Raw genomic sequence first — 288,358 nt, 5'->3', positions numbered from 1 at the left:
AAGGATATGGCCTGCCTCCGCTCCTCAGAGAATGTGCTGTGATTTTCGCCCTTCACTATTCCTGAACATACGTTGTAATTTCACCACTGCCAGCCACAATGATTAACCTCGGAACGTACAGTCGTAATCGCTGCAACACCGCTCTAAGAGGTAGAATAGGACAGCCCGCCTTTCAACATGATGTATGATAATGACGTAGTGACAAAATCTTGATCAAATCTGGTGAAAATTGAGTCATGGATAGGATTTCAATAACAATATGTTTTAGCAGTGAGTGATAACACTACATTTGTCATTGTTATATCTGACATCCTTGGTGTTGTCTTTCCCCAATCATTTTGCCTTCATCCTTCCTGTTTTCTGCTTTTTGTTGACATTAGTACTCTATGCACTTTACCACTGCTAAGAGTGCTGCAGTGTTTTTGCTCTCTCCCTAAAACCTATTGGTGAACCAACAGAAGACTGGGTACTACCTGCAGCAGATCCGCACAAGGATAATTGCTGGTTGGCTTAACTTAAAGATGGCTTCCGCTACGCTCTTCTCCACAGCAGTAAATTCTGTTCAGTGGGACCTCTCAGCAACAGTTTCCAGTTTCATGGAGCCCTCTTCAGGTACACCCTTCAGCCTTATCCAGCAGGAGGTTTTAGACTTTCAAAACATCCATGCCCAAAGGTAAAAATCTTCCCTGGGATTGACTGCGACCAGCTCCCTATCGCCCCGCATTTCCTTAGATCCTATTTACAAGGCCCTGAAAAGCCACGCAAAGCTACTTTAGTAGATATGGGTGTGCGCTATGCACTGCTGGTCACAAAAAGTGATGCAACAGTGGCACACAGGTCTTGTAAATATGCTCCTGAGAATTTTGGAGACATTTACAAGATACATACTTTTTATTCACCCCCAATGTGCAACACTTTACATTTTCATTATCAAGTGATGCCTGATCAGTACACAGTGCAAAACATTGTAAACCACATATTGATTGTTGGATCTGCCTATAGTGAATGTTTGAACAAATTACAAACACTTTAAGGGGCATATTTCTGAAAAGGTATGCACAACTGCGCTAGGGCAGTTGTGCGTCATTTCTATTAACGCGAGCAAGCGACATTCCTTAGCGCCATCCCAGCTCCATATTTATGAAATGACATAAGATGGCGTTAAGGAATGGATATCATAGAAAGACGCTAACAGCTGTGCAATGCCCTAAGGAAAAATGACTTTAATGCTGAAAAAGTGGCGCTGCACAATTTTGCGGCATGTAAACATGTTGCAAAAGGTTTAGCACCATTTTTACACCACATTAACGCCAAAATAAAATCAGGAAAGAGTGCAATTGCAAGAGAAGATGGAATCATCAGGCCAGGAGAGACCCCAGGAAGACCCCAAACACCCAAGTAAAAGCCAGGAGGGTTGAGAAAAGTCACAGCAGAAAGAGAAGAGACAGCACAAGTGTTGCTTTAGCAAGGAGGAGCATGACATCCTGGTCAGAGAGGTGACAGGGCTCCAACATCAGCTCTTCATCACCTCCAAATTGCCAACTGGTAGGAGAGATGCAATATGGCAGCAAATAGTAGACAAAATAAACAGTGTCGCTGAGGTGAAGAGTACTGTCACTGATGTCAAGAAGCACTGCCAGAAACCAATACTGCAGACTGGAGGTGGAAGTCCTGCACCACAGGAGGACGTAGATGAGCTGGAGGAGATGACTGCAGTGGTCACCCCGGAGGTGCTGGTCACTGCAATTGCAAGACAGCTCAATTAACCAGGATTCACCACAAATGCAGGGTAAGTTGCAGGGGGGAATAGTTGGAACTCCAATAATGGCAGAAGGGGGAGGCACATAGGACACACTCAATGCATTCTAAAGGGTTGCATCAGGACACATAGGCCCTGAAAAAAGAAGCACCATCCTCACCCAAGCCACACATGTAATGAGCTTTGGTTGTGTAATGCACACCAACATATACACAACATCAGCATAGGCCATTCATTGCGGCTATACTCCACCATGTAAATAAGCACCACATTGCCTGGTAGGCACTTGCACATAGTGTGGCTGTGCACTTACAATAACCATTGCACATAATCAAAGCCCCTGAACCAACACAACGTAGACATCGGAGACTAGGGCGGAAGTCAATACCGCCCCAGCGGTGGTGTCACAGTGGTGTCTGTGGCTGCAAAAATAGCTTGTACATGTGCTGGAAGGTACACCTCCCTGCACATAAACAAATCATCACTTCAAGGCAGCCACCCCATCATCCTGCTGCAACAATGCCTGTGTTGGTGCAAGGAGCACCAATCTGGCACATCATTTTGTATCTAAACTGATGCAGTGTACTGCAACACATCTTACAGCTGCCCTGAGCCATGCCAAATGAGAAAACAAATCTGCCCTAAAGCTTGCAGCCTGTGAACACAACCCATACAGGGTGAACCCACAACAACTCATAGACAATCATAGGGGTCATATGGGTATGGCAACAAAATAAAATGCAATCAACACATTGTGCATGTATGTGAACAACATGTGTGCAGCTGAAAAAGTGGCTGCAATCTGACCATTTGTCAAGTTAGAGGGCTATATCAAACAGAAAATCATGGTGCGTGCTGCTGTGCAAAATTAGGTAGCATCACGCACTGCCATTTAAAAAATGCAAGGATGCACCATATACATAATACACCGCATCCCTGTGTACCTGCGCAAGTGGAAATCAGATGCTGTGCGCCAATACAGCCACCCTTTCACCATAGTGAAAGGATGGCTGTGTTAAGGAGAAGAATGTTTATGTGCAGGAAGGAACACCGTCCTGCACAATAACAAACAAAGTGCAATTTGCTCTTACTCTGTGTGCAGTAGAATGCAGCACACATAGTAAAAGCAAGAAATACTATACAAATGTAAGCATGACTACATTGCATTTTGACGCTGTGTAGGAGGCTGGACTGGCTTGTAGTGAGTACCAAGGGGTACTTGCACCTTGCACCAGGCCCAGTTATCCCTTATTAGTGTATAGGGTGTCTAGCAGCTTAGGCTGATAGATAATGGTAGCTTAGCAGAGCAGCTTAGGCTGAACTAGGAGACGTGTGAAGCTACTACAGTACCACTTAGTGTCATATGCACAATATCATAAGAAAACACAATACACAGTTATACTAAAAATAAAGGTACTTTATTTTTATGACAATATGCCAAAGTATCTTAGAGTGTACCCTCAGTGAGAGGATAGAAAATATACACAAGATATATATACACAATAGCAAAAATATGCAGTATAGTCTTAGAAAACAGTGCAAACAATGTATAGTTACAATAGGATGCAATGGGGAAACATAGGGATAGGGGCAACACAAACCATATACTCCAAAAGTGGAATGCGAACCACGAATGGACCCCAAACCTATGTGACCTTGTAGAGGGTCGCTGGGACTATTAGAAAATAGTGAGAGTTAGAAAAATAACCCTCCCCAAGACCCTGAAAAGTGAGTGCAAAGTGCACTAAAGTTCCCCTAAGGACAAAGTAGTCGTGTTAGAGGAATAATGCAGGAAAGACACAAACCAGCAATGCAACAACTGTGGATTTCCAATCTAGGGTACCTGTGGAACAAGGGGACCAAGTCCAAAAGTCACAAGCAAGTCGGAGATGGGCAAATGCCCAGGAAATGCCAGCTGCGGGTGCAAAGAAGCTTCTACTGGACAGAAGAAGCTGAGGTTTCTGCAGGAACGAAAAGGGCTAGTGACTTTCCCTTTGGTGGACGGATCCCTCTCGCCGTGGAGAGTTGTGCAAAAGTGTTTTCCTGCCGAAAGAACGCCAACAAGCCTTGCTAGCTGCAAATCGTGCGGTCAGCGTTTTTGGACGCTGCTGAGGCCCAGGAGGGACCAGGAGGTCGCAAATTGGACCAGCAGAGAGATGGGACGTCGAGCAAGACAAGGAGCCCTCACTGAAGCAGGTAGCACCCGGAGAAGTGCCAGAAACAGGCACTACGAGGATGCGTGAAACGGTGCTCGCCGAAGTTACACAAAGGAGTCCCACGTCGCCGGAGACCAACTTAGAAAGTCGTGCAATGCAGGTTAGAGTGGCGTGGACCCAGGCTTGGCTGTGCACAAAGGATTTCCGCCGGAAGTGCACAGGGGCCGGAGAAGTTGCAAAAGTCGCGGTTACCAACAATGCAGTCTGGAGTGGGGAGGCAAGGACTTACCTCCACCAAACTCGGACTGAAGAGTCACTGGACTGTGGCAGTCTTTTGGACAGAGTTGCTGGAATCAAGGGACCTCGCTTGTTGTGCTGAGAGGAGACCCAAGGGACCGGTAATGCAGCTTTTTGGTGCCTGCGGTTGCAGGGGGAAGATTCCGTCGACCCACGGGAGATTTCTTCGGAGCTTCTGGTGCAGAGAGGAGGCAGACTACCCCCACAGCATGCACAAGCAGGAAAACAGTTGAGAAGGCGGCAGGATCAGCGTTACAGAGTTGCAGTAGTCGTCTTTGCTACTATGTTGCAGGTTTGCAAGCTTCCAGCGCGGTCAGCAGTCGATTCCTTATCAGAAGGTGAAGAGAGAGATTCAGAGGAACTCGGATGAGCTCTTGCATTCGTTATCTGAAGTTTCCCCAGAGACAGAGACCCTAAATAGCCAGAAAAGAGGGTTTGGCTACCTAGGAGAGAGGATAGGCTACTAACACCTGAAAGAGCCTATCAGCAGGAGTCTCTGACGTCACCTGGTGGCACTGGCCACTCAGAGCAGTCCAGTGTGCCAGCAGCACCTCTGTTTCCAAGATGGCAGAGGTCTGGAGCACACTGGAGGAGCTCTGGACACCTCCCAGGGGAGGTGCAGGTCAGGGGAGTGGTCACTCCCCTTTCCTTTGTCCAGTTTCGCGCCAGAGCAGGGGCTAAGGGGTCCCTGAACCGGTGTAGACTGGCTTATGCAGAATTGGGCACCTCTGTGCCCAACAAAGCATTTCCAGAGGCTGGGGGAGGCTACTCCTCCCCTGCCTTCACACCATTTTCCAAAGGGAGAGGGTGTCACACCCTCTCTCAGAGGAAGTTCTTTGTTCTGCCATCCTGGGCCATGCCTGGCTGGACCCCAGGAGGGCAGATGCCTGTCTGAGGGGTTGGCAGCAGCAGCAGCTGCAGTGAAACCCCAGAAAGGGCAGTTTGGCAGTACCAGGGTCTGTGCTACAGACCACTGGGATCATGGAATTGTGCCAACAATGCCAGGATGGCATAGAGGGGGCAATTCCATGATCTTAGACATGTTACATGGCCATATTCGGAGTTACCATTGTGAAGCTACATATAGGTAGTGACCTATATGTAGTGCACGCGTGTAATGGTGTCCCCGCACTCACAAAGTTCAGGGAATTGGCTCTGAACAATGTGGGGGCACCTTGGCTAGTGCCAGGGTGCCCTCACACTAAGTAACTTTGCACCTAACCTTTACCAGGTAAAGGTTAGACATATAGGTGACTTATAAGTTACTTAAGTGCAGTGTAAAATGGCTGTGAAATAACGTGGACGTTATTTCACTCAGGCTGCAGTGGCAGGCCTGTGAAAGAATTGTCAGAGCTCCCTATGGGTGGCAAAAGAAATGCTGCAGCCCATAGGGATCTCCTGGAACCCCAATACCCTGGGTACCTCAGTACCATATACTAGGGAATTATAAGGGTGTTCCAGTAAGCCAATGTAAATGGGTAAAATTGGTCACTAGCCTGTTAGTGACAATTTGAATGAAATGAGAGAGCATAACCACTGAGGTTCTGGTTAGCAGAGCCTCAGTGAGACAGTTAGGCACCACACAGGGAACACATACATATAGGCCACCAACTTATGAGCACTGGGGTCCTGACTAGCAGGGTCCCGGTGACACATAACAAACATACTGAAAACATAGGGTTTTCACTATGAGCACTGGGCCCTGGCTGGCAGGATCCCAGTGAGACAGTGAAAACACCCTGACATACACTCACAAACAGGCCAAAAGTGGGGGTAACAAGGCTAGAAAGAGGCTACTTTCTCACACAACCCCCCCCCAAACGAAGGACAATAAGGCTAACCTTGGCCAGTTGAGACTTTATTGTCTAAGTGGTGATAAGTAGAGAGTAGCTCTGCAATAGACTGGTTACTCCCTTTATCATCCACTATATGGTTACTTCCCTGTGGGGATGTAAACCACCCTGTTTGAAGTTTTTTAGCTAAGCAACAATGTGAAGATGTATTTTCAGAGTTTCTATCAGTAAGTTTTATTTTAGAGCAGTGGGAATTGTCCACTGAACCTATTTGTACTGATGGAAATGCCAGACAGGGATGCTGTCTCAGAAAAGCCATGGCTGGGCAAAAACTTTGTCCATATGGCTGGAAGAGAGAACAGGGATGCTGTTTCTCTTGAGTTGGAGCAGGGCAGGGATGCTGTCCTATGAGCTCCACACTAGGGCAGGGATGCTGTCCTAAGTGTTGTGAGGCAGTGCAGGGTTTCTGCACTAAAGTTTCTCTGGGAGGGTTGGAGGGATGCTCCATGTTAACTAAAATGGTGCTCTTTTTGTCACCAATGTTAGTTATCCCACAGAGAGGTACTTCTACCTCAGGGAGTCCAGCTTTGCCAGCTGATGATTCCCTTGGAACAGGTGCCACCCCAGGAGAGGTTTCTCCCACCACAGGAATGGTATCCTGAATGGCAGGGTGGTTAGGGGATACTGTGATACCCTTTTTACCTGTTGATGGAGAGGGATCCTGAGTTTTCAGGCCTTCTCTCCTTTGCTTTTTCATTTCAGTAGAAATGAGAGGGAACAATTCCTCAGGGATGCCCAGCATGGCTGCATGGGCATAAAACTCTACATCAGCCCAATCTGAGGCCTCTAGGTCATTACCTAAGAGACAGTCTACAGGTAAGCTAGGTGATACCACCACCTGCTTAGGGCCAGTAACTCCACCCCAACTAAACTGAATTATAGCTAAGGGAAGAAACTTAGTGGAGTTATGGACATCAATAATCTTATACTGTTGTCCAATGATGTGTTGATCAGGGTGCACTAGGATTTCAGTCACCAAAGTGATACTGGCACCTGTGTCCCTGTAGGCCAAGGACTCAACACCACTTATTGAAACTGTCTGCCTGTACTTATCCATTGTAAGGGGACGAGCAGCCAGTGTGGCAAGGCCAATGCCACTAGGTGTGACAGAAACTGTCTTGGGACTGACTACCCCAGTTTCTATGATGGACCCATAAGTGAACCCAACTACACCCTTAACTTGAATGTTGCCAGCAGTCCCACCACTAGTACCACTACTGCTAGGGGCACTAGAGCTTGATGTATTAGTGGTGGTAGGCTCAGGGGGTTTACCTGTGGACAGGACTTATCCCCTGGCCTATGGCCTCTGTTTTTACACACAAAGCACCAAGGCTTTTTAATGTGTGCAGGTTGGGAAGAAGAGGAAGAATTTGTTTTATCCCCACCCTCTGAAGAGTGTTTAAGATTTGAAGTGGGATCTTTGGTTTTACCCTTATCCCCATGCTTATCTTGAGATTTTTCACCATCTTTCTTCTTATTGCCATCTTTGTCACCCCCTGTATGAACTTTTCTGTTCACCCTTGTTCTGACCCATTTGTTTGCCTTCTTTCCCAATTCTTGGGGAGAGGTCAGATCAGAGTCTACCAGGTACTGGTGCAACAAATCAGACACACAATTATTAAGAATATGCTCTCTCAGGATCAAGTTATACAGGCTGTCATAATCAGTAACTTTACTGCCATGTAACCACCCCTCCAAGGCCTTCACTGAATGGTCAATGAAATCAACCCAGTCTTGTGAAGACTCCTTTTTGGTCTCTCTGAATTTTATCCTGTATTGTTCAGTGGTTAAGCCATAACCATCCAGGAGTGCATTCTTAAGAACTGTAAAATTATTGGCATCACTTTCTTTCACAGTAAGGAGCCTATCCCTACCTTTTCCACTAAATGATAGCCATAGGATAGCAGCCCACTGCCTTTGAGGGACATCCTGTACAACACAGGCCCTCTCAAGTGCAGCAAACCACTTGTTAATGTCATCCCCCTCCTTATAAGGGGGAACTATCTTGTGCAGATTCCTTGAATCATGCTCTCTTGCAGGATGACTATGGGGAATACTGCTGCTGCCACCATGGGTTTCTAAACCCAGTTTCTGTCTCTCCTTCTCTACTTCTAAAGTCTGTCTATCCAAATCCAGCTGTTGCTTCTTGAGCTTCAGTCTGGTTTGTTCCACTCTCAATCTATTGAGCTCCCTTTCTAACAATCTGTCATCAGGGTGGGTGGGAGGGACATGCTTTGAAACAGAAGTATGGTGAGGATGGACAGAAGGAGACCTGTCTCTTACAGAAGCCACCCTAACAGCTTGGCTAACAGAAACATCACTACCAGTATGGTGAGAATAAATGCTTTTGCTATGATGTGAGACAACACTATTTATATGGTGTGGCTCATCATCATTACCAACTATGCTAGACTGTCTAGTAATGGGCAGGCTAGGAAGTTTCTTTCCTGAATCTTTTCCTGCGGGAGTCCCTGGATCAGATTGAGAACCATTAGCTACTTTTTCAACAGATTGGGCACTTATGGCCTTATCCTGTACTCTAAGCATGTTAATTAACAGTTCTAAGGAAGGATTCTTCCCTACACTCGAACCTCTCTCTATGCAGAGACTCCTTGCTCCTTTCCAGCTAAGGTGATCATATGCAAGTTTGGACAGATCAACATTTTGGCCTGTGCCAGACATTTTTAGAGAGAGTTAAAGTGATAGTAAAAGATAAAAAGTTTGTCAGAGCTTTTAGAAAGACAGAGAAAAAAACTTTTAAAACTTTTTAGAACTTTTTAGAAAGTTAGAAGTACTTTTCAGCACTTAGAAAAGAGTGAAAAGAGGAAATGCAAAACTTTTTGGCTATGTGTATATACACTGACCTTGTTTTGTATATTTTTCTCTTATGAAAAGTACAATGACAAGAGTGGTAAGTAGTCTCAAAGCACTTATCCCACCGCTGCACAACCAATGTAGGAGGCTGGACTGGCTTGTAGTGAGTACCAAGGGGTACTTGCACCTTGCACCAGGCCCAGTTATCCCTTATTAGTGTATAGGGTGTCTAGCAGCTTAGGCTGATAGATAATGGTAGCTTAGCAGAGCAGCTTAGGCTGAACTAGGAGACGTGTGAAGCTACTACAGTACCACTTAGTGTCATATGCACAATATCATAAGAAAACACAATACACAGTTATACTAAAAATAAAGGTACTTTATTTTTTTGACAATATGCCAAAGTATCTTAGAGTGTACCCTCAGTGAGAGGATAGGAAATATACACAAGATATATATATACACAATAGCAAAAATATGCAGTATAGTCTTAGAAAACAGTGCAAACAATGTATAGTTACAATAGGATGCAATGGGGAAACATAGGGATAGGGGCAACACAAACCATATACTCCAAAAGTGGAATGCGAACCACGAATGGACCCCAAACCTATGTGACCTTGTAGAGGGTCGCTGGGACTATTAGAAAATAGTGAGAGTTAGAAAAATAACCCTCCCCAAGACCCTGAAAAGTGAGTGCAAAGTGCACTAAAGTTCCCCTAAGGACAAAGTAGTCGTGTTAGAGGAATAATGCAGGAAAGACACAAACCAGCAATGCAACAACTGTGGATTTCCAATCTAGGGTACCTGTGGAACAAGGGGACCAAGTCCAAAAGTCACAAGCAAGTCGGAGATGGGCAAATGCCCAGGAAATGCCAGCTGCGGGTGCAAAGAAGCTTCTACTGGACAGAAGAAGCTGAGGTTTCTGCAGGAACGAAAAGGGCTAGAGACTTCCCCTTTGGTGGACGGATCCCTCTTGCCGTGGAGAGTTGTGCAGAAGTGTTTTCCCGCCGAAAGAACGCCAACAAGCCTTGCTAGCTGCAAATCATGCGGTTAGCGTTTTTGGACGCTGCTGAGGCCCAGGAGGGACCAGGAGGTCGCAAATTGGACCAGCAGAGAGAGGGCACATCGAGCAAGACAAGGAGCCCTCATTGAAGCAGGTAGCACCCGGAGAAGTGCCAGAAACAGGCACTACAAGGATGCGTGAAACGGTGCTCGCCGAAGTTGCACAAAGGAGTCCCACGTCGCCGGAGACCAACTTAGAAAGTCGTGCAATGCAGGTTAGAGTGCCGTGGACCCAGGCTTGGCTGTGCACAAAGGATTTCCGCCGGAAGTGCACAGGGGCCGGAGAAGTTGCAAAAGTCGCGGTTACCAACAATGCAGTCTGGAGTGGGGAGGCAAGGACTTACCTCCACCAAACTCGGACTGAAGAGTCACTGGACTGTGGCAGTCTCTTGGACAGAGTTGCTGGAATCAAGGGACCTCGCTCGTTGTGCTGAGAGGAGACCCAATGGACCGGTAATGCAGCTTTTTGGTGCCTGTGGTTGCAGGGGGAAGATTCCGTCGACCCACGGGAGATTTCTTCAGAGCTTCTGGTGCAGAGAGGAGGCAGACTACCCCCACAGCATGCACAAGCAGGAAAACAGTCGAGAAGGCGGCAGGATCAGCGTTACAGAGTTGCAGTAGTCGTCTTTGCTACTATGTTGCAGGTTTGCAGGCTTCCAGCGCGGTCAGCAGTCGATTCCTTATCAGAAGGTGAAGAGAGAGATGTAGAGGAACTCAGATGAGCTCTTGCATTCGTTATCTGAAGTTTCCCCAGAGACAGAGACCCTAAATAGCCAGAAAAGAGGGTTTGGCTACCTAGGAGAGAGGATAGGCTACTAACACCTGAAGGAGCCTATCAGCAGGAGTCTCTGACGTCACCTGGTGGCACTGGCCACTCAGAGCAGTCCAGTGTGCCAGCAGCACCTCTGTTTCCAAGATGGCAGAGGTCTGGAGCACACTGGAGGAGCTCTGGACACCTCTCAGGGGAGGTGCAGGTCAGGGGAGTGGTCACTCCCCTTTCCTTTGTCCAGTTTCGCGCCAGAGCAGGGGCTAAGGGGTCCCTGAACCGGTGTAGACTGGCTTATGCAGAATTGGGCACCTCTGTGCCCAACAAAGCATTTCCAGAGGCTGGGGGAGGCTACTCCTCCCCTGCCTTCACACCATTTTCCAAAGGGAGAGGGTGTCACACCCTCTCTCAGAGGAAGTTCTTTGTTCTGCCATCCTGGGCCAGGCCTGGCTGGACCCCAGGAGGGCAGATGCCTGTCTGAGGGGTTGGCAGCAGCAGCAGCTGCAGTGAAACCCCAGGAAGGGCAGTTTGGCAGTACCAGGGTCTGTGCTACAGACCACTGGGATCATGGAATTGTGCCAACAATGCCAGGATGGCATAGATGGGGCAATTCCATGATCTTAGACATGTTACATGGCCATATTCGGAGTTACCATTGTGAAGCTACATATAGGTAGTGACCTATATGTAGTGCACGCGTGTAATGGTGTCCCCGCACTCACAAAGTTCAGGGAATTGGCTCTGAACAATGTGGGGGCACCTTGGCTAGTGCCAGGGTGCCCTCACACTAAGTAACTTTGCACCTAACCTTTACCAGGTAAAGGTTAAACATATAGGTGACTTATAAGTTACTTAAGTGCAGTGTAAAATGGCTGTGAAATAACGTGGACGTTATTTCACTCAGGCTGCAGTGGCAGGCCTGTGTAAGAATTGTCAGAGCTCCCTATGGGTGGCAAAAGAAATGCTGCAGCCCATAGGGATCTCCTGGAACCCCAATACCCTGGGTACCTCAGTACCATATACTAGGGAATTATAAGGGTGTTCCAGTAAGCCAATGTAAATTGGTAAAATTGGTCACTAGCCTGTTAGTGACAATTTGAATGAAATGAGAGAGCATAACCACTGAGGTTCTGGTTAGCAGAGCCTCAGTGAGACAGTTAGGCACCACACAGGGAACACATACATATAGGCCACCAACTTATGAGCACTGGGGTCCTGACTAGCAGGGTCCCGGTGACACATAACAAACATACTGAAAACATAGGGTTTTCACTATGAGCACTGGGCCCTGGCTGGCAGGATCCCAGTGAGACAGTGAAAACACCCTGACATACACTCACAAACAGGCCAAAAGTGGGGGTAACAAGGCTAGAAAGAGGCTACTTTCTCACACGCTGCCTCAGATTTACGAGTATTAGTAAACTTGAGGCAGCGCCAAAATCTAACGTCACCCCAGTGGTGGTGTTAGCAAGGTACTTTTATTCCACCTAATTTTTTCTTTTTCTGCAGCACACATAGAAAGAGCAAAATGGCAGACATGATTGTCAGTGTGTGGGAAGGTGTCCATTCCTGCAAATAAAACATTATTTGAAAAATATGCTTTGACACAACTGTGTGCTGCATCCCACACCACACACAGATGAGCCAAATCGCCATGAGTGACTGTGTCCGGAACGGACACCTTCAACGCAGACATCCTTGTACGATGGTGCAAGGATGCCTGCGTTGGCGCTAAGCACCTCTATTTAGTGGCAGCGCAGGGGAGAACACAGTGGTGCGCCATATGCTAATGAATACGACACATCCGTGTGTTGTGAAAATGACGCAGTGGGGTGCTGCTACTTATAGAGCAGCGTTGCGCTCCATCATTGTCCATTACTAGTGAGCTTGACCCCTGTGTGATACACAATGCTACTCATAAGTATAACTACAACCTTGGGTCAGTGACATGTCACTGAGCTTCCAGTGGCAAATGCATGATGTCCCATGGGAACAGTCAATGCAACTGAATATTGATTTTACACTATCTCGTTGCAGAGGATGATGGCTTACCTCCTGCCGATCTGCCTGTCCTGGATTTTCCTGATGACATTAATGACCAGCTGCCAGCCCTCAATGAACAGACTCTCCAGGATGTACTAGGATCACTCCATACACCACCTCCAGTCACAGGGAGGACACACAGCATTGCAGGGTCTCCACATGAACAACCCAGCCACCATCACACGCTACCAGCCAGTACTCACACAGCTCTGGACTCTGAGGACCCAGAGATCAGCTTTCAAAGGACAGGGGTAGGAGTCCAGCGGGAGCTGGCAAAGCAGGTTCAGGTGGGGATGGAGCCCATGGCAGGTAGCCTAGAGGGAGTGCAGACGTGCCTCCGTCCAAATAGGGACAACTCAGCTGCCATCAGAGGCACCCACTACGTTGACTCCAGCAGTCCCTGGTGAACATAGCTGCTGTCATGAAGCAGAGGCTATAACAAATGCCCTCCTAAAATGCCAGCTGCATGCAGAATACCATTGGAGTCCATACAGTGGGAAGTGGTGTCCCTCAGGGAAAACATGGCTGCCTACCACCATGATGTTGCTGCGGTGTTGAAATATTAGCAGTTGCTCCTTGCAGCAGTGATTCCTTATGTGTTGCCACAAATAGCAGCGGCTGGGACCTTTGACTCCACATGTCTATCCCCTGAAGTGTGTGTTGCTCCTCTACCTCTACAACACCATCAGCCATTGCACAGGAGGCAACATAACACTAAAGAAGGGGTGAGAGGAAATGCTTCCCTGTCCGCCCTCCCACTATATCAATCACTAACACTACAAGACAGGAAATTACCAGTGTAAATGCCCCAGAGACGGTAATCACCAGTATAAAAAAACTGCCTTCACCCACAAATTGTGGCATGCTTCATCATCGGGCTACTGCTAACACACTCCTTCATAATCTCAAGTCGGAGTGGAGTAGAAAGGGCGGGGAAACATAAAGGCACACAACATACAACCAACTTGAAAAACGGGGACCAAGGACGAACAACAGAATCATAAAACTGTCTCAGAATAGTCACTATCTAAATTTTATCACAGTGCCGCCTGGACAGGATTAAGGATTCACCACTGGTGGTGATCTCAGGGTATAATTACCTGTTCACCCCAGTTTCTGTAATAAGTCAACATGTTTTGGCCGTTCTTTGACTGCCCCTTTGGGTCACTCAGCCTTCATCAGGACCTTCGTACTGCCCTGCCGGGTCTACACATGGAGCTGGGCGGCAATGAGAGAGGCAGCACTGGTCCCTTCACAAATGTGTGACTACAGGGTGGTGCTCCCGCCCGGCGCTGGTAAATACGAGTTCCATTGAAAACTCAATAACCGACAGTGTGTATACAGATAGAGAAATTCTCTCAGGTACACGTATGATGAGAACCCTGATCAAAGGACAGGTAGGGGAATAATTACAATGGGGCAGTACGAAGGTCCTGATGAAGGCCGAGTGACCCAAAAGGGCAGTCAAAGAACGGCCGAAAAATGTTGACTTATTACAGAAACTGGGGTGAACAGGTAATTATACCGTGAGATCACCACCAGTGGTGAATTTTTAATCCTGCCCAGGCGGCACTGTAATAAAATTTAGATAGTGACTGTTCTGAGACAGTTTTATGATTCTGTTCTTCGTCCTTGGTCCCCGTTTTTCATGTTGTTTGTATGTTGTGTGCCTTTATGTTTCCCCACCCCTTCTGCTCCACTCCAACTTGGGATTATGAAGGAATGTGTTAGCAGTAGCTTGATGATGAAGCAAGCCACAATTTGTGGGTGAGGGCAAGTTTTTTTATGCTGGTGATTATCCTCTCTGGGGCATTTACACTGGTAATTTCCTGTCTTGTAGTGTTAGAGACGGCACAGGAGGCACCACACACAGAGGATGAAGATGTGGAAGGAATAACATTCACAAGGAAAAGCACCAATCTGTGCCACATGGACTGTTTCTCCTTAAAATCATGCCAGTGTTGTGACAGTAGGAAATGTGCCCTTTTCACCTAACCACTGCTGAATTGTCTGCTATGCGCTGTCCTTGTCTCTTCCATGCCAATTGGCAATTTTATGCACTCCTCACTAATGCACACTACTCCTAACCATGTCTCATCACATGTCCCTCAACCCTGGACTCCGATTGTACTACATATGGCAAACGTTCACTCATGTGGTCTGTGAAATGGCTATTTTATAGAAGTCACAATTACAATTGCACCTGTAAATAAAGCACCTTGTACACATTTAGCATGTCTACGTTTACTGTGATCCATCTACGCAGCCAAAAGATAGAATTGTATCAATCCATGTCAATGTGTACAGAATATCAGTACATGAGTGCATGACTGTCAGACACTAAGCCACAGACTAGGATCCGAACAAGAGAAAGCAGAATGATGGTGTAGTCAGCTACAACCAACTTACTGTGTATACCAAATGATTTTGAACCCATTTCCTTTTAAGTAGGCATACGACATGTATGGCTCTGAACCCAATCAATGGTAATTTATCCAGATGGGAGTACCAATACAACTTAAATGTGTGGAACAGGAAAAGCTAACCTTACCAGTGATGGCAACCTGTCTGTGTTGGAGGATACAGTTCCAAATTTGACTGTTGTCAGATGTATTACACTTGCCACCACTTAAATAGCAGGACCCCACCAATGACAGGCGAAGTACCATATTTACACGTATAAAAAAAAGAATACATCCACATTGTGAATGGCTGGAACACTGGATGGCAAATGTATGCACTAGTGAACAGTAGGTAGCAGCCATTCTGACAGCTCCTTGGTCATAGGGGATGCATATGGGAAACCAAGACAGTAAGCATACCCTAGGCCATTCACCCAACTTGGCCAGTGTGCTCATGAGAAGCCCCAGACACTCAATCAAATTACAAAACCTATTAGGCTAAGATGAACAGGATTTATCTCAAATCATATGCCAAGACAATACTTAAAACCTACCCTATGCTAAACTAACCACAATAACTATACTTAAATAACATCTACTCCTATCTAACCTATTCTAAACTTATCTTACACATGTAACACTACATTTTAAACATTGGCCCTCCAACCCCCTTAAGAGACAAGATACAAGTAGGACAACATACACTATGACTACACATATACTAACATAACCTATGGCCTAAACAAATATATATATATATATTGTATTTACTTTCATTTTTTGAATTATTATTTTTTTGTATACACATATACCCCAACATGACCCCCCACCAACCCTCAACAATAAAATAGTGTAGAAATGCCCAGCCCCGCTTTACTTAACCTAACCTATGCCTACCCTTTACTAACCTAAAACTAAACATCTAAAACCCAATATAAAACTATGTTAAACAGTAAAAGGGAGGGGAAGGAACTAGGAGGTTGCACAATACTAAAAGGTTCACTACCTGCATTTCTTAATCATCTTCTTGATGTATCACAACATCCTCTGGGTCCCTGCTGATTCCTCCTCCAATTTTTTCAGTCTGGCTAAAATCTTTCCAATGTCCCTACTCATGTCCTGTTCAAACTGGCTCGGAACTATTGCTGAAGGTAGCTGAACTGGTGGCTGTGTGATGAATGGTGCAGCTGATGTGGAGGGCCTTGGTCCAGCTGTGGCCCCCTGCACCCCTGATGAATTAGTTCCTGTGTCCTTGTGTGGCTGCAGTGGAGGTCCACGATAGTCAAATGCACACCATTGCCCTGATACTTTTTCACTCTTGATACTCCTGCCCATTCGGCGGTATCCGGCCTCAACATCCAATATGTGGCAGTAGTGTTTGGCCCTCTTGTGGAATGCCCGCCTCAGTTCTTGTGTCACGTTGCCAGCTGAAATATGAGGAGAAGCAAGTATCAGCATTGGGTGGAGGTTGCACAGACATATAGGCCCTCATTCCAACCCTGGCGGTCATAGACCGCCAGGGCCGGGGACGACGGAAGCACCGCCAACAGGCTGGCGGTGCTTCCTGGGCCATTCTGACCGCGGCGGTAAAGCCGCGGTCAGAAAACCGGGTCCGGCGGTTTCCCGCCAGATTTCCCCCGGTTGCCCAAATCCGCCATGGCGGCGCTGCAAGCAGCGCCGCCATGGGGATTCTGACCCCCTTCCCGCCAGCCTGTTTCTGGCGGTTTTTACCGCCAGGAACAGGATGGCGGGGACGGGTGTCCTGGGGCTCCTGGGGGCCCCTGCACTGCCCATGCCACTGGCATGGGCAGTGCAAGGGCCCCCTAACAGGGCCCCAGCCTGCTTTTTACTGTCTGCTATGCAGACAGTGAAAAGCGCGACGGGTGAAACTGCACCCGTCGCACACCTGCAACACCGCCGGCTCCATTCGGAGCCGGCTTCTGTGTTGCAGGCCCCTTTCCTGCTGGGCCGGCGGGCGCTACCTTAGGTAGCGCCCGCCGGCCCAGCGGGAAAGTTAGAATGGCCCCAGCGGTCTTTTGACCGCGGGGCGGCCGAATGGCGGTTCCCGCCTGGCGGGCGGCAACCGCCGCCCGCTGGGTTCAGAATGACCCCCATAATGTACACCGCAACTGCAGATAACACAAAGTTCAACACACATTCCTCAACAATTACTTACTGCTCATCTATGACTGTTTCCTACCAGCCATCAACAGTATAAGTACACATCACTGGGATCACGGCAATCCATTATTAACCAACAGGGCCCAGAGCTGATTGGACAAATTTGCCCATGATCAACATTTGTGTCTTCTAACTTGCGAGGATCACATGCCCTAACAAGTCTAGATTTCCTGTGTCACTGTGCATAAGGGGGGCTTGTGCATGCAATCCATCACCTCAACACCCCTGGTGAAACATCAAGGCTTGCCCAGTCATCATGGAAGCAAGGTGTGGGCCATATGATAGGGGGTCTGGAAACTTCTCACCTGCTATTCTAAGATTTGGTAAATCAACATTAATGTGTCCTGGTGTAAGACCTGGCCTGACCATACGTTACCAGGGGGCACACCATTGCCCATGAGGTGTCCACATGTACCACTGATGAAATGTCCCGAGAAAGTTTGGCTAAAGCCGGAGCTGCACATCAAAGTTGTCAACACATAACAGAACTGATGCCCCCTACCCTGTGATATGTAGTGCTACAGGTGTTAAACGGCACACACATGGTGGCTGTATGGGTGCCCTTAGGCTCACAGTTAGTTTGGCACTGCACTGGGTGCTGCAACAGTATCCAGAAACATTTTACATTATTTGCACATGAATGTCAGACATCATCAAAGTACCAGATACGCAAATCATATGCATATGTGATGTGACCTACATCACTCGCAAATATCATGGTGGCAGGACCATGCTGTGAAAGCTGCTGAGATCTGGTGTGAGAAGAATCATAGACTTTTCACACAACCATCTGGAGCTTAGTTGTAAACTAATTGTGTACACTACTGACTGTAGTGCAGCACAATATGGCTCCTTGCAGTACTATAGACTCATTGTATCTGAAAGGCACTGAGGTATTGTTTGTTGTATGTGTCTCCTACATAAGCCCCCTAGAGACCTCTGCAGATATAACCCACATCGGTACCATCTTGTCAGTAAGTGTAAGTTATGTGTGGCACACAGTGCTGACAATGGTGCTGTGACAAGGTGGTTGTTAACAGCAATGCTATGTACATACATTGCTGCCCTGAAACTTATCATGGTAGACATCAATGAATAAGTGGCCAGCCATTACAATTCCTATTTCACACAATTCCATGCCAGCACATGTTGCACCTTGAACTACAAGTAAGCCATTTTCATTGCACAACATTCATACACACCTGATATCACCATCCATTCTCCAATGACGTCATATCATTAGTCAGGCAAAACCATCTTTCACAGCATTCCACACTTCAGACTGACTCACACCAAAACCGGGATTAGCACACATGACACACAAGATTACACTTACTGGATGCATCTGGATCTTCAAATCGGGCAACCTTTCCTACGTTGTAGGGAGCAGGTCCACCTGCAAGACATGATTGGAAAACATTGCTTAGTGTAATTTGTACATATCAGTTAATGGACGACATTGTTCACTGTTAACTTGTTAGAATGAGTGAGCAAGTAAACCTAGTGGTAGATCAGAGCAACTGACAAACATCTATGATCAGTCAATCATACATAGTCTCAGATAATGTAGACCCACACACCAACAAACCATCACTGACCCTGACACTCCTGTGGTTCGTCTCACTGCACCATTTATACATGGCATTGTCATGCAGGTGTTTGTTAGCTCTACACCTTCATGACCATATGGGACTGTTTAACACTGTATATTGCATCTGAGGGGCACGCGATGGTTGTGGCAGTGGCTTTTCCATTGTGACACCCATAGCATTTGAGCCTGCCTCAGATGTTGTAGACTGACAAACTACTGCCCATGGGTTGTGTGGGTTTTCCAAGTGAAGATAGTTGTACCTACCTGCACATTGATTGATTGAAATCATGGATGTATTGCCAATAGTGTGTGGACAGCAATTTTTGCCATGGTATACCATTATTTGTCTAGGGAGAGATAAGAACATGGGCATGGAAATATGCCTCAACACAGAAACACTTGCTCTGTGGTCCAAGGATGCATTTGTTGGTGCAGGTTACTGAGTGATGTGCTAGTGCTGGAGCAGATGCAGGGCAGCTCCATACTCTCAGTGAGAAGAGGCAGGCCTGTGGAACTGACTCTGCACATGTGTGGTAATAGACATAGGCCCTCATTCTGACCTTGGCGGGCGGCGGAGGCCGCCCGCCAAAGTCCCGCCGTCAGGTTACCGTTCCGCGGTCGAAAGACCGCGGCGGTAATTCTGACTTTCCCGCTGGGCTGGCGGGCGGTCTCCTTCAGACCGCCAGCCAGCCCAGCGGGAAAGAGGCTTCCACGATGAAGCCGGCTCAGAATCGAGCCGGCGGAGTGGAAGCTGTGCGACGGGTGCAGTTGCACCCGTCGCGTATTTCACTGTCTGCGCAGCAGACAGTGAAATACATGTAGGGGCCCTCTTATGGGGGCCCCTGCAATGCCCATGCCAGTGGCATGGGCACTGCAGGGGCCCCCAGGGGCCCCGCGACCCCCCCTACCGCCATCCGGATCTCGGCGGTCCGACCGCCGGGATCTGGATGGCGGTAGGGGGGGTCAGAATCCCCGCGGCGGTGCAGCAAGCTGCGCCGCCGCGGAGGATTCAATGGGGCCGCGGTACACTGGCGGGACCCCGCCAGTGGTGCCGGTCCGACCGCGGCTTTACCGCCGCGGTCGGAATCCCCATTGGAGCACCGCCGGCTTGTCGGCGGTGCTCCCGCGGTCCTCCGCCCTGGCGGTCAAAGACCGCCAGGGTCAGAATGAGGGCCATAGTATAGGGTGTATGTGAGACACAATGAACTGGAACAGGGAAGTGCTAATAGTCTGGCCCAGTGCATGGTCAAGCTCCCCTACATACCCTTGGCCAATGACACAAAGGGGCTGATAGAACAACAGGGTGCAGCAACAATTGCATCTACACAGTCTTTGTGGCCCTCAGTGCAACACTTACCTGTGAGCCTAATGAGAATTAAGGCACAGCATGATGCAGGTACGGTCCAACTGCATCTAGTTCTGTGTAGGTAAATGATGTACTGAGCAGGAGTTGCAACAGATCACAACTTCTGCTGAGTACATGGGGCCGATCTCATACATTTTTATGCCCCCCTATATCACACCTGCTCTCACCAGCTGTTCAGAGTGCATGAAATATTGAAATAAGGAATTTCTCATTTTACTCAGTGGCGTATACATTTGCCTCCCAAACAGGTTTTGAGCCCCTCTTCCATACATGATGCATGGCACAGGCTTCATTTGGTGCTGCTCATTAATGAGTTTCCCTATGCATGCATCACAACACTTTGTAATGGTTGTGCAGGGAAAATCGTATCTCTGCCCAGAATTGGCTTCATTTTTGTACATTTGAATTGCAGACCTAAGGTGAAGCTGGGACACTTCATACAGGTAGCATGAGGCATGTCCAGATCCACAACCATTACATGCAGCACTCAACCGTATCTGCAACTGTCATGCACATGCAAAAGAAATGACTTTGTATGGAAATGGGAGACTTACCAACTGCCCCACCAATCTCTATGCCCAAATGTTCCAGCGGATCCTGCACCCTGGTCACGTGATCGGCCCTGCGATGCTTGAGTTGGTGGTCGTTCCTTCCTGTCCCAAAGATCCATGTAAGGTGGTGGAGTACCTTCCCTACCGCAGCCGCTTTGCCTGTGGGGGGTAGCCAGGAATCACACAGCCAGCCAGTTGCAGCATCATGGGGAGGTAGTGCTGAACAAGCTAGATGAACCCCCACGCCCAGCTCATCGGCTGACATCTGCACCATCCTCCCTTTCCCAGTCATACTGGACTGCAAATGCAGTTGACCCAAAACAGTAAAAAATATATACCGAACACCTAACCCAACTACCCCAACAACTATACTACCCCAGACAAACACCCCACAATACAGAGACAAAAACAGTACACCTACAACACAAAAAACAAGTTTAAAGACAATACACAACATCTACAGGACACAGCACAATAAACACTACAAACAGTCCAGATACTCCACAACCTCTACAGCACAAGCTCCACACACCCTCACACAGTCACAAACAAAAAGACTGAAGTGAAAGTGAACTCACTGTACCATGTTTGCAAGCAGGATGTCCTGTTTCATCACTTCCTGTGTGTGTGTGAGAAAGTAGACTCTTTCTAGCCTTGTTACCCCCACTTTTGGCCTGTTTGTGAGTATATGTCAGGGTGTTTTCACTGTCTCACTGGGATCCTGCTAGCCAGGGCCCAGTGCTCATAGTGAAAACCCTATGTTTTCAGTATGTTTGTTATGTGTCACTGGGACCCTGCTAGCCAGGACCACAGTGCTCATAAGTTTGTGGCCTATATGTATGTGTTCCCTGTGTGATGCCTAACTGTCTCGCTGAGGCTCTGCTAACCAGAACCTCAGTGGTTATGCTCTCTCTTTACAAATTGTCACTAACAGGCTAGTGACCAATTTCACCAATTCACATTGGCATACTGGAACACCCTTATAATTCCCTAGTATATGGTACTGAGGTACCCAGGGTATTGGGGCTCCAGGAGATCCCTATGGGCTGCAGCATTTCTTTTGCCACCCATAGGGAGCTCTGACAATTCTTACACAGGCCTGCCACTGCAGCCTGAATGAAATAACGTCCACGTTATTTCACAGCCATTTACCACTGCACTTAAGTAACTTATAAGTCACCTATATGTCTAACCTTTACCTGGTAAAGGTTGGGTGCTAAGTTACTTAGTGTGTGGGCACCCTGGCAATAGCCAAGGTGCCCCCACATCATTCAGGGCAAATTCCCCGGACTTTGTGAGTGCGGGGACACCATTACACGCGTGCACTGTACATAGGTCACCACCTATGTACAGCGTCACAATGGTAACTCCGAACATGGCCATGTAACATGTCTAAGATCATGGAATTGTCACCCCAATGACATTCTGGCATTGGGGAGACAATTCCATGATCCCCCGAGTCTCTAGCACAGACCCTGGTACTGCCAAACTACCTTTCCCGGGGTTTCACTGCAGCTGCTGCTGCCAACCCCTCCGACAGGTTTCTGCCCTCCTGGGGTCCAGCCAGGCTTGGCCCAGGAAGGCAGAACAAAGGACTTCCTCAGAGAGAGGGTGTTACACCCTCTCCCTTTGGAAAAAGGTGTCAGGGCTGGGGAGGAGTAGCCTCCCCCAGCCTCTGGAAATGCTTTGATGGGCACAGATGGTGCCCATCTCTGCATAAGCCAGTCTACACCAGTTCAGGGATCCCCCAGCCCTGCTCTGGCGCGAAACTGGACAAAGGAAAGGGGAGTGACCACTCCCCTGACCTGCACCTCCCAGGGGAGGTGCCCAGAGCTCCTCCAGTGTGCTCCAGACCTCTGCCATCTTGGAAACAAAGGTGCTGCTGGCACACTTGACTGCTCTGAGTGGCCAGTGCCAGCAGGTGACGTCAGAGACTCCTTCTGATAGGCTCTTACCTGTGTCGCTAGCCTATCCTCCTTCCTAGGTAGCCAAACCTTGCTATTACTGCATATTTTTGGTATTGTGTACGTATATCTTGTGTATATTTGGCATCCTCATACTGAGGGTACTCACTGAGCTACTTTTGGCATATTGTCATAAAACTAAAGTACCTTTATTTTTAGTATATCTGTGTATTGTGTTTTCTTATGATATTGTGCATATGACACCAGTGGTATAGTAGGAGCTTTGCATGTCTCCTAGTTCAGCCTAAGCTGCTCTGCTATAGCTACCTTCTATCAGCCTAAGCTGCTAGAAACACCTCTTCTACACTAATAAGGGATAACTGGACCCGGTACAGAGTGTAAGTATCCCCTGGTACCCACTACAAGCCAGGCCAGCCTCCTACAGTCTGTGTGTCACATTTCCAGTCATGTGTTTTTTTTTTTTTTACGCATGATGGTCATGCGTAGTTTTTCTCACCTTTAGCGTGAAATTGCCTGTGGACGTGTGATAGACGTTTAGGGGCTAGGCGTCTTTTAGCTCAGGGGAATTGTATGGTATATGCGTTTGCGTGAAAAAAATTGATGCATGACAGTCATGTGTCGATTTCTTACCATGGTGCATTTAGAGGCATGTGAACGTGTAATTGCTGCTCAGGGCCCAGGTGTCATTTTACTTACATTGCAGTGTGGGGTTGATGCGTTTGCATCATTTCTTTTTGTACGCATGATGGAACTGCATGGATATTTGGATTGTAGGCCTTGCGTGCCCCAAAGATTCACTTAACATGTCACATGGGCTGTGCTACAATGTTGTATATGTGGTTTGGCTGCATGTGCGTGACTCTCCAGTTATATCATCACGGTGACATTGGTATGTTGAACCTACAAGTTTGATTATGAGTCCGCTGCATGCGATTACTCATACCTTGTGCATATGTGCATGTGTAGCTACCCTGTGTCCACATGCTTGTCTGGGGCCTGGCCTGGGCAAGGCAGGATTTCACAAACAAGAGAGATTTTCCTTTGAAGCAAGCCTCCTTCAAAGGCCAAAATTGGTATAAGAAGAGAAACCAAAACCACAGACTTTAGATCACTTCTGAACATCAAGAGGAACCTCTGCCTAGAGAAGAGCTGAGGAGAAGTGCTGCCCTGCCTGTGACTGTGCTTTGTGGAGCTATCCTGCATTTGCTGCTTCTGCCCCGTGAAAGGGGACAAAGACTGGACTTTGTTGTGCATTCCTGTTTGTGAACAAATCTACAATGGCTTGTCCTGAGCATGCCTCCTGTTGTTGAAGTCTCAGGGCCATCAAAGACTTCCCCTGCCAGCACCTGCACTCTCTGCTGAGACCCCTGCCAAGTGGTGCACTATCCAGTTCCTGGGGCCTAGACAGGTGAAGCTAGCAGAAAAAGATTGAAAATCCATGCACAGACCGCTGTGCGGGGAAATTTCCGACGCAACCTCTGAGACGCGGCTGAAGAAACGACGCGCCACCCACTCTGCAGCTGAAATTGATGCACCCGCCTGCAGCGCAGCTGGAAGATCGACGCACCTGGTTTCCCACCGCTAACGGAGGCTGGTAACATCGCAACCCACACAGCACAGTTTTGCTGATACCATGCAGCAGGATTTTCAATGCAAACCCTGTTGGGCGCAGAAAAACGGCGCAACACCTGCCCAGAACGGAGTGCTGCCCGGATTGATGCATCACTCTCCTGCGGAGAGGAAAACCGACGCATGCCGACCCGACCAGAGAAGGAGAAACAACGCATGATCTCGCTTGCGGGTGAGAAATCAACGCACTGCTTACCTTTTTCGATGCGCACTCGCCCGTGCATGTTATTTTAACGCTATGCAGGTACTTTTCAACACTAACAGTGTTTTACCTGTTTACAAAAGGATTTAAGACTCTTTTACTTTTAAAATTAATAACTTGACTTGTGTATGTTGGATAGTTGTTGTTTTGGTCTTGTTTTGTTTAGATCAATATTTCCTATTTTTCTAAACCTGTGTTGTCATTTTGTAGTTTTTTCATTAAGTTACTGTGTGTTTGTACAAATACTTTATACCTAGAACTCTGAAGTTAAGCCTGCCTGCACGTGCCAAGCTATCAAGGGGGTGAGCGGGGGTTAGCTGAGGGTGATTCTCCTTTACCCTGACTAGAGTGAGGGTCCTTGCTTGGACAGGGGGTAACCTGACTGCCAACCAAAGACCCCATTTTTAACAGATGGACTGTCTGGAGAGAGACATTGGATGATTTCATGGATGTGGTAGATGAAACAGATAACAAAAAGATGATCAAATACCTCAAGAATCTTGCTTGTGACGGTGTAAAAGAAGTCAAAGAAAATGTTGCAAACTGCTGTAGTTACATACTGCCAAATTTAAGAAGCCTTGAGTCTTAAGTTCAATCCAGTGCCGAATGTAGATTACAAAAGGTACATTTTTCAGTCAAGAATGACAAAGAGTTGGTGAAAGCATAGATGAATTTGTTGAGAGACTGGATACACTCATAAAACACTGCAGACTCAATGAGTTCAATGACAGAGAAGCAATAGGTCTCAGCGTTATGGACAGATGCTTGTCAGATTCATTCAGATGATGAATGCTGAGAGAAACTGTTAGTATAGATTAGTTCTCATGGCTGCCCGAGCTGAACAGCGTGCTGATTGACAAGCTGCTGACATGAAGACCAGAGGTGCCCAAAGTGAGTCAGTCGTGAACAAGAAAAGTAAACAGAAACACAAAGCTGAGGGACACAAGGTGATGTCTCCATGGAAAAAGAAGTTATGTTTCAGATGTGGATTGCTGTTTCCACATGAAGGTAAATATCCCACCATAGGACAGATGTGCAAATGCTATGGAAAAGAGAACCAGTTTGTGATGATTTGCAAGGTGAAAGAAAAAGTAAGTGTGTCACAGCAAGAAAACAAAATAGCTGATCGAACATTCCAGAAGCGATGTTAGACGTGCACACTCAAGGCCAAGGAGCAACATCAGTTGAGACAAACTGACACCCAATGAAGTCGGTCATCAGCTAAATCATCATCAAAAAGCTTGTCAGTGTCAGTATCGAACGAACGTGAAGATGATTGTGCAATGTCAATGTTTACCTCAGAGAAATGTGCACACATTGGACTGGCATCATGTGACGAGAAGTACCAGTCAAAGAAAATTCAACATGAGAAAGCACCCAAGTCATTCAAACACTGTTCAAAGATTACACTGAACATAAATGGTTGTGCAATACCTTTTATCATCAACAGCAGTGTGTTGCTAAATATTATGCCTGAGGAGAAATATAATGAACTATCTTCCACTTTCACGACTGACACCACCAAAAACAAAAGTGTACACTTGGGCTGCACTGACACCTTTGAAAAGTAAGGGTTAATTTGTAGCTACTATGAAGCACAAGAAAACAAAAGTGCAAACACCCATTCATGTACTTCAAGGTACAGCATTAAGTGCCTGTCTACTCAGTTGCAGCCCAGCTGCTGATATGGGACTGCTATCAGTGAATTACAATATGAATGCTCATCACAAAATAGTAGTCAGTTCTCTTCATTATTTCATGGGTTAGGAAAACTTAATACTATGTGTAAGGAAATGCCTCCTTGGCATGGTTACCCCCTGACTTTTTGCATTTGCTGATGCTAAGTTTTGATTTGAAAGTGTGCTGAGGCCTGCTAACCAGGCCCCAGCACCAGTGTTCTTTTCCTAACCTGTACTTTTGCTTTCACAATTGGCACACCCTGGCATCCAGTTAAGTCCCTTGTAACTGGTACCCCTGGTACCAAGGGCCCTGATGCCAGGGAAGGTCTCTAAGGGCTGCAGCATATCTTATGCCACCCTGGGGACCCCTCACTCAGCACAGACACACTGCTTGCCAGCTTGTGTGTGCTGGTGAGGACAAAACAAGTAAGTCGGCATGGCACTCCCCTCAGGATGCCATGCCAACCTCACACTGCCTATGCAGTATATATAAGTCACCCCTCTAGCAGGCCTTACAGCCCTAAGGCAGGGTGCACTATACCATAGGTGAGGGCACCAGTGCATGAGCACTGCGCCCCTACAGTGTCAAAGCAAAACCTTAGACATTGTAAGTGCAGGGTAGCCATAAGAGTATATGGTCTGGGAGTCTGTCCTACACGAACTCCACAGCACCATAATGGCTACACTGAAAACTGAGAAGTTTGGTATCAAACTTCTCAGCACAATAAATGCACAGTGATGCCAGTGTACATTTTATTGTAAAATACACCCCAGAGGGCACCTTAGAGGTGCCCCCTGAAACCTTAACCAACTACCCGTGTAGGCTGACTGGTTTTAGCAGCCTGCCACACTAGAGACATGTTGCTGGCCACATGGGGAGAGTGCCTTTGTCACTCTGTGGCTAGTAACAAAGCCTGCACTGGGTGGAGATGCTTATCACCTCCCCCTTGCAGGAGCTGTAACACCTGGTGGTGAGCCTCAAAGGCTCACCCCCTTTGTTACAGCACCACAGGGCATTCCATCTAGTGGAGTTGCCCGCTCCCTCCGGCCACGGCCCCACTTTTGGCGGCAAGGCCGGAGGAGATAATGAGAAAAACAAGGAGGAGTCATTGGCCAGTCAGGACAGCCCCTAAGGCAACCTGAGCTGAAGTGACTCTGACTTTTAGGAATCCTCCATCTTGCAGATGGAGGATCCCCCCAATAGGGATAGGAATGTGACCCCATCCCCTTGGGAGTAGGCACAAAGAGGGTGTAGCCACCCTCAGGGCTACTAGCCATTGGCTACTGCCCTCCCTGACCTAAACACACCCCTAAATTCTGTATTTAGGGGCTCCCCTGAACCTAGGAACTCAGATTCCTGCAACCTAAGAAGAAGAGGACTGCTAAGCTGAAAAACCCTGCAGAGAAGACGGAGACACCAACTGCTTTGGCCCCAGCTCTATCGGCCTGTCTCCCCACTTCTAAAGACACTGCTCCAGCGACGCTTTCCCCAGGGACCAGCGACCTCTGAATCCTCAGAGGACTGCCCTGCTCTAGAAGGACCAAGAACTCCTGAGGACAGCGGCTCTGTTCACCCAAGACTGCAAATTTGTAACGAAGGAGCAACGTTAAAACAACTTGCGTTTCCCGCCGGAAGCGTGAGACTTGCTACTCTGCACCCGACGCCCTCGGCTCGACTTGTGGAGAACAATCACTTCAGGGAGGACTCCCCGGCGACTGCAAGACCGTGAGTAGCCAGAGTTGCCCCCCCCTGATCCCCCACAGCGACGCCTGCAGAGGGAATCCCGAGGCTCCCCCTGACCGCAACTGCCTGTTCCTCAGATCCCGACGCCTAGTAAAGACTCTGCACCCGCAGCCCCCAGGACCTGAAGGATCCGAACTCCAGTGCAGGAGTGACCCCCAGGAGGCCCTCTCCCTGCCCAGGTGGTGGCTACCCCGAGGAGCCCCCCCCCTTGCCTGCTTGCATCCCTGAAGAGACCCCTTGGTCTCCCATTGATTTCCATTGGAAACCCGATGTATGTTTGCACACTGCACCCGGCCGCCCCCGTGCTACTGAGGGTGTACTTTCTGTGCTAACTTGTGTCCCACCCGGTGCCCTACAAAAAAAAACCCTGGTCTGCCCTCCGAAGACGCGGGTACTTACCTGCTGGCAGCCTGGAACCGGGGCACCCCCTTTTCCATTGAAGCCTATGCGTTTTGGGCACCACTTTGAACTCTGCACCTGACCGGCCCTGAGCTGCTGGTGTGGTAACTTTGGGGTTGCTCTGAACCCCCAACGGTGGGCTACCTTGGACCCAAACTTGAACCCTGTAGGTGGTTTACTTACCTGCAAGAACTAACAAACTCTTACTCCCCTAGGAACTGTGAAAATTGCACTGTGTCTAGTTTTAAAATAGCTATATGTGATTTATTTGAAAAGTATATATGCTATTGTGATTATTCAAAATTCCTAAAGTACTTACCTGCAATACCTTTCATTTGAAGTATTACATGTAAAATTTGAACCTGTGGTTCTTAAAATAAACTAAGAAAATATATTTTTCTATACAAAAACCTATTGGCCTGGAATTGTCTTTGAGTGTGTGTTCCTCATTTATTGCTTGTGCATGTACAACAAATGCTTAACACTACTCCTTTGATAAGCCTACTGCTCGACCACACTACCACAAAATAGAGCATTAGTATTATCTCTTTTTGCCACTATCTTACCTCTAAGGGGAACCCTTGGACTCTGTGCATACTATTCCTTACTTTGAAATAGTGCATACAGAGCCAACTTCCTACATTGGTGGATCAGCAGTGGGGTACAAGACTTTGCATTTGCTGGACTACTCAGCCAATACCTGATCACACAACAAATTCCCAAAAATTTCATTAGAAATTGATTTTTGCAATTTGAACTATTTTTCTAAATTCTTAAAAGTCCTGCTAGGGCCTTGTGTTAGTCCCTGTTAGCATTTCTTTTAGAGTTTAAAAGTTTTGTGAAAGTTTGAATTAGGTTCTAGAACTAGTTTTAGATTCTTAAAAAGTATTCCAACTTTTAGAAACATAGGGGGTCATTCTGACCCTGGCGGTCAGTGTAAAAGCGGCGACCAACCCGCCAACAGGCTGGCGGCCTAAAAATATGAATTCTGACCCTGGCGGGAACCGCCAACACAGGCCGCCGCTTTAACACTCCGACCGCCACGGCGGTACAAACAAACAGCGCGGCGGTCACTGCCAACAGGCAGGCGGCAGACAATGTACCGCCCACCCTATCACGACCCACCAATCCGCCACCTTTTCCGGGGCGGGAGCCCCGCCGATAAAAACACGGCGGAAACAGACATCTCCAATGGAAAACGCTTACCTCGACACACTCCACGCGGAATCGGAACAGCATGGAACCCGAACTCCACATCCTCCCAGCCATTGCCTTCCTGCTCTTCTTCCAGGATCACGAACCTCGCCGCAGACGACAACGGTGAGTACTGCACCTACGACACAGGGGAGGGGGGAGGAGGAAAGGTTACGGGCACACACATACGCCACACACCCACCCCCACCCTCACCCCCACCGAAATACCTACACACCTATGCAGATAAAAAAGTCAGAGTGACACCTCCAACCCCCCCCCCAAAAAACAAAGACAAAAGGCAATGAATGTAAAAGTAGAACCATATTATTGCAACAATAAAGTATAGCGACCTTAGCAATATATGAAGAATGAATACACATCTAGAACTCTATCCATACAAGTAGCAAAAGTCCGGCCCAGTCATTCAAAGTCCAAATGTCCGTGGGCCAATGTGCAGCAACACATGGGCAAAGCCCACACACGAGATCGAGTCCATTGGAGAGAACACTGCTGGGGCATCACTAAAATAAAAAGACAGGCACCTCAGGGGGAAGGGAAGGGGGGGCACCTCAGCCACATGAGTCCACGACGCCAGATCCACGAAGGGCCTCCATGCCCACTGTGCCATCCTGGGGAGTGCAAAGCCACAGTCTCACAAGTCTCTACAGTGGGTGGATTGCCCACTGTGCCATCCTGGGGAGTGCAAAGCCACAGTCTCACAAGTCTCTACAGTGGGTGGATTGCCCACTGTGCCATCCTGGGGAGTGCAAAGCCACAGTCTCACAAGTCTCTACAGTGGGGGGATTGCCCACTGTGGCATCCTGGGGAGTGCAAAGCCACAGTCTCACAAGTCTCTACAGTGGGTGGATTGCCCACTGTTACATCCTGGAGAGTGCAAAGCCACAGTCCATCAGGTGGATTACAGAGACCACTGGTCATGGAGGAGGCATGGTGGGCAGAGTGCGTCGTGAAGGCCTGGCCGACACAGAACCGGGACTGCCAATGGGCCAGCGGTGCTTGAGATGAAGGGCCCAGCGGAGCGGTGCTTGAGATGAAGGGCCCAGCGGAGCGGTGCTTGACAGGAAGGGCCCAGCGGAGCCCTGTTCAGCTGTTCTGGTCACGGTAGGGCCCTGTTCAGCGGTGCTCCTCACGGCGGGGCCCTGTTCAGCGGTGCCTGTCTTGTGTTTCCAGTGAACCACACCTGGCCAATACTTGCTGCTCAGTCTGCATTGGACCTTTCCGTTGCGGGGCCCTCCTGTGATGGAGTCCTGGTGCCCTGGCTCTCCTTCGATACCCCCGGAATGGGGCTGGTGGGGCCCTCATGGCCAGGTCGGCTGCTCCCTGCCTTTTGCTCCTTGCTGCCCTTGCCCTCCTTGGCAGACTGTCCGTGGCCCTTGGCTCCCTTACCCGATGTGGCAGGTGACGGTGCAAGGCTACCCTCCTTGGGGGCAGGCGTATCAGGCCTGTCGCGCCTGCCCTTCAGTTTTTTGGTCCTCTTCCCGGGGGGGGGGCTGGCTGTGCCTTTGCTGCTGGACGATGTCCCAAGCCCAAGGAAAGAGCGGACTCCAAAAACCAGGCACGACGTTCTTTCGAGTTGCTGGGCTGGTGGTGGCTGAGGTGTTTGTGGAACTCTTACGGGATGGAGGGGGTGGGTCAGGTGAGGAAAAGAGGTCCACTTTAGAGAGGAAAATTTTCTTTGGAGCCATGGGAAGGGTGGCTGGAGTGGGTATGGGAGTGGAGGAAGAGGATGTGGTTGTAGGAGAGTCAAGTGTGCTGTCTTTGGGTGCAGGTGCTTGGGCAGGAGGCTGACGTGAGGTGGATGGCTGTTGTTTGGGTGCCTGCCTGCGTTTGTGTGGTTGGGAAGCGGGGGTGACAGACACACTGGGAGAGGACACAGGGGATGTGTACATGGCAGTGGGGGTGGTGACTGCACGTGTGCGGACTGGTCTGGAGGGTGTGCTGGTGATGGGTGCAATGGCTGATGGTGGTGTGCTTGCAGGTGTGTGTGGAGACGTCACAGGGAGGGAGGAGGGAGATGAGGAGGTGGGGGACACAGAGGAGGTAGTGGCTGTTGGCATGTCTGCATCTGGATGTTGCTTGGGTGAATGCTTGTGTGTCCTGTGGTGCTTATGTCTGGATGAGCTGCCCTTGGGTGTTGAGGTGTGTGCAGGCTGGTCTGTAGGTGTGGATGGGATAGGCAGAGGAACAGGGGAGTGGGACTGGGTGGAGGGAGTCAGAAGAGGGAGGCTGGAGACAGGGACAATCGCTGCCGTCAGTGCTGAGGCCAGAGCGTTGAACGATCGTTGATGGGCAGCCTGACCCGAATGAAGGCCCTCCAGGTATGCATTGCTTTGATGCACCTCCCTCTCCACACCCTGGATGGCATTCAAAAGGGTAGACTGCCCAACAATGATGGTCCTCAGGAGGTCAATGACCTCCTCACTGAGGGCAGCAGGGGTGACTGGGGCAGGGCCAGAGGTGCCTGGGGCGAAGGCCGAGGGGCTGCTGGGAGGGCGGAGCTGGTGCGCTGGGTGGCGGCTGTACCTGTAGGATCGGTGGGCACGGATGTTGCCGCCACCGCAAGGGAGCTCCCTTCCGAGGACGTGTCGGTGTAGCTGCCGTCTCCACGGGTCCCCGTGGTGGAGCCCCCCTCTCCCTCCATCTCACTGGTCATGTCGGAGTCCGTTGCATGGCCCTCCGGGGCCATGTGAGATGCAGCTCCCTCTTGCGCCGATGCCACTTCTCCTCCGCCTGATGATGCTAATGCACACATTCACAGAAAAACAAAGAAAATGGGTGGGGGGTGGAAAACATAAAGACAAGTTGAGTGCATGCATTGGGGACACCGTTGGCGGAGAGGACAGACACTTGGGGTGCACTACTCATTCACTGGGACATGCCCTACAAGCCTATGGGCAACAACTGCCCACACAGTATACACTGGTCCATGAATCGCGTTACTAGGCACCCTACAGAGGTGGGGGGCGGGGGCACAGGACCATACCTCACGGACGGGCCTATCCTACAGAAATCGCCTTGGCCTAGGGATACCCACAGCCCTCCTCCCCCACCCAGGCACCTCCACTGCGTGCAAAATAGCTGAATGTGCTGGTACTCACCCCCTTGTGTCTGCTGTGATGTCCTCAAGCGCCCATCTAAATCGGGGTAGGCCACTGCCAGGATCCGGGACATCAGGGGGGTCAAGGTACGACTGGCACCCCTCCTAGGTTGGGAGGCCATCCCCAGCAGAGCCTCCGCGGTCTTCCTGCTCCCGCGGCGGATGTCCTCCCACCTCTTGCGGCAGTGGGTGCCCCTTCTGGTGTGGACCCCCAGGGCCCGGACGTCCTTGGCGATGGCACGCCAAATGTCAATCTTCTGATGGGCGCTTACCTATGTGACATGTACAGGGGGGAAGAGAAACATCATCACTTTTCTGCATGCTCGATGTGAGTGGCCCCCCCTCCCCAACCTTGCCATGTGGCACATGCTCTCATCTGTCGTGCCATGCATTCGTCATTCGCTGCCCTCCCCTCCATCGTACATCCTCCCCACTCAGCCCAGGCATTAGGCACTATGCATTGCCCCCCGTGTACTCACCTGTTGGTCTGGAGGCCCGTAGAGTAGTGCATACTGGTGGAGGACCCCGTCCACGAGCTCCTCGGAACTGAAGGCGGGGGCCCTTTCCCCAGTCGCAGCAGCCATTGTCACTTCCAGACCGAGGTCACAGCAGCACTTGCAGTATAGGTCCTCTCCTGTGGATGCTCAGGTCTCGTGTGATCAAGCAGAGAGAAAATGGTGGTTACGGCCGCCATTGGCTCCTGAAACCCATAGGGTTCAATGTTGTCCAATGCGGCTTTGCGCCGTGGACTGCGACCGCCTACCGCCACGGTGTGCCACGCTTGCGCAATGACCTCACTTCACATTGTCACACTTCACAGGTCAGGCAGCCGCCATTTCAAGGGCCCACATGGCTTCATTCCTACTGCGTCACACATGGCTAGGCCTTGCACCGACAATCATACTAGCCATTCAATCCCGAGAGATTCGTGTACTGGGCATGCTGTGGGCACTTACCTGTGGGTTGCTTGACTCTGTGCTCCATGTTGTCCTTCCTAGGCATCGTCCGCTGGGACTTGCGACGAGACGGAGGAATCTTCCCGTGTAGAGACCGCTGGTGGACCTGTCGACAATGGAAGAAAGACACGTCATACTCACCTACAGACTCAACCGTGCCACTATACAGGAACTGTGTGCCCAGCTGGAGCCAGACCTGATGTCACCCATCCGCCAACCCACAGGGATTCCGCCTCTAGTGCAGGTGCTGTCAGTACTGCATTTTTTGGCAAGTGGATCATTTCAAACTACCGTGGCCATTTCATCTGGGATGTCTCAGCCTATGTTTTCAAAGGTGTTGTCCAGAGTGTTGTCTGCCCTGATGAAATACATGCGGAGCTACATCATTTTCCCTGAGTTGGGTGACTTGCCTACAGTGAAGGGTGATTTCTATGCCCTTGGACACATTCCCAATATCATTGGTGCCATTGATGGTACCCATGTGGCTTTGGTTCCCCCAAAAGACGATGAGCAGGTGTACAGGAACCGAAAAAATTATCATTCGATGAATGTCCAGGTGGTCTGTTTGGCTGACCAGTACATCTCCCATTTAAATGCCAAGTTCCCAGGGTCAGTGCATGACACGTACATAATGCGAAATAGCAGCATCCCTTATGCGATGGAACTGCTACAGAGACACCGTGTGTGGCTAATTGGTGACTCTGGTTACCCAAACCTGCCTTGGCTATTGACCCCAGTGAGGAATCCCAGGACCAGGGCAGAGGAACGGTACAATGAGGCCCATGGGCGTACCAGGAGGGTGATTGAGCGGACCTTCGGCCTCCTGAAGGCCAGGTTTAGGTGCCTGCATATGACTGGTGGATCCCTAATGTACTCACCAAGGAAGATGTGTCATATCATCGTGGCCTGCTGCATGCTTCACAACCTGGCTTTGCGACGCCAGGTGCCTTTCCTGCAGGAGGATGGTCCAGATGGTGGTGTTGTGGCCGCTGTGGAGCCTGCGGAGAGTGAAGAGGAGGAAGACGAAGAGGACGACACAGACAACAGGGACAGAGTGATACTGCAGTATTTCCAGTGACACACAGGTAATAATCTACTCCTGCATTGTATTATATCTGTAACTGTAGTGGCTCTCTACTGTCTGACGTTTCACCCCAATGTATGGTAACTTAGTTGTGTATATCACTTCCTATTTCAGTGATCTGATCCCCACGGAGTGCCCTCTGGTTTTTTTCCCCATGGACTACCGCTGTGTGACACTGGTATGTTGTCATCACAATGTAACTAGAAATGTTTTGTTGGTTATATCGAATACATTTGGTTTAAATAAATAGATAGCAGAATCCAGTTGGTTAATGTGCAATAATTGTGTTTATTGAAGTTTTAAAATAGGTGTATAGTTCAAAAAGGGTGATGGTGGAGGCATGTCCATGGCAGTGTCCAGACTGTCGTTCCTACGGGTCCATTGTCCATATGCCTGTGGAAGGTGGAGCAGGGGCAGTTCAAGGTTGGACAGGGTAAACAAGTGGGACAGTGGGATGACATCCGGGGGTTTCCGTGCATGGCGGGGGTCTTGACATCCTACTCTGTCTTCTTCCTCGATCTCAGGCCTTTCTTGCGGGGTGGTTCTTGTTCTGCAGGGGGTGGGGTCCGGGAGGGCCGTTGCTGTTGTGTCGGGGCCTCCTGACCACTAGCGCCGGCGGAGGTGGTGGGCTGTTCTTCCTCCATGCTAGTGGCAGGGGCCCTTTGGGGGCCACATGGTCCCGCAATGTGGTGACAATCTGGTTGAGTGCCACCACGATTGTACCCATTGCGGAACTGATGCTGCGCAGTTCTTCCCGGAACCCCATGTACTGGCCCTCCTGCATGGCCTGGATCTCCTGGAACCTGGCCAGGACCGTCGCCATCGTCTCTTGGGAGTGGTGGTACGCTCCCATGATGGTGGTGAGGGCCTCTTGGACAGTGGGTTCCCTAGGCCTGTCCTCCCTCTGTCGCACAGCAGCCCTCCCAGTTCCTCTTTGTTCCTGGGCCTCTGTCCCCTGGACGGTGTGCCCACTACCAGTGCCCCCAGGTCCCTGTTGTTGTTGGGGTTGTGGGTTACCCTGGGTGCCCTGTACTGGTAGACACACCGCTGCTTGACCTGTCCTGGAGACAGAAGCATGGGCCCGCTGGGTGGGTGCTGTGCTGGTGTTTCCTGAGGGGGGTAGGTCTGCTGTGGCCTGGGGCTGACTGAGGGTAACCGACTGTCCAGAGGTCCCTGATGGTCCGGGCTGGTCATCAGGTTCTAGGTCGACAGAGCTGCTGTCATCACTGGGGGCCTGTTCTGGGGGTGGGATGGACAAATCTGGACCCTCCTGGCCGGTGTGTTGGAGTTCGGGCCCTGCAGGGGTAAAAGAATATGGTTATTGATTTTGTGTGTGCCGTGGCGTGCGATTTGTGGGTGCCCTTGTCCCCCAGTGCTGGCAGTCCCATGTGGGAGGAGTTGTGAGGGTGGTTTGTAGGGGGGGATGGTTATGTGCAGTGGTCATGATTAGGTGATGGGTGTCCATGGTTTGTGTTGGCATTCAGGGGTTTGGGTTGGGTTGGGTGGGTTGTGCTGGTGAGACATTAACAGGGAGTATGTGTGCTGGGGGGTTAGGGGTGAGGGTGGGGGTGTGGGTTGGCATGCTGGTGGTTGGGGGGGGTGAAGTAGTTGAGATTAGACTTACCAGAGTCCATTCCTCCACCTACTCCAGCGAGGCCCTCAGGATGCAGGATGTTCAAGACCTCTTGCTCCCATGCTGTGAATTCGGGTGGAGTGGGTGGGGGTCCGCCGCCAGTCTTCTGCACAGCGATGTTGTATCTTGACACCATCGACCGCACCTTCCCCCGTAGGTCGTTCCAGCGCTTTCGGATGTCTTCCCGATTTCTGGGATGCTGTCCCACAGCGTTGACCCTGTCGACGATCCTTTGCCATAGCTCCGCCTTCCTGGCTATTGTGGTGTGCTGCACCTGTGTGCCGAAGAGCTGGGGCTCTACCCTGATTATTTCCTCCACCATGACCCTGAGTTCTTGGTCCGTGAACCTGGGGTGTCTTTGGGGTGCCATGGGGTGGTGTGGATGAGGTGTGGGGTGGTGTTTGTGGTGATGAGTGTGGTGGTGTGTGGTGTTTTGTGCGTAGATGTGGTGTGGGTGATGATGTTGGGTTCCTGTGTGTGTTGTGGTTTGCATTCCCTGTGCTCTCTCTCTGTGTATTGCGCCTTGTCTCTGAATTTCGATTTGTGGGGGTTTGTGGGTGATGTGGGTGTGTGTTTTATATGGTGATGGGTGTGTGGGTGTGGTGTGTGTATGTGTATCAGGTGTGTGTATTTCGAATTGTCCAATGTGGCTGTGTTTTGTAAAGGTGTGTGTATTTTGAGCGCGGCGGTGTGTACCGCCAATGGAATACTGCGGTTGAAAGACCGCCGCGTGGATTTGTGGGTCGTAATGGCATGGGCGTGTTTGTGTTGGCGTGACGGTGGAGGTTTGGTCATCTCCAGTTTATCGCTGACCGCTGATGAGGCGGGCTTCAGTGGATGTCGGGTTTTTGGCGGTTTGGCAGTTGTGGGTCAGAATGACCGTGGCGGTTTACCGCGGCCGCGGCGGGATGATGGCGGTCTTCTGACCGGCGGTAAGAGCCTTTTACCGCCAGGGTCAGAATGACCCCCATAATGCCTGGTGCAGATGAGAATGTGGTGGAACTCGACCTCACACCTTACCTCCATCTTAAGATGAGGGAGCTAAGGTCTCTCTGCAAAATAAAGAAAATCCCAGTTGGCTTAAGACCCTCCAAACAACAGCTCCAGGAGCTTCTGGCAGAGTTTGAAAAAGCCAACCCCTCTGAGGATGACAACCCAGAGGATGATGATAGTGAACTGGAGGAGAATTCCCACCTTCCAGTCCTAACTAGGGAACCCAGGGACCCTCAATCCCTGATTCCAACTGTGTTAGTCAGAGATGCTGCTTCCCTCACAGGAGGGGCCAGCACCTCTGAAATCACTGAGGATAGCCTCAGTGAAGATGACCTCCTGTTAGCCAGGATGGCCAAAAGATTGGCTTTGGAGAGACAGCGCCTAGCCATAGAAAGGGAAAGACAAGAGATGGGTTTTGGTCCCATCCATGATGGCAGCAACTTAAATAGGGTCAGAGATTCTCCTGACATGTTGAAAATCCCTAAAGGGATTGTAACTAAATATGAAGATGGTGATGACATCATCAAATGGTTCAAAGCTTTTGAGAGGGCTTGTGCAACCAGAAAAGTAAACAGATCTCACTGGGGTGCTCTCCTTTTGGAAATGTTCACTGGAAAGTGTAGGGATAGACTCCTCACACTCTCTGGAAAAGATGCAGAATCTTATGACCTCATGAAGGGTACCCTGATTGAGGGCTTTGGATTTTCCACTGAGGAGTATAGAATTAGATTCAGGGGGGCTCAAAAAACCTCGAGCCAGACCTGGGTTGATTTTGTGGACTACTCAGTGAAAACACTGGATGGTTGGATTCAAGGCAGTGGTGTAAATGATTATGATGGGCTGTACAATTTATTTGTGAAAGAACACCTATTGAGTAATTGTTCAAATGATAAACTGCATCAGCATCTGGTAGACCTAGGACCAATTTCTCCCCAAGAATTGGGAAAGAAGGTGGAACATTGGGTCAAGACTAGGGTGACCAAGACTTCCACAGGGGGTGACCAAAAGAAATGGGTCACAAAGCCTCCCCAGGGGAAGAGTGTTGAGACATCCAAAAACAAAAATAGTAAAGAGTCTTCTTCAGGCCCCCAAAAACCTGCACAGGAGGGTGGGCCCAGAGCCTCTTCACAAAACAATTTTGGGTACAAGGGTAAAAACTTTGATCCCAAAAAGGCCTGGTGTCGTAGCTGTAATCAGCCTGGACACCAAACTGGAGACAAGGCCTGTCCCAAGAAAAGTACCACTTCTAACTCCACTCCAGCTAACACTGGAATGGCTAGACTCCAAGTGGGATCAACAGTGTGCCCAGAGCAAATCAGGTGTCACACTGAAGCTACATTAGTCTCTGAGGGTGGGGTGGATTTAGCCACACTGGCTGCCTGGCTTCCTAACATGCACAAATACAGGCAGCAGCTCTTAATTAATGGGACAAGTGTAGAAGGCCTGAGGGATACAGGTGCCAGTGTCACCATGGTGACAGAGAAACTGGTTTCCCCTGGTCAATACCTGGCTGGACAAACGTATCCAGTCACCAACGCTGACAATCAGACTAAAGTACATCCCATGGCTATGGTAACTTTAGAGTGGGGAGGGGTCAATGGCCTGAAACAGGTGGTGGTCTCCTCAAATATCCCAGTAGACTGTTTGCTTGGAAATGACCTGGAGTCCTCAGCATGGGCTGAGGTAGAATTGAAAACCCATGCAGCCATGCTGGGTATCCCTGAACTGGTGTGTGTCAAGACAAGGGCACAGTGCAAGGCTCAGGGTGAAAAAGTAGAGCTGGAGCCTGGAAAAAGGGCCCAGCCTACCAAGAGGAAAGGAAAGACAACTGGGAAACCAGCTGCAACACAACAACAAAAAGAGAACCTCTCTTCCCAGGAAGAAGTTCTGCCCTCTGAGGGAACTGAGCATCTAGAGTTAGAACCTTATCAGGTTGAGCACTTAGGCCCAGGGGGACCCTCAAGGGAGCAGTTGTGTAAGGGGCAAGAAACCTGTCCCTCTCTTGAAGGCCTTAGGCAGCAAGCTGCTGAAGAGTCCAATGGCAAGAAAACTGGAACACATAGGGTCTATTGGGAAGATGGACTCCTTTACACTGAGGCAAGAGATCTCAAACCTGGTGCCACTAGGAGAGTGGTAGTGCCTCAGGAGTTTAGATAGTTCATACTGACCTTAGCCCATGATATTCCTCTTGCTGGGCATTTGGGACAAACCAAGACGTGGGAGAGACTAGTCCACCACTTCTACTGGCCCAACATGTCCCAGAAAGTCAAGGAGTTTTGTGTCTCCTGTACCACCTGTCAAGCCAGTGGTAAAACAGGTGGACATCCAAAGGCCCCCCTCATTCCACTTCCAGTGGTGGGGGCCCCCTTTGAAAGAGTGGGTGTGGACATAGTGGGTCCACTTGAACCTCCCACAGCCTCAGGGAACATGTGCATACTAGTAGTAGTGGATCATGCTACTAGATACCCTGAAGCTATTCCCCTTAGGTCGACTACTGCCCCTGCAGTAGCCAAGGCCCTCGTTGGTATTTTTACCAGAGTGGGCTTCCCTAAGGAGGTGGTGTCTGACAGAGGTACCAACTTCATGTCAGCATACCTGAAACACATGTGGAATGAGTGTGGAGTGACTTATAAATTCACTACACCATACCATCCACAAACTAATGGCCTTGTTGAGAGATTCAACAAGACATTAAAAGGCATGAGCATGGGGCTCCCTGAAAAACTCAAAAGGAGATGGGATCTCCTCTTGCCATGTCTGCTTTTCGCTTACAGAGAGGTGCCTCAGAAGGGAGTAGGGCTCTCACCCTTTGAACTTCTGGTTGGCCACCCTGTAAGGGGACCACTAGCTCTTGTGAAAGAAGGCTGGGAGAGACGTCTTCATGAGCCTAAACAAGACATAGTGGGCTATGTACTTGGCCTACGTTCAAGGATGGCAGAGTACATGGAAAAGGCAAGTAAAAACCTTGAGGCCAGCCAACAGCTCCAGAAGTTTTGGTATGACCAAAAGGCTGCAATGGTTGAATTTCAACCAGGGCAGAAAGTCTGGGTTTTGGAGCCTGTGGCTCCCAGGGCACTTCAGGACAAATGGAGTGGCCCTTACCCAGTGCTAGAGAAGAAGAGTCAGGTCACCTACCTGGTGGACCTAGGCACTAGCAGGAGCCCCAAGAGGGTGATCCAGATGAACCGCCTTAAGCTCTTCCATGATAGGGCTGATGTGAACCTGTTGATGGTAACAGATGAGGACCAGGAAGCTGAGAGTGAACCTCTCCCTGATCTCCTCTCATCAAACCCTAAAGATGGTTCAGTAGATGGAGTGATCTATTCAGACACCCTTTCTAGCCAACAGCAATCTGACTGCAGGAAGGTCCTGCAACAGTTTTCTGAGCTCTTTTCCCTAACCCCTGGTCAAACACACCTGTGTACCCATGATGTGGACACAGGAGACAGCATGCCTGTCAAAAACAAAATATTCAGACAGTCTGACCAAGTTAAGGAAAGCATCAAGGTGGAAGTCCACAAGATGCTGGAATTGGGAGTCATTGAGCACTCTGACAGCCCCTGGGCCAGCCCAGTGGTCTTAGTCCCCAAACCTCACACCAAAGATGGAAAGAGATAGATGAGGTTGTGTGTGGACTACAGAGGACTTAATTCTGTCACCAAGACAGATGCCCATCCCATTCCAAGGGCTGATGAACTGATTGATAAATTAGGTGCTGCCAAATTCTTAAGTACCTTTGACTCAACAGCAGGGTACTGGCAAATCAAAATGGCACCTGGAGCAAAAGAAAAGACAGCATTCTCCACACCTGATGGCCATTATCAGTTTACTGTTATGCCCTTTGGTTTAAAGAATGCCCCTGCCACCTTCCAAAGGTTGGTGAATCAAGTCCTTGCTGGTTTGGAGACCTTTAGTGCAGCTTATCTTGACGATATTGCTGTCTTTAGCTCCAGCTGGCAGGATCACCTGGTCCACCTGAAGAAGGTTTTGAAGGCTCTGCAATCAGCAGGCCTCTCTATCAAGGCATCCAAATGCAGGATAGGGCAGGGAACTGTGGTTTACTTGGGACACCTTGTAGGTGGAGGCCAAGTTCAGCCACTCCAGCCTATGATCCAGACTATTCTGGACTGGGCAGCTCCAAAAACCCAGACTCAAGTCAGGGCATTCCTTGGCTTGACTGGGTACTACAGGAGGTTTGTGAAGGGATATGGATGCATAGTCACAGCCCTCACAGAACTTACCTCCAAGAAAATGCCCAAGAAGGTAAACTGGACTGTAGAATGCCAACAGGCCTTTGGCACCCTGAAACAAGCAATGTGCACAGCACCAGTTCTAAAAGCTCCAGATTACTCCAAACAGTTCATTGTACAGGCAGATGCCTCTGAACATGGGATAGGGGCAGTTTTGTCCCAAACAAATGATGATGGCCTTGACCAGCCTGTTGCTTTCATTAGCAGGAGGTTACTCCCCAGGGAGCAGCGTTGGAGTGCCATTGAGAGGGAGGCCTTTGCTGTGGTTTGGTCCCTGAAGAAGCTGAGACCATACCTCTTTGGTACTCTCTTTGTAGTTCAAACTGACCACAGACCTCTCAGATGGCTGATGCAAATGAAAGGTGAAAATCCAAAACTGTTGAGGTGGTCCATCTCCCTACAGGGAATGGACTTTATAGTGGAACACAGACCTGGGACTGCCCATGCCAATGCAGATGGCCTTTCCAGGTTCTTCCACTTAGAAAATGAAGACTCTCTTGGGAAAGGTTAGTCTCATCCTCTTTTGTTTGGGGGGGGGGGTGTAAGGAAATGCCTCCTTGGCATGGTTACCCCCTGACTTTTTGCCTTTGCTGATGCTAAGTTTTGATTTGAAAGTGTGCTGAGGCCTGCTAACCAGGCCCCAGCACCAGTGTTCTTTCCCTAACCTGTACTTTTGTTTTCACAATTGGCACACCCTGGCATCCAGTTAAGTCCCTTGTAACTGGTACCCCTGGTACCAAGAGCCCTGATGCCAGGAAAGGTCTCTAAGGGCTGCAGCATATCTTATGCCACCCTGGGGACCCCTCACTCAGCACAGACACACTGCTTGCCAGCTTGTGTGTGCTGGTGAGGACAAAACGAGTAAGTCGACATGGCACTCCCCTCAGGGTGCCATGCCAACCTCACACTGCCTATGCAGTATAGATAAGTCACCCCTCTAGCAGGCCTTACAGCCCTAAGGCAGGGTGCACTATACCATAGGTGAGGGCACCAGTGCATGAGCACTGTGCCCCTACAGTGTCTAAGCCAAACCTTAGACATTGTAAGTGCAGGGTAGCCATAAGAGTATATGGTCTGGGAGTCTGTCATACACGAACTCCACAGCACCATAATGGCTACACTGAAAACTGGGAAGTTTGGTATCAAACTTCTCAGCACAATAAATACACACTGATGCCAGTGTACATTTTATTGTAACATACACCCCAGAGGGCACCTTAGAGGTGCCCCCTGAAACCTTAACCAACTACCCGTGTAGGCTGACTGATTTTAGCAGCCTGCCACACTAGAGACATGTTGCTGGCCACCTGGGGAGAGTGCCTTTGTCACTCTGTGGCTAGTAACAAAGCCTGCACTGGGTGGAGATGCTTATCACCTCCCCCTTGCAGGAGCTGTAACACCTGGGAGTGAGCCTCAAAGGCTCACCCCCTTTGTTACAGCACCACAGGGCATTCCAGCTAGTGGAGTTGCCCGCACCCTCCGGCCACGGCCCAACTTTTGGCGGCAAGGCCGGAGGAGATAATGAGAAAAACTAGGAGGAGTCACTGGCCAGTCAGGACAGCCCCTAAGGCAACCTGAGCTGAAGTGACTCTGACTTTTAGGAATCCTCCATCTTGCAGATGGAGGATCCCCCCAATAGGGATAGGAATGTGACCCCCTCCCCTTGGGAGGAGGCACAAAGAGGGTGTAGCCACCCTCAGGGCTAGTAGCCATTGGCTACTGCCCTGACTGACCTAAACACCCCCCTAAATTCTGTATTTAGGGGCTCCCCTGAACCTAGGAACTCAGATTCCTGCAACCTAAGAAGAAGAGGACTGCTAAGCTGAAAAACCCTGCAGAGAAGACGGAGACACCAAGGGCCATATTTATACTTTTTGACGCAAAACTGCGCTAACGCAGTTTAGCGTCAAAAAATTTAGCGCCGTCTAACGCCATTCTGAAGCGCCATGCGGGCGCCGTATTTATTGAATGGCGTTAGCCGGCGCTACCAGACCGGCGCTGCCTGGTGTGCGTGGAAAAAAACCACGTACACCAGACAGCGCCGGCGTAGGGGGAAAATGGCGTATGGGCGTCTTAAAATGGGGCAAGTCAGGTTGCGTCGAAAAAATCGTCTTAACCCGACTTGCGCCATTTTTTAACGACGCCCATCCCCCATCAACATGACTCCTATCATTGTAAAGATAGGAGTCATGCCCCCTTGCCCAATGGCCATGCCCAGGGGACTTCTGTCCCCTGGGCATGGTCATTGGGCATAGTGGCATGTAGGGGGGCACAAATCAGGCCCCCCTATGCCACAAAAAAAAAAAAAAAATACTTACCTGAACTTACCTTAATGTCCATGGGATGAGTCCCTCCGTCCTTGGGTGTCCTCCTGGGGTGGGCAAGGGTGGCAGGGGGGGTCCCTGGGGGCAGGGGAGGGCACTCTGGGCTCATTTTGAGCCCACTTGTCCCTTAACGCCATGCCTGACCCAGGCGTTAAAAAGCGGCGCAAATGCGCCGTTTTTGGCCACGCCCACTCCCGGGCGTCATTTTTGCCCGGGAGTATAAATACCACGTAAAGGCCTGGGAGTCATTTTTTAAGACTGGAACGCCTCCCTTGCATATCATTAACGCAAGGAAGGGGTTCACGCTAAAAAATGACGCACACTCCGGGCACTTTGGCGCCCGAAGCGTCTAACGCCATAGTATAAATATGGCGTTAGTTGGTGTTAGTTTAGCGTCGAATTTGCGTCGAAAAAAACGATGCAAATTCGGCGCAACCAGAGTATAAATACGGCCCCAACTGCTTTGGCCCCAGCTCTACCGGCCTGTCTCCCCACTTCTAAAGACACTGCTCCAGCGACGCTTTCCCCAGGGACCAGCGACCTCTGAATCCTCAGAGGACTGCCCTGCTCTAGAAGGACCAAGAACTCCTGAGGACAGCGGCTCTGTTCACCCAAGACTGCAACTTTGTAACGAAGGAGCAAGTTTAAAACAACTTGCGTTTCCCGCCGGAAGCGTGAGACTTGCTACTCTGCACCCGACGCACCCGGCTCGACTTGTGGAGAACAATCACTTCAGGGAGGACTCCCCAGCGACTGCGAGACCGTGAGTAGCCAGAGTTGCCCCCCGTGAAACCCCACAGCGACGCCTGCAGAGGGAATCCCGAGGCTCCCCCTGACCGCGACTGCCTGTTCCTCAGATCCCGACGCCTGGTAAAAACTCTGCACCCGCAGCCCCCAGGACCTGAAGGATCCGAACTCCAGTGCAGGAGTGACCCCCAGGAGGCCCTCTCCCTTGCCCAGGAGGTGGCTACCCTGAGGAGCCACCCCCTTGCCTGCCTGCATCGCTGAAGAGACCCCTGGTCTCCCATTGATTTCCATTGGAAACCCGACGTGTGTTTGCACACTGCACCCGGCCGCCCCCGTGCTGCTGAGGGTGTACTTTCTGTGCTAACTTGTGTCCCCCCCGGTGCCCTACAAAACCCCCCTGGTCTGCCCTCCGAAGACGCGGGTACTTACCTGCTGGCAGACTGGAACCGGGGCACCCCCTTCTCCATTGAAGCCTATGCGTTTTGGGCACCACTTTGAACTCTGCACCTGACCGGCCCTGAGCTGCTGGTGTGGTAACTTTGGGGTTGCTCTCAACCCCCAACGGTGGGCTACCTTGGACCCAAACTTGAACCCCGTAGGTGGTTTACTTACCTGCAAGAACTAACAAACTCTTACTCCCCCTAGGAACTGTGAAAATTGCAGTGTCTAGTTTTAAAATAGCTATATGTGATTTATTTGAAAAGTATATATGCTATTGTGATTATTCAAAGTTCCTAAAGTACTTACCTGCAATACCTTTCATTTGAAGTATTACATGTAAAATGTGAACCTGTGGTTCTTAAAATAAACTAAGAAAAGATATTTTTCTATACAAAAACCTATTGGCCTGGAATTGTCTTTGAGTGTGTGTTCCTCATTTATTGCTTGTGCATGTACAACAAATGCTTAACACTACTCCTTTGATAAGCCTACTGCTCGACCACACTACCACAAAATAGAGGATTAGTATTATCTCTTTTTGCCACTATCTTACCTCTAAGGGGAACCCTTGGACTCTGTGCATACTATTCCTTACTTTGAAATAGTGCATACAGAGCCAACTTCCTACACTATGAAAGTACAGTTCTATATCAATGAGGATGTTTGTCCTGTTGCTGAAAGACACAGGTTTGCATTTCAATTACAAGAAGCTGTTGAAAAGGAACTTGAATCATTACTAAAGTAATGATATCAGTGAGAGTTGTACAGGTCCGACGCCATGGGTTTCTCCCATAATGTTAGTGCCCAAAAAGGACAGTGAAAGAGGTGTACGCATCTGCGTGGCTATGCGCCAAGCAAACAAGGCACGTGAAAGAGAATGACATCTGTGTCCGCACATTGCTGACATGGTAACAACTGAACAATGAAAAAGTCTTCTCTTCATCTTGGTTTAAACTAAGGACATCAGAGTGGAGAAGTGTGGCTCAATGGTTAGAGCAGCAGACCCTGATGCAGAAATCTGGCCCGGGACCAGGGTTCAATTCCCACCTCGGCGGGTCTTGAGCTCAATTTCCTCAGACGTGATAATTCTCACATCGGTGCCTAATCTAATTCATGGGTCCCACTCTGTAACTCTGGGAATAGCTTGCTTAATCTCCACAACGGACCCAACAGCGCTGGGATGCCTGGCTTTACCTTGGAGGTTGCCCAGGAGTGGGCACCTCACAGGGAAAAGCCAGGAGGGGTTCCACAGCGGTATGCGTACAGTGCCTTGAGACCCTAACAGGTGAGTAGTGCGCTACACAAGTACAAAGTTTACAGTTTTACAGAAGTTTTCACCAGTTGGAACTCAAGGAGAACTGCAGGTACATTACAACTTTTTGTTACAAAAGACTAATTTGTGGAGTGTCATCAGCTGTCAAGATTTTTCAAGGCGTTATTAGATGTATCATACAGCCTGTTGTAAATGTTTTCAACTACAGCGATTATGTATTTGTTTTTGGAGCTGCACAGTAGGCATGTGAAAAAGGTTTAAGACAAGTGTGTTGTTTACTAGTTGATGCAAGTTTAATGCTAAATGCTGAGAAATGTAAATTCAATAAGACAAAGCTAAAGTTCTTGGGCCGTATCTTTTCTTTTGGGGGCATGATGCTTGATTCAGCTAAGGTACAAGTGTTGTCAACTGCCAGTCCCCCCCCATAAGATGTATCCATGCTATGTTTATTCCTTGGCATAGCCAGTTACTGTTTCAGATATATACAAGACTTTGCCACACTGAGTGCTCCATTGAGAGAGTTGACAAAAAACAATGTTTTATTTGACTGGTGACATGAAAGCAAGCAAAATTTAAGAGAATTAAACAAGCTATTAAAAATACTACTGAAAAGGCATATTTTGATCCAACACTACATACTGAAGTTGTTGTTGATGATGATGATGATAACCCAGTCAGGTTAAGTGCTATCCTTGCACAACACAGTGAAAAATCAAATGCCTGAAGACATATTATGGTCTATGTAAATGAAATTTTCTCCCAGACTGAAAGTGCTTATTCACAACTAGAAAAGGAAGGTTTAGCAGAGGTGTGGGCTTGTGTACATTTCCATGTTTTGCTGTACGGAAACGTTGGAGTCTACTATTGCAAGAGTACAACTACACCATTGTGCATCATCCACGGAAAAAATCAAAACCCAGCCAACTACTTCTCAAGAGTACCTATAGAATGTCACTGTACCCCATATAAGACTGCTAAAGCTTACACACATTTTATTGTGACATGAATCAGCTGCCATTTCGTTGGAACAAATTGTTACTGCCATGTTTCAAGGTAGTGACATATTAAAATTAAAAGACATTATTACACATCAGTCATGGAGTCAACATACTAGACCTCTTACCAGTGTTAGTGAGCATCAGAAGTACAAAAGTGTCATATGAACTGTCCATGACACAAGAAGGAATTATCTGGAGAGGTTCAAGAAATGTCATCCTGGAGAGTCTGCGTCAGCAAGTGATTGAAGTGGCCCATGAAGGACATTGTGGAATCATTGACACTAAACAAGTTCTGTGAGATCGAGTCAGGTTTCCTCATCTCAATGAATAAGTTAAAAACCTGTCATCTATGTAACTGCCTGTCATCAAAAAATATTGAACAACTCTTGTACATGTCAGAGTTGCCAAACCAGGCCTGGGAAAGGATTGCTGTTGTCTTTTTCGGTCTGTCTGACAAAGTACATCACCTGATGGTGATTGTGGACGAATACTCTTGCTTCCCATTAATTGAATCTCTTGTCTATCACTCAGGGTAAGGTAATTGAGAGATTAGATGGCATCTTTGTTACATGAGGCATTCCTACGATTCTGAAAACGGACAATGGCCCACCTTTTAATAGCAGAGAGTTCACAGACATTCTCAATCTGATCAATGTGAAGCATCAGTAGAGCACACCTCTTTTGCCACAGGCTTCCGGCCTTGTTGAACATTTTGTGAGCAAGTTACAAAAAGCTGTTCAGCATGCTACATTAGAGAAGCTCCACCTCAAGACTGCCTTGAATTCCACTTACCATTCAACTCCTCACTCGACAGCAGCTTAAAGCTCTGGAGCGTTGATGTTCGGGAGAGCCATAATGACAAGTCACCTTAGTAGACCAACACCAGATTAAAAACTGATACTGAGACAAGTACAACAGGCTTGAGTCGTAAACCCAAAACAAACACCTATGCGGGAAATGGGGTGCATGCAAAGTACATTTTCTTCACACAAGGAGATAGAATGCTCGTTCATCATCCACAACAACATAAATCTGATACTCTTTTGGATTCTGAGCCATTTCACATTGTCACCAGCAAAGGGCACATAGTGTTTGCCCGGCATCCAGGAAAATCTATCATGTGAGATCCCTCACACTTCAGACATGTCGCTCAACATTCGGACACTAATGTCAATGCAAAGACTGGCTCAGATAGGACAAATGGAGAATCCCAGACTGCCATTGCTCCTACATCATAGGATCATGGACACTCTGATTACTGGTTCCCAGTTTCCAAAGACATGATCCAGAAGAGTCATCAAAGCAGCAAGAAGGCTCATTGAACAGTTATAATGTGTAAATTTATAAAAAATAATTTAACAGAGGGGGAGATGTTGTGTCTTGTGAGTATGTATGATGGAACCTTTTTGGACCCTAAAAGACTCTGTGGAATGATGACGCACGTTTTAGACTGTAGTGAAGTGAATGCAGGTTTAGAATGTCGAGCTTGCGGTTACATGCTGAAGAATAAAGAACTGTGATACATAGCCCTGTGTGTGGTGCAGTCACACTTCACGTGTGTGGTTTAAATATGCAGGGCAATCAAGATGGCCACAAAGAACATCACCTCTCGCTTGAGCTGTCAAAACTTCACCAGAATATGTGGTGAACTACAAAAGAGAAACCTCCAGATCGCAGCTTCCTTATGACTACATCTCCTCCTGCATTGCCTTATATAGACACCTTGATAAAGAAAACTGCATAGGAATACAAGAATAAGTCACACACCAATAGCAGCCACAGCACCCAGAACAGCTTGTTTGGCCTGCGCAGCATTGCGCTGATGCTATAATGCAGCCATAGCAACTGTGGGACAGTGAAAAGGCCTATGTCCTGCTGCTTTGTGAATAGTACAGAAGAGACAATGATCTCAGTTTCTTTTCACTCTAGTTTTTCTTGCATTCCTAATAACATAATTGATGCACAGCATCTACCAACTGCCCTAAAATCATCTGATATAAATTTCTTTAATTTGCTTAATAGTTTATTTCGAGATACGAGTTATCGAAAGAAACAAAAAAGTCAGGTGCTCAAATGCCTGGAGAAATGCAGCAATCTACAGCTCCCTAACATTTCATGATAACTTTAGGGCCTCAAAGGATTCTTGAATTTCGCAAATGTTCTTGCCACCTTATGCAGAAAGGTAAACCTATACAATATGGAGAATCACATTTTTGTTAGCAATGACGGACGAGGTGCTTCACCCAGCAAAGGGCCTACTACTAGCTGAAGAATCCACCGCATGTGGCCCTATCAAAAAGGTGGGAAAGCTTCACTGCCAACTTAAAAACTTCTTTCTCCACATCAATCATAGCAAAAACCCAACCAACTCCTAGGGGAAACCAATTGGATTCCAACTGCACAGCAGAAACTACTGATGTTTTAGGGCTACAAACAGCTTGCTGAGCAAAGATGCATGCCCAAAGAACTAAAATGGTTTGTCAACAGAACTGGGGAAGGCGATATCTGGGCAAAGCGGTTTATTGACATCAAAGCAAAAAAAATAACATTCGCTTTTGAGGCATGGTAAACAAACTAATGCAACCTTCTCATGGGGGCATAGCATCATAGAACCCAGGCGAGACTTGGATAGGCTTCCTAAGGTCACCCTATAACCAGCAGCCTTCAAATCTGATGAAAGAAGGGGTTCTTCGATTGATTGGTCAAGTAGCAGTGCTCCTGCATCAGCTGGCAATTGCCTGCTAGAACCCTGGCTACCCAACACAATAATAATCAAGCGTCAAATCACCAAAAGTAGGATGGAGGGGGCCCTGGGTCCAAATGGCATTCCGCCAGCCCTCTTCAAACAAGATGCAGAATTCTGGGCAGCGATCGTGGACAATCTTTTTTGAGAAATCATACTATTGGGGAAACTCCCAGCCTCTTCGAAAGGTTCAGTCATCTCCCCAATATACAAAAGCAGAGACAAGTCTTCACCCAAGAACTATTGCAGGGTCGCGCTAATCGACGCTGAGGCAAAATACTTTGGAGGCACGTTGCTCGAAGAACTACACCCTGGGCATCGGCAAATGCAATAATTCCATTCAACCAAATCCGGCTTTCTAAAACCACAGGCACATCAACCAATATTGTGGCTATGACAAGGCTCAGACAACGCAAGGTCCTCTAAGCAGCCTCTCCACCTCTGCTTTATCGATTTCAGGGCTGCATACCCTATCAACCAGGCTAGGCTTTGGAGGAAACTGGAACATCCTGCGGCCACTTCGGGGCATGCTAATATTACTCCACTCAGATACCTGGGTGCAGGTGAAACTGGGTATGGGCATGCATCGGTCAAGGTGAATTACAGCCTCCAAAGGTTTATAATAGGAGTGTGTGCTAGCCCCCATGCTATTCAATCTTTTTATGACCGACTTAATGCAGAAACATGATTCTGCAGTTCACATGCTCCTAGGCTGGGGGGCAGGACACTCTCTTGTACACTGATGAAGTAGCCCTGGCCAGCCACACCCAGGTGGGTCTTCAACCCCTTAATACAATACAGATTTATGCAGTAGAGAATTTCTTGGAAGTAAATCTCAAGAAGACCACAACAATGACCATTAACTGCGGAAGAAAAAAAACTCAGAGTCTAGTATCTAGGCAACACTCAAATCCAGATGGCTGCTAACTACAAGTACCTGGGCATAATTATTGACAAGGGGGTTGGTAATTTGCCACACAAAGAGAAGAGATCAAAGAAAAGGGATGGTGTTGACAGTAACATTTAGAAACTTAAAATCGGAACTGACAGGCTCGAAGTGGGAAGTCTTCTCGGGGTGGTTAAAGCCAAAAAATTCCCAAGAATCACTCAAGGAAGCAAAGCACTGACAGGTAGAAATCTAGAATATTGGACAGCACTCAAATGAATCATGTTCAGCATCCCAAACTATACATCGGCTGCACAAATCCGGCTGGAGATTGGCTTAACCAAGCAGTCTCTGGCCAGGCAAGGAGCTTACATAGTTTGCTGGCATAAGATCAGGAATGCCGCCCCCAGCACTTTGAACCATTCACTCTAGCAGGAGTTGCAGCACAGAGACACATCGCCAGCCAGACGTTTTCTCCAGGTATAGCTTGCAAAACACTGGGCTGCCCCAAGCTTGGAACATCCCCACCAGTCATGCAGTCTTGAAGAAATTGGCCTGGCGGACAACTAAAAGAGTCCCACTGATGGAAGATAAAGCCACATTTGCAGGATGCAGCCAAGCCTGGATGACGATCAACGGCTATCGCACACTTGGTTCTCAAAAATACTTCAGCCAAGATTACTCTAGATACACAAAGGAGATATTTTGGAAATACCGTCTGGGCACATTACTGTCCGTGCTACACCTCGGCAGAGGGAGCAAGCCCCCAACTTGTTGTCGTCTGTGCGGAAACAATTTGAAGGATCTGCCGAAATTGCTCTGCACTTGAGCAGAACTGAAAGTAGTAAGGCGCTGTCTGCTCAAAACACAGTTTATGCCATGACAAATTTGAACACTGAGACAGGCAGTCCTGGCCTGTTTCAAACCTGAGGACCCACAGTAGAACTGCAAGCTGGTAAAATGTTTACGGTTGGTAGAGAAGAAAATGCAAAACGTTTCCCAATCAATATCCCCAGCATCAGCAGTGACGGTAGAGGCACCAGATGTGTGACATTTGAATAGACTCTACAAGCAGGGCACTATTAAACAAGCTTCCTTGATAGGCACACAGCAAGGGATTTCCCTTCTCTTCCATTTTAGTGACACATTGCACTTAGCACTTTCTTAAGCCTATTCTATAAGAAAACATAGCAAATTGGTGCCTCTGGGGAATAATGACACACTGTAGTATCTTGAGCATTGATAGGCCCTCTTGCTGTCTGGTCACAAAACTTGGCTTTTCTTCGCTTCTTTTTAACAAAAATGTCAATGCTGCTTAAACATGCACTATTTTAATCGTGGTTTTATTGTATTTTGTTATTTTCTATGGCGTATTTGTATTGCACTGGTTTTAATTAACTTTGCAAATAAATTACTTACGTACTCTACAATCTGGTGATAATTCCCACCTACTTTGACAGAAGCTGGATGAACAACCACACCAGGATTTTGCATTGTTTGCAAGCTATGTTAGAAGCAAAACATATACAAAAAATACAGCACCTCATATATGGTCAAAATGGTTGTGCCCGCCATCCCAGGATACATATGGTAAAATGAGGGACAGGCGCATAGCTTACATGCTACAGATATTCTGAAGCAGAAAAGAGGTTTGACTCAAAAGAAAAAGTTGACTAGTCTCCAAAACTCCTTAACGACTTATGGAACAAGGGGAAACTGGTTTCACTAATAACCACAATGCAAGCAGTTAATAAAGCAAGCACTCCTAACTTCCAAGTCATCCACCTTCTTTGAGTGAAAGTGGTATCTATGCAAGCATTTTCATACTTAACACTTTCAGTATAATCCTACAATAATGAACCGGGAGTTTCAGCAGAATCATTAAGCAATATCACATGATCCACATCATGTACATACATGAATATTTAAACAAAAATGACAGTGACAGATATGCACTATGCACAGTGGCCATGAAGCAGAAATAATCTGCAGTATGTTCAGCAATATACGGGATCCTCCAAAACAGGAAGTTTCAGGATTTCCAGAGACACACTAAACCGTTTGGCGATTCAATAGTTCAAACAGTGTTACATGTACGATTGAAAGCGCTTCAGAAGTTCGATTCAGTTGTTATTACTTTAATAGTATCAAGAGTCTAGGGCCTGTTCACAAAAGATATTTTGGAATAAGAAAAGTAGTACTCTCTTACCTACTCTTACATGTATTTGTGAAATGGATCCAGTACATCGAAAATGGTAATATTCGCAGAACATTCATACAATTTAGTGCAAATAGAAAGGACTGTTTCTTCTTTGCTCTCCTGCTAATAGGGAGTAGGACGTTTCTGGGATGATTCACAAAGGCATGTTAGAGTACTAAACGTTACTCAAGTAGCAGTAAATCCTGTACTCATATATGGGTATGTGAATCGCTTCCTCTGCCTTTAATGTGAAAGGGTAATTATTGATTTATCACTCTGGCATCTGAATAGGTTGTAATGTTTAAAAGATAATTCAGTCAAGGTTAAACTGATACGGGGATAATTGGCGGCCAAATAGAACACGCTGTTGATGCATGTGCGGCATGCGATGGGAACTATGAGTGATTGTATGCCCTCAAAAGGGAAAGCATCACATTTTTCAATTGTAAAAGGAGCAGTGCAAATCAACAAGTTTGGTGCTGTAACTACTGCAATCCAAGACCAATCCTGACATCAAAATGGCAACAGACGCAACAATTAAATGGGAAGCACTCTCAATTTGTTGCCCCTTCTGGGTATTCCTAGATTTACTTTGCATAGTATGCAGAATATGAGTGTTCCTGAGAGGAGGGATAGATCTATGTCTAAGGGGACAGGCAGAACTGAAGAAGATAACGGTGGCCATCAAGTCATGGCTCCTGACCTAAGTGATACTCCCTGTAACAGTGGTGGTATTATGGGCTATGTCCAAGCACACAGCCAAACTGTCCAAGAGCGTAGAATCTGTCAGCTTATTAAGTCTTTCATCTGCCAGGCCCAAAACTGTGCTTCTTGCTCAAGCAGACAGAACTTCTGAAATTGTAGAATTTTAACATATCGGTACACTTCTAAAAGGCAACCATTATGCATTCTGTTTGCAGTGGATTCTTGCTGCAGATTGTTATTGGTATTGCCAACTAGCAGTGCTTGTGGAGGGAGTCATATTTATGGTGCTTTATAGTTATGAAAGAAATTTGTGTCGTTCATTCAGACAACAGTTGCCACAAAGAGTTTCGCTGATGCGGTCTGCTCTGGTAGCCCAGCTGATGTTCTCACCCATGTTGTTCCCAGAGTAGTTGAGATATCAAAAAGCACAATTGAACAGATCGTGACTCTAAGGATGCTGGGTACAGAATTGTTGTGTCACACTAACCTATATTAGGTGCAAAGGGCCTTAGCCAATCTGCTGTTCAATCACACACTTTCAGCAACGTTATTTGGGATTCAGAAACATATGCCAGATTTCCTTCTCTTAGGAGAGGCAAAGTCAGAGTCTGAACTACATATTGATATGTAGCAGACTGACCAAGAGTAATACAACAGGAAACACAGAAATGCCCACAGGAATTGATCTCCAAAACATGATATTTCTGCTGAGCGACTCTTGAAACCTGGGAATCTAGCACAGATTTCATGAGAAACTGCAGATTGTGCTACCATTCTAACCAAGCATATCAGTAACAAGGATTGTAGGCAATTGTTCCATTACACTGAATCCAGTACTTGATTGCAAGCAGAAACTGCAAATATATATCCGCCTAGCCAAGAGATCCATTTGGCCACCTGTAAGAGTGCCTTTACTGACTCTCTAGTGCTTCCAGTTCAATTCACAGCTGACTCATCCACTCTGAACTGGAAAGAATCAAACCACATCATATCGATCTACAGATTGACAGACTGTTTAAACAGCTTCCATAGTGGCATGACTTAAATGTGGTTCTCGGAGTTGCATAACCTTATAAAGGAACTCAGCATTCGGCCGCGTTCCTCTGTATACTCATGAAACTCCCCAGTGACTTGCAATGTCCTTCTAATATATGGCAGGGGGTACTTTATCCCTTATATAATACATTGGATTCTGCAATCCCTGAATCAACTGCTGTCTCAAAAAAATTTTTTTATAATTGCCGACTTGTGACATATCTAGTCATCAATTACAAGGAGAAGTCATCAGAACTCAACTGCAATAAGTTATTATAATCGAGGTCTGATGTACAATGCCTTCGACCAGAGTCAGCAGTCGAGGTGTAAGCCAACCAGAGAGCAGCTGTTTTATGCAACAATAACAAAACATTGATTTTCTTTCTTCTGCTGTATTTTGTTTGGCTTACAGTGACTAGCAGAATGACCATGTTGATTTTTTTAATTTTTGCATTCCTTAGATGAATATAGAAAAGTAAGAATCTTTCTACACATTCCAAAGTACTGAAGTTTTTTTTTTTTTTTTTTAAACCTGACTTGTATTGAACTTTGAAATATATTTTTTCAACAAATATGTAATAATCAATCAATCAATCAATCATGGTATTTATAAAGCGCGCTATGTACCCGTCAGGGTTTCGAGGCGCTGGGGGGGGGGGGGGGGAGCGCTGCTGGATTAGCGGTCGAAGAGCCAGGTCTTGAGGAGCCTTCTGAATGTGAGGAGGTCCTGGGTCTGGCGAAGAGATGTGGGGAGAGAGTTCCAGGTCTTGGCGGCGAGGAAGGAGAAGGATCTGCCGCCGGATGTCTTGCGCTGGATTCGGGGTACGATGGCGAGGGCGAGGTTGGCGGATCGGAGTTGACGTGTTGGAGTGTAGAAGTTGAGTCTGGTGTTGAGGTAGGAGGGTCCGGTGTTGTGAAGTGCCTTGTGAGCGTGGGTCAGGAGTTTGAAGGTTATCCTCTTGTCTACCGGGAGCCAGTGGAGTTCCTTTAGGTGAGGGGAGATGTGACTTCGGCGAGGTATGTTGAGGATCAGTCGGGCGGAGGCATTTTGGATACGTTGGAGGCGTTTGATGTCTTTGGTTGGTATGCCTGTGTAGAGTGCGTTGCCGTAGTCAAGTCTGCTGCTGACGAGGACCTGGGTCACCGTCTTTCTGGTTTCTGTTGGAATCCACTTGAAGATTCTGCGGAGCATTCGAAGGGTGTTGAAACAGGAGGAGGAGACGGCGCTGACCTGTTTGGACATGGTGAGGGCGGAGTCCAGGATGAAGCCGAGGTTTCTTGCGTGGCTGGCAGGGGTGGGTGGGAGTCCGAGGACGGAGGGCCACCATGAGTCGTTCCAGGCCGAGGGAGTGCGTCCGAGGATGAGGACTTCCGTCTTGTCGGAGTTGAGTTTCAGGCGGCTGTTGTTCATCCAATCGGCGATGGATTTTAGTCCCTCGTGGAGGTTTGTTTTGGCGGTGAGCGGGTCTTTGGTCAGGGAGAGGACGAGCTGGGTATCGTCGGTGTAGGAGATGATGCTGAGGTGGTATTGGCGGGCCAGTTGAGCGAGGGGGGCCATGTAGACGTTGAACAACGTGGGACTGAGGGAGGAACCTTGGGGGACGCCGCAGATGAGGTTGGTGGCTTTGGAGCGGAAAGGGGAGAGACGGACTCTCTGCGTTCTGTCGGAGAGGAAGGATGAGATCCAGTGGAGGGCTTTATCTTGGATGCCGGCTTCTTGGAGGCGGGTCAGTAGGGTGCGGTGGCAGACGGTGTCAAAAGCGGCTGATAGGTCGAGGAGGATGAGGGCTGAGGTTTCGCCGTTGTCCATTTGATGTCTGATGTCATCTGTGGCGGCGAGGAGGGCAGTCTCAGTGCTGTGGTTTCGTCTGAATCCGGATTGTGAGGGGTCCAGGATGGAATTGTCTTCGAGGAAGTGGGTGAGCTGGGTGTTGACGATCTTCTCGATGACTTTCGCTGGAAAAGGGAGGAGAGAGATCGGACGGAAGTTTTTGAGGTCGTTGGGGTCAGCCTTGGGTTTTTTGAGGAGGGGTTGGATTTCTGCGTGTTTCCAGCTGTCCGGGAAGGTGCCAGAAGTGAGGGATAGGTTGATGATCTTGCGGAGTTCGGGGGCGATGGTGGCGTTGGCTGAGTTGAAAACATGGTGGGGGCAGGGGTCCGTGGGGGAGCCTGAGTGGATGGTGTTCATGGTTGCTATGGTTTCTGCCTCGTCCACGTGGGTCCAGGCGGTGAGGCGGCAGTCGCGGGAGGAGACGTCAGGGGTGAGGTCTGGCGGTGGACCGGTGATGAAGCTGTCGTGGATGGTGGTGATTTTCTGGTGGAAGAAGGTGGAGAGATCGTCGCAGAGTTTCTGGGAGGGCGGGATGTCGTTGGAGTTGGCTTTCGGATTGGAGAGTTCCTTCACGATGCCGAAGAGTTCTTTGCAGTCGTGGGCGTTGTTGTTGATGCGTTTGGTGAAGTGGGCGCGCTTGGCGGTGCGGATCCGTTGGTGGTGTTCGCGGTTGGCGTTTTTGAGGGCGGCGAGGTTGTCGGGTGTGCGTTCTTGGATCCATTTCTTTTTGAGCTTCTGGCAGTTGCTTTTGGAGGTGGTGAGATCGTCTGTGAACCAGGCTGGTTTTTTCTTTCCTTGGATGGTGGTGGGTTTCTTGAGAGGGGCAAGGGTGTTGGCGCAGTCGAGGATCCATTGATGGAGGTTGATGGCGGCTGTGCTCGGGTCTATTGCGTCGGGTGGAGGGTTGTTGCTGAGGGTGCTGGTCAGTTGTTCTTGGGTGACTTTGCCCCAGCGGCGGTGGGGAGGTAGCTGGATGCGGTGTTGCTCTGTGGTTTTCTTATAGGTGAAATGGACACAGTGATGGTCAGTCCAGTGGAGTTCGGAGGTGTGGTTGAAGGAAATGTGGTTGCTAGAGGTGAAGAGGGGGTCAAGGGTGTGACCGGCGATGTGGGTAGGCGTGTTGACTAGCTGTCGGAGACCGAGGTTGAGGAGGTTGGAGGTCAGTGACGCGGTGTTGACGTCGTTGGCATTTTCCAGATGGTAGTTCAGATCTCCCAGGAGGATGTAATCCGGGGAAGCGAGGGCGTGGGTGCTTGCAAGGTCGGCGATGGTGTCGTTGAAGGGGGCTCTTGGTCCTGGTGGGCGGTAAATGAGGGTTCCTCTGAGGGTCGTGTTGGGGTCCGTGTGGATCTGGAAATAGATTTTTGGTGTGTTTAATTTTGTACTAGAGTTCTATTTTTATTCTTCAAGTTTGCAAACATGTCTCCTTCAAATGAAAGAGCTACACACCAAGGTTTTTAAGTAGTTTGTTGGAAAGATGATGGTATGACCATGTACTATATCTGATAAAGTAGCTTCTGCTGCACAAGATAAGGATATTGTAAGTCACCTGCAAGTTCCATAACCTTATTAAAGGAGTTCAGCCTTCGGTCTCATTCCTCTATATGGTTATGGAACACCTCTGTGACTTGCAATCTCCTCATAATGTACGGTAGGGGGTACTTCATCCCTCACATAAATAAGCACCAGATCTGCTAGTTGATCACCCTAACCATTCTTGCCTAGTCACACTTACTTCTTAGTGTGAGAATCAGGATGTGGATTTAACCAATTTTCTTTTAGGTCATTCATCTAAAGGATATATATATATCTATATATAGATACATATATTTATATATATATGTGTGTGTCTATATATATATATACATATATGTGTGTGTATCTATATATATTAGGACAAACGTTTCACATTGACAGGGTTTTTTGTTTTGGTAATAACTTTGGCGACATTTGACAACTCTTCACAAGATTTTCAAAAATAGTGTGAAAGTTAATTCAAAGTTAGTGGAAGGTTTAGGGGTGATTCGTCAAGCAGGACCGGAGAAAAAAGGGCTCCAAAAATGCTTGTTCCCCATGCAATGCCTATGGGGATTTTCCATGTTTTAGATATGACTACAGCCTGAACCACTGAATAAAACTACAACAAATTTGGCAGAAAGGTCCGAGTGAAAAGAAAGGCCCTCATTGGATGGCCACAAACTAAGTGAAAAGTTGTGGCCACCATTTTGTTTCTCGGTCGGCCCAGTTGGTGGGGGGTGCAATGAAAAATCACTTAAGGGGTCAGGCTAGAAGTATCCTGACACCATAGGACGTATGGAGGGGTCTCAGAGGGACCCCTCATGGGTAAAAATTGCCAAAATATGTTTTGGGGTAAATCTGCGAATCCACTGTGGGGCTCAGCATGCCAACAAATGGAACTCTACAAAGGATTCACTGATTCGAGGCACAAAGGAAAAAGATACACCCACTCACACACCCAAACCCTTCTGAACACAGCTGCATAACTGTAGAAATTCAGCAGTTATAGTTATATGTATATTTATATTTACCTGAAGAAACTATACCTCATGCCGTTGTTCAACTTCAGGCCACAAGTTATAGTTTAACATAATTATGAGTATAACTAACTCTATAACTGCTGAATTTCTATGGTTTTGTGTGGGTAAAACTTGAACCCAACTATAACATATCTGTATCCTTTGGTTTTTTTCAGTGAATATATATATATATAGAATCATACTCTTACAATGTTGTACTCGTTAAAGAAGAGGGCTCAACAGGGATCCCCTGCAGAAATGTCTGCCCTTACCAGTAATAGTATGAAAAGTGTGTCCAGGAAGATCTAATCATTGTCTGAAATTACATCTCCAGCTCTTAACAATCTTAAAGATGATCTGTAACCTCTCCTACTAATCGGTTCAAATGAGATCACTCGCACAGCTCCAATGAACATTGAAAACACTAAAATCACATAGTACTATGGGTAGTTTGAGAAGAATCAGTATTTTTAGGCCTACATAACCTTACTGTGTGGTGTCATGGTTATTCCATGACAGTACTCCAATCACTGTAACTACATTTCCTATCAAATATTGTTTGAAACTCACTTCTATTGGATGGCGTAAACCCATTCAAATTACAAACATGCAAAATAAATGGACAGTTCAGCATGGTCTTCTTGATGAAGCCCCTATACTTCTTAGTACCTAGTACCTCCTATTGTACCAATTGTTGAAATTTGACTTTTTCGGTATACTGCCATTGTAATATTTTTCTCTTATTTCATGTTGTGATGGGCAGAGGCTTAGCTTGGTCAGTAAGATTTGGGGAGGGAGGGGTGAATTTTTAAATTTTCGAACAATCACATTGGCATATCTTGAGAAAATATATTATATGTGAAGTAGGTAATAAAGGGGGCTTAAGCGGCAGCAACACTATTTTTCAAACTAACCAATATTTATAGACCTTCAAAACAGAGAAGATGGAGCGAGTGTGTGTGTTTCTGACTGGGTGTATGTGAAAATTCCAGGTAAAATCCGACACAGAATTTATTATACCAGACTGAAAGCTCTTGTATCCAACTATTTATCACAAAACACATTTTTTAGGGGGTGTAACACCCAAAAGACCCCTGGTGATGGGTAATGGAACCTATGTTGCCAGAAGTTCTCCTCGCTGTGCAACGCATACTGGTTTTGTTTATCTCCCAAGTACAAATGCCTATTAAATGCCGTGGTATGTAATTCTATCCTGCTTGCTGCAGGACTTCTGAAGTTCCTTTCATACAACACTCGTCGGCTACTGCACTTGGACATATTGAGAAAGTTGATTTTATTTTAAACTCAAAATGATGTCATTAAAATCAGCAGTATTTCTTTTTATGACCTATAATCGGTCGACATCAACCAATTAAGCACATCACATTTGCAACCTGTTTTCAGTATCTTGAATGTTAAAGATACAACCTCAGCATTCAAACATATTGGCAGTGAACTGCTCCATACCTTTTAATGCGATTGCGGTGGCATTTTCGATGTTTTTACTCTTTTAAGGCATATTCCATGTCAATGCATTTCCCAATCCTGGGAGCAGGCACCATTCTAATTACTATACCTCGATTTTGACTTCATCCGATCTGACACAACCCAATCTGACAGCCTCACAGTGATGTTCCGACACTTCCCAGTGTTGCAGGCCGTTACAGTGTGTGTGTCCACAAGCATATGTTTCTGGCAAACTGTCACCAACGGCACTTGACTAAAATAATGAACATCGCAGTGGAATGCACGGTGCTGATGCGGCCTATCCAGTGACAAAACGGGCTGTGCCTCTTTATACTCATTATCTATGTGCATAGTTACGGCTATTCAATGCATAAGTGATCATGTATGGCTCACAAATGCTCCTGTTGCAAACTCATGCTGCCCCACCTTCAGCTGGATTTGCTACTCAAGCGCCGCAGTCAAGACTGATTTCATCCACATCAGACTTACCTCCATGGGTTTTTCATTATCAAGAGCAACTGCTGTCTTTTTTTAGAGTCCAGATCCCAGCCAACATTCCCAACATCATCTCTGGCCTCCTCATCAGTTAGTTGGTCAACTCCTTCATACCGGTACTGTGGACACTTTTGTCAATGGATGGGACATTTCTACTGTGTCTCCTAACTTAAACCCCAGTTAGGACAGATATGTTGTGTAATCCATTGTGTCTAAATTTCATGGCAGCTTTCATACCCGCACTTTATTTTTTTAAGAGAATTTAATCTATGGACATTTGACTTTTCACATATTTCGCTAAACTGCATGCATCTACCATCGCTCACTATTTGGTGCTGTCAAGTGAGCATTGTTTTTTTTTTATCACTTAAGGTATACCTGATTTATGAGCCTCGCTTCTAATCCTAATATCCTTGCACAGTCATATGATGTTGCAGTGCTATAATTAGAGCTTATTAGATGGATTACAACTGTGTCCGCTGTAGATATACAACGCACACATACGGTACAGGTAGTTATTTTTTAGCACTACAACTTTTTTATTATGAGATACATCATACTAATACCATGAGCTACTAGGGCCTACTCTTCCACCACAATACATTTCTTCTAGTGTCTCATCTTTAAATACATTTTTAAAAAAATCCTTTATAGCTCCTTTGAAGCGCATCTACTCCTCAAAACATAGAGTTGGCACTTTCCGACCTGCACATATCGCCAGGCCTCTTCAGGACTTAATACAAGGACTCCCATTCGTCTCTACAAGGCACGTAAACATAAGTCAGTCTTCAAAGCTGTTTCTATATTTACACATCTATCACGGGTTGTCTATGGTGTATACAGCTTATGCATGGCTATAATTATATTCTTTGTGGGTTTATACATTCATGGTGTTGCATAAGGAATTTGTAACTGCATACATCAAGCAATCAAATCATCCAAGTACACAGTAACAAGTAGATAATGTTTTTGCCCTCATCTGGTAGATGCAATCTGTCCAAATTTTAACCAGTCACAATGGTAATCTACCTATGAGTTAGGGACTTTGATAATGTTAATTAAATAGGGGTAGAAATATCTCCTTTGAACCCTAAGGACACTCAATGAAGTGTCCCCATTGTCCAGATGTATTATATGAGACAAGAAGATAAGGTGTCAAATCATCCATCTAAAAAGATCATGTTACCAAATACATATGGGTTTATAGCATGAGTTTAATCATAAAAAAAAGCTTTAAAAAAAAAGTATATTGTCTAATAAAGAAAACGTGATAACTCATCCCAATGTTTATGATATCCAAATAGTCAGAATCAGCACGGACCTTTATGTGACCAAAGTAAGCAAAAAAAGATTGTAAAATACCTTCTCTCTCATTTTTGTATCTCAAACGTGGAATCGGTATAATCATTCCAATATATGATTTTTACGTAGGCATGGTATGGTCAGTACAACACCTTTTGTGTTGCAATTGTCAATTTCTTTCTGCTGCGCCACCATGTCATTCATAACAAATTCTTTGGTGTTCTTAGTGAAGCTGAACAGAGCGCACTACTCACACCTAAAAAGTGACCCACCACAGTTCGTAATCTCACCATTTCTATTGAGATCTTCTTTTGGGGGTTGCAGAGTTGCTCTAACTAGACATTTCATCAAGAGTTTTCCTTTTTTTTTTTAAAGCAGACGGCAGAGTAAGTAACATAAATAGCCCTAGAATTTCCAGGTGTTTTTTGACAAGTCCTTTCATTTAATAAAATAAAGGTCCATTTGTGGTGAATGATGCCTTTCTCGACTTTCGGTCCCAGCAGTTTCTCATGGGAGTAAACCAAGCTCGTTTCAGGGCATTTGTGACGAACTCTTTAAGTCACCCCTTTTCTGAGTTTCTTTGAAAGGTTATTGGCATTCGCCAAGTATTTTTTTTATACAATTTTTTCGACTGCAGAGAAAACGGTATTGGGGCAAAGGCACAGACCATAGCTACACCGTTAATTTGTTGGTAGAAATTGTTTTTATACATGAAAAACTTTTTCAGGGATAAGGATGGCAGGCTATTTTTTTTTTTTTTACACACGTTCTTAAAATTGGAAGGAAAAAATGTAGAGCCAGACAAGGGGCAAAACACTTGTTCTGCTATTCTGTCTTCCCCCAAGTCTCCCGATAAAAATGGTACCACACTTGTATGTGTAGGCGTAACGCCCGCAACAAGAAATGCAACATGGAAACATCACATTTTTACATTGAAAATTGACATGTTTTTTGGAAAGTGCCTAGCTGTGGAATTTGATCTCTAGCTCAGCCGAGGAAACCTACCAAACCTGTGCATTTTTTAAAAACTAGACACCTAGGGGAATCCAAAATGGGGTGACTTGTGGGGCTCTCACCAGGTTCCGTTACCCAGAATCCTTTGCAAACCTCAAAATTTGGCCAAAAAAACCACACATTTTCCTCACATTTCAGTGACAGAAAATTCTGGAATCTGAGAGAAGCCACAAAGTTCCTTCCATCCAGCGTTCCCCAAAGTCTCCCGATAAAAATGGTACCTCACTTGTGTGGTTAGGCCTAGTGCCCACTAAAGGAAATGCCCCAAAACACTTCAAAATTTCAAATACTACACTATCTGTTTTTGCGGGGTGGGTGGGGCACCTGCGTTTTTGGTCCGGGGCTCAGCAGCCATACAGGGAACCTACCAAACTCAGATATTTCTGAAAACTAAACACCCAAGGGAGCCCAGGGAGGAGGGAATTGTGTGGATCCCCCAGTGTTTTCTTACCCAGAATCCTCAGCAAACGTCAAATTTAGCTTTAAAAAAAAAAAAAACATTTTCCCACATTTTTGTGTGGGATCACCACACCAGGATACCCCCCAACATTCCCCTCAGCCTCCCAGTGAAAATGATACCTCACTTGCGTAGGTGGGCCAAATGCCTGTGACAGGGAAGAGCCAAAAACATGTCGAAATTGAGGGGGAACCAAAGCGGGTCCAAAAGGGCAGTTTGAAAAAAAAAACAAAAAAAAAATAGGCTTACAAGTGGGGCAGAATTTTTATCGGTGTAGATGAGACAATGATGGGTGGTAGGAATTTTGTGGATTCCAGCTGATTCCGGAAGGTTCCATCACAAAAATGAGGAAAAAATGTATGATTTGGTGCGGGGTGCATGTGAAGCATACCACCCTGGACTCACCCTGTTTCTTTTTCAGATGTGTCTAGGTCTTGTGTATTTTTCTACATGGCAGCATCCCAAAGTCCAAACAGTGCAGCTCTCACTATTCCAAGTGGGACGATTTTGAGACTTAGCCAAGCTCTCATGGCCCAAATATAAAACCAAAACCTAAAATAATCAAAGGTACTCTTGCTTTCCATTTGATAAGATGATTTACTGTGCCAGGGGAGAGCTGAAAAACTGTTACCCTCTTCAGTTGGGTTGGGGCCATAACCATTCCTATACTGGTTGGTAGCCACCACCCCACTATTTTTTATTCTACAGCTTCTAGTAGACCAGGGTGTGGATCAGGGGTGGAAGCGCTAGCGCTACCCTACGAGCCGGTCCAAGGATGTAACTGTTACGTTGTAAGGAAATGCCTCCTTGGCATGGTTACCCCCTGACTTTTTGCCTTTGCTGATGCTATGTTTTGATTTGAAAGTGTGCTGAGGCCTGCTAACCCGGCCCCAGCACCAGTGTTCTTTCCCTAACCTGTACTTTTGTTTTACACAATTGGCACACCCTGGCATCCAGGTAAGTCCCTTGTAACTGGTACCCCTGGTACCAAGGGCCCTGATGCCAGGGAAGGGCTCTAAGGGCTGCAGCATATCTTATGCCACCCTGGGGACCCCTCACTCAGCACAGACACACTGCTTGCCAGCTTGTGTGTGCTGGTGAGAACAAAACGAGTAAGTCGACATGGCACTCCCCTCAGGGTGCCATGCCAACCTCACACTGCCTATGCAGTATAGATAAGTCACCCCTCTAGCAGGCCTTACAGCCCTAAGGCAGGGTGCAATATACCATAGGTGAGGGCACCAGCTCATGAGCACTGTGCCCCTACAGTTTCTAAGCAAAACCTTAGACATTGTAAGTGCAGGGTAGCCATTAGAGTATATGGTCTGGGAGTCTGTCAAACACGAACTCCACAGCACCATAATGGCTGCACTGAAAACTGGGAAGTTTGGTATCAAACTTCTCAGCACAATAAATGCACACTGATGCCAGTGTACATTTGATTGTAAAATACACCCCAGAGGGCACCTTAGAGGTGCCCCCTGAAACTTTAACCAACTACCTGTGTAGGCTGACTGGTTCTAGCAGCCTGCCACACTCGAGACATGTTGCTGGCCCCATGGGGAGAGTGCCTTTGTCACTCTGAGGCCAGTAACAAAGCCTGCACTGGGTGGAGATGCTAACACCTCCCCCAGGCAGGAGCTGTAACACCTGGCGGTGAGCCTCAAAGGCTCACCCCCTTTGTTCCAGCACCGCAGGGCACTCCAGCTAGTGGAGTTGCCCGCCCCCTCCGGCCACGGCCCCACTTTTGGCGGCAAGGCCGGAGGAAATAATGAGAATAACAAGGAGGAGTCACTGGCCAGTCAGGACAGCCCCTAAGGTGTCCTGAGCTGAAGTGACTAACTTTTAGAAATCCTCCATCTTGCAGATTGAGGATTCCCCCAATAGGGATAGGATTGTGACCCCCTCCCCTTGGGAGGAGGCACAAAGAGGGTGTACCCACCCTCAGGGCTAGTAGCCATTGGCTACTAACCCCCCAGACCTAAACACGCCCTTAAATTTAGTATTTAAGGGCTCCCCTGAACCTAAGAATTTAGATTCCTGCAACTTACAGAAGAAGAAGACTGCTGAGCTGAAAACCCCTGCAGAAGAAGAAAGAAGACACCAACTGCTTTGGCCCCAGTCCTACCGGCCTGTCTCCTGCCTTCTAAAGAAACCTGCTCCAGCGACGCTTTCTCCAGGACCAGCGACCTCTGAATCCTCAGAGGACTGCCCTGCTTCAAGAGGAACAAGAAACTCCCGAGGACAGCGGCCCTGTTCCAAAAAGACTGCAACTTTGTTTCAGAGGAGCAGATTTAAAGACCCCTGCAAATCCCCGCAAGAAGCGTGACACTTGCAACACTGCACCCGGCGACCCCGACTCGACTGGTGGAGAACCAATACCTCAGGGAGGACCCTCCGGCGACTCCGAGACTGTGAGTAACCAAAGTTGTCCCTCTTGAACCCCCCACAGCGACGCCTGCAGAGGGAATCCCCAGGCTCCCCCTGACCGCGACTGCCTGACTCTAAAATCCCAACGGCTGGAAAAGACCCTGCACCCGCAGCCCCCAGCACCTGAAGGATCGGAACTCCAGTGCAGGAGTGACCCCCAGGAGGCCCTCTCCCTTGCCCAGGTGGTGGCTACCCCGAGGAGCCCCCCCCCCCCCTTGCCTGCCTGCATCGCTGAAGAGACCCCTTGGTCTCCCATTGAAACCTATTGAAAACCCGACGCGTGTTTGCACACTGCACCCGGCCGCCCCCGCGCTGCTGAGGGTGTACTTTTTGTGTGGACTTGTGTCCCCCCCCGGTGCCCTACAAAACCCCCCTGGTCTGCCCTCCGAAGACGCGGGTACTTACCTGCTGGCAGACTGGAACCGGGGCACCCCCTTCTCTCCATTGAAGCCTATGCGTTTTGGGCACCACTTTGAACTCTGCACCTGACCGGCCCTGAGCTGCTGGTGTGGTGACTTTGGGGTTGCTCTAAACCCCCAACGGTGGGCTACCTTGGACCCCAATCTTAACCCCGTAGGTGGTTTACTTACCTGCAAAAACTAACATTACTTTACCTCCCCCAGGAACTGTGAAAATTGCACTGTGTCCACTTTTAAAACAGCTAAATGTGTTTTATGTAAAAAGTATATATGCTACTGTAATTATTCAAAGTTCCTAAAGTACATACCTGCAATACCTTTCAAATGAGATATTACATGTAGAATTTGAACCTGTGGTTCTTAAAATAAACTAAGAAAATATATTTTTCTATAACAAAAACCTATTGGCTTGGAATTGTTTCTGAGTGTGTGTTCCTCATTTATTGCCTGTGTGTATGTACAACAAATGCTTAACACTACTCCTTTGATAAGCCTACTGCTCGACCACACTACCACAAAATAGAGCATTAGTATTATCTCTTTTTGCCACTATCTTACCTCTAAGGGGAACCCTTGGACTCTGTGCATACTATTCCTTACTTTGAAATAGTGCATACAGAGCCAACTTCCTACATACGTCCTTGGCGGTTCAGCGCCACAGCCAAGGACATAACCATTACGTCCTTGGCTGCGAAGGGGTTGAATTGTGTGTGGTAAACACTTTGTTTTTGCATTTAGTCAACCTTTCTTGAAACAACGTCAAATGTAATAATTCAGGAGGGACATTTCAACAGATGATGGATTAAACAAAGCTTGAGTAACCACGCAGTTTTCATTATTTCTGGAATTACTTAATTGTTAAAGTATATTTTAACTTCACTGTACATAGAAACTGTAGAATTTGTATGTTTTGACACTGTCTCCAGTACTAGTAGGGACAAAAGAAAGTTTGTTACTTGGACATCTGAGCTGTGGTAAGACTATTTAGAGATGTTGTAAATGACAGCCTCTGCACTTACCATCTATATAGCCACTTCAGTGTCCCGTTTCCCCCACACACCCCAAGTCCCCCCTCAACTGTCCTCCCTCTGCCCTTCTCCCACCTTTCCCCATTTTTCTTCCCCTTTCAAAAGAACAAAAAAAAAAAGAGTGGGTGTTTGAATTTGCTTTATGCTAGTGTACCCATTTAATACAGACTTGAATGTGACAAAGTGTCAATCCCTAGCTTGACCTTTCATCTTCAACAAAATCTCCATCATTTACATCTAACCCAACAGAACTTGCCTAACGCCACCCAATCTTATCCAAAACCAGATGGTAACCCACAAGTCATCATCAACTCTAGAGAAACTTCTGTCACCATGAAGTCCATCCACTTAGGGGGACCCATTAGCTCCTCGCCCAACCATGCCTACTAAAACCCATTAGCACCATGCTTACAACCATTCTAAACACCTCCACCTCTTCCGTGACCTTCCTGGCTACTTGGAAATAGTCTATTTCCCTCATATTACTGAAGAAATACTCTGGGGGACTTTAAACAATTGCCATCTACAGACATCCCTGCTATCATTCCCGACAAAGGACTTACAGAAAATCATCAACAGACACCTCACTGAATACCATCCCCTTGACGCCACTCAGTCTGCCTTCAAACCCAACTACAGCACGGAAACCACCCTCATCACCGCAACAGATGACATCTGCATGACTCCAGCTTCATCCTCCTGGACTTCTCAGCAGCTTTTGACAAGGTCTTACATCCCCATCTTTATCAAATGCCTACAAGACCTCAGAATCCAAGGACACACATTCTTATGGATCTGCTCCTTCCCGAGTGGAATGACCCAGTCAGCCACCCTGGAACTATACACTTCAGACATCTGTGACCTAACGTGTGGATTTCCACGAGGATCCTAGCTGAACCCAACCCTCTTCAACACCAAGCAAGATATCTGTAGCTAGGATCATTACTCTCTGAACATCAATATCCTCTCATACGCTGACAGACAACTTACTCTCTACTTCCTAGACAGGAAGGCAAGTACCTGATCAAATTCAACGCCTGCAAGACTGAAAATGCCCAATGGATGACTGCAAACTGTCAGAATCTGCACACCAAAAAGACCAAAATCATGATTTTCTGGAAGAGTATTTTATCCATGTTGTGGCCTACAGAGCTAGTAGACTCCTGCGCCACAGAGCTTGTGGTTGTGATCTCTTCCTAAACACTTTGGCCTACACCTGAATTGCATATTTAATTTATTTATAAGACTCCAGTATATGGTACATGTACCCAGGGTCTCTAAATTAAATGCTGTTAGTGGGCTTGCAGCACCTATTGTGCCCCACCTATTTAAAGTACCCTTTTTAGAACTTGTCACAGGCCTGCCATTGCAGTGTAGTGCAGTTTTGAACTGCCAATTTGACCAGACAAAACAAAACTTTGGCCAGGCATAAACCTCCTTTTTAATTTAATACTCTTAAGACATCCCTAAAGTAGGCCCAAAAGGTTCATTGGGCAGGGTGCATCCTAATGAAAAAGTAGGACGTGTTTAGTTTTTCACTGCTAGGACATGTAAAACTTAAAGTTGTATTTTACTGTTGCAAAGCGCATCTCTCCCATTGACTCACAGTGAGTTACCTTATGAAATGTAATACGTGCTAAAATTGGATTGGGATTAGAGAGATGTCTGTCTAGACTCAAATGATTTGTATATTAAAAGCCTCTTTAATGATAGAGTAGGATTTTATGTGGCAATTTGGAAAACACCAATTTTAGAAAGCTGGCATTTTCTTGTCCTAACCATTTGTGCCTTCTGCCGCTGTGCTGGGTCACACGACTCAATGGCTCTGCTGTTGGGGTTTGTGTAATCCTCAGACAGTGAAACTAATGGGACATAACGTAGGCTGGATGGGCCATCATAGCTGGAGCAGAGCTGTGTCGTACCCCAACATACACTTCAAACACCTTGCCTCAGCACACATGAAGGACCCATACTCCAGCCTATTCACACCCCTGACAGTTTGGAGCCTTGAAAGGGAAGAATTTTCCATAAACAGATGTAGAAGTAGCATAGGGAATACTCTCACTCACACTATATATATATATATATATATATATATATATATATATATATATATATATATATATATATATATATATATATATATATATATATATATATATATATGGAACATGTCACTTACCCAGTGTACATCTGTGACATTTTCTGTTCGATGGCATGTGTAGCTGCAGATACACATGCTATGCATAGACTATAAAGCAGTTAGTCCTCCCAAAAAATAGCGGTGGCTAGCCTGTAGGAGTTCAAGTTGTTTGAAATAATGTTAAGACAGCCTGGCCTACAGTAGCCTGTTGCTGTGAGAAAACATCAACACAATAGTGTTTTGTAAATGTATGAGGCATAGACCATGTGGCTGCTTTACATGTATCAGCCATTGGTATGTTTCCTAAAAATGCCATTGACGCACCTTTCTTCCTTGTAGAATGTGTTCTAGGAGTGATGAAAAGTTGTCTTTTTGCTTTGATGTAGCATGTTTGTAGGCATCTAACAATCCATCTTGCTTAGCCTTGTTTAGATATAGGATTGCCTTCTTGTGGTTATTGAAAAGCAACAAAAAGTTGTTTTGTTTTCCTAAAATCTTTAGTTCTGTCTATTTAGTACATAAGAGCTCTTTTGAGATCTAGAGTATGAAGAGCTCTTTCTGCAACTAAGTCTGGCTGTGGAATGAAGACTGGCAACTCCACTGTTTGGTTGATGTGAAAAGGAGATACTACTTTTGGTAGAGATTTATGTTTGTGTACTTGGAAAAAAGGTTCCTCAAGAGTGAACGCTTGTATTTCACTAACTCTTCATAAAGAAGTAAAAGCTACAAGGAAGGAACCCTTCCATGTTAGAAATTGAATTTGACAAGAGTGCATGGGTTCAAAAGGCAGGCCCATAAGTCTGGTAAGTACTATATTTAAATTCCAAGAAGTAACAGGTGGTGTTCTAGGTGGCATAATGTGTTTTAATCCTTCCATGAAGGCTTTAATAACAGGAACTCTGAATAGAGAAGTGTGTTGAATAGTTTGTAAATAAGCTGATATTGCAATAAGGTGGATTTTGAAGGATGATAAAGCTAAATTAGATTTTTTGCAAATGAAGTAAGTATCAATATCTTGCATAGATGCTCTAAGTGGATCCATGTTTTTGGATTGACAGTAATAGACAAATCTTTTCCATTTGTTAGCATAACATTGTCTAGTAGTAGGTTTACGTGCTTGCTTAATCACTTTGATACATTCTGATGGAAGTTTTAGATAACCAAATTCTATGACTTCAGGAGCCAAATCGCTAAATTGAGAGCCTTGGGGTTTGGGTGCCTGATTTGACCTTTGTTCTGTGTTAACAAATCTGGTTTGTGAGTTTGGAATGAGGTACTACAGACAGGTCTAGGAGTGTTGTGTACCAATGTTGACGTGCCCAGGTTGAGGCTATGAGTATCATGGTCAGAGATGTCGATGTAGTTTGCTGACCAGAAAGGGAAGGAGTGGGAAAGGGGGAAAAGCGTAAGCAAATATCCCTGACTAATTGATCCATATGGCATTGCCCTTGGATAGGGGATGTGGGTGTCTGGAGTGGAAGTTTTGGAATTTTGCGTTTTTGCTTGTTGTGAATAGGTCTATTTCTGGTGTTCCCCACTTCTGAAAGTACTTTTGAAGTACTTGGGAGTGAATCTCCCATCCATGAGTTTGTTTGTGGTTCCTGCTTAGGAAATCTGCTAACTGATTGTCTATTCCTGGAACGTATTCTGCTAATAGATGAATGTGAAGGTGAATTGTCCATTTCCATATTGTCTGGGCTAGCAGAGACAGTTGAGATGAATGTGTCCCACCCTGTTTTTTTTTTTTTTTTTAGATAATACATTGTAGTCATGTTGTCTGTTTTTATCAGAACACTCTTCCGGTTGAGAAGGGGTTGAAACACTTTTAGGGCAAGAAACACATGTGAAATTGTTTCTGTTTGGGATCCCATTCCCCTTGAATGGTATGATTGTTGAGATGAGCTCCCCCACCTACCATTGATGGGTCTGTTATTATGGTCTGAGGCACATGGTCTTGAAATGACTGCCCCTTCATTAGATTGCTGAGAATCCACCATTGATGGGACGTGTGCGTTTGGTGGTCTATCAACACTAGATCTTGAAGTTGACTGTGTGCCTGAGACCATTGTTGTGAGAGGCATTGTTGTAAAGGCCTCATGTTTAGTCTTGCACGTTGAACTACGGCTATGCAAGATGCAATTATCCCTAGAATTGACATGATAAATCTTACAGTATACTGTTGATTCATTGGTATACGCGGGATGAGATTTTGGAAAGCCTGTATACTTTGTGTATTTGGATATACTAGGGTTTTCGGAGTATTTAGAATAGCACCTAGGTAAGGTTGCACATGTGCTGGTTGAAGGTGTGATGTCTGATAATTTAGAGTTAACCCTAATAGAAACCCTGCATACATTACATAGTGAGTGTGTTGTTGGCATTGTGTAAAATTGCTTGATTATATTAGCCAATCGTCTAGCCATGGTAAGACGTGAATGTGTGGCTTCTTAAGCAGCCTGCTACTACTGCTAGACATTTTGTGAACACTTTTGGAGCTGTTATGCCAAATGGCAAAACTTTGAACTGGTAAGGTTTTCTTGCTATGAAGAACCTGAGGTATGTTCTGTGAGCTGGATGGATGGGTATATGGAAATACGCATCTTTGAGGTCTAAAGCAGTCATGTAAACTTGTTTCTGTAGTAGTGGAATGACATCCTGCAGCTAACATGTGAAAATGTTCTGACAGGATGTATAGATTGAGAGGCCTGAGGTCTAGGATAGGCCTTAGAGTGCCATTGTTTTGGGGAATAAATTAGTATAGTGAGTATATCCCTGTTCCTTGCTGAGAATGTAGGACCAGTTCTATTGCTTGTATTATTAGTAGGGATTGCACCTCCTGTTGCAACAGAAGGAATGGTTTCTTACCTTTAACTCCAGTTCTCTCGTAGGGGTATTTCCATGATAGTCATAAGCACTGAATAGTTCTGCGCGCCTGCGGGGACCCCGGAGCACTGATGTGAAGTATATTCTTAAGTGCAAATACCAGCCCTTTGAAAAGGTCTGTCAAAAAAACCCACTTAAGAATAACATTGTGCAGCCTATGTGAACAGCTTCACAGGCCAAATTGTTGAAAAGAAAAACAGCTGTAGTGTAAATTTACGTTCAAAAACCTATTTATTTTAGAAATGTAATAACAAATACATTCGCATACTTTATTTACACCTCTCATGAGAATAAAACAATGCAGGGCAGTGTAGCCCATAGGCTGCCATTGTACAGAATGTAAATAGAGCTGTGCCTTTAAGAAAGTAAAGTCTTCCTGTATCCCATCATGCACAGCAAAAGGCAGTTGCCTCAGTTCTTTTTGAAGGCTTGTAACCGGACATGAAGGAACAAAACATTCGTTGGAGTACCAACATCGATACTATAAAGACAACCTTTTCTATGTCAATTCCACCGGGGAGGAGGGAGGGTTGCTTATGACTATCATGGAAATACCCCTACGAGAGAACTGGAGTTACAGGTAAGAAACCATTCCTTCTCTCGTAGGGGATTTCCATGTATAGTCATAAGCACTGAATAGACTAGCAAGCCCATCCCCATAACCGCGGTGGAGTAGACAGAATAATACTGACAAAAACATGAGTTATGCAAATAAATTCTTAAGCAAGGCCTGTCCAACCTGCGCATCTGCCCTAGCGTCTGTATCAAGGCAGTAATGCTGAGTAAAGGTATGGAACGACTTCCAAGTGGCAGCCTTGCATATTTCTGCCAAAGGGATATTTCTCATCAAGGCCGCAGTAGCTGCCTTCCCTCTAGTAGAGTGGGCTTTTGGCCTACCACCAAGGGATTTGTTCGCTAACTGATAACATAACATTATACATGAAACAATCCACCTGGATAATGATTGCTTAGACGTGCCCAACCCTGTTCTAACTGGGCCATAGTTAACAAAGAGCTGCTGTGATTTACGTAAGCATTCTGTCCTGTCGAAGTAAAATTTCAAAACCCTCTTTACATCCAGAGAGTGCAGAGTTCTCTCAGCAGGAGTAGTTGGATTTTGAAAGAAAGTTGGTAATGAAATGGTTTGGTTCACATGAAAGTCGGAAACGACTTTTAGTAAAACATTTGGATGAGTCCTCATTACCTCTTTCGCAGAAGGAAAAACCGTGTAGGGTTCTTGAGCGCAAAGGGCCTGGATTTCGCTGACCCTACGCACTGAAGTGATTGCAACCAGAAAAGCAGTTTTCCATGTGAGATGTTGAAGTGATGCCTTATGTATTGGCTCGAATGGAGGTAGCATCAGATGCGATAGGACAACATTCAGTTCCCATGGAGGAGATGGCCTCCTAATGAGAGGAAAGACCTTTTTTAAACCTTCCAGGAAGTCCTTAATAATTGGAATCTGAAAAAAGGAGGTTTGTGAGGGGCTCTTTCTGTATGCCGTTAGAGCCGCCAAGTGTACCTTTATTGATGACAATTGTAAGCCCGATTTTGCCAAACTTAGTAAGTATGGCAGGATAGATTCCTCTCCACAGGATACCGGGTCAATGTTGTTGTCCAAACACCACACACAGAATCTTTTCCACTTGCTTGCATAAGCCGATCGTGTGGAAGGGCGCTTTGCTTCTTGTAGGATTTCCATACAGTCCTGAGGTAGGTTCAAGTGTCCATATTGCACTAGCTCAGGAGCCATGCTGACAAACTCAACGATGAGAGGTTGGGATGAGATATCTGCCCTCTGAACTTCATGAGCAGGTCCGGACGATGAGGCAGCCTGATGTGTGGCTTGAGTGACCGGTGAAGAAGGTCTGGAAACCACCATTGGCGTGGCCATTCTGGTGCAATTAGGATCATTTTGGACTGAGCATTGGATGACTTCTGGAGGACTACCGGAATCAGGGGAAGCGTTGGAAAGGCGTAAAGAAATGCTCCTGACCAGCTTATCCACAGGGCATTCCCCAGTGTCCTGGATGGTAATATCTGGAGGCGAAGTTTTGGCATTTTTTGTTTTCTGGGGTTGCAAATAGGTCTATAGAGGGGGTACCCCATAGTGCGAAAATGGAAGGGACGTCATCGTGTAACACCCATTCGTGGTTCTCGTCCATTACGCGGCTGAGAGCATCTGCTTGAACATTCTGGCTGCCAGGCAGGTGAGTTGCCACTAGCGACAGATTCCTGGCTAGAAGCCAATGCCAGATTGTCTGAGCCTCTCTGGATAATATCCTGGACCTGGTGCCTCCTTGTTTGTTTACGTAATACATAGTGGCCATCTAGGAGGAGGAGAGTTTCCATTTTCAGAGAGGGTAGGAAGGCTTTGAGCGCAAGGTGGACTGCGCGAAGCTCCAGCAGGTTGATATGATAGAGACTCTCTCTCTGTGACCACTTGCCTTGGACTCGAAGATGATCCATGTGCGCTCCCCATCCGAGCAGTGATGCGTCTGTTACGATGGTTTGAGCTGGAGGCTGTTGTTGGAAAGGAATCCCCACCAAGAGATTGTTGGGTGAACACCACCACTTGAGGGACTGTAGGGCGTGGGGAGAAAGGAGGACTTTGCTCCCCCAATCGTCCATCAATTGACATCATTGATCCTCCAGGTCTTCTTGTAAGGATCTCATATGGAGGCGAGCATTGGGAACGAGATGGATACAAGACGCCATTGCGCCCAGTAGAGAGGCTATTACTCTTGCAGTGGTCTGTGGAGTTCTCTCTAGTTGTTTGCACTTTTGGAGAATCGATAATCGTCGTTCCTCCGAAGGAAACACCTTTCCTAGATTGGTATCTATAATGGCCCCTAAGTAATGCAACCTCTGAACAGGCGTTGCTGTGGACTTCAGGAGATTGACTTGAAGACCGAGATTCTGTAACAGCTGTAGAGCCCATTTGAAATGTTGTTGGGCCTCTAGATAACTGGAGGCCTTTATGAGCCAATCGTCTAGATAGGGGTAGACAAATATTCGATGTTTCCTCAAGTGGGCGGCTACCACCGCCATGCATTTGGAAAAAGTTCTCGGTGCTGATTTGAGGCCTAAGGGTAGAACCGCAAATTGGTAATGACGTTTGCCGACGGTGAACCTTAGGAATTTTCTATGTTTCTTGCTCACTGGAATATGAAAATAAGCGTCGCAAAGGTCTATCGCACAGAGCCAGTCGCCCTGACGAAGATGTGGGTAAATTTGGTGCAAGGATAGCATCCTGAATTTCTCTTTGCGAATCCACTTGTTTGCTGTCCTTAGATCTAGAATGGGACGAAACTCGTTTGTCCTTTTTTGGCACTAGAAAATACCTCAAATAAATCCCTTTCCCTTGTTGGCTGATCGGGACGGGTTCTATAGCTCTTTTTTGTAATAGAATAGTGACTTCTAACTGAAGAGCTTCGAGGTGGTGGCTGGCTGGTTTGGGTGGAACAGATGGCGGAGGACTGGTGAATCTGAGAGCGTAACCATGTCGCACAATATTCAATACCCAGGCGTCTGATGTGATGCGTAGCCAATCGTCCAGATGATTTGAGATACTTCCTCCTACCGGAGTGGATAACGGAGGAGGGGGAAGCGAAGATTCAGGGCTTAGACGCGGGAGCCTGGCGAGTTGCCTGAGTTTGCGGCGTTGAACGACCCCTTGTCGACTTTTGCTGTGTCGAGAAGGCCCTTTGATGTTGCTGTTGCTGCTGGGGGCGTGAAGACATCCACTGTGGTGTCTGATACCTGTGGGTGAAAAGTCTTCGCTGATAGGGACGGAATACTTTTCGTTGCTCTTTCGGGCGTTCTATGCCTACCGATTTTAGAGTGTCTAGCTCAGACTTCATCCTGGCCATCTCGTCATCGGCATGAGAGCCGAACAAATAGGAGCCTGAGAATGGTAAATTCTGTATTCTCTGCTGTGCTTCTGGTTTGAGAGATGTCAATCGCAACCATGCGTGTCGTCTTAACGCTACTCCGTGAGTGTAGTTATGTGCAGACAGCACCGAAGAATCAGCAGCAGCGCTTATTACCTGGTTGGAAACCATGGCTCCCTCACCCACGACCTCCAAGAAATCTTCCCTTTTGTCCTTAGGAAGATGCTCCGCAAACTGCAGCATAGAGTCCCAGAGGGCCCGATCGTATCTCCCTAATAAAGCAGTGGCACTGGCTGCTTTCATTGTGATGGCTGCGGTAGAGCATACTTTTCGGCCTGCAGCATCGATCTTTCTGCTCTCTTTATCCGGAGGTGAGGAGGAAGACGGTGATGTAGAGTGCAACTTCTTTGCTGCTACTATAACCACCGAGTCCGGCACTGGGTCCGACCTCAAGAATAGAGGATCTTGTTCCGGTGGACGATACTTCTTAATAAGTCTGGAAGAGCAGATTTTGTTGCGGCCGGTGTCAGAAAAATATCCATTGCCGGTTCAATAAGACCCGGAACCAGTGGAAGCAAAGGTCTTGAAGATGTCCTCTGGTGTAAAGTCTCGAAGATTACTGAGGTCGATGGAGCGGGTACCGCCAGCGGGATATTTAGTTTGGTCGCCCCGCACACTAAGACCTCTTGGAATGTATTCACGTCGTCTATGGGGGACACTCTCGGGGACGGTGAGTCCGATAGGGTTGGAGAGTAGTCCTGTGTAAACGAAGAAGAATGTCTATGACGTGAATGTGGAGATCTCTGCCGTGACTCATGACGATGGTGCAGAGAGGAAGACGAACGTCTAGAGGAATGTCTAGAATGCCTTATGGATTGCGTTGGGAGTCCTCGGAGCAGACTCTGAAGTGGGAGCCGGAAGAGGAGCCGTAGGTGTTACTGGTGTCTGCGGCAACGGCGACTGTTGAGGAGAGAGCTGTGGCGACGCTGGAAGCAGGATGAGTGAGGCCGAGGATTCTGAAGTGGTATAAACCCTTCTAGGTCTCTTTGATTGTCGCCTCGACGTCGACACACTCCTCGACGTCGAAGTACGGTGACGGCGAGTGCCTCTTGACGTCGATTTCTCTCGCCGCTGAGATCCTCTCGACGACGACCCTCGACGTCGATGTGGTGACGGCGACCGTCTCCGACGGCGAGCACTCTCTCTCGACGCCGATCGCCCTCGCTGTGTCGACGGCGAACCGGACCCAGATCTTCTCGACGTCGATCGTCCTCGCCGCGTCGACGGCGACCCAGACCCTCTTGACGGCGAGCGTCCACGCCGTCTCGACGGCGAAATGGCTGCCGACGTCGAACGATGTTTCTTCCTCGCCGGTGAACCGGTCCTCGACAGCGAGCATGTTGGCGCCGTTCCTGGTCTCGGCGTCAACGCCCTCGACGTCGTCTGAGATCTATGCCGTTTCTGAGCAGGTCTGATAGGAGTTGCAGAGGAAACAGGGTGAGCCCTGGTAGAAGACTGACCTTCTCCTCGCTCTGTGGCAGAATGACCACTTTTTCTCCTGTCCTCTCTTGCCTGAAGTCAAATTTTCTCCCTATCACGAAGAGTTCTTCTGGAGAAAGTTCTACAGATGTCACAAAATTCAGGTTTGTGGCTGGATGGAAGGCAAATTATACAGACTCGATGTGGGTCTGTTTTAGCCTTTTTTCTGCCACAAGAAGGGCATTTATCAAAAAGTGAAGGCATTTTTAAACTAGAAAAACCTCAAATTTCTGTCAGAATTTGACAGAAAAGATTAGCAAATGTTCACTCAATATTAAAAAACGTCGAGTGAAATTGAAATTCAAAAGATTTTAAATGAATTTCTGTCAAAAAAAGGCTTTGTGAGGTAGAGCTCAATGCTTCAGGGTCCTGTCAGAAAGGAACCGGAAAAAAGAACTGAGGCAACTGCCTTTTGCTGTGCATGATGGGATACAGGAAGACTTTACTTTCTTAAAGGCACAGCTCTATTTACATTCTGTATAATGGCAGCCTATGGGCTACACTGCCCTGCATTGTTTTATTCTCATGAGAGGTGTAAATAAAGTATGAGAATGTATTTGTTATTACATTTCTAAAATAAATAGGTTTTTGAACGTAAATTTACACTACAGCTGTTTTTCTTTTCAACAATTTGGCCTGTGTAGCTGTTCACATAGGCTGCACAATGTTATTCTTAAGTGGTTTTATTTGACAGACCTTTTCAAAGGGCTGGTATTTGCACTTAAGAATATACTTCACATCAGTGCTCCGGGGTCCCCGCAGGCGCGTGGAACTATTCAGTGCTTATGACTATACATGGAAATCCCCTACGAGAGAACATTGTGTTCTGGGGACAGTTTGTGGTAACATGGTAGAATGTTTGGAGGGGTGGATATTAATTCTAGGCAATAGCCATTGCGGATTCTTAATAACACCCAATTGTCTGTGGTGATATTTTGCCAATCAGAGTGGAATTGTTGTAGTCTTCCCCCACAGGAGATGTGTGTGGCTGAAGGGTGGGGAAGAAGTCACTGTTTGGATGGTGTAGTGGATTGTTTTGAGGCTTGGAACTTGCCTGTTTCTGAAATATTGTCCTCCGTAGGACCCTCTAAACCCCCCGCTTTGATATTGTTGCTGCTGTTGTTGTCCCTGCTTTGCCTGGGAGGTAGAAGCTTCAGAGGATTGTGATTTGAATCCTCCTCTAAACTGTGACCTGCGAAAGGAGCCTCTATATGGTGTGGTATATAATGCCCCCATTGCTTTGGCAGTATCAGAGTATTTTCTTCAGGCCCAAATACGTTTTTTTTTCTTTTTAAATCAAAAGGCATGTTAAGTACTACCTGTTGAATTTCTGGTTTAAAACCAGACAAGCGTAACCATACATGCCTTCTTATTGTAACAGCAATATTTACACTGTATCAGCAGCATTGAGGGCAGACCTTATCTGGTTGTTACGTATGGCCTGTCCCTCTTCTACCAACTGTTGTGCTCTACTGATGCTCTTTTGGGAGGTGCTGTATACATTCTTGCATCTTATCCCAGGGGGCTCTATCATATCTGTTGAGAAGTGCTTAAGAATTTGCAATTCGCCATTGATTAGCCACTTGCGTGGTTACTCTCTTGCCAGCAGCATCAAACGTTCTACTCTCTATCAGGTGGAGGAGCATCTCCTGATTGGCTGTTAGCTTTTTTCCTAGCCGCACTTACCACTACTGAGTCTGGAGGAAGTTGATGTGTGATGTAGTCTGGATCTGTAGGAGCAGGTTTGTATTTTTTGTCAATTTTGGGAGTAATTACTCTAGCTTTACGGGCTCACTAAAAATTTGGTTGGCATGTTTGACCATTCCAGGTAACATGGGGAGGCACTGGTATCTAGAGTGAGTGGAAGACAGTGTTGAACAAGAAGTCCTCCTCTAGGGGCTCAGTGTGCATAAGCTGCCCTAGAAACGACTTGAGTGTAGGCAGTAGTGTCCTCTGGTGGAGAAGGCTTGTATGGGTATAGGTCAGGATCATTATCCGGAATAGGATCTGTGTCAGAGATCCCAAGGATCCACTGTATCTCCATGAGAGTATTGTGAGTGTGTTGGAGAAAGCAATGGTGGTGGACTATTGTGTGGAGGTGAAAAAGAAAGCTGCGGAGAATGAGAAATAGGGACAGGTGCTGGTTTCTCCTTTTACTTTTGAACTTTTACTGGTGGATCAGCAGAGTCTAATTCCTCTTGCAAAGCCAGCTTTCTTTCAGTTTTTAAAGGAGGTGCAGTAATAATTTTGCCAGTCTCTATGAATATGGATTCTAGATTGTTTTTCATCCATAACCTCCAATATTGGCTGAATCTCAGTGTCCTCATCAGAAGGCTAGTAAGATCCGTGCATCAGCTTCGAGATTTTAAGTTTGCGTGAAAGTCCTTGTTCCTCTGTGTATGAGGATTTTTTTGGTTCTGAAGTCTGAATCTTTTTCGGTCTGGAAAAAGAAGTCGGCTGTTTCAGCTCTGAAGCAGGGCGCCAACCTTCCGACTCCGAGGAGTGAAGACACTTACTGGAGTCCGAAGTGGAACTTTTAACCGATTTGCTAGACTCCGAAGTGAACGGAGGAGTGGCCTTTTTTGGCGCCGAACCCTAAGGTCGGTCGAAGACAGTTTTTTTCAGGCCGAACCATGGCCTTCCAGCAGTGGTGTACCCAAGGCCTTCAGTAGTTTTTTTTATAGATGGGCGTAGCAGCAGATGTACTCACGTGCTGGCCAGCAGTGATAGGCCTATCTTCTTCAGATTCCTGCTCAGAGTCGGTATCTCAGATGGAGACTGTGCCTGTTCTTCTTCCATGACGTTGAGATGTTCTGTACTTTGATGCCATTTCTAACCTCTCGGGCCCTGCAATCTCTGAAGGTCTTCTTGGATCAAAACGATAGACAGGCCTCGCAACCATCTCGGAGGTCCAGAGAAAGGCACAGATTACAAACCAGATGTTGGTCTGTATATGGGAAATTCGCGTGGCATCGAGGGTAGAATCGACATGGAGTCCAATCCATCAGGCTTCCATGTGGTAGGCCCAAACAGGCCCGAGTCGGGCACACGTGCCCAGAAGGGCGAAATCTAGATTCCAAAAGTACTATCAGTTCGATGATGCTAGATGGGAAACGCGATCAAAAACAATACCGATGATTAAATAGGTTTTCCGATTCGAAATCTCTGAGCGAGAGGAAACACATCCGAATCAGACAGTGGAAAGAAAATCTAACAATGGAGTTGATGCCCATGCGTACTGTAACCGAGAGGAGTCACTTGATCCTGTGACTCCAAAATGACTTCTTCAAAGGAAAACAACTTGTAACACTCAGAGCCCAACACTAGATGTTAGAAGAGCTATGTATAGCATGTCTATCTGTAGTTACACATGCCATCGAGAACACACACACACACACACACACACACACACACACACACACACACACACACACACACACACACACACACACACACACACACACACACAATATATATATAATGGACCTCCTGCGCCAACCTTCAGTACACTCCTGGACCAGCAGACATTACAGGAGGACTGCTCTGCTACCAGAGTACTGCCCTGCTGCTTGAGGACTGTCTTGATCGCCCAGAAAGAAGACTCTGCTCTGTTTCTCCCAGGCTAATCTGAGTGACTCCAAGGTTTAGTTGACTGACTGTGCATTACAAAAACACAAGCTGCTGAGGCCTCCCTGCAATGGACCAGCTTACCTTCTGCACTGGACAAGCCCAAGCCCTGCTAGAGTGAGTTCCTGAGCCCCAAGAGGTGCCTTGCCAGGTCCTGGACCATTGGCTGGCATGGGGTTAGCTCCTCCTGAGGAGACAATCCTAAAGTTCTGGGTTCTTAGTGACCGCAAATTGGCCCCCTCTTGCCAAGACTGACACCCACCAATGCAAAGCTCTAAATCGCAGACTATGCATTAGATTGAACGGCACTGTGCACTACAGCAAAGACAGCATACCCACAGCATATACCTTACCCTTTATGCTACATCGATAGCAAACGCCTTCTATCCTGTTCTATGTGCTACATCGACAACCATCTGCAAAGCTCTCTGTAATCCTTGTGGCCTCATCCACTGTGAACATAACTGTCAATCACATCATTTACAAATCTTCCAGACACCTCTGTTTTCCTGGAATGCTATTTGTGCACATCTCTCACATACAGAAAACCAAATCCTTAGTTCGAGGAGTCTTCTTTATCGCTCACAAAGTGTGGAATAACCTGCCGCCACCGAAAAGAGCCTCCTCCTCACTTTGTGAATTCCATAGGAAGTTGAAGACTTGGCTTTTCGAGTTTGTTAGACCAGGTGTCTCCAACCTTTCAATAGCAAGTTACCAGTAGCTCGCAGACACCTTCAAAGTAGCTTACAGCCTTGACTTCATTTTTAAATAAGCATAGGGTCACATTTCTATTCTAAAGTTAAGTGGAAGCTGTTTTAATTTTACATTACTATGATCATCCTCAGGATGCAGATAGCAGGGCTTGATAATGTGCAATGCTCAGTCAAATTTATGACCCAGGCTGGGCACAGAAAGAAAATACCTTAGGTATTTAAATCTTAAATAAAAGTCCTAGTCAACTCAGTATTGGAGGTGAGAACAAAATGATGTTTCTGAATGCTTGTAAATGGCAGAAAATAAAAATTTAAAGTTTCCTTAATGATTAAGAGAACTTTTCATTTTAATGCCCTCCCATTTCAAAGTGTGGCAAATACAAACAGCAGGCCTCTTTCTCCCACTGGCCAGTAGACACTGTACCATGCTTATAACTGAAAAATAGCAGTTTTTTTGTTGTTTTTTTTAAATGGAGGAAAATTTAAAGTGAAGAAAAACGTTTCTACAAAACAAATGGCTGTATTGTTCTCTTATAAATATGGTACCATGTCTACAGGTCACTGGGACGAGATGGCTGCTGTTTGCAAGCCTAACACTTGAAAAATGGGCGAAAATTTAAATAGTGAGCTTTATTGAATACATACAAAGTTAACTCATTAGCTTAATTTTCATCCATTTCAAAATGTCAGGCAGGTGCCATATTACAATATCACTGAAAAATGCAGCCATTATCTTAAGTGGGAGACATCCAAATTGAAGAAAAATGTTCCATATTATGAACATTTCTCTGTACTTAAAATGTTTCCCCATTTAAAATAATGGTTGTATGTTTAATGGTGCCACATTAGGTGAAGTGCCCTGTGCCTCAAGTACATATGACACAGGATCTCAGTCACTCATACACATCTCATTCATACACACATGTTCATGCCCCCTTTCCCCCCAAAAAAGACAAGTCCTGTCAAAGTGCCCTTTGTCAAAGTATTTTCACAAAACCAATGTATCTGGCACTACAGACAGTATGCTTAAAGTCAATGAGGCTGGGTGAGGGGGTGTCTGGTAACAATGTGCAAGTTGCTTAACCTTCAGCAGCAGCTGACATTCATTTTCACAGATCAGAAAGAGATCTCGCCACAGAAAATGTTGGTGACTTAGAATCACATTAAAATAAGTATTTCTTTGCACCAGTTTTGCAAACAAACATGTTTAGTAGTAGGTCGTACACAATGACCTATAATTTCCTGTAATAAATATGCAAACAATTTTATGTTCATAACTACTTGAAACTGGTTGTAAAACTTGGAACGGAAGCTACTACTCAATGAGCTGAAGGTCTCCTTTGGCCTAATAGGCTTGTGATCTTTACTCCAAATAATTTTCTGTGACTATATTGAAAACCTTAAGGTAAATATTTAACGAGTAAAAGACTTGTTTTTTCATGCCAAACCCCTCCAATGTACTTATTTTATTAATTCTACAGAGGCATCGCGTTTTAGCAGCGACATACATGGAACTTAAGTCACTTACCAGGTTCTCCATCACAGGAATTTTGTTAGTCAATTTTGCTATGTAATATGAATTCCAGTTAGCTCTCTCCTGTAAGTGTAGTTTTTTTTAAATTTTACACGTTAATGGTTAAAAAAATTTAACATTATCTACTTTAATCTTCATAAAACTCCAAACATCTGTGTATGGGCACATGAAGAAAAAAGTGTTTCGAAAGAAGGCAGTAAGTAACCATTTAAAGGCAACGGTTTCATTCTTGAATAATAGATTAGATAATCAACACATGCTGAACAATTTAAATGTTTCTAAAGCTTCCATAGGAAACAATCTCCTTTCATTTCTTCCTCTATGAAAAGTGACTTACAAAAAGATTTTAGCAAGAACATCCTAATCCGTGTTTTAAAACTTTTTTTTTATTAGCTAACTGATTTATTTAAATTTTACCTCTTTGGTGCCCTTTGAACATTCTAGGCACTTCCCCTATAACACTGATGGTCAATGGGTCGTTCGTGGCATGGAAAATGAAAATGCTTCCGTCAGAAGTTTTTTCATTTTCAGAAGGATGTGAGGGAACAAACTGCCTAGCACCCAGATTTCTTTATTTTTTTATTTTGCTGTAATGTTAGAGTAAACAGCGCGCTGACATCACAGCAGTGAAAGCACACCCTGCTAAGGTCTGCTTTCTCTTCTCATGGGTGATAGTGGCCATAGCTGTACTTCACACACACCAACTGACACAGGAAAACATGCTGTAATGGGTAACTATCCCCTTCCAGAGCTCATTCTCCCTAGTGGATCCTCGACACAAAAGGTCACAAAAGGCAACACTTGGTCCCTAGTTTGATTGTTCCGATATTGTGCGCTAGACTCAGCCACTAAAAGTAGCGTATTGATTTTATTGACAACATTGCGAGAACATGGGTGGTAGGTTCTGTGTTTATTCTGTAACTTTCCCTCACTGAAACACATGATTTTAAGCACCTTTTACTGAGAAGGGGGCCTTGAGGATAAGGGGACAGCTTGAATTCTGCACAGGGTACACCAGCCGGGACTCCCCTAGGTATCCAGTTTTAAAAAATGTCTGGGTTTGGAAGGTTTCTCTAGAGAGCAGCCAAGACCAGCCAAATACTACTTCTAATCACAATATTAATAGATAAAAAAAAAAATGTTTAAAAAAAGGATCTGTTGATGGCTCCAGACTGCATTTGGGTGCCTATTGTGTGATGGCGCAAGGCTGAGCCACACAAGTGAGGTAGCCTTCGTATTGGGAGATTTATTTTAAAACAACACTTTAACATTAGTTAATATGAAATTCATTTCTCTTTATAATTGGTGTCAAATGTAAGTATTGAAGAAAGATCATTTGATTTCAATCATCATCATCATCATATACTTTATTCGACCATAGGTCATAAAAGTTACATATTAAATTGTACAAAAAAGGTACGTTTTCTTCATTATACTTTTACACTGGCTGAAAATAGTAAGGTTTAGAATAGGAAAAGCTTCTATAGGCAATGGCCTACTATAATCCACCATTGATCCCGATACATAACTTAACATTTGGATACCAGGGTTTCTGAGACAATTACTTCATAACGTTAAAATAGTACAAATATTTAAAACTCTTAAAACAATATGGGGTGATTTCAAAATACATATTTCCCAGATGGTATCATCATCAAGATAAATACAAACTATCCGACCCAAGATGTAAAAATTTAAAGTGCTGATTTGATGTTACATAATAATATAATTCCTTAATAATTTAGATGGCATACTTTAACAAAGAGAGCCTACTACCGGCACAATCATTTGGCAAATTTAAGCACTGTCAAGTCGTTAAGACACAGTGATAAAAAGCTTATATATTAACTTAAAATGGTTATCGGATTCATGTTAAAATGGCACGAGTGCCAGACAGATGCATAAAAAATAGCTCTTTATGGCTAAAACTAGTGTTAAAATGGCAGAAACACATAATGATTACCTACATAATGTCTGAAAAATCTATTCCGAGCCCTATCCAACCCACTTCATCCAGATCATCTTCATCATCAACTTAGTTCATCAATGACCATAAAAGCACATAAAACAGAATATAATAATTCTTAAGTAAATAAATAAATACATGTCTGTAAATAGGTGTAAAATATTTAAAAAATAACTTGATTTGCACATATGGCTCTAAATCTTACCTATATAGAGATAAGACCTTAAATAACTTTTTGAAGATGGCAACGTATGCGCCAAGCTGTTGCTAAATACTTACTTACTGAAAGAATTACGTCAGCTGAATTATGGCTTTTTAGAACCCGTAGAGCCAAGGAGCAATTCTTGAATCCCATGTCCCTGCAAATCTTGCGGATCCATTTTGTTCGCGGAATCGCATAGGCTGGGCAGAAGAACATAAAATGCTCAATGGTTTCAAAAATACTGCCACAGGCAGGGCATGTATCGGGAAGATTAATCGACCCCCACCTATGAATCAATGACATCAGGGGCAGTGAGCCAAAACGAAACCTTGCGTATAAGCTCTTGCCTTGCAAGTCCGGTATCACATCCAAATAGGATTCAAACTTTGGGGACCATTTAATATCAGTAAAAGAATTAGTTAAGCGACCATGGGATTTATGGATTATGTAGTTGTCCTTAACATAAGACCAATAGGTTAACTTTAAAACATTTTTGTGCCGTCTCTCTAATTTGTGGGGATTTTCCCAATAGTCGCCCAAGCCCAAAAGCCTAAGCCAATGGGCCACATGGCGAATCCAGGGAAGAGTATTAGCATTTTGGCATTTCAGTAAATCGAGTAATGCGGTCTTATATATATCTAGTTCGGGGGTTGTCCATAATCTAATCCAATAAAGGAGAGGTCTTAGAGTAGCTAGATCTGCTACTCGGCTTAGCCCCAGATCTAGAAATATTGGAAGCAAGGGTGTAGTGCGTGGACATGCAATTAAAGCCCTTGCAAAGTTGTTTTCCCCCACACTGATCTTATTGCAGTTAGCATAACCCCATACCTCCGCTCCGTACAGGGCTGCACTTTGAGCCTTAGCCGTGTAAATTTTTATTGCTGGGGAAACAACCTTTGTAAAGGAGCTTTGATAAAAACGCAATATGGATGAGGCTCTATGTTGAAGGAGCCCTGCACTTTTCGTAATCTGCTCTTCCCATAGTAGTTTACTGGTTAACCTAACTCCCAAGTAATCTATAGAGCTTACTTCCTTCAGCGGTACTCCCTCAATGTGGATGGAACATCTTTTCCTAGGTCCCTTGGATAAGACCATCAATTTTGTTTTGTTAATGTTAACCTCCAGCCCATAATCGCTACAGAATTGGTTAAACCGGTCAACAAGGGTCTGCAACCCCATTGGTGTCTTAGAAATGAGGAGTGAATCATCGGCAAAGAGCAAGATAGGGATTTTTTGTGTATTCAGGGAAGGGGCATCATTCTGGCCTGTGGACACAGCCTTTACTACTTCGTTGATAAATATAGTAAACAGTAGGGGGGCTAACACGCAGCCTTGGCGAACTCCTCTTCTGATTGGAATCCGTTCTGTCAGTTCGCCTTGTTCACCCCACCTCACTTGGGCATAAGTGTTCTCATGCAGTCGTTTTAACAGGAGTAATAGATCCTCTGGGATTCCCAATCTATCCAGCACTTCCCACAGTTTGGCTCTTGGGACCAAATCAAAAGCCGATCGCAGGTCTATAAATACCACATACAGGCATTGTTTGGCCACAAGTACATATTTCCAATGCAATATGGCCAATCGAAAAACCTGGTCTATCGTGCTTGTTTTTGCACGAAACCCTGCCTGTAGATGGGAAAGGATTTGGTACTCCTCAACCCAATTGATTAACCTCTGTAAAATTTGTTTTGCAAAGATCTTTTGTAGGTTGTCTATAAGGCTAATTGGCCTGTAGTTGGCTGGGAGATTAGCATTCCCTTTTTTATAAATGGGTATGATCTCTGCCCCCTTCCATGTACCTGGAATTTGCCCCCCTGCCGCTATACTATTTGAAATGGCATTTATATACCAGGACCAGATATGTGGTTCTGATCTATAAAGATCTCCAGGGAGCTTATCTGGTCCAGGTGCTTTGCCAGGTTTTAGGCTATTTATAGCCTCAAGGGTCTCTTCTATTTTAAAAATGAGGCAACGCTCAGGGACACACTGAGACTCCACTTGGGGGGCCATACGGGAATTTGGTTCCAACAATTCTGTTGGAGAGTGGGCCACATTGGTGTCCATTGGGCCCTCTGGTAGGGCATAGAGAGTAGTAAAATGCTCTACCCAGCTTTCTGGTTGGATATGGTTGCTGGGACAACTCCTACCTCCATTTTCTCTTTTAGACAGAAGCTCCCAGAAACGCTTATTGTTCTTCTCTCTGGAAGCATCTAATAATTCCTGCCACAGGGAATCCTCCCACTGCTTTTTAGCATTAGACAAAGTTGCTTTGTATAGGGACCTGGCTTGTTTAATTTCCCCCTGGGAACCAGACATTACTGCAACTCTTAACCCAGACTTAGCCTTTGAGCACCTCTCATCAAACCATCCCTTGCTTGCCCCTTTCCCTTCATGTGTCTTTGACCGCCTTGTTTTATAAAAAAAAAAGACCGTAGTTGGGTATACATGTTGTCATGTATTTTGAGAATCGGAATATTCCCCACTGCCTGGTCTTCATACTCTGCCAAATTATTTAAAAAAATCTGATATATTGCTCTGATATGATGAGGGTTGGACACCACTTTTGGCCATGTAATCTTGGTGAATTTGTTGTTCCAACAAGATGGCGGAATGATTGTGACATGGTTATTAAGTGTTCTCCTGAACGTTTCTCCAGAAAGAGTAAGGAGCAAGGGGAAATGGTCACTGTCACATCTTACTTCTATTTTCATATCTACCAATTGGGGCCACAACCTAACATCTACCAAGAAGTAATCAATAGTGCTTGTCGACATGCCCCTTTTAAAAGTAGGTGCGCTGTTCATATCAGATGGAGTTCTACCGTTACAGGCCCTAAGGCCATGATTTAAACATAATGTGGCTAATTGCATGGCCACCCGAGATTTTTTTCAAGGCTGGGTAATAGATAGTTGTGGGATCCCCCACTGCTCATCTTCTTCATCAGTTAAACCACTTGTGAGAATAGAAGGCTCGAAGGTACAGTTAAAATCTCCAGCTATGATTAGAATAGTTGAGGGGTGGAGGCTGCCTACAAATTCAGACAGAATAGCCAGGGTATGGGACTCGGAGCCATTTGGGACCGATTGTATATAAGCATTAACAATAACAATTGATAATCTTCTGTTAAACGTAATACACATGGCTTTTAGATCTACAGAATCAATTCCCAAAAGCTTGTAGTCACACTGCAAATTCTTGTTAACAAGTAATAAGAGCCCACCTTTTGCCCGGCCCCTCCCCTTCTCTGGAGGTATAGCAGGTGCACTAAATGAGAGAAATCCATCTATATTGGTGGCATCCTCCGCCCAAGTTTCCTGAAACAAACATATGTCTGTTTTTTTAATAAAAGAGGCCCATTCACCATCATCTAGTTTCTTTGCCAGGCCGGCAACATTCCATGACATAAGTTCTAATGTACATTTATCTTGGTTTGTCACCACGGGTGTGCATCCAGCGTCTACCACACTCGAGTCAGTACTACAAGTGTTTGGTGATGATGTTTTGTCATCCCCCGTAAAATGTAAGGCCTTGGAGCAGGCCGTCACATTAGTTACTAGTTCAGTAGTCAGTCATACAGGATTGGGCAACAGCCTGGGATTAACTTCCTTTCGTGCAGCATCTCCGCGGGAATTAGTTAAACCATCAGATCCTGCCAGTCCCATGGCTTGTCCAGTATTTTGTGGGTGTAACATGAGTCTAATTCCCTCCCTGGTTGTTGCATGTTCCAAGTGGGTACGACAATCAAAATCCATTAATTGTGTCACCATATACTTGTCTTCAAAATAGATAGTTATTATGTCAAGATTGGTCCCTGTGATGCTGCTTCTCTTGGCCGATATTATGTCAGAACGAATAACAGAGAGACAACTTCGTCGGGAACGTATCCAATGTATGACTTTGTTGATCAAGGAAGCTTGATTCTCAGCTAACCCTGGCGATAGTTTTGGAACATTAGTCAAATAGATTTTATTTGTTCCCTGACTTATAAACAGGTCCTGTTCTTTATTAACTATACTCTCAGTATTGTATCGGGAGAGAGTGATGTTGTTAGAGGGAGTCTTATGTGACTTGTTGGGGGGTTGTGTAAGGCTGGAGTCTTGGACAGTTTCCGGTGGGTCGGATTTGCTAGTCCTACCTCTGGCCCTGTCACTAGTAAGATTACTTGACCAACTACCTTGACGGTCTCTGTGCCTAGGTACATTTGTAGACCTCCTGGGTCTCATGTTGTCGATATTGGGATCACAACGGTAGTCTTCCCTCCCTAGAAGAGCTGTCCCCCTTCTAGTGGGGAGACAACAATTGTCCCTTAGCTCCGTCCCCATTGGTGGGGCAGATAATGGGAAGACTTCTTCCCCCCTGACCTCCCCACAGACTTTACAAAGTCCAGCACAAGCACAATTGCTCTTCATAAGATCTATTAATACTAAAACCAGTCCCTTAACTTCATCAACTCTCTGGAGAACTGTAGCCAGGTTGTCTCTACTAGCTGCTGGTTCTTTGCCTTCTGGCTCGAGCTGGGGGATCGGTGAAGTAACAATAGGGTTGGGTTTTCCAACTACTGACTTGCACTTGGGCACACTCGTGGGCACGGGCGAGTCCTCTATTACCAATAGAGGTTCAAAACGATTAGTACAAAATAGGCTAGGGACCACCTTGATCACCGGAGTCAATGGTAGAAGGGTTGGTGTATGTGGTACGTGTGGGAGACCCAGCTGGGATACTGGAGAACTCGCTATGTTATAAGTGGGTAACGGTAGAGGGCCCTTGCAATTATGCGGGCCCCCGTCTCCATCTACCCCTATTATAGTATCTGTAGGATCCCTTGACCCCTTCTTTTTAAATAACTCTGGGATTTTCCTATCGTTAGGGGGGCCTCTCTTTAAATTAGTTGCCCCTAGAGTTGTTTGTGTACCTAACATAGACTCAACTTCTTTAACTAGGAGATCTATTTCATCCAATGGGTTTAACCCATTGGGTATAGCTGGATTCAAAGGTCTACTTGGGCGTTTTTTTGCGATTTTAGTACCCTTGGATTGTGCTGGTAAATCTATAGCCTTCCTTTTCCCCATATTGGGAAGATGCCCACAATGGGGTAGCTTAGAGGAGGAATTAATGGGGGAAGGGCTGAGTGAAGAATAGGCTTCTCAATTTGGGAATAGTAGGATGGTGCTATAATCTGTACTCTCTTAAACAACTCTTAGATAACAAGTAATTCTCTTACTACAGGTGAAAGAGATAGGGCCCAGCCCAGCCTCCTCCGGTCTCTGACGGGCTAAGGACGGGCTAAGGACGGGCTAAGGACGGGCTAAGGACGGGCCCGCCCTTGGCCCGGGCTTGGCCCGGGCACGTCCCGCGCTGCGGGAGCGCGAAGATAATTTAAAGGGCTCCTGCCCTATTGCTTGACTCTCCTCCCGGCCGTGACAGCGCTACCCGCGACGGCGGGAGCGCGAAGATAATTTAAAGGGCTCCTGCCCTATTGCTTGACTCTCCTCCCGGCCTCCCGGCTGTGACAGCGCTACCCGCGACGGCGGGAGCGCGAAGATAATTTAAAGGGCTCCTGCCCTATTGCTTGACTCTCCTCCCGGCCTCGACAGCGCTACCCGCGACGGCGGGAGCGCGAAGATAATTTAAAGGGCTCCTGCCCTATTGCTTGACTCTCCTCCCGGCCTCCCGGCTGTGACAGCGCTACCCGCGACGGCGGGAGCGCGAAGATAATTTAAAGGGCTCCTGCCCTATTGCTTGACTCTCCTCCCTGCCTCCCGGCTGTGACAGCGCTACCCCTGTTGGATCTGTTGATGGCTCCAGACTGCATTTGGGTGCCTATTGTGTGATGGCGCAAGGCTGAGCCACACAAGTGAGGTAGCCTTCGTATTGGGAGATTTATTTTAAAACAACACTTTAACATTAGTTAATATGAAATTAATTTCTCTTTATAATTGGTGTCAAATGTAAGTATTGAAGAAAGATCATTTGATTTCAAATCTAAGTATTGAAGAAAGATCACAATTTGATAATTTTGCTCTGAAGCACAGTAGTATGGTATAACCCCAAATTCAGACGTCACTCAATATTCGTCAATTCATTATCTTGGCCATATTTTTTTTACAAAATGAAGTTGCCTTAATTCTCATTTTCCCTTAAATGTTGCCATGTAAATTGCTGCACGGTCTGTATACAATGAGAAATCATTACAAACTGCTGTTAATAACTTTGGATAGCATTTTTTTGGACTACAAATACTATATACCACTGTGACCAGAAGGGTCTAATAGAATTAACGGTAGAACATCTGTTTGGGTTACTGTGGGAGTTGGTAGCTCAAAATGTTTCCCTACTCTCATATTCGCCTGGTTCCACCATTTTATCTCCTTCTGAATCCACTGACAACATGCATGTTTTCTGGGGCACTGGGTATGCTCACACTGTCCCGGAGTCCAATGTTGCCCTCGGAAACACCTTCATCCTCTACTATAATGGTGATGACTTTGTTTATGGAAAAACTGTGATAAGCATGCTGATGACAGCTTACATATCCCTGTGGCATTTATGCTTTGAATTTGCCTTTACTAACCTGTTGTGCATGTATGGCTAGATGCACATACCCTATCTTCTCAGGTGTGAAACCATGTTCCCAGGCATTTTCTGAACACCCTTGGTGCGATTTTATCCTAAATGGTAGCACTCGGAACTGAAAGTGTACTCCATCTAAAGGAATCTGAGGTTTTTCTTATGCCTCTGGTTCACTGGTAAGTGAATGTAGGTTACTTTTAGGTTTAATGTTGCCATATCATCTCCCCTTCCTAGGACTGGGACCACTTCTTGTAATGTGTCATTTTGAAATGTGTTTGTATGAATTTGTTTAGGTGTCAGGTCTAGGATTGGTGTCAGTGTTAAGTCTTGTCTTGGTATTAGGAGGTATGGTGAGTAAATGCCACCACCCATTTCCCTCCGAGTGACAGTCTCTTTGGCTCGCTTTTAGATGAGTTCCTTGACCTGTTCTCGCAACTGCATCAGTTCCTATTCCCCTAATGTTCTCATCTCTGGGGGAACATGAGGCAGTGGTTTGGTGAGTTTTATGCAATAATCTGTTGTATGATGTTTAAGATGCAATTGTCTGAGGTGTGGGCCCTCTATTTCCGGATGAATCCTCTTAATTCTCCCTGCCTTCCCCCTTCCCCCCCCCCACCCCACTGGTGTATATGTGGTAATGCTGATGGTCATGAGACACTGGCTAGTTCCACCCTTTGCAAGCTGTCCCCTGCTGTAGCTTTCCATGAAAGGGCGTGTCTTGCCACTGCTGCTGAGCAAGTTGGTATGCAACCTGTTGGATGAAGCCTTGCTGGTTTGTTGAGAAATTCCTTCTGCCTACTGGTCTTCTGTTGGACACCTAACATCCTAAAGGACCCTCTGAACTATAAAGAGCCCATTGCCCTAGCCGTTTCATTGTCTTTCTTGGACTGCTTTTGCCACCGCAGCCTCAAAGACAGCCTTCCTGTAAGCAGCATGTTTAGGACAGAACACTGTACCTCGGCCTCGAAGCTGAAGATCCAGAGTCTTCCATGCCTCCTCAGTGTGGTGGCCATGCACATCTGCTGCCAGTGTCCACAGAGCCTTGCTCCGATTTCAGACAACAATTGGCAATGTTCTTGCCCTCCTGGATCACTGCTTTCCCTACCTTTTTTGGAACTCCTCTTGGAGATGCTGCATTAGTTCTTCCAAATGCTGGGGGGTATACTTGTTGAGCAGAGTGCTGAAATTTGCAATTTTCCATTGTGTTGCTCCTCCCTTCCCACCATCCTATCAAACAAGTCCATTATCTTGTTTTCCTTCTCTGGTGGTGGTCCAGTCAATGTAGGGGTGTGCCTTCTCTGGCTGTTTCCACTATGCTGCTGTAACGTTTTCCTTGATGTACTCAGGATCGCGAGTTGAATACTTATCCTTCTCTCCTCAAGAAGTAATTGCCCTAGCTGTGATAGGATCATTGAAGGTTTCGTAGCTCTGATCTAATGGTGTGGGGCATGGGCAGGTATATATTCGCCCTCTGTGAAGGAATCAGGATTTTGAGGAGAAAGCATGGCGCTCTCTTACTCCAGCAGTATCACTTTGTGTCTGCCATCCTCTTGATTAATCCTTTACACATTGACAGGTAATCCAGGGGTGAGGGCCTAGAGGGGTAGCTGTCGAATCCTTCACTGGTGGGATTTGTCATTGAGATCCTCCACTCGCTGTCACACCAGTCCTGTTTCTCTATCACGCTGGACTTTTCCTTTTTGTAATCGAAGAGGGTCTCCTGCTCTTCCACCTGTGGTTCTGGCATTTCTACAGCATCTCAATGTCTGCCAGATCTTCTCCAAAGTCCTGCAAGAGGGTTTCGATGGGATACAAAGTCGTGAGGGAGTAGTCGAACTCCTGCCACTGCTGGAGCGCTGCTATTTGAGTCTTGAGTTGGTGTCTTCTTTTCAACCTAGAGCAAGCGTTCGGCTTTGAGGAGGGTTTCCTCTGAGGCAATCACCTGAGTCCTTTGACTCCCTGATACTTTCCTTCAGCACCCGCCTGAATTGTGGCTTGTCTTGGAGTTTGGCCCAATTGGTATCCTTTGGTCAGGGCCAGCGTGGCTCCCGGTGTGTGTGCACCCCAGCCTCTGGCGGCAAGTGTTTTGCTGCCAAGGTGGCCTTCGGGGGTTTTGGTGCTTTTGTTACACCCTCTCATTCAGTGTCCCTCGCAGCGTCTGCTGTAGATGTCAACAAAGCTCAGTTTGGAGTCCCACTCTTCACCTGAGGGCTCGGTTTCAATGTTTTCTTCGTTGCCGCTAAAGAGACCCAGGTCTTTCAGGGTTTTTTGTGGTTTCTAGGTGCCAGCCATGGCGTGTTGTCCAAGTTGTTGCTTTAGTCTGGTCTCAAATCGGCAGGAATTTGGCACAGGCCTTTCGGCTTTGTGATCCATCAAAAGACAGATTACAGACCTTGTGTTGATCCCCCCCTTTGTAAAGCTGTGGTGGTGGTTTGGACAGAATTTAAACTGTTTTCTCTAGAACCCCTCTCTGCCCCATTCCTCTGCATTCTCTGCCATGTGTCCTCTAGCAACGGGGTGCCTCTCTCCAAGGGGAGCTCTCCTCCTGGGTTTCAATGTTCCTAGCAGCCTTTGGTGATTTCAGCTTTTTTCAACACCCATCGTCAAAAAAAAAAAAAAAAAAAAAGAATCGGGAAGATGACAGTGAAGCACTGGAACTTCAGAGGTGCCATCGGATATCACACAAGGGATGACGGACTTGCCCCTCAAAATCGTGGTTGACGATTCCCCAACAAAAAACAAAAATTAGCATGATTCTGGACCCAACCACTAGATGGCAGAGTAATTATACAGCATGTGAATCAAGAAAAGGTTTGATGCTGCAAAACCATTTCTGTCTGGTCCAGTGACCACCATTCAAGCTTGTTTGCATCTGACCAATACTAGGGTTACCAGTGGAAATGTGCATGCAGATTTCTCTAATTAGTCATCCTTGGAATGGCCCTGTGCACAATACTGTACACGTTACCGTATTGTCATTTTTCTTCAATCTTTGTAATGAATCATCCACCTAAGCTCCAGTGACGCTTTCACTTTTTAGCTGCAAATTGACATCTGCTGCCTGTACTTCTGGCTTGAACCCACACACCTTCAAGCCAGGCATGTCTCCTTAAGGTGGTTCCAGAGCAGAGAATTCAGCCTGCTGCGTCTGATGCAGCTAAAGCAGCGATGTATTGGCAATAGTTTTGCCTTCTTGGGTGATATGAGTCCTTTCCTTGTGATGCTCTAGAAACTGTGAAACAAGTTCTTGTATCTTTTCCCATTTTTAGTGACTATGTCTGATAAGCAGCACCATTGAATGGTGGATGATCTTGCCATACATTTTTGTCCCTACCACGTTAACACTTGCTTTCCTTGTCAGGCATAAGTTGCATTGCTGCAGAGGCATTGACCTTTTTGGGCTGTGGCAACAAGTGTGCCATTGCACTCTCCTTGATATCAGCTGGGTCGTTCTATGAATGTTTGAACGTTTTTTGTATCCTCTGCGTTACTGCCTTAGCCACTAGTGGCTCCTTACATTCTTGGTCTACAACACTGGGAACTAATATTTAGAATTGATTTTGTGAAGGGCAAGAGGTTCCAGATGAAAACATGATTCTTTTTCCTCTTCCTACAACTGTCCTACATAGGGACCAGCCGTTCTTTTGATCGGAGCATTGTACACCGTCAAATCATCTGGGTGTGAGGTTTCAAGCGTTAGCACTCAACCCCCTTTCCCACGCTAATCTTATCAAGGTCTCGCCATCCCCATTTGTTTTGATGTTGAGGTATCTGCCTTTATACTGGTCCACTCCCTTGCTCACTTTTTTTAGCTATAGACTTCCTTTTCTTCTTCTTGGGTCTCTAATACGAAGAGGGCTCAGGCTCTGGGGCTCCTTGTCTCACAATTTTCCCTCCTGAGATTTCTTTGGAAAATGGTAATCCTTCAAGGAGTTATCGAACTCCAGTTTTCTTTTCAAAGCCTCCATTTCACCCTGGAGGTGACACTTTGACACTGCAAGCATTCTTTCCTCTTCAACATATGGGCCACCTCTTATTGGTTCTTTTTCCTGTCTGTGCACTCCATTGCCGTTTGGAGTGAAGGTCGAATAAGACCATTGTCTGCCAGGAGTTTTTAACCAATGTGGTTCTTTAGGGTTGTGTTAACTCTTGATCGCCAATAGCTTTAATGTTGGGTTACTGTAAAGAAAGGGCTCCCTGTTGCAGTTACCCCCCACTTTTTGCGTAATACTGATGCTGACTTGACTGAGAAGTGTGCTGGGACCCTGCTAACCAGGCCCCAGCACCAGTGTTCTTTCACCTAAAAATGTACCATTGTCGCCACAATTGGCACTACCCTGGCACCCAGGTTAAGTCCCTTGTAACTGGTACCCCTGGTACCAAGGGCCCCGATGCCAGGGAAGGTCTCTAAGGGCTGCAGCATGTCTTATGCTACCCTAGGGACCCCTCACTCAGGACAGACATACTGCTTGCCAGCTTGTGTGTGCTGGTGGGGAGAAAATGACTAAGCTGACATGGCACTCCCCTCAGGGTGCCATGCCAACCTCACACTGCCTGTGGCATAGGTAAGTCACCCCTCTAGCAGGCCTTACAGCCCTAAGGCAGGGTGCACTATACCACAGGTGAGGGCATAGGTGCATGAGCACTATGCCCCTACAGTGTCTAAGCAAAACATTAGACATTGTAAGTGCAGGGTAGCCATAAGAATATATGGTCTGGGAGTTTGTCAAAAACGAACTCCACAGCTCCATAATGGCTACACTGAATACTGGTAAGTTTAGTATCAAACTTCTCAGAATAATAAACCCACACTGATGCCAGTGTTGGATTTATTAAAAAAATGCACACAGAGGGCATCTTAGAGATGCCCCCTCTATTTTACCCAATTGTTCAGTGCAGGACTGACTGGTCTGTGCCAGCCTGCTGCTGAGAGACGAGTTTCTGACCCCATGCGGTGAGAGCCTTTGTGCTCTGTGAGGACAGAAACAAAGCCTGCTTCACACCTCCCCCATGCAGGAACTGTAAAACCTAGCAGTGAGCTTCAAAGGCTCAAGCTTCGTGTTACAATGCCCCAGGGCACTCCAGCTAGTGGAGATGCCCGCCCCCTGGACCCAGCCCCCACTTTTGGCGGCAAGTCCAGGAGGAGATAATGAGAAAAACAAGGAGGAGTCACTGGCCAGTCAGGACAGCCCCTAAGGTGTCCTGAGCTGAGGTGACTCTGACTTTTAGAAATCCTCCATCTTGCAGATCTTCCCCCAATAGGATTAGGGATGTGCCCCCCTCCCCTCAGGGAGGAGGCACAAAGAGGGTGTACCCACCCTCAGGGCTAGTAGCCATTGGCTACTAACCCCCCCAGACCTAAACACGCCCTTAAATTTAGTATTTAAGGGCTCCCCAGAACCAAGGAACTCAGATTCCTGCAACTTAAAGAAGAAGAGGACTGCTGAGCTGAAAAACCCTGCAGCGAAAAAGAAGACACCAACTGCTTTGGCCCCAGCCCTACCGGCCTGTCTCCCTCCTTCAGAAGAAAACTGCTCCAGTGACGCTTTCCCCGGGACCAGCGACCTCTGAATCCTCAGAGGACTGCCCTGCTTCCAAAAGACCAAGAAACTCCTGAGAACAGCGGCCCTGTTCAACAAAGACTGCAACTTTGTATCCAGAGGAGCAGATTTAAAGACCCCTGCAATCCCCGCAAGAAGCGTGAGACTTGCAACACTGCACCCGGCGACCCCGACTCGACTGGTGAAGAAACAACACCTCAGGGAGGACCCTCCGGCGACTCTGAGACTGTGAGTAACCAAAGTTGTCCCCTCGAGCCCCCACAGCGATGCCTGCAGAGGGAATCCCGAGGCTCCCCCTGACCGCGACTGCCTGACTCTAAGATCCCGACGCCTGGAAAAGACCCTGCACCTGCAGCCCCCAGGACCTGAAGGATCGGAACTCCAGTGCAGGAGTGACCCCCAGGAGACCCTCTCCCTTGCCCAGGTGGTGGCTACCCCGAGGAGCCCCCCCCTTTGCCTGCCTGCACCGCTGAAGAGACCCCTTGGTCTCTCATTGAAACCTATTGAAAACCCGACGCGTGTTTGAACACTGCACCCGGCCGCCCCGTGCTGCTGAGGGTGTACTTTTTATGTGAGCTTGTGTCCCCCCCCGGTGCCCTACAAAACCCCCCTGGTCTGCCCTCCGAAGACGCGGGTACTTACCTGCTGGCAGACTGGAACCGGGGCACCCCCTTCTCCATTGAAGCCTATGTGTTTTGGGCACCACTTTGAACTCTGCACCTGACCGGCCCTGAGCTGCTGGTGTGGTGACTTTGGGGTTGCTCTGAACCCCCAACGGTGGGCTACTTTGGACCCCAAACTGAACCTCGTAGGTGGTTTACTTACCTGCAAAAACTAACATTACTTTACCTCCCCCAGGAACTGTTGAAAATTGCACTGTGTCCACTTTTGAAGTAGCTATATGTGTTTTATGTAAAAAGTATATATGCTATTGTGATTATTCAAAGTTCCTGAAGTACTTACCTGCAATACCTTTCAAATGAGATATTACATGTAGAATTTGAACCTGTGGTTCTTAAAATAAACTAAGAAAATATATTTTTCTATAACAAAAACCTATTGGCCTGGAATTGTTCCCGAGTGTGTGTTCCTCATTTATTGCCTGTGTGTATGTACAACAAATGCTTAACACTACTCCTTTGATAAGCCTACTGCTCGACCACACTACCACAAAATAGAGCATTAGTATTATCTCTTTTTGCCACTATCTTACCTCTAAGGGGAACCCTTGGACTCTATGCATACTATTCCTTACTTTGAAATAGTGCATACAGAGCCAACTTCCTACAGTTACTTAAGCCAGTGTTTTGGCTCAGCCACGGTACAGCCTGTTGTACTTCTTTGTGTAGTTTCAGCCTGGTGTCCATTGCTGCTCTTTTCTGCATACCCTCCTGCTCGACAACCTCGACATTGGCACCTTCCCTTTGTGCCAACTCCATTTCTTTGATGGTCTCCTTGACGGTGGACACACGGGATTGCACCACTTGCCTTTGTCTTCGAAGACTTGCATTGTAATACACTGCACGTTTCACAACCCTCTGCACTTTGATCCCTCGGCACAGAAACACTGCACTTTGGTGGCTGTCTTGTTGAGGAAACACATGGTAACATTAGGGCAAAATCAAAAGATGTTAAAGCTCCATAGTCTTCTCATTCTCCAACAAATTGAATCTTGGATGAAAACACCCTTAACGTTTTCTTTGGTTGCTTTCAACTTCGAGGATCCAGTCAGTTTCTTTAGCTCTTCCCGCTGATGTCTTACTGACAAACTTAATTGTATTAGTTCCTCAATGGAGCCCCTGATCGTGCTTCCAGGCCCAATAGCAGAAAAAAAGAATCTGAAGGGGACGACCACAAGTAGAGGCTTCCAGGGCATACGCCTGACTTCACTGGGTGATGGACATGACATAAAACAGTGGCTGACATGGATGACAGCCAAACACAAATTGGGGGTGGGGAGACGATTCTGGGCCTGGCCTTCCTCCCCACCCCCCAAACCAGTAGGCGGAATAATGCACAGCAAGTGAATTCAGAACAGATTCACACTGCAAAACATACATTACTAATACAATACGTAAACGTTAAATTGAAGCCATTTGAGAAGGACATTCTAGAGAATTAATTTGCCGCTGAGAAAGAAAAAACTTATTAGGTAGAACAGTGGAGTAGAAAAGTAGAAGAAAGAATACAAGGCAGAGAAAGACAGAAAAGGTGAATATAGAGCTACAGAAGTGTTTATTGAGCATGCTACAGAAGGTAAGCAGAGTACACACAATAAAAGTAAACCACCATCAAACCTCCCAACTTTGTTAGAAAATTAATTTTTAATTGTGCCGCTTTCAAACTATACTGAATTTTACATTTCTGAAGATGTAAAAATGTAACTAATAAAAAATATACATGACCATTTCCTACATAGATAACAGAATCTATGAGCTTGAAACGGAGTACATCAATTTAAAAAAAGAACTGGTCATTTTAACAGAATCAAATTAAGTTTCAGCTGAAATGCGAAACTGTTCACAGATTAATTTGACCTGCGGATTCTGCACCATTTTTTTTGTACAGTCAAATCTGTTTCTAAATACAAAATACTTTGAATTTATTAAAACTGAATATTACAATGCAAGGTAAATTAAGACTAAAGGCACATAAACTTTGGTCCCACCAAGTCTAGTTTCAAAAACTCCCACAAAATAGTTCTCCCTGCATATCTTGCAGTACACTTAGTCTTTGATGCATGCACAAGTACCTGAACAAGCTTGACCAGTCTGCACATGCTCAGAAATCCACAACCATATTTCCAATTGTTATTACAAACTAAAGATGGCAATATATATTTGAATGCACGTCATGTCAACTTCAAAAACATCTACAAAAAATATTCAGCCACAAACAAGACATTACTGTGTGCTAACACTTATGATACGTCCTGAAGAGTGTACAAAAAGGTTAAGATTCTACAATGCTTTCCACATACTGTATGGCTGAAACTTATGTAAATCATGTGTCGTTCTTTAAAAAGAGAACACTTTGTACTTTAACGTTAACAAACGTCTGCATTCATAGCTGAACGCATACCAGAATCATGAAATAGAAAAAGCCTGTGATTTTCAAAACAAAACAAAATTTTATGCTATACAGGCGCTTCGAAAATATACATGCTGATCAGGAAAAAAATAAAAACAACCTTTCTACACACTGCCTGCTTGAACCTATGAGTTTGAATGTGCCCCTTATACTCTCTACTTATCTAGTGAATGCTAACACTTCAGCAACACCAGCTTCCATTTTAAGGCACACATGAACTTAGTAAAAAGTAAAACATGATGGAACTGAACCCATTAAACAAAAACTAATGGTTTTCCGAAAAACCAATGGAAACCAGCAACTGTTGCTGCTGCCAACTCCTAATGAATTTAATTATATTCATTTTATTAACAAAGGAATGATAACAGCATGAAAACAAAATCCAACTGTGGTCCCCCCCTTTCCTGAACAGTCAATAGGTGATAAAACACTTAAAGTGACACACTGTCACACAAATTTAAATAGTTGACTTGGAGAAAGAAACTCTCAGGTGGTGGTTATCTCCAAGGTTGTAATTATGCAGATCAATCAAGGCCTGAATCGCTTCTTCTGCTGTGGACATCTGAAGTAGAGCCATCTTGTGATCTCTTCTGAAACAAAGGAAAAAATTAAAAACTGACCAAACGTGAATTCTTTAATTACAAACACAATTCCCCTTTAAAGTGTGCTTTTATAAGGTACAGTGGGACTCACACTTTGACAACGCATAATGATTCAAGGATGTAAATCTATGGAAGATCCAATACTGGATAACATTTGTTACTCAAGAAGTATTTTAGTAGCACTTGGAGGAAATCAATTTCTCCATGTCTGTGACCATCCCAAAAACAAGACTAAAAGTGACTCATCACACACAAAAAAATTCAAATAACTTTGCTAATGTTGGTTCCAAGGGTAATGTATTCCACTGGCAGTTTATTTTCAAAATAGCCCTCCATGAGGTTACAAATTCATTACCCTTAAGGATAAATAGCAAGTCCACAGCCTTTGATTCCCATGCAACCCCAACCATAGAGGGGCTCTTACAACGGGGTGGGGATGTTTGGGGGGTAGACAAGAACGCAGTAAAGACTGGTTCCTGAGTTATTCTTTTAACATATTGTTCCATACCTTTCAAATATTTGCACAAGAACCAATAACCAGCTTGATTTTAGACCAGGAAATGGACAGTATGTGCCAATATGCAATAAAGGCATGCATGCACGCACCGTGTTGCTCACTTCTACGTTTGTCAGCTTAAGTAAAGATTTGGTTTGAGATTACTATGTGTTGTCTAGAAGGCAAACTTTGGGGAATTCTCTAAAGAATATTTTGTTGGTGTTCTTGTATTTTTCCTCCAACTGATCTGCTCTCCTCTTTGGAGCAGGAAAAGTGTTTTTCAGGCCCCTTGTCCGCTCCTCACTATTTTACCTATGTAAGAGTAACCTTCTTATAGCTCAGTCACCTTTTAGTTATTTTTATTTCTATTTAAATAATTATTTCCAAATTCAAGGATTTAAATTTGTCTAGTTTTGTTTGGTGAGTTTGCAGTAAGATTACATTCTATGCATAAACATTTTGCAGCAGTAAATAAGGAAACCATCAACTCTAGGTTACCCAAGGAGGTAGTAAGGAACAACCTATTTTGTTCCCTCTAACAAGGTTATATTTTTATCAGGCTTCTTTGACCTAATAAGAAGGTAGCACCCATAAATGAATTAAAATCAATCAATTCTGGAAGACCAGTTAAAGGCACAGTAATTTGTAGAAGTTATTTTAGCCCAAAATAACCTCTACAAAGTAAACACTATTCAAAGGAGTATCAAATAGGCTTACATGGGTTGGTGGGAGGTAATGCCCATGTTTCACCTGCACAAGTTAAGACAGCTTAACTCACTGACCTTAATCTTTAAGCAGAGTAATTCCTTGTAAACATATGAAGCAAACAATGGGAAAGGGTGTGTGTGCTATCACTGCTAAATGAGTAAATCTTCACTGTTTTTCATAAATACTTTTCTGCACTCCTGCGAAAATCCTGCTCATGAGTGGAGAATTTGTATTTTTATCACTTTGAACATAACTGTGATTATCAGTTATACATAAAAATTGTCTTATCAATTTTATTCTTCACGAAACTAAGACAATACTGTTTTAGAGTGCCACAGTTGTCTTTTGAGGGAGACCTCAACACTTCACCACTGAGTCGAGAAGAGATGGTGGGGGGGCACAAGTTTAAACTCTGTGCAGACGACTATAGGTGTGGAATTTGTGTTTTTTTATGCTTTGATTTGGAACCATTAATTCACCCCGTTTTCCCCATTTAAAATGTATATTGACTCACCTGCTAGCTACATGTGCCACTCTTTGGAGATAGACAAGGAAATAAGATCCTACCCACAAAAAAAAAAAAAAAAAAAGGAAAAAAAGAGAGGCAAATGGACCATCAACTCAAATCAAATCAATCAATCAAAAAACATTTATAAAGCGCGCTACTCACCCATGAGGGTCTCAAGGCGCTAGGGGGAGGGGGTTACTGCTGCTCGAAGAGCCAGGTCTTGAGTTGCCTCCGGAATGCTAGTTGGCCTTTGGTGGTCCTGAGGGTGGTGGGGAGGGAATTCCATGTCTTGGCCGCCAGGTAGAAGGATTTCCCACCTGCCGTGGTGTGGCGGATGCGAGGGACGGCGGCGAGTGCGAGGTTGGCGGAACGAAGTTGACGGGTGGGCGTGTAGAAACTGAGGCGACGGTTGAGGTATTCGGGTCCCTTGTTGTGGAGGGCTGTGTGTGCGTGGGTGAGGAGCCGAAGGTGATCCTTTTGTTGACGGGAAGCCAGTGCGGGTGTCTCAGGTGGGCGGAGATGTGGCTGTTGCGGGGTATGTCGAGGACGAGGCGGGCGGAGGCGTTTTGTATTCGCTGCAGACGTTTCTGGAGTTTAGCGGTGGTTCCTGCGTATAGGGTGTTTCTGTAGTCCAGGCGGCTTGTGACGAGGGCGTGGGTCACTGTCTTTCTGGTGTCGGCGGGGATCCAACTGAAGATCTTTCGGAGCATACGGAGGGTGAGGAAGCAGGAAGATAATACGGCGTTGACTTGTTTGGTCATGGTGAGAAGTGGGTCCAGGATGAATCCGAGGTTGCGTGCGTGGTCTGAGGGGATTGGTGCGGTGCCAAGGGCCATGGGACACCAGGAGTCGTCCCAGGCGGACGGGGTGTTTCCGAGGATGAGGACTTCCGTTTTGTCTGAGTTCAGTTTCAGATGGCTGAGTTTCATCCATTCTGTGAACTCTTTCGTTCCATCTTGCAGGTTGGTCTTGGCGCCGGTGGGGTCCTTGGTGAGGGAAAGTATCAGCTGAGTGTCGTTGGCGTAGGAGGTGATGTTGATGTTGTGTTTGTGTACGATGTCGGCGAGGGGGCTCATGTAGACATTGAAGAGAGTCGGGCTGAGCGAGGAGCCTTGTGGGATGCCACAGATGATCTCGGTGGGGTCTGAGCGGAACGGAGGGAGGTAGACTCTTTGGGAGCGGTTGGAGAGGAAAGAGGTGATCCAGTCCAGGGCCTGTCCTTGGATACCGGTGGAGCGGAGGCGGGATATTAGGGTTCGGTGGCAGACGGTGTCGAAGGCAGCCGAGAGGTCGAGGAGGATGAGGGCGGCTGTTTCTCCGTTGTCCATCAGAGTTCTGATGTCGTCTGTGACTGAGATGAGGGCGGTTTCTGTGCTGTGGTTGGCTCGGAATCCAGACTAAGAGGGGTCGAGTAGGTTGTTGTCTTCAAGGAAGTTGGTAAGTTGCTTGTTGACGGTCTTCTCTATGACTTTGGCAGGTAAGGGGAGGAGCAAGATGGGGCGGAAGTTCTTCAGGTCGCTGGGGTCCACCGTAGGTTTCTTCAGTAGGGCGTTGACTTCAGCGTGTTTCCAGCTCTTGGGGAAGGTGGCAGAAGCAAACGAGCTGTTGATAATGGTCTGGAGATGTGGGCGATGATGTCATCAGCTTTGTTGAAGATGAAGTGTGGGCAGGGGTCCGAGGGGGCACCGAAGTGGATGGAGTTCATGGTAGCTTTGGTCTCTTCCGTGCTGATGTGAGTCCAGGCGTTGAGGGTGATGGCTGGGGTTGTAGGTTCTGTGGTGGCTGGCTGGGTCGGTGATCTTACGATGGAAGAAGGTGGCGAGGGAGTTGCAGAGGTCTTGTGAGGGCGTGATGGCGTTGGCGATTGGATTGGAGAGCTCTTTGACAATGTTGAAGAGTTCTTTGCTGTTGTGAGTGTTCTTGTCCAGTCTGTCTGTGAAGGAAGTTCTTTTGGTGGCGCGGATCAGTTGGTGTTTGCGGGTGGCGTTTTTGAGGGCAGACATGTTTTCTGCGGTGTGGTCCTTGCACCAGGCTTTCTCGAGGGTGGAGACGTTTTTTTGGGATTCCTTGAGGGTGTCTGTGAACCAAAGAGGTTTCCTGGTGTTGGTCTGTCTAGGGGGGGGTGTCTGAGGGGTGCGAGGTTGTCCGCGCAGTTGGTGATCTAATGCGTGAGGCTGAGGGCTGCGTCGTTGGGGGTCGGTGGGTTGGTTGTCGCTGAGAGTGGAGAGAAGCTGTTCTGTGGGGATTTTGTTTCAATGTCTGCGTGGGATGGGTTGTGTGCGGAGGTGGAGAGTCTCGCGTCGGAAGGTGAAGTGGACACATCTGTGGTCGGTCCAGTGTATTACGGAGGAGTGGCTGAAGGATACGTGGTTGCTGGCGGAGAAGAAGATGGGGTCGAGCGTGTGTCCAGCGATGTGGGTGGGGGTGTTCACCAGTTGCTTGAGACCGAGGTTGGTGAGGTTGTCGAGCAGGGCGGTGGTGTTGGGGTCGTTGTTCTGTTCCAGGTGGAAGTTGAGGTCGCGAGGAGGATGTAGTCCGACGAGGCAAGGGCGTGCGGGGAGATGAAGTCAGTGCTAGAGTCGCTGAAGAGGGCGCGTGGTCCAGGGGGTCTGTAGATTAGAGTTCCTCTGAGGGTGGTCCTGGGGTCAGTGTGAATTTGGAAGTGCAGATGTTCGGCGGCGAGGGGGGTGTCTTCGGTGGAGGTGGTGACGTTGATGGAGTCCTTGAAGACGATGGCAATTCCTCCACCGACTTGGTTGGTGCGGTCTCTCCTGGAGATCTTGTAGCCATTGGGGATGGCTATGGCGATGTCAGGGGCCGAAGAGGCGTTCATTCAGGTCTCCGTGATGAAGGCGACGTCCGGTGGAGTCCCGGAGGTTCCATAGTTCAATGGCGTGCTTGTGGACGGAGCGTGCGTTGATCAGGATGCATTTGAGGTGGTTGTTGGACCGTGGGCTGGTGGGCGGGTTGGTTTCGCGGTGGAAGGTGAGTTTGCAGGTGAGGCATGCGAAGGGTCCATGGGTGCGTTTGGGGTTGGCTAGGAAGCAGGTACTGGAGCGCCCCGGGTTGAGGGCGTGGAGGGTGTTGGGGTCATACTGGTGCTGTAGGGTTTGGGAGTGCTGGGGGCCAGGGGTCGTGGCGCTGGGCGCGGTCCAGGCACGGACGGGCGCAGACGGGCTTGCCTTCGGCGCGGCCGTGCAGCGGCCGCCATAAGAGGGAGGGGGCGGGGAGGAGGGGTCAGCTGGGGGTGGGGGGTGAGAGATGAATGGGAGCAGGGGAGGCGGGGCCGAGCAGGAGGTGGCGGCGGGAAAGCGGAGGGTGGGGGGTCAGGTAGAGGGGAGGGGAGAAAAGATAGGGGAGGGGGGATTACAGAGGAGGAGGGGAGTCAGGAAGAACAGAAGAGAAGAGAGAAGAGTCATGAGAGAAGAGCGAAGAGTCAAGAAGAAGAGTCAGGCAGAAGAGGAGAGACCTGAGAAGCAGAGGGGAAGCGTCCAGAAGATGAGGAGGGGCCGCAGAGGAAGAAAAGGAACCCGCAGAGAAAAGTACAGAAGAGGAGAAGAACACGCAGGACGTGGTGCAGAGAAGAAAGAAGAACACAGATGAAGAAGGAAGAAAGAACACGCAGGTCGGGGTGCAGAGAAGAACACAGATGAAGAAAGAAGAAAAGAACACGCAGCAAGTGGGCTGCAGAAGAGGAGCAGAGAGCGAAGGGAAATGGACAGCAGAGGGGCGGAGAGAGGTTGGAGGAGAGAGCGGAAGGCAGAAGACAGAAGTACAGGGAAAGAGAGGTGAGTAGCACGGGGCTGGGCGGGGGGAGTACTTACGGTTTTTAGCAGGTCTTGCTGGGAGGTGTCAGGAGCCTGGGCTGGCGGAGCTGCAGCGGCAGGGGGGAGCGACCTACCCTCGGGTCAAGGGTCACTGAGAGGCACATGGACCGTGGCCGCCACCCATGTTCAACATAACATGTCAAGGGGGCACATTTATTTTTACTGCCTTGGCATATGAAAAATGTTACTTACCCTGTTAGCAGCTATTGTATGTAGGCCTGTAGAATCACACATACTGCTTACATTCAGTATGTGGCGGAGAAATTACAAGTTGTTTCTCGTCTAAGCAGCTTCCGAGTCACTGAATGTGAAACAAGTCTCCCCTTAACATACAACATGCAGTGGCACTGCCTCCATTAGGTTGTTTTTTTCACAGACGGTAAAGGTGAAGAAAAAGTAATTATGTGTGCTCTGTGAGGTGTGGTTAGTGAAATAAACGATGCTGAGTTTTAAAGAACGTGCCATCTTTGAAAATTGCCATCTTCTAGGAAGGAGGTAGGCTGCATGAGAATCTACAGCACTACAAACTAAGAACAGATGCCTTCAGGGTAAGTAATATTTTCTGTTAGCATGTGCAGCTGCAGATAAACATGCTGTACAGTGACTTTAAAGCAATTTCCTTCCAGCAGCAAAATAAAGTTCTGTTTGGCTACCCACAGCATGCATTTGAGCCAATATGTCCACGCAGTAATGGCTTGTGAATGTATGTTTTCTTAACCAGGTGGTTGCCTTACTGGTTATAAGCCAAGGGGATGTTGTCCAAGAATGCCATGTAGCCCCCTTTCTAATTACGGAACAAAAATCTGGCAAGTCTTACGGAAAGACTATCAATATAATACACAAGTGTATGTTTAACATCTGGTGTATGCAATGATCTTCCAGCAAAGGAATCCCATTGTGGGAAGAAAATGTGCAGTTCAGCAATCAGAGTGAAATGGAAAAGTGATAGTACCTTACATGAGTTAGTGGATTGCACATTCTCACTGTACAGGACCCATTCATTCAAGTACAGGGTAGTCCTTTGTTCAAATCCCAATTTTTTTTTATACCTACGGGAACATATAGCCCCCACAAATTAAAGTAACAGACATTCAGATAAATTGAGAGGTTTAAAAAGTGGTCAATTTAGCCAGACAAGAACCAATATTCAGGTTCAACGGCATAGGTGTTCTTGGGGATATGATCTTTTTAAAATCTGCTGTAAATGCTTTGACTACATGAATCCTAAAAAGTGATTAACATTCTTCTTTCTCCATGTATGTTGCTACAGCTGCCAAGTCATGATGTATGGAATTGTATGCTAGCCCTGCTTTCTGAAGATGATAAAAGTAGAAAGTGAAGTCCTGCACTTTCACATTAAATAGTTCTTGGGGATTTTATAGGTAGGAGTGGGCAAAACACTCCACAGCATGTATGTGTTGCAGGGCTACATGTTTCTCGCAAGAGGGAGGAAGGTGTAAGTATCCAAACTAATACCTAGATACCCACATTCCTAAGCTGAGCTATCTGGTTGTATGATTATGCCTTGCTGTTGAGGGAGAGCATCCAGTCTCATCAAAAGCTTCTTGCATTTACTGATGCCAATTTCTAGGGCTGGGGCCACCGGAATGATGGTCAGACACTTGCCTAATTTTCTTCAAATATAGGTTGAATGGTTCATTCTTACAATAGATAAAACACAATTTCTTCTGCTTAGAAGCAAAGAAGCCCAGGTATTTGTAATGGTAAATTATAAAAGAGGTTGAAAAACATGCTTACTGGAAAAATTTGAATGCTTTCACAGTGCCGCCGGTATTCGTAAAAAGTGTACGTAAGTCCTCTTCAGATACTGAAGAGCTGGAAAAAAATACATTAAATTAAACACAAAAACACATGAAAAACCTAATTGGATCACACATACACAAACACGAACAGTATACAAAGTAATTTTAAGCAGGAGTACAAAAAAAAAAACCATTAAGTAACCCATACATTTTGAGACAGACCATTCTGAACCTACAGTTTGCAAATAGTTGAAAATTGTGTTTGCTCATTAATCACACACATCTGTTTAGCAACTGACAATTAGACTAAGGAAAAGTTATTTACAAAGATAGGTCTCCATTTGCTTCTTACGAATAATCATGAATTCTTCCCATATAGATGTAACAGAATCCTCAACGCTGTCATTATATGCAACTCTTCCAGTTTGTCCTTTTTTGGGAGAAAGCTTACATGTGCTGTGGCCGATATGCTGTTAATGCAGCGCTGATTGTGCCACCCACAGAAGCAGCCTTTCAAACTTGTCTCAGGCCTGCCACTGCAGTGCCTCCATGCACAGATTAATGCCACACTGACTTCTATCAGTTGTGTTATTGTAAGATGTGTTCATTAGAAAATATCAAGATGCTACCTTGGTGGTTCAGTATTACTTTTTATCTTGTGGTTCCTTTATCCTCTGCCTACCTGCCTATCCCTCTTCTGACTCTATTGGGATGCCTACTTGTATCCCATACTACATTTTTGGCATCTCTCCCAAAATGGAAAACTACAGAGGAGTTCCTATAAACAATTCAAGTTTTTTACAACACAATTTAAAATCAAACTCCAACTACATAAAAAATACACAAATGTATTTATATTCGAAAATGCTAAATGTAAAGTGCGTGGTGTAAACCCCTCCAATTGTTCACAAAGAATACCACTGTACATTACTGTATGTTACGCTACATTTGAACATCATTCTGGAGATACTCTACACAACTGTGGGTCTTTGCAACAGGTCCAATCCACGTGGCAGCTTGGCTGCGTCAGTTCTGCTCAGGGTCCCCATGCAGCAGAGGAGATGTGTCACTTCCACTGATTCCTTCTAGCAGAGCACCTTAGGCCCACTTCCAAGGGTCCAGGACTGGATTGGCACCACTTGGGAGGGTAGACTCACAGATGGCAGAGTCCAGGTGCAGATGCAGGTTTGTTGGAAGCCTGTTATGTCACAGAGGCTTCAGATCAAGAGTTTAACCGACTAGCCCTTGGAGTCACTCTGGGGTTCTGGGTTCAAGAGAGGCAGGTCCAGTCCTTCTCACTAAGGTATGAGGGCATCAGGGGTCCTTCACAGCAGCAGTCCAGCTGAGGGGCTGTCCTTTCAGCAACACAGCAGTCCTCGTTCCTGGCAGAGTATACACTGGTCCTGAAGTGTACTGAAGAGTTTGTCTCCGAGGTCCTACATTTCTACCCAGTAGTGCCTTTGAAGTTGTGAGAGAAGCTTCTAGATGTATGCTTTTTTTTTTTTTTTTTTAGTGCAGAGATACCCTGTCTTCCCTGCCTGGGCTCCAAATTAGCTACTGGGGACAGGGGCAGGGGCCAGTCCACTAGCCCCTCCCTCACATCCTGCCAGTGATGGCCCAGCCAAGCACACCTAAGCTCCCTTTTGTGTGTGGCTATCAAGGAGGAATACACCAAGCTCACTGTCAATTACTCTCAGTTATGTGACCAAGAGACAGGCTGCAGGCACCAAATGGCTAAGGAAGGAAAATGCCAATTTTATAGATGTGGCATTTTCAGAATTGTAATTTAAAGTCCAACTTCACCATAAGTTCGGATTTTTCATTACAATTCCAAAGATATCAAATATGAACTGGTTACTCGCTCCCATTTGGAAACTACATCTTATAAAAATGTAATAAGGTAACTGCATTTTTAATGGTATGGGAGAGGTAGGCCTTGCAGTAGTGAAAAAGTAATTTTAGAGTTTCACTATCATGACATGTAAAACTTAAAAGTACAAATCCAATGTTTTAGATACACTGCACCCTGCTTTAAGACCTAGTGAGGGCCTATTTTAGTGGTGACATATGTATTAAAAAGGAAAGTTTAGGCTTGAAAAGAGGTTCATTTTCCCACATCGAAATGGCATTTCTGAGACATGTTTAAAGCACCTCTTAAGTTGGTGGAACAATCAGTGCTGCAGGACCACTTGGAGCATTTATTTTACAGGAACTGGACACTTTATTAGGGACTTCTAAGTAAATCAAATATGTCAATTGGGCATAAGCCAATATTACCACGTTTAGAGGCGAGAGCATAAGCACATTAGCACTGGCTAGCAGTGGTAAAGTATGCTGAGTCCTAAAGCCAGCAAAAACTAAGTCAGCAAACAGAACATTAAAGGCAAAAGGTTAGGGTGAAAACTACACCAAGGATGCCAGGTCTAAGACACGTCCCACACAGCTGAAAGAACCCATTGTGAGTTCTCTTCACATAGAGCGAAAAACTTGGAGAGACCATCAGCATTGTCGAGGAAGCTACTTACCTTCTACAACAAATATCAGGTAGAGGCATATTCTAGTTGCAGATTCCTTACCTCAGAATTTCCCCAAGGGGTTAATCTGCATCCAGAGATTTTTCTTCAAGCAGTACCCTTGCACACTGTTAGGTGGCGTCGGTCGATTCCACTTCAGTCTGTGGCATTGTGGTCACTGGCTAGGACTTCACAGGTCGTATATAGAAACCACCCCAGGATGCTGACCTTAGTTTCTTTTCATGATTTCCCACTCTAGAAGCACAGAGCCATGAAGAACACCGACTCTTGTAAACCAGAACTAGGACCCTGAAAGGTAAGTCCCTTGTCCCTAGATAACAGTTCGCTGAGCGAGGAGGACAGGTGGGTCAGTAAGGAATCTGCAACTAAAATGTCTCTATCAGATTATTTGTTACCGAAGGTAAGCAGCTTGTTCACCTGATAGAGACTACTAGTTGCAGACTCCTTACCTTAGAATAGATAACCAAGCAATACCATCCCTGGAGGTGGGTCTGCGAACCAAGATCACACTAGAAGTCCTGCAGGACTGAATGGCCATAGTAGCCGCACCTTCGGAACAGACTATCCAGGCAGTAGTGTTCAGTAAACGTGTGCAAGAACACCCTCATTGCCGTCTGGCAGATGTCCAGGACGGGAACTCTGCATGCTTATGCAGTGGTTGCAGCTGCTGCTCTAGTAGGGGTTGCTTCTTAGTCTCAATGCGTAGCACCTTTTAATGCAGAGAACTACCTGCTTGGAGATGGTTCTCTTCTGCAATGCCCAACCTTTCTTCATACCCACATAGTCCACAAAGAGCTTATAATCCAACGGGAACTCTTTGGTATGAGTAAGATAGAACACCGAGGCTCTTTTTGGGTCCAGACAGTGGAGTCTCTCCTTTTCCTTAGAAGGATGTTGGGGGCGCGTACAAAGCAGGCGAAATGATGGGATGGCCTACATGAAAGGCAGAAAAGAAGCCCTAGTTTAAAGCACCACCTTGTCAGGGTGGATAGAGATAAAAAGTGGCTTTGAAGAAAAAGTCTGCAGCTCACTCAGTCAGCAGGCAGAGGTCATAGCTACAAGGAATACTGTTTTAAGAGTGACCAAACAAAGTGGACAGTTACAAACCGGCTCAAAAGGAGCACACATTAGATGGGTACGAACTAAGTTCAAATCCCACTGGGGCATTATGAACGGAACAGGAGGAAAGAGATAGGTAAGACCCTTAAGAAATCTTCCAACAATGGAGATCAAAACAAAGACGGTTGATGAGGCAATCAGAGGAATGCCAAGATGGCAGACAAACATTTGAGGGTGCCCAGAGCATAGCCCTGCTGGGCCAGAGAAAGGACAAACAAAAGAACCTCAGAAAGAGGGGTGGTCAGGCTTGTCTGTACACAATGTCACAAATTTATTCCATCTACAGGCGTATACCGTTTTGGTGGAGGGATGCCTGGCTGCCAAGATAACATTGCAGACTTCGGGCGGAACGTCAAAAGTTGTCAACTGCAACAGCCCAATCTCCACGCAAGAAGGCAGAGACTGGACAGGTTCGGGTGGAGAACCATCCCCTTCTGCTGCAACAGAAGATCCTCCCGAAGAGGCAGTCTGATTGAAGGATCAATGGCCATGCTCAGGTGAGAAGGATACCATACTCTTCGTGCCCAGTCCGGAGTCACATGAATGACTTGTGCCGGTTGTTCTCAATCTTCTTGAGAACTCTGGGCAGAAGTGGTGTTGGCAGAAAGGCGCACAGGAGGCCTGAGTTCCACTCAAGATGAAAGGCATTGCCGAGCGAGTGCCACCTTCGAAACTTGTGCAAAACAGCTGCCATTGTGTGTTCACAGCAGAAGTGAACACATCTAACCAAAGCTCTCCCCACTGCTGAAAGATGCCTTGCGCCACCTATGGAGGGAGATGCCATTCGCGATCAACCAGGCATTGATGGCAGAGTTTGTCCGCTCTGACAATCAGAGAGCCTGACAGATGTTGAACCACAACAGATATGCCCTGTTCCAGCCATGTCCAGAGGTGGAGAGACTCCTGACAAAGGGTCCATAACCCCACCCCAACCTGTTTGCTGCAGTACCACATGGTGGTGGTGTGCGAACACCTGCACCACTTTTCCTTAGAGAGAGAAAAAATGCCTTCAAGTTTGACTGCCCGAGCTCCAGAAGGTTGATATCTTGGACTTTGCAGGAGACCAGACGCCTTTTCCATGTGGTCGCCCAATCCCATGAGTGACGCATCTGTCACTACAGTTGCATCTGGTTGGGGAAGGGAGAGGGATCTGCCTCTGACCCAACTGCGGTTCGAAAGTCACCACTGCAGAGTCTCAGCAGTACCCTCTGGGATCTAGACCATGTCAGAGAGATTCCCCTGATGCTGTGCTCACTGGAACTTCAGGTCCTACTGCAACGCCTGCATATACCATCTGGCATGAGTCACTAGCAGGATGCCATGAGGCCCAAAAGCCTCAGTCACTCATAGAAATCCAAGATAGAGGCTGAAACATCGGTATCAGTCTGAATATCCTGGACTCATTGCTTGGGAGGGAAGGCCCAAAACTGCATTGTGTCCAGAAAAGCTCTGATGAAAGGGAACATCTAAGAGGGCGTCAGAAGTGACTGTCACAAACAGACCAGATTTGTTAACACAAAACAAAGTTCAAATCAGGCATCCACACCCCAATGCTCTTAATCTAGCGATTTGGCTCCTTAAGTCATAGAATTTGGATACTTAAATCTTCAATCTGAATGTATGGAAGTCATTAAACAAGCATGAAAACCCACTACTAGACAGTGCTACGCAAACAAGTGGAAAAGATGTGTCTACTATTGTCAATCTAAGACCATAGATCCACTTACAGCATCTATACAAGATATTGTATGTTTTTACTTCATTTACAGAAATCAAATTTAGCTTTTTCCTCTATAAAAACACCTTACTGCAATAAAGCTATACATGGAACAGGACCGCTTTTTAATCAGAAACAAAATAACCAAGTACATTCAACAAAGAAACCTCCGCTCAAGATTGGCACCCCGCCTTAGAACACCTCCGTACAAGAAAGAGACTATAGGTGGTACATCCTTTTCCGTTCAAGCAGCCAAACTATGGAATTCATTACCCCTAACTATAAGAGCCACAGATAACTTTCTTGTCTTCAGAAAACTACTCAAGAGTTGGCTTTTTCATTCATAACCACCATATTCAAACAACTATGGACTGCAAATGCCTATGTTGATTAAAAAAAAAAAATCTGATTGTGTATATTCTAGTTATATATAGTTCTTTAGAAAATACGTATTGCTACTATGTCATAAACTACACACACACTTTAAACCTGTTTAAGTATATTTACTCATGGTTTAAATATGTATATGTGTGTGTATATATACATACACATACATACATGGATGTGTGTATATTATTCTATGCTTAACATGTTCATAGGTCATTACATAACTCCTAGATAAGTTGTTATACCAGATACTTATGAATCCCTGCTCTCGTCTTATATCACACTTATCTACCCATCACCACGTCATGTCTATCAAACTATCCTCCATTCCGACTCATCCCAAATCCATTCTACTACTTTCATATCCTAAATAACTCTAAGCTCTTCCCTCCGCTTCCACATCTAACTCACCCAAACCTCACTTTACTACCATGATCTCCCATACAACCCTACTACATTCTACCTCATTTATCTCACGCTGCTACTATGATCTCCCTAACCCCTTCCAGAGACTCTTTCCTCCTCCATCCTCCCTTTACTCATCCCAAGCCTAAATTCTATTAACCATAAACTCCCAATTAACACGTCTGGATTCTTTTCTCCACTACCCTCCGTTAAGCCCGTCAATCTAACTAACAAACTCTCATATCAGCGGCTCAAATTAACTCATAATAATACTAAAACTGTAGTCATATTTCCCTATACTAATCCACTAATTCTTGTTGTGTTCCGGAGTAGCATGCTACTCGCCGAAAAGCGCTTCGCCGCCTCGATAGGGGGGGGGGAGTAAGCACTATATAATGAAAATGTCACTTACCCAGTGTACATCTGTTCGTGGCATCAGTCGCTGTAGATTCGCATGTTTTGCAATAGCTCGCCATCTGGTGTTGGGCCGGAGTGTTACAAGTTGATTTTCTTCGAAGAAGTCTTTCGAGTCACGGGACCGAGTGACTCCTCCTTTTGTCTCCATTGCGCATGGGCGTCGACTCCATCTTCGATTGTTTTTCCCCGCAGAGGGTGAGGTAGGAGTTGAATTGTAGTAATAGTGCCCATGCAATGGAGAGACTAAGTATGTACCTATTTAAGGTTGAGATGATACATATACAAATAGTTGAAGGTAACTTCCAAACTGCTACAGGCTCCCGGGGAGGCGGGTGGGGACATGCGAATCTACAGCGACTGATGCCACGAACAGATGTACACTGGGTAAGTGACATTTTCAGTTCAATGGCATCTGTCGCTGTAGATACGCATGTTTGGCATAGACTAGTAAGCAGTTATCTCCCCAAAAGCGGTGGCTCAGCCTGTAGGAGTGGAAGTAGTTTGAAATAATGTTCTTAATACGGCTTGACCTACTGTGGCTTGTTGTGCGGATAACACATCTACACAGTAGTGCTTGGTGAATGTGTGAGGCGTAGACCATGTGGCTGCCTTACATATTTCTTGCATTGGGATGTTTCCTAGAAAGGCCATGGTAGCACCCTTCTTTCTGGTTGAGTGTGCCCTTGGTGTAATGGGCAGCTGTCGTTTAGCTTTAAGGTAGCAGATTTGGATGCATTTAACTATCCATCTGGCTATACCTTGTTTTGATATTGGGTTTCCTGCATGAGGTTTTTGAAATGCAATAAATAGTTGTTTAGTCTTTCTGATGTTCTTTGTTCTGTCAATGTAATACATTAATGCTCTTTTGACATCTAATGTATGTAGTGCCCTTTCAGCTATGGTATCTGGCTGTGGAAAGAACACTGGAAGTTCCACTGTTTGATTTAGATGGAACGGTGAAATAACCTTTGGCAAAAATTTAGGATTAGTCCTTAGGACGACCTTATTCTTGTGTAGTTGTATAAAAGGTTCTTGTATTGTAAACGCCTGAATCTCGCTTACTCTTCTTAGGGAAGTAATGGCGATGAGAAATGCAACCTTCCAGGTTAGGAACTGTATTTCGCAGGAGTGCATGGGTTCAAAAGGTGGACCCATAAGTCTAGTTAGGACAACATTTAGGTTCCATGAAGGAACAGGTGGTGTTCTTGGTGGTATAATTCTCCTAAGGCCCTCCATGAATGCTTTAATGACTGGTATCTTATATAGGGAAGTTGAATAGGTAGTCTGCAGGTATGCAGATATTGCTGCAAGGTGTATTTTAATGGAAGAGAAAGCCAGGTTAGATTTTTGTAAGTGAAGCAAGTGGCAGCTGTGTAGTGATGAAAGCCGGGTCTGTAGGAGGCGCCTTATACTTTTTTTCCACTCTTGGTGTGATTGCCCTACTTTTGACCGGCTCCTTAAAGATTTCTTTTGCGTGCCGGAGCATACCAGGCTTTGGTAGGAGCTGTGGGTGGAGGAGAGTGTGTTGAATAAAGAGTCATCCTCGACCTGTTCTGAGTGGAGGCTTACATTGTGAAATTGTGCTGCTCTAGCCACCACTTGAGAATACGCAGTGCTGTCCTCTGGTGGAGATGGCTTCGTAGGGTATGCCTCCGGACTGTTATCTGACACTGGGGCGTCGTATAAGTCCCATGCGTCTTGATCTTGGTCACCCTGGCTCATGGTGGTGTGAGCTGGGGAATGTGATGGAGTTTGTGCTGGTGAGACGTTAATCACAGGTGGAGGAGAGGGTGGTGGGGTAACTTTTTTCACCACTTTTGTTTGTGGTGTTTGTTCAGTTTGGAACTCCAATCTTCTCTTTCTTCTAATAGGGGGAAGGGTGCTTATTTTTCCTGTCCCCTGCTGTATGAAAATACGCTTTTGCGTATGGTCTACATCCGTTGAGTGTAGTTCTTCCTCAAACCTATGCTTTTGCATTTGGGAGGTTAGCGAGTGCTCTTCTGTATAAGAGCCTGAAACTGGGTCGGTTGCAGTTTGTTTTGGCACCGAAACCCTGTCTGCATCTTTTTTCGGCTCCGAGGTGACTTTTTTCTTTTTCGGGGCCGAAACCTCTCGGCGTCGATCTTCGGTGCCGCTGTCTCGGCGTCGAGCCGTGTCTACACCGGTATCTCGGTGTCAATGCTTGTCTCCAGCACTTTCTCGGTCCCGAGAAGGCTGCGTGCCGGTGTCTCGACCGGAGTCGGACGATCTCGGCACTGTTTGGGCCTTTTTCGGTGCCGACGGTCGGTCACCGAATTTATGGGTCGAGCCATGGCCTGATGGCAGTGTCGTCCCCTGGGCCTTGTAAATCTTCTTTTGAGTGGTTTTCGACGTCCTACTCACGGTTTGTGTATCGTCGAATCCTTCGGAGTCCGATTCTTGGATCGAAAAGGATCCCTCCTCTTCTTGTTCCTCGAACTCCCGGTGGGCTGTCGGGCGCAGACGCCATCTGAAGTCTTCTGGCTCGACGGTCTCGGAGAGTTTTTCGGGACCGGAACGCACGACAGGCCTCGCAGGTGTCTTCGCTGTGCTCAGGTGACAGGCACAGGTTGCAGACCAAGTGTTGGTCTGTATAGGGGTATTTATTGTGGCATTTGGGACAGAAACGGAACGGGGTCCGTTCCATCGGCGTTCTTCTGCACGCGGTCGGGCCGACCAGGCCCCGACGGGGGATCGAAAAAATTACCCCGAAGGGCACCGGAGCTCTTCGATCTTAGACGCGGTGTTGAATCTAACTACGCCGACCCCGAACGCAACAATACCGACGAAAATCTTCCGAAATTAGCTATATTTCCGTTCCGAAACTCGGAGCGACAGGAACACGTCCGAACCCGATGGCGGAAAAAAACCAATCGAAGATGGAGTCGACGCCCATGCGCAATGGAGACAAAAGGAGGAGTCACTCGGTCCCATGACTCGAAAGACTTCTTCGAAGAAAAACAACTTGTAACACTCCGGCCCAACACCAGATGGCGAGCTATTGCAAAACATGCGTATCTACAGCGACAGATGCCATCGAACATATTATTACGATACAATACAATTTATAGTGAACCCTAGTGAATGTAGGAGGTCTGCTGTAGTCTGAAGGTGGGAGACGACAGTCTGGGGCGAGCTTGTGCCCAACAGCCAGTCGTCAGGGAGGGGAGGGGAGTGATTTTGAGATTGAAACCCCTAACCTGCACAGATGAGTTGTGATCGCGACCATCACTGGGGGGGGGAGAGGGGGGGGGGGGTCAGGTCGTGGGAAGGGACTTGGGGTCACGGGGGATTCTGTTAAGGTCAAAGGGGAGCATAGTGAATTGAAAATGCTCGTGCACTACCATGAACCGCAAGTAATGTCTGTGGACAGGAATAGCGAAGTGAGAGTCCCGCAGGTCCAACGCTACCATCCATTCTCCAGGGCAGATCGAACCTGAGCTACAGTGAGCACCTTTAACTTCTCCTTCCTGATGGCAAAACACAATTTCGGGGATGTGTGTGGTGTCTGGGGTAATGGGGGCAAGGGCGGTGGACTGGCTAGACCGCAGGGTCCCAGATCTACGTGAATGCTGGATAGTGCATCCCCAGACACACACAGGCTGAGCAGTGCGGTGGCTGGCAGGGAATGGACATGGTTGGGTGCCCCTTCTATAGCCACGAAAGGGACAAAAAGTAGACTGAGGGGGCGGAGTGGCAGCAGCGAGGCCAAGAGCTCCCTAAAGTGCTTGAGAGCAGAGTCTGCTTTGCCTCCGAAAAGACGGGTGCCATTAAAGGGTATGTCCATCAGAGTAGACTGAACATCCCCTGAAAAGACAGATGTCCGTAACCAGACGTGGCACGTCAAAGCCACAGTCGAAGAAACACCTCTGCTCACACAGTTGGTAGTATCCAGCCCACATCTGATTGGGAACTTGGTTGGATCTATCCCATTAACAGCCTGGGAGAGAATGGCCCGAGTCTCCTTCAGAACCTGTGACAGCACTTGCGTGACCATGTCCCATAAGATACTGGTTTAATAGCTTAAAAGGCATGCAGTGTTCAAAGACCGCTATGGCAGACTGGAGGAAGAGAACAACTTCTTCCCAAGATGATCCAGCCTCTCTGATTTCCTATCCGGGGGAGCAAAAGGGAACGCGTCATCGGATGTTGAGAGTTGAATGACCAAGCTCTCGGGGGGGGGGGGGGGGGGGGGGCTGTGTCAGGAAACCCAGGTCCGTTAGGTGCAGGCGTATGGTGGCAGACTATTGTCCTATTAACAGGAGCCCCTGTGCTGGGTTTGGCTCAGGTCCCCAGCTGGACACCCGTGAGACTTCACTGAAGGGCAAAAGGTGTTCCAATGTGGAAGTCCCAGGCTGAAGCACCTCAGTCAGGAGGTTGGTCCCGACAGCCACCAAAGGCAGCTCCAGGCCCAAGACCTTGACCGCTCTCTGCACCACCATGGTGTGGGAAGCCCACTCCTCTGTAGCCATGGTAGGGGAAGAAACCATACCAGCATCAAGGGAAGTATTCTGACCGCTGGCTTTGCCTAGTTCCTGAGCCCAGTCCATAGGATCTAATGATGCAGAGACTGGCACTGGGCCTCAATCAGCTTTAGGGACCTCTCTCAAAGACTTTCGATTCATGGACCGGCAGACAGAGAACAACTTTGGGCCGTGGCCGCGCTCCAAACACCACAAAGACAACTGGTGCTGATCCGCAACCAACATCCTGCAGTGACAGGAGTTGTAGCGTGCCAAGGTGGCGCACATATACAACCCTTGAGGTCTTATCTGGCAACCACAACCCCAACTATGGACACAGAGTTGACAGACACCACCTTATGGCACACAAGCGTCCTGCTCGAAGAAAAATCTCCGATCCAGACGGACGCTTGGGGGAAATTCTAAGGTGAGGAATCTGCAACTATAAGTCTATCAGATATTGTCTGTTCCAGGGTGGTGCTTACTGTAAAATCCATTCCCTGTAGGAAGCACCACCTCAACAGTTTGGGATTCTCAACCCTCATCTGCATTAGCCTTCTGATGGGTCTGTGATCTTTCTGAACCCAGAAATGAGTGCCAAACAGGTATGGTCTCAACTTCTACAGTGCCCAGACCACTGCAAAAGAAAACAATTTTCCAGACCCAACCACTAGATGATGGAATAGATGAACATGTGAAACTAGAAAAGGATTAATGCTGTAAAAAGGGTTTTTTAAAGTTTCATTTTTGCCTTTAACATCTGGGGGGAGTAGTTGGGAAGGCGTCTGTGTTTGGTCAGTTAGTGGATGCCTGTACTACTTAACTCAGCGGGGTAGGACGATGATGTAAAACATTTGTGTCCCTGGGAGCAGGCCTATGCCGCCTTGCTACTTGCATATACACTATGGGGAAGAATCTGTCTTTGCCCAGGTTCCTACCAGCACAGTTGTTAATGTCTCACTGAAGGACAAGAGAGATTCCTGGGTCATTTGTATAGAGTTGAGAACTTCAGTAGAACATTAGTTTTGACCCCTTCAGTTGGCCAGATGAGGTCTAAGACTTACACCACCCTCTTGATCACTGTTGAAATTGAAAGGAGTCTTTTTTTGCCATCATAAGTATCACCCTGTTCATCAACAGCATGTGGTGTATAATCTGGTTCTGAGTGGGCCTGGTGCCGGGGGGCCTGTGTGTAGGATTCACTTCGAAGTAAAATAAAATTAAAAAAACATGGATTTGAGTCCAGCGCCTTCAAGGGAAGGCCTGGCAACCGGATATTGACCAGTGGAGTAGATGTCAGTATTGTAGGTGGTGCCAGAGGCAGAGTTGGAGCTGGTCCTGGGGCCAGATCCAAATGAGAGATCGGCTTCAAGTTGAGTAAAGCAGTAGCTGTTGGAGGTAAGTCTATGGTCGGGAACCCAAACTGGCATCCACCTTACATACATCTGGCCCAAAGATGCTCCAGAGACCCAGTCAGGCAGCAAAAACGTATCCACAACCAGGTTAAGCTCATGGAGCTATTGTAGTGACAATCTGTTGTGGATTGGGCTGGATCCAGACAAGAGGAATTGTCGACCAAGCACTGATGCCTACTTTGTTGCCTGGAGTGTCATGCAACACCAAGTGATGGGCAAATGAGACCTGTGCTTGGATATTTAAGACTTGACTGAGCCATGTGACCATGACAGGACACAGGAGTGACTTTGGGAGAGAGAGCCTACCCGCAACTTCGATTCAGAAGTCTTCTATTTCCTAAGTGCGGCAAAGGCAAGCTTGGTCTATTCGTACTGGCAGAACACGAGTGACCCGTGCAGAGGCAGTCATTGTGGGTGTTTGTAACCAACACTGGTCAATTACAGGCATTAACAGGTTTGAAACCTTTTGGGAGGGAAGGGGAGTGACACATGCTGCACATATTGTTTTTTTTTTTTTTTAAACAAAACTCTATCAAGTATGACAGGATTCTAAACCTCCGAATCTGCATAGGCGGCACATTAAGAAAGGAACTGATGTCAGTGCGACTATATAGGAGCAGGACAGATCAGTTGTGGGGACACCACCTACCAGCGCATGAAGGAATTGCTACAAATGTTTACCGATCTAGTCTAATGCCTCCACAAAGTGAGGAATCTGCAGTTGGAAGATCAATCAGAAGGAATGCTCTTGGTGGCTCACAAAAACTGTCAGTTTAAAAACTAAAAGATTTTACAAATAAATTTAACTTGTTACCTTTCACAAACCCTTCTTGAATGAAAATTAAGCAAACCTATGACAATTTAGGAAGAGGCTGCATATCCCATTTAATCAGGGTGCTAGGATTATGTGGCAGTGGAAGTAAATTATGCAGCACACTGCAATACAATTTGTGGCCGTATTACATTACTATTTTGTCATTTTAACATATATCGTGCAGCTCTTCCCTGTCCTCCCAAGGCAACTTTTCCATAAAGTGTTGGACAGAATGTGAAGGGGTGCTGTCACACAGCAAGCAAGGAAGTCGTGCATGCACCCTCCATTTCAGTCACTAAGGTTCTACACATCTTTGTATCCACCGAATCCAAACGTCTGCTTTCCTTATAAGGAAGGACGTTGGAGCAAGGTGCTGTGGCACAAAGCTTCATGGCTGTTGACAGGATCACAGAGTTCAGTTCAAGACCAATGTGAAGGAACTGCGGTTTTTCTCTGGAGGTTTTTTTTTTTTCAGGAGACCGTGGGGAGCAAACTTGACAGGAACACTCAATCGCATTGCTGGTTCAATAAGATCTGGCACAGAGGGAAGAAAAGGACTGGAAGCAGCCTCATGCAATATTATAAACATTGCCGATGTAGACAAAGGTAATTGGAACAGTACCTCACTGAGGGTTATGAAGTTATTTACTACGAATACTTGAGCAACAGACTTCCTTGAAAGAAGGAGAGTAGCCCATTTGGAGCATGAGTAAGCGTTCACTGTTCTCTGAGTGCAAGAACAAAATAGTGTTTAGGACTTCTTCTAGAATGCCAGGGACGCAGAGTGTGAATACCTGAAAACAACCTTTGGCAGATTTCTGCCAGAGGAGCTCTTTAGGCGTGACCTGGGAGAACCTGTTGTAGGAGTGCAGGTGCACAGACCGAGATGGTATTGGAGGAAATCCATGTAAATCTTTAAAGCTACTGAGGTCGACATTGCAAGAAGTACGCCACTTTCTCAGGCAAAGGTCACTTTTTAACATCTCCTCTTTGGGTGAGTCTATGAAGACAGATTGAGGTGGGGTAGTAAGAGCGCCTCTCCTCCTTACTCTTCAGATCGACAAGATTCCTGGTGCCTGCGCCCATCGATCTGCAGCCTATCTGTACACTACCCTGTGTTCTTTTGAACTTTAAAAAGGTTTGTGAAAGATTTTCCTTGTCAATTTTTATGTTAAAGAAGCTGGGCTGCTACAGTCTATACGACTGGAAAAAAAACCCTGCAATCACATCAATTAGAACATTATAGATGCTTACGGAATATTGGATAGATGAAGAGTAGCGGAAGGAGGAAATATATTCAGGAAATTTTTCGAGCCAGGTTTCTTGAAGCGATGCAGAGGGGAATTGGCAAAATCTTTTGTAAGTCCCTGGTCATCAAGACCCTCTCGAGGAAGTTGCACTGTCTGATGCTTGGAGAGAGTTACTCGAATGATCTTCCCATACATTTTTTGACCGTTTAGGTGGCTCATAGCTGTAAGACAAAACAAAATCTTCAGTTTAACAACTGGAATCTGACCACAACACATTATCATTCTCGAACATTTGCTCCAGACACATTACTGCTGGTAACGTCCACTCTTCCTTTTCAAGATTTTCTCTGCCAGGAAGGGAATTTCAGAACAATGTGTCACTTTGCCCACATTGTCATGATGTGATGAAACCATCAGAAGTGCTGAGAGCTGCAAAATACAGTCATATTTTGCAACTTTAAACCTAAACTTCCAGCTCATCTCCATTTAAAGTACATTTTATCCAATTTCAGAACAGACCATGTATCAACTTGCATATATCTAACAGGAGGGAAACAGAATGAGGATAAAACCTAGCTACATCATACCACTTACTTAGTGAGACAAAAGAGAATTTACACAATTGGGCACAACATATATATTTTTTTAATCTGATGCTGAATGGAAATTAATTCCTGTAGTGCACTATAGCAATCTGCTGCCTGTCTGAAATAGTTACACTGCAATCAAATAGATTGCAGGGTGAACTAAAATATGACAGAATCTTGCCTGTTGGTTATGAGGCTACAACATACATACCCTACCACAGAGGTTTCATCATTGAACAATAAACCAATATTCATCATGAATGGTGTGTCCCAATGGAGGCTTATTTCCTTCTCAATATTAAGAAAATGAGTTACTTACCTATAACAGCAGTTCTCCAGTGTTGGTATCTTTCATAGATTCTAATGCTTGAATCCCTCCAGTGGAAGTGTGAGTCTCAATACCATAATTAAGCAGTCCGTATCATTACCATAGGCCCTAATGGCAATGACCAGTCACTATAACAGCTTATCCATTGTCTTTTCTAAAACAGAACCAAACTTGAATTATGACCAATCAGGTGACAGCACCCTGTAGAACACTCCCAAGAGAGGCTGCATTCCTCACAATATAATGCACAAGTGGAAGAACGTCATTAGAGCTACAAGGGGATTCTCTTGGGTGGGGGGGGGGGGGGAGGGAGGGAGGAGGGAGAATAAGGGTGGGTCGGAAGTAACTATGAAAGGTACCAATACTAGAGAATGAAAATGTCACTTACCCAGTGTACATCTGTTCGTGGCATCAGTCGCTGTAGATTCGCATGTTTTGCATAGCTCGCCATCTGGTGTTGGGCCGGAGTGTTACAAGTTGTTTTTCTTCGAAGAAGTCTTTCGAGTCACGGGACCGAGTGACTCCTCCTTTTGTCTCCATTGCGCATGGGCGTCGACTCCATCTTCGATTGTTTTTCCCCACAGAGGGTGAGGTAGGAGTTGAATTGTAGTAATAGTGCCCATGCAATGGAGTGACTAAGTATGTACCTATTTAAGGTTGAGATGATACATATACAAATAGTTGAAGGGAACTTCCAAACTGCTACAGGCTCCCGGGGAGGCGGGTGGGCACATGCGAATCTACAGCGACTGATGCCACGAACAGATGTACACTGGGTAAGTGACATTTTCAGTTCGATGGCATCTGTCGCTGTAGATACGCATGTTTTGCATAGACTAGTAAGCAGTTATCTCCCCAAAAGCGGTGGCTCAGCCTGTAGGAGTGGAAGTAGTTTGAAATAATGTTCTTAATACGGCTTGACCTACTGTGGCTTGTTGTGCGGATAACACGTCTACACAGTAGTGCTTGGTGAATGTGTGAGGCGTAGACCATGTGGCTGCCTTACATATTTCTTGCATTGGGATGTTTCCTAGAAAGGCCATGGTAGCACCTTTCTTTCTGGTTGAGTGTGCCCTTGGTGTAATGGGCAGCTGTCGTTTAGCTTTAAGGTAGCAGATTTGGATGCATTTAACTATCCATCTGGCTATACCTTGTTTTGATATTGGGTTTCCTGCATGAGGTTTTTGAAATGCAATAAATAGTTGTTTAGTCTTTCTAATGTTCTTTGTTCTGTCAATGTAATACATTAATGCTCTTTTGACATCTAATGTATGTAGTGCCCTTTCAGCTACGGTATCTGGTTGTGGAAAGAACACTGGAAGTTCCACTGTTTGATTTAGATGGAACGGTGAAATAACCTTTGGCAAAAATTTAGGATTAGTCCTTAGGACGACCTTATTCTTGTGTAGTTGTATAAAAGGTTCTTGTATTGTAAACGCCTGAATCTCGCTTACTCTTCTTAGGGAAGTAATGGCGCTGAGAAATGCAACCTTCCAGGTTAGGAACTGTATTTCGCAGGAGTGCATGGGTTCAAAAGGTGGACCCATAAGTCTAGTTAGGACAACATTTAGGTTCCATGAAGGAACAGGTGGTGTTCTTGGTGGTATAATTCTCCTAAGGCCCTCCATGAATGCTTTAATGACTGGTATCTTATATAGGGAAGTTGAATAGGTAGTCTGCAGGTATGCAGATATTGCTGCAAGGTGTATTTTAATGGAAGAGAAAGCCAGGTTAGATTTTTGTAAGTGAAGCAAGTAACCCACTACATGTTCTGGAGTTGTGTGTAATGGTTGTATTTGATTAATATGGCAGTAGCAAACAAACCTCTTCCATTTACTTGCATAGCAGTGCCTGGTGGATGGCCTTCTGGCTTGCTTTATAACTTCCATACATTCTTGGGTAAGTTGTAAGTGCCCGAATTCTAGGATTTCAGGAGCCAGATTGCTAGATTCAGCGATGCTGGATCTGGGTGTCTGATCTTTTGGTTGTGTTGTGTCAACAGATCTGGCCTGTTGGGCAATTTGATGTGGGGTACTACTGATAGGTCTAGCAGCGTTGTGTACCAAGGTTGCCTTGCCCAAGTTGGTGCTATTAATATGAGTTTGAGTTTGTTTTGACTGAGTTTGTTTACCAGGTAAGGAAGGAGAGGGAGAGGAGGAAAAGCGTAAGCAAATATCCCTGACCAGTTCATCCATAGGGCATTGCCTTGGGACTGTTTGTGTGGGTATCTGGATGCGAAGTTTTGGCATTTTGCGTTCTCCTTCGTCGCAAACAAGTCTATTTGAGGTGTTCCCCAGAGTTTGAAATAGGTGTTCAGAATTTGGGGGTGAATTTCCCATTCGTGGACCTGTTGGTGATCTCGAGAGAGATTGTCTGCGAGTTGATTTTGGATCCCTGGTATAAATTGTGCTATTAGGCGAATTTGGTTGTGAATTGCCCAACGCCAAATTTTTTGTGCTAGCAGGCTTAACTGCGTGGAGTGCGTCCCCCCTTGCTTGTTTAGATAATACATTGTTGTCATGTTGTCTGTCTTGACGAGAATGTATTTGTGAACTATTATTGGTTGGAAAGCTTTTAGTGCTTGAAAAACTGCTAGAAGTTCTAGGTGATTTATATGCAGTTTTGTTTGATGTACGTTCCATTGTCCTTGTATGCTGTGTTGATCGAGGTGTGCTCCCCACCCTGTCATGGAAGCATCTGTTGTTATTACGTATTGTGGCACTGGGTCTTGGAAAGGCTGCCCTTTGTTTAAATTTATGTTGTTCCACCACAGAAGCGAGAGGTAAGTTTGGCGGTCTATTCACACCAGATCTAGAAAATGACCCTGTGCTTGAGACCACTGTGATGCTAGGCACTGTTGTAAGGGCCTCATGTGCAGTCTTGCGTTTGGGACAATGGCTATGCATGAAGACATCATGCCTAGGAGTTGTAATATCATCTTTGCTTGTATCTTTTGTGTTGGATACATGCGTTGTATGATGGTGTTGAAATTTTGAATTCTTTGGGGACTTGGAGTGGCTACTCCTTTTGTTGTGTCTACTATGGCTCCTAGGTATTGTTGTACCTTGCACGGCAGAATGTTGGATTTCGTGAAGTTGACGGTGAACCCTAGTTTGAAGAGGGTTTGTATGATCTGATTTGTGTGATTTGAGCACTCTATTAACGAATGGGCCTTGATTAGCCAGTCGTCTAGATATGGGAACACATGTATTTGCTGCCTTCTGATGTGTGCAGCGACTACTGCTAGACATTTGGTAAAGACTCTTGGTGCGGTTGTTAATCCGAAAGGCAGTACCTTGAATTGGTAATGTATTCCTTTGAATACAAACCTTAGGTATTTCCTGTGCGATGGGTGTATTGGTATATGGAAATACGCGTCCTTGAGGTCTAAAGTTGTCATGTAGTTTTAGCAATGGTAATACTTCTTGTAGTGTGACCATGTGAAAGTGGTCTGATTTGATGAATGTGTTCACTATTCTGAGGTCTAGGATTGGTCTCAGCGTTTTGTCCTTCTTTGGTATCAGAAAGTACAGTGAGTAAACTCCTGTGTTTATTTGTGTGTTTGGCACTAATTTGATTGCATTCTTTTGCAATAGTGCCTGCACTTCTATCTCCAGGAGATTGGAATGATGTTTTGTCAAATTTTGTGCTTTTGGTGGTATGTTTGGAGGGAATTGTAGAAATTCTATGCAATAACCATGTTGGATAATTGCTAGAACCCAAGTGTCTGTAGTGATTTCCTCCCATGCTTTGTAATAATGACTTATTCTTCCCCCCACTGGTGTTGTGTGGAGGGGGTGAGTGACATGCGAGTCACTGCTTAGTAGTAGGGGTTTTGGGGCTTTGAAATTTTCCTCTATTCCTAGGGAATTGCCCTCCTCTATATTGTCCCCGAAAACCTCCTCTGTACTGTCCCTGGTAACTGGACGGTGTTGCCTGTGAGGTGCTGGCTTGTGTGCTCTGACCCCGAAACCCCCCTCTAAAGGGTGTTTTACGGAATGTGCTGTAATTCCCTCTGCTCTGCGGGGAGTAGAGTGCGCCCATGGCTTTAGCAGTGTCCGTGTCTTTTTTGAGTTTCTCAATCGCTGTGTCCACTTCTGGACCGAACAGTTCTTTTTCGTTAAAAGGCATATTGAGAACTGCTTGCTGAATCTCTGGTTTAAATCCAGACGTTCGGAGCCATGCATGCCTTCTGATAGTTACAGATGTATTAATTGTCCGTGCAGCTGTATCTGCAGCGTCCATGGAGGAGCGGATTTGGTTGTTGGAAATGGTCTGTCCCTCCTCAACCACTTGTTTTGCCCTATTTTGTAGGTCCTTGGGCAGATGGTCAATGAGATGTTGCATCTCATCCCAATGGGCTCTGTCATAGCGCGCAAGTAGTGCCTGGGAGTTAGCGATGCGCCACTGGTTTGCAGCTTGTGCTGCGACTCTCTTACCAGCTGCATCGAACTTGCGGCTTTCTTTATCTGGGGGTGGTGCATCTCCAGATGTGTGGGAGTTGGCCCTTTTCCTAGCTGCTCCTACAATGACAGTCTGGTGGCAGCTGTGTAGTGATGAAAACCGGGTCTGTAGGAGGCGCCTTATACTTTTTTTCCACTCTTGGTGTGATTGCCCTACTTTTGACCGGCTCCTTAAAGATTTCTTTTGCGTGCCGGAGCATACCAGGGAGCATAGGCAGGCTTTGGTAGGAGCTGTGGGTGGAGGAGAGTGTGTTGAATAAAAAGTCATCCTCGACCTGTTCTGAGTGGAGGCTTACATTGTGAAATTGTGCTGCTCTAGCCACCACTTGAGAATACGCAGTGCTGTCCTCTGGTGGAGATGGCTTCGTAGGGTATGCCTCCGGACTGTTATCTGACACTGGGGCGTCGTATAAGTCCCATGCGTCTTGATCTTGGTCACCCTGGCTCATGGTGGTGTGAGCTGGGGAATGTGATGGAGTTTGTGCTGGTGAGACGTTAATCACAGGTGGAGGAGAGGGTGGTGGGGTAACTTTTTTCACCACTTTTGTTTGTGGTGTTTGTTCAGTTTGGAACTCCAATCTTCTCTTTCTTCTAATAGGGGGAAGGGTGCTTATTTTTCCTGTCCCCTGCTGTATGAAAATACGCTTTTGCGTATGGTCTACATCAGTTGAGTGTAGCTCTTCCTCAAACCTATGCTTTTGCATTTGGGAGGTTAGCGAGTGCTCTTCTGTATAAGAGCCTGAAACTGGGTCGGTTGCAGTTTGTTTTGGCACCGAAACCCTGTCTGCATCTTTTTTCGGCTCCGAGGTGACTTTTTTCTTTTTCGGGGCCGAAACCTCTCGGCGTCGATCTTCTTCGGTGCCGCTGTCTCGGCGTCGAGCCGTGTCTACACCGGCATCTCGGTGTTGATGCTCGTCTCCAGCACTTTCTGGGTCCCGAGAAGGCTGCGTGCCGGTGTCTCGACCGGAGTCGGACGATCTCGGCACTGTTTGGGCCTTTTTCGGTGCCGACGGTCGGTCACCGAATTTATGGGTCGAGCCATGGCCTGGTGGCAGTGGCGTCCCCTGGGCCTTGTAAATCTTCTTCTGAGTGGTTTTCGACGTCTTACTCACGGTTTGTGTATCGTCGAATCCTTCGGAGTCCGATTCTTGGATCGAAAAGGTTCCCTCCTCTTCTTGTTCCTCAAACTCCCGGTGGGCTGTCGGCGCGGACGCCATCTGAAGTCTTCTGGCTCGACGGTCTCGGAGTGTTTTTCGGGACCGGAACGCACGACAGGCCTCGCAGGTGTCTTCACTGAGCTCAGGTGACAGGCACAGGTTGCAGACCAAGTGTTGGTCTGTATAGGGGTATTTATTGTGGCATTTGGGACAGAAACGGAACGGGGTCCGTTGCATCTGCGTTCTTCTGCACGCGGTCGGGCCGACCAGGCCCCAACGGGGGATCGAAAAAATTACCCCGAAGGGCACCGGAGCTCTTCGATCTTAGACGCGGTGTTGAATCTAACTACGCCGATCCCGAACGCAACAATACCGACGAAAATCTTCCGAAATTAGCTATCTTTCCGTTCCGGAACTCGGAGCGACAGGAACACGTCCGAAGCCGATGGCGGAAAAAAAACAATCGAAGATGGAGTCGACGCCCATGCGCAATGGAGACAAAAGGAGGAGTCACTCGGTCCTGTGACTCGAAAGACTTCTTCGAAGAAAAACAACTTGTAACACTCCGGCCCAACACCAGATGGCGAGCTATGCAAAACATGCGTATCTACAGCGACAGATGCCATCGAACCTACAGTTATAGTAATTCATTCCCTTCTTTAGTATTGGATTTTTCATAGATTCATATGCTTTAATCAGAATAGCAAGTAGTTTTTGTAAGTATACTTCGAAGCAATAGAAGTATCCTTTTTGAGGATGGTGGGTGGCAAATTAATACATCTGTATCACTCAACTTTCAAATGTTCCAGACATGAAGACAGTTACGCAGTTCAAAACAAACTGGAACTAAAAGTAAATAGCAATATAAACCTTTATGGACACTCTCTCACCTTACTGGAATAGATTAAGTAACGCATTGTCCTACAGCTGCATCACCACGGTGCACCTATTCCAGGCAGTACAGCTGCATGAATGTGTAGATGCTTTTTCATGCTGCAGAACAGCATATTTATTTTCCAATGGCACAACTGCAAACAGAGCAGTGGAAGTGGACACTGTCCTTGTAGAATGTATTTTAGCCTTAGCTGTAAGCAATTTGACACCTTTGAATGACAAAATGGGACGGCAGCAGAAATCCACCTTGGAAAAGATGCCTTTGTGACAGAAGTGCCTTGAGGTTAACGATATGATACTGAAAGTTGATCAGGTTTACATATTTGCTGAATACAAGGCAAACAGAATTTGAGGCACAGCTTGACATACAGAGTCTGGGGGGGACTTTTCAGCTGAAAAAAGCATGTAGTATGATGGGGTCATTGATATGAAATTGAGACAGGACCTTGGGTATGAATCTTGGTTTTGTACTGAGAAGTACATAATAGTCTGTGAAATACAATAGGGTTTCTTGCGGTGTGAAGGCCTGAATTTCAATTACTTTTCTAGCCAAGGTGAGTACCAATAGGAACATTGGGTTCCACGTTAGGAACTTTAGTCTGCTTTGTGAATGGGTCTGAATGGTGGTTTCATTAGCTGGCAGTGAACTATATAGAGATGCCATTCCGGAGGAACAGCCCGGACCAGAGGGAAAGCTCTGAATAATCCCTTCATAAATGGTTTAATTATACTTGTGGAGCAAAGGGAAAGAGTGTGAAGCATATCTATTTCGAGATTGCTGCAAGGTAAACCTTGATATATGCACTAATCCCGATTTAGCATATGACAGGAGGTAAGGCAGAATCTGCTCAGGTGATGCTTAAAGGGGTGCAGGCTACATTTTTTACACCAAGCACAGAATCACTTACATTTTAACCTGTATGTCTTGCTTGTGGATTCCACTCTTGCTTTAGATAGGATATCCTTACAGTCCTGGGGAATGTCTAGGTCCTTGAATTCATTGAATTCTGGAACCATGCACACAAATGGAGAGAGAGTGGTTCTGGATGCAGGATCTGGCCATGATTCACGGTCAACAAAGCTGGCATAGCCAGGAGGTGAATGAGATTGCATTCTGTCAACAGGAGGAGCTCCCCAAGCCAGTGCTGCCTGGGCCACGTGGGAGCAATCAGGATCAGGTGACTGATCTCTTCTCACTTTCCCGAGAACTTTCGGTATGAGAGGGAAGGAGGGAAAAAGCATATGCATAAATCCCTGATCATCTGATCGAAAGAGCACTCCCCCACGACCCCGGAAGCAGATACCGACTGGCGTAAAACTGGCATTTGGTGTTCTGGTCTGTCACAAAGATCAAATGCTGGTGTGCCCTAGCGTGAAAATATGCTGTTTAGCTGCATTTGATCCATTTCCCCACTCGTGGCAACTGTCTTTTGCCCTCTTGAGTGTGTCCACTACAGTGTTGCTGACTCCCAATACCTGCACGACTCAGAGATATCCTGTGAATTCTGAGTCAATTCCAAAAATCCAGGACCTCCTGAGAGAGAGTTTGTGATCATGTACCTCCTTTTTTTATGTAATGCATGCTGGTCGTATTGTCCGAAAACAAACCAGAACTGAGGAGGCTGCTATCCTTGGAGGAAAAGGTTGCAGACTGAGAAAAATGGCTTTCAATTCCAGTCTGTTGATATGCATGGTTTTCTGTTGTGTCCACCACTTTCCCTGACTCTGGTAGTTATGCAGGTGTCCACCCCAGCCTTGTAGAGAGGCATTTGTTATGACAAACTCTGAAATTGAGGCGGAAGCATCAGGCCTTTTGACAAATGAGAATCCGGAGACCACCACGCTAGGGTCTCCATGTTTGGAGTGATAGTCACAATGTTGAACAATACTTCTACATGGATCCAGTGCTTAGGCAATTCTTCTTGCAATGGTCTGCAAGAGGTACTAGACTGATTGAAGGAGACTGGGTCCACTGGAGCTGTAACTCCTCCTGCAAAGGTCTCATTCTCAACCTTGCTAGATGAACCAGGACGATGGATGAGGAAATCATGCCTACGAGTGACCTGAACAGTCGTACTGAAACGGACATTCTTCTGGAGATGCTGACAGCCAAGTTGGCTAGTTTCTGATGCTGTGCCGGAGTGAGGTATGCCTTGTTTTTGATGGTATCGAGTTCTGTACCCAAAAAGACTATCCTGCGTGTGGGAAGAGTGACTGACTTCTGGAAATTCACTGTTCGTCCCAAACTGGGAAATAATTCTAGGCAGGCGTCTGTAGCCTTGGACGCTAGTTGTGATGAAGGAGCTTTTATCAGCCAGTCGTCCAGGTAGGGAAACACCTGAAAACCCCTGTTGCGGAGAAAGCATGCTACTGGGGCCAGACATTTCGTGAAAATTTGTGGAGCTGACTTCAAGCCGAATGGGAGAACTTTAAATTGATAATGGGCACCAGCCACAGTAAATGTTTTACATGTATCGGTATGTGGAAATAAGCATCCTGGAGATCCATTGTTGTCATATAATCTCCAGGATTCAAAAGGTGTAGGATTATCCGACAGTGTGATCATACGAAAGGATTGCTTCCATAGGAACTTGTTCAGCTTCCCGAGATCTAGTATCAGTCTCCATTCCCCTGACCTCTTCCTTATTAGAAAGAACCGGGAATAGAACCAGAGTCCTCTTTGCTGAACCGGAACCTCCTCTATCGCTCCCTTGCCGAGCATCAGGAACACCTCCTGCTGAAGCAGGTGACGATGGAGCAGTTAAGATTTTCCTGGCAGATGGTGTGGTGGTTTTTGTGTCAATTCCAACGTATGACCTCGAGCCACTATATCCAGCACCAATTTGTCCAATGTTATACTTTTCCAATTCTGGAGGTAATTGGAGATGTTCGCTCCCACTTGGTGGTTCTGTAAATAGTGGGGAAAGGTAGCCGGTGCCTGATAAGAATCATCGTTTGAGGTTGATCCCGGATTTGGGAACTCTGTTTTCTCCTTCCTCCCTGTCTGGCGTATGAGGCTTTGGATGGCTGCCTATACTGCTGCTGATAGGCCAGTCTATATTGAGACTGTTGATACTGCTTGTGGTAGGAACCTCAAAATGTTCTAAATTCCCCTTCCCCTTGCACCCTCCGAAAGGGCTGCTTTCGGTACTGCAAAGTACCCAGGGACCGAGCAGTATCTGTCAGCCTTGATGGCCTGCAATGCGTAGTCTTCGTGCTTGCCGAAGATAGATTCTCCATTGTACGGCATGGCAAGAATTCTGGACTGTACCTCTGGTCTGAAAGAGGTGGCTTTCAACCAATCCTGGCGGCGTAATACCACAGCTCCCACCAATTGGCGAAAGCCGGGGGAGGCTATATCCAGGGCGCAGTCAATTATCTCCTCGGATGTATGCTCTCCTTCTTGAAGGATCTTTCGTGCCTCTGCTTGTTTGCTCTCTGGAATGAGGTCCATGAAAGCCTGCATATCCGATCACATTTGTCGATCATATCGACCCAAAATCTCCAGGGAATTTGCTGCGCGAACAGTTATGGCTGACATGGACGAGAATCTCTAGCCCCTATTATCTAATCTTCTTCCTTCTCTATCAGGAGGAGTAAATATAGGCACTGATGGGTTCTTAGAACGCCTTTGAGCCGCTTGAGAGATGACAGTCTGGTTTGGATGGCCAGTCAAACATGCTGGAGAGTCCTAAGTTGCCTTAGATTTCTTGTCGAGCTTCTGTGGCACTGGTGGAACTGTTGCCGGGTTCTGCATGATCTTGATCCCCCCTCACTCCATATGAAGATGATAGGGATGGCCCTCACAGACTTCCTTGCTCGTTCCTTAAAGTCATGGAGGAAGCATTCAGACTGCGAGACCGATGTTGGCAAGTGGAAACACGTGGCCGCCCTATCCATTAAATTGTGAAAACCACCTATATCCTCCGGTGGAGAATCTGAAGGACGAGGAGGTGGTGGAGATGGAGTAGGGGCTAGATAGTCATCCAATTCCTCACTCGGATGCTGTAGCATTGACATTTCACCTTCTTCCCCAGATGTCAAAACCTCATCTCTAGGGGGAGCGGCTAACACAGACTGCGGAGTCATACTAGGAGTAAGCTGGAGGTGGCGGTACACTCCTTGGTGTAACAGGAGAAGTTGGAGGCGGAGGTTGTTCCTCTGCTGCAGCTGGGAACCTCCTCCTATAGTCCTGCAACACTGACTGCAAGTCCTGAATCAAGGAGGCAGGCATCTGGACAGTGTCTCTTGGTTGAGGCGGAGGTTGATAATAGCGTCCCTGATGAGAGTGATAAGCCTGATATTGATCATACTCATCATCATCCGGATATTTGACGTGCAACTGGGATGGGCTGTGTGCATCCCCAAATGACCCTCATCTGACTCTTCCCAGTCCAGCAGATGACTAAGTAGCAAAGTTGTCACCTTACTTGAAGTATCCCGAGAATAGATAGTCGATCTGGACATTGCTATGATTTTAACTGTGGCTCCAAGATCAGGAGACCCAGAAGAACTAGTAATAACATCCATTTGACTAACAGCCACCATTGGCAACGTCAATGGTGTCGACAACGATGGTCCTGTCGACGCCACTGATAAGAACGATTTTTCTATCAAGGACGGTCTCATCGACGTTGGTGTGGTTGTCGGTGGTCTAGTTGACGACAGTCTCGTCGCCGGTGTCCTAGTCGACGGTGATGTAGCCGACGGAGCTCTCGTCGGCGGTGTTGTAGTCGACTGGACTTTCATAGACGATGTCGTTAACGACAATGTTCTCGTTGACAAAGGCGTCAACGTTGACTTGAGCAACAAAGTCTTTTTTGGAGGCTTCGGCGGCGGTGGTTTAATGGAAGTAATAGGAGCCTTTACCACGGATGTCGATGTAGTCGTAGAAGACCTTCTCGTCGACGAGGTGGTGGAGACGGTAGATGTGAACACAGTCGTCGTCCCTGTCGTCGACTGTGGTGTCGTCGTCGACTTGATTTTGATAGATACCTTTCTAGAGGTAGAAGGCTCAGATGAAGGAGAACAGTAAGAGGACTCCTCCTTTCGTTGAGGAGAGAATAGCTCAGATGAAACTGAGCCCTGTACGCCTTTTGCACCTTCCTTATGGTGCATATTTTGATGCTCTATGGATCTTTCAGCCTGACCCAGGTCCTCAGATCTGGACCTTTTATGTGGCCTTTCTGACTCACTCTCCTCACCTAAAGTACAGGATTTTGCCTTAGCCATGTTAAAAGTCTACCCTCACGGTCTCTGAGGGTTTTTGTAGAGAAAGTGCGGCATATCTTGCAGTCTTTCATCTGGTGTTCTGGGTACAGGCAGTATAAGCAGTTTTTATGTGGATCATCCACACCGAGCCTTTTCTTGCCACAGGTCTTTCAAGGGCGGAAAAGGCCTTTTCTAGAAGAATCTGACATCTTTTACAGGTTTTCTTGGAGAAAATCTTCTGAAGTAGAAAACTGAGCTGAGCTCAGGGATACTCCCTTCACATGACATGCAGTAGAAAATCTGAGGGAAAGAGCCTCTCTGGAGGGCATTCTGGAGGGGGCTGGTGCCCGATTTGCCAGCAGCCAGGTTTGGGCCCTTTTCACAAAAGGACTGAGATATGCTATAAGAGTGATCTGTGTTACCATTATAGCCTATGGAAATTTTTTGGGTGGTTATTGCTCTTCATGTACCATGGGACTCCCACTTAGACGACGGGAATGAGTCAAGCATGTTAATTTATGAAAGATCCAATACTGGATAACTTAATTTACCCTTCCAGTCACAAACTGAAACATTGTTGGAACACTCACCCACCCTTCTCTTTGCCAACATGGTTTGTGTTTCGGCATACATTGTCTCAAATACACACATTCTTCATGACTAAGAGCACCCACACACCCTATCAACCTTGGAGGAATAGCCACAGACCCTTTTTCCTACCAAATAGTCTGAAAGTGGTGACGTATGATATCTTACAAAGGAAGACCCCAAGTAGGTTTTATTCTACATAGGGTACTAATTGTGCATACTGAACACGGTCGTTGGACAAGATACCAATTAGTCTCCTTCCACAAACAAAGGGGTGTCTGGAAGTAAGCCCTACATAATTGCTTTTGTTGCAGACAGTTGCTCCAAAAAAAAGGGAACATTCTATTCAGTAACAGATGAAAATGAGTTTTAGGATGAGCTGTGCAGATTTGGCTTCCATTTTACTCATTAACTGTCACTTAGCTCTACCCCACCAGTGCTCACCAGTGATGAAGGCTTAAATCATAAGTCTTAAATGGATGTGACTATATATAGACCTAAATAGAGTTACAGACTAGGCAGACTCCACAACAACCAATTAGATGCCTTTGCCAACATCAAATGTCAAACCCAGAATTAGTGTGGCATGTACCAAAACGGTTATTTATCAGTAGAAGTAGTTTTGCCTAATTTGATGGATTACCATGCTGTGCATTATTCTGCCATCTTTTGTTTGTGTCCCGAACTCTCCTCTTATAGTAGTCTCTTTTCTGTTTCTCTTGTTTTTTTTAATTGGGCATCCAGAATTTCATCACTTTGTTTTGTCCAGACTCTCCTGATGCCAGAAGCCCATTCCAGAAGCCTCAGCACATGGTCGCCATCTTCAGATTCTTTTTTCTAGTGATTATCATTTAAATGTTCTGTAGGCTTCCACTTGACTTGTACTTTAGTTATGTTGGTTTCGATTCATCTCATGGGGAAGTAGGAGGCTAGCATGTGAATTTAGATAACTCTTTAAGGGGCATAATTACTATCAGTAAAAAACCATTTCAGTTTGCATTGTGAATATTTTTTGGTTTATATGCGGTTCATAGTTTTTTTTATTTTTTATTGTGGAGGTTTGGCTGCAGGTTGAGCTTACAAATAAATGCCACAGTACTCTGCCCCACCTGTCCTTTCCTGTTCACTTGGACGTTAATGCAGTAGTGTTTTGTGGCAACAATGTGGCTGTCATGCATGTCGCTCTGACGGAACTTAGCCAGGAAAGCTAAGGTGGCTCCCTTTTTTCTTGTCAGGTGTGCTCTTGGTTTAGTCCATGTGTATGCCAGCTTTTTTTATGACATCTGAATCGTCTGTGCTATCCATCTTGCAATAGTGTTCTTGGTAACTGTTGTCCTTTTGTTATTGTCTACAAATGAAAAAACTGTTTTCCCATCCTGATAGGTTTTGTTCTCTGTAAGTAGTACATTATCACCCTGTGTATGTAGGGTTCTTCCAGAGTAATTAACTGGCCTTTGGGGTGTTGGGGTCGAAGGGGATGAAGAGATAGGTATCTGGACTGATTGATTTATGTGGAAATGGGATAAGAACTCTGGCAGAAGCATGGGTAGGTCCTTAGGACTACCGTCATTGTGTACCCTCAGGTTTGGCTCCTGCATAGTAAGTGCTTGTAGCTTGCTTACCCAGCAAAGAGATGTAATTGCAATTATGAACACTATTTTTAGTGGAATAAGTTTTAAGGTTGATCTGTGGAGTGGCGTGAAAGATTCCTTCATTAGTTAAGCAACACATTTAAGTTCCAGATGGGTGCTGGTGCCCACCCTGGTGGGGCTTTCCTCTTGGGTCATTCTAGAACAGTTTGATTACTGGTGTAGTAAAGAAGCTTCTTCCTAGGTATCCACTTGAGTAAGCCATTATTACCACCAAATGTACCTTTGGTAACACGTAGGTTAGGACAATGTCTAGCAGATGTATGAGGTAACTAATAACTGGTCCTGTGTCCAGTCCAGGAAGAGGCAACATATCCTCTATGTTCTCAGGAGCCATGCTGCTAGTCTCAGGTTGTTTGGTTGTGGGCAGAGGACATCACTTCCCTGTCCTCCCTACCCCTCCTTTTTGTGCATCAAAAGCAGACAGTATCTGTATGTTGTTTGGTGCCATCTCAATCAGTTCTGAGAACCAGGTTTGTCTTTCCCACTGGTAGGAGAGGAGTACTGGTATCAGTCTCATCTGTGATGTGTGCTGCCATGGTTGCTAAGCATTTTGTGAAGACCCTAGATGTTGCCTTTAATCCCAACAGTAAAACCTTGAACCGAAGTGTGTTCTTTCTACCATGAAGCATATAAGGTCCTTATGCCTGCTAATCATCGGTATGTGGATGTAGGAGTCATTCAGGTCTATGGCTGCCATGTAATCCACCTCTCAAAGCTGTGGGATGGCTTCTTGCAATGTTGTTATCTTAAACTTTTGTGTCTTTATGAACTCGTTCAGCAAGCAGAGGTCAAATATTGGTTGTAGCGATTTGTCTGGTTGTGGGACCAGGAAGACTGGCGAGTAGTTTCCCTGGGTTGTCTCCTTCAGGGGTACTTTTTCTATAGCCTGTTTTTGTAACAGCCCCCTGACTTCTCAACAAAGGAATGACCTTTCCACTTCTGCATGGGCTTCTTTCTTTGGTCCAAGCTTTAGTGGGTGTTTTATTAGTTCTATGCAATTGCCATAATGGAGGCTGTTGAGTGTCCATCTTGACTGATGTGATCTACTTCCAGTCCTTGAGAAAGACTCCTGGGGGAGAGGCTTGCTTTGTAAGTCACTTATTTGCTGGAGCCGCCCCTATGGACTAGTGTTCACTACCTTGCGATCCTCAATGAAAGGGCAGCTGGTATTGCCACTGCTGTGTTGTCACCTGTGCCTGACTACTCTATTGGAAGGGCTGGTGTGTTGTTGTGGCTTGAAACCCCCTCCTTCCTAGTGTTGCCCTCTAAAACTTAGGGCACCCATCGATTTGGCAGTATCATTATCCTTTTTAAACTGCTGCAGGGTGACATCCACTGTGCTGCCAAATAGCTATTCTCTGTTGAATGGTGTGGTAATGACTCTGGCCTGGGTCTTGTTTCTGAATCCTGAAACTCACAACCAGTTGTTGTTTTCCCAATGTCATCCCTGCCACCAGATGCCTGCTTGCTGTGTCGGCAGCACCCAGTGGAGATTTCAAGCATGTGTTTGCAATTACCTTGCCCTCTTCAGATATTACTTTGGTAGATGCTGCAACAACACTCCCACTGACTCTCAGTATTAATGGGCATATCTGTTCAGTAGGGCGTTTGAATTTGCAGGTCACCATTGTGTGGCGGCCCATTTTTCAAATTTTCATCCCACCATTATCCTTCTTTTACTTTCCTTCTCTGGTGGTGAGCCTGATGAAGTTTGTACATTTACTTTTTTCCTGGCAGTGGAGGCAATAATAGATTGCGCCACAGTGTTGCCCTGTAAGTGTAAGCTAAATCATTTCAGGAATGTTTATGTCCAGAAACTGTATTTTAAATGTGGATGTGTGCGTGTTTGGTCAAGTTTCTGTGTGACTATAGTATAAGCTTTTTTTTGTGAACAAAGTATTTAGACTATCTTGTTGATTAAATTATGAGGAATTCAGAATATAAGTGAATAAATATATATTAACTTTTCTGTATAAATGTTAAGTCTCTTCTATTGACAAAGCAGTATTCTCATACTGTTTAGTTGGTGATGTTGAATTTATATTTCGGATGTTACAGCTGCCAACAGACGCATTTTCTCTGACCAGACATCTTGAACATTCACTTTGTCTAGATGTGCCCCCAAAACATCTAAAGAAGCATATATCCTGTGAAGAAACACCCTTGAAGTAAATGAGCCCCCAATTTGACTGTGGGTTCATGGATCAGTTTGCAAATTAGACCTTAAACCAAATGCATGACAACTGCATTTACATTTTGCTGCAGAGTCCTCTCAATAGGACTGTTAACTGGCTCTTATGACACTCAACCCCTACTCTAGAAATGTTTAAACAAGTGGAAACAAGGTGAACATCAAACTCAAACTAGGGCACACCTCAAAACAAGATTTGCAAGCTAATTAAAGAATTTCTTATTTTCGGCAAACTAGGCTACCTGATTTGCAATCAATGTGCATATCCATAAAAACTCTGTTAACATAGCGTTCCTAAAACACACACAAATGGCTTGGCCTACAGAAAGGAAACCAAAGTTAATATAAGGCTAGGGGAACTGGATGGAGGGCGAGGTCATAAGGGATACACTACACCTTAATGCAGCCCACCGACTAAATAGGAGTAACGGGTGGCCTAAAGTACTGTACAGCAGGTATTATGGCAGAAGTACTGCTACAACACGCACCGTTAGCCTACTTGTATTAACCAAACTATGTCATGTGGACACTGCGGACAAACAGAGTGGACACACGACATGCCTAATGGAAATAACTTGGGGCCCTGCTTGTTGGACATAACCATAAGGCACACACAGCATGACGATAAGTCTGAGAGTCTGGGCACCTGTTCAAATACATAACAGCATTGGCTTCCAATACCTGGCAAGGCTCGTTAATGTACAGTAAATAACCAACTTCAGATGTCACTGGTGACCTCAGTTACCATTTTCTACTTTGGAGTGTCACTGCTCTTAGTACAGAGTACCTAACGGCGATGGCATCACGGATGGAGATCAAGGACATTAAATCCACTGTCATTACACCAAAATCCTATATGGGTAGAGCAACCATTATTTCAAATGCATTTTTAAACTGAAAAACATGGGCTGGCTGCGGAAATCTCAATAAATGATCATTAAAATAAAGTGTTTATTTTAGATTTCGTGGCTACGTCTTACCCAAGAAAAGGATTCCACAAACTTAACAAAACGCATTTTCGAAATTCCATTTGCAAAAGGTGGCATGTTATCTATAAAACAGGTATTCTGTCAGCAGATAATAAAACTACTATAACTTATTGCTTGGTAGCAGGTTTACACACACACTTATGTCAATTGTTCACCAACAAATACCCCTGTAGTCTGAATTCAGAATCCCATTTCAAAATGTTTATATGGTTAAGCATAATCTTACCAAGTTGTGATTGGTTCGCATCAGCCATCTGTATGAGAGCACTGTCTTTCTTATTGTATAAAATCTTCACACGCTGTACATCCCCATAAACACCTTTTCCGATTCAGAGAAGCAATCCAAAAAAGAAAACAGTTTTATACCAGAGTCAACTAAAATGCTGGATTAATGACATTCAGGCAGCACAACAGTCACTCAAGTTCATCTCTACAGTCATCCAAATGAAGAGAGTAGAAAAAAGATTCTGAACCGTGATTTTTTGAAAGAGTAATTTTGGGAAATACCCTCAGAGCTACGTGAATAATAATAAATTAAAGTTCATGCAAAATAAAACAACATGCATTACACTGAATAGAATCTATTGTGAGGTTTATAAAATTAAAAAACAGCAAAATAACAAATAGCAAAAGTTTTATTATCCAACTAGCCAAACTGTTCGCTACAAATAAGAATTAAGGTGAAATAAAAATGAAATCAATAATAAAAGTATAGTGCTAACAATAACATACCGAAGAGGGTAAACAGACTTTGGGGCGAAACCATCTTTAGAAGGAGAGAAGAGCAAGCAGCATAAGACAAGAAGAGAGAAGAGTCGAGGAAGAGCGGAGATGAACAGATCATCCATAACGAAGGGTGGTTTCCGTAGAATGGTGAGGTGGTCATGGATCATGGTTCAAGGCAGTTAATTGGGGCAAGTTGGTCCGAGGAACATTTTGTTCAAGCACAGAAGCATGAACATAGGGTAGGTAACAGGAGGTGTAGACAAGGAAGATAAAAGGAGAAGACAAGGAAGGGGAGGGCATGGTAATTGGGAAAGACAAGGAATGGATTGAACACAATGGGGAAAGGATGAAATGGGGGAAGGGAAACAGCGATGCATAAGGAAAACAAAATAAGGATTTGGGAACAAAAAATAAAATATAGGTCAGTACATAGAAAATGCTGGAGTTTGGTCAGAAAATGGTTGGTTTATGTACTGTACAAGAAAAACTGAGTAAAGGTCACCCAAGACAAATATGGGCAAAATACATCCAATCTCAAAGAGAAAAATATTGCATTTTATTCAGACATGAAAAGGCATGTAACTTAAATTTTTAACTCTGAACTTTAAATGCGAAGCATGGCTGGTTATGAAATGCAGGCATTTTAATGGTCTTAAATACAATTTAAGCATGCAGGACACAATGAAGTTAACATAAAATGGCATGTTTAATGTTTATATTTAAACAGCTGTTATGAATGTAGCAATTTAACATGAAAGCATTAACAGGCTTCCACGTCATATCACCTTACATAGAATTACAACATACAATATGACAAAATGAAATGAGAAAGTAAAGAACGATCCTACAAATAGGATTAATATACAAGCAGTTAACTGCAAAGGACATTTCCTATACAGTAGGGCCAAGGATTTCTATAACCGGTGTATTGTTGTTCAAAGTAATAAGCATGAAATGTACAAAATGACGGAGACAATATGTAAAATGATCTTGTAGCAAAACATCGAAAAGAACGGCTCATTTTAGACAGACGAAAACAACTGTAAAGCACAGAAGAGAATGATTTGCAGTTTTAAAAGTTTACTTGCACTGTCTGGCTACTAAAATAACCAGTGGAATTGGTCACTTTGCAAAATGAAATTAAGATGTAACGGAAGATGAAATACTTCACTATGGGTTTTACTTAGGAAATAAGCTTGTAACATAAAATGAAATGGGTAAAAGTCAACTTAACAGTACATATATTAAATAAAAACCTCAAAACTAAGCAGAAGTATGAAAGTATGTGGAAAGTAATTAGAAGTAAATGTTTCACTGACCTCTTCATTTAGATTGCTAACCAAGAGGACAGTATAGACTCCAGGTGTCATTCCACCCATACCAGCACGACCAGCAGCATGAGCATGAGCATGAGCTGCCGCAGCAGCATTAGGAATGCCCATGGGACTTAGAGTTCCTGGAACAGCTGTAACTGGAAGACCTAGTTAAAAAATAACAGTCAATTAGGAACTTGAGGAGCATATGTATGACTTGAGATTGTGAGAGTAACCAAATTGTTTTAACTTTGGGATACATCTTAGTAGTACAAATGAACAAAAACGGACTCAAACTGCAAACGTAGTTACTGGGACATTCTAACAGGCAGTGGAAATATTCCAGTAAGTCACACCATGCAAGAGAAAAAATGAACAAATGTTTTGCTGTAAGAAGGTATTCCTTACACAGATAATGGGAATTTTATTCTGCGTTTATTACTTGAGACGCTATCAGCCACTGATCAAACAATTTCCGTGTTATTAACACTGAACAAAATATACAAATGCTGTAATAACCGGACCAACACTAAAGCGCATTGTCCTCTACAAAAAAGTGATGGTGTCCCACTACATTCATAACTGCTATGATACATGGGAATATTTTCTAGACTTCATTAGTCACCTACTTCAACACCACGCTCCGTGACTTGAGCACTACCTTTCTCAAAAGAGCAAAGTTCTGTATACTTACACAACTTCTGTGTATCAAACCACCACTCTGTGTTAAATGGCCTCAAATATTCCTCAAAATAAATTAGAAAACAGATACTTTGCTAGATGTTAAAGGGAAGCATCACACTGGATCGACAGCCACAATCTTTAAATTCAACCCAGGGCCCTCATAACTAATGAAAAATGTACTAGATCTTTATTGTATAGTTTTCATAAAATTTTCAATAGCAATAAAAACACCTCAAAAGATTAAGAAACTAGTATGCATGGCAACTTTCCCTCAAAAGTACAAAAATAAATAAAAAAGGCAACATTTTAGAATGCTGTACAAAAATCCTAAACCTGAACTTGGATTATATAAAAAAAAAACCAAAAAAACTTTACAGCACTTAAAGAAAAGTATCGATAATCAAAATCAGCACATTTCTTGTGCTCCAGAGACTTTATTGGCTGTACTCTGCGGGTACACAGTTTACCACTGGAGTCCAAGTGCACTTCCCTGGAATGGTGAAATGACTCATTGGGAACTGGAATCTCTCAGAGTAGTTGTGTTAAGAAGTTAATGCTTACTGCAGGGTGAAGATGAATTTAGAAGTTCCAATTATCCATGACAGTGCATTATTCTAGGGACAATAGGGCATATTTTTATACGTAAGTAAAAGTAACAGCTAAAAATATGGTAATATCACATTTGCGGACCAGGATATGACACCAATCACTGTTCAAACTTGTTAGTGCTTGGAGTTGGAATTCTGATGTCACTGGAACTTTGACTAATGTTATTCTATTTGGCTTCTTTCAAGTGAATGCTGAGATTTTCAAGAGTACTCAAGATCTTAGCGTTTATTAATAGTTGTCACCCCCAAAAAGTGGTCAATAAAGTGGTCAAGTGATATAGGTGAGGAGGGTCTCAGGACCACTTCTGGTGCTGGGCAAGCCTTGCTTACCACACTGGTACAAAGACTCAACTAGTAGGCACAATCTCATTAAACTAGGACTTAAAAACGAACCACCAAAATAACTATGACCATAAAAAGCGGAATCACTGGAGAGTGGCTGCTACTGAGGGATACAATCCACAATGTAACTGAAATCCAAGTGCCAGTTTAATGCCTGAACAGATGTTCCAGATGAATTAGTGAACACTTTGTTTCTCAGGTGTGCTTTTTCTTTCAGGGGCTGTATCTGGAAATTTCTTGGTTGACTCCAGCTTTTCCAGTGGTGGGAACAGCAACAGGATTTGGCCACAGACCGCAGTCATTGGTCAAATGAAATGGTTTCTTACCTGTAACTCCAGTTCTCTCGTAGGGGTATTTCCATGATAGTCATAAGCACTGAATAGTTCCGCGCGCCTGCGGGGACCCCGGAGCACTGTTGTGTAGTATATTCTTAAGTGCAATCATCAGCTCCTTGACAAAAAGGTCTGTGAAAAACACTTAAGAATAACAATGTGCAGCCTATGTGAACAGCTACACAGGCCAAATTGTTAGAAGAAAAAAACAGTTGTAGTGTAAATTTCACGTTTAAACCTCTATTTATTCTATAAATACATAAATAAATACATTCTCATATTTTATTTACACCTCTCATGAGAATAAAACAATGTAGGGCAGTGTAGCCCATAGGCTGCCATTATACAGAATGAAAATAGAGCTGTGCCTTTAAGAAAGTAAAGTCTTCCTGTTTCCCATCATGCACAGCAAAAGGCAGTTGCCTCAGTTCTTTTTTGGAGGCTATTAACCTGACATGAAGAAAAAACAAAACATTTGTTGGAGTACCAACCTCCATAATATTCATGTTCTATGTCAACTCCACCGGGGAGGAGGGAGGGTTGCTTATGACTATCATGGAAATACCCCTACGAGAGAACTGGAGTTACAGGTAAGAAACCATTTCTTCTCTCGTAGGGGATTTCCATGTATAGTCATAAGCACTGAATAGAGTAGCAAGCCCATCCCCATAACCGCGGTGGAGTAGATATAAGAATACTGAGAAAAACATGAATCATGCAAACAAATTCTTGAGCAAAGCCTGCCCAACCTGAGCATCTGCCCTAGCGTCTGTATCAAGGCAGTAATGCTTAGTAAAGGTATGGACCGACCTCCAAGTGGCAGCCTTGCATATTTCTGCCAAAGGGACATTTCTCATCAAGGCTACAGTAGCTGCTTTCCCTCTGGTAGAGTGGGCTTTTGGCCTACCACCAAGGGATTTGTTTGCTAACTGATAACATAACATTATACATGAAACAATCCACCTGGATAAAGATTGTTTAGATGTACCCAAACCTGTTCTGATTGGGCCATAGTTAATAAAAAGCTGTTGTGATTTTCGTAAGCTTTTTGTCCTGTCCAAGTAAAATTTCAATACTCTCTTTACATCCAGAGAGTGCAGAGTTCTCTCAGCAGGAGTAGCTGGATTCTGAAAGAAAGTCGGTAATGAAATTGTTTGGTTCACATGGAAGTCGGAGACTACCTTAGGTAAAAATTTTGGATGAGTTCTCATTACCACTTTTGCAGAATGAAAAACCGTGTAGGGTTCCTGAGCGCAAAGGGCCTGGATTTCGCTGACCCTACGCGCTGAAGTGATTGCCACCAGAAAAGCAGCTTTCCATGTGAGATGTTGCAGCGATGCCTTATGTATTGGCTCGAATGGCGGCAGCATCAGACGTGATAAGACAACGTTCAGTTCCCATGGAGGAGAAGGCTTTCTAATGGGGGGAAAAACCTTCTTTAAACCTTCTAGGAAATCCTTAATAATCGGAATCCGAAAAAAGGAAGTTTGTGAAGGACACTTTCTGTATGCTGTGACAGCCGCCAAGTGAACTTTTATTGACGACAGTTGTAAGCCCGATTTTGCCAAACTTAACAAGTATGGCAGGATAGATTGTTCTCCACAGGAAACCGGGTCAATGTTGTTGTGTAAACACCAAATGCAGAATCTCTTCCACTTGCTTGCATAGGCTGATCGTGTGGAAGGGCGCTTTGCTTCCTTCAGAATTTCCATACAATCCTGAGGTAGGTTCAAGTGTCCATATTGCACTAGCTCAGGAGCCATGCTGCCAAACTCAACGATGAGGGGTTGGGATGAGATATCTGCCCTCTGAACTTCGTGAGAAGGTCCGGACGATATGGTAGCCTGATGTGTGGTTTGAGTGACCGGTGAAGAAGGTCTGGGAACCACCACTGGCGTGGCCACTCCGGAGCAATTAGGATCATTTTGGTCTGAACATTGGACAGCTTCTGGAGGACCGCCGGAATCAGGGGAAGCGGTGGAAAGGCGTAAAGAAATGCTCCTGACCAGCTTATCCACAGGGCATTCCCCAGTGTCCCTGGATGGTAATATCTGGAGGCGAAGTTTTGGCATTTTTTGTTTTCTGGGGTTGCGAATAGGTCTGTAGAGGGGGTACCCCAGAGTGCGAAAATGGAATGAACGACGTCGTCGTGTAGTACCCATTCGTGGTTCTCGTCCATTACCCGACTGAGGGCATCCGCTTGAACATTCTGGATGCCGGGCAGGTGAGTTGCCACTAGTGACAGGTTCCTGGCTAGAAGCCAATGCCAGATTGTCTGAGCCTCTCTGGATAAAATTCTGGACCTGGTGCCTCCTTGTTTGTTCACGTAGTACATAGTGGCCACGTTGTCTGTCTGGAGAAGGAGAGTTTCCGTTCTCAGAGAGGGAAGGAAGGCTTTGAGCGCAAGGTGGACTGCGCGAAGTTCCAGCAGGTTGATGTGATAGAGACTCTCTCTCTGTGACCACTCGCCTTGGACTCGAAGATGTTCCATGTGCGCCCCCCATCCGATCAGTGACGCATCTGTTACGATGGTTTGAGATGGGGGCCGTTGTTGGAACGGAATCCCCACCAAGAGATTGCTGGGTAAACACCACCACTTGAGGGATTGTAGGGTGTGAGGAGAAAGAAGGACTTTGTTCTCCCAATCGTCCCTCAGTTGACACCACTGATCCTCCAGGTTTTCCTGCAATGGTCTCATATGGAGGCGAGCATTGGGAACCAGATGGATACAAGACGCCATCGAGCCCAGTAGAGAAGCTATTATTCTTGCAGTGGCTTGAGGTCTTTCCTGCAGTTGTTTGCACTTCTGGAGAATCGATAACCGTCGTTCCTCCGAAGGAAACACCTTTCCTAGCCTGGTATCTACAATGGCCCCTAAGTAATGCAACCTCTGAACAGGTGTTGCTGTAGATTTCAGGAGATTGACTTGAAGACCAAGTTTTTGCAGCAGTTGTAGAGTCCATTCGAAATGTTGCTGTGTCTCGAGACAACTGGAGGCCTTTATGAGCCAATCGTCTAGATAGGGGTAGACGAATATTCGCTGTTTCCTCAAGTGGGCGGCTACTACCGCCATGCATTTGGAAAAAGTTCTTGGCGCTGATTTTAGGCCGAAAGGTAGAACTGCAAATTGGTAATGGCGTTTTCCGACAGTGAACCTTAGGAATTTTCGATGTTTCTTGGTTACTGGGATGTGAAAGTAAGCGTCGCAAAGATCTATCGCACATAGCCAGTCGCCCTGACGTAGATGTGGATAAATTTGGTGTAAGGCTAACATCCTGAATTTTTCTTTGCGAATCCATTTGTTTGCTGTCCTCAGATCTAAGATGGGACGAAACTCTTGTTTGTCTTTTTTCGGTACAAGGAAATATCTCGAATAAATCCCCTTCCCTTGCTGGCTGATGGGAACGGGTTCTATGGCTCTTTTTTGCAATAGGATATTGACCTCTAACTGTAGAGCTTCGAGATGGCGGCTGGCTGTTTTGGGTGGAACAGATGGTGGAGGACTGGTGAATCTGAGAGCGTAACCATGTCTCACAATATTCAATACCCAGGCGTCTGTTGTGATGCGTAGCCACTCGTCCAGATGATTTGAGATACTTCCCCCTACCGGAGTGGATAACGGAGGAGGGGGAAGCAAAGATTCAGGGCTTAGACGTGGGAGCCTGTCGAGTTGCCTGAGTTTGAGGTGTTGAACGACCCCTTGTCGACCTTCGCTGAGTAGAGAAACCCCTTTGATACTGCTGTTGTTGCTGTTGCTGGGGGCGCGAAGACATCCAGTGTGGCGACTGATACCGGTGGGTGAAAAGTCGTCGTTGATATGGCCGGAAAACCTTTCTTTGTTCTTTCGGTCTTTCCATCCCTACCGCTTTCAAGGTATCTAGTTCAGCTTTCATTCTAGCCATCTCGTCATCGGCATGAGAACCGAACAAGGTGGAGCCCGAGAAAGGCAGGTTTTGTATTCTCTGCTGCGCTTCAGGTTTGAGTGATGTAAGTCTCAACCATGCATGCCTTCTGAGCGCTATCCCGTGTGCATAATTGTGTGCGGATAGCACCGAAGAGTCAGCTGCAGCACTTATAATTTGGTTAGACACCATGGATCCCTCACCCACGACCTCCAGGAAATCTTCCCTTTTATCCTTAGGAAGATGTTCCGCAAACTGTATTAAAGAGTCCCAGAGGGCACGATCGTACCGCCCTAATAACGCAGTAGCGCTGGCTGCCTTCATCGTGACGGCTGCAGTAGAGCATACTTTTCGTCCTGCAGCATCTATCTTTCTGCTCTCTTTATCTGGAGGTGAAGAAGAAGATGGTGAGGTTGAATGCAGTTTCTTTGCCGCTACTATGACCACCGAATCAGGAACTGGGTCCGACCTCAAGAATAGAGGATCTTGTTCTGGTGGACGATATTTTTTAATAAGTCTGGAAGGAGCAGACTTTGTTGCGGCCGGTGCAAGGAAAATATCCATTGCTGGTTCAAGGAGACCTGGAACCAGTGGAAGCAAAGGTCTGGAAGATGTCCTGTGATGCAAGGTCTCGAAGATCACTGACGTCGATGGGGCAGGTACCGCCAGCGGGATGTTCAGCTTGGTTGCCCCTCGTACTAAGACCTCCTGGAACGTATTCACATCATCTATGGGGGACACTCTCGGGGACGGTGAGTCCGATAGGGTTGGAGAGTAGTCCCGTGTAGACGAAGAAGAACGCCTGTGATGTGAATGCTGAGATCTCTGTGGGTCATGACGGTGTCGAGAGGAAGAAGAGCGTCTAGAGGAATGTCCCGAACGTCTTACAGACCGCGTTGGAGTCCTCAAAACAGACTCTACAGGCGGAGCCGGAAGAGGCGCCGTAGGTGTTACCGGCGTCTGTGGCAATGGTGATTGTCGAGGAGAGAGTTGTGGAGACGCTGGAAGGAGGATGATTGAAGCCGAGGATTCTGAGGTTGTATAAACCCTCCTAGGTCTTTTTGATTGTCTCGACGTCGACACACTCCTCGACGTCGAAGTACGGTGACGGCGAGTGTCCTTCGCCGTCGATTCTTCTCGCCGTTGAGAATCTCTCGACGACGACCCTCGACGTCGCCGTGATGACGGTGAACGTCTACGACGTCGAGCACCCCTCGACGTTGATCGATCTCGCCGTTTCGACGGCGAACCGGATTCAGATCTCCTCGACGTGGAACGTCCTCGCCGTGTCGACGGTGACCCAGATCTCGACGGCGAAAGTCCACGCCGTCTCGACGGCGAAATCGTCGTCGACGGCGAGCGATGTCTCTTTCTCGCCGGCGAACCACTCCTCGACGGCGAGCATGTTGGCGCCGTTCCTTGCCTCGACGTCGACGCCCTCGACGTCGTCGGAGACCTGTGCCGTTTTTGAGCCGGTCTGGTCGGAGTTATAGAGGAACCAGTGTGAGCCCTGGTAGAAGACTGACCTTCTCCTCGCTCTGTGGTAGAATGACCACTTTTCCTCCTGTCCTCTTTCGCCTGGAGTCGGATCTTCTCCCTGTCACGAAGGGTCCTTCTGGAGAAGGTTTTGCAGATGTCACACGACTCCGGTTTGTGGCTGGATGGAAGGCAAATTATGCAGACCCGATGTGGATCTGTTTTGGCCTTTTTTCTGCCACAAGAAGGACATTTGTCAAACAGTGAAGGCATTTCTGAAGTAGAAAAACCTCAAAATTCTGTCAGAATCTAACAGAAAAAAGCAGAAAATTATCACTCAATGTTAAAAACGTCGAGTGAAAATGAAATTCAAAAGATTTTAAATGAATTTCTGTCACAAAAGGATTTTGTGAGGTAGAGCTCAATGCTTCAGGGTCCTGTCAGAAAGGAGCCGGAAAAAAGAACTGAGGCAACTGCCTTTTGCTGTGCATGATGGGAAACAGGAAGACTTTACTTTCTTAAAGGCACAGCTCTATTTTCATTCTGTATAATGGCAGCCTATGGGCTACACTGCCCTACATTGTTTTATTCTCATGAGAGGTGTAAATAAAATATGAGAATGTATTTATTTATGTATTTATAGAATAAATAGAGGTTTAAACGTGAAATTTACACTACAACTGTTTTTTTCTTCTAACAATTTGGCCTGTGTAGCTGTTCACATAGGCTGCACATTGTTATTCTTAAGTGTTTTTCACAGACCTTTTTGTCAAGGAGCTGATGATTGCACTTAAGAATATACTACACAACAGTGCTCCGGGGTCCCCGCAGGCGCGCGGAACTATTCAGTGCTTATGACTATACATGGAAATCCCCTACGAGAGAACAGGACTAAACAGTATTCAGTCATTTGAAAGTAGGTCTGGACTGTTGACAAACATCAATATCACCACAGCTCCAATGGCTACAAATATTGCATAAACTGTTCAGGACTACCTACAATCAGCAGACTCAAATCCCACCCAATGCCTTATAAAGGGGGACTACCTCCTGGTCCTTCTGGGGGTGCAAATAAAGACTGAAGGCACCATATGTGCACACGGATAGAATAGGGATGCTGCAGGCTCACCCTCGTCAATGAAAGGCAACGATGCAACTCCTCAAACCATAGGACTCTCAACCTTGGATCATGCTTCCGCCGATGCAACAGAGCTTTGGTGACCTCATGGCTGCTGAACAATTTCAGTTTGCCTAAACGTCTTCACTCAGGTCTTTGTCCACTGGGCTTTGAGCAGGTATTACAAGGGGTAAGACCACCTTATCTTGACCTTCTCTGTTTGTGCAGAGGCAAACTCTGCTGCTCACAGCAGGAAATCAAATTGGCAGGATTCCAAGATAAGCTCAGTCTGGCAGGATAACTACAAATAGGTGAAATGTTTGTCCTGTTCCCTTCCCCACTACAGAAGTGTGCAGAACTCCAGGATGTCCAGAAAATAATCAGTTTGTTGAGGAATGCGGTAGTTGTATCCCTGAAGATATATGTGGAATCAGAAGGTTTGCCACTATCAAAAGCTAGACAGTACTCCACTCCTGAAGTAGAGTTATCGGGCAGTTGCTGGCCAAATGTCACAAGTTTAAGACAAAATCCCCATACAACCAGTTCTGATTGGATGTGTCAGCAATTGGTTCTGGGTTCAGATACATCCTGGCATTTAATACTGTAAGGGGAGATGGCAATAACACAGATAATGGGGTTTGGGTGAGCTTCATACTAAGGACGACCTTGGACAAAGAAATGGGCTTGTCCTCCGCTCACACCTAGCTTGTAAACATGTTTCACATAGGGGGACAGGGAAAAAGTGTACATATTTACTGGTATGGACACAATAGAGTGTTAGCCAGCCCTTCATGGAAAGAGCCAGTAAGCAGTCTCCTTACAATGTAGAAATACAAAAGGCCTAGTCCCTTGGGCTAAAAACCACGCCACCACCACTGTCTGTCTACGTATAACATCAGCTGAATGTCCAGTAGCCATGCTGACTCTCTGGTGGGCTTGCATAATTTGCAAAATCGTTGGATGAAAAACTCAGTTCTATACAAAAAGAAGTGTGATGGGTTCAGAATGATCAAGCAATGTGTTTGCTTAGCAAAGGTTAGTGGACACTGATGTTACAGATGTATATAACTATTTCATACTGACTGAATATTGTGTGGGAAGTGGGTAGTGCAATCGGGCTTTCATTTACCATAGGATGGAAAGAAATGTAATCCGGGGGTGAAGTAACTGCTTTGAGGGCCAGGAGGCCCGGGTGCTGGGAACTAGTAAAAATAATTTCCTCACAAAGTGGCAAGGGATTACTAAGACAATTTATGTTTAAAATGCGACTTCCACTGAAGGAGCAGTAGATTTTGGAAGAAAGTAAAGATATTCGAGGCGTGTCTGGACTCAGGGACAGACCAAGTGATGTACTAAAATTAATAACAAAAATAATTCCCTTATTCCTATGATGTGGGTGACATCAATCTCAAAAGACTCCTTAAATGACAGAACAGCAGTCATGAGATTACCAGGTAACAGTTTTAGAAAATGCACAAACAATGGCCAAATGAAAGAAAGAAAAAAAAAACAGAAAAAAAATAAAGGAATCATTAGGTGTAATTGGTTACCACAATTTGGCAACAGAGTGATTTTAACTTAATTGTGGTCCATGGATGTGGCCCTCTGAAAAGGTCATGGGGTTTGTTTATGCAACAGGGTAAAGGTGAAAATGCATGGAACTAATGTTACCATGTCGTTTATAACTGTAGGGGCATTCAAGCAAAACTGTCACGCGTGCCTCTCAACAAAAACATTTACAGTAGCAGTAAAGCGTTACACCTACATACACAATGCAAGCAACGTTACATATACAAATTAAAATATGCATACCTAAAAGAGACGTTTCTTTGGCAAAAGCTGCAGCAATAGCAGGATCCAATGAAGGCTGTCCATCCCCAGATGGTAGGTCAGGGCGAGTGTAGTCTCTACTTTTATCATTGTTGTACTTCACATTTAAATTTACCAATTTAGAAAAATCAATCCTCAGGGTACAGCAGGCATTATATATATTTTGTCCATCCAAAGCCTGAAAAGATTTCAAATGTTGACTAAGATGATTAAGTCATTAGAACAAAATGGTGAAACATGAATAAGTTTAATTATTCAAAGACACAGAAGAAGTCAATATAAAAATTCATATATCGCACAACATTCTGTCCTCCTCGCTCATGGGATGATGACGACGACGACACCATATCAACGTTCTATAGACTGCTTGCTAAAGATTCAAAGGACAGACTAGTTGGCTGTGCATGCAAACCAAAGGGAATGTTTGACTAGCCAAATCACATTTCCTACACACACTAGTGCCCGCCAATTATCAATTTGAGAGTGTGTGTGTGTGTGTGTGTGTGTGTGGGGGGGGGGGGGGGGGGGGCAGGGAGGGGAGGCGGAGTAGGTACCCATTCATACAGAACAACGAGTTTACTGTTTCACAAAACAGTTAACTGTTTGCCATACTTGTTCTTCAACGTCACTATCTCTTTAATGTTGAAAATCCACAACAGCAGAGTTTGATATAGTTTCCTTCCCTACAGATTTATTTACTTGCCAGAAGCGCTTTTTTGTTGATACATTCAGGAAAGATACAACTGGCTTGGTCTTAATATTGAAATGTCTAATTTCTCTCCTGCTATGGGAAATGTTATGGGATGGGACCGTGCTTCCAACCATACATATCTGCTTGTACTTGGCTATTTGGTGTAGCAGGACCTTAACGGCAATAGACAGATCTTTGACCATTCTACTAATGCCTTCCAAATGAGCATTGGAAACGTACTTTGGAATTCAGTTTGGTTTTTATTATTTTAATGGTTTGTCTCATGGAAATTAATTAGAAGAAAACAAGGGACCACACACGTTAAAAGTTCATGTCAAGGAAGCTCGCAAACAAGCAGAATATATAATGCACGGCTTTCGTGTATTTAGATTTACCCTTTCTCCTATTTAAATTACCTATATCTAGTTTAAATATATCAATATAACGGTCTGAAATATATCCATACCACATTAAGAAATACAATAGTAACATCGGTTTGGTATCTAACACTGCATTTCACCATGTGCAATCGTAAAGAAACAGTAGCATTGTTATACTGACTTCCCCTAGGTTACAATATACTCTGATACATCACATCACTTGAGCTCCCACTGAGAAACCACTGAGGCAGGGACTGATGGGTCCTGAAAACTGGCCCATTCTATTCGTCCAATGTACAGTTCCCCATATTATTCAACCGGATCTCTTGCAGACTCCGCACTCACGCAAATCACTGTAATCATATCCATTCCTAATGCAAATACAAGAAATGCTTTCTTCGTTTTATGCTTCGCAGTTATGGGGATTATGAATACATTTTCTTAACGGTGTTCTTTGTGAACAGCCTGTTAAATATGTCCATGAAATAGACCCAGAATTCAGTTACCTTGAATAGTCTCCAACATCAGGTGGAAAGTTAGCTTGTTATAGTTTATTTATGCATGTGTTATTTCAGATCACTTTTTAAAACGGGGCTGAGGACTTGTATGTACAGAGTGGCAAAGGGGGGTCACTTTAAATCTGCCATTAATTAGGAAAGGAGGGGAGGTGACTTTGGACAGATGCCGCCACTTGATTTCAGCACTTTGTTGTGTCAGACCCCAAAACCTCTCTCCCACTGTTTTCACTGCAAGGCTTTAAGGTCTCCCCTGAAGGCACTATACAGAAGGGAGACTACTCGTAGTCACTGCTTTCCGCCCCACAACTAGCACCATATTAACAATATTTTAAGTCTGTGATCCACTTGTCTTTGGAAGCTTCAAGTAATCTTCAGTCTTGCTACAATTCTTCTGGGACTTCGTACACTCGGTAGAGTGATACAATGATTTATGTACAAATGGCCCAATTTAGACTTAATGACTGGAGAGAACAAGGTGAAATATCTCACATGCAGGGGAGGAGATTACAAAATTAAAGACTATTTTGAGATGAGAGCTACAATGACAAGTTAATAGCTTTCCTTACTCTAACATGGGATTCTTACTGATACTCAACAAGTGAAAAGCTAGTATGCTCATACCCAGTAACTGGAGGTGGGAAAGCCAAGCAAATTTTATTTTGAGACCAAGAGGATAATAGAATAAGTTACTAACCTTGGTAACACTTTTTTTTGGTGGATACTCTAAATAACCGCAGACTCTTCACATTTAGAATATCCAGGCACCAGACTGAATCAGGCAAATTCTCCAAGCAACGTCTCCTGCGTGATAACAAGGGGCATCATGTGGGTCTGCAGTGATCTTTTACCACCCTAGAAGTCAGAGTGGGATGCATGTAAGCACAGCCACCCTGGCATTGTGTCTGACGTCCGTTTCTCAATCTTTCTCTTTTTGCACGTTCAGAGCTGGATTGCAATAAAGAATATGTGGGCCACGGTGTGTTGTAATCTAATTTGGGACTTATAACTGTATGAAGATGTCCACTTTATAGAATGGGAAGAAAGAGGGCAGTGAGGAATATGTAGTTAGGTAGGAAAATAAGTGACTTGCCTATAACTGCAATTCTCCAGTATTGGAAGTTTTCATAGATTTACATGCCTGAATCATCCCCCTTTGTCGAAACGGAGTCCCTTGGTACATTATAACAGCAATGCATTGATAACTATAGTGTATTAAGGCCTCCCACTTTAGTAGTCTGTCAATCTGAGAAGAGACCAAAACTAGGTTTTAGCCAATCGGGCAGCCCTTCCCTCTAGAACACTCATGTGAGAAACTCTAGCCCCTCAGATTTTCCAAAGCACGAGTGCTGAAGTATCTCAGGTAGATAATGTTTAACAGCGAGCTTCTCAGGAGAGGAGGGATGGTCGCACATTGATTTATGGAAGATTCCAATACTGGAGCACTACAGTTATAGGTAAATAACTTATTTTCTTATTCCAATATTGGCACTTTCATAGATTCACATACTCTTAACAGAATAGCACGCAGTAGTGAAGCACACTGTATGATCAACATTCCTAAATCAACTGAAAGAACCAATACTATAAATTGAAAAGAATGCTTTAAATGATATATTCTTATTCAAACAATAAGTTACTATACAGTGCTAAACAACAACAGTGTATTGTTAAGGGAAGAAAACATTAGAATACAATGTGCGGAACATAGTGGGATAGATGGAAAAAGAAGAACACAATAGCTCACCATTACTGGAACATACCACAGCACTGCTTGCCCCACTGCTACATCGCCTTGTGACATTTCCTCCAAGCAATAATGCTTTTCAAAAGTATGCGTGCACTTCCAGGTGCCCGCTCTGAAAATGTCCTGGATGGGCACATCAGCGAAGAGTGTTGTGGATGCTGCTACAGCCCTTGCTGAATGTGCATGCGTTGGTCTGTGCAGAGGTTTTTCAGCAGCTTTGTGACAATCAGTATTAATAGATTTCCATCCCGCAATTCTTTGTTGTGAAATCGGTTGGCCTTTCGTAGGGGTGCTGAATACCACGAACAGTTGATTGGATTTTCTGAAGTCCTTCGTTTTGTCTAGCTAAAACTTGAGACATCTTTTGACATCCAAGGAATGAAGAGCCTGTTCCGCCAGTGTTTAAGGATTTGGGAATTACGACTTTACATCTACTGGCTGATTAATGTGGAAATCCTAAGAAACTGTGGGAATGAATTTTGGATTACAGAAGTACCCTATTTTCTTTAGACTGCAAGAAAGGATCTTGAATAGTGAAGGATTGGATTTCGATAACCCTTCTAGCGGAGGTTGGGGCAAGAAGTGCAACTTTCCATGCCAGGAATTTTAAGACCGCCCTATGTATTGGTTTGAATGGATGCTTCATTAATTGGGACAAAACTACCTGAAGTTGCCAAGACGGCGGAGAAGGTCTGACGTGCGGGAAAGAATGAAAAAGTCCTTTAAGAAACTGTTGGATAATCCTTGTCGACCACAAAGATGGCGAGATCTCTGTTCAGCTATAACAGAAAATTGCAGGCAAGTGGACTCTAATTGAAGGAGTCGCCAAACCCGCTCTTGCTAAATTGAGAAGATAAGGTATCTACGGGTGAACTGGAGCTTGTTTGCACCAAATGCAAAACCTCTTCCATTTAAGGCTGTAAGTTCTGTTGGTACTATCGCTGCAGCTCTGGCAAGAATGACTCTACAATTTGAGAGGATGATTAAGTGTGCAAATTCATGTAGGCGCCAGGTTGTCAAATGAAGTGATGCTGGATCCGGTGGGAGAACTGGACAGGGATGCTTTGGCTCTCTGAAAGGAGAAGCAGCTCCGTATCCCAATGCTGTTGAGGCCATGCAGGAGCAAACTGAAAAATTTAGCAGTGTTCGTTCTTGATCTTGGCTAGAACTCTCGGAATGGAAGGAAAAGCGTAAGCACAAATTCCTGACCATGCCATTAAAACGCATTCCCCCAAGTGCCCGGATAGTGATCCAGACTTGCAACGAATTGGCATTTTGCTTTCCGAGGAGTGGCAAAAAGATCCAGGTTTGGCTTGCCCCACAGACAGAATGTTGCCTTTTCAATTTACGCACCCAGGGTCTGGAACACCATCATCGTATCCATCGGACCATCCCAACAATGCTCTAATTTAGAAAACTGTTGAATATTGACTATCACATTGCATTAACTGTCTAGAAACCAGCTTCCTCTACTATTACTGGCTGTCTGTATGACTGGCCTTAATCCTGTATAGCACTCTGGTGCATTTTTGCTCTATAGAAATACCATACACAAACATCCATGTCCTCAGTACTGCACACACAAAAAATGGGATTTTTATAATGCACTGAACATAATGTTATTACCAAAAGAAAGCGGACCCAAAAATGGTCACTTACTAATTTTGCTTGCTGTGCATTTACTGGATCACCGTACTGCAGCAAAGCTTGAAATTGGTTATTCTTGGTAAAGGTAATAATCTTCAAGACAGCACCAAACTTTGAAAATATCTGTTGGAAACATAACAAATTATAAACATTTCAATTAGTTTAAAAGAGAGGAAACAAGGTCAATGAAAATTCAAATTACCTGGTGAAGAACATCAAGTGTGACAGGATAGTACATGTTGTCAATAATTATTCTTAAAACTGGACTTTGGCCAGAAGAAACTGAAATGTCGCCTGTTGTCCCAGCTAGAGAGGAATTCGATGTATGTACGGATGTAACAGCTTGAAGAACAGCTTGAGCTCGCTAAATAGAGTAAAGACATTAATTTAGTTACTTGTCGCTTGATAAACGTCATGCAAAGAGAAAAGTGATAGAGTTCATTGTGTCTCCCCCACAGCCCCTCAACTTATTCAAGCACCTTCTCTATCTTTACTGCCACATCAGCAAGGATGTTGGAACACATTATGTCACCAATTACTTACAACCACTAGGTGCCTACTGCATTCATGTTTCACATTCAACCCCTCTTTGTACTTTTTTTGTTTTTATTATTTTTCTTTTATAAGAAGAAACAGTAGGGTCTGAGCAATGGAAAAGTTTGTCTTTACATTTCTGAAACCAAAAAAACAGGACGTCAAGGCAGAACTATACAATAGAGTAAATTACTTACTTGTAACATCACTTCTCCAAGTAGACGAAAGCACTAGTTTTATCACCTTTAGCTTATTACAACATCATGTAATCAGCCTCTAGAGAAAAAAATAAACTAATCCAACTATTGGAAGCTGGGCAACAAGTCCAGTTCTAGGTCAGACTACATTGCACGTACTCCTCCGAAGCTTACACTTGCAGGGTAAACTTCACAATGGTGTATCACACACCGCGTTCTACTCTGGAGACAAAAAAAACTCTAGGCAAACTTTAATATCTGTAAAGCGCTGCACTACCTGAAACAGATCTACAACAGGATCACTTTAGCTCTTTTAACCAGGGTGGCCTACTGTAAAACACAAACTGTGGTCCCAAATACTGGAACAGCCTGAGATTTACAAAAAAAAAAAAAAAAAAACTTCATTAAAAAAGAATCCCCAAATCTGTCTTGTTCCATTAAGCCTTCCTAGTCCCCAACCCTCAAGTATTCAGCCACTTGAGTCTAAATTGATGTGCTGAGGTATTCTCTTCCTTTCAGGAACTGCAATGCCACGTAAGGAAGAATCAACTGTTTCTGTCCCCAATTTATTATTATTATTATATTTTTTTTAAGCCACTGTAGTTGCTAGCACCCTCATATTTAGAGCCGTACAAATTACCAATATGTAAATGATTATCTTCTAGGAGTAACTACCTACCTGGAATCGAGCTCTCCTCAAAAGGAATCTTTGTATTAGTCATAACCAGTTTTTAAAAAAGAAAATCAAAATATAATCCTAAAAAGGAATCTATGTTTATATTTTACATTTAAGCGTGCCACCATGCCCTGTTGTTGGCAACTGAGGCAGTTCTTAATGGAAATGAGGGTTCATGGTAGAACTTAGAATAATTCTCTTTGAATTTTTCGGAGGGAGAGGGGGTGCTAAGGGAGAGAACAGGGGGTGCTTGATAAGACGGTAATGAAGATTGCCCTGGAAAAGAACTAGGCCAATAGATAACTATTCTTCTCCCCGTGGCAGCCTTACATAATCCGCATGCATCTTTAAGGGAGAGAACAGGGGTGCTTGCTAAGACAGTAATGAAGATTGCCCTGGGAAAGAACTAGGCTTATAGATAACTAGGTCTTCTCCACGTGGCAGCCTTACATGTATCCGCAATGAAAACTTTGAGTGAGCTCTAGGTCTATTACAGAAGGATTTGTTGATATTACTGCAACATCTGCAACACAGTAAGAAACAGGTATGCGAAGATGGCAGCCACTGAGGGTGTGGTACAAACACGTTCCCCAAAGGGGTTTGAAATTCATGTCTTGAATCTAGTGTTATTGCTAGCAGAAGGAACTCAGTAAGTTACAGAACTATGCAAGCGTTCATTTCTTCAAAGGTCTTAATACTGAAACGGAACAGGAAACATTTAAATAAATAAGATTTGGGGACTTTGTGGAAATGTGCTGCGTTTTGTAGACATGTCCAGGAATATAACATTTACGCTAACTCACTGTGTATGTGTGAACAGTATGTAGCTGTCCAGGCGCATGACTAAATTTGATAACTAATGTATGTCCAAAAGGTACCACTAATGTGTACAGGTTTATGCACATGTGGTAAAATCTAGCCAGGTGCATAGACAACAAGTGAATCGCAAAGAAGAACCTCAGAAAATGACAGGATAGAGCACTACCTACACCTGATTTATGTCCACTAGGTGAGATCGTTACTAAGAACGAGCATGCAGAAAGCTCTCACCTTTTAACAAGCATTTGCAATACAATGGGTATAACATTTGCTTAGGTTAGTTGGACTACCTGGACTTTTCTTGCCACTTAAATTAAAAAGTGAAACAGTCACCATAAGTGAGCTGATTCAAAGCACCAAAGCTGCCACGAGCGCAAAGGAGAGAGACAAAAAGAAAAATACATTTACTTGCAGTCTAACGTATTGCAATCATGCAATTATCCATGTAACAGGGGCAGTCAGCAAGATGGGTACAAAACCGCCCCAAGGAGGGACAAACAAAGCATTTGTCAATAATATCAAAGGATCTTTGAAAGGCAAGCCCATAAACGAGTATAAGTGATTGGTGTGCGGTGTGCATGGTTAAAAGCCCACAATACTTACAACAGGTCAAAGCACTTGCATGCTCAACCTAAAAAATTATGCTCACTTCATTTGGAAGAGGCAAAAAAATAAAATAGCCCCTGTGCCATACGAATGCTTTGTTTGCTAGGGATTCTGGGTAACAGAACCTGGTGAGAGCCCCACAAGTCACCTCATCTTGGATTGCCCTAGGTGTCTAGTTTTAAAAAATTTGCAGGTTTGGTAGGTTTACCTAGGTGCCGGCTAAGCCAGAGGCCAAAATCTACAGTTAGGCATTTTGCAAAAAACACCTCAGATTTCAATGTAAAAATGCGATGTGTCCATGTTGCGTTTCCTGTCGCGAGCGTTAGGCCTACCCACGCAAGTGAGGAACCATTTTTATCGGGAGACTTGAGGAAAGAAACACAGAATGGCAAAACAAGTGGTTATTGCCCCTTGTCTTTCTCTACATTTTTGCCTTCCAAATGTAAGATAGTGTTTAAGAAAGAAGTCTATTTGAGAAATGCCCTGTAATTCACATGCTAATATGGGCACCCCGGAATTCAAAGATGTGCGAATAACCACTGCTTCTCAACACCTTATCTTGTGCCCATTTTGGAAATACAAAGGGTTTCTCGATACCTATTTTTTCACTCTTTATATTTCACCAAATAAAGCTGTTATACCCGGTATAGAATGAAAACCCATTGCAAGGTGCAGCTCATTTATTGGCTCGGAGTAACTAGCGTTTTTGATGAACCTACAAGCCCAATATATCCCCACAACCCGAAGAGTCCAGCAGACATAACGGTATATTGCTTTCTAAAATCTGACATCGCAGGAAAAAGTTAGAGTAAAACGTGGAGAAAAATGGCTGTTTTTTTTTTCACCTCAAGTTCAATTTTTATTTTTAATTTCAGCTGTTATTTTCTGTAGGAAACGCTTGTAGGATCTACACAGATTACCCATTGCTGAATTTAGAATACTGTCTTCTTTTCAGAAATGTTTAGCTTTCTGGGATCCAGCATTGGTTTCACACCAATTTCTGTCACTAACTGGGAGGCTGAAAGCACAGAAAATCGTAAAAATGGGGTATGTCCCAGTAAAATGCCAAAATTGTGTTGAAAAATTGGGTTTTATGATTCAAGGTTGCCTGTTCCTGAAAGCTGGTGATTTTTGCACTGCAAACCCTTTGTTGATGCCATTTTCAGGAGAAAAAAAAAAAGCCTTCTTCTGCAGGCCTTTTTTGCCCTTAAAACACAGAAAAAACAAACAAAAAAAACAACAAAATTTTCGCTGTATTTTGGCTAATTTATTGGTCTTCAGGGGATTTCACAAACTCTGGTTACCTCTAGAATCCCTAGGATGTTGGGAAAAAAGGACGCAAATTTGTTGTGGGTAGATTATGTGGGCAAAAAGTTATGAGGGTCTAAGTGCGAACTGCCCCAAATAGCCCAAAAGAAGTCTTAGCATCTGAGGGGGGAAAAGGCGTGGCAGAGAAGGGGGTAAAGAAAAAAAAAAAGAAAAAAAAAAAAGGGTCTGCTATATTTACAAAATCATTTTCTTTTCAAAGAGCAGGAGGTCCTCATTCTTGTCTGGTCTCCAGCAGACTGCTTAAGCGGTACACAACAAAACAGTGTACATACATACCTGATTTAATGGACCATCTGTTTTCAACTCCTTATGATTAGAGTACTGGATATAGACAGGTTGGTTACGAAGACTCGGTGTCATTGTTGTGTAGTAATTAACCATTGTGATTGCTGCTTCTTCACTACCCATCTCCAAAAAAGCCTGGAAAGTCAGAGAAATGGTAGTGGAATTTAAACTACAATATTAAACTATTTAGGGTAGAAACAGAGACTGGAACTTAAGCAACTGTATTAGTACCTTTTACAATACATAGCAGCACAAAAAGGGGTAACAGGTGGAAATGTAAAAATACCAACAACAATGCAAAACACAGATGTCTGGGTTTTCAATTTTTATGGCAGGGTGAATTTTGGTCAGTGATGTCACATAACATGTCTTGAGTGATGTACTATGGGAGGTCATAAACAGTGCGCTATAACAGGCATATTTTTCTGGTTTTTTTTTTTGTTGAAAACGTTACTGTCAACTGACATATATTTAGTGTTTAAAACGTTAATGTCACTGACTACACATATCAGGGACATTAACGTTTTCAAAAAAAAAAAAAAAAAAGAAGAAAATTATGCCAATTATCGCGCACTGCTTATGACCTGCCATTTTACATCACTCAAGACATGTTTTAGAACATCACTGATGACATGTCAAATGACTTCATTGATGACATCATAAAATCAGTGTTAGTTTATTTTATATTTCACAGTGGTGGCTAGCTACCATAATACTTTTCTACCTAATATTTTACAGCCTGTGTCCAACTCATTGGTATAATTGTTTAGGAAAAACACTTGTTTCTAACGTACCATAGGTGTGCAGAAATATTGAACATGGTATAAATGTTTGTAGTGAACAGAAACTGTGTGCAGGTGACTGCTGATGCCTTGTGTTCACTATGTTCCAAACAAGATTTTGGTGTTGCAAAAAAAAAGCTTCCGGCAGGGCAAAGATTCTACATACAAAATACTAATTATCGTAAGTGGCCTCAAATTATTGGAAAGAATCATCTCAGGATCACAATTTTTTACTTAACACAGAAGACTGAGCACCATTGACTAACCTAGGTACAGGTGCTTGTTTTGCTTCAGAAGATGGGTTATCTGTAAAGTGGTCACCACAGTATGAAGGCTGCAGGTAGTATGATCTTTAGCACCTTCAGACCTTGGTTATTTTAAGAGAATAGTCACTCTTTGGACACGTTTTGACTGAGTGTACATTGTTCTTAGTAGAAACGTTTTAATACTCTGTGGTGCATTTCTCATGAATTTCACTGTCCACAAACAGTGTGGTAAAGGGTAAACTCTCTCCATAGGGTGAATACTAATAAAGTACAGATTTTTCTACTCACATCAACTTCATTTCTAAATGTAGGTTCAGTGACTGTCAGGGGTTTGATACAGATAAAAGCGGTCCGCAGTAGGGTATTTGTTTTGGAACACATTCCGTATTTTTAGCAACTTGGCTTTCTCTGAACAGATGCATACAGATTAAACACTGTATGCAATCAACGTTTCCAATATAACCATGTTTGATAATGTGAACTATGCTATCCATGAAGTGTACAGTATTGAGTCAATATGGCACATAACCTATATGCTTTCTACACCTAAGGAAGTTCTTTCTGTGATGGCACAAAATATGCCTCAACTCTAAGCTATTTTATATTTCCTTTGAGAGCTCTAATGCTACACCTATTTATACAGCAATGCCTACAAAAGAAGCCTGGCTAAGGTTAACAGATCTTTTTATCGCACCTAACTATAATAGAGCTATCTACGGGAACCGCTCGGATTATGACCGAGAAGGGATGTAACTTTACAGAGCAACCCACAGTTGAAAGAGCCATTACAAAGGTGCACCTTAAGCAGAGCAACCATCAATTCCTGCGAAGTGGTAGAAGAAATTTGTGGCACAGACACATGAAAGACCTGAATGACATGGTGATCTTTTAGAATTCAGCGATTTTATAATCATTCTGATTGCAGCAGACCAGGTTTGGTATACTTCCCCTGGAAAATGGTTGCAGAAGGAGCTGGCTACAAACAGTCTGAGGCGCCTTCGACTTCAAACCCTATTGAGAGACTAAGTGTAACACTCCAGTCTCTTGCAAACCAAATGTGTTTGTGGTCAGCTTTATTAACTATCTGGAATACAAAACCTCAAAGATGGTACCAGACAATTAATATCTGTCGCAATCTGCAGAAAAGGATTTTGGTTTAGGGAGATTAAATGTGGTGTCTGTCTAATTATATGCTTTACTGGTAAGCTAGGTTCTAAATGAACATGCAACTATGTTAGACCAGAGTGCGGCTGGTTTCGATAGCAAATTGGGGCATATATGTCTGAAACGTTCTTGGGATTTTCCCCATCATTCTTCCAGTGCCTGTTCAAAAGCAGTCCCTACAACAGGCTCTTTCTAACTGCCTGGTCAGCAAAGTTGATTAAGCTCTTACATCAGATTCCATGTAAACGAGTAATTGATACTCTATCTCTAGAGTGGGGAGCCAAAAAGGTAAAGACTGGGTAACACGTTAGCACCATTAGGTATTATGGATTCTAGTGTATTAATCTGTTGTACGGATTTTGGCCCTTGCATTTTAAAAAGTAAATGTTCACCTAGCTCTCAACCTCTTTTACAGACACAAATATGTATATAAACTTCAACCCCTTTGTAATTGAGAGCCCCAAACACATTCTGCACCAACTGCTGCAGCAAATTTGTGTATTTTCAGAAGACACTAAGCTTTGAACTTGTTGACTTTGCACTTTGCGCAGCACTCTGCCTAGAGAATATGGCATGCTGTTGTACTGCAGCCCAGTGCCAAAAAGATCCACGCATTCACTTACACTCAAAAAGTGATGGTTCCCAACAAGTGGTATTATTACAGTCAGATACTTTCGATTTTCTCGCCTCTATTACCGCCTAATTCCTAAATACTATTAAATGAAATATACTTAGTTAATACACTAGTTCAGTGAAAGGATCACAGCGTTCTATTCATCAGAATACCATGAAGCAGAGCAGGTTTGCTTAAGGTGCTTTGAAATAGTAAAACTGCAACATTACATGCTATTTAAAAAGCAGGTTCTTCAATATAGTGTTAACAGATGCAATGTTAAACATGCTGACTAAATACAAATACAGTACAATAAAGAGCTGTAAAAGGTACCTGATTTTTGCCCTTGAGCATGAGGATGTTGGTAACTTTGCCAAAAGGTAAACCTAAAGCAATTACTTCCGTCTCTGTTACTTCACCAGGTAACTTCCGAATGTGGAGGACACGGGAAGGTGCTGCATCCATTTTATCATCTCCTTTAAATTTCTTGCTATCATTACCATTAGCTGAAAGAAATAATCTGCATATAAACCACACTGCAATCAAAACATGTTTGATCATTATAAACAGGCCCCCAGCTATAAAGCTCTGCAAAATATGACCAAGCACTAAAATTCCAAAGATACTAAACAAGAATTGGAAACCAAGAAGTCTGGCTTTTCTTACGAAAGTGCTGGATAAGAAGGGCAAGATTGTGTCTGTGCGAAATTAGATAGACTGTTCTGTCAGTGAATGAAGTGAATGGGTAGATAAGTGGGTTGGTGAATGTAGGTAGATGTAGGTGAGTAAATGAGTGAGAATGCTAAATGAAGATGTGTGTATGTGAGTGGGCACGTAGGAGAAGTTTGCAGGTGAGTGGGAAGGTGGAGAGAGTTGATGAACAAAGAAAAAGGGTTCCTGCACACAGTTGACCTGTACCTTAAATATCGTGGCAGATATTTTTATGTAATCCAGTAAAGTGTCACCAAAGGAGGCAATAAATGATGCAGATACATATCCCCATGAACATTTTACAGCAATACGGTTTCAAGAATGCTGAGCCTGAACTACACATGCATAGGGCATTTAATTTTCAGTCAGATTCTTTGCGTTGCTCCCTTCTTGCGTATCTCCTCTCCCTCAGTTTACTGTTCAGTCTGGATGCGGCATTCCAGTTAACAGGAATTACACTTTCAGAGTTAATTACACTGCAAGCAGGAAAGAAGTCTCTCAGAACATGGGAACCCTGGTTAACAATCCTGCAACGTCTAGTTCGTGAGAAACCAATGGTGCTGTATGTAAAGCAGAGCTTAACCTTTCAGAGATTTTTCAGGAAGACACATATCACAACACAAGAGCAAAAAACATCGGCACGCTTCTGCAAAGGTAAACAATCATGCTGAAAGCCAGTGCTGAATTGCCATAAATGAAGATTACTCTGCATTAGCTCGTCAGTGCTTTCTTCAGCTATCATTATATCAGTATGTCCATGCAAATAACTATATACAGTACAAAGTAACTGCAACTACCACAGGCTTCCTAGAGTGGGGAGGGCACATGCAACTCTACAGCACTGGTAAGCAACATTTTCCGTTCAATGGCATGTGTGGCTGTAGATACACATGCTGTGCAAAGACTAACGCAGTCCCGCCCAAAAATACAGTAGCTAACCTGTGGGAGTTGCAGTTGTTTGAAAAAGTGCTCTTAGGACAGCTTGTCCTACACATTGGCTTGCTGACCTTTGGTGACATCTGTCACCGTTAAAACAGTATAAAGACACTTATGACAAATCAGTAAGAATCAATATCAGTGTATTTATTCTGATGCAGAGCATTTTTCAGATGGTTGACAGAGATATGGATCTGTGGCCCTGATGAAGGTAGTATAAAGGACCTATTTATTTCGGAATCCACCGTTGACATTTCTCTTTGTGGCTGGCCAAAGGATTTTAAGTATGGGACATCAATGATAGTTTTTTACTTTGTGGCTGGCCAAAGGATTCTAAGCACGGGACATCAAGGATGGCTAATTAATATGTGCCGGTGCATGTAGAGTTCGGCTCTTTACTTTGTGGCCGGCCCTAGGACTTTGTGTATGATTGAGGCTGGCCGAAAGAATTAGATGTATTGATATCTTTGTATATGAATAGGGAGCAACATGTGTTATTTTGAAATGTATTTGTTAATTTGATTTTCGTTGTGGAAATTTTATTTGTCTTTATCTGTTGTCTCAATATGAGTGTGGTCTGAGTGAGGTGTTGTGTCGATTATTCATTGTTTGTCTTTGTGTCTTTATGAGAGTTGGAACAGTATTTTGGCTTTATATTTTTTATGTACTTTTTTGATTTATAATAAAATTTGTTTAGTTTCAGATTTTGTGGTATTTGTTGATGGATGTCTGTATGTCGAAATATATAGGAGAGACATGTTTGTACAAAGATTGATTTGATTCCCTAGTTTTCTCTCCTTATCAATCTAGGGATCCCCTTTTTTGAATTTTCTTTGCTGATGAACCTATACATCTACCAACTAATATTTATGTCTGTATATGTGTGTGGCGTAAACCAGGTAGCTGCTTTGCAAAATGTCAGCTAAGGGAATATATTTCCTAACAATGCCATGATGGAGCCTTTTTCCCCCATTCTTGAGGAATGTGCTTTAAAAGTAAGTGGTAATGGTCTTTTTGCTTTAGCATAACACATTTGCATGCATCTTACAATCCATCTAGCTATGCTATTTTTTGTAATAGGATTTCCCTTATGTGGTACTGTAAAAGCTGCTTAATTTTCCTTAACTCTTCTGTCCTGTCAATGTAATACTGTTGTGTAGCCATTTTAGTTCTAGCTCCATGCATGTTAATTTAGCACACTAGGCCTGCCACTGTGCACTTTAACCTAGGTATATTTTTTTCAGCTTTGTTTATTATTTTAACAATAGCCACATTTGCGGTCTTGTTTTATTTCTCTCCATCTAGCTGTTCTTTGCTTAGGCCAGCACTCTGTGCTTCTCTCAAGGCTGCAGTAAAATTGGTTGCCGGTAAAACGTGGCAACGCTTTGCCTCTGGTATTCAAAGAAATACACACATCCTTACGTATGGACATTTTCTCAGAACATCAGCTGTTTTATTATAAAATCACTTCCCTGTGCCATACACGTTAGAGGGAGATTCCAGCCAGATAACCACGACTGTATGACGATTGCTGAACGCCTCACTACAACTGCTTATGGAGACTTCAGGCCTACAAATACATTTTACTTGCAGTTGACTCTTGCTCCAGATTTCTATGGGTGTGGCCACAACGCTTGGCTGACACTCTGACTGTTATTAAAGACTTGCGAGTCTTTATCGTTACACATGCAGTTGCTGCTTTCCACTTGGACCAGGGCCCTGCTTTCGCATCAAGAGCATTCATGGACGCAATGGCTGTTAGGGGTCGAACTCCATTACTTGTCTCCATTTATCCTGGGGGGGGGGGGGGTATATAGTGTAGTGGAGCGACTAAAACGTGATTTAAAGCAGTCCTTAACAGCCAGTCTCTTAGGTATGGGTTGGAGCTGGCTTAACCACCTGTACTGAGTCCAGAGAGCACTTAATCTGCCTAGAAGGTCCCTGTGGGGCAGGAGTGGGGTGGAGGGAGGGGAAGAGGAGGGGGGGGGGGGGATCGTACTGCATATGAGTGCCTGTTCGGGACCCAAATGTATGTTCCAGATCTTGATGGTCCTGGTGTGGAGGCAGCAAAAATACCGTTTGGCATAAATGAATGTGTCACTGTCTTGCAGGAATTACAACAGTTCTGTGACAACAACGCTTCTGACAATGCTGCCTCCACAGGAATTAAGGATGTACCAGTAACACCTACCGGATGGATTCCTAAAGTTGGAGATCTAGTACGTGAAAAGGTTGCTGTGAAAAAGGAGCTCGGTCCTTCCTATCGTGCACCAGTCCCAGTCTTGGGAACACACGGTACCAGAACGGTCATTCTACTACCGTTGGCTGGTGCTAAAGAAAACCGCTTTGTCTCCATCGACAATGTCAAGTTACACTATGTGGCCGATCCTGCACAACAGACCAAGAGGAACAGCAAGTAGTTCCCGAATCCCTCTCGGGATCCTAAAACCCCAATTTTCTTCTCACAAGGACCGCAGAGACTTGTCTTTTGTGAACATTTCGGCTATACCAATTCCTGATGGAATTGTTTGGGATAAGATAACATTTGATATATACGGCCTCACAGAGGTCATTCAAATACCATATGTGTTTAAACTTTCAATGAACGATGTAATAATACCTGGAGTTGTTTCTGATGACTGGGATGTGAAAACAGTTGATTCTATGATGACTGAATTGCAGTACTATTCTGTATTTGAAAACAAAGATTCTACCAATCTAAAGAGAATTATGGTGATATGTTTTGCTATAATTATTATGGGCACCATTTCATAAACAGAGCAAGTACCCCAAAGACTATTTTTAATTGCACACAATGGGAACATTGTCCAACTCCACCACAAGGGAGTTCTAAAACGTATTATGGAAAGTTTACATATTTTTCTGGCCACAATGTTAGAAATGCTGAGTCATTTTTAATTGCCATCAATGGAAAATGTACACTTATTGACAGATACGAAATGTATTTATTCAGATTCCTTCGTTTCCCGGTTGACTATAGAAGGCTATGAATATTGGCTGAAGTCGATTGACTTAAGTGTGTGGGGAACACGAAATTGGAAAATAAGGGGGAAGGAAGCTTTGCTTTGAGGATGCCTGATTCCTGTTCAAATTATATTTTTAAATGAAACTGTACAACAGGCAAAATGTTTAGGCTTAGCAAAAATTAAAGAATTGAACGTGCCCAGTATTCCAGTCCCTGCAAAATTTAATAAATGGCAAAAACATATCAATGCAACGGGAAGATCAGCTCGATGAATGGGTCCAGAATGGCACATTAAATGCTTCACTGTCATGTTCTGGCGGGTGGTTGTTGTGGCCAATCAATACCAATGGGTGTCAAACGTTTTATAAGCTCCATGGGAGGTTTTAGAACTAGTAGGCCGGACCCTCGCTATCTATCATCCAAACATGCGGGTATACTAACATACAGTGTAGGGAAACTATGCCAGAAACGGAGGAAGGGTTACTCACTAGATGCTGGTAGAGAACACCTCAGTCTCCTGTCTAATAATACTGACTGACAGGACTTCCTGTTAGGCCCCTGAAAACGCAGAAAGCGCCTCTTAAATGAAGTATATAATAGAAGTTGGAAGCTTTCGCACCATGGTTTGTAAACTGCTGTCCTTGCACGGGCGTATAATGCTGCGGCAGCAAATTTGCTTGTTATCTGAAGGGAGTTCTAGCCCCCTTGATTAGACCCAAGTTCCAAGTGCTTTCAAATGGCAACTTTGTTCTCCTCAATAGTGAAGACTGTTGTGGGATGAGAGCTGGAATGGTTTATGTTCTTTCGGTCTCTAAGATTATTACATGCTGCGGGAACACACTCCTCCCACTAGACAAAGAGAGGTAGCTGACATTTGGCCCCATACTGCTACTCCTTTGACAAGCTGAGCAGACTCAAGGCTTTATTGTTCCAAAAACATATGGGGCTCGCATCTGGACACAAGACCTACGCACTTCGGGTGGCAAGGTCATCAGCAGAGATACAGTCCCTTTTAAGTACCAACTTTACGAGACACTTTGGTGAACTCGTGGGACGAATATTTAACGCGTCCAGTACTACTGGAATTGCAAATTTCTCTAAGGCTGTTGGTTCTGGTTTCGTTCACACCTTCTCCTCCATATTCTGTTTAATACCATCAGCCATCCACTCAATATTCTCCAGTATTTTCGGGGGATTTCCAATAACTTTGGCTATAATAGGTGGCATTTTGCTATTGCTACTTTTTCTGTGCAATGGCTGTCCCGCCGCAACAAGGAGAAATGAAAGCGATGGCAACAGTGCAGCTGTGTCGTGAACACAAGATGCAGTACTTCGGAGCAACACTCCTGGAGCAATTGGAGTGTGACTAGTCTGTCATTCAGACCGGTTTTGTATTAAGTGCAGCCCATGTTTCGATGCCTCTGGTGCTCATTCAAACATGCACTGAAAGTCTGACTTTCTACGCAGCGCTTGCTTTCATTGGACGCTGATCTGTGGATGTTCTCGCTGAGGGTTCGTTACCGGACATGCGTGTTGAGGATGTGTTTGGTACGGGAAGCTGCTTAGGAGTTGCCCTTCCTGGAGGATGCGGCTCTGAACTCATTATTGGGCACACCACGGAATGATGCGGCCTTGGCTGCAGCTCAAGCTATGGAACACGAATGCTGCTTGGTCCTTCTTGGCGATGCATTTCCTACTTTAACACCTGCCAAAGTGGAAGATTTCCTGTCTTCAATTGTTCTGGATTCGACTGGCAACTTTCAAAATGACTATGACTCTTGAAATTATGCCTTTTTACACCACAAGTTAACATTTTTACATTGTCCTTATATTTGCTCAAGTGACTAACTTGTTATATATCTATCTATCTATCTATCTATCTTAGGTTGAATTTTAGCAGCTTTTATACATACCATCAGGTTTTGAACCACCTTTGAACCAGCAAGAGGAGGGTGTTGTGTACCATTTTAGTTCTAGCTCCATGCACATTATTTTAGAACACTAGGCCTGCCGCTGTGCACTTTGACCTAGATATATATTTTATTCAGCTTAGTTTATTATTTTAACAATAGCCACATTTGCGGTCTTGTTTGATTTCTCTCTTTCTAGCTGTTCTTTGCTTAGGCCAGCACTGTGTTCTTAAACAAGCACTCTGTGCTTCTCTCAAGGCTGAAGTAAGATAGGTTGCCGGTAAAATGTGGTAACGCTTTGCCTCTGGTATTCAAAGAAACACACACATCCTTACGTAGGGACATTTTCTCAGAACATTAGATGTTTTACTATAAAAACACTTCCCTGTCCCATACACATTAGAGGGAGATTCCAGCCAGATGACCACGACGGTATGCCGATTGCTGAACGCCTCGCTACAGCTGCTTATGCAGAGTTCAGGCCTTTGCTCAGGTATGGGGGGGGGGGGGGGGGGGATGATGTTTACCCAGGGGAACCAGACTGGCAGAAGTAGAGCTTAACATGCTGTGCTCTATTATAGCTTAGGTAGGAATTAGTCTATTGACTCTAGTGACAAAATGGTAGCGTTATTTCTATGCTTCACTCTCCTTGTCACAATTTTAATCCTGTCCAGCTTTATCGCCCTGATTATTGCAGTACTTGTTTATAATCTAAGAGGCAGTTGCTTCAATAAAACCTTATTGAAACATATACTGCCTTGGTTTGTCATTGTGTGGGTGAGGCTAATGTAACTGAGAGAAACTGATGCGATCTGAGTGACAATGATTTCCCCTGAGAAGTCAATTGTGTCATGCGCTCAGCTGCCCAATCATCACTGCTCTTGGTTAGAGATGAGGCACTGCTAGTTAGCTGGAGAAAAACCCAGATTGGGGGAGACAGGTGTCCCCTGTAGTGGGTTAGACAGTCCCCCACACCGCAGGCGATTCCGCTGCTCAAATCCAGTAGTCTCATTAGAATAATGAGAGCCGACGCGACAATACATGAGAGCTCATAACATCTAATGTGTGGTGTGCACCTTCTGACAGAATCGGATTGTGGGAAAAAATGTCAATCGTTTGATTAATAATGTGGAACTCCAACTTTTGGTAGAAATTTGGGGTTTGTACAAAGGACTAGTTTGTCCTTATGTATTTGAAAGAAAGGCTCTTCTAACAAAGGCTTGTAGCTCAGTAACACATCTTAGTGATGTAATAGCAACTAAAAAAAGCTACTTTGTAAGAAAGGAATTGTAAAGGTCATGAATGAAGAGGCTCAAATGGAGGGCCTGTGAGACTAGTGAGTGCAATATTAAGATTCCAGGTAGGTACTGGGGGGTAGCCAGGGTGGGATTACTCTTAAGACCTTCCATGAAAACTTTAATGACTGGTATTTTGAATAATGAAGTATGTTATCTATTATGTAAATAGGCTACAATGGCAGCTAGTTGCAAGTGAATTGATGTGTAAGCCAGATTTGCCTTTAGTGGGTGAAGCAAATGGTGTTAGTGGTTTAATGTGTTTAGATGGAGAGAAACAAAACGTTACCATTATGCTACATAACAGGCTCTAGTTGTTGGTCTACGTGCCAGTTTTAGAATGTTCATACACTCTGAAGGTAAGTAAAGGTAGCCATATTCTATTACTTCAGGAGCCATATCACAAGGTTGAGTGATTTGGGTTCCAGATATCTTATCTGTTGTAGATTTTGTGGGAGAAGATCCGGTCTGTTAAGGAGTCTCTTGAGTTGTAAACCAAGACTGGTGAGCCCATGTGGGTGCTACGAGGGTCATTTTGAGAAAACTTTAAGTTAGTGCACCACGAATGGAATGAGAGAGAGAGAAGCGGAAAAGAGTAAGAAAATGTGCCTGACCTGTTGATCCATAGGGGATTGCCTTTGGACGGGGGGGGGGGGTGGTTGTTACCTGGATGCAAAGTTTTGGCATTCTGAGCTTTCTGATGTGGTGAATAGGTCTATGTGTGCTGTTCCCCACTTTTGGAATTAATTTTGAAGAACTACTGGGTGGAGTTCCCATTTGTGGACTTGTTAGTGCATCCTGCTTAGCAGTCATTGTCTGTCCCTGGGAGATATTCTGCCAGAAGATCAATGTGGTGATGATGAGCACACCTCCAGATAGTTTGTGTGGGTGAGACAACTGGAGAGAGCATGGAGTCTGGCATGAGAGGCAGTGGCAATGCAGGATGCCATCATGCCTATGAGTCATATCAATGTTTTGACTGTGTACATTTGATTGACCTGTATTTGAGAAATTGTTCCCCGAATATTGTGGACTCGTGTTTGATTAGGGCAAGTGAGCCCCAATTGTGTGTTGCGTATAGCCCCTAGATTCGGTTGAAACTGGAAAGGCTGTAGGTGTTGATTGTAGTGTGTATTGTAAACCCTTATTTGTGAAGAAGGCTTACTCTAAGTGTGGGACTGGCACTGGCCTAAGGTGGTCACTTTGATCAGCCAATCGTCCAAGTAAGGAAATACCTGTATGTGGTGCCTTCCAAGATGTCCAGCAACTACTGCTAGACACTTGGTGAATACCCTGGGAGCGGTTGTGACTCTGAAAAGTAGAATTTTCAACAGATAATATTGTCCCGTCACTAAAAATCTTAGATATTTGTGGTTTACAGGATGAATTGTCCTTCAGATCTAGAGTGGTCATGATGTCGCCTTTTGGTAGTAATGGAATTACATCTTGAAGGGGAACCATGTGAAAATGCTGTGAGAGAATATATTGATTTAGCTGTCTGAGATTCAAAATAGGCCTGAGAGTGCTGTTGTTTTGGGAATGAGAAAGTAGAGAGTACACTCCTGTCCCTCGATACTGCATGATTGGCCTGTTGCGCAGCAATCCTTTTTCTTGCTGCATCAATTTGGTTTACCTTCTTTCTCTGGTGGAGGAGAATCTCCAGTAGCCTATTTACTCTCTTCCTGACTGTGGTAATGACAATGGAATCTGGGACGACTTTTGACTAGATGTATACTGAATCAGATGGAGCTGCTGTACATTTTTTTAAATCTACCTGTGGTGTAATTCGACAGGATCGCACAGGCTTTACAAGAATGTCTTGGACATGTCAAAGCATTCCTGGTAAAAGAAAGAAATTGTATGTGCCTGTGTGTTGAGGTGAGGTTATCAAATAGGTTTTCTATTGGATCCTTGTGTAATTGCACGTTGTGATAAGAAGCAGCCCTAGCCATTACTTGCTGATACCCAGTGGTGTCCTCTGGAGGAGCAGGCAGGATTGAGATCTGAGTCTGTATCCATAATAAGGTCTGTATCATAAATATCCAAGGGGTCAGGGACTAGTGGAACATTCTCTAGATCTTCCATACCATATACAAGTGAACCTTGTGGTTTGTAATATCCAGCAACTTGAGAATTAGGTGAGTGAGGAGGTGGAGATGGGAGCGGAGCTGCTGATGCAGACTTAGACGTAGAAGCTTTTCCCTTATGAGGCTTTTTAGGAGGAGGTGAAGTGTCGAGATGCTCATGAAAAGAAAGCTTCTTTAGAGGAATAGTGGGAGACGACACAATTATGCCTGTTTTTTTCAATGTGATGTTTGCGCTGCTTAGCGAAGAATGGTCAGTCAGCTGTTTGACACAGAAATCTTGTGCTGTTGTAAACTTTCATTCCGAAGGGACGGATGTTGTACTTTCGCTCAGTGCCGAAGTTTTCGGTGCTGAAGTTGTGGGCACTCTAGTAGTCTGTTGTTTTTGGTTCTGAAGCCCTGGATGTTTTCGGGAAGAAATAGAGGTCAATTGTGAAGACCCAGCCACAGTCTTTCCAGATTCCAAAGCAGAGCTGAGGGCAGGGTAGCCGAGTCAAGCTTCCGAGACCCGATGGCAGTGGTGGTCCATGGACCTCTTTTGTGAGCTTCTTTACTGTCTTTAAGGAAGGAGGAGGAGAGGTAGGTTTTTTTTACCCACGACTTGCACCGAAGTGATGTCCTGGCTCTCAATGTTGGATAGTAGGTCTGAAACCAAGTCTTTGATGGAGAACGCCCCTTCTTGCTCCAGCTCCTCTGTGCGTCTTCTTCCCCGAAAATATCCGGGGTGTTGTCTTGCATAGAGTGTGCCATTTCCAGCCATATCGAATGTAACGTGCTCATGGGTGAATGCGGTCAGGCACCTAAGACACTAAAACACTGTAGAGGGGTGAGAGGAAATTTTTTCTGTCCAACCTCCCTGTAACTATATATTCACACTAGAGGACAGAAAAATATACCTAGTGTAAAAACCCAAGGGGTTCAACATCCAACAAAATGGCACAGGGACCAAAGACGAACAACAGAAAAAAAACATAAAGCTGCCTCAGGCTAATCACTCTTTCCATTTTATTCCAGTGTAGCCCGGACAGGGTTAAAATTTGTCATAGGTGGTGTTATGTTTTTTCTGTTGTTCGTCTTTGGTCCCTGTGCCATTTTGTTGGATATGTCTGATGTGTTTCAGGTTTCCCTACCCTTACTGCTCCACTCCAAAGTGGATATATATCTCGGAGTGTGTTAGCAGGGCCCTATGATGATGCATGCCACAATTTGTGGGTGAGGGCCGTTTCTTTTTGTTTTTTTTAAACACATGGATGTTGATCCCCTTGGGTTTTTACACCAGGTATATTTTTCTGTCCTCTAGTGTGAATATACCTACCTAAGACACTGTCAGACCATGCACAAGTAGTGTTATGCTCAACCCCGCCTTGAGCGATCCCTGCAAACCACAGTGCGGGTGAGATGAACAGTGTTCATAATGTACTGTTTCGTGAGCATCAGTGGTGCTTAAGCCTGGCTAATATTCAAAGATTGAAAACGGATACAATGAATTATCTTCAAGTTGTATGACTACTTCAGAACCTTCAAGGAGAGTGACATCTTTAGGAGGAAGGGTAGGTTTGCTTGAATAATTATCACTATAAAATCTATAAAGTTTGTTTACACAGCAGAGAATAACAACTGATAGCTATGCAAAGGACAGGAATCGCCTCTTAATGACAATTACCTACACGGGACTGATTTTTAAAATAAAAGCAGTGAAAAAATAAAAAATGGAAGTACCTCAAAACAAACCACTTAGCAAGTGCATCAAACATGCAGTGCATATGAAAAGGAAAATAAAGAATAAAAATGGAAATGGTGGGACACTTCCTTTATATGGAAGAACTTTGCAAACAAAATTGTATTTACGAGAAAGTAAAAGAAATAAATGCATTTAGACCTTTCTCTTTGGTTTGTCACTCTCAAAATATATTTCGCTTCGCCAAACGAATACTTCGGCTGTGGCCTTGACCCATCCCAAAACATTTGACATCACCCCCGAAAACTTACAACTGAAGGTGTAAAAACAAAGGGGAAAGAATTCTAAATCCTCTTGAAAAGCTTTAGAATTTACAGGCCTTGTAAAATCATGCAAATATTACCAGGCCTGCAGGTCAAGTAACCTGGATAATCTACTGGACCTAACTAATGTGCTTGACCAATAAACAGGTCTGAAATTCTGCACTCGATGCAAATATTTTATTTTGTAGTCACCTTTTTCTACATTCTCACATAAGTCACTTCAAATATGCGAGCTCAGCATTTACGCTGTACAAAAAAAAAACCTTGTTTGATTAAATAAAAGTTTGCTTCATGTACAATAAGAATCTAGCCGACATATAGTTTACACATGGTCCATAAATTGTCTCTTAGTTTACTAATAGAACCACCATCAGGGCAGGAGTGTTCCTTAATTTATGTTTAAACACCTCTTAGTTATGTTTTCATCCTAATATGTTTTCATCCCACAAGTACAAAATGAAGGCTTTCACAACTACAGAAATAGATTTTGAAATGTTTGTACAGGAGAGTTAGTAATATAAATGTTGTTAGGAAAAACCTGACAACCTACAGCCTTTCATTTAACAGTTCAGACTGTTCACCTTACAAAATTCTGGAACTCTGCAGTCAGAAGGAATATTATTTGTGAGAAGACAATATGACTTTTGACCTGTCTCTAAACACAGAGCACATGTGACAAGATGAGAACAAAATCTAAAAGGTGGCATTATTGCTCCTTAACTTTGACTCAACATGTTCTTTGTCAACTCAGGTACTCAAATAGTTCGACCTGATAAAATATGGCACCAGCAGTTGGGAGATTTTTTGAGGCCTGATTTATTCCTTGTATTGCAGGTAAGGCTTAACAAAATGGTCATTATTATTATTAATAAATAAATAGTACGCAACTGACGTAAGACACTTAATAGTTGGTTGCCTAGAAACAACAATACCAGCTTCTAAGGTTCACTTGTGATGTGACTGTGTGAAAGAATCATTTGCAGCACCACTGTTACAAAGGAGGAAGTGTAGAGTGCAATATACTTTTTATTTCCATTGGGAGAGAGGCAAAGCTCCCTCCCCCAAAAAAATGATAATAAATGACAAATGTGTTACAGCATGTCACAAATGGGTATCCACACCACATGGCAGTGTGTGAGTTCACCCATGTGTATCAATAAGGGCAAAAAAAGAGAGCAGGTCCACAGAGTAGGACTCCATGTGATGCAACCTTTCAAGCAACCATGTGTGTCAGAAAAGAGAGGTCAGAAACGAGAATGGAAGCACTACAGCCTGTCTCTAGACAGTAGACAGCCCCCCCCCACCCCACCCAAAAAAAAGAAATGGAGTGCATGCAGAGAGGAGTTACTCTTGCACACAAAACACTGCTTGTAAAATATCCAGTCTGTGCAAATGTGTCTGCAGAGCAGTGACAATCTGTTGCAAATTTGTCTTATTTTGCAAGCAGGTTTTGGTGTGTGTAGTTTGAAAGTAAAGAAACAGTGCGCGGACAATATTAATTTCCTAAATGTCTAACTTTACTGCCAAATTATATTATAAAAAATCATCAAGACAACCCATGTCAGTGTTTTATGTTTATATTTCACGTTTTACTTCATCTTTCATTTACAGAGTGTTGGCTATTTCTAGGATCTTAGGTTTCTGTGTTTTGTTCGTGCAGCATATTGCTCTGGCTCAGTGCACACTTTGCTCCTGCACAGTGTACACTTTGAAATAAGTCGCCTCCATTGGTTATTAACTTGCCATAATTGAGATCTCTGAACTGATGCTGAAGGCGGTAAGAGTTTCTCACAATGTCTGTCAGGTGGTCAAATAGGCATTAGTAATAGCTGGTCATCCAATCCTTGGCCTCTTTGCGGAGTCAGCCTCCAGTGGTCATGTACTCCTGTTGCAATTGTGATTCAATGCAAGATTTAGTGTGAAAAAGGTACAGCATACTGTCATAATGCTGGCAAGGTGAAAGTAAAAGAAAATGGGGTGGTTGCAGGTGAGTGGATGCGTTGTGTGTTTGAGGTACGTGAAGTAAATGAGATACAGATAAGTGCATTCAGAAGAGTGGCAACGGTGCTAAAGAAGAAAGAGGGGAGGTCTAAGATGCGCAGATAGAGAGAAAAAAGGCACGCATGTTAAACAGCATGAAGATAACCGGAATGATTGAGACTCTGTAAACCATAACCACATAATTAAACCTTACTGAGGCCTGTGTAAGGGGTTAAGTGCCTCACAATTTCAGCATTAAAACATTTTCAATAATAATTAGTTGCAACAAATAATTGCTGTTACTCATTTACTTTTAAAAGCCAAGAACCATTGGCACAGTCCTGGCTAGGTTTAAATGTGTGTGTTAGTTGCTGTGCAAATATCTTGATATAATGACAACGTTCTGAGAACAACCCCAATACTGATCAGATTGCACTCTATGGGAATCACCGAAAATTAGTTTGTGTGTTTAAGCCACACCCATATTTACATTGGTGACGACCCCTCTGGAGCACCCACTTTTTTAGTCCCATTTAAAGTAGTCTTAACCATCAGGCAAAGTCAGACCTCATGGTACGCAACCAGCAGACCAGAAAACATATGGACTGGCTACTATGGGTGACCATCAATCCAATGACTCAGTTCACCGGGTTTCACAACAAGAACATTCAAAGGAGTAGTTCCTGTTAAATATGCTGATGCACATTAACTACACCATACCATAATTCATAGTGCTACAGCTGGAGCAAACCTTAACTTTCATGCACATCCTTCACACCCAAGACTACTGGCACCTGAATCATCCTTTGTACCAATATCTACTAATAAATATGACTACTCGCAACTATCATCCTTTACATCAACAACTCCACCTGCATCATCCTTCACACCCAAAACTACTCACATCTGCATCATCCTTCACACCCACCATTACATCACAAATCACCTAATTGCATAGGGTGGCATTAATCAATTAATGATTCTGGCTTGCATCGATGTACAGGGCTGGTACATTTTCAACACTGTCAATCAATCAAAAAATGTATTAAGCGCACTACTCACCTGTTAGGTCTCAAGGCCCTGGAAGGGGGGGGGGGGGGGGGGGCTGGTTGCCATTTACTGCTCAAAAAGCCATGTCTTGAGGTGCTGGGTTTTGCGTAGGATGGTGGGGAGGGAGTTCCAGGTCTTGGAGGCGAAGTGGGGGAAGGATCTGCCGTCGGAGGTGGTGCATTGGATGCGTGGGACTGTGGCGAGGGCGAGGTCAGCGGAGCGGAGAAGTCGGGTAGGTGTGTGGAAGTTTACTCGTTCATTAAGGTAGGCTGGTCCAGTGTTGTGGAGGGATTTGTGAGCATGGATAAGGACCTTTCTACCTCCCAGAGTGAAACAGTTTAGGTAAAACTATGAAGAGTGTGCACTCACCAGTCGTGCCCGTACAAGTATTGTAATATAACAAGCACATTTTCAGGTTGCAGCCTAAGAGCAGCTGTCTAGTTTGCTAAAGATATCTTGCGGACTGTAAGAAAGCTGATAGAGGAATGCATTCCGCTGGATGATAACCATCAGCTTTGTAGTTTGTAACTCACACTTTTTGGTTTTCCATTTGCTAGCTTTATTTGCTTTTGGCTCACCAGGTTAATTTCATCCCTCCTGTTGCCTAAACCATGTTTTCTGTATCCTTTCACAAGCTTGCTTTCTGTTAAAAGGCCAATGAATCTTGTTCTTATCTCATCACACTTGCTGTGTATTTAATGACCAAGGTCAAATGTCAGGTGCTCTCTTAGTGAATTGGTTCTTTATAAATCCACAAGTGAAGGACTTTGCTGATGAATTAATGGGACATCTATGATTAACATGTGAAACAATTTTCTGCAATGGATGCATCAAGGAAGTTATATATAAAAAAAGTTTAGAAAATTAAAAACATGTTAAAAAATGTAATTGTAAATTTGACTGTAAAAATGTTTTACTGCTATCAAACATTTGGGATATAAAAAAATAAAACAAATATATACAACAAAAAATACAATACAAGGGAAAATAAACTCAAATTCCATTAAAAGTCTATTACAGTTGCATAGATTTAGGCCACCCACCTACCCAGCTTATAATTATATATGCACACTGTAGGAAGTTGGCTCTGTATGTGCTATTTCAAAGTAAGGAATAGCATGCACAGAGTCCAAGGGTTCCCCTTAGAGGTAAAATAGTGGTAAAAAATAGATAATACTAATGCTCTATTTTGTGGTAGTGTGGTCGAGCAGTAGGCTTATCCAAGGAGTAGTGTTAAGCATTTGTTGTACATACACATAGACAATAAATGAGGTACACACACTCAGAGACAAATCCAGCCAATAGGTTTTTATATAGAAAAATATCTTTTCTTAGTTTATTTTAAGAACCACCGGTTCAAGTTCTACATGTAATAGCTCATTCGAAAGGTATTGCAGGTAAGTACTTTAGGAACTTCAAATCATCAAAATTGCATGTATACTTTTCAAGTTATTGACAAATAGCTGTTTTAAAAGTGGACACTTAGTGCAATTTTCACAGTTCCTAGGGGAGGTAAGTATTTGTTAGTTTTACCAGGTAAGTAAGACACTTACAGGGTTCAGTTCTTGGTCCAAGATAGCCCACCGTTGGGGGTTCAGAGCAACCCCAAAGTCACCACACCAGCAGCTCAGGGCCGGTCAGGTGCAGAGTTCAAAGTGGTGCCCAAAACACATAGGCTAGAATGGAGAGAAGGGGGTGCCCCGGTTCCGGTCTGCTTGCAGGTAAGTACCCGCGTCTTCGGAGGGCAGACCAGGGGGGTTTTGTAGGGCACCGGGGGGGACACAAGTCCACACAGAAATTTCACCCTCAGCAGCGCGGGGGCGGCCGGGTGCAGTGTAGAAACAAGCGTCGGGTTTGTAATGGAAGTCAATGGGAGATCTAGGGATCTCTTCAGCGCTGCAGGCAGGCAAGGGGGGGGTTCCTCGGGGAAACCTCCACTTGGGCAAGGGAGAGGGACTCCTGGGGGTCACTCCTCCAGTGAAAGTCCGGTCCGTCAGGTCCTGGGGGCTGCGGGTGCAGGGTCTCTCCCAGGTGTCGGGACTTTGGTTTCAAAGAGTCGCGGTCAGGGGAAGCCTCGGGATTCCCTCTGCAGGCGGCGCTGTGGGGGCTCAGGGGGGACAGGTTTTGGTACTCACAGTATCAGAGTAGTCCTGGGGTCCCTCCTGAGGTGTTGGATCGCCACCAGCCGAGTCGGGGTCGCCGGGTGCAGTGTTGCAAGTCTCACGCTTCTTGCGGGGAGCTTGCCGGGATCTTTAAAGTTGCTGGAAACAAAGTTGCAGCTTTTCTTGGAGCAGGTCCGCTGTCCTCGGGAGTTTCTTGTCTTTTCGAAGCAGGGGCAGTCCTCAGAGGATGTCGAGGTCGCTGGTCCCTTCGGAAGGCGTCGCTGGAGCAGGATCTTTGGAAGGCAGGAGACAGGCCGGTGAGTTTCTGGAGCCAAGGCAGTTGTCGTCTTCTGGTCTTCCGCTGCAGGGGTTTTCAGCTGGGCAGTCCTTCTTCTTGTTGCAGGAATCTAATTTTCTAGGGTTCAGGGTAGCCCTTAAATACTAAATTTAAGGGCGTGTTTAGGTCTGGGGGGTTAGTAGCCAATGGCCACTAGCCCTGAGGGTGGGTACACCCTCTTTGTGCCTCCTCCCAAGGGGAGGGGGTCACAATCCTAACCCTATTGGGGGAATCCTCCATCTGCAAGATGGAGGATTTCTAAAAGTTAGAGTCACCTCAGCTCAGGACACCTTAGGGGCTGTCCTGACTGGCCAGTGACTCCTCCTTGTTATTCTCATTATTTTCTCCGGCCTTGCCGCCAAAAGTGGGGCCTGGCCGGAGGGGGCGGGCAACTCCACTAGCTGGAGTGTCCTGCTGGGTTGGCACAAAGGAGGTGAGCCTTTGAGGCTCACCGCCAGGTGTGACAATTCCTGCCTGGGAGAGGTGTTAGCATCTCCACCCAGTGCAGGCTTTGTTACTGGCCTCAGAGTGACAAAGGCACTCTCCCCATGGGGCCAGCAACATGTCTCGGTTTGTGGCAGGCTGCTAGAACTAGTCAGCCTACACAGATAGTCGGTTAAGTTTCAGGGGGCACCTCTAAGGTGCCCTCTGTGGTGTATTTTACAATAAAATGTACACTGGCATCAGTGTGCATTTATTGTGCTGAGAAGTTTGATACCAAACTTCCCAGTTTTCAGTGTAGCCATTATGGTGCTGTGGAGTTCGTGTTTGACAGACTCCCAGACCATATACTCTTATGGCTACCCTGCACTTACAATGTCTAAGGTTTTGTTTAGACACTGTAGGGGTACCATGCTCATGCACTGGTACCCTCACCTATGGTATAGTGCACCCTGCCTTAGGGCTGTAAGGCCTGCTAGAGGGGTGTCTTACCTATACTGCATAGGCAGTGAGAGGCTGGCATGGCACTCTGAGGGGAGTGCCATGTCGACTTACTCGTTTTGTCCTCACTAGCACACACAAGCTGGTAAGCAGTGTGTCTGTGCTGAGTGAGAGGTCTCCAGGGTGGCATAAGACATGCTGCAGCCCTTAGAGACCTTCCTTGGCATCAGGGCCCTTGGTACTAGAAGTACCAGTTACAAGGGACTTATCTGGATGCCAGGGTCTGCCAATTGTGGATACAAAAGTACAGGTTAGGGAAAGAACACTGGTGCTGGGGCCTGGTTAGCAGGCCTCAGCACACTTTCAATTGTAAACATAGCATCAGCAAAGGCAAAAAGTCAGGGGGCAACCATGCCAAGGAGGCATTTCCTTACACAACCCCCCCCCAAACGAAAGAGGATGAGACTAACCTTTCCCAAGAGAGTCTTCATTTTCTAAGTGGAAGAACCTGGAAAGGCCATCTGCATTGGCATGGGCAGTCCCAGGTCTGTGTTCCACTATAAAGTCCATTCCCTGTAGGGAGATGGACCACCTCAACAGTTTAGGATTTTCACCTTTCATTTGCATCAGCCATTTGAGAGGTCTGTGGTCAGTTTGAACTAGGAAGTGAGTCCCAAAGAGGTATGGTCTCAGCTTCTTCAGGGACCAGACCACAGCAAAGGCCTCCCTCTCAATGGCACTCCAACGCTGCTCCCTGGGGAGTAACCTCCTGCTAATGAAAGCAACAGGCTGGTCAAGGCCATCATCATTTGTTTGGGACAAAACTGCCCCTATCCCATGTTCAGAGGCATCAGTCTGCACAATGAACTGCTTAGAATAATCTGGAGCTTTGAGAACTGGTGCTGAGCACATTGCCTGTTTCAGGGTGTCAAAGGCCTGTTGGCAGTCCACAGTCCAGTTTACTTTCTTGGGCATTTTCTTGGAGGTGAGTTCAGTGAGGGCTGTCACAATGGATCCATATCCCTTCACAAACCTCCTGTAATACCCAGTCAAGCCAAGGAATGCCCTGACTTGAGTCTGGGTTTTTGGAGCTACCCAGTCCAGAATAGTCTGGATCTTGGGTTGGAGTGGCTGAACTTGGCCTCCACCTACAAGGTGTCCCAAGTAAACCACAGTTCCCTGCCCTATCTGGCATTTGGATGCCTTGATAGAGAGGCCTGCAGATTGCAGAGCCTTCAAAACCTTCCTCAGGTGGACCAGGTGATCCTGCCAGGTGGAGCTAAAGACAGCAATATCATCAAGATAAGCTGTGCTAAAGGACTCCAAGCCAGCAAGGACTTGATTCACCAACCTTTGGAAGGTGGCAGGGGCATTCTTTAAACCAAAGGGCATAACAGTAAACTGATAATGCCCATCAGGTGTGGAGAATGCTGTCTTTTCTTTTGCTCCAGGTGCCATTTTTATTTGCCAGTACCCTGCTGTCAAGTCAAAGGTACTTAGAAATTTGGCAGCACCTAATTTATCAATGAGCTCATCAGCTCTTGGAATTGGATGGGCATCTGTCTTGGTGACAGAATTGAGCCCTCTGTAGTCCACACAAAACCTCATCTCTTTCTTTCCATCTTTGGTGTGAGGTTTGGGGACTAAGACCACTGGGCTAGCCCAGGGGCTGTCAGAGCGCTCAATGACTCCCAATTCCAGCATCTTGTGGACTTCCACCTTGATGCTTTCTTTAACATGGTCAGATTGTCTAAAGATTTTGTTCTTGACAGGCATGCTGTCTCCTGTGTCCACATCATGGGTACACAGGTGTGTCTGACCAGGGGTTAAGGAGAAGAGTTCAGGAAACTGTTGGAGGACTCTCCTACAATCAGCTTGCTGTTGGCCAGAGAGGGTGTCTGAGTAGATCACTCCATCTACTGTACCATCTTTTGGGTCTGATGACAGAAGATCAGGGAGAGGTTCACTCTCTGCCTCCTGATCCTCATCTGTTACCATCAACAGATTGACATCAGCCCTGTCGTGGAAGAGCTTAAGGCGGTTTACATGGATCACCCTTTTGGGGCTCCTGCTTGTGCCCAGGTCCACCAAGTAGGTGACCTGACTCTTCCTCTCTAGTACTGGGTAAGGGCCACTCCATTTGTCCTGGAGTGCCCTGGGAGCCACAGGCTCCAGAACCCAGACCTTCTGCCCTGGTTGGAACTCAACCAGTGCAGCCTTTTGGTCATACCAAAACTTCTGGAGCTGTTGGCTGGCCTCAAGGTTTTTGGTTGCCTTTTCCATGTACTCTGCCATTCTAGAGCGAAGGCCAAGTACATAGTCCACTATGTCCTGTTTAGGCTCATGGAGAGGTCTCTCCCAGCCTTCTTTAACAAGGGCAAGTGGTCCCCTTACAGGATGACCAAACAGAAGTTCAAAGGGTGAGAACCCTACTCCCTTCTGTGGTACCTCCCTGTAAGCGAAAAGCAGACATGGCAGGAGGACATCCCATCTCCTTTTGAGTTTTTCTGGGAGCCCCATGATCATGCCCTTTAATGTCTTGTTGAATCTCTCAACCAAGCCATTAGTTTGTGGATGGTATGGTGTAGTGAATTTGTAAGTCACTCCACACTCATTCCACATGTGCTTTAGGTATGCTGACATGAAGTTGGTACCTCGGTCAGACACCACCTCCTTAGGGAAACCCACTCTGGTAAAGATACCAATGAGGGCCTTGGCTACTGCAGGGGCAGTAGTTGACCTAAGGGGAATAGCTTCAGGATACCTGGTAGCATGATCCACTACTACCAGGATATACATATTTCCTGAGGCTGTGGGAGGTTCCAGTGGACCAACTATGTCCACACCCACTCTTTCAAAGGGCACCCCCACCACTGGAAGTGGAATGAGGGGGGCCTTTGGATGCCCACCTGTCTTACCACTGGCTTGACAGGTGGGGCAGGAGAGGCAAAACTCCTTAACCATGCTGGACATATTGGGCCAGTAGAAGTGGTTGACTAACCTCTCCCACGTCTTGGTTTGTCCCAAATGTCCAGCAAGGGGAATGTCATGGGCCAATGTTAGGATGAACTCTCTGAACAGCTGAGGCACTACCACTCTCCTAGTGGCACCAGGTTTGGGGTCTCTGGCCTCAGTGTACAGGAGCCCATCTTCCCAATAGACCCTATGTGTTCCATTTTTCTTGCCTTTGGACTCTTCAGCAGCTTGCTGCCTAAGGCCTTCAAGAGAGGGACAGGTTTCTTGTCCCTTACACAGCTCTTCCCTTGAGGGTCCCCCTGGGCCTAAGAGCTCAACCTGATAAGGTTCAAGCTCCAAAGGCTCAGTTCCCTCAGAGGGCAGAACTTCTTCCTGAGAAGAGAGGTTCCCTTTCTTTTGCTGTGTTGCAGTTGGTTTCCCAACTGACTTTCCTGTTCTCTTGGTAGGCTGGGCCATTTTTCCAGACTCCAGCTCTACTTTTTCACCCTGTGCCTTGCACTGTGCTCTTGTTTTCACACACACCAGTTCAGGGATACCCAGCATTGCTGCATGGGTTTTTAGCTCTACCTCAGCCCATGCTGAGGACTCCAGGTCATTTCCAAGCAGACAGTCCACTGGGATATTTGAGGAGACCACCACCTGTTTCAGGCCATTGACCCCTCCCCATTCTAAAGTAACCATTGCCATGGGATGTACTTTTCTCTGATTGTCAGCGTTGGTGACTGTGTAAGTTTTTCCAGTCAGGTATTGGCCAGGGGAAACCAGTTTCTCTGTCACCATGGTGACACTGGCACCTGTATCCCTCAGGCCCTCTATTCTAGTTCCATTAATTAAGAGTTGCTGTCTGTATTTTTGCATGTTAGGCGGCCAGACAGCTAGTGTGGCTAAATCCACCCCACCCTCAGAAACTAGAGTAGCTTCAGTGTGAACCCTGATTTGCTCTGGGCACACTGTTGATCCCACTTGGAGACTAGCCATACCAGTGTTACCTGGATGGGAGTTTGGAGTGGAACCTTTCTTGGGACAGGCCTTGTCTCCAGTTTGGTGTCCATGCTGTTTACAGCTATGACACCAGGCCTTTTTGGGATCAAAGTTTTTACCCTTGTACCCATTGTTTTGTGAAGAGGCTCTGGGCCCACCCTCCTGTGCAGGTTTTTGGGGGCCTGTAGAAGACTCTTTACTATTTTTAGTTTTGGTTGTCTCATCACCCTTCTGCTGGGGAGTCTTTGTGACCCCTTTCTTTTGGTCACCCCCTGTTGAAGTCTTGGACACCCTTGTCTTGACCCAATGGTCCGCCTTCTTTCCCAATTCTTGGGGAGAAATTGGTCCTAGGTCTACCAGATGCTGATGCAGTTTATCATTGAAACAATTACTTAACAGGTGTTCCTTCACAAATAAATTGTACAGCCCATCATAATTACTTACACCACTGCCTTGAATCCAACCATCTAGTGTTTTCACTGAGTAGTCAACAAAGTCAACCCAGGTCTGGCTCGAGGATTTTTGAGCCCCCCTGAACCTAATCCTGTACTCCTCAGTGGAGAATCCAAAGCCCTCAATCAGGGTACCCTTCATGAGGTCATAAGATTCTGCATCTTGTCCAGAGAGTGTGAGGAGTCTATCCCTACACTTTCCTGTGAACATTTCCCAAAGGAGAGCACCCCAGTGAGATCTGTTCACTTTTCTGGTTACACAAGCCCTCTCAAAAGCTGTGAACCATTTGGTGATGTCATCACCATCTTCATATTTAGTTACAATCCCTTTGGGGATTTTCAACATGTCAGGAGAATCTCTGACCCTATTTATGTTGCTGCCACCATTGATGGGTCCTAGGCCCATCTCTTGTCTTTCCCTCTCTATGGCTAGGATCTGTCTTTCCAAAGCCAATCTTTTGGCCATCCTGGCTAACTGGATGTCCTCTTCACTGGAGTTATCCTCAGTGATTTCAGAGTTGTTGGTCCCTCCTGTGAGGGAACCAGCATCTCTGACTATTATTTGTGGAGTCAGGGCTTGAGAAGCCCTGCTCTCCCTAAGTAGGACTGGAGGGGGGGAATTTCCCTCCAAGTCACTATCTTCATCCTCTGAGTTGCCATCCTCAGAGGGGTTGGCCTTTTCAAACTCTGCCAAAAGCTCCTGGAGCTGTACTTTGGTAGGTTTGGGGCCCATTGCTATTTTCTTTAGTTTACAGAGTGACCTTAGCTCTCTCATCTGTAGATGGAGGTAAGGTGTGGTGTCGAGTTCCACCACATTCACATCTGTGCTAGACATTATGCTTCTAAAAGTTGGAATACTTTTTAAGAAACTAAAACTGGTTCTAGAATCTAATTCAAACTTTTAACAAACTTTTAAACTCTAAAAGAAATGCTAAACAGGATCTAACACAAGGCCCTAGCAGGTCTTTTAAGAATTTAGAAAACTTTTCCAATTGCAAAAATCAATTTCTAATGACAATTTTGGAATTTGTCGTGTGATCAGGTATTGGCTGAGTAGTCCAGCAAATGCAAAGTCTTGTACCCCACCGCTGATCCACCAATGTAGGAAGTTGGCTCTGTATGTGCTATTTCAAAGTAAGGAATAGCATGCACAGAGTCCAAGGGTTCCCCTTAGAGGTAAAATAGTGGTAAAAAATAGATAATACTAATGCTCTATTTTGTGGTAGTGTGGTCGAGCAGTAGGCTTATCCAAGGAGTAGTGTTAAGCATTTGTTGTACATACACATAGACAATAAATGAGGTACACACACTCAGAGACAAATCCAGCCAATAGGTTTTTATATAGAAAAATATCTTTTCTTAGTTTATTTTAAGAACCACCGGTTCAAGTTCTACATGTAATAGCTCATTCGAAAGGTATTGCAGGTAAGTACTTTAGGAACTTCAAATCATCAAAATTGCATGTATACTTTTCAAGTTATTGACAAATAGCTGTTTTAAAAGTGGACACTTAGTGCAATTTTCACAGTTCCTAGGGGAGGTAAGTATTTGTTAGTTTTACCAGGTAAGTAAGACACTTACAGGGTTCAGTTCTTGGTCCAAGATAGCCCACCGTTGGGGGTTCAGAGCAACCCCAAAGTCACCACACCAGCAGCTCAGGGCCGGTCAGGTGCAGAGTTCAAAGTGGTGCCCAAAACACATAGGCTAGAATGGAGAGAAGGGGGTGCCCCGGTTCCGGTCTGCTTGCAGGTAAGTACCCGCGTCTTCGGAGGGCAGACCAGGGGGGTTTTGTAGGGCACCGGGGGGGACACAAGTCCACACAGAAATTTCACCCTCAGCAGCGCGGGGGCGGCCGGGTGCAGTGTAGAAACAAGCGTCGGGTTTGTAATGGAAGTCAATGGGAGATCTAGGGATCTCTTCAGCGCTGCAGGCAGGCAAGGGGGGGGTTCCTCGGGGAAACCTCCACTTGGGCAAGGGAGAGGGACTCCTGGGGGTCACTCCTCCAGTGAAAGTCCGGTCCGTCAGGTCCTGGGGGCTGCGGGTGCAGGGTCTCTCCCAGGTGTCGGGACTTTGGTTTCAAAGAGTCGCGGTCAGGGGAAGCCTCGGGATTCCCTCTGCAGGCGGCGCTGTGGGGGCTCAGGGGGGACAGGTTTTGGTACTCACAGTATCAGAGTAGTCCTGGGGTCCCTCCTGAGGTGTTGGATCGCCACCAGCCGAGTCGGGGTCGCCGGGTGCAGTGTTGCAAGTCTCACGCTTCTTGCGGGGAGCTTGCCGGGATCTTTAAAGTTGCTGGAAACAAAGTTGCAGCTTTTCTTGGAGCAGGTCCGCTGTCCTCGGGAGTTTCTTGTCTTTTCGAAGCAGGGGCAGTCCTCAGAGGATGTCGAGGTCGCTGGTCCCTTCGGAAGGCGTCGCTGGAGCAGGATCTTTGGAAGGCAGGAGACAGGCCGGTGAGTTTCTGGAGCCAAGGCAGTTGTCGTCTTCTGGTCTTCCGCTGCAGGGGTTTTCAGCTGGGCAGTCCTTCTTCTTGTTGCAGGAATCTAATTTTCTAGGGTTCAGGGTAGCCCTTAAATACTAAATTTAAGGGCGTGTTTAGGTCTGGGGGGTTAGTAGCCAATGGCCACTAGCCCTGAGGGTGGGTACACCCTCTTTGTGCCTCCTCCCAAGGGGAGGGGGTCACAATCCTAACCCTATTGGGGGAATCCTCCATCTGCAAGATGGAGGATTTCTAAAAGTTAGAGTCACCTCAGCTCAGGACACCTTAGGGGCTGTCCTGACTGGCCAGTGACTCCTCCTTGTTATTCTCATTATTTTCTCCGGCCTTGCCGCCAAAAGTGGGGCCTGGCCGGAGGGGGCGGGCAACTCCACTAGCTGGAGTGTCCTGCTGGGTTGGCACAAAGGAGGTGAGCCTTTGAGGCTCACCGCCAGGTGTGACAATTCCTGCCTGGGAGAGGTGTTAGCATCTCCACCCAGTGCAGGCTTTGTTACTGGCCTCAGAGTGACAAAGGCACTCTCCCCATGGGGCCAGCAACATGTCTCGGTTTGTGGCAGGCTGCTAGAACTAGTCAGCCTACACAGATAGTCGGTTAAGTTTCAGGGGGCACCTCTAAGGTGCCCTCTGTGGTGTATTTTACAATAAAATGTACACTGGCATCAGTGTGCATTTATTGTGCTGAGAAGTTTGATACCAAACTTCCCAGTTTTCAGTGTAGCCATTATGGTGCTGTGGAGTTCGTGTTTGACAGACTCCCAGACCATATACTCTTATGGCTACCCTGCACTTACAATGTCTAAGGTTTTGTTTAGACACTGTAGGGGTACCATGCTCATGCACTGGTACCCTCACCTATGGTATAGTGCACCCTGCCTTAGGGCTGTAAGGCCTGCTAGAGGGGTGTCTTACCTATACTGCATAGGCAGTGAGAGGCTGGCATGGCACTCTGAGGGGAGTGCCATGTCGACTTACTCGTTTTGTCCTCACTAGCACACACAAGCTGGTAAGCAGTGTGTCTGTGCTGAGTGAGAGGTCTCCAGGGTGGCATAAGACATGCTGCAGCCCTTAGAGACCTTCCTTGGCATCAGGGCCCTTGGTACTAGAAGTACCAGTTACAAGGGACTTATCTGGATGCCAGGGTCTGCCAATTGTGGATACAAAAGTACAGGTTAGGGAAAGAACACTGGTGCTGGGGCCTGGTTAGCAGGCCTCAGCACACTTTCAATTGTAAACATAGCATCAGCAAAGGCAAAAAGTCAGGGGGCAACCATGCCAAGGAGGCATTTCCTTACACACACCACTTCACTTCTACGTTTTTCTCTGCTAGTGCTAACACAAAAAAAGGCTAAAATATTAAATATGCATTCACATCTAAAAGGTGGTATCAACTGGCTTTGCCAATGCTTGTTTAATAAACTGACGCAGACATATGAAATCACAAAATACAACTAAAAGGAAAAAAACTGGCAAGGGCTGACTTTACTACCCTGTTACTGAAATTACACTTACATCGTAAAACATGTTCACTAAAAGGCTGTTTCATCCTAAAGCGGAGCTGAACATCTTTAAGCCTCTACATGTTGGTTAATAACACTAGTGCGGTGATTTTCGTGTGGAAGTAATCCTAGCAAGAGTGTTTCCCCTTTGAAGAAAATACAGGGAGTGCAGAATTATTAGGCAAATGAGTATTTTGACCACATCATCCTCTTTATGCATGTTGTCTTACTCCAAGCTGTATAGGCTCGAAAGCCTACTACCAATTAAGCATATTAGGTGATGTGCATCTCTGTAATGAGAAGGGGTGTGGTCTAATGACATCAACACCCTATATCAGGTGTGCATAATTATTAGGCAACTTCCTTTCCTTTGGCAAAATGGGTCAAAAGAAGGACTTGACAGGCTCAGAAAAGTCAAAAATAGTGAGATATCTTGCAGAGGGATGCAGCACTCTTAAAATTGCAAAGCTTCTGAAGCGTGATCATCGAACAATCAAGCGTTTCATTCAAAATAGTCAACAGGGTCGCAAGAAGCATGTGGAAAAACCAAGGCGCAAAATAACTGCCCATGAACTGAGAAAAGTCAAGCGTGCAGCTGCCACGATGCCACTTGCCACCAGTTTGGCCATATTTCAGAGCTGCAACATCACTGGAGTGCCCAAAAGCACAAGGTGTGCAATACTCAGAGACATGGCCAAGGTAAGAAAGGCTGAAAGACGACCACCACTGAACAAGACACACAAGCTGAAACGTCAAGACTGGGCCAAGAAATATCTCAAGACTGATTTTTCTAAGGTTTTATGGACTGATGAAATGAGAGTGAGTCTTGATGGGCCAGATGGATGGGCCCGTGGCTGGATTGGTAAAGGGCAGAGAGCTCCAGTCCGACTCAGACGCCAGCAAGGTGGAGGTGGAGTACTGGTTTGGGCTGGTATCATCAAAGATGAGCTTGTGGGGTCTTTTCGGGTTGAGGATGGAGTCAAGCTCAACTCCCAGTCCTACTGCCAGTTCCTGGAAGACACCTTCTTCAAGCAGTGGTACAGGAAGAAGCCTGCATCCTTCAAGAAAAACATGAATTTCATGCAGGGCAATGCTCCATCACACGCGTCCAAGTACTCCACAGCGTGGCTGGCAAGAAAGGGTATAAAAGAAGGAAATCTAATGACATGGCCTCCTTGTTCACCTGATCTGAACCCCATTGAGAACCTGTGGTCCATCATCAAATGTGAGATTTACAAGGAGGGAAAACAGTACACCTCTCTGAACAGTGTCTGGGAGGCTGTGGTTGCTGCTGCACGCAATGTTGATGGTGAACAGATCAAAACACTGACAGAATCCATGGATGGCAGGCTTTTGAGTGTCCTTGCAAAGAAAGGTGGCTATATTGGTCACTGATTTGTTTTTGTTTTGTTTTTGAATGTCAGAAATGTATATTTGTGAATGTTGAGATGTTATATTGGTTTCACTGGTAATAATAAATAATTGAAATGTGTATATATTTGTTTTTTGTTAAGTTGCCTAATAATTATGCACAGTAATAGTCACCTGCACACACAGATATCCCCCTAACATAGCTAAAACTAAAAACAAACTAAAAACTACTTCCAAAAATATTCAGCTTTGATATTAATGAGTTTTTTGGGTTCATTGAGAACATGGTTGTTGTTCAATAATAAAATTAATCCTCAAAAATACAACTTGCCTAATAATTCTGCACTCCCTGTAGTCCCAAATGGCTGCTGCTTTTGAGAACAACTCACATTATGATTTGCAATGGAATCTTTCTTTACTGCAGACTAAGTTACCTAATGCTCCAATGCTGAGAAAATCTTTACAGTGCTCCCACAAAACCACTCACAGTGCAGCCGCCTCTTCCAATCTGATTCTCATCTACAAAGAGTGTGGCCAGATCTCTGTGCAGATTACACATCTCTGCCCAGGCCATGTTGTAGCTATCCAACCCTGCCAAGTTATCATGCATCAGGTGTTAAACTAATGCATTTCAGTGCGGTGGTCTGCATCACTGCACTGAAATGCACTGTCACGCATTACAGGCATAGTGCCTCGGCTGTCAAGCAGTTAGTGCTGCTACGCTGGAGTGGCTTGCGCACTGGCAGGCTTGGAGGCTGGTTGCACTAGTAGCTGCCAACTCTGTCTACTGCAACATATCAAAGGATAAGATTCCCCCGTGGTGCGCAATACATTCTGACTGATGTCACGTTGAGGCAGTGCCCAATGGCTACTACTAAGGCAGATCAGCCAACTCAGGGTGAGTGACATAATCAGGCATAGGCACCGCACGATGCCACGTCCTGCTGCCAACTGCAGTTAAGTTTGTGGCTGTAAATTTAAATCAGCGATGACCTGGAGACCGCCGGACCCAACCCTATAGGAAGGTGGCCACCGCTGGAGCCCACTGTGCAGCAGCTCGTTTCTGCTGAGTGTGATGCCCAGCAGCGCACCGTGCCAGTTTGCTTGGGGACTGTTGCAGCAGCCAGGAGTCTGAGGCGGCGGGTGGCCAGCTCATCATCCAAATTGCTGTGCCGTGGCTCACCTCGCATGCAAGTGTCACTGTGAGAGAGTGCCAGCCAAGTGTAATCTAGAAATGTGCTTTTTGTTGGCAGTGCGCTATCAAGCCAGTCACATTTTTTTTCCCCACACGTGCTCCGCCCACCAAACTTGCACCTGCTCAGACAGATGAGCTCCCACCAACCGGGCTGTGGAACCCAAGGCACGAGCATTCTCACAGGGTATGGTGCATCCAGCTTGAGTCACATTTCCAAAGCAGGCAGGTATGTCCATCAATGAGAGCAATTTCTGTTTATTTGGCTGTTGAAACGTTTTAATTAACTTATCACTGTGTTCCTTTATAGCTTGCAAAGTGTTTGAAAGATTTGTGTGGGGGTCCCCCCTCGTGTGCATGTTGGGGGATGGAGTTATACGTTTCTTCTGTATTCTGTAAGACTGATTGTAAGGAAATGCCTCCTTGGCATGGTTACCCCCTGACTTTTTGCCTTTGCTGATGCTATGTTTTGAATTGAAAGTGTGCTGAGGCCTGCTAACCAGGCCCCAGCACCAGTGTTCTTTCCCTAACCTGTACTTTTGTTTTACACAATTGGCACACCCTGGCATCCAGGTAAGTCCCTTGTAACTGGTACCCCTGGTACCAAGGGCCCTGATGCCAGGGAAGGTCTCTAAGGGCTGCAGCATATCTTATGCCACCCTGGGGACCCCTCACTCAGCACAGACTCACTGCTGGCCAGCTTGTGTGTGCTAGTGAGGACAAAACGAGTAAGTCGACATGGCACTCCCCTCAGGGTGCCATGCCAACCTCACACTGCCTATGCAGTATAGACAAGTCACCCCTCTAGCAGGCCTTACAGCCCTAAGGCAGGGAGCACTATACCATAGGTGAGGGCACCAGTGCATGAGCACTGTGCCCCTACAGTGTCTAAGCAAAACCTTAGACATTGTAAGTGCAGGGTAGCCAGAAGAGTATATGGTCTGGGAGTCTGTCAAACACGAACTCCACAGCACCATAATGGCTACACTGAAAACTGGGAAGTTTGGTATCAAACTTCTCAGCACAATAAATGCACAGTGATGCCAGTGTACATTTTATTGTAAAATACACCCAGAGGGCACCTTAGAGGTGCCCCCTGAAACCTTAACCAACCACCTGTGTAGGCTGACTGGTTTTAGCAGCCTGCCACATTCGAGACATGTTGCTGGCCACATGGGGAGAGTGCCTTTGTCACTCTGTGGCTAGTAACAAAGCCTGCACTGGGTGGAGATGCTATCACCTCCCCCAGGCAGGAGCTGTAACACCTGGCGGTGAGCCTCAAAGGCTCACCCCCTTTGTTACAGCACCACAGGGCATTCCAGCTAGTGGAGTTGCCCGCCCCCTCCGGCCACAGCCCCACTTTTGGCGGCAAGGCCGGAGGAGATAATGAGAAAAACAAGGAGGAGTCATTGGCCAGTCAGGACAGCCCCTAAGGCAACCTGAGCTGCAGTGACTCTGACTTTTAGGAATCCTCCATCTTGCAGATGGAGGATCCCCCCCAATAGGGATAGGAATGTGACCCCCGCCCCTTGGGAGGAGGCACAAAGAGGGTGTAGCCACCCTCAGGGCTAGTAGCCATTGGCTACTGCCCTCCCGGACCTAAACACACCCCTAAATCCTGTATTTAGGGGCTCCCCTGAACCTAGGAAATCAGATTCCTGCAACTTACGAAGAAGAGGACTGCGGAGCTGAAAAACCCCTGCAGAGAAGACGGAGACACCAACTGCTTTGGCCCCAGCCCTACCGGCCTGTCTCCCTCCTTCAGAAGAAAACTGCTCCAGCGACGCTTTCCCCAGGACCAGCGACCTCTGAATCCTCAGAGGACTGCCCTGCTTCCAAAAGACCAAGAAACTCCCGAGAACAGCTGCCCTGTTCAACAAAGACTGCAACTTTGTTTCCAGAGGAGCAGATTTAAAGACCCCTGCAATCCCCGCAAGAAGCGTGAGACTTGCAACACTGCACCCGGCGACCCCGACTCGACTGGTGGAGAAACAACGCTATAGGGAGGACCCCCCGGCGACTCCGGGACTGTGAGTAACCAAAGATGTCCCCCCTGAACCCTCACAGCGACACCTGCAGAGGGAATCCCCAGGCTCCCCCTGACCGCGACTGTCTGAATCCAAAATCCTGACGCCTGGAAAAGACCCTGCACCCGCAGCCCCCAGGACCTGAAGGATCGGAACTCTAGTGCAGGAGTGACCCCCAGGATGCCCTCTCCCTTGCCCAGGTGGTGGCTACCCCGAGGAGCCCCCCCCCCTTGCCTGCATCGCTGAAGAGACCCCTTGGTCTCTCATTGAAACCTATTGAAAACCCGATGCGTGTTTGCACACTGCACCCGGCCGTCCCCGTGCTGCTGAGGGTGTAGTTTTTGTGTGAGCTTGTGTCCCCCCCCCCCCCCGGTGCCCTACAAAACCCCCCTGGTCTGCCCTCCGAAGACGTGGGTACTTACCTGCTGGCAGACTGGAACCGGGGCACCCCCTTCTCCATTGAAGCCTATGTGTTTTGGGCACCACTTTGAACTCTGCACCTGACCGGCCCTGAGCTGCTGGTGTGGTGACTTTGGGGTTGCTCTGAACCCCCAACGGTGGGCTACTTTGGACCCCAATCTGAACCCCGTAGGTGGTTTACTTACCTGCAAGAACTAACATTACTTTACCTCCCCCAGGAACTGTGAAAATTGAACTAAGTGTCCACTTTTAAAATAGCTATATGTGTTTTATGTAAAAAGTATATATGCTATTGTGATTATTCAAAGTTCCTAAAGTACTTACCTGCAATACCTTTCAAATGAGATATTACATGTAGAATTTGAACCTGTGGTTCTTAAAATAAACTAAGAAAATATATTTTTCTATAACAAAAACCTATTGGCCTGGAATTGTCTCTGAGTGTGTGTTCCTCATTTATTGCCTGTGTGTATGTACAACAAATGCTTAACACTACTCCTTTGATAAGCCTACTGCTCGACCACACTACCACAAAATAGAGCATTAGTATTATCTCTTTTTGCCACTATCTTACCTCTAAGGGGAACCCTTGGACTCTGTGCATACTATTCCTTACTTTGAAATAGTGCATACAGAGACAACTTCCTACACTGATACTTAGTGCGCCGCAGACAAGATGTGACGCAAAGAGTAACTAGATACTGCTCTCAAAAGGACAGCAATAAATAACCTTGGCGTGTGGTGGAGTGCAGCCTTTTTAGCACAGGCACTGGGACACACTATTCGAAGTATCCTCTTGTGTGTACTATTATGGAATCAATATTATTTCCAACTGATATCTACAATCTATTGTGTGAAAAAAAAAAAAAAAGGACACGTAAACTCGTTGGCAACAGAGCTCCTTGCGATCCCAAGTAAATGTTTCCCCTTCAGAAGTATGAACAATCAGGTGAAACATGCAGAACATGGCATGATAATCTAATTTTGCTGATCTGATCTGCACATAAAATATGTTGTCCTATATCTCTGGCCTATCTACATGATAACCATTTACTTTTATATGCTGGCCTTGTACTCTATCATCTCAAGTTTGAAGGAGGAGGCTGAATATAGACAGATTACTTGCCCGTAACAACGATGCTACTCATATTAGTATTGGGCCCGTTAAGCACACTTCCTGATAGTAGTTCGTCTGATCCTCTCTGTAAGAAAAGAAAAAATATATATATTGCATAATGCATTCCTCTATAGTCGAATGAGCTTGAAGAATACAGCATAATAAAAACAAGGAGCTTCTACAAAGCATCTTCACTCAACCTCAGAACAAAATCCAATTATGAATATTAACAAAAACACATTACCTTTGACATTTAATTGATTGATACTATCTTCCTGCTGATTTTTTCCCCCCCAAATAGCACAGATGTCAGATTCAGAATATTAATAAACCAGTGATGCGCCTAAATGACTGACCACTGAGCTACAAAAGCACCAGTACCCCGAGCAGACATGCAAGCTCTGTAACATAATGTTCCGCACAGAGGCTAGGCATAAGGGAAAAAAAAAAAAAAAAAAAAAAAAAACACAAGAGCTGCTTCCCTCTTCAGGGCTCACTTAGTGGCCGTCTGTGCAAAAGAACAGTTTTGGGGGCAGAATAAAAAGACATACCATTCTGATCCATAGGCTGGGTGTAGGCTCGGCTTGTACTTACCTCATCTTGAGGTCTGGGGCTCACATAAGTAAAGGTCATTGTGCCAACAAATTAACAGTAAATGCCAAGACAACCGGCTGGCTTGGCTCCAAGGGTCCACGCATGAGCTGAGGTCAGAAAATGTTTGCCATATGTTGCAACAAACAAATGTTAAATCTCTACATAATTCAAAAAGTATATTTAACATGCAGAATCGTTTCACCTTAGTACATTAAAATATATATCACTTCATTGAGAGGTGCTTATTAAAAGCAAAGGTTTTCAAAAGGAGACCTTTAAAAAACATTCCAACTGCCCCGGCGAGACTTTAATTTGTAAATTAAGACATAAGTTAGCTGTCCTGTGTACCCTAAATGATGCCTTTATACTTCAAGATATTGTTCAAGATTACAGACCATTTAAAAAAAAAAAAAAAAAAATGATGTTTTTGTACCGCGCTTAACCTGAACCCTGAACCCACATAAGGTGCTCTCATATGTGACAAAGATAAACAAGCACTTGCAATGCAATAGGTCTTGAATTTGTGAGAGTTAGAGCTACTGGTGTAGTTCGTGAATAATGCCCCCATTTTAACATTGGCGGTACATACCACCTACCACCGCAGTGATGGCTGCCAACATACTGCCACCGCGGCTACCATCCATCTGCCATATTATGAGCACTGCTGACTTACGCCATAATAAGGGCGGAAATCCGTCAGTGCTCATGGTGGTGGACGGTGGTAAGCTGGTGCTGCTACCACCAGCACCGCCAGGCCAGTAGAACGCAGCCAGCCGTATTATGACCAGTCAGTCAAAAAAATCTATTTGAAAAGCATGCTACTCACCTGCTAGGGTCTCAAGGTGCTGATGATGGAGGGTAGGGGGAAGAACTGCTACTGCTCGAATAGCCAGTTCTTGGGGCATTTCCTGAAGGTCAGGAGGTCCTGTGTCTGTCGTAGGTGGACGGGGAGGGTGTTCCAGGTCTTGGGGCAGAGGTGGGAAAAGGATCTGCCGCCTGCTGTAGTTCGATGGATGCGAGGGACGGTGCGAGGGCGAGGTTGGTGGAGTGGAGTTGGCGGGCGGGAGTGTGGAAGGTGAGTCACTCGTTGAGGTAGGCAGGGCCCGCGTTGTGGAGAGCTTTGTGGGCGTGGATGAGGAGTTTAAGGTGATCCTCTTGGTGACAGAAAGCCAGTGTAGGTCACTGAGGTGGGCTGAGATGTGGTCCCGGCGTGGGATGTTGAGGATGAGGTGTGCGGAGACGTTCGGTATACGTTGTAGTTTCTTCTGGATCTTGGCTATGGTGCCCGCGTACAGCGCGTTGCCATAGCCCAGTCTGCTGCTGATGAGGACATGGGTGACCATAATTCTGGTTTCGGTGGGGATCCATCTGAAGATCTTGCGAAGCATGCGGAGAGTGCTGAAGCAGGAAGATGAGACAGCGTTGACTTGCTGGGTCATGGTGAGCGATGAGTCTAGGATAAAACCTAGATTGCGCGCGTGGGTGGTGGGTGTTGGTGCGGTTCCTAGAGTGGCTGGCCACCAGGAGTCGTCCCATGCGGATCTGTTAGAGCCGAGGATCTTTGTCTTCTCTGAGTTACATCTGAGCGGCTCTTCTCTATCCAGTTGGTGATGGCATGCAGTCCGTCGGGGAGGTTGGTTTTGGCGGTGGCGGTGTCCTTGGTAAGTGAGAGGATCAGCTGGGTGTCGGCGGCGTAGGAGAAGATGTTGAGGTTGTGGGATCGGACAATGTTGGCGAGTGGTGCCATGTAGATGTTAAAAAGGGTTGGGCTGAGCGAAGATCCTTGGGGAATGCCGCAGATGGTCTTGGTGGCTTCCGACAGGAAGGGAGGGAGACTAACTCTCTGAGTTCTGCCGGAGAGGAAGGGTGTGATCCAGTCCAGGGCCTTATAGCGGATCTCGACGTCGTAGAGGCGAGTGCAGAGGGTGTGGTGACAGAGTGTATCAAAAGCAGCCGAGAGGTCCAGGAGGATGTGGGCCGCAGTTTCGCCTTTGTTGAGCATGGTCCAGATGGTGTTGGTTGCGGCGAGGAGGGTGGTCTCGGTGCTGTGGTTCTCACGGAATCCGGATTGGGAGAGGTCCAGCAGGTTGTTGTTCTCCAGGAAGCGGGTCAGTTGGCCGTTGACAATCTTCTCAATGACCTTCACGGAGAAGGGAAGGACGGAGATGGGCCGGTAATTCTTGAGGTCTTTGGGGGTCCGCTTTGAGTTTCTTTAGCAGGGCGTTGACTTTGGCATGCTTCCCGCTCTCCGGGAAAGTGTCGGTCTTGAAGGAGCTATTGATGATCATACGGAGTTCGGGGGAAGGGAGGTGATGACGGGGCTCGCTTTGTTGAAGACATGGTGGGGGAGGGGTCGGAGGGAGATCTGGAGTGGATGGTGCTCATGGTTTGATGTCCTCGTCGTTGATGTTGGTCCAGGAGGGCTGGGTACATTGGGGTTAGTGGTGGCCGCGGTGGTAGTGAGAGGCGAGGAATTGAAGCTATTGTGGATTTCCGTGATCTTACGATGGAAAAGGGTGGCGAGGGAGTCGCAGAGGTCTTGCGAAGTAACAGTCTGGCGGTGTTCTGCTGGCGGGGTGCTGCAAGTGGTAGCATTGCCCCTTCCCTGCCAGGCGACCTCCTCCCCCAAGGTAAGTCAGGCTTCCGACAGGGGATAGGGGCGCGGATTGTTGTGTGCGTGAATGAGGAGGGGTGTGTGAATGCGTCTATGTGTGTTGTTTTTCGTGGGTGTATGCGTGCGAGTGAATGCGTGTGAGAATGGTGAAGTGAGTGAGTATCTGCATGTCAGTGTGATTGTGTGTAAGAATGTGCGTGAGCATGTCTGGAAGTATGCGTGAATGAATGCATGTATGCCAGTGCGTGAATGAATGCATGTATGTCAGTTTACGTGAATGAATGCATGTATGTCAGTTTACGTGAATGGGTGTATGCTGGGTGCGTGTGGGTGTCCGGGCGTGTATGCGGTGAGGGGGGTGAGGCGCGATGTGACAGTGAAGGAGGGAGGTGTGTGCGTATGGGGTGTGTGCGTATGGGGTCAGGTGTGTATGTATGGGGTGAGTGAGTGGATTGGCGGGGTTAGTTTGTATGTTTATCGGGTGGGTCAGGGGTGTTTGGGGGAGTCGCCTACGGATGACAGGCGCTATGAGTGGTGAGGTGACTGGTTGGCTGCAGCCAACCTGTCAATCTCATAATGTGGTAGTATGTACCGCCAGCCTGTCGGCGGTCATATCACCACATTATCCAGGCAGTCAGAAGACCGCCAGGGACATAATGAAGGGCAATGTCTTTTACCTATGTGTTTTGGTTTGGAGTGAGGTGGTTGTATGCCAGCTGTCACAGCAACCCTCCTTGGCCTATCGCTGCAGGAGAGAGAACACAACAAGGCTGCCATCTTGGGAGTGTTTTTGTCTCATTCCTACAGCCTGGCTATGATATTATACACAGCAGTCCAGAGGGTGATAGGGAGTACTCTCCGCCCAAGACAGTGACTGTGGGCGGTTTTCGAGGTGGGGCCTCTTCAAATAGGAAACAGTGCTATTCAAGCACTGTTTTAGACAGAGCTTCCAGATGTGGCACCTGCAAGGGGACTGTCAAAGCCATGACACCAGTTGTAGGAAGTTGGCTCTGTATGTGCTATTTCAAAGTAAGGAATAGCATGCACAGAGTCCAAGGGTTCCCCTTAGAGGTAAGATAGTGGCAAAAAGAGATAATACTAATGCTCTATTTTGTGGTAGTGTGGTCGAGCAGTAGGCTTATCCAAGGAGTAGTGTTAAGCATTTGTTGTACATACACATAGACAATAAATGAGGTACACACACTCAGAGACAAATCCAGCCAATAGGTTTTGTTATAGAAAAATATCTTTTCTTAATTTATTTTAAGAACCACAGGTTCAAATTTTACATGTAATAGCTCTTTTGAAAGGTATTGCAGGTAAGTACTCTAGGAACTTTGAATCATTACTTTAGCATGTATACTTTTTACCTAAAACACAATAAGCTGTTTTAAAAGTGGACACTTAGTGCAATTTTCACAGTTCCTGGGGGAGGTAAGTTATTGTTAGTTTCAACAGGTAAGTAAGGCACTTACAGGTTTCAGCTTTTGGTCCAAGGTAGCCCACCGTTGGGGGTTCAGAGCAACCCCAAAGTTATCACACCAGCAGCTCAGGGCCGGTCAGGTGCAAAGGTCAAAGAGGTGCCCAAAACACATAGGCTATAATGGAGAGAAGGGGGTGCCCCGGTTCCAGTCTGCCAGCAGGTAAGTACCCGCGTCTTCGGAGGGCAGACCAGGGGGGTTTTGTAGGGCACCGGGGGGGGGGGGGGGGGGGGGGGGGGGGACACAAAGTAGCACAGAAAGTACACCCTCAGCAGCGCGGGGGCGGCCGGGTGCAGTGTGCAAACACGCGTCGGGTTTCCTTCAGTTTTCAATGGGAGACCAAGGGGTCTCTTCAGCGATGCAGGAAGCCAAGGGGGGGGGGGCTCCTCGGGGTAGCCACCACCTGGGGGTCACTCCTGCACAGAAGTTCCGTTTCTTTAGGGGCTGGGGGCTGCGGGTGCAGGGTCTTTCCCAGCCGTCGGGAAATGGAGTTCAGACAGTCGCGGTCAGGGGGAGCCTGGGGATTCCCTCTGCAGGCGTCGCTGTGGGGGGTCAGGGGGGACAACTTTGGTTACTCACAGTCGTAGAGTCGCAGGAGGGTCCTCCCTGAGTTGGTTTTTCTCCACCAGTCGAGTCGGGGTCGCCGGGTGCAGTGTTGCAAGTCTCACGCTTCTTGCAGGGAGTTGCAGGGGTCTTTAAATCTGCTCCTTGTAACAAAGTCGCAGTTCTTTTGGAGCAGTGCCGCTGTCCTCGGGAGTTTCTTGTCTTTTTCGAAGCAGGGCAGTCCTCAGAGGATTCAGAGGTCGCTGGTCCCTTGGAAAGCGTCGCTGGAGCAGGTTTCTTTGGAAGGCAGGAGACAGGCCGGTAAGTCTGGGGCCAAGGCAGTTGGTGTCTTCTGTTCTTCCTCTGCAGGGGTTTGTCAGCTCAGCAGTCCTTCTTGTAGTTGCAGGAATCTAAATCTTTAGGTTCAGGGAAGCCCTCAAATACTGAATTTAAGGGCGTGTTTAGGTCTGGGGGGTTAGTAGCCAATGGCTACTAGCCCTGAGGGTGGGTACACCCTCTTTGTGCCTCCTCCCAAGGGGAGGGGGTCACATCCCTAATCCTATTGGGGGAATCCTCCATCTGCAAGATGGAGGATTTCTAAAAGTTAGAGTCACCTCAGCTCAGGACACCTTAGGGGCTGTCCTGACTGGCCAGTGACTCCTCCTTGTTGTTTTCTTTGTTTCCTCCAGCCTTGTCGCCAAAAGTGGGGGCCGGGGGCGGGCAACTCCACTAGCTGGAGTGTCCTGCGGTGCTGTGACAAAGGGGTGAGCCTTTGAGGCTCACCGCTAGGTGTTACAGCTCCTGCCTGGGGGAGGTGTTAGCATCTCCACCCAGTGCAGGCTTTGTTACTGGCCACAGAGTGACAAAGGCACTCTCCCCATGGGGCCAGCAACATGTCTCTAGTGTGGCAGGCTGCTGGAACCAGTCAGCCTACACAGATAGTAGGTTAGGTTTCAGGGGGCACCCCTATAAGGTGCCCTCTGTGGTGTATTTTACAATAAAATGTACACTGGCATCAGTGTGCATTTATTGTGCTGAGAAGTTTGATACCAAACTTCCCAGTTTTCAGTGTAGCCATTATGGTGCTGTGGAGTTCGTGTTTGACAGACTCCCAGACCATATACTCTTATGGCTACCCTGCACTTACAATGTCTAAGGTTTTGTTTAGACACTGTAGGGGCACAGTGCTCATGCACTGGTGCCCTCACCTATGGTATAGTGCACCCTGCCTTAGGGCTGTAAGGCCTGCTAGAGGGGTGTCTTACCTATACTGCATAGGCAGTGAGAGGCTGGCATGGCACCCTGAGGGGAGTGCCATGTCGACTTACTCATTTTGTTCTCACTACCACACACAAGCTGGTAAGCAGTGTGTCTGTGCTGAGTGAGGGGTCTCTAGGGTGGCATAATACATGCTGCAGCCCTTAGAGACCTTCCCTGGCATCAGGGCCCTTGGTACCAGGGGTACCAGTTACAAGGGACTTATCTGGGTGCCAGGGTGTGCCAATTGTGGAATCAAAAGTACAGGTTAGGGAAAGAACACTGGTGCTGGGGCCTGGTTAGCAGGCCTCAGCACACTTTCAATTCAAAACATAGCATCAGCAAAGGCAAAAAGTCAGGGGGTAACCATGCCAAGGAGGCATTTCCTTACACCAGTGAAACCTGAGAGGAGGATATGGAGTTTGCTCCACTTTTAAGCCCTATGATACGCTGCTCCTCTCACTGCGGCACCTTATCTTTTTTGCACTACAGGATTAGGTAAATAGCTGTCTCTACTAACTGAACTTCATTTGAAGACGCCCTATTGACATCCAAAAGCTAGATTTTTTTGTCATCAAGATTGAGGCCATGAAATACTTGGGTGTGGAGTCACAACTTTTTTTCCACATTTTTGGAGACACACCTTTCGCTACCTTATTGCCTAGAACTAACCGATGTGCTTGGTTGGTGACACTCCAGAGGTTAGTCAGTAGCACGTGCTTTTGATAGTGTTAAGCTCTACTCAAGTCAGTTGGTTAGTTCCCCCACTACAGAGGTCTTGACAAAACAGGAATGTCACAGATTACAATTCTGACATAGCATTTCCACTTCAACTCTGCAAGGGCGATGCAAATAAATTTTTAGTGATGTTGTTAAGAATGGTACTTGCTTTGCAGTGCTATGAAATGGCAGAACCTGTATTACAAAGCACTATATATATATATATATATATATATATATATATATACACACACACACATTTTTTTTTTTTTGTTCTTCAAAAAACGGTGCAGCCTGATAAGGCACCAACAGGCTGCACAATATCCAAACGCTCGTAAAGGGTAGAAAATTAGCAAAATTTCAAAAATCAATCAAGTAGAAGATCGTCGGCTCCATTTATTTGAGAAAGTTCAAACAAATAATAAGTGAACGGCACTTTAAAAAACATACAAAATGATTAATCAATTAAGTGCCCAAAAAGAACAACTAACACACGCTGCCCCGGCCAAATGTCGACGCGTTTCGGCAAAAGCCTTCAACTGGACATTGGCAGACATTTTTACACCTATGTATTTAAATGTTCTAGTCCTTCAATTTTTAGCAACATGACTAACAAACTGTGCAACACGGCGGCCATATTATAGCGTCACAATCTTCAATTCAAACTATCAATTCTTGTCCATACACTTGAGTCTCGATTATAAATACTCCACTATATATGTCTCCTATGATCCCTTATAACAGCCTATTCCAAAACTAATCATTTTTAAACCTTTGTAAACCTTTTTAAACATTTTTAACCATTTTTAAACATCCATCATTCCAATTATTGGCAACAATATACAAAGAAAATGGGAAACTATATATATGCATATTTTTCTTTGAATTGTACATAGTTTTTAACATCACTATTAGAAATAATGTATATATAAATAGATAAGTATATAAAATAGATATCAAATTGTCAATACAATCAATATATATATTATATAAATAGGATAAATAATTCCCACATGTATATAAAAGAGCTGATAAGAAAGATGTTAAAAAGGATTAATATGAATTAATGAATATAGATATTGTCATAACTAATATCAACAATAAAATCTCAATTTACCACAACAATATACCAAATTCATGTATGGACTAAAATGTAGATAATCTGCAGGAAAAGCTGTAACCTTATTCAATGTTAATAATGCATCAATAGGGAGAATCTAGCTATAAAGTGGGTCATATGGTTCAAACAAACAAATCTCTATCTAAGAAGACAGGAAGAGGAAAAACCAATTCAATATATAAACATGGACATAAAACAGACCGCCTATCAATCTCCCAAATGTGCTAATAAAAAATAATTTCATTGTAGTGCAAAAAATAGTGATCTAAGTGTAAAAGGTATGTATAAGATTATCTACATACCCCTTAAAAAATGTCTGTTTCATAGTCCGGTATCCATATTCACCATCACAAAATCAAAAAGTTCATCCTAATATGAAATACCACTTAATATACATAAGAATTTCATTGTTTGTAAGTAGAGACTGCAAAAGTTTAAATGGTCACAGATGTACATGGAGTTCTGCATCCAAATTGTGTCCCCACGGGTTTTCAGAACCTAATAATAAAATCATTCTTGATTCAGTTTGTCTTAACAGAGCAGTTCTATTGCCCCCCACCCCCACCGAGGGTTGACAGCAATGGTTTTATCCCATAAAATGTCAGAGAGCTGCAATTACCTTCATGAACATCCCAAAAGTGTTTGGCTAAGGGATATGATGGATCGTGGTTTTTAATGGCTCTGAGATGTTGTAAAAACCTCACTTTCAGTTTATGGATAGTGCTGCCTACATATTTTTTATGGCAGCCACATTCAATCACATACAACATACTCAGTGTCACAAGTAATGCGATCTGTTATTTTGCAAACTCTGCCCTCAAATGTCATATATGAATGGGTATTATGCGCATATGTACAAGATTTACAATGCCCACATTTCCAAAAACCTAGACTTTTCTGAGATAGCCAGGATCGATTGATTTTAGGACAGAATAGACTTCTAGTGAGGTGATCACCTAATGACTGAGTTTTACGATATGTAATCTGAGGATGTAAACCTATACTCTCTTTAATCGAGGAATCATGTCTCAAAACATGCCAATTTTTTCGTATAATACTATTCAATTGGGAATATTGAGAATTAAATTCAAGAAACAACCTAGGAGGGGATCTATCATCTTGCCAGTTATCATTTATACATCCTGATTTAAAAAGCAATTTTTCTCTAGACATATTTAATACTCTCAAATGAGCATCATGTAAGAGCTTCCGGGGATAACCTCTTTGTAAAAATCTGTGTCATAGTAGCAATTTCAATACTGAAACATTCATCATTAGAACAAATTCTACGGGCCCGTAGAAATTGACTATATGGAATGCTCCATTTTAGAGCTTTAGGACGACCGCTATTCCCATGTAAAATGGAATTACATGCAGTTGGTTTCCGAAATATAGTAGTTTGTAGGGTTTAATTGTGGACGGTTATCTGAACATCTAAAAATTCTATGGTATGAGCACTATATTTCAAATCCAAATGGATATTGAACTCGTTATTGAGTATATTAACATATTGTGCCAAAGAATGTTCATCACCATCCCAAATGAGAAAGAGATCATCAATATATCTGACCCATAACACAACTTGTTACATATACTTGCTATTGGAATCAGACCAAGCTATTTCCTTCTCCCACCAACCCATATACAGGTTTGCGTATGTGGGAGCAAATGAAGCTCCCATTGCTGTCCCCCGTTTCTGCAGTTAAAATTGATTATCAAATAGAAAAACATTATGGGTGAGGCAGAATCTCAGCATGGTCAAAAGCATGTTAGTTTGTTGAAAGAATTAAATTTTGCGGGTACCCAAAAAGTGTCTACAGGCCTGAATACCATATTCGTGCATGATAGAGGTATAAAGGGCGGTCACATCCATGGTAACCAGTAAAAAACTAGATTGCCATGGAATATTATGTATCTTGGCTAAAAAGTCATTAGTATCTCGCAGATAAGAGGGCAGTTCAGTTACATAGGGACATAGGAAGAGGTCCAAATAACAAGTATTTTCTAGAAGGGAGGAATTCATACTGACAATAGGACGGCAAGGAGGATGTTTCTTATTTTTATGAATCTTTGGTAGGAAATAAATGCTGGGAATTTTAGGAAATTCAACCTTCAAGTAAAGATACTCATTCTGGTCAATGAGGCCATTAGTACACGATGTATCTAGCATCTCCCAATAAATAACTTGGTATTCAATGGTGGGATTGCTGCCTAATTTTTCATAATGATTCCTGTTAGATAGTTGGTGATGAGCCTCCTTGACATAACTCTCTACATCCATAATTACGATGTTACCTCCTTTATCGGAGGGCTTAATAACAATCGTATTATTGGATTTCAATTCATTCAATTCTTTCCAATCTGTAGCTGAAAAATTGGTTCCCTTAGATCTTTTTGATTTATTACCATTCCAATTAGTGCGAAAATGATCAATATCATCAACTACTAGTTCATAAAAGGTGTCAATTAAATTACCAGTGGGTAGCTGTGGATTAAATCTACTGGACGGTTTTAATGCACTAGAAGTAGTGCGATATACTGTAAATCCCATAGTTTTCAAAATTTCATTGTCAGTACCTCTGATGTTACTCATGGTATCTCCTGTATTGATCAGATCACCAATCTCTAATAAATCAGGAACATCATTGATATGGAACCAAGAAAAATTATCCCCATTTCTGTTAGACCCTGATAAATTAGCTCGTGTTTTGTTAGAGAAATGTTTCATTAAACGCAACTTGCGTGTGAATTTGTATAGTTCTATTCTTGTGTCAACATAATCCCAATGCACATCAGGACAGAAACTCAACCCTAAGTTGAGAATGCGTTCTTGATTCTGGGTCAATTGAACCTTAGAAATATTTACAATGATGTTAGAGTTATCAAATTGAGAATCCCCCTCTAATCTAGATGTTTGTAATTTCTTCCTCTTCCCCCTCCACGTCTTGCGCCTCCTCGACCTCATCCTTTGTTCCTGTTTGATTGTGGCGTGACTTATTGTAGTAGTCGCATTTCCCCGTGAAAATCCAGTTTATTTGAAGAAGCCTCATCAGCTGATGAACTCAAATCAGAACTCTCATCTACTGAATTTACTTGCACATTTGCACTGTCGTCACAATTTTGTCTTGCGCTCTAAGAGTATATATATATCTATATATATATATATATATATCTGTCTATCTATCTATCTATATCTATCTATCTATCTCTGGGCAAATCACAAAATCTGTCCTTTGCTACCAAAATGAATGTGTTCTTGTGTAATGCAACAGGTGCTCATATAAAGCACTGTAATACTTTGTATGGAGTTCGCGCTATATAAAACTGAAGAAAAAAAAAAAGATGCATTCTAATATCTTGTTGTCGAGTTTGCTTTACATAAAACTCTAAACATTTTTTTTTTAAACTTAATAATTAAAAAGAGATCCCACAGACATTGCAAAGAAACAGCACAATGCCCGAAAACAAGGAAGAAGAAGAAATAACATAACAGCCACGCAGCATGAGGCAGCGAGGCTAAGTTACATGGCCGATTGTGCAATAATCCATGTAACAGGGTCAGTCTCTAATGCGATAACAAACCAGCCTCAAGGTAGGACAAACGTAAAGTATTTACCAACGACATCAAGGGATTTTTGAAAGGCAGGCCCAGGAACCAATGAAAGTGATGGGAGCGAGATGAGCATGGTTAAAGCCCACAAACTAGATCATATGTCGAGAAGAGCAGCACTTGCATGCTGCTATGCTTGACTTAAAAAGAGGCTCTGTAAAGTAAAGTATTACGTAGGAGCAAACAATTTGCAAACGTGACAACCAGGATTGATTACAGGTTCAGTTTCACATTTTGCATGGGTGCATATGAGAGCATTTCTTAGGGTCGATCGCGCTGCATCAAAGGCTAAGTTCATCAATTCTTGGACATGAGGTAATCGTGGGTACCAGGGAGTAGCACACGAAAGCTTGGTTGTATAAGGCTAGTTCATTTTGGTTTCCTTTTCAGGCATCAATACGTCCATACACATAACAGAAGCTAGCACACTACGACCCTTAGGCTCCACTGGGTATGGCACGTGACATGCTTCATATCCAGAGTTCTCTCTCTGCTTTCTTGGAACGTCCGGGGCATTAACAACCCTCACAAAAAGTAAACAAATCCTCCAGTACCTTGTACTGCATAACGTCCAGATTGCCATTCTGCAGGAGACGCACTTCTCCCCTGGACACCCACGCACCTATGCTTCCGCATGGGGCCCCCACAGGTATTTTTCTAATTACATCACCTACTCCCGGAGTGTGCGCATCCTGATTCACAGGTCAGTGTCCGTCACACCTAGTACCACCTTTGCAGTCGTTGAGAGCCTTTATGTGGCAGTATCGGGACTCCCAGCAGGACACTGTGTATTTCTACTCAATATTTATGACCCTAATGTTGACGCTGCTGATTTCTTTCAAGAAGTACTCGCCCTCTTGGGACGGGCAGATGCGGACTACATTGTACTAGGGTGTGACTTAAATACGATAGTGAACCCATATCTGGACTCCACTACCCAGGCCCCCAGCAGCAATCTGGGTGCACACCTACTCATTTGCAAAATCTGTGTCACGCACCTCCTCCGGGATGCCCGGCGACATCTCCATGCAGACACCACAAGCTATACCTTCTATTCAGTCCTGCATAATACCTGGATGTGCATCAGTTATTGGCTCTTGTCTGCCCGAACTCTTTCCTGGCTGGAGTTTGTGGTTCACTTACCCCGTAAATTATCCGACCATTCCACTGTTCAGTTGGACCCTGGAGCTTTCGCTGGGCACCCAAACTGAACGCCACAGGCGATTTCCATGTAATGCACTCTTGGATGACACATTCCATAAGGAACTTAGGGCTGCTATTGTGGAATATTTTGAACTTAATGTGGGCTATCTGTCCACACAGACCACCCTGTGGGAGGCCTTCAAAGCCTATATCAAAACATTCTGGCATTCTCTGAGACATTCAGAATTCCCTCACTCAAACTGAAAACGAATTGCAGGATAATAATACTGCCCAGCATTCTCAGCAGATGCAATCATAATGTTGGTCGGCCCTGCTTGAGGAGTTCCATTAATTTGCAAAGTGAGAGGTTGTGCATCTGAGTAAGCACACTCGTGTCTACCAATGCAGAGACAGTGATCGCACATGCTGCACACTGGCACACCTACTGCACCCACAACGGGGCTCTGGCTACATCCCAGAACTACAGGGGGTGATGGTTCCCATGCGACTGGTACAGCAGCCGTCCAGGAAGAATTTCAGCACTACCATGCCCCGCTCACAAACTACTCCTTTCAGACACTGCACACGTAGCTCCTTCGCCTTGGGCGGGCGGGCCGTCGACACTGGATTGACTGGGACACATCGACCCTGCCATGCGAGCGAGGCAGTTTTGGGGTGCCACACTTTCAGATAGATTACCTAGTGGCACAATGCCAGTTCACGTACCATTGAGACCGGCGCCACCCTTACACAATACCAGAAAGAGACGAAAGATACCCTGCCTTTACGAGCCATCTTGCTACAGGGGATACCCTTGGACCCACTGGACATATCCCTCTCAACAATCAGCTGGGCCTGGCGTAAACTTCTGTGTCTGCTGGGCTGTGACATTTTGTACCCCCAACTCCCTTTCCATAGTGGACAACCCCTGGCTGGCACCCGCTCGAACATACATTAGCCTGATTTGACTTGCACACTTTTTAGGGACCTTTTCCCAGGCAGCCTTACATAGTAGCATGCAGCCAACACCCACTTCACGAGTGCTACCCTGATAGACCACTTTATTCTCCACCACATACATAGTGCATTACGAGCTCAGACATCCACATACCCCTTGCCACCTGACGTGTTTGTGCTTTCCACAGTGCAGATTACAGACCCAACCAGTAGAAATATGGTGTCCAAACTATATCACACAAGCTTATCCTTGCTCCAGAGATTGTAAACTTAGAAAGACCTAGGAGTATGAACTACAACACCCACTAACTGACAAAATTTGGTTTTCCTGCTGCCAACAAAAGAAACTGGTATCTATGAATCAGACACAAACCCACTCACTTCAAATTCCTTAGGCGTGCTTACATCACCCCCAGCACATTAGCAAAGTACAATCCTGTAAGGCCCCCGTAGTGCCCCAAGTGCCATTCGGCCAACGCTGATTTTGCCCACTTGACATGGACATGTCATGCATTAGGGCAGTACTGAAGGATGTTTACTCCATGTCGTTCCATTTCAATAGGCTCTACTCTAAGCCCTGACCCTCTCGTCACTATGTGGGGAAATGTGCCAAAGATACCTCAAGGGGTGCGCAGATTTACAGCTGTGGCACTCTTGCTGGCTACTAAGAGGGAGTTGGCCATCTATTGTGGCAGCCCTCAGACCCCGACCACACAAACTTGGTTAACTAGCATGGCAAACTGACACCGGCAGTGAAATCCATGCCAAAACCTTATCACCCACCTCCAGACTCACTGACATTTGGGGTCCACTCTGAGGTTGCTTGGCACAGCAGGAGGTCCCGGACTCCCCCCTGAAGTATGCACCTTTTGTATCTCAGATGGTGAACAGCCCCACAGGATGTAGTGTTACAGGGGAAATACGGCCAATGAGACAAAGAACGTGCCATCACCAGCCAGGTCTCAAGCATACAGGTGCATACTGTCCTACCCGAATTACATATGCTAATAGTGGGGTGTGTTTATGTACATTATACTACAATGGCTCAGCCTGTATCACGTCGCTGCTCATTTTGTTCTCACCAGCTGTTCTTGATAAGGTATTTTTGTTCCCTCCTTTATTTTTATTTTATTATTATTATTATTATTATTATTATTTTTACTTCTGCTCCTTTTTCTCTTTATCTGCCATTCTCCTCTTTCTCTTCTCCAAAGCTTGTATCTCACGGACATATGCAACAGAGTTACCAGTGCACAAATATGAAATTATGTTTTATACTTAATTGTTTATGCTATTAAAAAAATAAACAATTTAAAAAAAACGATATATATTTCTTTTAAATCATTGTCTGTTAAAGTACCTTTAAAAATGATTTTAAAAAAATAAAATAAAAATAAAAACTTGCGCACAAAATGTCCAACATTGTAAAATGTGGGAGTTAAGACTCAAAAGAGATGCAGTAGGTAGTACAGAACACCTCATGAAAAAGACTTGTCTAAGATAACAGCATTGGCTTGTCTAGATTCTCATTAGTAAGATACCTCAATTTCAGTAGACAACAAAATGCTTTAACTATCCCAAGCTAACTGAGCTCTCTCATATCAACATTACTCCATTAAAGTTTTGATATTCATTTTACAGAAATAACTACGTGCTTAATTAAAATGTTTCTTACCTTCACACCAACTGCAACATCGGAGACAATGCTGGAAAAGAAAAATTAAAATTAGCGAAAGAAAGGATATTTAGAAAGCTTACCTAAGTTATAAATAAATACACCTCATTCGGATAGCAACAATCTATCAGTGTGCGGCAGAAGGAAGCTGCATTTACATGCCTTGGGAATCACGGGCAATACACTTGTTTTGAACTCTGAGCTACATACTAGTCTAGGCATGGTGCCTGACTTATTTTGATCAATAAAAAAAATGTTTGAAATAAAAATGAAAAATTACAGCTTACATAACTATTGCCCTTTTTCTTTCTAAACCCTAAATTTGTATACATCATTGGGGGGTGGGGGGGGGGGGGGGGGGGGAGAACCAAAGGTTAAAGTTACATTACTTAAAGGTTCTAAGACTTTAACTGACCTTAATAAAGTGAAGTTATAGTGATGCCCTGCAAGAGTAGAAAAACTAATGTTCAAGAGTATAAAAACAAAAAACATTCTATGTCAAAACCCGGAGGCGAGGATTATGCTTAACATCCTCTCTCGTAACCACAGGGTTAAAAAAATGAAATCACAAACAAAACAAGTCACCAACCAATCATGCTCCGTGAATATCTGTAAAGGGTGCCATCCCTCTTCTAGCTCAGTCTTTCTTTGCTGCTCGCTGCCCGTGTCAGATAAGTGCTGGGACTCCAGTTCCATTGCTCTTTTTAGGTTGAGCATAGCAGCGTGCCGCTGCTCCTCTTCTCAACATGTCATCTATTCTGTGGGCTTTAACCACGCCCATCACTTTAATTCGTTCCTGGGCCTGCCTTTCAAAAATCCCTTGAGGTCTTTCATTGGTAAATGCTTTGCGTTTGTCCCGCCTTGAGGCTGTTTTGTTACCGCCTTTGAGACTGACCCTAGTACATGGATTATTGCACAATCGGGCATGTACCTTAGTGTGGCGCACTATTTTATTCTTTTGACTCCCCGCTTCGTGCTCACAGCGGTATGTTGTTTCTTCCTTGTTTTCAGGCATCTTGCTGTTTCTTTGTGATGTCTGCGGGGGTCTTTATTTTTTGGGGTGGAATTTTATGTAGAGCGAATTTGGCACAAAGGTATTGGAGCACTTTATTTTGTTTTGCAGCTTTGTATAGCGTAACCTCGATACAAATGTATTACTGCGCTTTACATGAGCACCGGTTACATGACACAAGAACACATTCATTTTTGGTAGCAAGGAGGGAAAAGTGATTTGCCCAGAATCACAGGATGTTGAGCCGGCACTGAGAATTGAACTGTGTTCCCCAGCTCCAAAGTTGGATGCTCTGGCCCTTACGTCACAACCTCTCCCCTGGGGTTGTCTAGTGTGTGTTGGGGCAGTCTGGGAATAACACTTTTTTTGTTTTTTAATATAGTGCTTGCTAATACAGGTTCTGCCATTTCATAGCGCTGCAAAGCAAGTGCCATTCTTAACAAAACCGCTAAAATTAATTTGCACCGACCATGCAGAGATGAAGAGGCTAAAAAGCTATGTCAGGATTGTAATCTGTGACATTCTCATTCTGTCAAGACTTCTGCAGTGGATGCATTAACCAACTAACTTGAGTAGTGCATAACATTAGGCAATAGTACGTGCTCTTGATAACCCTCAGCGAGTCACTAACCAAGCACATCGGTTAGTTCTAAGCAAAATGATGGTAAAAGGTACCCCAAAAAGGTGGAAAACTATTTGTAACTCCAGACCCAAGCACTTCACAGCCTCAAGCTCGATAGAAAAAAATTAAAATAAATGTCGCCTTTGGATGCAAATTGGGGATCTATAATTAGAGTTCAGTTTGTAGAGGCAGACATTTCCCCCCATTTTACTGCCTCATTCTTTGGGTTAAATGCCACAAAGTCGCCTCTGTGGCTGGTTGGTGATATAAAACTTTACGTAAAGACAGCAGAAGGGGTTGCATCTCTAGGGTATCACAGCCAGTCTGTAGGAATGAGGCAAAAATGCTCCCAAGAAGGAGGCCTTGTTGTGGCCTTTCAACTGCAGCGAGAGGCCTGAGAGGGTTGCTGGGGCTCCTGGCATACATACACTACACGGTGTTCCGAGTGGTGCGAGGGGAGGGGTTCCTATAGGTCTAAACGTTTTAGGATTCCTATTGTGATTGGCTGTCTGGGCTACAGCTGTGCTTGGTACTAGGGCTAGCGTTCCTATTGGTCCAGGGTTTTTAGGGTTCCTGTTGGGAGTGGCTGTCTGGGATAGGGTTGTTATTGGTTAATATGACCAGGTTTCCTATTGGCTCTTGGGTTTAGGGTTAGGCTTCTGACTGGTCAAGGATAGGGTTCAATTGGTCAATAGGGCTTTTTAAGCCAAGGTCTCAGGGAGTCTCAGACTGGGGATTGAAGCTATGGGCAGAGAGGACAAAAGGTGTTTGGGCCAGGTACATCCTAGGCTCCACATACCACAATTACTCTGTTCATTGCCACTAATACCTCCACACATCGCCCACACAACAAAGCCACATTAACTTTCATCCATCAGACACCAGCTCCCTGTTCATACAAAAAACACCAGCACTACTCAGCCTTCCATCACAACCTTCTCTTCATCTTTTTACCAATTACACACAACCATATAATCCTTAAGCTCCACATTACCTCTTCCACCTATTGAATCTAACAGACTCTTAACTCTTGACCATACACTCCTACAAACCTCATACACTTCTCCAAAACATACATCCACCATCTGTACTATTCAATCACCAATCACCAGCAGTAACTCGCATACAAATCTTTCACAGGAAACCACATCAATATCTCCTCATTACTCCACAAAAACTAGATACACCACACAAGCATCAGCACATCAAAATAACACAAACTTTACCTCTCTTTCATCCATTGCACAATTTAGAGTCTTTATTATGATCCACATGCCCCTCCTCCACTCCTAACCAATACTCCTTCCACCCTAAAAAATGCTAACAAAATGAACATTCCACTCAACTTCGCATCCCTCTCAACAAGGCTATTCTACAACAAAAAGTAAACTCATCATGTCACTCTCAACCACCATGCCTACCAACAACAAACAAAGACCCAACAAAATGCCTCATTAGCTTGCTTGACGAGGAACACAATATAGAAAAAAACATTATTAAGACCCTTATACAGATATCACAACTATTAACACCTGCTACAAGCCCAAAATATACTGCCTATCCTTCTCCAAAACAAAATGGCACCACCAACAAAACACATTATTTAAACTGCCTTCTCAACAACCTGACTTACTATTCTTAACAGAATCATGGTTGGGAGATGACATGGCCCCAGTGTTGTATGAGGCCATTCCTCCAGGCTATTAAACTATCACACAAAACCCTAAAGGCAAAAGAGGAGGTAGACTAGCTAATATATTCAAACAAGCAATAAATCTCAGCAAAACAGAAAATATTTCCATACAAGATTGTGAGGCCCTCATCACCAGATGCAACCAAACACCAGCTTCCTCCAGCACCTTTCGCCTCCTTTACAGAACTTCGCCTAACAATTCAACATTCCCAGACATTTCAAGACACAGTTTCAAACCCTATAATTCAATACTCCAACCTCTGCATTCTTGGGGACCTAAACATTTGGTTTGACAACCCCAATATGCCACATACAAAAACTATCACCAGTGGCCTACTCACATTGAACCTACATCAGATTGTACACAATCCCACATACATCGCTGGACACATCCTAGATGTCATTGTTTCAAACCCAGGACTAATTACCGGTCAAAACATCATGCCAGTCACATGGTCAGACCACAATTTAGTAACTTTCAACATAAAACACCACAAACCAACACATTCAAGACAACCTTACATACACCCATCTATCTATTGACCATGGCACAAACTCAATTTTTAAGACTTAGAAACACAACAGCCAATACTGATCTAGACAAATTCTGCTCCAAAACGTTAGGAGTGGCTACAGGAAGCTTTTGAGATCCTATTACCACTCAAAACAATTTAACAGGACAAAAGAAAACCAACACCTTGGAGAAATACAGAACTAAACAAGATAAAACAATAAAATCAGAAGGCTGCAACGAACCTGGCTCAAAACAAACAAACACCTACACAAACTAAACAGAATAAACAAATCTTCAATCAAGAAAGTTAAAAAAAGTTAGTACTCAGGCAGCGTTCAAAATGCTAAATCTGCCAATATAGAATTTTATAAAATTCTCAACAAAGTTCGAAAACCCAAATGCATGGAAGGAACTCATCCTATCACTCAACAATTCACAAACAAACTAGAAATTATTATACAACTAAGGCAGACACATTGAAATCCTGTGTAAAACAAGGAAAGATCACCAGCACCACCTCATTTCCTAAAATCCCCTCCAAGAGTAAGCTAACCTAGCATCTGCACTCCTTCAAACAAATATCACAAAGTGAATTTATGGATCTGGTCAAAGCAAGCAATCATTCCGGCAGCCCTTCCGACCCTTGTCCAGCACACATCATAACGAACATTCTTTAAATACTTCTGCTGCCACACCTGTAAGAAGAATCATCAATAATTATTTGACTACAGGGACCTTGCCTGAAGACCTTAAAAAGGCATACATATGGCAGTTATTAATTAAAACAAACCTGGCCCCACACAAACCCAACAACTACAGACCGATTACAAATGGACCTTTCCTGGGCACACTGATAGAAAGAGTCGCATTTACCCAGATGTCACTTTTTATTGAAGATAACTCCATACTATCAGACTACCAAACTGCATTCTGCCCAGGAAGAGGGACTGAATCTGCACTTATCGCAAACCGGGATGATCTTAAAACAGTCGACCACAATGAAGTTGCTGCAATAGTTCTCTTGGCCCCCTCAGCTGCCTTTGACACAGTTGACCACGATACCCTACATCAAAGACTCTACAAAGCCAGCATTGAATGACATCCTACCTTCAAAACAGAAGAAATGTCATCTATTCTTCCCCTTTCTTCTCTACTTCACAAAAGCAGGGGTCCCTCAAAGATCAATCATCTCATCTATGCTTTTCAACATCTACATGTCATTACCAGAATTGATTAATTAATTTCAACTCGCATGCTACAACTACGCAGATGACCAGCAAATACTCCTTAAACTGGAATGCCTCAAAGACATCAGAAACTCACAAATCTTCAGTTGCCTCAGGGTCATTGATCAGTGGAAGATGTGAAGCCATCTCAAACTGAATGTTTCCAAAACCGAAATACTCACACGTGACAACTGGAAAAGTTATGACCCACTGTGCGCCCGGCCTGATGATCTGAGACCACAACCTCAAGTACCTAAGGAAGTTAAAAACCTTGGAATTACCATGGACTCCAAGTTACAATGAATGCCCAAGTGGGCAAATTAGCAAGATCAAGCTTCATCACCTTGAAAACTCTGTGACCCATTAACCCCCCTCCCAAAACATTTCCACACAAAGCCCAAGCTACTATCTCTTGTACTAGCTAAACTAGATTACACCAATGGCCTCTACCATGGATCATCTCAATCTACTATGAAAAACTACAACGCATTCAGAACTCTGCTGCCAGACTACTACATGTAAAGCCACAAGCCCACAACTCCTGCCCTGAAGGGCACTAGATTGGTTACCAGTTGCAGAACATCCACCTTCAAACGGCTTTCCATGGCCACAAAGCAATACATAAAACAGGACAGTTTTGCATCAGGAATAAAATCACCAAATATATTCAACAAGGAACCCTTTGCTCAAGACTCTCGTCCCCCTTTAAACCACCACCTTACAGGAAAAAAGACTACAGGTGGTACATCATTCTCTGTTCAAGCAGCCAAACTATGGAATTCATTCCCCCCAAATATAAGATCCATGGATAACTAATTTGTCTTCAGAAGACTACTCAAGAGTTGGCTGTTTTCTTCATAACCACCATATCCAAACAGCAATGGACTGCATATGCCTGTGTTAGTAAACATTTACAATCTGATTACGTGTGTTTCTTTATGAAATATGTATAATTACTATTAAAATATAAAAATAAAATGTGTACATGCTCTTTAAGCCTGCATAACAAATGTATATTTACTCATGGTTAAATGTGTGTGTGTATGTATATGTATATATATATATATATATATATACACACATACATGTACAAGTATGATTACAATGTATGTATGTATACATGCGTATATTATCCTATGCTTAAACTGCTCCTAGGTCATTTCATAGTTCCTAGATAACGTGTTAGATTAGATACTTATGAATCCCTGCTTTCTTTTTAGCTATCACAATGAGCAAATGATAGCTTAACTTTATCAGCAAGCATTTTGCTATTGAAAATTGATTAAAGATAAAATAATGGTTGAAGAGTACACAGCTAAATTAACTTCAAATATTTCTTATCTTTAAAGTCTGTGTTTATACAACATAACTTTAAATCTCAAAATAGCATATCCATTATTATATTCCTTACACATATATTCCCTTCCTACGTATCCTTTTAATATTTTAGTCATACTGTGTACATGAGGAAGAAAATAATAACACTCTACTAAGCTTTAATCTGTCTCCCCATCACCCTATACCTCCATCAATCTACCCTCCATCCCCACTCTGACTCATCCCAAAAGCATTCTACTACTTTGGTCTCCAAAGTCACCCTGCCTAAGCTCTTCCCTCCTCTACCGCTCCTGGCTCACCAAGCCTCCACTTACTACTATGATCTCCCAAACAACCCTACTATATTTTCCCTCACATATCTCACCTCTGACTCACCCAAAAACCCCTTCTACTACTACGCTCTCCCTAGACCCTTTCTCCAGACTCCTCCATCTCTCTTTTACTCATCCCAAGCCTCATCCTACTACTATAAACTCCCAATTAACACTTCTGAATTTTTCCCTCCTCTATTCCTCCATTATTCTATTCAAACCTACTAACAAACTCCCATTTCCTCTGCTCAAATGAACTCATACTAATACCATACTCCTATTTCCGGATACTCACCTGCCACTAATCATTTTGGGTTCTGGAGCAGTGTGCTAATCGACGAAAAGCGCTTTGCCGTCTCATCTGGGGTAGTAAGCGCTATATAAGTACAATTACAATTACACTCCAAACCAAAACAAATAGGTAAAAGACTCATTTACAATGCCAATAGCTCCAACGCTCACATATGCTAGACTTATTGCATTGCAAATGCTTGTTTGGTTTAATGATCTTGCTACTGTGCCCACTTTATTTCGAGACGCTTCTGCCTCTTTTCCTTAAGCGGCTGGGGGAAATGCATTGCCGCTCTTCAGATAATCTCCCTCGTCTAAGGGATTTGGGGCCTGGGCCCACAGCAGTCCACCAACTGCTAGAAAGCGTGCGGAGATCACACGTCAATTTCAAGACACTGCTTTTTCGTTGGCACACGGAACGGAACGCATCAAGTTCAATGTGAAAAATAAAGAAACTGAGAGCCTCCAACTGTGGTGGGTCTTTTATTCGACAGGCTGGAGTCAGAACACCCTACAGCAGTGGTTCCCAACCTGTGGTCCAGGGACCCATGCAGGTCCAACAAGACTCCTCAGGGGGTCCATGACTGCTTAGAAAATTAAATACTAATAGAATACCAAAGTTTATATAAAGTGGTTAAATGTACAATTGAAACATTTACAATGTACTGCAAATACCAAGGAATTCGAAATTGGAGGCTAAAAATTAAATTACTATCTTCAGATTGATTTTTCAGAGCAGTGCAGGTGCATCAAGCAGAGTACAGTATGGACAATGAGTGCTTTTAATTGAATTTAGAAACGCCTCAACCTTCCTATTAAAATCAAACTTTTTTTCTTTTAATTTATTTTTGTTTGCAAATTAAATAAAATGTTTTATCATTTATGTATGTGTTTGACAAATGTTTTTGTATTTTTTTGTGTACTGTTTTGCATTTCAAATCATCAATATTTAGGCTGGGGTATTGGCTTCCAGTAATGACTCAGTTGGGGGTCCCCGCATTCCAATAATCCATCAGTCCGCATCCCCAGGTTCTAGTAATGATAAAATGCAGGTCCTCAGAAGTCAAAAGTTTGACAACCACTGTCCAAGGGGACAGAACTTTGTACGAGGTGCAACTCTGCTTCAGGGGCAGACACTGCCCAGGCTTCTAGTTGATTCCCCCTAATAATATACTCATGGGAGATGAGGGCAAGTTGTCTGCCAGGGCCTTGGAACATCAATAATTACTGTTAGGCCCTAAGACGTTCCTTACGGTGCCCTTAAGGCCTGTACTTGCTAAGCTACCCTCTCACAGTACAAAGGAGCAGGCACTTAAAGACTTATTTTTAACTGGTGGATGGCCACCGTACTATATCATAATAGCCACTTAACAATCCGTCTATGAGATGCTTAACTGACAAGACTCCTGGAGTATTCTGGGGAACATTATGAAGAGGAGGAAGGGGTTTCCTACTTCCCCATCACAAAGCAGTTCTGGGATGCAGCGGCTTTCTCCATAATTCCCACAGTCTTGGAAGCAATGCCCCCCCCACCCCCCGGAGAAGAGATTCAGACATGGTGCAGAGGTGCCTATAACCCCTTGCACTGAAAGAAGGCTTACCTGGGCCTTTGGCCCCACAGCCTCCAGGGTCGGATTCTGCCCCCACATCCCCTTGAGAACCCACAACCCCCAGGGGTGGACTTTATTGCCTTTGACAGATTGTAGAGGGCATTCTTAGATGAAAACACCCTCTTACACTCCCACAACTGCCTTACCCAGTGACTGGCTGACAATATTTCCACAGAGACGTGTAGGCAGCCATTCTGGGACTCTGCTTCAGCCGAATTCCCGAAGAAAAAAAGTTTACAAGGGGGGGGGGGGGGGAAGAAGAGGGGGCCAATATAGGGTCATCTGACCCCCTTAGCTATGGTGCTGGGGGCACAGAGGGACCCCTCCCATCCCAGAGCAAAAAGCATTTTTTTCCCATTTGTGCCAGGAGTGGCGGCAGATCCTGCGCTTGTTTAAACGCTGGTCCAGGGGGCATTTAAATTTTGAAAGTAGGGTGGGGGGGTTAGGGGGTGCCCTGCCCACCCACAGCCCTGGAGACCACCACCACCTCCCCGGGGCTTAAAACTAAATGGATTGGAGGGGCGCACCCAGCCCCCACAGCCCCAGGGAACGTCACTTCCCTGGTGCTTTAAAATGGATGCTGGGCCAACCAGAACCCAAGAACCTGCCACCTCCCAGGGTTTTAAAATAAATGGATGCTAGCCCCACCACCCCCAACACACACACAAACCAAGGGACCGCCAGCTCCCTGAGGCTTTAACCTTAATTAAGGGGGGCACTACTTAATGTTGAAGGGGGCCACGTGGACCCCCTCACTGAGCCAATGATTGCCCTGGGGACCCCCCGGGATTCCCCCCAGCTTGCTCCGGGACACAGCTGTTAGCTATGACTTGGCAGGATCTTTGACAGCTCCCGTCAAGTCAGAACAAACACTCCATTTCCAGCAAGTGAGAGCTGTCAAACAGGTTTTTCTCTGTTTCCCTGTATGCAGAGATACAGGCAAGGAAACAAGGGAAACTATTGCTCTCAGAGAGCGAGCTGCATCTTTAGCAGCTCCCTCTCTGTGACAGCAATGCTGGCTCCCGTAGAAGGCAGAGAGCCAGCTGGGACCACAAGGGCCTTCAATAACCCTCCCCCGCCCCTCTGCTGTCGACAACAATTTTGGTTCTTGGTGTCGTAGAGGATACCCAGATGACATGGCCCAGCCCTAGGGGATGGGGTAAACAGGGGCCAAAATTGGCTGGGGGGAGGGGGGTGGTCTGCGTGGACTCACCCCAGGAAATTGTAAAAGGTCCTGGGGAATGGGGTCCTTGGGGACAAAATTGGCCGGGCGAGGGGGGCCATGCGGACCTGTGGCCAACTCCTGCTGCGCATGAGCAAAGGCTGTGCGCAGCATTTAGGGGTTGGCCGCAGGCCAGGACCTGCTGCCTACCACACTGCGCACCGCAAGGTTGGGTGGTTGGCCGCAGAGCCACAGGCTGTATGGCGGTGGTTGGATTAACAAAGTAATGAAAATTAACCAGTTAGAGTTATCTCAATTAACTATTACTCATGCACTAAGGTAACTATAACTCGCACCCTTGCCATGCACTGCTAATTACCCCACAAATTACGGTACTCATTACTCATGACATCTTTCATAACGTCATTGATAATATCAATGTAATATTTGCAGTACATTTTTTGATGAAAAAAACTGCATTGTGGGGGCCCTAGTTAGTTACCTTATGGCACAAGTTATTGTTACTTGAGAAAACTATAACAAGTGAATTTTTATGGTTTTGTACATTTAAAACATCAGCCCAACTAGAACGCCCATGCAATTTTTTTTTTCCTCTGTGTTTGTGTATGTGTGTAAATATATATATATATATATATATATATATATATATATATATATATTTGCGCTCACACCACAATCACCACTTCAACAAGTTTATCAACCTATCCAGAAGTACCTTATAACAGCCTCTCTTAAAACATATGCTGCAAATAGGTCCCTGTTCAAAAAATGTTTAATAAACAAATCACATCTCAACCTAAACAATCAAGAATTTTTTTTAAACCTAACACAAAGCTACCATTCTCAAGGTAAATTACCAAATTGCAAGGTGACTGGCAGACTACATATTAAATAAAAAATCCCACAAACAAGTTTCTATCCAGTTTCACACCCAAATGCAGTATCAAGACAGCCTTTCTACAAACTGAAGACAGCACCCTAGAAAAAAAAAATTTGATGATGGTAATGTATGCCTCTAATACTTTTAGACCTATTGGTGGCGTTTTATGCCAACTACAACATGCTAAGCTTTTAGTCATACAAAATAGACATTAAAAAAAGAAGTTCTAAAATGGTGCAGCTCTAAAGGAAGTGGCGCACCAGCACAGAAACAGGAAATTTCACTGCTTTCAAAACAGCACTCAACCAGAATCACCGCCAATTAAAAAGAAATAAAGAAGAACGCACTCAAGGACTGCATCCAAGCCAGCACTCACCGGAACAAGGAGCTCTTCGCCATTGTGAAGGAGTTCTCCAAACTAGCAGCCACCAAAAATGCCATCAACTCACCTCCGGCACCCAAAATGCTGTGAGACACCCTGGCGATGTCTTTCATGATAAAATCGCAGCCATCTACAAAAACTTTCAATCCCCAGCAGCATCAGCCTGCTCCCACCTACAAACGCAAAACCCAAGCAGCCACTGACAAAATCAGGGCCATTCTGTACCACAGCGAAACTGCAGCCATCATTCTACTGGACCTATAGGCCGCCTTCAACACTGTCTCCCACACCATGTGGATAGGCTCCACATCAGAATCCAGGGACACACCTTCAAACGGATAGCATCATACCTCATCGGAAGAACCCAGAAGATCATCTGCGGCATGGCTCAAGGATCATCCCTCAGCACTGCCCTCTTCAATACATAAATGACGCCCCAACCCCCTCCCCCCCCCCCAAGCCAATATTGTCAGCTTGCACAGACTTATCTGCTACGTTGACGGCACCCAGTTCATCCTCTCGCTGACAGAAGGCACCACCACCAGTGCCGACTTCCACAAATGGATGATGAACTTTGCCAGCTGGATGAAGGACAACTGCCTCAAGCTGAACATGAACAAATAAGAAGTCCTCATCTTTGGGAAACCACACCTCACCATGGGATGACACATGGGGGCATGCACAACTCGACACACCCCATCCTGACAAACCACATCCACAACATCAGCATCATTCCAGACAGCAAGCTAGCCATGAAGCAACAAGTAAACAGTCTCAACTGCCTGCTTATACACCCTATGCATGCTCGACAAAATCTTCAGGTGCCTCACAGTTGACATCAGAAAGACTGCCACACAGGCCCCCATCAACAGCAGACTGGACTACGGGAACACTATGTAGGAATCAGCACATGCCTACTGGAGAGACAAAACGAAACTCCGCTGCAAGGCTCGCCCTCGAACTCCCCAGACAGACCCACATCACACCCCCACCTCAAGAAGCTACAGTGGCTCCTGATCCAGAAAAGATGTCAGTTCAAAATGTTGACCCACAATACAAAACCCTACACAACACAGGACCAACATACATTAAAAAACTCACGAACTTCCACCAACCAACCAGATATTTACTATCTGCTTCCCTCTTCCTTGCAGACACCCCCCAGATCTGCAGAGCCAACAGCAGAGGACGCTCTTCCGCTCACCTGGCGGCCAAAGCTTAGATGTGTGTGTGTGTATATATATATATATATATATATATATATATATATATAGAGAGAGAGAGAGAGAGAGAGAGTGAGAGAGAAAGAGAGAGAGAGTGTGTGTGTGTTTTTGTTTTGTTTGGGGGTGCCCCCTTGGGCAAGGGTCACTTCCCATGGGGACACAGTACTAAATGTATTTTCTGCCCTCCTTGGGGTAGATAGGCCTATTTTTGAGTAGCCCCATCTGCCCTTATGGCAGAATCCACATAGGCACCAATTTCTAAATGCTTGACGGTTGGGCGTTTGTCAACTGACAAAGTATTTGCATTTGTGATAAAAAAAAAAAAAAATCTCCTTTTTGTTCTAGTTCAAAGCTTTTGCTTTTTTTGCTGTGGCTCCTTGCGGTTTTGGCAGTGGTTGACCTGCAGTTAGCATAGTTGCATGTTTTAGGTAAGTAAAAACAATTTACTCCAAATGAGTAATGATGCAATGCATGAATGGCATGTGTGTAGGTGGTGTACTAAATGCAGGTTTGTGTGTGAAACTGTCCTTAGATTTGTGCACAATGATATTTGTGTTGTCTTATTTCTAATTTGCTTTTCTTTCTTTCTTTTTAGTGGGATATCATTGGTGATTGCTGTGTCTGTGCAGAGTAGTTGCTGGTGAGTCAAGCTTTTTCAGGCAAGTGAGCGGTATAGTTTTTGAGTTTATAACTCTTATTGATAAAGCTACACTTTATTACTTATCTTACACAGTGCTGGTTGTTGGTGGTGCATTTGTCCAGTTAATTTTCGTAGGAAAGATCACGGCTAGCCGCAGGATAACCACTCAGCAGGTGGTTGGTATGCTTTTTGAGTCATTGTCTGATCATGATTATGAGACGGACTCTGCATCTGAGGCAGAGGAGGAAGTGAAAGATTCTGGCAGTGAAGTTTCTGTCGGAGAGGAATCTTCTGATGAGTAAGCCACACTCAGTGCAGATGAAGGGCCTGTTTTAGAGGAGGACACTGATGTGCCATTAGTGCAGCAACCTGGGCCTGAAAGGTTTCCTGTTAGAAGACCCGAACTCTGGGTTGCCCCAAACATTGAGCAGCCAGAGTTGCCTGCCTTTACTGGTCTCCCGGGGTGTAGAGTCAATACAGAGAACTTTATGCCTGTCAATTTCTTTAAGGTATTTGTGGATGATGTGTTTTTGGAAGAGATTGTTGAGCAGACTAATTTGTATGCGGAGCAGTATTTGAGGGACAACGCTGCTAGACTTAGGCCACATTCTAGAGCTACCCAGTGGATTCACACAAATTTGGAGGAGATGAAAAGGTTTTTGGGTTCGACTCTTTTGATGGGGTTGATAAGGAAGCCGTCACTGGCTTCTTATTGGTCTACTAGTCCCTTGATGGCAACCGCTATATTTCCTGCAACCATGAGTCGTAATCGGTATTTGCTACTTCTTAGGATGCTGCATTTTGTTGACAAAGCATTAGCCTTGCCACAAGATCACCCCGATTCTGAATGTCTTTTTAAGATTAGGCCTGTCCTTGATCATTTTGTAAATCTATTTTCAGAGGTCTTTGTTTCAGGCAAAGAAATAGCTGTGGATGAGTATTTGGTCCTCTTCAAGGGTCGTTTGGTTCTTAGGCAGTACATTCCTAGCAAGAGGGCATGATATGGAATAAAATTGCATATGCTGTCTGAAAGTACTACAGGATATGTGTATAGTTTACGTGTCTACACTGGTAGGGATTCCAGCATTGACCCCCCTGCTTGTCCTCCCACTTTTGGAGTTACTGAGACAATTGTGTGGGAACTTGGTAGATGACTGTTCAACAAAGGTCGCCATTTGTATGTAGATAACTTCTACACTGGAGTGCAGTTGTTCAAGGAATTGTTTAGAGTGGACACTGTTGCTTGTGGCACAATTTGTTGTAACCGGAAAGGCTATCCAAGGGAGCTTGTCTGTAAAACACTTGAGAGGGGACAGTGCAGTGCCTTGCGGATGATGAGCTGCTAGCTTTGAAATTTTCAGACAGGAGGGATGTCTACAGGCTAAGTACCATCCATGATGAGTGTACTTCCCCGTGACTGGGGCCAGGTTGCTGAAGTGCGCAAACCTGTGTGCATTTTAGATTATAATAAGCACATGGGAGGTGTTGAAAAGAGTTGATCAAAGGTTGGAACCTTATACTGCTATTCGTAAGTCTTACGTTGGTATAAGAAGTTTGCAATTCACCTCTTCCACTTAGCAACTTTTAATGCTTTTTTGTGTTTTAGGATAGGTCTCCAGAGTCAAAGATGACATTTGTGAAATTTCAGGAGTCAGTGATAGAGAGCCTTATTGTGGTGGAACAGGCCAGAGTTCCTAGAGAAGCAGTGGTGGAGGATGTGGCTAGATTGACAGATCGCCATTTTGCTGAGCACATTCCTCCCACACCCCAAAAAATACTTGCCAGCTAAGAAATGTAGAGTGTGTTTTCGAAGAGTTATCCGGAGGGAGACTCTAATGTACTGCCCAGATCGTCCTTCAAAGCCTAGGCTGTGTGTGGGTGGTTGTTTCAAGAATTACCACACCCAGAAAAATTACTGGGAACAACCATGAATGTAAACTGCCTGTTTTGTATTTTCATGTGTTCAGTTTCACGGTAGGCATTTCCGTCATGTACTTAGAGCTTTTGTTTTTGTAGTTTTGTAATTATTTAGTGGTTTCTTTGTTTTAAAAAAAAAAAAAAGTGATGCCAGTGTGTGTGGAGTGGCGCTTGGCTGACGGTGTGCACATTCACTTGCTGTTGGCTACTGCAACACACTGCCAGCCCAACGCCAGTCCACACACTCCCATCAGCTGGTGTGATTGCTTTATCAGGCATGTGGGCGTATGTAAGTGATGGGCCCTTGAGCGGCGCTGTCTGTCAATGCGCGTGTTGTAATGTGCTGGGCCCGTGACTGGCGGCGTGAATGGTCTTGTGCATGTCATGTATGAAAGGTGTATGAATGGATTGTAAAGCGGTTGGTGCCTTGCCGTGGCTTTACAGCTCACAGTCATTTGGTTCAGTTTTTTGGCCTTTTAGTTATTAACAGTGCATTTCATTTTTGTGAAATCTCTTGTTAATAAAATTTGATCCACTGAACCATCACTCAACCTCGTGTCAAACCCAACCAGTATGTGTGGTAAAAATGACAAAACCTGCTCCGCTGTAATCAGGCGTCGCAGCACACCTGTGACACACTAGGTGTCTCGGGTGGGACCCAGATGATGAACTTAGTTGGTGGGTGAGGGTTCTTTTTAACATAACCTAAGTGCGTTTCTTTTCACAATTTGTATTTGGAACATAACAAAATGATCTATTGGAAAACTACCTGTGTTTGGGAGGGGGGGGCGGCACCTATGTTTTTGGTCCCGGGTGGGGCCTTCATCTAGGGAAACCTACCAAACCCAGACATGTTTTAAAAATAGACAACCCAAGGAATCCAAGGAGGTGTGCTTGCCTGGATCCCCCAACAGTTTCTTACCCAGACTCCTCGGCAAACCTCAAAATTTGCATTTAAAAAAATCATATTTTCCTCACTTTTCTTTGTAGGATCACTGCTGCAGCACAAATTTCCACCACCCAGCGTTCCCCTCAGTCCCCCAAGTAAAATGATACCTCACTTGCATGGGTCCTCATAGCAGAGTCTGCCTAAAATATGTATAAAAGAAAAATATGTGCTTATCAACTTGCTGTGCTATCCCCTCAATATCTACAAGTTTTTGGCCTTTTTCTGTTGCAGGCACCTGGCCCACCCACACAAGTGAGGTACCATTTTTATCGGGAGACTTGGGGGGGGGGGGGGGGGGGGGGGACACTGGGTGGAAGGAAATTTGTGGCTCCTCTCAGATTCCTGAACTTTGTCACCGAAATGTGAGGAAAAAGTGTTTTTTTGGCCAGATTTTGAGGTTTGCAAAGAATTCTGGGTAACAGAACCTGGCCAGAGCCCCACAAGTCACCCCATCTTGGCTGTCTCTAGGTGTCTAGTTTTCAAAAATGCGCTGGTTTGCTAGGTTTCCCCAGGTGCTGGCTGAGCTAGAGGCCAAAATCCACCGGTAGGCAGTATGTAAAAAAACACACCTCTGTTTTCTGTGGAAAAATGTGATGTGTCCACGTTGTGTTTTGGGGCAGTTCCTGTCACGGGCGCTCCGCCTATCCACCCAAGTGAGGTACCATTTTTATCAGGAGACGTGGGGGAACACAGAATAGCAAAACAAGTGTTATTGCCCCTTGTCTTTCTCTACATTTTGTCCTTCCAAATGTAAAACAGTGTGTAAAAAAGATGTATATTTGAGAAATGCCCTGTAATTCACATGCTAGTATGGGCAACCCGAAATTCAGAGATGTGCAAATAACCACTGCTTCTCAACACCTTATCTTAGGGCCATTTTGGAAATACAAAGGTTTTCTTGATACCTATTTTTCACTTTTTATATTTCAGCAAATGAATTGCTGTATACCCAGTATAGAATAAAACCCCATTGCAAGGTGCAGCTCATTTATGGGCTCTGGGTACCTAGGGTTCTTGATGAACCTACAAGCCCTATATATCCCCGCAACCAGAAGAGTCCAGCTGACATAACGTTATATTGGTTAAAAAGAAATCTGACATCGCAGGAAAAAGTTACAGAGTAAAACGTGGAGAAAAATTGCTGTTTTTTTCACCTCAATTTCAATAAAAAATAAATATTTCAGCTGTTAATTTATGTAGGAACCACTTGTAGGATCTACACAAATGACCCCTTGCTGAATTCAGACTTTTGTCTACTTTTCAGAAATGTTTAGCTTACTGGGATCCAGCATTGGTTTCTCACCTATTTTAGTCACTAAGTGGAAGGAGGCTGAAAGCACAAAAAATAGTAAAAATGGGTATGTCCCAGTAAAATGTCAAAATTGTGTTTTCTAATTCAGGTCTGCCGGTTCCTGAAAGCTGGGAAGATGGTGATCTTACCACCGCAAACCCTTTGTTGATGCCATTTTTAGGGGCAAAACCACGAGCCGCCTTCTGCAGCCCTTTTTCGCGTTTTTTTTTTTTAAACGAAATTTTCACTGTATTTTGGCTAATTTCTTAGTTTCCTTCAGGGGAACCCACAAAGTCTGGGTACCTCTAGAATCCCTAGGATGTTGGGGAAAAAAGGATGCAAATTTGGCGTGGGTAGCTTATGTGAACAAAAAGTTATGAGGGCATAAGCACAAACTGTCCCAAATAGCCAAAAAAAGACTCGGCACAGGAGGGGAAAAGGCCTGGCAGCGAAGGTGTTAAGCTACACCTTGTTTCTAGTACCTTGGATCTCTTTACTTTAATTAAATGGATGTCTGCTTTCTCTCTAAAACTGAACACACAAAAAAAAAAAATATTCTGATAAATTACAAACTCCCTCCACATCTGCTAGTACAGAAATGTCTCAACTATCTTCTCCCACTGACTATCGCATCACCACTGGTGTCATCCACAAAATCCTCTGGTTTCAGCAGAGTTCAACCAAACATGGGTAGGACTGTCAAGTCAGCAACATGCAAACTACACTTCCTAAGAAAAATCAAATCCTGCATTTCGCAGCAAATTTTAGGACTGTTGTTCAATTCCATGATGTTGGAGGCAACACTTTCCAAGCTGGGCTACTGAAATTACTTGCACTTTTTAAAGAAACTCTGCATGTAAATCATCTATAACAGTGATTCTTAAACTTTTAACTACTGTGGACCCCAAATTAATCTTAACTGAAAACAAGGGACTCCCACTGAATCATATTTGAAATCCAAAGGACCCAGACCGTGATTATTGAGTATCGGGTTGAAGCATAAGCTATTTGAACTGCAAAGCAATACACAAAATTACTGAAACAAGCATTCAGATAAATGTACACAGGATAGCATTGTATTTAATTTGAACATACATATTTTTTGTTGTTGTTTCCAATGTCCACCAAACCGCTCTCCAGCACAGCGGGGTTCAGAGATACGCGAGGGAGGCCTCATGTTACATTCATCTTACCAGAGTCAAACGTCTCGCACTCCCAAAATAACTTTCTTGTAGTTAATTTATTGTGTCACAGTAACAAACAAACACGACAGACGCATTTCAGCCCTCAGCCTTTGTAAATATATATATATATATACATATACACACACACACACAAACACACAAGTTTGATAGGAAGATAAGATAATTTTCTAAAAATTCAATTTAGGCCACCCATTAGCCACTGTTTGATGAACTCACACTACTCCTATGAATCAATCCAAGGATACCAATTTAATTTTTAGCCTGCAATTTCAAATTCCTTTATATTAACAGAACATTTTTTTTTAAATTAAAGGTTAGATTTTGCTTCTTTATTGCTGCAGACCATAAGTTCAGAACTGCTGATCTACAATGCAAATAAGTCAGACCATACGGCTCGTATCCTTAAGCAACTATGCTAACTATCTCCAGTATCATGCATTAACTGCAAAACTTCAAAAATCGCTCTGTGTTGCTTTCTTGTTAATGTGCTTCTTCCCGCACACTCCTGTTAATTCCCCTACCTGCTCCCTTTCTTCATGTACACACACACCAACTCTGGGTAGATTGGTGCTATGTAGCTGCCTGTACGTTTTAGCCCCCATCCTCAAACTACACCAATTAGTAAGGACAGACCATCCACCCAAACTGTCTATCATAACAGAAACCAAGAAACATGTGCTTCCGCAACCCAGCAACCAGAAGACACTTAAAAGAACTAATGCTAAGATCATATAAATTGCAATTTAGAGTACCATAAAATGATCCATGTCTTCCAACCCGCAGTCTTCACTAAACACATTTACGCCTTTGGAAATAGACACAGGCCTACAGAGTGAGATATTTAGATCAAGTGTACTGACAAATAAATGCCCATAACTGCAGTCCAAAGCCCAAATAAACTGTCATTACAAGAAACTAGCCTAACCTGCAAGAAGTACAAACTAGCTTACTGCATAACAAATAATCTTCCCACTTCTGATCAACCGCCAACCTTTTATCAAACCTGATAGCGTATTCAACACAACGTGCCACAACCAGCAAATACTTCAGACCATCTTAGAACAAGAAAACCCTAATAACATCGTCTACACTCGACAAGTGTCGCAGTACCGTCGAACGAACAGATGATGACGATCAACCAACCACCTTAAACAATTCAAATACAGACCACAATTCGAGAATAACGGTTGATCCACCAACCTATACCTATCTGACCCAAACAATTATAGAGGCAACCATCAGTAAGTAAGAAAACTCGGTGACGGTGGACTACAAACTATTCTTGATCCCATGTCGGTCAAGTCACAAGAAGTGCATTCTACGTAATCCAAAAAGTGTCGCGTCTTCCCACACCTTGGAGGAACCAGCGGAAATAGTCACACTAACGGCTCACAGCGGGGAAAACTTTACAGAACATTTCCTTACAGCTCCGCCATAAATGCCTTATTCAGCATAGGACGTGGGCTGATGGTTCAGCGTTCCACCAAGAATGTCATAAAAGGCATGTAAAATAACTGTAGGCAACCAATGAATGTAATAAACCATGCACGATCTCCATTTCTCCATTTGCAGCGTGCCTACCATCCAATTATGCGAGCCAGCACCTCAAAGGAGTAAAACGAATTCATTGCAAGACGCAAAGGGAAACATCGTACTTAGGACATGCATTTAATGACACTGGACGATGCCACAACTGTCAGATCATGTAAACAATGGAAAGTTTTGGAGGACTTAGTTGCACATATTCAACAGGCTTTCGTGAACATCAGTGAAAGCACAGGATTGTTTAGGAGGTAACAGCGTGTTATCTGTTTAAACCCAAAAAATAACTAATGACCCTTTAAACACAAAAAATAACTTATGACAATCAGAATAAAAAAAATGGGGGGGGGGGGGAGCTTGTACGTCACGGTCTAAGACGTCCCAATGGGCAGAATGGAGGGCTGCAGACAAAACCAATAAGTGAACAGTCGCAAAGGTTTGACTACTTAAGTCAAGGACGGACAGCTGTTGAACTGTCATGGCTTTCATAAGGGCGTTAAAAAAAGTCAACACGAATTCATTATTTGTGAAATAAAAATTTGAGTTCAAGTAAGACCACTGAAGCCGTGCAGAATTTTCAACGGAGGGCCGCGACTAGGGCTCGGGGGGGCTGAAGGGACTCAACACTGCTAAAGAACCTTACAGCACTAACCCCAGTCCCGAGCCTCGTGTCTTCTAGGAACAAAGCTGGGCTCTGGCGGCGGGGCACTAAAGGGAGGGGGAGGCGGGCCCTCTCCCTGGACATAGTGCACACTTAGGTGGCCATACTGAGGCCTTACGACACAGCCATGATAACAAACCATGCTCCCCATGTTTTAAACAAAATATTCAGTTTGCCGACATGGCGAACAACTACATAGAAATGCCTAACCCGTTCGGTAACCCTTCGTAAGATGATGACAGGGCCCTCATTTTAACAATCGGCGTCAAAGGTTGTGTGGCAAGTCCACGCAACAGTCCCCGCCAGAGGCGTCACGCCGCCACCCTGACTACCTCATCCCGGCACAAGGCGCACAGTGGTAACGTGCAACCACCTACCCGTCCATTGCCGAACAGGTCGCCGCTGCGATGGTAAGTACAACAGTGCAGCCGCCTCCAAAACACAGCGACAAAATGGCGTCTCTCGGTGCCCGGAAACTGCCGAACCTGAGTGTGATGAAAGCCGAGAGCTGACGGGAATAGCCGAAGAGTTGGTGGGGAAGCGGCGAATGGGTGCACTTGCCTATTCAGAGAGAATGAGGGCGTGGTTTACAACCCTGGAGGTGGCTGGGCGGGTCTTTCAGTGTGTCGTTCGTGCTCGCCCCGCTGATGGGACTTGCGGAAAGTGAAACCTTGGTCAATTAGTGCGGATTCTGTCAGTCATAACTCCAGTAATGTTCCCCAAAAGTGTAGTTTGAAAATCAGGGGATAAACGATACGTAACCAAGGTACTGGAAATGTGCAATGAAAATAGAACGTGAATGCCATTTGATTTTAAGAAATCCTTGCTATTGTAAGGCAGTTTTTCTGCCGAAAGGTTTGCTTATTACCTGGGGTGCGTGTAAATCGGAACTCTTTTATGTTTGATAATCGAACTTCATTTTTGTATAGTCGGGCCCCTCACTTACGCATCCACAGCGGTCAAATTTTCAGATTGCCCATGTGTGACATTTCCATAGTTTAGTTTACGTGTGAATGACATTCTGCTGCCAAATGTGTGACAGACACTTCGTGTGACGCTTTCTCTTGTGTAAAACCAAGTATTGAATTCACTACAAAGTGACTGATATCAATAAAAAAAATTCTAGCTGCGTCAAGAATTTTCAATTCTATTAATGACATGGAGGCGAGGATTATGCCTCTCTTCCTTTACTGACTTAAATACAGCAGCCAAAGAGTTAAACATGAAAAAACTACAACTCCCATAAACATCTGTAAGTCTAGGCTGCCCAATCCCAGGCTAGCCTCAGCTATAAATGTCACCATAACAACTGCTCCTCCTCTTTCTTTGCGAAGACGAATCAAACACCAGTTCTTTTAAAACCTGCAGCGGAACATGCCAACGAAAACCCTCCGAACATAGACATCTGAGGAGAAAGGAACTCAATCACCTTTACTAACTAACTGCACATAAAGAAAACAGAACCTAACAGTAGTGCTCTTGGAAAGAACCAATAAATCTCCAGGGGGGGGGGGGAACATTAACGTATGTCAAAGACACAATATGCAATTGACAATAATCATCTTAGTTAATATTACAAGCTTGTATCGTTTAACGGGTGGGATAATTCTCGCCTCCGTGCCCGTAATAGAATTGAAAATTCTTGACGCGATAGCTAGATTTTTTTTTATTCTATGTCAGGAACGGAGGCTTCGGATTATGCTAGTTTAAAGCGGATTTATCACAGTAGATGCTATATCAACAATAGGTTTATGATAAAATACTTTAATACCGAAGACCAATCAGCCGCTGCCATAATATCTTCCAGTCTGGAACCCGCTCTAAAAGATTTGGAAGCCATAGCCCCCCGAATGGAGTGGGCCCAAAACATAGAGGTATCAATACCTGCTTCTCCCAACAACCACTTAACCCAGTGGTTCCCAAACTGTGCGCCACGGCACCCCTGTGCGCCATCAAAACTAGCCAGGGGCGCCGTGCCCCAAGGAGAGAGTTCAGGAACCACTTCGTTACACATTATAAATGCTCTGGCCAGGTGAGTGAATATGTTATTTCGCACGCTCTTACAACGGCCGTATGTTATATTCAACAGAACATCGTAAGTTTCTACCTTCTCAAGCAGGGCCAAAATAAGGGTACTTAAAGTGCAAAAGCTCCTAAAGCACACGTGCTCCTTTGGTTATAACATGCCCCTTTTGGTTTACAGAAAAAAGCAGGACCCAAAGTAGATGACTTAAAACAAACATTTCCAGGCAAGAAATCGGTAAAAATGCAACAATGGTGCAGGTGAGGCGCGCTTCTACATTAGGCCTGGCGAACTATAAAACAAACAGATGCAATCACTGAAATTAAGAATTAACACTGGGGGGAAGGCTTTATTTGCCTGTCTGCTCTTTTTTTCCTAGCACTTCTACTTGACCTCCAGTTAATGGGGTGTTTGTACAGATGCTCTACCTATGATTTAGTCAGTCCATGTTCTCAGAATGCTACATGAGTTAAAAAAATTAGCAGATAAGCTTAACCTTAACAGTTCTTCCCCTTTAGGTTATAGAGTGCTACTATCTTCTGCGACCGGCATTCTAATAGGCTTCAGTTATGAACGCACAGTGATCCTCAGGTGAGGAGTTCTGAAGGCCTGTTCAGCATGAAGCTTCAAAAAAACGGCTTTCTTTCAATGCCAGAACCAAAGCGGCCTGCAGAAATGTGGCAAAACAGATATTTGCTCCCCAAAATACACCCTGTGAGCGAGACAGTGTGGTACCCAGGATCAAGGACAGAACTAAGAAGCGAATGGCGAATGGCAATGTGCATGTCTCCATCTCGTGCAGGAGATTTCTGGGCTGACGGAGCAAACAAAACAGCTGCTGGCCAGTGGGTTGAAACCCACTGCGTGCATCTGTGTATAGGTTGCTGAAATGAAACCACTAGGGAAAACTCAGCATTTCATCTTTCCTAGGTGGACAGCATAAATACAATTTAATTGGGCAGCACAACTGCGTCCCATCCAAGCTTAGAGATATATATGTAGGTTTAAGGCTTTAGAAGGGAGAAAAACACTTGCAGGCTACTAGTGCTAATGCAATTGATACTGCTGGGGTCTATCAGAGGTCCTTGGACCTGGGCTGTTGCAGGCACAAGCCAGAATATTTTGCAACTTAAATCACGACGAAGATGTGCACTTTTTAAAGACAGAAAGTCAGTTTGTGTACAACTGCAGCACTGCACATGTATTTTGGGAATGCATGCTTGAAATTGTCCTGCTCCTTGCAAGTGGAGAGGCAAGCTACTTGCCTGTTCTCTCTCGTATCAGGTAACTGCAAGTAACACACCCAGTCTGCTTACATAGGGTACAGCAGATAGAAGATTCATAGACAGAATAGACCAGGTGTGTCCGCAGTGACATGGGGCGTGATTGTCCACACATGAGGCTGAGACATGAGTCATGACAGCACACACAATAGGCGTGAGGGCATAGACAAGATGCGGCAGACAGCAGGCATAAGGACAGAGGAGGCACAAGGACACATCACGAGGCAAGAACACAGTTAGGAGGCACGCATAAACAGACGGGAGTCAAGGACACACAGACAGTAGGCAGAAACACACAGACCAGAGGCAATGACAAACAGACAGTTGACAAGAACACACAGACAGTGGGCAAGAATACACAGACGGGGGCAAGAACACACACAGCTTCACCCCAATTATTTTTAGAGAGAAAAATGGAAGTGCTCCTGAGGCTCGGCTTACATCTTCCACCTGCCAAACAAAAGTAACATAATGGGGAGCCGCGGCCAATGGCCAATATGTCAAGGGAGCCATGGATCAAAAAAGTTTGGGAACCACTGACTTAACCCATCTGGCCAAAGTGGCCGCTGAGACAGGACCGTAAGGTTTCTACAAGGAAATCAATAGTTGCCCTCCCGAATCTCTGCGAGATTCTCTCGTACAGCTCTCATAAGCTTTCAAACATTGCACCACACACAATGTCTGATTATGCGGGAAAGCTGGATAGGAAATACATCTAGATGCAGTTTTAGTACGCTTTGAAATTGTGAAAGAAACTCCCGTAGGAGTAAATACTCTACCTGTCAATTCCAGGGCCTTAACGTCAGAAATGCACCTGCACGAGATAAGACATAACAGAACCGTTAATTTAGCAGACAATTGCTTACGTGACAAATCGTCATTACATGGCCAAGCCCTAAGAAAATGAAGAACAATATTAACATTCCACAAAACTGAATATCGCACTTGAGGGGGATTAACCATCCGAATACCCCGAAGGATCTTAGAAATCAATGGGTGCCCGCCAAACGGTTTACCATCTACATGGGGATGACCTGCCGAAATAGCAGACCTAAAGTTATTAACCGTCCTGTAATCGAGCCCCTGCGTTGCTAACTCAGAAAGAAAATTAGCGATCATGGAAATTTGGGCACCCAAGGGATCAATACTCCGTTCACTGCACCAACCCATCCATCTCTTCTAAGATGCCTCATATCGCTTATGGGTGGAAGGAGCCCAGGATTGGGACAAAAAGAACAAAGCTTCCCCTGAAACTCCTGGCACTTGCCAACGTCGCCTGAAAGTCTCCATGCCATGAGGCTCAGTTGATTCTGGATTACCATCGGGTGAGGGGCCCCCAAGGGATCCAGAAGGAAAGACGGGAACAATGGCAGAAGAACTGGTAAGGCACACGTTAGTGACATCACTACCGGAAACCAAGCTTGAGCTTTCCAAAGGGGTGTCACTAAAATGATGTCGGCCAACTGCCTCTTTACTTGAGCAAGGACTCTCTGAATCATTGAAAAAGGGGGAAAAGCATAAAGGAGGTGCTGAAACTAATTTTGAAGAAAAGCGTCCGTTCCCATTGCCAACGGATCCGGTCTCCAACTGTAAAATTTTGGCAGTTGCGCATTGAGCCGGGTGGCAAACAAGTCTGTCATACAGGTCCCCCATCTCTCCATGAGTTTCTGAAAAATCGCTCGGTGCAGCATCCAATCACTGCTGTCCCTCAAAAATCGTGAGTTCCAGTCCGCTATCACATTGGAGCGTCCCGGAAGGTATTCCACTATAACATGAATCTGGTTCTGAAGGCAAAATCCCAAAAGTCTCTGGCAATCTCCGCCAACAGGTGAGACCTGGTCCCCCCCAAGTCGATTGATGTATTTTACCGCCGATATGTTGTCCATTCTCAAAAGAATGCAACAGCTGGCTTTGTTGGGGGAAAGAGACCGAATCGCAAATGCTCCCGCTAGGAGCTCTAAACAATTGATGTGGAGCCTCAACTCCTCCGAGGACCACCGTCCTCCCATCTCCACCGAGCCACAAAGAGCTCCCCAGCCCCAACGGCTGGCATCCGACTCTATGACTATCTCCGGAGAGGAGACAAAAATGGCTCTGCCATTCCACGCCTCCATATGAGTCAGCCACCAGACGATCTCCATCTTGGCCTCCTCTGACAGCGGAATCTGGTCCGTATAGGACAGGCCCTTGCGCAAATGTAAAATTTTCAGGCGCTGGAGAGCTCTGTAATGTAATGGGCCTGGAAAAATCGCCTGAATGGAAGAGGCTAGAAGCCCCACCAACCGGGCTAAGATCCGTAACGATAGAGTCGGAGAGGCAAGGGCTTTCCGTAACTCTTTCTTGATAGATGTCCGCTTTGCCAGGGGTAATTTCAGTTGAGCTAGAACTGAATCCACCTGAAACCCTGAGAATTCTATACATTGCGACGGAATTGTCACCGACTTCTCGCTGTTGATCAAGAAACCTAGGTCTGGAAGGATCTGAATTGTCCAAGAGAGATGCCTTAGGACTAACTCCCTGGACTGAGCCATAATCAAAAGATCGTCGAGATAAATGATGAGGCACACGCCTCTCTCCTGGTGAAATTGGGCTACCAGATGGAGAAGTTTCGTGAAACACCATGGGGCTGAAGAAAGGCCAAAGGGAAGGACCTTGAATTCGAACCATTGGTGTTTCCATTGAAACTGAAGAAAACGCCGATGAGGGGCGAAAATAGGCACTGACAGATAAGCGTCTTTGAGGTCTAAACGCACTAACCAATCTCTTTCTTGAAGCAGATCCCGTAACATGTGGATTCCTTCCATCTTGAAATGACGGTAGATTATCCACTGGTTGAAGTCTTTCAAATTCAACACTAGGCGAAAGCCCTTTTCTTTCTTTGGAACGAGAAAAATCGTACTGACGAACCCGTTTGACTGGGGCATATTGGGGACAATCGCCTCTTTGAGGAGGAGGCTGTCAATTTTTGTGTCTATAAAACTGCTTTCTGCTAGGGAAAAATGGAGAGGAAGAGGGGGACGTCTCTGGATTGGAGTGGAGTAAAAGTCCAACTTGTACCCTCGGACTGTCTGCAGTACCCAGGAGTCTTGAGATATGCGAGCCCATGCTTGAGCGTGTCGCTTTAATCTTCCCCCAAGAATCACTTCTGAAAAATGAATAATTCTCACCTGAATTAGTGGAGTCTTGAGAGCGATCGGCTCCTCGACCTCTGAAGCCGCGGCCACGTCCTCTTCTACCTCTGGAGGGGTAGAAACCGGAAGATTGATAGTACCCCTGACCTCTGGTGGCATAGTTGTTGGAGGTCTGTTGGAAACCTCGGCCTGACGCTCGACCCCGGTAGCGTCCGGCCCTGGTAAAAAGGCCACCAGTGAACATCCGCTTCATTGAAGATTGGGCTTTGTCCAGGACCGTGAACGTAGAGACGTATTTGCCCATATCTTTAACAAATTTCTCCCCGAAAAGGAGACCATTGGCCAAGGGACCCGGCTCAGAGGGGGCAAGCTCTGCCAATTTTAGGTCAATTCTCATGAGAAAAGACTTCCTTCGTTCGGTAGACATGGCGCAGTTCACGTTTCCGAGAAGGCAAATGGCCCTTTGGGCCCATTCCATTATCATTTGAGGATCAATCATAGTATTAGATTCCTTGGCCTGGACCGCCAACTCCAGGATTTTAGTAATGGGGTCAGCCAGGTCCAAAATCTTGTCTTGACATCCCTTCCAGGCATGGTCAGGTTCTTTTTTGGGATCTTTTGTAAACTTTTCAAGAAGGTTGCTACACTGGGATCCAGCTCTGGGGTGTCGGCCACCTTGCCCTGTAGATAGGGTCGAGGGCATTCTGATCGAAGAGTGCTGCGAATATCTTTGTCAAAGCCCTTGCGTAACCTGTCCTGAACGTAATGGGCCACCTCAGCACAAGGAACCCAATCAGTGGATCTAGGATGAACAATGTTCTCTGGGTCAAAAAGTAAATTCCCATGAGGGAAAACTTCCTCCGCAGCATAGTGTTTAGCTTTTCGCTTGCGTTTGCCTCCTATTGTGAGACTCTGAGGACTGAGAAAATTCTCTAGGCGCCCCCGACGGGGGAATGAAATTGTCAGAGGGAGGTTGAAGATCCAAGCTATACTCGTGATCATTGATCACCGCTGATGCCATCTGGGCTACAATTTCCGCTGAAGACAGCGGAGCCAACAGGCCCTTACTGGGTAAACCAGCATCTCTGGGTATAGGGTCTTTAGCCCCTGATCCAGTGGATATATGTCCCATTAAATCTCTCCGTCCATATCGGACTAAGGGCGCCGTAAAAGGTTTCAGGGCTTTAATTAAGGCCTGGTTAACAGAGTCCTGAACATGGTGTCCAAGAGCCTGAACCAATCTCTCCTCCATCTGCTCAGGGAAGGGAGCTTCCACTTCCTCTTGGTAATATTCCTCCTCCCCAGCAAAATAAGCCATGGCAGGAGACAGATAGAGTTCAAGGGGGGAGGAGGCCCCAGCAGGTTATCCAAAATGGTATTTATAAAATATATAAATCAAAATTGCAATCGGCCAAATCACGTGGAGGGAGCACCTGCTAACCTCCTATAACGTTTACTCGCCCTGTCGGGCGTTCTGGGGGCAGAGATCCTTCTTTCCCCTAACGCGCGCCGCACAAGCCGAGAGACTCAGAGAGGCACGCAGCTCCGACTCGTGCAGGCGCGAGGGAGGAGAAAAAAAGGGGGAAATAGAGAGCGGCCTGCTCTCCAAAGCCGGCGCTGGATCGGTTCTCCAGGGAGACCGAGTAAATAAAGTTAGAGCCGTGCCGCGGAGATCAAAGATCACGCGGCCGGCAAAATCTCTTGATGCAGCTGTGGCGCACGATCGGAGGCAGCTTCAAACAAGCCTCCGAATGCGCGTCGGAAGATCAAAGGCGCGAGGGCCGAAATCGCCCGTAGCCCAATTCAGCGCCATTCGGCCCCGCTCCCGCTCCACAGGCCAGAATAAACAATTCGCACACAATTCAATAAAACAATATCGTAACAATAAGAAAACGGGACTCAACTTCGGCTGCGCAGCAGCAAAGAAAGAGGAGGAGCCATTGTTATGGTGACACTCATAGCTGAGGCTAGCCTGGGATTGGGCAGCCTGGACTACAGATGTTTATGGGAGTTGTGGTTTTTTCATGTTTAACTCTTTGGCTGCTGTATTTAAGTCAGTAAAGGAAGAGAGGCATAATCCGAAGCCTCCGTTCCTGACATAGAATTATGACCCGCTTTTGAGCAATGCAATACTCAAATCAGGTCTTGACACTGCTGCAAAACCAATGAAATGCCCTAAAGATGTAGCATGTGGATGTAGATGTGGCACTACTATTCAACAATGCTAAGATATTACTGATAATGCAGGTATACTAATTAGGAATGAATTTTTAAGTAGCTTGAGTAATTAATGTAGAAGAATAAAGTACAAATTTGAAAATGTGCCCTTAGAGAGCGATCATAAAGATTTATAAATGTACTAATAAAATTAATAACGTGCATGGGAAAAATAAGGACTATTAGATAATGCAAAATCATGAGATTAATTGACCAATTAGGAATTGGGGGATAGTCTGGGTGACTTTGATATAATGCGGTGCCAAAAGGAGAAAAGGGAGAGATGTTAGAGGTTAAGCGTGGATGTTCGAAGAGATTCAAGATCTTTCATTGGGCTTATTCCCTTGAGAGCCTGAAGTGATGTAGATCGATTGATGACCTGAAGACGAAGACTGATTTTATTGCTAATCCATATGGTGGATAGGTAGCTATGACAATATGACTGAATTACCTTTTGTGCCTTTTCTTTCTAGGTACCAACTGCGCTGTATAATAGTTTTCTTTTAGCTAGATGTTTTCCAAATTCATGTTCTAAATTGTTTTCGCATGAATTCCCACATGTAGATGCTAATCTGGGTTAGGTGAGGTCCTTACCTTATGACATTGACAATCGCAGAGACAATTGATTGACAAACTGATTGCTGAACTTCGCTATTCATGGTGACTTATTCATTCCTGATTCAGTTATTGACTTATGCTACTGCTTTTGAATGTACTCTGATGCAAGTTTTGATAAAATTTTGTTTTTGGTGCCTTCTAATGAATTAATACGGATTTGCTTGAATAAAATTTGAATTAACCCCATGACTTAGTAATGTAACTAATGGGGAAATAACATTGATAAAAAAAAAATACTAAGTTGTGGTTTGATGCTATTAACTGCTGATTAATGTTTTGCTTAATGTGGATAGATTGGTGTATTGATTATTGATGAACATTGGTTACACCGTAGCTAGGATACCCCATGCGAATCAAAAGGTTCATCGACCTGTACGCGTCCCCTTATAAGTTTACTTATTAAGGACCAGGCGTGCCAGCAATTTTTGGTAGCAGCTTGATGGTTTGTTTCCTTGGAGAACTAGTGAAGTGGTGACCGATGGTTATGGTGGTAGTTTGAGTTAGGATTAGTTGTTCATTATTATTTTGATTTTGATTTTATTTTTCGTAATGGCAATTGTAGCAAGAATGATGTCCCTTAAGCCCAGAAATGACTTTCCCAGATCCTGGATCCTGTAAGTAGAATTGGGTATGTTCTTGGCGTTTTTAGTAATAGAGTGAAAGTGGTAGATTGCGCTTTCAAAGGCTCATGCAAATAGCAGGTGAATTGGGACGTATGTGAGGGAAGTAGGGAGTCTGCATACTCCAGTTGAGGTTTAGTAGGAATGTGCGTACTCCGCAGTATGAGAGTAGGGAAGTCGTCGAACTTCACATGTGTGTGGCACTTTGTGCTAAAAACAACTCTCCACGTGGTTGTTGGTGATGTATGGACCCTGCGTGGTCTAAGACTCCAGAGTATTTTGACAAGGGTAGGAGACACTTGGTTATATGTTGTAATCTGTCTGGTTTAGTAGGTTGATCGGGCGTGGTCAACAAGTCAGTTTGTGAGTTAAGTGAGTAAGAGAAAATTTCGACTGAGATTTGGCGAGTCCGGTGTGCACCAGGACAGACCCATTGATCAGTTGAGAGTAAAATTTGGAGGTCGAATTTTGCTTGCGAAATTGGGAGACTGAGAAAGAGGAATAGCTGCATGAGCGAAAGGGCCATCAGTGAAAATCCGTAAGTCTCTGAAGCGATTGTGTACCGTCCTGTAGTAAACCAGCAGATTTGTTTTTGGTTTTTGGTTAGTGCTCGCAATAATTTGCATTAGTTTTGTGTGAGTTGGAGAGTAGGAGGACGAGCCGCAAGACTTTGTCAGCCGCAGTGTGTAATTGTGACGTCAGAGTGAGCTGCACTGGGATAGGTTGGTTAGTAAGAAAAGTCGCGAGAGGATTGGCAGCCGTCTGTGAGAGACAATTGGTTGAGAAGGTGGGTGAAGGGAATCCTGGGAGTAAAAGTCATTTCCTTATTGAATCGAATAAATACAACAGAGAAAGATGAAGTTTTTCAAAGCGTTGAGGAGTGCCAGGAAGGGTGATACATACATTAAGGCGACAGTGGGGGAGCCTCTCCAGCTTATATCGTGATGGAGGAGCAAGGTGACGCGCCATGTCTTTGGTTAAAGCAGTGGTGCAAATTGAGAGAGAAGCAGGGAGCTTTAGTGTTTCCAGAGCATAGAATGTTTAATTTGAGAATTTTGGATCTATTGCGGATGACATTGTATGAGACAAAGCCTCCCCCGAGACCAGCACAGCTTGAGGCATTAGCAGTTTAGGAACTCATAGCATGTGGACACAGGACCTACGCACTCTACAGTGAGAAGTGCAGAAGTTCAGAATTTACCTCTTTCAGGCAGAACAGTTCAGGGTGTGGGAGTAGAGAATAGACAGTTGATAAATCCGATCACAGATCCATTACAGGTTAAGATTGGCAACTTTCAGGGACTGCATTCGTTTTTAGTCTGTGATTCAAGTCCAGTATCCCTGCTGGGAAGGGACTTGTTCAAGACAAGATGTTCAATTAATTGTTGAACTGCTGGAATAGAGGTTCAAACGAATAGTGATGATGAGGAAGAACAAACTCCTGAAACTGAGAATGAAACCACTAATGAAGAGTACCCGTTGATTGAGTTTTTTCCGATGTTTACTGTGAAAGAATTACATGCAGACTTGCAGGGAACAGTGCAGGAAAATGTGTGGGACTTGACAGGTAAAGAAGTGAGTTTGATCAAGGGAGTGGAGCCGAGTAAGATCACTTTGAAGCCAAATGTAGTGTTTCCACAGCTTCCACAGTATAACATGGTACAAGATTTTCTGATGAAAGTGGCACAGATAATTGGAGATTTCCTGAAACAAGGGGTTTTGAAAGACGTGTTGAGCAGTCCTTGTAATTCACTGATAATGGGATTGAAGAAACCTTGTGGGAAAGTACGAATTGTGCAAGACTTGCGAAAAGTGAATGACATGGTGGTCAAGTGTTGTCCTGTGGTGCCAAACCCAGCAGTAATATTGTTTCAGATTCCATGCGATGCAGAATGATTCACAGTGGTTGATTTGTCACAAGCTTTCTTTTCTGTGCCTCTTCATGAGGATAGTCAGTTTCTTTTTAGTTTCAAATTCCTAGACAGAGTCTACAGCTGGTGCAGGCTTCCTCAAGGGTACACGGAGTCACTGTCCTTGTTCAATCAGATTTTGAAAAATAATTTGGAGTCATTGGAATTGCTTAACAATCGACTCTGGTGCAGTACATTGACCACTTACTGATTGCATCCAAAACAAGGGACGAGTGTAAGTACGTCTCAATTGCCCTGTTAAATCATTTGGGAACATTAGGACATAAAGTGCCACCTTTGAAATTGCATTATTGTCAGAAGTCAGTGAAATACATGGGACACCAAATTGAGAAGGGGGCCAAGGAGAATTTCCAGAGAAAGGATTACAGTGATACTACAAAGAAGTCCCCCGACTTCACAGAGAGAAGTCAGGATGTTTCTGGGAATGGTAGGTTATTGTCGTCAATGGATTCCAAATTTTGCTGAGATTGCCAAACCGTTGTAGCAGTTGACACATAAGGATGTTACAGAGCCCATTACTTTAGACCAGGATCAGGTGAGAGCGTTCACTGAGCCGAGAGAGAGTTTGTGCAAGGCTCCAGCATTGGGAATGCCTGATTACACGAAACCATTCACATTGTTTTGTCATGAACATGATGCTTGTTCTTTGTCTGTCTTGACAGAGGTCCATGGAGCTGATCTTACTGACAAGGACAAAAACACAGTATTTGACTGGTGCCAGACTGACAAGGTATGAGACGAGCATTCTAGGTTCTCCAAATGTAACATTGAAAAGATGTACATTGCTGAACCCGGCAACCTTACTTTCAAGTGGTACTGTTGAAAATGAAAAAGAAGAAGACATTGATCATGATTGTCTTGAGGTAACTGAGTTGTGCACAAAACCCATACCTGATATCAGAGATACACGATTGGAAGAAAATGACCAAATTGTCTTTGTTGATGGCTCATGCCTCAGAGATGGTACAAGAACATTGAGAGCAGGATATACTGTGTGCACAATTACAGGTACTTTAGAAGCTTCTTGGCTTCGAGGTGTATATTGTGCACAAGTAGCAGAATTAGTAGCTCTTTTAGAGCATGCCACATATCTGCAAGATTGAGAGTTACCATCTACACAGATAGTCAATATGGATTTGGAATTGTCCATGATTTTAGTCAGCTGTGGTCACAAAGGGGTTTTCTGACCTCTACCGGTATACCAGTAAGAAATGGCGACAGAATAAAAGAGTTACTGTATGCAGTACAGCTACCTGAAGAAATTGCCATGGTGAAATGCAGTGCACATCTAAAAACACAGGATTACGTGTCACTGAGCAATGGATATGCGTATCAAGTCGCAAGGTTTTGCGCATTGAACTTCACACTGTTCAGGGACAAGTGGGAACTGATGTCAGAAGAAGATAATACATGTACAAGTTTTGCATTGAGGGTGATCGATACTTTAGAAGAGTTGAAAACACTACAAAATAATGTTGACAAGAAAGAGAAATGACTTTGGTCCAAACTAAAATGTGTTCAAAGGCCTGATGAGATATGGGTTTCCGTGGAAGGTCAAATGGTTCTGCCAAATAGTTTACTGTCACAAATGGCCAGGTACTACCATGGCCAGGCACACATTGGGAGGGGTGCCATGGTACGTCTGTTTATAATTGACTGGCTCAATCTCAAGTTTAGACAGACAGCGTAAGCAGTGTGTCATCGCTGTATAATCTGTCAACAACTAAATGTGGGAAAAGGGACAGTGGTGAATTTGAACCACATTGGAAGAGCAGGAGGTCCATTCAGCAGAATGCAATTGGATTTCATTGAGATGCCAGCGTGTGGAGATTTGAAGTATGTTTTGGTGATTGTGTGCATTTTTAGTCACTGGATTGAAGCATACCCCACAAAAAGGAATGACAGTCTCACAGTAGCAAAGTTGTTCCTTAGGGAGTTGATACCACGTTTCGGGTTTCCGATCTCTTTAGAATCAGATAGGGGAACTCACTTCAACAACGAGGTGATTAAACTCTTATGTGCAGCGCTAAGCATTGAGCAGAAGTTGCATTATAGCTATCGCCCTGAAGCATCAGGACTAGAGGAACAGATGAATGGTACCTTGAAATCAAGAATTGCTAAGATGTGCGCAGCTACGAATCTGAAATGGCCAGATGCATGGACTTTGGTGTTGATGTCGGTGAGAAATACACCTGACAGGAAGACAGGGCTATCGCCCCATGGGATCCTCATGAGCAGAGCAATGAGATTACCAGCAGTTCCAGTCAATGCACTTGTGAATATTACAGATGATATGGTGTTGGATTACTGCAAGGGTCTGGCTGCTGCGGTTCGCTCTTTCTCTCAGAAGGTGGAGGCCACTACCCTGCCACCAATCCACAGTCCAGGGCACAATCTGATAGCCGGCGACTGGGTCATTGTCCGAAAACATGCTCACAAGATGTGTTTAGAGCCACACTGGATAGGGCCTTACCAGGTGATCCTAACAACTACGACAGCTGTGAAGTGTGCAAGACTCCAGAACTGGATTCACACGAGTGATACGAAGAAAGCGGCATGTCCACTTGATTATGAAGAAGTGTTGTTAAGAGCACCAACAACAGTGAAACAGGTTGTCGCACCTGAGACCGAATAAGAACCAGGAGTGCCTGAAATTGAACAAGAGCTTGATGGAAGATGGTTCTGTTACCTCTGTAAGAGACAAAAGTGAAGAATTACAAGAGGGTGCGGAAGAAACAATCTCCATAGATACAGCAGGAGAATCTTACTCAGCAGGGGCTCTCCCAAAAGCAGATGGTGCTGAAAACCAGACAGAGCAAATGTCAGACCAAAAAGGGGAGGGAGTTGAGACGGATCAAAGTCAAGGTGATCCGACTCCTCCTGAGCCCTTGCAGATCCATCAAGAGAGAACACCATAGAGAAGGAGAAGGAAAAGAGTCCAATTCTGAAAAGAACAGAAGGATTGAGAAAAGGAGATAATTAGCTTGAATTGTAGGTAGAGAAAAGAAAGGAATTGGTCATAAACGAAACAATAGAGGAAGAAGTAGATACTACGAGAAAAGGAGAATTGAGTGAAGGAGAAATAAGTGGTGATCGAAGGTTGAAAAGAAAGAGAATAGCAAGGTGGCGTTACGCAGGTCCTGAATGGGCGTATGCAACTACTAATGAATGGCAACTTGAGGTTATGTCCTTTTGTTTTGATAGAAAGGTTCTGAGTCAGTATTTTGATGTAACCTGTAGGGGAACAAAGAGCTGAATTGTTGAACCAATCTGAAAAAAACCCTTAAAAAGACTGTTGAAAATAAACCGGAGAAGACATTGATAACCTGATTTGACATAAAACTGAATGTGACAAGCTGCTAATCGATTTTGACTAAGGAAAAGGGTTCCTGAAAGTGAGACTGAACTGTGAGAGAATATTTTTTTCCTTATTCTTGATTTTACTGCACTTCATAAGAAATTACTTCTGCTTTCTGATTCTTTACAGATAATGGCTGAGTTGAATAACCAAGTTAGGGATGCTAGGCGCTGTAAATATATGAGCATTGGATTGGCGATTATGTGTGGGATTTTGTTTATTGTATTGATTGTGGATATGTATATTCTTGATGCAAGAGGAGCCATCCATACTACTGCTTTTGAAACTACTACACTCTGGGTTCTGAGTTCGAGAGAAGCATGTCCAGTCTTTCTCACTCCCAGACAAGAGGGCAGCAGGCAGCAGGTCAGCACACAAAACAGGAGTCCAGCAGAGTGCCAGCCTTTGTAGCAGTACAGCAGTCCTTTGTCTTGGCAGAGTATCCACAGGTCTAGAAGTGTACTGGTTTGGTGGTGGCAGAGGTCCTTTACTTATACCCATTTGTGCCTTTGATGTAGAGAGACTTCAAAGAGATGTCTTTGAAGTGCCAAGAGTCACTGCACTTCCTGTCCTCGCTCCAGACTCACTACAGGGTGATATGTAGCCCTTTGTGTTTGAACAGGACATAGCCTATTCAGGTGTAAGTGAGGATGTGTCCAGCACCTCCCTCCCATCCTGCTCTGGATGGTCCATGAGGACACAGCTGGCCCATTAAGTCACACCTTAGCTTCCTTTGTGTGTGGCTGTCTGGGAGGAATAAACAAATCCCGGCTGTCCCCTAACCCAGTCATATGATTAAAGGCACGCACCAGGCACTAGATGGCTAAGGCAAGAAAATACCAAATTTCTTAAAGTGGCATTTTGAGAATTGCAATCTGAAATCCAATTCACCATAGCTTGTGATTTTAAATTATGATTCCAGAGAAACCAAACTTGAAAAGCTTATCTCTTCCAGATTGTGAATTACACTTATAATGTGTACTAAGGTAATCCTAATGTTAACCTATGGGAGGGATAGGCTTGCAATAGTGAAAACGCCTTTAGGAGTTTTTCACTTCTAGGAAATGTAAAACTAACAAATACATATCCTACTTTTTAAATACACTGCACCCTGCCCTTGGAGATGCTTAGAGCCTACCTTAGGGGTGACTTATATGTATTAAAAAAGAAGGTTTGGGCCAGGCAAAAGGATTCAAAACTGCACACACAGGCTCTGCAGTGGCAGGCCTGAGTGAGGTTTAAAGGGCTACTTAAGTGAGTAGCACAATTAGTGCGCAGGCCCAGTGGTAACATTTAATTTATGGGCCTTAGGCCTATGTAGTGCACTTTAATAAGGACTTATAGGTAAATTAAATATGTCAAGTATTGATAAGCCAGTTTTACCACATTTTAGGGAAAGCTCAAGCACTTTATCACTGGTTAGCATTGGTAAAGTGTGCAGAATCCTAAGGCCAACAAAAACTAAGTCAACAAAAAAAGAGGCCTGAAGGCAGAAAGAAATGGGAAGACAACACAAAGGATGCCAGGTCTAACTCTCCTGCTATGTTCTTCTCGTCAGCAGCAAATCCTGTTCATCGGCTCCTGGCAGAAGGGGTATCAACACCTCTTGCTCAGACACCACCAGCTGCCTTACCTTGCTGAACTTTACCTTCTCAGACATTTTTCTTTGAATTTTCTTTTAAGTCTGAAGGTAAGCCGAAGCTAGTTCCAATCCACTTCTTGTATTTGAACCGCATTCGATCACGGTCAGGCATAACTTTCTACTTTGCCCCGGATCCGTGTGACTGAATGCCCACAGGTAGCTCAATGTTCTTTTAGGTGCTATTTTTAACTAAAAGTTTTTAAAATGTATAATCCCGGTTCTACTGATTGGATTTTTGTCATTTTGGTGTCAAATTATTTATTTATTTTCATTTTTCTAAATTTTTGTGGGATTTTTCGTGTGTTGTGTTTTACTTTATTCCTGTTTTTCTGCTACATAAATGATTAACACAATGCCTTTAAGTTAAGCCTGACTACCTTTGTGCTAAGCTACTAGAGAGTTAAGCACAGGTTAATGTAGTGACTTTTCTGCTTCTCCCTGATAAGGATTGTAGCTGTTGCTTGAGAAGCGATTTCAACCTCCCACTCAACCAAAAACCCAATTTCTAAGATACACCCACACACTCTGGAATATGGCGAACAAGAACTTGCCTACCTTCTCAGACAAGCTTTTGCGCAGATGGCTCACTTTGGAAAAGATGCAGTAAAATATATGTTGCAGGCTGGACTGGGTACCTCAGACTTTGTAGTAAGTTTATCCGTGATCGCGCTTGGACGCAGGCCATGGGTTTCTCCGGTGACATACAGGCACCCCTCATGGACATGCCCTTTGATTGATCAGGGGTGTTTGGAGACAAGGCTGATTCAGTTCTAGAGTGCTGGAAAGATAGCCATGCTATAGCTTCCTCCTTGAGCTTGCTAGCTCCAACCGACCTGATCCACAAACAATAACAGAAGTTCAGGGGTTACTCCAGGAGCTGGCTAATCACCAGAGGTAGGCACCTCTGTCCATGCAGGAAGTCATCTAGACTTTTTGAGGCTCCGCAGGACATGGTGGTGGCAGAGCATGGGGCTAACAACAGCATGGTCAGTCCTTGACGTTTTCTTCCCATGCTGCAGTTGCTGTCAAACCACTCTGATTCCCACTTAGGGAGCTACTTGTGGCCATTGGTGGCAGAATATGCTTTTAGCTGCCCAGCCGGTGCACAGTTACCTCAGGTTCTTCAGGTGATACATCAAGGTTGTACTCTTAACTTTTTATCAACCCCTTCTCCATTTCCTCCTGTTTGTCCTAGACTTCGGGAGAGCATGCTTCCACTCTTCCCATTATTGGCCATAGGGTCAATTGAAAAGGATGCTGGAGAGTGAGAACTGGTGCTATTTCCACTTTTTTCTGGTGCCTATAAAGGATGGTGGCATCAAGCCAATTTTGGATCTTTGGTTCCTGAATGCTTACTTTTAGAAGGACAAAATCCAGATACCAAACTTGGCCTTTGACCTCTCTGCTAGACCCTTGAGGACTGGATGCTGTCCTGGGACTTGCAGGAAACATACTTCCATGTGCCTATTCTGTAGGTCCCCTGGCATTTCTGCTGATTTGTTGTGGCAAAGGTATGCTCTCAGCTTGTCATTCTACTTTGGGCTCACTTTAGCCCCCATATCTTCATGAAGGGTGCTAGTAGTGGTACATCTTCGGAGGTCAGGGGTGCACATCTTGCCATACCTCAATGAGTGGACATTGAAGGTGGACTTGTCACATTCAGTTTTGGACCACCTGCAATTGACCTGGGGTTCTCCATTAGCAATCAAAATGCAGTAGATTTCCTTTATAGGTGTAGTTTGGACACAGTGATGTTCAAATCCCTCCCACCCCACATCAAGTCTGGGACATTTAGGATATGATCCTGATGTTTCAAGCTTGATCTTGGGTTCTTGCTTGGATAGATATGAGCCTGGATGATCTCCTCATACATCATTCTGGTGGCTCATAGTTGTGGGCATGTGCAAGCTCTTCAGTGGAACCTCCCATCTCAGTGGGGTCAGCGCTGGGGTTGATTCATGGACAAAATAAGTATGACAGACTAGGCAGCCTAGGACCTTCAATGGTAGACGAAGGTTGGCAACCCGATGTGCCGCAAGTAATTTTCCCTACTGCACCCAGTGCTCATCCTGGTAATGGAGGAATCGGTTTCTGGGCTGGGAAGGCCACCTTGGCGATGTGGAGATCAGAGGCTTCTGGTCTACATTGGAGCATAAGGACCACATCAGCCTTCTGGAGCTGCATGCTATCTGCCTGGCTTTCAAGGCCTTTCTGCTTTCCATCATGGACAACTTTGTGTAAGCTCTGACAGACAACATGACAGTAATGGGATATTTCAACAAGCAAGGAAATGTGCAGTTGCATGTGCTGTACCAGGAAGTGTTGAAATTGTGCCATTGATTGGACATTCAGAGGATCTTGTAGACTGCCAACCATCTCAGTGGAGTGGCAACTACACCTGGTGGTAAATCAGGGTGTCTTTGCTTTGGGGGAAAGCTTTTCAGTACCATTCAGAATGCTCACAATCAAGGCTCTTGCGCTCTAGAATTTCTACCTCAAGGCTGCCAAGAAGATGTGTTCTTTCTTTGTTGGACACTATTATCCTCTATGCATTCCCACCTCTGTTGCATCTTACCTGAGTTTTGAAGGTGAGGAGAGACCTGGCTCCGATCATCCGGATAGCCTCGGGTTGAGCTTGGAGAGTGTGGTATTCAAAGGTGTTGATCCTAAGCATTTGCCCTCCACTCAAGCTAGCTCTGTGTGAGAACTTCATCTGAATTTCCACAACGTTCCCCTTCATGTGTGGGAATGGAACTGAATCTTTTGAGAAGTTTTAACCTTCACATAGAGGTAATGTATTTCATCTTAGTTGTGTCCCGTCCATCTGTGAAGTTAATGAACTCTGGATGCTGGTCGAAGTTTATGGCCTGGTACAGAGACCTTCTAGGTTGACCTGTTGCAGGCTAAACTTTCTCTCATACTTCTATTTGTTCTGCTTTGACCCAACAATGCCTTGCTGTTAGACCTGACAGCCTTAGGGTGGTCACCCCTAACTTTTTGCCTGCCTCCCTCCACTTTTTGGACACTGTTTTTGCTGGTTCTAGGACTCTGCGCACTTTACCACTGCTAACCAGTGCTAAAGTGCATATACCTCTCCCTTAAAACATGTTGACATTTGTTTATACCCAATTGGCTTATTTAATCTACTTGTAAGACCCCAGTAAAGTGCACTAAATGTGCCCAGGGCCTGTAGATTAAATGCTACTAGTGGGCCTGCAGCACTGATTGTGCCACCCACATAAGTAGCCTCTTAACCATGCCTCAGGCCTGCAATTGCAAGGCCTGTGTGTGCAGCTTCACTGCCACTTCGACTTGGCATTTTAATGTACTTGTCAAGCCTTAAACCCCCCTTTTTCTACATCTGTCACCCCTAAGGTAGGCCCTAGGTAACTGATAGGGCAGGGTGCTATGTAGATAAAAGGCAGGACATGCACCTGTGCAGGTTATATGTCCTGATAGTGTAAAACTCCTAAATTCGTTTTTACACTGCTGTGAGACCTGCTCCTTTCATAGGCTAACATTAGGGCTACCCTTATGTACTGTTTGAGTGGTAGATTCTGATCGGAAAGGAGTAACAAGGTCATATTTAGTATGGCCAGAATGGTAATACAAAACCCTGCTGACTGGCGAAGTTGGATTTAATAATACTATTTTAGAAATGCCATTTTAAGAAAGTGAGCATTTCTCTGCACTTAAATCCTTCTGTGCCTTACAATCCACCTCTGGCTGGGTTAGTTGACAGCTTCCTTGTGCATTCCACTCAGACAAACCCAAACACAGGATGCTCAGTCACACTTGCACACATCTGCATATTGAATGGGCCTTCCTGGGCTGGGAGGGTGGAGGGCCTGACACTTACATATCAAAGGACAGTAATCTGCTCAGTCACACTTGCACACATCTGCATATTGAATGGGCCTTCCTGGGCTGGGAGTGTGGAGGGCCTGACACTTACATATCAAAGGACAGTAATCTGCCCTCACACAAAGGACTGCCACACCCCCTACTGGGACCCTGGCAGACAGGATGGAACTGAAAGGGGACCTTATGCACTTCTAAGCCATTCTTTGAAGTCTCCCCCACTTCAAAGGCACATTTGGGTATTTACGCAGGGTCTCTGACCCTACCAACTCAGACACGTCTGGACAAGATACGACTGGAGAAGAAACCCGGAACCAGAACCTGCAACCTGGTAAGAGGAACTGCCTGGCTGCCCAAAGGACTCACCTGACTGCTTTTCTGTAAAGGACTGCTGCCCTGCTGTTGCCCTGCTCCCTTGCTGTCCTCTGGCTCTGCTGAGGAGTGCTCTCCAAGGGCATGGATGGAGCTTGCCTCCTGTTCCCTGAAGTCTCAGGACCAAAAAGACTTCATCCTGCAAAAGAACTCCTTGTGCGACGAAAATTAGATGCACAGCCTGCAAGAAATGGCGCACTGCCCGCATCACGGTGAGAAAGTCACAGCACGCCGAACCGGATCGACGCAGCCCGATTTTGCAAGAGAAGATCTACGTAGCACCAGCGTTGCCACTGGAACTTCAACACACAGCCCACTGGATCGACACAAAGCCGAGCCGTAATGACGCAGCCCGACTTCCTGTGAGGAATCAACGCAGCGCCTGCCGCGCGGTAGAAATTTCCACACATCACCCACCGGATCGACTCAGCCCCTGTGACTTTGTCATGCACGCCCAGGATTTCAACGCATCGTCCCTGAGCGACCGAAAACCCTGCAACCCGAAGAGGATCCCAGTCTACACGCCGAAAATCGACACAAAGTCTGTAAGGAAATGCCTCCTTGGCATGGTTACCCCCTGACATTTTGCCTTTGCTGATGCTAGGCTATTATTTGAAAGTGTGCTGGGACCCTGCTAACCAGGCCCCAGCACCAGTGTTCTTTCCCTAAAATGTACCTTTCTCTCCACAATTGGCACAACCCTGGCACTCAGGTAAGTCCCTTTAGGGCCCTGATGCCAGGGAAAGTCTCTAAGGGCTGCAACATGTCTTATGCCACCCTAGGGACCCCTCACTCAGCACATACACACTGCTTCACAGCTTGTGTGTGCTGGTGGGGAGAAAATGACTAAGTCGACATGACACTCCCCTCAGAGTGCCATGCCAACCTCACACTGCCTGTGGCATAGGTAAGTCACCCCTCTAGCAGGCCTTACAGCCATAAGGCAGGGTGCACTATATCACAGGTGAGGGTATATGTGCATGAGCACTATGCCCCTACAGAGTCTAAGCAAAACCTTAGACATTGTAAGTGCAGGGTAGCCATAAGAGTATATGGTCTGGGAGTCTGTCAGACACGAACTCCACAGCACCATAATGGCTACACTGAAAACTGGGTAGTTTGGTATCAAACTTCTCAGCACAATAAATGCACACTGATGCCAGTGTGCACTTTATTGTAAAATACACCCAGAGGGCATCTTAGAGATGCCCCCTGAACACATACCCGACTTCCAGTGTGGGCTGACTAGTTTTTGCCAGCCTGCCACACACCAGACATGTTGCTGGCCACATTGGGAAAGTGCCTTTGTCACTCTGTGGCCAGGAACAAAGCCTGTACTGGGTGGAGGTGCTTCTCACCTCCCCCTGCAGGAACTGTAACACCTGGCGGTGAGCCTCAAAGGCTCACCCCCTTTGTTACAGTGCCACAGGGCATCCCAGCTAGTGGAGCTGCCCGCCCCTCCGGCCACTGCCCCCACTTTTGGCGGCAAGGCTGGAGGAGATAGTGAGGAAAACAAGGAGGAGTCACCCCCCAGTCAGGACAGCACCTAAGGTGTCCTGAGCTGAGGTGACTCTTACTTTTAGAAATCCTCCATCTTGTAGAAGGAGGATTCCCCCGATAGGATTAGGGATGTGCCTCCCTCCCCACAGGGAGGAGGCACAAAGAGGGTGTAGCCACCCTCAGGGCCAGTAGCCACTGGCTACTGCCCTCCCAGACCTAAACACACCCCTAAATTCAGTATTTAAGGGCTCCCAGAACCAAAGAAGACATATTCCTGCAATCTAAAGAAGAAGAAGGACTGCTGACCTGAAGCCCTGCAGTGAAGACGGAGACGACAACTGATTTGGCCCCAGCCCCACCGGCCTGTCTCCCTACTTTGAAGAAAACTGCAACAGCGACACATCCAACAGGGTCCAGGGACCTCTGAAGCCTCAGAGGACTACCCTGCATCTAAAGGACCAAGAAGCTCCTGAGAACAGCGGCCCTGTTTAAGAAATTGCAACTTTCTGCAACAAAGAAGCAACATTTAAAGACCACATGTTTCCCACCGGAAGCGTGAGACTTTCCACTCTGCACCCGATGCCCCAGACTCGACCTGCGGAAAACTAACACTACAGGGAGGACTCCCCGGCGACTGCGAGCCCGTGAGTAGCCAGAGTTGACCCCCTTGAGCCCCCACTGCAACGCCTGCAGAGGAAATCCAGATGCTCCCACTGACCGCGACTGCCTGTAACAAGGAACCCGACGCCTGGAACCAGCACGGCACCCGCAGCCCCCAGGACCTGAAGGAACCAAACTCCAGTGCAGGAGCGACCCCCAGGTGACATTCTGCCTAGCCCAGGTGGTGGCTACCCTGAGGAGCCCCCCGTGCCTGCCTGCATCGTTGAAGAGACCCCCGGGTCTCCCCATCTGAAACCCGATGCCTGTTTGCACTCTGCACCCGGCTGCCCCATTGCCACTGAGGGTGTACTTTCTGTGCCTGCTTGTGTCCCCTCCGGTGCCCTACAAAACCCCCCTGGTCTGCCCTCTGAGGACGCCGGTACTTACCTGCTGGCAGACTGGAACCGGGGCACCCCTATTTCCATTGAAGCCTCTGTGTTTTGGGCACCACTTTGACCTCTGCACCTGACCGGCCCTGAGCTGCTGGTGTGGTAACTTTGGGGTTGCCTTGAACCCCCAACGGTGGGCTACCTTGGACCCAACTTTGAACCCTGTAAGTGTTTTACTTACATGTGAACTTAACATTTACTTATCTCCCCCAGGAACAGTTGATTTTTGCATTGTGTCCACTTTTAAAATAGCTTATTGCCATTTTTGTCAAAACTGTACATGCTATTGTGATTATTCAAAGTTCCTAGAATACCTGAGTGAAATGCCTTTCATTTGAAGTATTACTTGTAAATCCTGCACCTGTGGTTCTTAAAATAAACTAAGAAAATATATTTTTCTATATAAAAACCTATTGGCCTGGAATCAGTCTTTGAGTGTGTGTTCCTCATTTATTGCCTGTGTGTGTACAACAAATGCTTAACACTACCCTCTGATAAGCCTACTGCTCAACCACACTACCACAAAATAGAGCATTAGAATTATCTCTTTTTGCCACTATCTTACCTCTAAGGGGAACCCTTGGACTCTGTGCACACTATTTCTTACTTTGAAATAGTACATACAGAGCCAACTTCCTACATTGGTGGATCAGCGGTGGGGTACAAGACTTTGCATTTGCTGGACTACTCAGCCAATACCTGATCACACAACTAAATTCCCAAAACTTTCATTAGAAAGTGATTTTTGAAATGTTAGCTATTTTTCTAAATTTTTAAAAGTCCTGCTAGGGCCTTGTGTTAGTCCCTGTTAGCATTTCTTTTAGAGTTTAAAAGTTTTGTAAAAGTTTGGTTTAAGTTCTAGAGATAGTTTTAGATTCTTAAAAAGTATCCCAACTTTTAGAGAAATAATGTTACTGCAGAAAAGATGGTTGTGGAGCTCAACCTCACCCCTTACCTGCATCTTAGGATGTCAGAGTTAAGGATTCTCTGCAAAATCAAAAAGATAAAAACTGGATCAAACCCTACCAAAGTACAGCTCCAGGAGCTCTTGGCAGAGTTTGCTAGAGACAACCCCTCTGAAGACAACCTTGCAGAGTATGAAGCTAGTGAAGAGGAGGACAATTTCCCCCCTCCACTCCTAGTTAGGAGACCAGGGTTCCTCCAACCCTGACTCCACAAGTGATAGTCAGAGATGCTGCTTCTCCCACAGGGGAGTCCAACAGCTCTGGAAGATTGAGGGCAGTCTCAATGAAGATGACCTCCTGTTAGCCAGGATGGCCAAAAGATTGGCTTTGGAGAGACAGCTCCTAGCCATAGAAAGGGAAAGACAAAAGATATCGGCTTAGCTCCCATCAATGGTGGCAGCAACTTAAATAGGGTCAGAGAGAATACTGACATGCTAAAAATCCCCAAAGGGATTGTAACAAAATATGAAGATGGTGATGATATCATCAAATGGTTCACAGCTTTTGAGAGGGCTTGTGCAACCAGAAAAGTAAACAAATCTCACTGGGGTGCTCTCCTTTGGGAAATGCTCACTGGAAAGTGTAGGGATAGGCTCCTCACACTCTCTGGAAAAGATGCAGAATCCTATGATCTCATGAAGGCTACCCTGATTGAGGGCTTTGGATTCTCAACTGAGGAGTACATGATTAAGTTCAAGTCGGCTTAAAAATCCTTGAGCCAGACCTGGATTGATTTTGTTGACTTCTCAGTCAAAACACTGGATGGTTGGATTATTGGAAGTGGTGTAAATGATTATGATGGGCTGTACAATCTGTTTATGAAAGAACACCTTTTGGGCTGTACAATCTGTTTATGAAAGAACACATTTTAAGTAATTGTTTCAATGATAAACTGCATCAGCATCTGGTAGACCTAGGTCCAATTTTTCCCCAAGAATTGGGAAAGAAGGCAGACCATTGGGTCAAGACTAGGGTGACCAAGACTTCCACAGGGGGTGACCAAAATAAAGGGGTCACAAAGACTCCCCAGGGGAAGAGTGTTGAGACATCCAAGGGTAAAAGTAAAGAGTCTTCTACAGGGCCCCAAAAACCTGCTCAGGAGGGAGGGTCCCAAGCCTCTTCACAATCCACATTTGGGTACAAGGGTAAAAACTTTGATTCCAAAAAGGCCTGGTGTCGTAGCTGTAATCAGCAGGGATACCAAACTGGAGACAAGGCCCGTCCCAAGAATGGTTCCACTTCTACTACTACTCCAGTTAGCATGGAATAGCCAGTCTCCAGGTGGGATCAACAGTGTGCCAAGAGCAAATAAGGGTTCACACTGAAGCTACATTAGTTTCTGAGGGTGGGGTGGACTTAGCCACACAAGCTGCCTGGTGCCTAATCTGCAAAAATACAGGCAGCAGCTCTTAATTAATGGGACTAGTGTAGAAGCCCTGATGGATACAGGTGCCAGTGTCACAATGGTGACAGACAAACTGGTTATCCCAGGACACTACCTGACTGGACAAACGTATCCAGTCACCAACGCTGACAATCAGACTAAAGTACATCCCATGGCTATGGTAACTTTAGAATGGGGAGGGGTCACTGTCCTGAAACAGGTAGTAGTCTCCTCTGCTATCCCAGTAGACTATTTGCTTGGAAATGACCTGGAGTCCTCAGCATGGGCTGAGGTAGAACTCAAACCCCATGCAGCCATGCTGGGTATCCCTGAACTGGTGTGTGTCAAGACAAGGGCACAGTGCAAGGCTCAGGGTAAAAAAGCGGTGTTGGAGCCTGGAAGAATGGCCCAACCCTCCAAGAGAAAAGGAAAGAAGACTGGGGAACCAGCTTCAACACAGCAAAAGAAAAAGAACCTCTCTTCCCAGGAAGAAGTTCTGCCCTCTGAGGGAACTGAGCCCATGGAGTTGGAACCTTATCAGGTTGAAATCTTAGGCCCAGGGGGACCCACAAGGGAACAGCTGTGTAAGGGGCAAATAACCTGTCCCTCTCTTGAAGGCCTTAGGCAGCAAGCTGCTGAGGAAACAAGAGGAAAAGTCAGTGGAACACACAGGGTCTATTGGGAAGATGGACTCCTTTACACTGAGGCAAGAGATCCCAAACCTGGTGCCACTAGGAGAGTGGTAGTGCCTCAGGAGTTTAGGGAGTTCATTCTGACCTTAGCCCATGACATTCCACTTGCTGGGCATTTGGGACAAACCAAGACATGGGAGAGGTTAGTCAACCATTTCCATTGGCCCAACATGTCCCAGAAATTCAAGGAGGTTTGTGCCTCCTGTGCCACCTGTCAAGCCAGTGGTAAGACAGATGGATATCCAAAGGCCCCCCTCATTCCACTTCCAGTGGTGGGGGTCCCCTTTGAAAGAGTTGGAATGGACATAGTGGGTCCACTTGAACCCCCCACAGCCTCAGGGAATCAGTATATCCTAGTAGTAGTGGATAATGCTACTAGGTACCCTGAAGCAATTCCCCTTAGGTCCACTACTGCCCCTGCAGTAGCCAAAGCACTCATTGGTATCTTTACCAGAGTGGGATTTCCTAAGGAGGTGGTTTCTGACAGAGGTACCAACTTCATGTCAGCATACCTTAAACATATGTGGAATGAGTGTGGGGTGACTTATAAATTCACCACACCATACCATACACAAACCAATGGTCTTCTTGAAAGCTTTAACAAGACATTGAAGGGCATGATCATGGGGCTCCCTGAAAAGCTCAAAAGGAGATGGGATGTCCTCCTGCCATGTCTGCTTTTCCCCTACAGAGGTGCCTCAGAAGGGAGTACGGTTTTCCCCCTTTGAACTTCTGTTTGGCCATCCTGTAAGGGGACCACTAGCTCTTGTGAAAGAAGGCTGGGAGAGACCTCTTCATGAGCCTAAGCAAGATATAGTGGACTATGTACTAGGCCTACGTTCCAGGATGGCAGAGTACATGGAAAAGGCAACTAAAAACCTTGAGGCCAGCCAACAACTCCAGAAGATGTTGTATGACCAAAAGGCTGCTATGGTTGAGTTTCAGCCGGGCAGAAAGCCTGGGTTCTGGAGCCTGTGGCTCCCAGGGCACTTCAGGACAGACGGAGTGGCCCTTACCCAGTGCTAGGGAGAAAGAGTCAGGTCACCTACCTGGTAGACCTAGGCACTAGCAGGACCCCCAAAAGGGTGATCCATGTGAACCGCCTCAAACTCTTTCATGACAGGGCAGATGTAAACATGTTAATGGTTACAGATGAGGACCAGGAAGCCGAGAGTGAACCTCTCCCTGATCTCCTCTCCACTGACCCTAAAGATGGCTCAGTAGATGGAGTGATCTACTCCGACACCATCTCTGGCCATCAGCAAGCTGACTGTAGGAAAGTCCTACAACAGTTTGCTGAGCTCTTTTCCCTAACCCCTGGTCAGTCGTACCTGTGTACCCATGATGTGGACACAGGAGACAGCATGCATGTCAAAAATAACATTTTTAGACAGTCTGACCAAGTTAAGGAAAGCATCAAAGTGGAAGTCCACAAGATGCCGGAATTGGGAGTCATTGAGCACTCTGACAGTCCCTGGGCTAGCCCAGTGGTCTTAGTCCCCAAACCTCACACAAAAGATGGCAAGAGAGAGATGAGTTTTTGTGTGGACTATAGAGGACCTAATTCTGTCACCAAGACAGATGCCCATCCCATTCCAAGGGCAGATGAGTTAATTGATAAATTGGGTGCTGCCAAATACTTGAGTACCTTTGACTTGACATCAGGGTACTGACAAATAAAAATGGCACCAGGAGCAAAAGAAAAGACAGCATTCTCTACACCTGATAGGCACTATCAGTTTACTGTGATGCCCTTTGGCTTAAAGAATGTCCCTGCCACCTTCAAAGGTTGGTGAATCAAGTCCTTGCTGGCTTGGAGTCCTTTAGTGCAGCTTATCTTGATGATATTGCTGTCTTTAGCTCCAGCTGGCAGAATCACCTGGTCCACCTGAAGAAGGTTTTGCAGGCCCTGCAAACAGCAGGCCTCTCTATCAAGGCATACAAATGTCAGATAGGGTAGGGTACTGTGGTTTACTTGGGGCACCTTGTAGATGGAGGCCAAGTTCAGCCACTCCAACCCAAGATCCAGACTACTCTGGACTGGGTAGCTCCAAAAACCCAGACTCAAGTCAGGGCATTCCTTGGCTTGACTGCTTACTATAGGAGGTTTGTGAAGGGATATTGATCCATAGTGACACCCCTCAGAGAACTTACCTCTAAGAAAATGCCCAAGAAGGTAAACTGGACTGTAGAATGCCAACAGGCCTTTGACACCCTGAAACAAGCTATGTGCACAGCACCAGTTCTCAAAGCTCCAGATTACTCCAAGCAGTTCATTGTGCAGACTGATGCCTCTGAACATGGGATAGGGGCAGTTCTGTCCCAAACAAATGATGATGGCCTTGACCAGCCTTTTGCTTTCATTAACAGGAGGTTACTCCCAAGGGAGCAGCGTTGGAGTGCCATTGAGAGGGAGGCCTTTGCTGTGGTCTGGTCCCTGAAGAAGCTGAGACCATACCTCTTTGGTACTCACTTTGTACTTCAGACTGACCACAGACCTCTCAGGTGGCTAATGCAAATGAAAGGTGAAAATCCTAAACTGTTGAGGTGGTCCATATCCCTACAGGGAATGGACTTTATAGTGGAACACAGACCTGGGACTGCCCATGCTAATGTAGATGGCCTTTCCAGGTTCTTCCACTTAGAAAATGAAGACTCTCTTAGGAAAGGTTAGTCTCATCCTCTTCGGTTGGGGGGGGGGGTGTGTAAGGAAATGCCTCCTTGGCATGGTTACCCCCTGACTTTTTGCCTTTGCTGATGCTAAGTTATGATTTGAAAGTGTGCTGGGACCCTGCTAACCAGGCCCCAGCACCAGTGTTCTTTCCCTAAACTGTACCTTTGTCTCCACAACTGGCACAACCCTGGCACTCAGGTAAGTCCCTTGTAACTGATACCCCTAGTACCAAGGGCCCTGATGCCAGGGAAGGTCTCTAAGGGCTGCAGAATGTCGTATGCCACCCTATGGACCCCTCACTCAGCACATACATACTGCTTCACAGCCTGTGTGTGCTGGTGGGGAGAAAATGACTAAGTCGACATGGCACTCCCCTCAGAGTGCCATGCCAACCTCACACTACCTGTGGCATAGGTAAGTCACCCCTCTAGCAGGCCTTACAGCCATAAGGCAGGGTGCACTATACCACAGGTGAGGGCATATGTGCATGAGCGCTATGCCCCTACAGTGTCTAAGCAAAACCTTAGACATTGTAAGTGCAGGGTAGCCATAATAGTATATGGTCTGGGAGTCTGTCAAACATGAACTCCACAGCACCATAATGGCTACACTGAAAACTGGGTAGTTCGGTATCAAACTTCTCAGCACAATAAATGCACACTGATGCCAGTGTGCACTTTATTGTAAAATACACCCAGAGGGCATCTTAGAGATGCCCCCTGAACACATACCCGACTTCCAGTGTGGGCTGACTAGTTTTTGCCAGCCTGCCACACACCAGACATGTTACTGGCCACATTGGGAGAGTGCCTTTGTCACTCTGTGGCCAGGAACAAAGCCTGTACTGGGTGGAGGTGCTTCTCACCTCCCCCTGCAGGAACTGTAACACCTGGCGGTGAGCCTTAAAGGCTCGCCCCCTTTGTTACAGCGCCACAGGGCATCCTAGCTAGTGGAGATGCCCGCCCCTCCGGCCACTGCCCCCACGTTTGGCGGCAAGGCTGGAGGAGATAATGAGGAAAACAAGGAGGAGTCACCCCCAGTCAGGACAGCCCCTAAGGTGTCCTGAGCTGAGGTGACTCTTACTTTTAGAAATCCTCCATCTTGTAGAAGGAGGATTCCCCCAATAGGATTAGGGATGTGCCCCCCTCCCCACAGGGAGGAGGCAGAAACAGGGTGTAGCCACCCTCAGGGCCAATAGCTATTGGCTACTGCCCTCCCGGACCTAAACACACCCCTAAATTCAGTATTTAGGGGCTCCCAGAACCAAAGAAGACAGATTCCTGCAACCTAAAGAAGAAGAAGGACTGCTGACCTAAAGCCCTGCAGTGAAGACGGAGACGACAACTGATTTGGCCCCAGCCCCACCGGCCTGTCTCCCTACTTTGAAGAAAACTGCAACAGCGACACATCCAACAGGGTCCAGGGACCTCTGAAACCTCAGAGGACTACCCTGCATCTAAAGGACCAGGAATCTCCAGAGAACAGCGGCCCTGTTCAAGAAACTGCAACTTTCTGCAACAAAGAAGCAACATTTAAAGACCTCACGTTTCCCGCCGGAAGCGTGAGACTTTCCACTCTGCACCCGACGCCCCCGGCTTGACCTGCAGAAAACTAACACTACAGGGAGGACTCCCCGGCGACTGCGAGCCCGTGAGTAGCCAGAGTTGACCCCCCTGAGCCCCCACTGCGACGCCCGCAGAGGAAATCCAGAGGCTCCCCCTGACGCGACTTCCTGTAACAAGGAACCCGATGCCTGGAACCTGCACTGCACCCGCAGCCCCCAGGGCCTGAAGGAACCAAACTCCAGTGCAGGAGCGACCCCCAGGCGACCCTCTGCCTAGCCCAGGTGGTGGCTACCCCGAGGAGCCCCCCCTGTGCCTGCCTGCATCGTTGAAGAGACCCTCGGGACTCCCCATTGATTCCTATCTGAAACCCGACGCATGTTTGCACTCTGAACCCGGCCGCCCCTGTGCTGCTGAGGGTGTACTTTCTGTGCCTGCTTGTGTTCCCCCCCGGTGCCCTACAAAACCCCCCTGGTCTGCCCTCCGAGGACATGGGTACTGACCTGCTGGCAGACTGGAACCGGGGCACCCCTATTTCCATTGAACCTTGGACCCAACTTTGAACCCTGTAAGTGTTTTACTTACCTGTGAACGTAATATTTACTTACCTCCACCAGGAACTGTTGATTTTTGCACTGTGTCCACTTTTAAAATAGCTTATTGCCATTTTTGTCAAAACTGTACATGCTATTGTGATTATTCAAAGTTCCTAGAATACCTTTCATATCAAGTATTACTTGTAAATCTTGAACCTGTTGTTCTTAAAATAAACTAAGAAAATATATTTTTCAATATAAAAACCTATTGGCCTGGAATCAGTCTTTGAGTATGTGTTCCTCATTTATTGCCTGTGTTTGTACAACAAATGCTTAACACTACCCTCTGATAAGCCTACTGCTCGACCAAACTACCACAAAATAGAGCATTAGAATTATCTCTTTTTGCTACTATCTTACCTCTAAGGTGAACCCTTGGACTCTGTACACACTATTTCTTACTTTGAAATAGTACATACAGAGCCAACTTCCTACAGTCTGCCCTGTGTGAAAAGTCACGGACACATCATCTGTGTGCACTGGAAAAAACAACGCACACCTTCCCGTTTTCCATACATCTCCTCCTCTGCAGTCCCTTGCGGAGACTTTGAACACAAACCAGGTAGTTTGTGCTTGCAAGAGACACTTGTTGCATTTTAAAGACTAAAGACACTTTACATCATTTTTACAATGATATTTCAAAGTATACTTGTTGAATCTTGATCGTTTTGGCCTGCATTCATCTAGATAAATATTATATATTTTTCTAAACACTGTGTGGTGTATTTTTGTGGTGTTAAACTGTGTTATTGCATGATTTATTACACAAATACTCTACACATTGCTTTCTAAATTAAGCCTGACTGCTCAGTGCCAAGCTACCAGAGGTTGGGCACAGGATAATTTGGTTTGTGTGTGACTTACCCTAAATAGAGAGAGGGTCCTTGCTTGGGCAGGGGGTAACCTGACTGCCAACCAAAGACCCCATTTCTAACATTGGCGATCAGCCGTGAGGATACGACTTGTATTTGTGCAGTGACATACAATAGCTAAGTGTTCACTACCTACCCACAGTTGAAGATCAACTTGTGTTTTTTTTATCTTTTTCTGTAATTTTATTCTCTGCCTGATTTTTAACTAAATCCTCATTCAACATGTCTCTGGCTGGGTCTCAAGCAGGAGCTAAAGATTTTGACCTAGCCAAGCTGGAGACATGTACTGTTGAACAGCTGAAAGGGTTCTGCCTGGAGATGGGAGTACCTACCCAGGGTGCTTCCAGAAAGGAGGATACCAAAAGGCCTGAAGGCCCGGGCAGAAGCCCATTCAGAGGAGGATGTTGAGGAGGAGCAAGAGGAGGGCCCCTCAGAGGATTTCTTGCCAGTAGTGGGGGATGTTACCCTTGGAATGCTGCCCACTAGTAGACCAGTGAGCAGTGTCTCTAGCCATGGCCTGACCGCAGATGAAAGGAGGTAGGAGAGAGAATTGCAACTGCAAATGGCAAAGTTAAAAATTGAAGATCAACAGGAGGAGAGGAGGGCAGAGAGGGAAGCCAAACAGGCTGAAGCTGAAAGAGAGGCCAGACAAGCTGAGGCTGAGAGAGCCTTGGCTGAAAATAATCTTTTATTGGGTCATGAACTGAGTCTCAAGGAGCTGGATATTAAGGCAAGACAGTCTGAGTCCAGCAGTGATGGTGGCAGCACACATTCAGGACCTGCAGGAGAAGGGAAGGTTCATATGCCCAAAAATGTAGTGCCTAGTTATGTGGTGGGAGATGACATTGACATGTGGTTGGCTGCTTATGAAGTTGCACTAAGGGCTAATGGGGTCTCTGAAGAGCAACGGGGGCGACTTTGTGGTGGTATGTACCGATAGTGGGGAGGAACACACTCCTTTCATTGGATCCTAAGAATCAAACCAGATACACACCCATGAAAACTGCTTTTCTTACCAAGTTTGGGCTGACCCTGAGAAGTACCGTCAGAGGTTCAGGGTCAGCACCAAACTCTCCATACAGAACTGGCTAGACTTTTTTGATTTCTCCAGTAAGGCACTAAATGGATGGGTGCTGGGCAGTAAAGTAGATGACTATTTGGGGTTATATAATCTGATCCTGAAAGAGCATATGTTCAGTGTTTGCTTTACAGAGTTGGGCCAGAACCTAGTTGACAATAAGCTGACTGATCCTAGAAAGCTTGCTGAGGAGGCGGAACGCTGGGTTAGCACCAGAGTGTCCAAAAAGGTACCTGAGGGAGGACACCCACAAAGGTGGTCAGGGTTCCTAATAGACGAAAGAGGGGGGAGAAAAACGAAAACATAAGGAGTTCTCAAAAGGCCCCCATAGCAATTCCTGGGGGGAAAGGTGTTACTCAGTCCCCACCTGAAACTACTTAAAAGGCAGGATACTTTGACAAGAAGAAAGGGAAGTTTATCTCCGAATGCTCAGAGTGCTACTAGCTTGGACACTCTAAGGGCGACTCCCAGTGTCCCAAGAGGGCACAGCCCCCACTGGAGGGCAGACACCTGGATTGGCTAGAGTAGCGCTTGGGGTGGGGGGAGACAGACCCAGTTAGCTTTGGGGAGCAGATAGAGGTGTCACTAGTATCCCTGGGAGATAAGGAAATGGTGCCATAAACCCACATGCCTGCCAATACTTCCAAGTATAGGCAGTGGTCACCATTGATGGACAAAGGATGGAGGCTCTGCGTGACACAGGAGCCAGTAAGACTACTGTCAGGGGTCAGCTGGTGTCAGCAGAGCAAATCATCCCTAGTACATTCCACCAGGTCATAGTCGCTGACAATCGCAAGAGTCACCTACTGGTGGCTCTGGTTCCCTTTGAGTGGAGGGGTCTCTGGTACTCTAAAGGTAGCTGTGAGTCCTGTCATGCCTGTAGATTGTCTGTTAGGCAATGATCCTGAGCATACTGCCTAGAAGGAGGAAGAGCTTGGATCCCACCTGGATATGTTAGGTTTGCCTGAGTGGGTCTGCATGACCACAAGGCCCTTGGCTGCCCGGAAAGGGAGTCAAGGGCGTCTGGAGCCTGAAACAATGGCCCAGACAGCTGCACAGAGGAAGGGCAAGGGGCCCGTGAAACCAGTATCAGATTTTCACACGGTGGTGGACAGGGTCCCAGAGAAGGAGGCTCCTGAGCCAACATATTGCCGACCTGGGTAACCTGCATGAACTTGCTGGCTGACAAGTAGAGGGTGGGCCAACCAGGGAGGAATTCTGCAAAGCGCAGATGGAGTGCCCCACTCTTGACTGTCTGAGGCAACAGGCCTCAGCCCAAGCTGCAGGTGAAGCCTCTGGTGATCACCGCATATATTGGGAGAATGCTCTCCTTTACAGTGAGCCTAAGGCTCTGGCCATTGGGGCAGCACGGGTGCTGGTGATCCCCCAGTGTTACCGGGCCTTCCTACTGGGTCTGGCTCACGACATCCCCCGGCAGGACATCTGGGACAAGACAAGACATTTGCCAAGCTTGTCACCCACTTCCATTGGCCTAGAATGCGGGTAGCCTCAGATAATTTCTGTAGGGTCTGCCCCACCTGCCAAGCTAGTGGGAAGACAGGGAAAAGGCTTAAGGCCCCCCGATCCCACTCCCCGTCGTTGGCACCCCCTTTGAAAGGGTGGGCATTGATGTAATTGGTCCCTTGGACTACAAACCCGCCCTAGGCAACAGGTTTATCCTGGTTTTGGTGGACCATGCCACCCGCTATCCAGAGGCAATCCCTCTAAGGACAGTGACTGCACCGGTGGTGACCAGAGCTATGATGGGGATATTTACCCATGTGGGGTTCCCAAAGGAGGTTGTGTCTGACAGAGGCACAAATCTCATGTCAGTGTACATGAAGTCCTTGTGGGATGACTGTGGGGTAACCTACTGTAGGAAAGTACCATCATGCCTGGCATGTTGCCCCCATATTTCACTCTATATATGTTGTTTTAGTGTATGTGTCACTGCGACCCTGCCAGCCAGGGCCCCAGTGCTCATAAGTGTGCCCTGTATGTGTTCCCTGTGTGATGACTAACTGTCTCACTGAGGTTTTGCTAACCAGAACCTCAGTGGTTATGCTCTCTCTGCTTTCTAAATTGTCACTAGCAGGCTAGTGACCAATTTCACCAATTCACATTGGCATACTGGAACACCCTTATAATTCCCTAGTATATGGTACTGAGGTACCCAGGGTATTGGGGTTCCAGGAGATCCCTATGGGCTGCAGCATTTTTTTTGCCACCCATAGGGAACTCTGACAATTCTTACACAGGCCTGCCACTGCAGCCTGAGTGAAATAACGTCCATGTTATTTCACAGCCAATTACCACTGAACTTAAGTAACTTATAAGTCACCTATATGTCTAACCTTTACCTGGTAAAGGTTGGGTGCTATGTTACTTAGTGTGTGGGCACCCTGGCACTAGCCAAGGTGCCCCCACATCGTTCAGGGCAAATTCCCCGGACTTTGTGAGTGCGGGGACACCATTACACGTGTGCACTGTACATAGGTCACTACCTATGTACAGCATCACAATGGTAACTCCGAACATGGGCATGTAACATGTCTAAGATCATGGAATTGTCACCCCAATGCCATTCTGGCATTGGAGAGACAATTCCATGATCCCCCGAGTCTCTAGCACAGACCCGGGGACTGCCAAACTACCTTTCCTGGGGTTTCACTGCAGCTGCTGCTGCTGCCAACCCCTCAGACAGGTTTCTGCCCTCCTGTGGTCCAGCCAGGCTTGGCCCAGGAAGGCAGAACAAAGGACTTCGTCAGAGAGAGGGTGTTACAACCACTCCCTTTGGAAAAAGGTGTCAGGGCTGGGAGGAGTAGCCTCCCCCAGCCTCTGGAAATGCTTTGATGGGCACAGATGGTGCCCATCTCTGCATAAGCCAGTCTACACCGGTTCAGGGATCCCCCAGCCCTGCTCTGGTGCAAAACTGGACAAAGGAAAGGGGAGTGACCACTCCCCTGACCTGCACCTCCCAGGGGAGGAGCCCAGAGCTCCTCCAGTGTGCTCCAGACCTCTGCCATCTTGGAAACAGAGGTGCTGCTGGCACACTGGACTGCTCTGAGTGGCCAGTGCCAGCAGGTGACGTCAGAGACTCCTCCTGATAGGCTCTTACCTGTGTTGCTAGCCTATCCTCCTTCCTAGGTAGCCAAACCTCCTTTTCTGGCTATTTAGGGTCTCTGCTTTGGGGAATTCTTTAGATAACGAATGCAAGAGCTCATCAGAGTTCCTCTGCATCTCTCTCTTCACCTTCTGCCAAAGGATCGACTGCTGACTGCTCAGGACGCCTGCAAAACTGCAACAAAGTAGCAAAGACGACTACTGCAACCTTGTATTGCTGATCCTGCCGCCTTCTCAACTGTTTTCCTGGTGGTGCATGCTCTGGGGGTAGCCTGCCTCCTTCTTGCACTAGGAGCTCTGAAGAAATCTCCCGTGGGTCGACGGAATCTTCCCCCTGCAACCGCAGGCAACAAAAGACTGCATCACCGGTCCTCTGGGTCCCCTCTCAGAATGACGAGCGTGGTCCCTGGAACTCAGCAACTCTGTCCAAGTGACTCTCACAGTCCAATGACTCTTCAGTCCAAGTTTGGTGGAGGTAAGTCCTTGCCTCCCCACGCTAGACTGCATTGCTGGGTACCGCGTGATTTGCAGCTGCTCTGGCTCCTGTGCACTCTTCCAGGATTTCCTTTGTGCACAGCCAAGCCTGGGTCCCCGATACTCTAACCTGCAGTGCACAACCGCCTGAGTTCTCCTCCGGCGTCGTGGGACTCCCTTTTGTGTCTTCGGGTGAGCTCCGGTTCACTCCTCTTCGTAGTGCCTGTTCTGGCACTTCTGCGGGTGCTGCCTGCTTCTGTGAGGGCTCCCTGACTTGCTGGGCGCCCCCTCTGTCTCCTCATCCAAGTGGCGACATCCTGGACCCTCCTGGGCCACAGCAGCATCCAAAAACCCTAACCGCGACCCTTGCAGCTAGCAAGGCTTGTTTGCGGTCTTTCTGCGTGGGAACACCTCTGCAAGCTTCTTCACGACGTGGAACATCCATCCTCCAAAGGGGAAGTTTCTAGCCCTCTTCGTTCTTGCAGAATCCACAGCTTCTACCATCCGGTGGCAGCTTCTTTGCACCCTCAGCTGGCATTTCCTGGGCATCTGCCCAATCTCGACTTTGTCGCGACTCTTGGACTTGGTCCCCTTGTTCCACAGGTACTCTCGTCTGGAAATCCACTTTGGTTGCATTGCTGGTGTTGGTCTTCCTTGCAGAATTCCCCTATCACGACTTCTGTGCTCTCTGGGGAATATAGGTGCACTTTACACCTACTTTTCAGGGTCTTGGGGTGGGCTATTTTTCTAACCCTCACTGTTTTCTTACAGTCCCAGCGACCCTCTACAAGCTCACATAGGTTTGGGGTCCATTCGTGCTTCGCATTCCACTTTTGGAGTATATGGTTTGTGTTGCCCCTATACCTATGTGCTCCTATTGCAATCTACTGTAACTTTACATTGCTTGCATTACTTCCTTTTGCTATTACTGCATATTTTTGGTATTGTGTACATATATCTTGTGTATATTTGGCATCCTCATACTGAGGGTACTCACTGAGATACTTTTGGCATATTGTTATAAAAATAAAGTACCTTTAATTTTAGTATATCTGTGTATTGTGTTTTCTTATGATATTGTGCATATGACACCAGTGGTATAGTAGGAGCTTTGCATGTCTCCTAGTTCAGCCTAAGCTGCTCTGCTATAGCTACCTTCTATCAGCCTAAGCTGCTAGAAACACCTCTTCTACACTAATAAGGGATAACTGGACCTGGTACACAGGGTAAGTACCCCTTGGTACCCACTACAAGCCAGGCCAGCCTCCTACACCTAGCGGTTTACCACCCCTTACCATCTTCAAAACAATGGGTTTGTTGAGAGATTCAACAAGACCCTAAAAGGCATGATTACTGGCCTACCTGAGGCCATGAGGCATAAGTGGGACGTCCTCTTGCCATGCCTTCTCTTTGCTTATAGAGAGGTGCCCCAGAAAGGGGTGGGGTTCTTTGTTGGTGAATTGGACAGAGGCTTGTCAGAAAGCATTTGACTCCCTGAAGGAAGCCATGTGCACGGCTCCCATTCTCAAGGCACCTGACTATTCCCAGGAAGTTATTGTGCAGACAGACGCTTAAGAACATGGCATAGGGGCAGTTCTAGCACAGCTAAATTAGGAGGGCATAGACCAAGTAGTAGTCTTTATTAGCAGACGACTATAAACACGGAAACAGAGGTGGAGTGCCATTGAGAGAGAAGCATTTACTGTGCTCTGTGCACTGAAGAAGCTGAGACCGTACCTGTTTGGGACTCACTTCCGGGTTCAGACAGACCACAGCCCCCTCAGATGGCTTATGCAGATGAGGGACGAGAATCCTAAACTCTTGAGGTGGTTCATTTCCCTACAGGGGATGGACTTTACGGTGGAGCATCGCCCGGGGATTGACCACGCTGATGGTCTCTCCAGATACTTCCACCTTAGCGATAAGAGCTCCCTGAAATTTGGGTAGCTCTCCCCACTTTCACATGGGGGGGACACATGTTAGACCTGACAGCCTTAGGGTGGTCACCCCTAACTTTTTGCCTGCCTCCCTCCACTTTTTGGACACTGTTTATGCAGGTTTTAGGACTCTGCGCACTTTACCACTGCTAACCAGTGCTAAAGTGCATATGCCCTCTCCCTTAAAACATGTTGACATTTGTTTATATCCAATTGGCTTATTTAATCTACTTGTGAGACCCCCAGTAAAGTGCACTACATGTGCCCAGGGCCTGTAGATTAAATGCTACTAGTGGGCCTGCAGTACTGACTGTGCCACCCACATAAGTAGTCTCTTAACCATGCCTCAGGCCTGCCATTGCAAGGCCTACGTATGCAGTCTTACTGCCACTTTGACTTGACATTTAAAAGTACTTGCTAAGCCTTAAACTCCCCTTTTTCTACATATGAGTCACCCCTAAGGTAGGCCCTAGGTAACCTATAGGGCAGGGTGCTATGTAGATAAAAGGCATGACATGTACCTGTGCAGGTTATATGTCCTGATATTGTAAAACTCCTAAATACGTTTTTACATTGCTGTGAGGCCCGCTCCTTTAGTAGGCTAACATTAGGGCTACCCTCATGTACTGTTTGAGTGTTAGATGCTGATCTGAAAGGAGTAATAAGGTAATATTTAGTATGGCCAGAATGGTAATACAAAATTCTGCTGACTGGCGAAGTTGGATTTAATATTACTATTTTAGAAATGCCACTTTAAGAAAGTGAGCCTTCTGTGTCTTACAGTCCACGTCTGGCTGGGTTAGTTGACAGCTCCCTTGTGCATTCCACTCAGACAAACCCCAAACACAGGATGCTCAATCACACTTGCACACATCTGCATACTGAATGGGTCTTCCTGGGCTGGGAGGGTGGAGGGCCTGGCACTTACATATCAAAGGACAGTAACCTGCCCTCATACAAAGGACTGCCACACCCCCTACTGGGACCCTGGCAGACAGGATGGAACTGAAAGGGGACCTTGTTCACTTCTAAGCCACTCTTTGAAGTCTCCCCCTCTTCAAAGGCACATTTGGGTATTTAAGCAGGGTCTCTGACCCTACCAACTCATGCACGTCTGGACAAGATACGACTGGAGAAGAAACCCTGAACCAGAGCCTGCAACCTGCCGATAGGAACTGCCTGGCTGCCCAAAGGACTCACCTGACTGCTTTTCTGCAAAGTACTGCTACCCAGCTGTTGCCCTGCTGCCTTGCTGTCCTCTGGCTCTGCTGAGAAGTGCTCTCTAAGGTCTTAGACAGAGCTTGCCTCCTGTTCCCTGAAGTCTCAGGACCAAAAAGACTTCATCCTGCAAAATAACTCCTTGTGCGGTGAAAATTCGGCTCACAGCCTGCAAGAAACAACACGCAGCCTGCATCGTGGTGAGAAAATCACTGCAAGCCGAACTGGATAGACGCAGCCTGACTTCACAAGAGATGATCGACGCAGCACCAACGTTGCGACCAGAACTTTGACGCACGGCCTGTTGGATCGATGCAAAGCCGATCTGGAACGACGCAGCCCTACTTCCTGAGAGGAATCGACACAGCGCCTGCCGTGGGGTAGAAATCCATGCATCACCTACTGGATGGACGCAGCCCCTGTGACTTCGTCTTGCATGCCCAGGATTTCAACACATCGCCCCCGGGCGTCTGAAAACCCCACAACCCGAAGGGGATCCCAGTCTACGCACCGGAAAGTAACGCAAAGCCTGCCCTGCATGAAAACTCACCAATGCATCGTCTGTGTGCGCCGGAAAAATCGACACACACTTCCACCTTTTCCACGCATTTCCTCCTCTGCGGTCCCTTGCGGAGAATTTGAACGCAAACCAGGTACTTTGTGCTTGCAAGAGACACATGTTGCTTTTTAAAGACTAAAGACACTTTATATCATTTTGACAGTGAAATTTCAACGTACACTTTTTGAATTTTGGTAGTTTTGACCTGCATTTATCCAGATAAATATTATATACTTTTCTAAACACTGTGTGGTGTATGTTTGTGGTGTTATACTGTGTTATTGCATGATTTATTGCACACATACTTTACACATCACCTTCTAAGTTAAGCCTGACTGCTCAGTGCCAAGCTACCAGAGGGTGGGCACAGGATAATTTGTATTGTGTATGGCTTACCCTGACTTGAGTGAGGTCCTTACTTATACAGTGGGTAACCTGACTGCCAACCAAAGACCCTATTTCTAACACTTGCCATGTGTACTTTTAAAGCTTATTTTTCAGCCTTTCTATGTCTGGTTGATCAACCCTCTTTAAGGCACCAAGTGTGATGCATTGTTTGAAAGGGCTTACAAATGTGTTTCCCCTACATCTTTTGTTATGCCACTGTGGACTCTTAAGTTGGTCTTAACATTCTTAATGTGCAGAACTTTCGAGGCTGTGGTCAGCTGTTTCTTCAGACTTCTGACACTTAAGACTGTCTTCCTCATTGCAATTGCTTCTGCATGCTATGTGAGTGCACCCTTAGTACAACCACTATAAACTAGCTTCTTTCTGGAAAAGGTGGTGCTTCAGACCCAGGCATTCTTTCTATCAAAGTTAGCGTTGCCCTTCCATGTGGAGCACTCTAAAGGGCTCACCACCTTTTTCTTTCTGCCATGTCCCGCTAAGATGGGGGAGAGCCTTCATTGCTTGGACCTCAACCTAAGGAGTGCTGTTTGGATGACCAACTCTTTGTGGGTTTCTTTGGTGTGAAGAAGTGGAAGGTGGCACAGAAATTGGGCAGTATCCAGATGACTTGTTCTCTGCCTAAAAATATAAAGTGCCTTCACTAAGAAGGATTCTCCTGAGGATTTTCATTGTCATTCTTCTATAGCTAAGGTTGCTATTAAATCCTTATCTAGGGATGTTCCACTGCTGGACATCTGCTAATTAGCTACATATTTGTCCTTCTACTGCCTTGACACACAAATTCGCAGAGAGTACCATTTTGCCCAAGGGGTCTTGCAGGATTTTCTGATGTGAGGTCCAATCTTCAGACCCTCCACTTTTTGGGTGGTGTTGCTTTGGTATCTGTGAAAACGGTGAGGAATCTGCAGTTAGAATTATCTGTCAAAAGAACAAGTTATTTCAATTCAGTAACGCTGTTTCTGGTGGATACTCTGTCTAACTCCAGATTACCCCTTGCTTGCTCTCCTACCTGTTCTAAGGAATGGACATCTAGGTTTTAATAAGGTTCCAGAGCCTGCACAATGACACGTTTCACAATGTGTTACATCGAAGGGCGAAGAATGCTTTATGGTAAACTGATGTCAACACACATGGGTGGCACCTATGTAAGGCTCCACATTGTCACTTCTAGAAGTGGGGTGAGGTTGCCACAGAGTCCAATGGCACAACATTTTGGTGCAAAGGAGCAATTGCTCTGAAGGTTTCCGGATACAATCTGGAATTCAAAAGGTAAGGACTCTGTGGTTAGATAAAGTAGCCACAAGTAACAGCGTTACTAAAGGTAAGTAACTTGTTCTTTACCATCAGGGTACTGGAAGATCATTTAGACCAGATGAATTTGATCGCTTATTATTTTTTCCCTTTGGAATCTGTTGCATTTAGATTGGCTCCACATCCTGTTGTTGCTATCTTTTTTCACTTTAAACTGCTAAACATACCACTTGTTTATGTCCAGATTGTCAAGATATTCAATTCTGTGAATATATGCCTCTCATATGCTTGTAAGATGCCATGTGTTCAACCTTGTTTCTTCGTTCCCGGCCTCGCAAGATGAGGGACCCCATGATTGCTTAATAACCACTGTTTATTGTGCTAACCATTGATATTTCTCACTGATAGCCATTCCCTTAATGTGTTTTGGGTTGATGGGTTTTGCTTTAGAAATAAGGATGGAAAATTGGTAGCAGAATATTCTGTGGGAAACCAACGTGACTTAGTAGAAAGTCAGCACTTACCAAATGTGTATTCTGCCCAGATTGCTGAGTTTGTCCCCCTCCCGATAGCATATACTCCTGAGTTTGGATAGAAAGCGGTATCCTCGCCATGCACAGTTATCTCATCAATAATTTTATTGCGATTCTTACAGTAACGTTATCAATGGTGATCTAACCATATCATGAGTGCTGCAATACCGGTAGTTAGCAGTGCATGGTGAGGGCACAATTTATAGTTACTTGAAATAATTCTAACTATAATAGCTGAATTTCTATGGTTTTGTATGTTTAAAATGTGAGCCTTACAATAATGTCCCTGTGATCTTTATTTTTTCAGTGAATTTCTATGTGTTTTTAAGTTAAAGTAATTTTAATTACTATACATTAATCCAACCACCACCCATACCCACCCTAAACCCTAAAAACACCTTGCCACCCGAAAACCCATACCCACCCTAAACCCTAAATACAGCTTGAAGTCCCAAAAAAAGTCCCTTGCCACCCAAAAACCCATACCCACTCTAAACCCCAAAAATACCCTTGGCACCCTAAAACACATACCTGCCCTTAACCCTAAAATTCCCCTTTCTTCCAAACAACCCATACCCACCCTAAACCTTAAAAGTTCAGTTGCCACCCAAAAACCCACCACCCACATTAAATCATAAATTTGTCCTTACCACCCAAAAACCCATACCCCCTAAAACCTAAAATACCCCCTGCCACCACAAAAACTCATACCCACCCTAAACCCTTATGTTACACTTGCCACTCAAAAGCTCATACCCACCCTAAACACTAAAATGACCCTTGTCACTCGAACCTCATACCCATCCTAAAACCCAAAATTACCCTTGCCACCCAAACACCCATGCCCAGCCTAAACCCTAAGAAATCCACTTACCATGTAAAAACTTATACCCACCCTAAATCCTAAAAATATATTTAGATACTTAGGCCCTCATTTCTACCTCAGCGGTCTTTTTTAAAGACCGTTGAGGTTCCGCCGGACACAAGACCGCCGAGGTTCTGCCGGACACAAGACCGCCAGTGTTGACGGTCTTCCGGCAACCAGATTATGACTGGTGGCGTCCCTCTGCCATTAGTTGGACAGAGAGCCGCCAGCAGCCATACTAGTGGTCGGCAGTGTAGTGGAGGCTGCTGCACCGTCACCGCCACGTCATCAGAGCACCGCCCACCGACTTACGTACCAGTATTCGGCATGGCGGTGTTCTGGTGACGGAGTGCTGGCGGCGGAGCAGCCCCCATGGATCCCGTTCCCTCCCAGAGGACCACCGAGGCAGGTAAGGTGATCGTCCGACAGGCGGACGATGTGGGACATTGGTGGTTTGGCATGTGCCAAACCGCCAATGTCATAATGGGGCGGTAATTACCGCCAGCCTGTTTCCGGTCCTACCGCCAACTTTGCACCGTCCGCCAGAATTGTAATGAGGGCCTTAATATTTACCTGTAAAACCTTTACAATGAATATGCCTTTACCACTCATTCTTTTACAGGGAAATTCATCGTAATGGCATGCATGGTAATGGCATATTCATCCTGCTCCTTGTGGAAGTACATGTTTTACTGAGAATGTCATACTTCATTCATATACAGCTAAGAAAGATAGCGTGAATATAAAGAACATATGCTCTCATATTAGTTCATGGGGCACATTCTATCATAAATAATGTATGTTGAGCGACATGTAAGATGCTCTCTTTTTTCATAGGTCCTTCTTGTAACAGAGCTAGTTACTGATGATGTTTGTAAAATGTATTCACATGTGATGCACCTTTTAGAATCACAGAAATTAACTCCTGCATTTGTTACAGCTTGCTTAAGTTCAGCTCTCACAATAATCAGTCGTGAATTGGGAGCTCTGAGGTAAGCAATGACTGTGGTTTTGGAAAAAGCTTTGCAATTTTTCATAAGTGGATAGTAAGGGAAAAGTTGTTTGTATCATAGTTCTGTAGCTGGGAGCTGATGGATGATAGCCAACCACAAATGGGATTATGGCACTTTTGTTTCTTCTGTTGGTATTCCAAATAAATGCTTCACTAGGTAACTGTAAAAACGTGTCAATTTGTTGCAGAATGATATGCAGAGGATAGCCTCGCTTTTTAAATAATGTAACAAACTCCTGTAGCTGGTCTTCACAGGTGTCTTCATTGCTGCAGATGCGTCTTATTCTGAGGGCTTGGCTGTCACCTTATGTGTCCTATGGGGTCGGGATACCTGTATCCTAACCCCTTATGTGTTTTTTTCTCTCATCTTTTCCCACCCCGAGCTGATGCGGCAAACAAAATGGTGCCCACAACCTTTCTGTCAGATTGTGACCAGCCAATCAGATTCTTCATGTGGTGCGTTGATCCATGGTGGATCCGCAGAGGATCCGCATCCCTATATATCTATATTTTTGGCTTTAGATTACTCCAAAATGAGTGAATGGCTTTACACCTAATCACTAACAGCATGATCTGCACAACCGAATCTACCTTTGTGCCTACTTTGCTGTAATTCTGTTCAGTGGTTCGGGCTGTAGACGTGTCTAAAGGTCCTATAAAAAAATGAATGGGAAAACATGTTTTGTGACCCCCCATTTTCTCTGCTCCCGCTTGACAGATCACCCCGAAACTTTCAAGACAGAAGCTGCATATAGCAAAGTATAAGTTTTGAAAACTTCGTGAATATTCATCAAACAGTGCCAAAGTGATTAGCAAAACAAAGCACTACATATAATATATATATATATATATATATATATATATATATATATATATATATATATATGTATATATATATATTTATAGTTTTTTTCGAAACCAAAGGTTACAGGGATGTTATAGTTAGGCTCACATTTTAAACGTACAACACAACAAAAATTCACCTGATAGAGTTATCTCAAGTAACAACAACTCGTGCCCTATGGTAACAATAACTCGTGCACCCATTTTCCATTTTTTTACATGTTTACATTTTTTATTCTTTCATCTTATTTAGTTCTGCATTTTGCCTTGATGCATCCACCATAGGTGCACAGTCATGCTACAGCATTCGGCGCTACATGTACTAAAGATTGGAATTGCGACGCGCAAATTGCGTGTCAGAGCGACTCACAATTTGCGAGTCGCAAAACCTTATGTTGAACAGTGTCAATAACACTGTTTGCGATTCGCAAGGGGGTCTCAAATGCCCTACCTCATGAATATTCATGTGGTAGGTCGCAAATTGCGACCCCCTTGGGAATGGTCGCCCTCACAGGGATGGTGGCCGGCTGGAGACAAATGTACTTACACCTTATACCAGGTCAAGTTATCCCTTATTAGTGAAATGTAGTCAGTGTCTAGAAGCCAGGCTATCTAGAGGTAGCTGTAGTCAGAGCAGCCAAGGCTGAACTAGTAGACATTCAAAGCTCTTACAGTGCAACTGTAGCCACACAGTACACACACACATGAAAGACAATACTCAGTGTTACAAAAATAAAGGTACTTTATTTTAGTGACACAAGGCCAAAAATACTTTGGAGACTATACTCCCTCAGGAAGTAAGTAAATTACACAATATATACACTAGTAACCAAAAACAAATAAGTACACAGTAAGAAAACAGTGCCAATAGTGAAAATCACAATAGGTTGCAATGGGCCTTACAGGGAACACAAACCATACACTAAAATAGTGGAATGCGACAGTCGGTTTCCCACATAGGCAAGTGTAGTGTGTAGAGGGGAACTGGAAGTGTTAGAAAACATTAAAGGTAAGTAATAGACCCCACCCCAGATCCCAGGAAAGCAGGAGTAAAACACAGCAAGTTACCTAAAACATACTAGAAGTCGTGATAGAAGATAATGCAAGAACCAGAAGAGACTGCAAGACACCAACAATGCATTCCTGAACCTGAAGATCTGTGGAAGAAGAGGACCAAGTCCAAGAAGCACTGAAGAGTCCAGGGAGAACAGGAGCCTCTGCTAACCTGGATGAAGATGCACAAGAAGAACAACCAGTGAGAAGACAAAGTCAGTATTGCACCAAAGAAGACAGATGCGGGTTCCTGGTTGGTGCAGATGTCCCACGCCTGATGGATGAATGTAGTCTGGTTTCCGTTGCTGGATTCCGCCAAGAAGCCTTGGTATACACAAAGCTCACAGTTAGCGGAAAATGGTGCTGCCAGCAACTCAGAGAGCCCTCAGAAGACCAGGCAGCGCACGCAGGATTCCCACATCATTGGGACAAAGGAGGTGCAAATGGAGGCCAAGGCAGCACAACACAAAGGATTCCCACACCACGGAGAACCACTCAGGAAGCAGTGCGTTGCAGGAGGGAATGCTGGGGGCCTAAGCTGTGCTGTGCACGAAGAACTTCTTGGAAGGTCACACACAAGCCTTGGCAACTGCAAGTCACGTGGCACACGGGGGTACTGTCTTGCGTGGGGAGGCAAGCCCTTACCTCCACCAAATTTGGACAGCTAGACATTGGGACTGTCAGTGTCACTTTAGGCCACTACCTGTGTTGCTGGATCTACGCCTGTCATCTGGAGGGGGGACCCAAGACACCAATCAACGCTGCAGAGAGGTGCATGCTGAAGCAGAGATGTGACTCCATCACTCCACGGGAGATTACTTCCGTTCTTCTAGTGCAGGCTGAAGACAGGCAGTCCTCGTGGGATGCACGACCTGGAAACTGTTGCAGTTGCTGGCAGGAGCTGAAGATACAATGTTGCAGAAGTCGTCTTAGCTTCTTTGTTGCAGTTTTGTAGAGTTCCTAGAGCAGTCAGTGGTTGTTCCGTTGGTAGAAGATGAAGTAATGGATGCAGAGGATTCCTGCTGGAGTCTTGCAATCTGAATCTGAAGAAACACCCAGAGGAGAGACCCTAAATAGTCTTGAGAGGGAGATTGGTCACCTACCCAGGTAAGCACCTATCAGGAGGGGTCGTTGACGTCACCTGCTGGCACTGACTACTCAAATGCTCCCAGAGTGTCCTACCACCTTGGTATCCAAGAGGGCAAAAACTAGGATACTCTGGAGGAGCTCTGGGCACCACCCCTGGGGTGGTGATGGACAGGGGAGTAGGCACTCCCCTTTCCTTTGTCCAGTTTTGTGCCAGAGCAGGACCAGGGGTCCTTGAAACGGCATAGACTGGATTATGCAAGGATAGTACCATCTGTGCCCTTCCAAGCATTTCCAGAGGCTCTGGGAGGATACCCCTCCCATGCCTGTAACATCTATATCCAAATGGAGAGGGTGTAACACCCCTCTCCCAAAGGAAATGCTTTGTATAGCCTTCCTGGGATTGAGCTGCTCAAGCCCCAGGAGGGCAGAAGCCTGTCTGCGAGGTGGCAGCAGCTGGGGCTGACTTGAAAACCTCAGAAGGCTGCTTTACCAGTACTGGTGGTCCATAGTGGAGCCCCCATTGTGCATGGGAGTGTGCAACCAATACTGGAATCAGTATTGGGGACCAATTCCCAGTTGTTAGACACCTTACATGGCCATATTCGGAGTTACCATTGCAAAGCTGGACATAGGTATTGACCTATGTCCAGTGCGCGCGTAAAATGGTGTTCCCACACTCAAGAGGTCTGGGAAAATGGGCCTGGACGATGTGGGGGCACCTCTGCCACAGCAGGTGTGCCCTCGTACACAGGTACTTTGCACCCAACCTTCAGGGTCTGAAGGCCTGACATATAGGTGACTTATAAGTGACTTGGTGTAGTGAAAATGTCTGTGAAAGGGTTCATGTACCATTTCACACAGGCTGCAGTGGCAGTCCTGTAAAAGCCTTTGCATGGGCTCTCTATGGGTGGCAAAAGTAATGCTGCAGCCCATAGGGATCCTTTAGAACCCCAATGCCATGGGTACCTAGGTACCATATACTAGGGACTTATAGGGGGGCACCAATATGCCAATTTGGAGTGAAATACTGGGTTACCAGTATGTAAGGCGAGAGCATAATCACTGGGCTCCTGGTTAGCAGGATCCCAGTGACACAGTCAGACATTCTGACAAAAACAGTAAAACATACTGACAAGTAGGCCACAAACCATAAGTACTGGGTTTGTGACTATCAGGATCCCAGTGACACAATCAAAACACACTGACAAACAGACCAAAAATGGGGGTAACCAAGCTAGAAAGAGGCTACTTTCTCACACAGTTCTTCTTCAGGCAAAGGCAGTGGCCCACTAAGATAGTACTCCCCCTCAGTTTGGACTTCTTTATGGTAGCAAACTGGAGGAGAACATTGCAATATGCTCCATTTGCCACACAAGTGTTTATTGAGGTAAGCCTGGTTCACATTATGGTATTGGAGGCCAGATGACATATATGAAAAAACATCACGCAATCCTGTGGGAAGAGCACCTTAAATAAATTGCTGAATGTGATTGCAGCGGTGAAGATCAGGAGAAGTGGGAAATATCAGCTACAACTGGTTAAATCACAGTAGAAGGTGAGTAAGAAGAGGGTGATATCCTCATGCAAAGCAGCCCTGTACCCAGCAGTGCACCATAATCACCTGCCTCAGCGATCTCACAATGGCACAGGAAGACTCAGAGTCAGATGGACACTGCAAACAATGACTGCACCTCGGCTCACATTGAGTCTACCACCACCTTCCTCTCGAAAGTCGCCTGCATCAGTGGCCCCGGAAAAGATGAAAATCCAGACTACTATTGATGGCATGTTTAGGCAGGAGGGGCCCTGTGACAGTAACCACCCAATGGCATGTTTGTATAATGGGAAGCTGGCAAAATGCAAGCACAGGACCTCCTCCCTTTTTCTTTTGTGGAAGGAGTGGGACTATTAGAATTTGTGGCAGCCACCTGCACAAAATGGAAGGCCCCAAGTCAGACCTGTTTTGCCAGAGTTGCTGTTCCAGTGTTGCATCACGATGTGCTGCAATTGGTTGGACAAACTTTTCAGCAAAGTCTTGTCCACACTATCCACCTGACATGTGGACCAGTTGTCAAGCTTCTAATTACATATGCATCACTGCACACTGGATTCCTTTTGTGGGGGTAAAGCAAAAGCTAGCTTCAGGTCTTGGCCCTGAAGAACTTTTTAAGAGCTTTCAGCGGCATCCAACAGTAGCCATGTTAGCCAATAAGAAATCACATACAGTGGCAAACATCTTCAACAAAGTTAATAGCAATATGTATTAATGGCTTTGACCCAGAGGTCTCAAAATTGGATTTCTTGCCATGGCCAATGGCAGTCCCATAGTCATGGCCAAGGCAGACCGTGGCTATTTCAGGGTCCTGTGCTTGTCGCACTGCATCAATCTGATTGTGCAAGACTAAAAAAAAAAGACATAGTCAGCAACATACTGACCATCTGCTGATGGATCTGCACTCATTTCAGCAATTCTTTCAAAGCCCAGTAGCACTTGCTGATTTTTCAGCATGCTAACAGAGTACCAGTTAAAGCCCTGATACAGGAAGTGCCAACATGTTGGAACTCAACCCGTTATATGTTGCAACATCTCTTTGAGCAGTACATACAGTACAATGACTATGTCATTCAAAGAGGAGGGGATGCCATTGGGAAAGCTATGATCATGGATGCGGACAAATACATAGATGTGGATAAATAGGGCCTAGTCAAATATCTGACACAGATGCCTCTCCCTTTTGAGGTTTTCAAACTGGAAGTTAGCAAGGAAGACAGTATGATGGACCAATCAATTCAGTTGTTGAATCGCTACAGGAGCAGCTAAAGAAGGGGTCTGAAAGGTTCGAACTTGGAGGTGTGAATGAAAACCCAGAGGCGCATGTCTTTGTTGAGAGCCTAAGCTATTGCTTGACTTGTAATGCAAGGCTGTAAAATAACATCTCATCCAAAGAGTACATCTGTGCCACCCTACTTGATCCACGCTACAAAAAAAATCTTCCCACTTTCATTCCTCCTTCTAAAGGTGATGTTTCAAATTTCAAAAGGTCAGAAGGTGGATTGCTGAGCAAGCCGGAGAACTGGAAGAAGAATGGCTAGAACTTAGAGTCCCATTCCACAGTTCTGGTGTGCAGGCTTCAACTTCCAGAGAGGGCAGTCTTGTCTCACAGCAGCCAACACCAGCAACAAGAACACACGGGCAGTAACACAATCAGATGAATCAGACCCAACCTCAGAAATGGCTTGGTTTCAAGTGGCATGTCTTAAATCCAGTGGAGAGGCGAAGGAAAAAGAAGCCGAGCAAGTGGCAGCACCAATGACCATTCAGAGGATGTTCCAGGAGTATATGGATGACCCAAAAGAGGTGCATGTGGATAAAAACCCATTGGTGTATTGGTATGGAAAGATGCGGCAATGGACACAGCTCAGCAGACTGGCAATAAAGTATCTGGCTTGTCCTGTAGCCAGCATCTCTGCTGAACGTAAATTCAGTGCAGCTGGAGCAGTTGTTACAGTGTTAAGGACAAATCTCTCGCCTCAAATTGTGGAGAGATTAACCATAATCAAAATGAACCATCATTTTATACCACCTATTCACACTGTTCCCGAAACACCACAGGAAGCAAAAGAGGATGATTGGCCAGAATCAAGTGTGTTTGCTGACCAACTTCTTGGAGAACCACCTGAGCTTGTGGATAAACTATGCTTCCCGTACTGAGTATGCCAGTGCCAACACAGAACTTTTTAATTATTTCTGTGTGCAGCGAAGATGCCCCCACATTCCCTCCACGACATTGGAAACATTGCCTGCCTCTCTCACATGCCATTACCTATCCTTTTTTATATCACCTGGCAGGGCTGCCCCAGGAAATAACTGAGTAAAAGACCGTCAGTGCCAATGCCAAATTCTAATGTGTTGCTCCCGTCAAAGAGGAGATAATATTTTGTATCAATTACCATGCTTAGATTGAAATAGGTAACTACTAGCTATTGCACCAATGAGTGAAGATATATTGAGTGACTGTGAGTGATGATTGATGATGTATGTATGTGGTAGCTTACAGTGAGGTAGGGAGTTCAACAAATTTGTAAACTTGATTTGAATGATTTGCAATATTTTGGGGCTGATGGGTGATCATTTCATCGTGAAGGTGATTGGCTTTTTAATTTTAGTGAAATTTACTTGCAGGGCCCACTCCTTTTTTCTGGTTCTTCGGAGACCAGACCAGTCACTTTAGTTTCCAAATGCAAATCTACATAAAATACTCCAATTCTGTTTCTCTATTTGTTATTCAACAGCAGCGTTACACATGTCTACCTCACTCAGTTTGGGACTGGGACAGAGTTACTCAAAATCAGGAGGAGGAGGATGGAAGGACTCAGGGCGGGATTACCTCAACAGCTAGAAGGAGAAAGCTATTGACTTCAAAGAGAAACCATGATGTTGGCGAAGACTCTGAGGCCTGGTACTCACTCAGCTCTGTTGACTGGAGAGAGGTGCTTTGATTTGGGAAATGCTGCTGAGGGTGTGTTTGCTGCATTGCTAGCTCAAATATGAAACTCCTGTTTATGTTCTTGCTCTGCCTCTGAGTATTCATGGTATACTCATGACTCCTTATGAAACATACTTTGCTTCCTTTTGTCCTTCTCCTTTACTCAATAATACAGTTATTGTTTCTCAATATGCAGGTCTTCTCCTAGTCCTCTCCTGCATGAACTAACTTTGGTGAAAGCTCAAAATTCTAGCTTACCTACTGGACAGGTTCAGCAAGGAACCCAAGA

At 45.4% G+C, this 288,358-nt stretch overlaps 1 protein-coding gene across 2 annotated transcripts; it reads right to left on the bottom strand.

The window, feature by feature from the left end:
- Window positions 1–100,919: 100,919 nt before the first annotated feature.
- PTBP2 (polypyrimidine tract binding protein 2) lies at window positions 100,920–236,332 on the bottom strand. 2 transcript variants are annotated; one of them, XM_069232134.1, is made up of 14 exons: window positions 236,167–236,332; window positions 215,300–215,330; window positions 199,595–199,670; window positions 167,122–167,294; window positions 163,955–164,098; window positions 159,720–159,881; window positions 159,530–159,640; window positions 154,520–154,715; window positions 144,253–144,413; window positions 142,940–142,973; window positions 142,434–142,526; window positions 124,152–124,368; window positions 109,604–109,681; window positions 100,920–102,291 (listed from the first exon to the last, which is right to left on the bottom strand). In XM_069232134.1, exons 1-14 carry the CDS (start codon window positions 236,172–236,174, stop codon window positions 102,162–102,164), a joined length of 1,614 nt encoding a protein of 537 aa, XP_069088235.1. In that variant the 5' UTR covers window positions 236,175–236,332; the 3' UTR covers window positions 100,920–102,161. The 2 variants fall into 2 exon arrangements, with proteins under 2 accessions (XP_069088235.1, XP_069088236.1); XM_069232135.1 differs by having other exon boundaries at window positions 100,920–102,294; window positions 236,167–236,318.
- Between the last annotated feature and the right edge of the window lie 52,026 nt (window positions 236,333–288,358).

Source organism: Pleurodeles waltl, chromosome 4_2 (assembly GCF_031143425.1).
Source record: "Pleurodeles waltl isolate 20211129_DDA chromosome 4_2, aPleWal1.hap1.20221129, whole genome shotgun sequence".
Classification (NCBI taxonomy): domain Eukaryota; kingdom Metazoa; phylum Chordata; class Amphibia; order Caudata; family Salamandridae; genus Pleurodeles; species Pleurodeles waltl.
This window is presented reverse-complemented; position numbering and strand designations above follow the sequence as displayed.

Bases quoted from the DNA above. Each gene is read 5' to 3' on its own strand.
- PTBP2 (XM_069232135.1), bottom strand. The intron at 164,099-167,121 runs GTACCTTTTACA...CTGACTTTCCAG, and splicing joins TGCTCAAGGGCAAAAATCAG to GCTTTTTTGGAGATGGGTAG. The intron at 142,527-142,939 runs GTATGTTATTGT...GAATCGGAAAAG, and splicing joins AAGTCTGTTTACCCTCTTCG to GTGTTTATGGGGATGTACAG.